General features: G+C 36.1%; 1 protein-coding gene across 8 annotated transcripts; it reads right to left on the bottom strand.

Annotated features, from left to right (window-relative positions):
• Positions 1 to 83,527: 83,527 nt before the first annotated feature.
• On the bottom strand, positions 83,528 to 259,457 carry LOC150082865 (uncharacterized). 8 transcript variants are annotated; one of them, XM_090377634.1, is made up of 5 exons: positions 259,376 to 259,457; positions 243,010 to 243,098; positions 182,994 to 183,107; positions 140,110 to 140,292; positions 83,528 to 87,558 (listed from the first exon to the last, which is right to left on the bottom strand). In XM_090377634.1, exon 5 carries the CDS (start codon positions 87,534 to 87,536, stop codon positions 83,760 to 83,762), a length of 3,777 nt encoding a protein of 1,258 aa, XP_090233760.1. In that variant the 5' UTR covers positions 87,537 to 87,558; positions 140,110 to 140,292; positions 182,994 to 183,107; positions 243,010 to 243,098; positions 259,376 to 259,457; the 3' UTR covers positions 83,528 to 83,759. The 8 variants fall into 8 exon arrangements, with proteins under 8 accessions (XP_090233760.1, XP_090233759.1, XP_090233762.1 ...); XM_090377633.1 differs by lacking the exon at positions 259,376 to 259,457 and adding an exon at positions 259,260 to 259,367; XM_090377636.1 differs by lacking the exon at positions 259,376 to 259,457 and adding an exon at positions 259,260 to 259,367 and having other exon boundaries at positions 140,110 to 140,269.
• Positions 259,458 to 277,136: the final 17,679 nt, after the last annotated feature.

Genomic DNA, 277,136 nt, shown 5'->3' with positions numbered 1-277,136 from the left:
GAGGTGCCCATGGGCTACGCATTGCACGCCGACAGCCAACTTGGTGAGCTGAGGTCTGCGCTGGTGAAAGAATGGAATTTGCTTATACAGAATCTTATAGATACCTTATATAGAGCGTGGTTCATGGCTGTCAGGCCTGTTTAGCTGTTGGAGGGGATCATACGCCGTACTGATGTCATGTGACAGTATTTTTGAGCATCTTATATCGACTTCTGTAATGTGACCTGTTTGATAATTCTTATACAACACCTATAAATGTCCCTTATACCTGTCCGAAGTTTGGCGCCGTCTCCCCATTTCATCGCTATACTATGGTACACCACCATACCAAATTTTGTCCCGCTTCATTGCAAACTGCACGAGTTACACCACATTTTCTACGTGTTCTGTAATTTAGTCGAGCAAAGTGTAGAGTGTTGTGTACTCTGTTTGTGTAATCACAGAACTCTGTGAAGGCCAGAAGTTTAAAAAGTGTAACGTGTGTGTTAGCGTTGTGTAGTGTAGTGTCGTGTTATGTTGTTCTTCTGACCATTTAGCTGTTGGTCCCCTAGTAGGACCCCCCCGTTGCCTACGCTTAGCCCCGAGGAGGAAGGTCAGGCACTAGAGGGATCGTCAAAGTACTCTGGCAAGCCCTGCCACCTAATTTCCGAAGATTTCAGAGGCAAGGTCCTAAAAAAAAAAAAAATAAAAAATAATAATAATAAATAAAAATATAATAATAAAATAAAATAAAATAAATAAATAATATAAAATAAATAAATAAAATAAAATAAAAATATATTTTAAAAAGTTATATAATAAAAAAAATTTAAATAAATAGATAAAGGAAAAAAATGCGAGACAAATTAGAGTAGGAGTAGTCTGAAGGAGGGGGGGACAGGTAGAAACATGGGGATGATAGGGAGGACAGCCCCAACCTGGTTAGTGGGGACAAGTCCCACCAGGAGAAAAGAGGGGAGCAGAGAGGGAGGGGACAGAAAACCGTCCCCTCCCCCTGCCCAAGGGATGGGGATTAAAAGTGAATTGGGCAAGAACGCCCCGTTCAGGTCGCCAATATCAACAGTCACTGTCAAGTAATGGATCCATTATCGCAGACAATTTAGTCGAGCATAGTGTTTCGTGGAAGGTGCCACTGGTGGTTTCCCACATCTGCGCCATGGTACTTAGTGAAGAAAGACAGAATTTCTGTAAACGCCAGAAAAAAGTGTAATGTCTAGTTTGTGTCAGTGTAGCGTTATGTTCAGTTGTTATATCACTGGCTTCTTGGCCGCAGGACCCCACGTTGCCCGCCACGACTAATGGGACCCAACGTTGCCCGCCACCACCAGGGGGAGTTGAGCCAGGCTGCCCATAATACTCTGGCTGGCCTCTGCCAGGGCTGCCTAAGCTTCCTAACAGAGACCAAGTTAAAAAAAAAAAAAAGGATAAAAACGAGGAAGATAGCTAAAGAGGGGGAGGTTAAAGAGAGAAGAAGAAAGAAGAAGAAGGACGCTGAAAGAAGGCGTCTTCCAGATGACGGAAGTAGGGAGGGAATGAAGATTGGAACCCCTGGCCTGGGGAACCCACCCACCCAGTGCCAAGGAAAGAAAAAGATTGCAGGGTACCTTGCAAAGAAGTGCCATATGGCGTTTACACCCGAAGGTGTTTATAGCACCTGACCCACCTTTCAATATACAGGTGCAAAGTCATCTCACACCCGAAGGTGTCAGCAGGGTTTGAAGTTAATCCCACCCCGGATGGGGTTTGCAGCGTATCGTATCCCGGCAGAGGCACTACTTTATCCTAACCCGTAGGGGTTTGCAGTGCGTTTAGGTGGATTCCCTTTGTACTACTGTCGAATTGTTGCCTAGGAGATTGTTGTCTTATTAGTACGTCTGAGTTGAAAGGTTGATTGAGCAAACTCGGTAAGGGCATGATAGCAGAGCTCATTTTGCAGAAATAGATGTTCCTGATGGTGTAGGTTTCCTTGTGTTTTTGTGATCAGTCTTGTCCTATAATCCTCATAATAAGGACAGTAGCGCAATACCTGCTCCCAGCTTTCAAGTTGTCCGCATGTGCAAAGTGGGTTTTGTTCGATGCCCAGATCTGTTAATTTTTTCCTGAAGGGTCCGTGTCCAGTAAGTAAGAATGTTACTTGGAGACCCGGTGAAAACTAGGGAGGAGATTTTGGGTATGTTTGGGCAACAGAAAGTATTAAAAGTTTGGCAATAGCTCCTTTGCTTGTGTTATCCCATGTGCCTTGCCAAATTTCGACGAGTTTGTTTGCAATACGGTTTCTCTCTCTTTTAGGATCGTTGGCCAGATCAAGGTGGATGTCAAGGATCTCGGAGAGAATACCTCTCTTTAGTCTTTGAAATAGGCCTCTCTTGATCACCTCAAGATACAGGGGTAGATATCCCGCGATGAGTGTACTGCGGCATGGGGAAGACGGCAATTATACAAACTGTGCTACTGCGTTAGTGCAGTTTTCCGTTTGTGCCGCTGTCAACTAGTATCCTTAACTTTAAAAGCTTCCTTACAGATGAATGTGGATGAAAAATATTTATTCTGCTTATCAGCAACTAATTTAGCATCGTCGATAGTCCTTTGGATTGCAGGTTTGTGTTGTTGCAAGGTTTCAGGCGCAGCAGCGAGTTAGACCGTATTGCACCATCCATATTATGTCTGCGAATTAAGTGTATTCTGTGGTCTGTTTGCTGGACGAAAAACCATGCTGCCCTCCCCTGAGACCAACTAACTCAGCCACGTTGTGAAAAAGGACCATAAAAATTCCTCATGTCATTGACGAGATTCGAAATTAGGTGTTTTCTACTCGGCACGGGGTAGACGGCAGTTATGCCAACCCCGATGGCACAGATTAGTGTAGTTTTCCGTTTGTGCCACTGTTTTAATGTGTGACGAAGTCTAAATACTGGCAACTGTAAAGGTATGTCTCGTCTGGCTCATCGCCGTTATGAAATATGGCATAAAACGAAAGGATTCAAGATTATAACAAAACAAGGACTGTGAATGAGGCTTCAAGAGATTAGCGTAGGAATATTGCAATGGACAGCACAAAGTTCTGACTCAGTGACATTTCGTATGCTTGAGATGAATTGGAACGCAAAATTAAGGCAAGGTCAAGACATACCGCCTCATTTAATTTAATTAATTTTCCAGAGATTGACTGGAAAGAATTTCTCCTACGAGGAGTGGAACACAATACCTTCAGCTTTCTACCGGAAATAGGCAGAATGGATTCCATTGCGCATTGAAATAGTCATTGCAGCTAAACGTGGGGCAACGCGTTATCAATTTCTTTAAATAAATACATGATTTGCTCATAACTATATTCAACTATGCGTTATTAATTAATTAATATAATTTATAACAATAGTCGAAACAATAGCATCCAAAAAAGTACAGGATTTCGAATTTTTTAGTAAAATTTTCAAAAACAGCCAAATTTTTTAATTTTGGATTTATGAGGCTTTACTGCACTTCTAAATGTATCAGTTTCTGGTTGACTTTACAATGGAAATCGTCTGGCTGTGGTGGTGGAGGTGGGCGAGGGTAGGTTTGATTCTAGTTCTGAATTTCCCGGTTTCAGTTTCAATTGCGGGTAATCCATCAAATGTTTATATTCTTTTTTGATCAGTTTACCATTTTATCTTAATTAGCAATACAGTTTAGCAATTCTTAATTACTTAGAACAATCTTAGTAGCAGTTTAAAAATTTCACAGATACTATCTAAAACCAACGAATTCATGTAGAATTTTTCTTTCCTTTCTGAAGAGCTTTAGATAAATAAGATTTGCGATTAATAAGTTTGAATGTACATCCGGTCTTTGAAACAACCATTACCGACTAATAAGCGAAAAAGTTTGCAGTTAAAAAAAGCAATGAATAATGGTCTTGGTTTCATGTTTTGCATTTAAAAACTGAAATCGGTGCCTGAGAATGATCTACTGAAACTGTGCGAAGAATTTCAATTATTGCTTCTGAGCAGTAGGACGGAATTGATGATAACATCAATTTAAACTTTTTACTGAGCTAAAAATGATGTTCGATCAACTCTGTAAAGGTTTTACAGCAAATTTACAACGAGAGTTTTTTTTTTTTTGTCGATATTTTGAGAAACACATTCTTCGTAACTAAGGATTTTACTTACCATGACGGTTCCAGTAGCAACTACAAAACACAGTTTCTCAAAACTTATATTAATTAAAAACACACTTGCCATCGACAATGACACAAATAAGATTGATCGACCGTCAGCAATGTCGATCAAATATGATATCGTAACATCAATTAATTATCGGACTTAATTACTTTCTAAATCGTAACACTCGAAAAATAACTTTTGATTATTTGACAAATTACCCATTGTTTTTAATTACTGTAGTAAAAGTTCAATAACCTGATTATTTGGTGTAAACTACTGTTTTCGAGTATTTAGAACAGTAGCCATTAAATTTATTAGTTGATGATGTGAACAGCATTGTCTTTTTCTAATACTAAAATTGTGTAAAGCGAAAGTATTTTTTATGCAAGGGCAAGTTAGAATCGATCGAAGCATACCGGAACACTGTTTGGGTAAGTCATGCGGATTGGAAATGTCATGTACATACTTCATTAAATAAGACATTTTATTAATGAGTGTTCTAGTTCGTAAAATTTTCTATTTCGACGACCCCTACGTAAGAGCAGCTTTAAAAATGTTGTTAAGGAGAAGGGGGAACGTATGGTAGGCACCTTCAGGATCGATTCAGGACCTGAAATCAATGAAAATACTTTATATAAACGTGTCCAATAGCCAACGGTTACAGAGCTATGGCTGTTTGAATTTTACAATTAATGAGTATGGAATTTTCAATTGCTAAAATATAATAAAAATAACAAAATAAGAAACAGGAGACGTATACCTGGCAAAATGTTTTTCAAATAATTTATTCTTAATTTTTAAATGTTTATTATTAAATATTTATTCTTAATTTTTAAATGTTTATTATTAAATATTTATTCTTATTTTTTTATTAGTTTTTGTCACTCAGACTTCATTACTGCCACCTACTGCGCTATATATTAATTATGGTTATTCTTGTTATGCAGTGCTTGTGCACATTTTTTGGTCGTATTACATTGTACTCACTGAAATATAGTGATGTTTTTGTAGTTTTGCAGAGTTTTCGTTTTGTTGTCCTTCCTACGTGGCCGTTCCCAGGTATAAACACAAAAATTGTCATTTATTTATAATTTTGTTTCACTGTACCACACTGGTTATACAAGTATACATATACGTATGTGTTGTTAGCCCTTTCGCATCTGTTGTAAGATTTATATCCTGTATGGTGTGTTTCTTATAATAAATTGATGTAGAACTGGTAGGCATCATTTGTTATCAAGGTTATTTCTGCTGGGAGGTACGGCCACGCCCGCTACCAAAATAAGGGGGTTCGCGCGGCCGTGAATGCGGTGTCTCTAAATATATTATTTTTGCATCTTAATGCTGCTAGAAAATAAATGTTGCATTTAGTGTTAAACGTTTTGAAATTGATAAGTAAGACAAGTGAGCGAGGAGTGGAAGCCATTTGTTTTTTGACATTCCTTCAGAAACGGTCTTATTTGCTATTTCTTACACTGAAAGTTTCGTTTCTCACTCAACGTAGCGGCTGTCATTCATTAAAGCCTATCTAGTGATGGGCATAATTGATTATGGCTCATAATCGAAATAATCTATTTTGACATTTGCATAATTGTTATGGCTCATAATCGAAATAATCGATTATGACATTTGCATAATTGATTATGGATTTTTGATAATCGGAATAGGGAGAGAGAGAGAAATGCAGACCTTAAGCTTTAATTTTGATAACATTAGTCCAAGTCCATTCACTGCAAAAAAATTTTTTTCTTCATAATCGACTATTTTAATAATCGAAATAATCGATTATGTACCATTCAATTATGCCCATCAATACTGAGGCAGGATTTAGAGTCCTCAGAATATGAAAACAAATATTATACCAAAACTATGACCGTGAGTTATCCCTCCGTAGCCAGGTAGGCAGGAGCAGCAGTGCGTAGCACACGCTTCTTGAGTAGACCGGGGTTCGAGCTCTTGACTACCAAATACGGAGGATGCGCAAAGGTCACGGAATGACCACCGCATATCCCCGGAGCAATATGGCCTTAGTTGCTAATACTCCTAAAAACCAAATAACAACAACAACAACCTTACATAGGCTACAATACGTGCCCTATCCAACTACAGGGGGGAAGGTCTATATCGAACATAACGTTTGCTATGTAGCCAGCCCGTTCTCTCTAAAAATACTTATTATACGTATAAAATACATACATACGCCGTATACTCTCTGGATTTTTTTTAGTTGAAAGCGTATGCCTTCTGGATTTATATATACTGTATATATATATATATATATATATATATATATATATTTTTTTTTTATTATTATTATTTTTTTTCGATTAATGTATATATAGTAAAATTTCGTTAATACAAACTCGGTTTATACAAAGTACTCATTTATATGAAGCACATACCATTCTCCTGCGAAAGGATAAGTAAGCTTTTCTATGTAAATACAGTATATTCGTTTATTACAAAATTCGCTTAACATGTACTGTATTACAAAGTTCTTTTTCACCCTGTGAGAAATAAATATTGTCATTTTGTATGTTTAATACAGATCTTGGCAGAGCCTCGGCCACCAGGCTCCCTGTACTTCCCGAAGGATGGCATTGACTTTTTAGAAATTAGTTTTGTGTAAACAAAAGCAGTTTATGGTAGCTACAACGTCAAGTGCACTCTGAAAAACATCTTTCTGTAGGATGAGTTGTTAAATTAAAAGGATAAAAAGTTTTTCTAAGTTGTTTACATGCACTCCCGTGCTCTCCACGGAAATAAGGGCAGTTGCAATTGTTACCCTAGTTCAAAGAGTCTTTTGCTATCGTATACAGCAGTGGTCGTCAACCTGGTCCCTACCGCCCACTAGTGGGCGATTCAAACTTTCATGGTGGGCGGTGGGGGTTTTTGTCCGTTGTTACAAATTTTGTTCTTCCTCCATATATCGAATACATTGCTAACAACTTCGCGAGGTTGACTTTTTAAAATATGCTTTTGCAATTTACTTTTGAATTCCATCTCTAAACTTTGAATATAGATAATAATTCACCGGCCACTTCTGGAAGTATACTCGTGGACGAGGGGCTAAATTGAGTTACTGCGGCACTGGTGGGCGGTAAGGAAATTTTACCATCAACAAAGATACTAAAGTGGGCGGTAGGAATTAAAAGGTTGACGACCCCTGGTATACAGCAATCTATTTTTTATGCCATTTTATCTGAGCTGATGTCTTTAAATTAATTTATCTTTATATTAAATCTATCTAGCAGTGTTTTGGCGACAAAATGTAGACGGACAGAATTAAGCCTGTAAATTAAACTAAAGATTATACAAGAGGCCGATAGGATGGAAAGAAGCAAAACAGGCATTGCAAAGGAATACAACATCCCTTTACCTACTTTATCTACAATATTAAAAAACCGAAAAAGACTTGAAGAAGTGCGTGACACTAGAGCAGTAATGAAAAACAGGAAACGAATTCGTTATGCAAAACACGAGGAGCTTGAAACAAAACTTTTTGAGTGGTACCAACAAATGATTGCATCTAATTTGCCAATATCAGGTCCGATTTTGCAAGAAAAGGCAAATTATCTAGCTCAGCAACATGGAATTAACGATTTCAAATACAGCAGTGGCTGGCTTCAAAGATTTAAAGACAGGAATAACTTGGTTTCGCGAAATGTTTGCGGTGAGTCTGGATTAGTCGACAAAGAAAAGGCTACAGACTGGTTGTGTTCTGTACGGTCCATCCTTGAAAAATATGAGGCAAAGGATATTTTTAATCATGACAAGACAGGTTTATTTTATAATTTGTTGCCAAACAAAATATTTGCTGTTCAAGGAGAGTCTTGTCATGGTGGAAAATTAAGTAAAAGAAGACTCATTGTTTTGTTATGCTGCAATTCAGATGGCAGTACAAAACTACGCCCACTTGTGATTGGTAAGTTTTCCAAGCCAAGGTGTTTTAAAGCAGTTAACCAACTTCCCTGTGATTATGAGGCCAATAGAAGTGCCTGGCTTACGGTCAAAATTTTTCAGTCTTGGTTATCAAAATTGGACAGAAGAATGGCTTCAGAAAAAAAAGGAACATTTTGTGATGATTCTAGACCGTTGTACAGCACATTCTGCCGAGACACTTAAGTTGACAAATATACGCCTGTTGTTTTTACCCCCCCCCCCCAATACCACCAGTTTAATACAACCACTGGATCAAGGCATTATTTATAACCTCAAGAGAGCATATAGAGCCCGCCTGATAAGGTACTTGATCCGCAGCATAGAAGGAGGGAACAATTTGCAGCCAAATTGGAATGTCTTCGATGCTATCCGTAATCTTGTTATGCTTGGGAAAGTATTACATCAAGTGTAATAATCAACTGCTTCAGAAAGAATGGCTTTGGAGAAAACATCATCGAAAAACAGTCCAGCAGACGAATATGATAGCAACAGTGAGCAATGGAGGAATTTGAAGGAGCATATGGATTTTGTTGGCGAATTTGAAGAGTTTGGGAAGTTGGATGATGACGTTGCTAACACTGCAATGCCAACACCAGAAGAGCTGCTGGGTACCAAACAAAACGATGATGTTTTTGTTACCACCGACGGCAAAAGTGAAGAGGCGCACACACTGCCATCTAAAAAAGATGCCAAAAATAAATTGAACATAATAGAGAATGTGTTGGCTTGCAGTAACGTTGATAAAGAAACAACTATTGCATTTGATAACGTCTGTGCTGTAGTTAAAAATCATAAAATGCATATAGGACAAAAACTGTGCAAACAACATTGGGTTCTTTCTTTCAATTAGATTAATTTATCAGAAAGTTAATGGTTTGTATGTCTCCTTTTATATTAAGATTGTAATTCTTTTTACTGTGATACTAAAATATTATATATATATCAAAATATATATTGTATAATATTTTCATTTCCGTTAATATTGCTTTTCTCTTAGTTTATCTTACAAATAAAATAAAATCTTTAAAAAAATATTTTTTTCCTATTACTGTATTGTTAGACAAGGCTTTTGTTTTTATTTTTTTTATTAATTTATTTTTGATACTATTATTATTTATTATTATTCTTAGATATACAGCATGTATCAAAAAAAAACCCAGTAAAATTTTGACACTTTTGGAGGACCACGTTACTACAAACTTCGTTATTACAAAACGTGAAAATTTAGGTCCCTTGAACTTTGTATTAACGAAATTCCACTATATATATGTGTTCGATTAATAAGCACAGTATACTCTCTGCATACGTAACATTCACAGAGTATACCTTCTGATAATTTTACGACTACAGCACTACTTGTATAGATATTCAATAATTTGTTGATTACTACAAAATACATGTCGAAGTCTGTATTTTTTAATTCTGAAATAAATTTACTGTTAGAAAAAATAAACAGTAGGAATCCTTGCCCACATCAGTAACAGGCTAATTCAGAATGGCTTAAGCGGAAACATGCAGTTGATTAGTGAGCAATTTTAAAATTAAAACATCATTTTTAAAAAAATACTGTCCTACCAAAAATCATAGAACGCTTGTAGTTATGAACTAATTATGTATTTTGTTCAAAGAAATTAATAGCATGTTAGTCCATTTTTGGCTGTAATTACTTGATTCTATACATCGCGGAAGACTTTCTGCTGATCTTACTGCACTCACACCTCCTTTCAAGCATCCGTGAGCCACACTAACGAGGAGAGTCGTCTTGGCCTTTTCCGTAATTCTACGTTCCATTTAATCTATGTATAGAATAGACGTAGAATAGATGTGCGGAAATTTGCCTTTAGCCAGCGAGTGATTAATTGCTGGAACAAACTTCCATCTGTCGTTGTGGAAGTTGATAGGTTAAATAAATTTAAGAAGGAACTGGTTGTGTGAATTTTTTTTTTTTTTTGGCTGATGCTGCATAAGTAGTGGCATGTGATGCAAGAAAGCAAGCATACACTTGCTTTTTTGCATCACATGCCACTACTACTACTAAGAGATGTTCAGTTGGGTTGAGGTCAGCTCTGTGTTGGCCACTGCAAAGTTCCGATGTTATTCTTTTCAAACTGCTTTCACGATCCTTGCTTTGTCATATGAAGTGTTGTCGTTTTGGAAGGTGTAAGGGCCAATTCCATAAAATTACCAAAATGTCGGGTGCATGCTTGTCCAGGACACCAATTTGAAATTAATGTTCATGGTTTATGTACTGCGAACGGTGGACGTAATTCACACCACGAGAACCACTCGCAGAGCATAACACCTCCTCTTTTCAGCTTCACAATTAGGAAAATATAATTACGTAACCGGCTTTCTCCAGGCATTTTCCATATCCAAACATGTCTATCACATTGTAAAAGTATGTAGCATGAATCGTCGCTCCACTCCACAGGATCTGCAGTCGGTTAGCTCCGATTTCTCTAGTCAGAGTTGGTGCTAAGTAGGTACAAGCGCGGAGGAGGGTCACAGCTCATGAGTATTTCACGCTAACGTGTGTGTGTGCTATTTGACAGTGCAGGCCTGCTGTAATAGCCTTGCTGGGCAGGTACCAGCACCGTTTGGAAAGTCTAGTGTACGCCAAATTAAGATCTTCATTCCTATTGTGTCCGTGTCACGGTGGAATTATGGCTGTGTCTCTCTCCAAGGGAGAACATGGCCTAGTTTATCTATTGAGTTTAACATAATTAAGTTTAGGGCAAAAGCCTCAAGCCATTAAAGCTATAAAAAGTCATTCTACATGTCGGGCATAGCCTTTTTCTGTAATCAACTTTGAGTAAACTGGGTTTGCTACTTAGTGCATCGATCTCATACTGTGGAGATACTTCGTCACTTTGCCTTCGTATTGCATTGTTCCAATATACTTCTCCATTGAGCATTGCTTCTTATTTGGAGTGGCGCCTCCGTAGCCAGGTGGGAAGGAGCAGCACACGCTTCTTGATCAGACCGGGGTTCGAGCTCGTCACCACCAAATACGGAGAATGCGGAAAGGTCAGGGAATGACCACCGCATATCCCGGAGCAATATGGCCTTAGTTGCTAATGCTCCTAAAAACCAAATAAACAAACAAAAAACAACTTATTTGGAGTAATGCAATACCAAGGAAACGGGTAGCGAAGTGCCTCCACATTATGAGATCGATGCACTAAGTAGCAAACTCAGTTTGCTCAGAGCTATGTACAGGGTCTATGCCTGATATGTACAATGTCTATTGAGTTTGTTATTGTTATCAGTGTTTTTTACTCTATTTGTTATTATTTATGGCATTGCAGTTGTTATAATTCTTGATTGTTGCATCAGAGGGAATTCATCTATTGTTTTTTTTTATATATTTTATTTTTGTTATTACGTATTCACAATTGCAGGTTGCACAATAATTCATAACATACTCTTCCAAGGAGTAAAGGGAACAGCCGAGAGTATGGTTGTCATGAGATGTTAGTGGGAAGAGTCATTTGCCTACTACACACGGACGCACACGCGCAAACATACACTCACTCTTGCAAACCTTTCATCCCACGTTTACCTACCTCACACTCAACTCACCTATGCATATAGTTGTACATATAACATCTTATACAATAATACACATATATCTTTCACTCGCACTTATATTCTTTTTTGTAGTGGGGGGAATTCCTAGTAAGGTTAGTGGATTATTATAGTTATTATTATTTATTATTATTTTTTTTTTTTCAGCTACGCAGACAGACTGAGGAGATCAGGAGAGGCAGGCAGGTTCCTTCAAGTGAAGGTTAGTGGGGTTATTCGAGTCCCACACACAGAAAGGTAGCTGTGGTTCGCAGAAGTACGTGGCCAAATGAACAAAACAAAAAAAAAAAAAAAAAAATATATATATATATATATATATATATATATATATATATATAATCCAAATATACTAGTGTTAAATTGTAAGATATATATATATAAATATATTAAGTGTTACTATTATATAAAAATAAAAACAAAATGTTACATATAGAACTAACCGATTAATGCCATCAAACGATAGAACATTACATCGGACATTAGGTATGTCCAAATTATATAAGTTAACGTAATGCAAGTACCTCATCGTTTGAAAATTGATGTAACCATTCTCCAACCGTACCTCCAGCATACATGAAAAAATATGCAAACTTACATAAAAATATATTAAATATTAGATAAATAACATAATAAGCCCAACGTGGGAACCCATTTTGTAGGAGACTTTGTCGAGGGCTAAACCCCTACAAAATAAAAACCCAAGTTAGACTGAGCCATCGGTTTCTGTTATCATCTGCCTGTATACCAATTCCAATATCCATAATAATGGATAATACAATTAATTTAGCATTAGGTTATAGTAAATACTATAAATCAGTATAAATCTGGCCGTCCAAAATGTGGGTTATGTCTAATCATAATTTGTACGAATACAGACTGGATGATATTTAGCCCGACCGATCGCTACAAAATTATAAGCACAACTGAGAAATATTAATAATTGTTGAAAAATATGCAGAAAAATTTTTTTTTTTTTTTTTTTTTTGTTGAACAATATGCAAAAAATATTTGCAGAAATAAGCTAATAAAGCTAACTAAAGGCGAACGGAAGTCAGAGTAGTTAAAGCAATAGTATCTCACTCCCCCTCGAATTACTCTAATAGTTCGTGAGATATGAAAAATTAAGGCAAGAGGATAGATAAAAGTAAAACAGAAAAGGAAAAGCATTTTATCAATATTACAAAAAAAAAAAAAAAAAAAAAAAAAATTTCTGCATATTTTTCAACAATTATTAATATTTCTCAGTTGTGCTTATAATTTTGTAGCGATCGGTCGGGCTAAATATCATCCAGTCTGTATTCGTACAAATTATGATTAGACATAACCCACATTTTGGACGGCCAGATTTATACTGATTTATAGTATTTACTATAACCTAATGCTAAATTAATTGTATTATCCATTATTATGGATATTGGAATTGATATACAGGCAGATGATAACAGAAACCGATGGCTCAGTCTAGCTTGGGTTTTTATTTTGTAGGGGTTTAGCCCTCGACAAAGTCTCCTACAAAATGGGTTCCCATGTTGGGCTTATTATGTTATTTATCTAATATTTGATATATTTTGAGGTAACTTTGCATATTTTTTCATGTATGCTGGAGGTACGGTTGGAGAATGGTTACATCAATTTTCAAACGATGAGGTACTTGCATTACGTTAACTTATATAATTTGGATATATATATATATATATATATATATATATATATATATATATATATATATATATATTATGTGAGGTAAAAGTTAGGCAAAAGTAATAAAAATAAATAAATAAGGCTATGTAGCTATCATTAGAGGCAGCAAATGCACATCCTCCATATGATGCCTAATTATATCCGATAATTAACATAAATATGATATTTAAAATAAAAATATCAGCCAGTAGTACGGCAATAATGCAGAGCGAAACAAAACGCAAAATAATGTAAAATAAACAAACAGGGAAGGGAAAGTAGGGATAATAGGACAAAAAGGTAGTCGATAATCCCCTGTATAATTTAGTCAATTAAATCATTAAACCCAATTAATAAAACATGATGTAAATTTAAAATAATGCCAATTATAAATAATTTAGCGGAACCCCCTCGAAGGTACCAGTTCCAAAAGACGTGAAATCTCACCAAAAAAGGGTTAAAGAATCTACCAAAAAACTAAAATATCAAAATAATAGACTGACCATCATGCCCCATATCGACAGAGGACCACGAGGCCAATAATGGTCATGGATTGGTCATTGATCTATCGGGGAATGGAGGGGTGGTTTGGTTCTTCGATATTTCTGCCTTTGCGATGATTTGTATGACGATTGAAATGCAGCGATTCCATGACCATTATTGGCCTCGTGGTCCTCTGTCGATATGGGGCATGATGGTCAGTCTATTATTTTGATATTTTAGTTTTTTGGTAGATTCTTTAACCCTTTTTTGGTGAGATTTCACGTCTTTTGGAACTGGTACCTTCGAGGGGGTTCCGCTAAATTATTTATAATTGGCATTATTTTAAATTTACATCATGTTTTATTAATTGGGTTTAATGATTTAATTGACTAAATTATACAGGGGATTATCGACTACCTTTTTGTCCTATTATCCCTACTTTCCCTTCCCTGTTTGTTTATTTTACATTATTTTGCGTTTTGTTTCGCTCTGCATTATTGCCGTACTACTGGCTGATATTTTTATTTTAAATATCATATTTATGTTAATTATCGGATATATATATATATATATATATATATATATATTTCTATATATATAAATTTAACAGCACCGAAACTTGTCACTCATCGTATGTGAATATATATATAAAATGTGTTCAAAAACTGTGTTCAAAAAAATGTGCTGAAAAACCGAAATAACTCACCGGAGAAAATCCATACTCCGTCTACCAGATATCGGCTAACTACAGCCTCGATTGAATAAGTACAGTAGTAGTGTTATAAAAGCAAGTAAGGTTATGGAGTGCCAGTATACTGTGTCAGGAATTGCGTGTATTCTGTCAATTTTGTCCAGCAAATCTTTTCGGTTTGCTGGACAAAATTATGAGTTTCCGGGAGGGAGAAACCCTGCAACCCTCGCCTGAGAAACTTAGCCATATTGTGAAAAAGCCGATAAAAATTCCTTGCGTTATAGAGGAATTCGAATTCCACCCAGTGTGGAATGATGGTGATTACAGCCACTGTGCTACCGCGAGGCGATTGAAGAGGATGTTAGAAATTCTCTCATTGGTGGAATCGAACCCAGAAATGACAAAACCACTATACTGTATGTAAGACTACTTTCAAGCATTAGATGATTAGAGGGTAAGTCAGGCGGTTTCCCGGTTCGCCGCCGTGTAAGGATGCTTCCTCCGCTATTTATCGCTTGTAGCAGAGTAGTAGTAGTACTTTACTACTACTACTACAAGTAGTAGTAGTAAAGTAGTAGTAGTAGTAGTAGTACTCTACTACTACAAGTAGTAGTTCTACTACTTGTAGTAGTTCGGCGTTTCTAGTCTCATGCATTTAACTATACTGTACTGTATTAGCAAAAAAAAATTATTCTGCTAATACAGTGTAACTTAATGCAATTATTTTGCATGAAGCAATGAGACTACGCCTAAGATTCACTATTGAACAGGTCAGTGCCTTTGCACCATATTTTGTACGTAGTCCAAGTCGTTTGACAGTTCACTACGAGCAAAACATGGTGCAAAGGAAAGGACCCGTTCAATAGGGAATCTTAAGTGTAGTCCCATTGCTTCATGCAAAATAATTGCCTTAGTTTATACTATTACACACCAATAGGCATTTCTCATATTGTGGACTTATACTGCATAACTGGATTGCCACTATTGCAATACCAGGGTACCTGCCCACCCACCGAAGAGAAGCCAACAAGCTTGGAAACGGTGCCATCTGGGGGGCCTGATGGCCACTGAGTTTCCTGAATAGGTAACAACAATCTTCTCTACTGAGGAAGCGTTGCCTATTCGAGGAATATATGAGCTTTGCATGTGAGTCGAAGGAGCTGGGTTTCCTCGAATAGGTAACAACAGTCTTCTCTACTGGGGAAGCGTTGCCTATTCGAGGAATATATGAGCTTTGAGTGTGAGTTGAAGGAGGAACTGTCCCTTTCTTCCTTCTACGGCATATCCTTCCTCTACCTCTCCTACTATCACCTTCCTGCATCTTTATCTCTTTTCTAAGTCTAATAGAGACAGTATGAGGATAACCGAGAACTTTATCCCATACCATATTTCAAAACGGTGACGTCTGGTGGGGGGGGGTTCTTGATGGGCCTTCGTTATCGCGAATAGGTAACAACAGTCTTCCCTAATGGGGAAGCGTTGCCTATTCGGGAAGTTTATGAGTGGTTTAGTTCAGTGGGTGTGAGGAGTAACTGTTCCTTTCCTCTTTCGACGGAATTTCTTCCTCTTCCTCTCTTACTATCACTTTCTTACACCTTTTTGCTTTCCTAAGTGTAATAGGGACAGTATGTGGATAACACAGTGTTTTATCCCATACCATTTTTCAAACGATGCCGTCTGGTTGGTGATATCCGCCGAGAATAAGCAACATTAGTCTTCTCCACTGGTGAAGAGTTACTTATTCAAAGCAGTGCAATACCTCGGCCACTCGTGAAGGTTGATTCACAATATGAGATACAATTAAAACGATGCCAATTATCAACTTGGACAGTTCAGTACGAAAAAAACATGGCGCAAAGGCACTGACCCGTTCAATAGTGAACTTAATAAATCCATAATTTATTAATTTAGCAAGATATTTCCTCTTCATCCCAAAGTGTCGGAACGTGCACGATTAACCCTTCGAAGTGTAAACACTAGTTGTTGTGCAGATCTAGATTTTGCCCTATCTTCAAATATTTGCTTTAAAATGCAACTACTACGGCGGTTAAAACTTGGATTAATTTTCAAATACCTCCAAGAAAAATCTAGAGCGTTAGTTGCACGCAAAAGTATATAGCTTTTTGGCAAGGATGCTATTATTTGCGTACAGTAGCCTGTGTATCCAACAAGGGTTCCACAAGTTACTTCATATGATTTTATTGGACGTAATTGAGGCTGTTCCTGTGGCAACTATTGCGTCATGTTATTCATGTAACCATAACTACTGAATAGTGAAAAAGTCCATTGTGTACGCTGAACATAATAATGCTCTGCTATTAAATATTTAAAATATTCGCACGTAATTATAAATGTGTAATTACTGTTAATTAAATTGCATTTTACTCATTGTAAGTTTAATGGAATGCAGTCTTGTATGGTTGCTAACTGAGATTAAACACTGGGTTTTAAAAGGTGCGTATTTATATATTGGCGGGCCCTAGACAAAATATTCATATAAGGACCCCTGTTGAGGAGACCTCAAAAAAAATTCCAACAGTCGTGCTTCTAACGTTTCAGATCTATTCATTTCTATAATTGTTAAATGATAGAAATGAATAGATCTCGGATGAGATTACATGTTTTTCCTCCCGGAAACGCAGGTTTTTCATTCAGAAAGTAGACGACTGGATGGCGAGTATTCTAAATAGACCAACCCAAACAATATCTGTAGATTAATGGCATGATTTAAAAACAATTTTTTGAAGCATGATTTAAACACTTTTTAAAAAATTATATAATGATTCTAGCATATACTTTGGTCCAAAGCAATGTTTACATGAGAGTTGATTAGACTGAACCTGAGTCAGGAGTGAGTGTCATGGTTCCTAGATAATTTTATTATTTGTCAATGCGTAAATTTGGCCCTCGAACAGCATGGGATTCAATACCTCTTGTCTTGGTAAAATCTTCTTAAAGGAAAAAAATATACATATATTAAATATCACTTAAACTTAGCCGAATGATCCAAAGAATATATCAGTTTGTCTAGCAATGAATGCTGCTGCTGTCAATAATATCCACATCTTATGGGTTCCTCTACGCATTGTATTACATTGCTCACATATTGTTTTGGTATGATTCCTGCTAGAAATGTCCTGCCACTGCCCAACTAGTTTCCTACCTACAACAAATTCTCATTCTGATTTGTTCTTTAATCTCTGGCCTGTCTTGTGGATTCAAAAGGTGTATATAAGTTGGATTCCGCTCGACTTCATCCACCTGATGTGACCATCAGAACTCTGTTAGGAATAAGGTGGCAGGCTTTCAACCATTGCCCCCCTACTTCCCAGATATATCTCGTGGTTATCATGTGTTCAACCATTTTCGGCTGGAGGAGGTATCATATCATGGGGCCATATTCTGTTGATGTGGACTGCGTCCATCCATTCATACAGTTAGAGGGTCATGTTCCCTACCGTGAATATCTTTCTGTCGTATCGGACCAATTTCAGCCTGCAATCCTTCATTGTCTCCATGATTCGTCCAAGACGACAACGCAACTATTCACCATGCAAAAATTATATCTGAATGGTTCTAGGAACATTCCCAAGATTTACAACATCTACCCTGGCCGCCTAATTTTTCAGATCTGAATCTAATTGGGAATGTCTGAGATATGCTGGAAATGGCAATTTTCGGCTTGCAGTTCTCTACCGACCACAATACAGCAGTCAGTAGCTGACAAATATTTTGCTAGGAGAATGGTCAAATCGAGAGCTGGATTCCTTCAGACACTTAACGGAATCCATGCTACGACAATACGGCTGTAATTCGGGTAAATGGTGGCCATATTAGACATTGAATAAACGTTTCTCATTTTTTTCCTACCCTCTAAATACCGTATATACTTATTTGGAGGGTAGAATATAATGGACTTAAATATACTCTTATGTCATGTGACATGAGTATTTATGCCTTTACCGTATCTGAGTATATGCCTTTAGCATATCTGAATATTCGTTCTACCCTTCAAAGAAGTATCCTGACACCTATTTTCACAGTCCATTGGACCTTCTCAGATAAAGTGACAATTGCAATGCCGCCTCTTGTGGTTACCTCTGCTCTGGCGGCCAGTAACCATAAAAGAGGCTGAGCTAATTCATTGTAAAAATGATAGAAATTAATAGATTTCGGATGAGATTACATGTTTTTTCCTTTCCCGGAAACTTGGGTTTTTCATCCAGAAAGTAGACGACTTCGCCACAGAAGACAATTACAGACAGGTTTTATGGAGACAATATACGAATGGCGTATTGGGTTGATGTATTTAGAATACATCAACCCAAACAATATCTGTAGGTTAATGGCGTTAAAGATGTCGCTGTTCAGATGTTTATGAAAGAGACTCAAATAAAGAAATTAGTTTTCTTAATTTTTATTTACTAGCAAACTTCTGAATTTTAATAGTTGCTAAACAGCAATTTACTTATACACATTTTGTTTTTTAAATGAAAAATGGCCGGAAAAGAAGTGTTCAGGTGATAGATTGTAATTTGTTGTTAAGAAATCATGAGATCCAGCAACGTCATGGCAAACATTATTAATTAAGATGCATACTCCCCAGTCACGTAGAACTGTTATTCCCGAGAAGAGTACACAATTGATGCGCTTTTGAAAGTCAGTTTCGCCTCAGCGTTCAGTGGCTATTACTGTTGAATGTTATGCTCTCCCTAGAATATTAAATTCTCTAAACAATAGTCTGGAAAGTCTCTGAGGACAGGCCAGTTGATCAACAGACCTGCTACAGCTGCGATTTCATGATGAAAACTCTAGCAAGAAACTGCATTTCGTCTACTAAAATGGCTAATTTGCTATGAGCAGAGTCAACTTCCGTCAGGTATTCTGTCAGACTGCCAACTTATATAGTATAAAAAAAAAACAAAAAACTGCATACTCGTATATACAGGGTGATTATAAAATAAATTCCGTGGTTTGAGACTTTATCTCTCAAAGTACTTGTTGGAAAGAGAGAGTTGAAATTTTGAAATATTGCATGCTATATTAGGCACAAGCTCGATATATCCGATTTATGTTTGAATGATTACATAGTTCGAGTTTGTGTCACCAGGTAGCGCATTACATATTAGGATAAAAACTAACACAGAATATTACAATAAAATGACTAATAGAAAATTGTGTTACTGTTGCAAACTTTACAGCATTCTTTATGCATTGCATAGCTCACGGTATAATCTTGGATTTTTCACCCAGCATAACAGGCAAACCGACTAGGGAATACACAGAGATATGTAGGCTAAGCTTCTTTTGGTGGAGGGGGGAGTACTTATCTATTATCCTCCCGCCTCTGTACAATAGTTAGTTATCTTCCCTCTATGTATATTTATGCATGTTTATCTTTTGTAGTTCTTATAAATTAATTTAATTAATGCTGACGAAGGTTGCACCGCTAGAGTAGTGACATTTTAACACTGGCAGGAGGATAATAGACAAGTACCTTTTTTGGTAATCTGGGGAACATTTTGTTGATGATCAGGGCCGGCTTTAGGTTAAGCCAGAATAGGCACTGGCCTAGGGGCGCCAAAACCCTAAACTTAGGCGCAAATTGATAAAATTAATCATTGTAAAAATGAAAATCTTCGTATCGGCGAATGGGGTCGCCATCAGATAATGTGACCTAGGGGCACCATATACCCTTGAGTCGGCCCTGTTGATGTTCACTGTAGCTGAGTTACTGCCTATCAAATTTGAGAAGTAGATCACCTTCATCCCACGTTGCAAATTAAAAAAGATTTTCGCTAAAATATTATTTCTTTTTGTAGTGAATAAAATATTAAGGTGGGTTTGTTATGTTTGTTATTTGGTTTTTAGGAGCATTAGCAACTAAGGCCATATTGCTCCGGGATATGCGGTGGTCATTCCTTGACCTTTCCGCATCCTCCGTATTTGGTGGTGACGGGCTCGAATCCCGGTCTAATCAAGAAGCGTGTGCTACGCACTGCTGCTCCTTCCCACCTGGCTACGGAGGCGCCTTATTAAGGTGGGTCCATGGTGTTTAATGATCCCTGAAATAAAACCAGTTCAACGCTTTGTGAGTATTTGGAGAGGAACGGGGTGTAATATATGAAATCGGTACAAATTAAGAACACGTACATGGAAAATTCTTTGGCGACCAACTTTTCTGAAGTTGATAATCAATAAAAAGAACCTCTCAAACAATCGCTGTGATGCATAGCTTTATTGGTTTTCATTTTAAGTGCTAGTTTCGTTAAAGCAAATTCGTAAACCGATTTTTAGTGAACGACCTGTGGGATAGGGTAGGATATATTCCCAATGCATGTTTGAATAAAAATCGGAAACTTGTATCGTTCATTTGTATTTTTAGCCAACGACTTATGAATGAATACGATATATATATATATATAGCCGAATTTTATGCAAAAATAACTGTACTTTTTCATCTGCATTTTCTTAAACATGATATTCTTTTATTGACATGTATTAGTGTCATAGTGATTGACTGACAAGTTGATTCAACGAAAAAAAGAGTACCAGTCAATAAAATTTAATGTCTCACTGAGTGATTGACAGTTCATCTGACTATTGAGGGAAAATCGTCAAAGCCAGTCGCTAAGCAGTTTTCCCTGAAGGTGTTCTTCACTTTTGTCATAAAATTTATAGTTGGAAAACCATAAATCCAATAACCACTGAGAAGATATAATTAATGAAAAATTTTTAAAAATCATGTCATCAGATTGAGTTCATATTTTTTTTGAAAACATACACGAGCATGACTGGTTTGTTGTGCTTTCGTGTAACTTCCGAAAGTTATCAACTAATTTAAAATTGTACATTAAAAATGACACCAACAAACAGTGATGAAGCTACTTTTCCGTTCGGTGGGACCAAGAATCAGAGGGGCCCAATGGTTGGCCTTATTATTTTGGTTATAAAGAGCACGCGGTGAGGAGGGGGGGGGAATAGTAGTTTTATTGGCAGTAAGTGGTTATTTGAAAAGTGCAGAAATTTCTGGGACGTGTTCTAGGGTTCAAAATAAGGAAAATAAGTCATATAACCATATGTCCGATTCTGAACGGCTACAGAACTATGATCAGCCAATAAAATTTAATGTCAGAAAAATGGCTATGGAGTTTAGAACGGTATAAACCAGAAAAATAATTTAAAAAAAAATTAAGAATGAGCAGACATGTACCTAGTATGCATAAACATTACACTAGGTACATGTCTGCTTATTCTTATTTTTTATACTTTTTATTGTTCAAAACACCACACCATATTTTAAAATTCAAACCGTTCTGTAACCATTCAGAATAGGACACATGTTTATATGACTTATTTTCCTTATATTGAAAGCTAGAATACGTCGCAGAATTCTTAGTATATACTTTTGAATAAAGGTTTCTAATTTAATATCAAATTAATCTGAATAGCCTAAAAGTTACTTCACTGTTACTTTTTGTAACCATTATGAACAGCTTTCTCTTTTGCGCATTTAGAAGTAATCCCCAAGCAACATCGGACACGTTGAAAACTACCGTTATATGCAATTAATATAGTAAAATCTATTGACATTAAATTTCAAATGAAAGGTAGTCAAAGCCCAAAGGATAATGAAATCAGCTGATTCTGTATTTATTTATTTACAGTTATAGGCAGCTTACCTGAAAAGCATATCCTTGGAAGGGGAGACCAGGAAACACGACCATCAAAGAATGTGCGATGAAGATTCTAAAGGGCAACTGTTAACGTTTTCAGGTAGCTAATATTCTGAACGTTTTGTCTGCCCTTCCCCAACCTTTCGAGATATTTTCTGTGATCACATATATGAAGCACTCTTTTTCATCACCCCTTCCATGTACTCAACAAACTGTCCCTCCTTCTAGAATCTTCTATTAGTCATAAAATGATACTCTCGCAACATGCCAAGCATATTTCGCGAGAAATGCCACCGATCAACCACGGTCTTACTGTATTATTTATTCATATGCCAACATTCTTATACTTTCAGTGGTTTTCCTGATGTTCAAATCACAACCCAGTGAATTATAGGTCGCCACATAACCTGAATATGCTTTCTTACATTCATATTATGTGACGACCTATAATTCATTGGGTTGTGGTTTGAACATGAGGCAAGCCTCTTAAAACTTGAGTATTTCGCACACGAATAAGTCGTGTTTTATCTTTCACACATATATGTATCGGCATTTCGGAATTTATTGTACAGATACAAACACGTCGCACGTTCGGATCCACGTGACATCACAAAATACTGCCATATTCTTCTAGTCGCTATCTTGTAAAATTCTCTGACCCTATGAGATCGTCCCTGAGTATAAACAACAAAAATATTTATTTGTATCGTATTTTTCGTATTTTAATTGTATATAAATTCCCCCTAACTGACTTTTCTGTAATCACCGGCTTCCCCACACCGAAATGATAGCTTCAAATCCTCGATAACACAAGAAACTTTTATTGACTTTTTTCAAACGGTGGCTGAGTTAGTCGGTCTCAGGCGAAGATAGCAAAGTTTTTTCTCCTGAAATTCCGGGATTTTTCGTACAGGCCAACCGACCAGACAAAAACCCAATACGGACATAATACACATAAGCAGATGAATTCTCTCGGGTAACCCTAATCTTTATTATGAGTCGTACAGCAAAGTAGAACAGATGGATAGAAATGTAGTCCTTATGGACATTCCGACTACCAATGGTAACAATGTATTTTAGACTTGTGCATACTCTACATTTATTATATTTAGAATGCTTGCAGTTTCGAATGTCGGTAACTTAACGTATTGGAAAATACCATTCTCGAATATCTCGCTGACAAGTTATATTTGCATACCGTACGTTTTATTATCTGTTTACGCCAATTGAAAAAAGTTTCTGTAAAATTTTGACCTGGTGAGCATATTTATCATCTAGATCTTTGGGTTTTAGGGAGATCAACGACATAGATCATTTTGCGCCATCATCTGGAGCAATGCTACCCAATACATTCTTTAGACAACAGTTTTGGTTGTCGATGTCTCCAAGTGTCTTCTATTCCAGAGGTTCATTTACATCAACTTCAAAAGAAAGAATATTTAGAATCTTACTCTTAAACGAGTAGTATTCTTCGGGTCAGATCCGTACTGTAGGCGGTTTAATTTACACTATACACCATGATATTACAAATAACTAAGCTTTATTTTGCGAAGAATTCAGAACAAAGAATGAGCATTATGTTAGGTAATCTAAGCCAACCAATCTCGTCATCACATAGGTCTTCGAACATTTATTTCATTCCCCAAGATCCTCAGAGCATATTCCTAGCTATAAATAGAATCCACAGCAAGGGTAGTTACCCACTGGAATAAATAAATTTCTTTTTATTCTCTAAAGGAGTTAATAAAGTCATATTAATACGTCACAATAACGATGGCGTAGTAATACTTTATTTTTATTTTTGCTAAAATAAAAATAAGATACATTTTAAAGTAAAATAGATACAGCATACAACAGTCAACTATTAAATTAAATTTGCAGTATATAAATATTTGATGTAAATTGAGTGGCCACTTTATTAGATACATTTACTCTTTTCATGAAATGGAGCGCTGCTTCAGTACGATATCACGTGCCGGCATGCTGTACGTAGAGATTCTATGTACAATTCAGTGTGACAATGGGCAAGACGAAAGATTTAAATGATTTTGAATATAGCGTGGTAGTCAGCGCCAGATACACCAGAGTGCGTAATTCGTAAACTGAAATTCTGATGGGATATATAGCCGACCGGTCTAGCCGGGTGGGTAAACTGCCTGCCTGGCAACCCAAAGGTCGCGGGTTCGAATCCCGCCTCGGGCTTGGATCAAAGTACTGCAAAAACCTTGGGAGGTGCATTATGGCCACAGAAGCCAATGCGCCAACAACTACCAAAAAAAAAAAAAAGGGATATATACGATCTCGGGTGTACTGAGATTGGTTCAATAATGAAATAACGTCGCCATTGGCTCGATGCTATTTCATTATTCGGTTACTGTATGCTCAGGAACACCAATTCTGCACAGTGGAGGACTGGAAAAACGTTGCCTGGTCTGATGAATTCCGGTTCCTGCTGTTTCACGCTGACGAGACAAGAATATGCGAAAACAGCACGAGTCCATGGATCTGTCCACGTGTCAACAATGCAGATTGGTGATGGCGGTGTAATAGTGTCGGAAGTGTTTCCGTGGTGCAAATTGGGCCTCTTAATACTAATAGAGCAACATTTGGATGTCACAAGCTATCTGGAAAGTATTTCCGACCAGGCGCATCCCTTCATGGCTGCCGTGTATCCATTTTCAAATGGATTCTTCCAGCAGGGTAATGCACCATGTGATAATGCCAGAATCAGGGGCGTATTCAGGGGTGGGAGGAGGAGGAATATGCCCCTAACCAAAAATTTGAAATTAAAGAAACAGAATGCAGGAGGTGTTCTAAAAAAAACTCAAAAGCCTGGTCACCATGTTCCCCCCCCACTTACGATGTTACTTGGACCTGGTTGCCATGCCTCCCCTTAAGATGATACCTGGATACGCCCCTGGCTAGAATTGTATATAATTTGTTCAAAGAACATGAGTGAATTCAGCCTACTGCAGTGGTTTCTCTATTCACCGTATCTCAATCCATTTAGCATCTGTGGGATGAAGTGGAACGAGTTCTCGAGTAGAGATCCACAACCGTCCAATTTGCAAAAATTGTGGGAAGCAGGTGAATAGTAATTCTGACACGCTTTCAATAACTCGCTGAGTTCATAATACTGTATAACGAATTCATGTTGTTCCGAGGTCTAAAGGTGTGGGACCTAGTCGCTATTAGGCAGAGGCGTACACAATATACTGGCCACTCAATTTATACAAGCATTAATAACAAATATTTCCTTAGACTTTGCAAGATGACAGTGGCATGTTTGTTTTTCTTCTCCTAGTAAATTCAATTTCTGTTTCCCGACTACATTGAAACATTTCTTGTCTTCTCAGTAAACACATTCTTTATACGATGTCTGTCATGACGTCACAAACTATTATTCAATCTAATTACTATTGCTATAATCTAGCTCCCGTCAACTTATTTTCTCGTTTTATACTTAGAAAACAAGAAAAAAGGGACTGAACACATTTCTATTTAGTAAACATTAAAAGTAAAAAGTCCATAGTAAATAAATAAATAGCGTCATAATAAATAACCGCCGCCCCTTAAATTTCATTAGTCAACTCTTATTTCAAAATAAGAATCAGTGCATTGCATGCTGAAACGATGCCAGCTCTATTTGAGACAATAAATTTTGGGAACAGTAAAACGAAATTACAAGACATCCTGGAAAACAAATTATGAACAGTACAGTATGGAGAGATAACAATAAAAAAAAAAAAAAAAAAAAAATCTGAATTACAATATTCTAAACTCAAAATAAAAATATTTACGCGTTCAATAATCTCAAACGCTCACTGCATACTTAATATCATCATAGAATAATAAACAAAACATAAAATGGCAGAAAATGAATACACAACGTGCAACTCGAATTCATTTTCTGCTAATGCAAACGAATTTACCAGACGAAACGAGCTGTAATCGTCTTCTGAAAATCCAGGAACATTGTCTTGTGCAAGTGACGTAGATAATCTCATTCCTGGAACTGCAAAAGTATTTTAACATATTCTCTTTATTTTATTTAACCTCCTTGCTTTATTTCATCCTTGTTAAGTTGGGAAGGCTGGGATGCAGCTCATGGATCACGAAGAGGTTTTCTTTCCTTTTTTTTTAAAAATTCTCTATTATAATTCAATCCTCCCGGTGCGGAGGCGTAATAAAGCGATAATACCACACCCCATTAGATGACCTCTCTCCACTTGTTCTTTAGTCGGAACTGTGGCACAGACCTGTCACATAAAAGGAAATGGGACAGCATATAAACGCCGTCTTTACTGAACATGACATCCTGCACACGACTTGGCTCACAGTAAACAAATACCCACCAGTTACGTACTAATGTAGCGTATAATTAGTGGCTTAACTTACCTTTCACAGAGCCGACACCCACTGCACGTGCGCGCAGCGCAAGCGTCTATGATACGATAGTAAAAGGGAACTACACGCTTAAATATTTTTTGAGAATAAAATATCTTTTTTTTTTTGCTGCAAATGAATGTTCATACCGTGTAAACATGAAGTGAAAAGAAAGTATAATTTCACTTGTAACAACGTTGCATGTTAAGCATTGACAATTTTAATTAGAACTATCCAGGTGTCTCTAAATCTGCTAGATCCAGCCTAACTTGTCTCCATTAATGGACTTTTCATTCGATTTTCGCTCTTTTTATTATTATGAACTGAAATTTAGTTTTTTAAGCACGTTAAAGCACGTTATATGTGCAAAGCACCTATTGTCTTCATTGTGTCCATCAGTCCGTCCGTCCTCATATGATAACTTGACTACAGTTGATGGATTTTCGTGAAATTTTATACTGTACTGTATTTGGCTCTTTTAGCAGGATTTGTTGAGAATTACCAAATTTCATTAAAATCATACCCACATAAATCCGTCAATTATTTTTTTTATGCATATCACACAGGTTATCCATATACCATTATAATATAGCTGATTAACCGGATATTACTCGTATGATTGTTGTTGTGCACCGATTAGAGGAATGTGGCGATATGGTGGATGCGCAAAAACGAAATGTTTTCGATTTGAGCATAAAAATTGTTACTTTTTTGCTCGCATTTTTGTTATCAGTTTACTAAATAAATAAATCATGAATTACTGCTGTTTGCTTATTATATTAATCCGTGTCAGTTGTTATCAAATCGAGGAAGATATAAGTAAATGCATTGCGAAAGTGTTGAGAGTACACTGCGATTAAATCACTGGGTTCTGAAATACGTTGCATTTTGCGCGCTGTTTATTATAAAGTATTATAAAGGTGGAGGGAACATTACGTTGAGAGGTATGTGCGGTGAAGTGAAAACAATTAAGAGTACTTCATATATTTTTAGTTAATCAGCTAGTAATTAATTGGTAACACGATGACCAGTTATTTAATTTTCACTTCTATAAAGAGGTGCAATTAATCACAGAAAAATAAAAAATCAATTAATTTAAGAAATAAAAAGCTAACGCGCCTGAAATGTAACAGACTGCGTACCTTAACTTTTTGTTGCAAAATATTCTTTGTACCTTACTTGTTTATTGGTCTGCAACTTTCGAAATATTTCCATTGAGCCTTTAGCAACCTTTCGTGGAAAACAAGTGTTTCCTGAATCACTTTGAAATACACTGGTTTAACAGGTAACCCTTGAATACAAGTTTTGTTTCGAGCTACACGTGAAGCTTACTACTAAAGGCATGAAGGGTCTTAGAAGTAGAGGGCGATGTAATAAGATAATAATAGGTATCAGATGTTTTTTTTTTACAAGACTTCAATAGTATTTCACCTGTAATACCATATTTTCCTAATATTGCTGGAAGAGTTATCTTTTTTTAGGCGGTTAGGTCGGTGATTATTAGTAAGATTTCGAGTTGAAATAAACGAATTTTTGTTTAAAAGGTTTGTGAAAGGGAGTTGCTCCTGCCTAATGATTAAGCCGACCAGATTTTCTGGCGACCAAAGCGGGACACTTGGTTATAACGAGGTCGCATTGTAACGAGGTGTAAATATGAAATAGGACCCTTGTAAAAAAAAGAGAGATAGTTATACTTTTAATCATTTCCTCTTTAACTATACAATCGTCTCGACACCAAATAGTCCAAAAAAAAAAAAAAAAATATATATATATATATATATATTTTTTTATTTTTTTTATTCAGTTTTCTTTTTGACGATTTCATATATTCGATTATGTAAATGCTATAATTGATTTTGATTATGACGTAATCCTACTTCACCGTTTGAAATCGAATAACTACAGCCTCATTTAAAGAGGACTTCAGAAATTCCTCCAGTTGTTGACTGAAACTGAACCTGGACCTCTCCAAACAAATGACAAGTGGTAAAACCACTATACTGTCATGGAGAACCGCGTTTAGTAGCACTATTAGTTCCTAGTATGCAATACGCATCTACTATTGGTTTTAATATGTCACGAGGCACCCCATTTTTTGAAAAACGAAAAACACGCTAAAATGTTTAATTGTCTAAAACAGAAGAATAAACACCACTGAACACTATGCAATCTACCCGACACAGAAAAGCGACCGGGTAGCCAATCCACCGATAAATAAATTACGCATAAGCACAGCTCGCTCATCCCCCACCCCCACGAGTTCCCTGTTCATAAGATGGAAAACAGTTTTTACCTTACGATAAACAATAGTGCCGAAGAGGAATGGTGTGAACTTCAGCACAAAGCGTCAAATTCAAATTCATTTTACTTTCGTGTCTTCTGGTGAGGTTGTTAGGTTGCGAAAGCGGGGCAGAATTTAAAAAAGCGAAACTTTTGTGAACTGGAATGGACAGTGGGACGAATGGTCGATAAGCGGAAAGTGGTCACTATACTAATGATGAACCTTAAAACACACTTTGTATAAAATATACAATTACATCGTTAGACAAATAATTTCATTATTATGTACAATGAAATTGAGACTGAGAAATAACAAGTCACCAGGCCTGGACATGCTCGAGCCCGAAATAATTAAAAAAGTTGCTGAATTCGCTCCAGAAACCCTGCTAAACCTCTTCAACCATTGCCTGCTAAAGGGATGGTTCCCAACTGATTGGAAAACTGCGTCCATTCGGCTCATACTCAAAAATCCAACTAAACCGCATGATCGCCCTGACTCGTACAGGCCTATTGCTCTCCTTCCTGTGCTGAGTAAGGTTTTTGAGCAGCTCCTTAGACGGAGACTGGAAAACCATTACAATACTGCACAGCTACCAGCACGAAATCAATTTGGATTCAAACCGGGCATGTCTACGGTCGATGCGCTGGAGACCATTACAAATGCTGCCAGGAACTGCACCCAGAAGTACCTCCTTGTCATCTCGATCGACTTTGCTGGGGCGTTCGACACCTTATGGTGGCCTAGCGTCCTCGGACGGCTGAGACGCGCTGAGCTCCCAGGAAATCTCTACAACTGCATTGCCAGCTATCTCAGTGACAGGAGCATTGTGGTTCAGGCTCCCTTCTCCAGTGTGGAACGTCGTGTCCACCGAGGTTGCCCTCAGGGCTCTGTCCTGGGCCCCCTTTTCTGGAACTCTGTACTCGACGAGCTTCTCAGTACTGACTTAGGCGATGTCCAGACCTTGGCATATGCTGATGATCTCTCCCTGATCCTGGCAGGGGACTCCAGGGCTCAACTTGAAGTATCTGCCAACAGAGCTCTTACCACCCTTCAAGCGTGGGTCCGGAAAAACCATCTGACCATCTCATCCACAAAAACTCAATCCATTCTCCTGAAGGGCTATCTTGATCCGCGGAGGCCGCCTCAAATCAAGATACATGGCACAACCATCAAGCTTGTTACTCAGCTGAAACTCCTTGGCATTATCATCGACAGCAAACTAACATTTCTCCCACATCTCAACTATCTACAAAAGAAAATTAGAAATTACATTGCACTGGTTGCCAGGGTGACCCGCCGAGATTGGGGGCTCAAAAAACGCACTCTAGCCTTACTGTTTAAAGCCATATTCATACCAGCTATCACCTACGGTTCTGGCATATGGTTCACCAAAGCCTCCACTGTGGTAGGACGAAGAAAGCTGAATATCATTCAACGGCCAATTCTCCTTACGATAACCAGAGCATGTTGCACCTCCAGCACGCACGCCCTACAAGTCCTCGCCGGTGTACTGCCCCTAGACCTTGAGGTGGCCCATGTGGGGATGATGTATCATCTCAGCAGAGGAAAGTCTACCACCTTTATTGATTTTACCACGGATCCTGCTAACACCTATTCCAGCGAAAAAAGCAGACTCCTAACCTACTTACAACAGACCTGGCAAGCCAGATGGTCTGAATCGACCAAAGGGGCCATCACCCGCAAATTTATACCAGACATATGCAAAGTATATCCCAAATCACCATCCTGGTTCTCCCCAGGCCTTCTAACCACGTACCTCCTAACAGGGCATGGTGCCTTTCGCAGCAAACTGAACCTTCTTGGACTTTCCGACAGCCCCCTTTGCACCTGTGGTGCCCAGGAAACCTGGGACCACTTGATGCATGACTGCCTACTATATGATGACCTCAGATCTTCTCTCATCACACAAATTCATTTCATCCCGAGAGATCAGGAGCAACATCTCCTGGAAGACCACCATACCTATACAGCCTTTTCGAACTTTGCTCAGGGCCTCTTCACGAGGTGGAAAACCCTACCACAACCACAGAATCAGACCCAACCAGACAATGAAACGGCCTAAACAGCCATGTGTTAAGACCACTACTTGCTTCAGCACACTGCAATCCCCGTGAAGACTTTCAACCTGCACAATAATTGTGCCTTTACAATGCAGTCTCAGCATCACCTTCATCTACCATGACTGCCGCTCCGGCTTCGCCTCCCACCAAGTTGACTCACCACTGAAATGACTCTACTATCTGGACGGGACTTCTTTGTCCCAGGATTGACACTACTCGGATTTGATCCTCTCTGATTGACTCTACCAAATACATCTTCATGCAGCTCACTACTGAAATGACTTCACCACCCGGACGGGACCTGTCTGTCCCAGGACTGCACTACTCGAATCTTACCTTCTCGGACTGGACTCTGCCAACTATGACTTCACGCAGCATTGCTGCCAATGCCACGTGGCGATCCTGAACCCGTGCTCCCTTGCGCGGCCCTGTTTCTCCCCTGTCCTGGCGGGGGGAGGTGAAGGTCCCCTTGTCTCCTCCCCGCCACCCCCTCTTTCCTTCTGGTGTGGCATGGGCCTGCCTCACTGATTTTGGGGTCATCTACTCTATCGACCCTATACTTCTGTCTCTCACCCCCCAGCCTTTAGTCTCCCCTCCCCCTCTAGCTTTCCAACTAGCGTTCATCCCATGTCAAAATTATCCTAGCCCTACACCCAAAATTCTTAATTCCACATTGTATAACTTAAAACTCCTTGGCCTGACCCAACCTCTAGCGCACCCCCCACTTTTTTTTTTTTTTTTTTTTTTTTTTGGTCCTAGCCACTGAAATCCCAGGAAATTAGGTGGCAGGACCTGCCAGAGTACTTATTTAAAAATACTGGTGTACCTGGCTTGCCTCCACGGGGCTAAGTGTGGGCAACGTTGGGCCTCAGTAGGGGTCCAGCGGCTAAATAGCCAGATGAACAACGGTACACGACACTACATCCAACAATATCCATACACTTTTAAATCTCTGGCCTTTACAGTGTTCTGTAACACGCGACAATGTAGACTACACGGAGATGGGGGTAACCCCTGGTGCCGTTAGACCCTAAACACACTTTACACTTTACACTTTACTTATTATGTACAATATATACCATAAGTATTTGTAAAAGAATAAGAGAACTTTACCTCAATATTGATATCAACATAGAACGTATTGAGCATAATAGCTCTGGTTCATACTATACCATAAGTATAGAGGGTATGATAAAATGATCAAACTAGTTCTGCTAAATAGAAAAAGACCGTGGCCTTTAGTGGGTGTGGCCATTTCAAATCATTCTCCTCCTGACTTTATATACACATCCTAACATCTCTGCCATATTGAACCTTTCGTGGAAATCCTCTCAGTACCGCTGTCACATTGCTCTGAGCGTCTGCAAGATAGGTGAGTCAGGTAGATGCTCTAGCCCTTTTCTTTATTGCTGGCCTAAATTTGCCTTTGCCGAAAGGGCTGTGTGGAAATGCGTATTATTAGAATACAAAATATTGTCTAGCCAGAGATTCCTCTCTTTCGGCGAATGGTCTAGCATAAGCAATTCAAAACTTGAAGGTAGAAAGAAGGATTGGTTGATTACTTACTGTGGAAAATTCCTTTCTTATGAACACGGCATGGTTAACTTTCAAGTCTGACATAAGTGGGTTATTCATTCTGGGAAATCTTGGAATTTTCCACTGAAGACTTGCATTCCCAGCCAATTACTCGACAACCATCTTTTAAGTTAAAGTACTGGTGGTGCTCAAATACCTATCAGAAAATTTACATATTTTTAATTGTTGCAAAAAAAAGAAAAAAAAACTCAAATTACGATCAACCGTCACTTTCCTCTAGACATACCCAAGAAACATATCTCTTGTCACATTTTGACGATGCTCAATAACCAGATCGTCCATTATCCTTAACGTTTTCATCCTTCATGGAAACTCCTAACTCACACACTCTTCTTTCTCCTTAAATTTTTGTGTTTTTGTAAATGTACTTTGCTTTTTTTCTCCAATTGCATTAAAAATTTAACGTGGGTTCCCCCTTTTTGTCACTTATTATCAAATTTTTGACAAGCAACAAAACGCTGCTCAATAAAGCACTTACCACAAAACAAAACTGAATACAAACGATTCGTATTACAGCACTGCTGATTCATCGCACAAGCAATTAAGTATGTCACCTACCTGGAAGCAGATATATGAATATAGTGTATCAACGTAAGGATGCCAGGAGGAAAATTAGGGACGTTTCAAGCGTGAAAAATTCGAAAATGTCCGCTAAAACTGTTTGTCACTTATGACAGCTCATTGTTAATCGTGAATGGCAATGAATACGATTTTGGAGAAGAATAAAATAAAGTCCACCAAGGAATACACTAATGGGGTAATGTGGTAAAAGATTGATTGGAAGCAACTGTAAGTTTGTAAGTGTGAAAAATTCAATTCTGTGTCTGCTGCCTCTTTGGCCAACTTTGAGCTTATCGCAACTGCAACGGTCAAATTTAGAAAACGTAAAATGAAGTCCCCCTAATACAAATGTTGATGGTAGTTATGCAGTTTCAATTTGCAATTTATTGCAAATTGAAATTGTTCCACCCGGGACAGCCATCAGCAAGTGGAAGCATATAAAGTGTTCGCATATTTTGCTTTTATATGCAGAGTACGAACGACAAAATAGAAATAGCCCCCCCCCCCCCAAAAAAAAAGAGCACCATACAACAATGATTCAATTGGACCGAAGGCTGCAGTCACAAAAGTTCAAAACTCAGGACCGATGGACGCACTCCTGCAGTAACAAAACAACACGAAACAAATATAAGGTGTGTGAATGTGAAGGGGCCTTTAGTCCTACACATTATTAATGTCCTACATTGTCCTACACATTATTAATGAATGGAAATGACAGTACTTTCTCCAGATCCCTTCCCTTTCACGACATAATTTAGAGGCCGCCGTAGCCTAGTGGTCAGGCGCGCGGGTGCATAAGTACACGTGCCTTGAGCGACCGGGGTTCAAGCCCGTGACTACTGAATACGGTGCTGTTTCTTGTAATCTGTCTATCTTCTGAACTCCTCTGACCGTTTGGTCGTCCCGGAGTATAAACAGAAAATTATTTGTAATTGTGCTCTGATTGGCGGCCTTCCTTCTAGGAATGCTTTTTAACAGGTGACCCGTGCACTGAGCAAAGATTAGTAAACTGATTCTATTCTTAAAAAAATAAAATAAAAATGGAGAAAGGTAATTTTATTTATTTTTATAACTAACAACCTTCAGTAATTAATACCTGCCCACATGCATGCTACGAATATTTCTATAATAATAAATATAGAATATTTCTGTTATTTTAATAAAAATCAAAATAAATCAAAATGTGTGAAAGGTTTTGGTAATCCTCATAAAATTTGCCCATTGAAAGGGGATCGGCATCATCGTAAAGGTTAGGAATCTGGTATGATGGGCATACTAATTGGTGATAATTGGTTTGTTTTCCATCCATTCTGTAAAATAAAATGAGAATACATATTTGAAATATTAAGCTGTATCTTTACCTAGTTAATTTAAAATATCAAATTACCAAGTATGAATATAATTCAGAAGACTACAGCTTATTCGGTTCCTAGAAACAAAAATTAATTAATGCCTGTTTGAAAATGACAAAGATTTCTCAGGACATTAACCTTGGTGCTAAAGAACACCAATTAATAAAACAAATAAACACCGTCTTCTTATCTTATATCTTCTGCGGTAGCGTGCTATCTTAAAATCATAGTTTAGCCAGAATCATTTCAATTGATATCTGGGATATTTGATAGTGGCATTTCTTCTCTTATTTCTTCTTTTACACGATTTGTGCCCCTTTTTTTTAAATTCCGATATTTCTCAACCGTGCACACTCTCCTAATTTCCTGTTCACTGTGTGCACGACATAGAAATGTTTACTGATTATTAAACACTTTTCTTTTGTTGGGGGGCGGGGATTAGCACTACGACTAATGGAAAAGTGACACGAGGAATTGTACATTTATTTATAATTTTTTTTTCTTTGCTTTGATCGGCGGTACTTCTCGTTCTAGCATACAGATTGGTGGTAATTGGTTTGTTTTCCCTCTATTCCTCTACCAGTTGTAACAGAGGAAAATGGACCAGAACGTGCTGTGGATAGCAAACATATCATGATGCAAACATGTACACTGATCGGTATGAGTCTCTTTACTGTTCCTTAGCAGCTGTACTTCCGTTTGCAATTACGGTACAGATCCTTCAGTAATAAGATAGATTATTCTATCAATAAACTTTAAAGAATTATTATACGAGATAACAAAAGTTGGCAGAAATTTGTTTTAAACAAATTTATTTTCGCATTGAAACACGTATACCTATTAAGTACCACATATACGCTTGAAATCTTTTAATAGATTCGAAGGCAGAGCTGTGTTAATGCACAGACAGATGAAGCAGTTGTCCAGAAGCAAAAAATTTAGTAAAATATAAAAATTTTAAGTATGAAGAACTAAAATTTTTCATCCGAATCCATAAAAGAAGAAGCTTGCTTAGATTAATTTATAGACTTGATGCATGTATTTATTTATTCATGTGATTTATTTATACAAATGCGCTTAAATTGGTTAGATCCCTATGACGCTGTGAGATTTTGGGCCCCTTACTGTTACAAATTATTTGGATGTATATTTCAACGTTTACTTATAGGTGAGCACCTACGAGTAAACGCACCGCTATACCTATAACAATTATTATATATTTATTTTATTGAGGACCCATTTTTCAGGCCACTGTTGTAGGGTTTTAGGCGCATCAGGAACGTAGGCCATATTGCGTTGTACATATGTCTGTAAATTGTGTATGTTCTGAGGTTCATTTGCTGTTTTCCGGACGAAAAACCATGTTCCCTTCGCATGAGACCGACTAACTCAGCCACGTTGTGAAATAGGTCCATAAAAATTCTTCACGTCATTGACGGGATTCGAAATCCCGTCTTTTCCGCCCGGTGTGCTACCCACGAAGGCCATTTTTTTTTAGTTGCATACGCATATAAATACCTAAACGCCTATTGTCTTCATTATGTCCATCCGTCCGCATGTAATAACTCGACTCCCAGATTTTCATTAAATTTTATAGTTGCTCTTTTAGAAAGATTTGTCCAATCATCCTAAATTTAATTTTCCCAAAACCATCACACAAATTATCATTTCTTTCTTTTTTATTTATTTATTATTTTTTTTTATACATATCACCGTGCACTGATTGGAGGAATGGATGGACAATATGCCGAATGCGCAGAAACGAAATGTTCTCGGTTCGCGCATAAAAGTTTTTGCTTTTTGCTGGCTTACTAAATATATAAATCATGAATTATTACTATTGCTTACACTATATATTATAATCACAGGAACATTAAATACCTGCTAGCAGGGAAAAGGAGTTGATTGTCCCTCTGTATAAGCTAATTGTCAGGCCACGCCTTGAGTACTGCGTACAGGTCTGGAGGCCCCATTTTAGGAAGGATGTAGATTTGCTTGAGCGTGTACAGAGAAGGGCAACAGAATTGGTGAGGAGAATGAAGGGATCCTCTTACCAAGAGAGGCTTAAGTTCTGCAAATTTCAGTGGCTGGAGACTAGGCACCTGCGCGGTGATCTGATTGAGGTGTATAAGGCCTTGAATGGGTTGAGCATGCTGAATTCTGATGGGATCCTTCCACTTGTTCAGATTACGAACCTAAGGGGACATAAATTCAAATTAAGAAAAGACAGATGTAGAATAGATGTGCGGAAATTTGCCTTTAGCCAGCGGGTGGTTAATTGCTGGAACAAACTTCCATCTGTCGTTGTGGAAGTTGATAGGTTGAATAAATTTAAGGAGGAACTGGAGAGGCATTTGGAGGGAATGGTGTGATTTTTTTTTTTTTTTTTTTTTTTGGCTGATGCTGCATAAGCTCAAACACTTGCTTTCTTGCATCACATGCCACTACTACTACTACTATATTTCAGTTACTAAAATCCAGGATGAAAAACTAAACTGCATTAACAGTATATACTATGATTGTTTAATTTATAAAATCACAGAACCTAAAATACGCATTGCATTTCACAAGCTGTTGATTATAAAGTATTACGAAACGTGGAGTGATTAGTGATTAACAAATTAATATAAAGTATTACGAAAATAAGTAATTAATAATTAAAAAAATTAATTACTAATCACTCCAATTAATTGCTAATTGATTAGTAATTAATTGGTAGCATGATAACTAGTTATCATGCTACTTTCCGCTTCTATTAATAACAAAAAAAAAAAAAAAAAAAAAAAAAACCGAAGAAATAAAAATCGAACGCTCCTGAAACGCAACGCACTATATTACACATATAGTAGCTTCTTTACCTATGTATTTGCAATGTATAGAATCATTCATTTTGAGATAACCTTGATTCATCGCGTAACTGCTAAATATGGTGACTTTCTTGTATTCTCTATCTTGTGAATTCCTCTGCCCTTTTGTGGTCCACCTGGAAAAATTGGTATAATTATTAATTTTTTAGTAGTATGTATTTCGTTTTAAAGGGTGTTTGATTGCTGAAATCATATCGCATAATTTTGACTTCATATTAAAAAAATATTGGACAATTGCAAAACCCATATCCCAGGCAGCATTCGAACAGCGACCTTCATTTCTTAGACACACACGTTACCCACCGCACCAATCTTAACATGTTGTTAATGCTAGTGACTATCGTTCTTTGGAGATTATACGGATCAGAACTACTCTATTATCTAATGAAAATAATGAATTATCTATAGGCTATAATGTATAACCATAAGAAAATCGGAATTTTAAAAAATCCGGAACGTGCTATACTGCAAATTGATGAAATATGTCGCTAAAAGAATATTTAACGTGCTATAGCCCCGAAGATATCGGATTTATGAGATTCTACTGCAGTTGAGTATTAAAAATAAGATATTTCATTAATAAAATTTTAATTAATTTTTGCATTTCGAACCTTGATCCAATCTATGGATCAGGCCTCGAAATGGAAAAATTATGCTGCACGATTTGCGTAATCAGGGGGATTCATACAGGAATCCAGTGAATCATTTTTGGTATGAGTTGCAGAGTAGACTGTGAATCAGGAGTATAGCAAAATGAGTATTTATATACTTTTTATATATTTTAATCAATTGCCCAGTAATGTTTACCAGATGAAAATAGACCACAAAAGTCTCAGTAAATTAGGGCCAATTGTAGGTCCAGACTTTATATATTAATTTCTTGAATATATATCAGTTTTTCTTAAAAAGTACTGGTGGTACTGCATTGGTGCAAAGCATGAAGCCAAGTGAGTAACCTTTAGCTACCTGTTATTTTTACCCGTACTGTGCCAGATGTTCAGAACCAGTGTTGCCAACTCTTAATAATATTTCCCGCTAGCCGCATGCTCAAAATCCGCTATTTTTAACACTTAACCCGCCAAAATTTTAAAATTTTCATTTGTTTGTACTTTGTAGGGATTAAAAACAAACAAACAAATAGTATATATAAATAGTTATTTTTTTTCTGTTTTTAATATAAAATCAATATCTAAAACTCTAAATTAATTTCGAAATTCAATACCTCCTCATCATATGCTTCTTGTGTACCTATTTTGCGAAGCACTTCTTCAGGTAAAACAATTTTTACAACACTTTTCAACTCTTTTGAGCCCGTATCGTACTGATAAGATTGCATTAACCATGCCAACACTCATTCTGTTGCGTGTTTTGTTTTTTACTAGATTTAAGTTGCTGAATATTCTTTCCACATCTGCATTGGATAATGGCAAAATTAAAATACCCAATGCAAATCGGCTAATTTCTTTAAATGGATTTTTACCGCTTGCATCTCGATATTTCGAAACTTCTGACCAAAACTTCATTGTATTGTTGATGTTTTCCCATTTAACAAGAGTAATGTTTATATACTGTTGATCAATTTTTTCAATTTCTACTTCAGACAATTTTAAATTTTTGTAATAAATTTATCAGTGGTTCTTTTTGTTGCTTTAATATATTGTTAACTGAGTAATAATGTAGGATCAGCAGTATTTGATTCAAAAAATTTGTTTACTTTTTGTACTTCAGATAAGATAGGTTTTAAAAATAAAAGATATGCTAAATTACCTTCATCTTTGAACATTGAATAAAGAAGTTCTGCAGTATAACATTTGTCAGTCAAACGAGTTATTTCAAAATGGGCTTTTAATTCAATATACCGTTCTAAAATTCTTGCTATAGCAACTTCAATGGATAACCACCTTGTTTGACACGAATGAACTATCTTTTTCGGATCTGCACCATTGTTTATGGCACTGTATAAATATTTGAATTGATTTTGTCGGCTAGTGGATTTACTGAACCAATTATAAGTTTCAGCGATCATGAATTCTAGACTTCTAGTGAATGTTTCGCGGGTTGCATGAGATACTGCTAATTGCAAAGAATGACATAAGCATTTAATTAATATCAAGTTCGGTACATCGGACTTCAAATGTGTATAAACGCTGTTATTAACTCCAACCATAACGCTAGCATTATCTGTCCCAATGCCTATAAGATTATTTAAAGGAAGTTTAAAATTTTCCAGCGTTATTTTAATTGAATTTGAAATATTTTCAGCGTTACATTGATCTAATTCTACAAGAGCTCAGAATGTAGAAAGTCTTTTATCGAATTGCTCATCATAATACACAGTTGCAATAGCTAATAGTTTTAGTGTATTATTACACTAATAATATTAGTGTAATAATACACTAATATCGTTTGATTCATCTAGTAACAAACTATAATTTGAAAAGCCATTGAGCACTGACTTCAATAAATCTTTCTGAAAGTGGGGGTGTAGGATATATTTTATAATGCTGCTGTATTTTGTTCGATGAATTTTTAAAGTTTTGGCTGTTTGATATTGGAATGCATTCTTACATAATTCACCAAGGTGGTCTATTGCCATTACTGACGAGTGGAGCACAAACAAACAAACAAACTTAACTTTGCTTCAGCTTCCACTGTTTGTAAATTCTTGGTGGGAAAATTTAATTTAGATTGGTTGCCTGATCTATTAGGTGAAAATGGTTCTGCTGACTTAATATGTTTGAAAGTTTTTAAATGACTTTTAATGTCCGAAATTTTAGCAGTAAAATCTCACTTGCAATATTTACATCTTGCTCGAGTTGGATGTCCTGGAATCTCTACTAACCAGTCTTTGAATTGTGGAAAAGCTAACCATTCCTTCTGAAAATTGTGGGTTCAGAACAGGCTCTTAACGTTTTCGCTCGCTCTCTCTCTCTCTCTCTCACACACACACACACACACACACACACACACACACACACACACACACACACACACACACACACACACACACACACACACACACACACACACACACACACAGTTTTAGAGAACTTACTGGCCATTTTTTATTAGTTAAAAATGCTATTTTGCTTATTGCAACAATTGCTATTGAATTCCTACTACAATTACAACTGAAGTGATCGGAGCATATTTATATTTCACAGATTGATATGCAGTTTCTCATAACATTGTTTATTATAATTAAATACACTTAAAATTATAAAATACAATTATGCATGTTATAATAGGGGCAGTTATTCATTTCGCTCCCTCGTGTAAGATTACGTATTAATTTCGTAATTAATTCATATTTTAATTTAATTATTCATTAATATATTTAATTCCCAAATTAGTTTTTCATACAATGATCTCCTCCCTACTCCCCTACACAGATTTTTAGAAACGCTGCTGACTGTAATGTTTATAAATTATTACTTCACAGTTTGCTGTAAAAGGATAACCTACGTAACGGTATATTTTTCCTAAGAAGTTTCGTAACAGTTAATTCACCGTCTCGCCAACTTCTGAGTATTTGTAATGTAGCCTTATTCTTTTGCTTGAAGAAAAGGTCAATATCTTTCTCTTTCTTACCATTACGTAAGTGTGCATGCGATCTTAAAACTTGAAGAATCGTGACTATCTCTCAAGAAAGGCACGCACGTACATGTTTTCTCTATCAACAATTTCGATTGAAATTCTAAGAGATTACAATTGTGAGTCTGCAGCTTGTGGGGTTTTTCTCCCAGTTAGCTTACCTTTTTTAAGCCCAAAAACCTCCAGAACATCATAACTGAAATCGTTTAAATCTAAATACGCAAACCATGTTTTACATAAACTTCTTTAACGTGCGTGGCGCCCTCTAATGATAAATTAACATTTATTTATTTAATTTATTTATTTTAATTATATATATATGTATGTATTCTCCCTGTTGTCTCTATAAACCATCGAAATGTCTCTAAATTACATTACTTCGGCAAACAGTGGCAGAATAAAATCAAGTCAGTAATCATTTCGAAAACGTTCTTCGCACTTTCTTTTTCGTATGATGATATTTTTAATGAGCTTTGTATCCTTAATTCATCACGTTAATTCTTAACGAGAGCCTGCTAGCCGAATAGGACAAGGAAAATATATCTTACAGATCGAAGGTAGTGAATGTACTTATATTTACTGAGAACATTAATATTCCAAATGTACAGAAAGTATGCCAATTCGTCCTCTCTTAGCCATGTACGAACACTGCAATCGAGAAGTATTTTCGTTTTATTGGTGATCGGGGAAAAAAAAAAAAACATCGGATGCCACTGAAATAAAATCACTGTTGATAATTCAAATGAATTACTCGGAGACCTTCCAATGGACGTTTTAGAAAATGATGACAAAGAATTATTACGCAAGCTGAGTTCTTCCAACAAATATGAATGGAAAACTTTCCACCTTCATCAGTGGACGTTTGACAACAATAAAAACATAAATGTCATTTTAATCGATAAGTATTTTTTTGCTGCGTTTTGGTCATCGTATACATGGCGGACGAGACAATCTTTGATTAACAAGGAGTGTTCTTAACTTCTAAAAGCAAATAGGGAAGGACTTGTATTTCGTTATATACGGGAGTGCATTTATAGTTGCTTGGAAGAGAAAAGCTTATCACTCGTGTTAATGTTTATCAGCTCGTTAACTTACGTTATCAGTGTACCTTCTCTGATATAAATTTGTACATTGAACGCAACATTTCGTTTCGGTTGTTGTTTCTTCTCACAACTTTAAGTACTGTATTGGCGACTTCCAAAATTTTATCTATATGGATTATTTGTCCATTATTAGCGTAGTAAACTTTGCATTAAAATCAGAATTGAAGAAAGAGAATATTTGAATGCTGATGTTTAGTTAATAAGCTTTTACACGCATATAATCAGTTACAGAAGGTATTATATAGGTCCCAGGACACTTTCATGTCTATCGATTTAGTGTTTCTGTGAAGTGCATTGCGGCAACACGATACGATTCTTCGCTATGTGCAAGACGACAGAGATATATCAAAACTTTTTTTGCACTGGATGTAAACAAGAAAACGCCACCCCACTGCATGAGGATGACCCGATAATGCTAAATGGATTTCACAATGAATCCTAAATATTCTTCTTGAAGTCTTCGAGAGACAGCATTCGATTTTGGGGTCATGGTTCCACTGATTGTTGTCACGCTAGCATATACTGCTCTTCAGGAGAAAGTCTGTAACTTTAAATCAGGATCGTGCAGTGGTATACAGTAAGGCTTACAATACCGATCAAAATCTTAATACAGGTATTTCGGTATTTTTAATTTATGAAACCGGGATACTGGTTTCTAAAAACAAACGTTTTTCTCAATAAATTTTGATGACAGTTAATAAAGTAAGGAAAAAACAAGTACTGTAATTACTTGAATTCAAGTTTTAAATAAACATTTATTGCAATAATAAATATTCTGAAAAAATCATTAAAAATACAGTTATTCTAAAAACAAAAAAAATACATGTTGTTACTGCAAAGTTTAGTTATGTTTAAGCATCCACACTACCTGTCCGAATAAAGTGAGCTCTTAAGAAACATAAGCAATCAATAGTATGATCGTTTAAAATGGATCTAATTTTGGTACATATTTGATTAGGGGCAGAAAACCCCCTTTCGGATTCTATTCTGGCACTATACTGAGATAATCGTAGACGATCTCAGTCTGTATTTTCTAGGCTTTGAACTTTTTTAGCAAAAATAGTTAAAAGTACAGTATTTCATTAATTTCCGACTGAAGTTCATATTTTAAAATCTCATTGGAGTCAGGCAATTTCTTATTTTGGAAAGAATTTGCGGAACACTGATGTTCTGTTCCATGTTGGTCTTCCATGGTTGAATTATGTTCATCATTTTCTGAAGGAGAAAGACGTTTTATTAAGCGAAGTATAATTTCCACTATAGTATCTTTACTGAGTCTGTGAGAGAGCAAAGAGTTGGGATAAGGAATAAAGAGAGCAAAGAGTACAGTTAAGGAATTCTTCACATATATAAATGCAAAGATGAGAAGGACAAATCAGATCGGACGCATATGTAATTGCGTGGGATAGTATTAGATATCCTAACTGATGTTGCAGATAAACTCGACAGTTACTTTACATCGATATTTACAGAAGAAAAACCCTTCACGTCAATGAGAAATTATGGGAGTGAATTTGAAAAAAATGTAATTAATAATGTTGAAATTTCACATGTTGATTTAATGAGAAAACTTTCGCGCTCACAGGCGAGTAAGGCTCCTGTGGTTGATGGCATATACCCTATAATCTTAAAGGAGTCGGCAAGTGAGTGCATTGAACCATTAAGGCTAGTTATGAGAGCATTAGTGGACTCAGGAGAGATTCCGTTGGATTGGTGTAAATTGGAACATAAAGGCGGTTCTAGACGTAACGGGAAATTACTGACCGGCCAGTCTAACTTCAGTAGTGGGGAAAGTCATGGAGGCAATGATCAAGAGTGGAATTCAGGATCATTTAGATGGAAATTGAATTCTGTAGGATACACGGCATGGTTTTGTAAGGGGAAAATAATGTTTAACAAATCTGGTCACCCATTTTGCCATGTCACTCGTGAGCTAGATTTAGAGAATAATTTCGACATTGTTTATTTAGATATCAGCAAAGCATTTGACTCAGTCCCACATGAGCGGTTACTTTATAAGTTGGAGCAGGCTGGAATCATAGGGAAAATCCTTAGATGGCTAGCACGATGGCTTGAGGGCACCAGGCAGAGGGTTGTGATAAATGGTTATTCCTCAGATTGGGTTGATATAAGAAGCGGGGCTCCTCCAGGATCAGTATTGGGACCACTGTTGTTTTTGATTATCTTAAATGACATCTATGAAGGGATATAGGGTGCGATGTCTAAACTTGCAGATGATGTAAAGATCAGTAGAGTAGTTAATGATCGCCGCCCAGCAGCGCTTCTTCAGAGTGACCTAGATAGACTTCCGGGATGGTCAGAAAAGTGGCAGCTATATGCTTTAATTCAGCAAAATGCAAAGTCTTACACCTGGGGAACAGCAACCCCAAAATAACTTATACACTTGGTGGAGTTGAACTAAAGTCAGTAGTGGAGGAACGAGACTTGGGAGTTACGATACGGTCAGACACGAAGTTGTCCGACATTTGTGGACAGGTTGCAATGTTGCCATATCGATGATTTATCGAACATTTGCTAGTAGAGATAAGGACGTCATAATAACATAAAGGCGATTTTATAACCTTTATGTGATTAAATTATAAACTATTTTTTTAATTAGTACTGAAAAACCGGTATTTTTGTATCAATACCGAAAAAAGTGACCCGGATCCCGGGATCTCGGTATTGTAAGCCCTAGTATATAGGAACCATAGTACATGACTGATTTTGGGTCCTTCCCTTTCTTTTGTATACAGTCGCTATGTTATATCATTTAAGAAACGCATTGGTTCCTCCTTTTGTGAGGTCCCGGGCACAATGCATCCAGCTCACTTTCCTTTTACACGGCCCTGTTTGAAAGGAACAAATATATAAATAAAACATGATCAGTTTTGGGCTTCTTACTAGTCAAAGTAACCATGGTGGGGATCTTCCGATAAAGGAAATCTGATTAAAATTCAAATAGTTACGAACTGCAGTTTCATGATATGCTGAGGATCTATTTTAATGGAAAACGGGGCAAAACATACCACATTTCTTCAGTTGAAGCAAAAACAATGATTCAAAATGAAAATATGCATTACTGACCCTTAAAAAAAATAAATAAATAAATATATATATATATATATCCTAAAAAAGGAGGAAGTATTGAAGGTGGGAGATAGATAGAAAGAATGAAAATATCCTAAATGATATGATGAACATACTTTATATACGTATATATACATTATACTATATATATCATATTAATATATTGTGAGGAGGTTATGCATGATAATCATATTACGATATATACCAAGACGGATCTATGGAAAACGCATAGTATATGTATACACAAAAGGAAAATATGTCTTTATTATTATTATAAACAGAACATAGATAATATGTTAATGCAAGAGCAAGTATCGTACACAACAAATCTAAATGTCTTTTCAAATAAGATAATACAGATGATAAACAATTCGAGGTTTAATACAGAGAGAAAAGTAAATCACTCAGCTTGCAACATAAATTCTAGAAGCAGGATTCTATTTCGTTAGTCATCCAAGAAACCTTGGATGACTAACGAAATAGAATAATTAATGATACAAAGGGATAAATACTTCAGGCAGTATAGAAATTGTCCATCAAAGATAGAACATTATCACAATTATAAAACACTCAGACACAAATTGACAGGTATGATTAGAAAACAAAAAACACTTATTACAATCAGCTTTTTATGGATAAGCAGATAACTCAAAAGAATAAATTGAACATTATAAATAACCTGTTAAGTACAAGGAAGAAATTATCAAGGGGAAATCAAATTAAAACACTATTAGAACAGATTTCTGGTACAAACAAACAATATGAGGCTGCAAATAGGTTTGCCAAAGCTGTATTTGATCTCAATAGATATTATATTCATTATTGCCAAAATTCCTTTAATCAACAAGATAGTCTTCCTCAGATAGTGAACTCTTGTGTAGTCTTAACTCCACAATATATTGAGATTCTTAAGATTATAGAACAGTTAAAGAACAAGAAATCTTACGGACTGGACTGTATTACAGTAGCCGAAGTAAAGAGAAGTAAAGAACAGTTCTCTGTTCTCTTGGTGGAGCTTATAGCACGGATGTTAGAGTCGGGAAGCTTTCCTACAAATTTACTTTAATTTAAGGTAATTCCTATATATAAAAAGGGATCACCAAATGATTTTTGCAATTATAGACCAATAACAATACAGTCAGTTATAAATAAGATAATATAAAAGCTTTGAAAAAACAAAATTTTTGGTAATTAGACCTCCTCATCAAACCTTGGACATTCATCCCTCTATTAAATTACATAAACATGAATGCCTACATGATCAGAATTTCAAGAATTGCAAATGTCTAATGTGGAAGAAGTTTCAAATCATTGTTACGTTGGGTTTTATGGATTGACTACAGTCTAAGTTGGGCAATGCATATAACAAATTTGTACCAAAAAATGAGATTTTATGTGTACTTTTTTTACTACATTAAGAATAAGTTAAATCTTCGAACAAAAGTTACCTTATATTATGCATTAGTGGACTCCCAACTCAATTATTTAGTAAATGTATGGGCACGAGCAAATATAACTGAAATAAGGGTAATAAACAACTTAATTAACAGGATTTTGAGACTTTTAATGGGGACAAACTTTTGGAATGACCTGAATAAGAGAAGGCAATTTTTGTTGAAATATAAAATACTTTATCCAGTTCGAAAACTGAAGTTAAACTTAATCTTGAAAAATCTTAACACTATTTTTGAAGAGTCGAATTTGCAAAGAAATGACTCACATAATTTAAGGAACCCAAAAGCAATTGTTTTGCCTCACCCTAGGATACTAAATAGATTTGGAGATAGGCATACAATGAATATAATAAACAACTTGTTGGCTAGTATAGATTTCAAGCTCAGGAAAAGTTATTTTAGCTCCAAATTAAAATTCTTAATAAGAAAATTTTTGACACTCAATGATACAGTAGATTAGAATTGCTATGCAGATAAATTGCTATCTCTGTTTGCAATGCGGAATGTACTATGTATTGTGATTTCATTATCTTTTCTGTTAGATAACAAATTTGTATGCAAAAACTGTTGTAAATGAAGAATTACAACTTGTCAAGAAATTCACTTTTCTTAACAAGTTCATTCATTGTAAACAAATTCTCTTGATAAAAATAAATTGTATTGTATTATTATTATTATTAGCCATATGTTGCAAGGAAGCCTAAGGCTTATGCTGCACCAGCCAAAAAAAAAAAAAAAAAAAGAAGTAGAAGGGAATCACCAAGAAAGAGAAGAATGATGATATCCAGCTCAGGATCCTGGGTGTGCCAAGCCCATACTCACCAGATGTGAGTCCCCGCGGTCTTATCGCTGTATACCTACAATTTGGGTGACTTTGTCTGTAGGTATACCTTCGAATTGTAGGTATACAGCGATAAGACATGTATATTTTCCTTTTGTATATATACTATTCGTTTTCCATAGATCCGTCTAGGTATATATCGTAATATGATTATCATGCCATAACCTCCTCACAATATATTAATACGATATACAACGCATTATGGACGTAGTGTATCCATTGCCACCGCAATAGCACTAGTCCATAAATTCAGTATATGAATTCTGTACATTAAAATCAATGTATGATCATTATACATTTTATACATACTTTATATATTGGCAGATCAAATAGACTGACATTGCCGCCCAAACTATGACATTAGTTCTTAAAGTACAACTTAATAGGGGCTTATATCATTCCAAAAAACACGTTTTGAGGGAAATAACTAAGATGAACAGCACACTTGTGAGCAGACATAAGCTTGTTCCCTCTCTGGTAGTGTCAAACTGAACAAGCAATACATGACAAGGTGCGACCCTTTTTTCACACCCTGCTCTTATAGTTTCCTAACTACTGTCGTTTTGTGCAATTTCAGCTGAAGGATTTCTTTTTTTATCCTATGTAAGGCTGTATGTTTTATTTCCTACCTCTGAAGATGATTTTCCTTACAGTTTCTTTGGAGGCTGGTTACGGATGCTTTAATCTCCTAGAGAACCATGGACGACGCATGGGTCTACCATTCCGTGTGCCCAGCGACAGTTCCGGGTAGGGACTAAAGGGACTATACCCCCCTCATGATCAAAATGATATCTACTAATATTGTAGATTTTTTTACTGCTAAATGATGATTAAAGCTTAACGATTCCCCGGAACACTGCTTTAGCCTCTCTCCCTTTCCCCTTTTAAAAATCCTTGGACTGCGCCTGCGTCTGTCCTCTTTTACAGTCTCCGTATCAAATGCGTTCTTCTCCCGGAGATGTAAGCTTGATTTTTTTTGGAGCATTTTTTCCAAAAAGTTGTTCATATATACATTGGTGTTCAAAGACGGTACATCACCTAGGAATTTCACATTTCTAACCCTTTTTCGCGATGGTATGTTACATTAATGACTAGCATCACAAATAGAAATATAAACAAAAGATATTTAATAATAGTTAAGGCAAAACTAAGTAATATTTGACAGGTACTCTCAAAATATTCCAAAATGAGCATTGGCAACCTTTATACAGCAGTTTTGGTAAACACGACAATTATAGCTGAAATGTTATCAGAAGCCCTCAATTTGCTTCAGTTTATCATTTTAAATGGAAAGCAAAATGAAAAGTTCACCAGGTGCAAACTAATATTTAGCTGAAACGCCTCTGGCCCTGATGACAGCAGCACACCGTCGAGGCATTGACAAGGTCAATTTCTGAAGATAATCAACTATCAGTTCGTGGTTCCAAACACGAATTATGAAGTTCACGAAGGGTCTTTGGTTTCTTTGTGGCAACTGCAGATTCCACGCGATTCCAACAGTTCTCTATAGGATTCAGGTCCGAGCTGTTTCCTGGCCAGCTATGAGTTGTAATGGACCGTCCTTCCAACCATTTTTACACCTATAACAAATGTAAACACATTACTGTCGAACGTAGAAATGAAGCTAAACTAACTACAGAAGTGCCTACTTGCACTATTCGCCCGATGACAAGGAGAGTCGTCCTGAAAGATGCATTACTTGGCAGGTTGAAATGGTCTCTAATGGTTGGCAGCAATTTGCCTTCCAATATAGCCAGGTATCCATTGGCATTTACGGAACCTTTTATAAACTGCAGATGACCTACTCCGCGATACGAAATGCACGCCCATATCATTTGCTGGTAGGGAATTTCACTGTAGACACCATACAGTGTGGATGGTATTCTTCACCACGTCTACGGCAAATCGTTTGTCTCCCATCAGAGCCATGCAGGTTGAATTTCTTCTCATCCGAGAAAATAACTGATTTCCACTGCTCGGGGGTCCATTTGACATGCTACAACATACCACCTCGATTATCAGTAAACAGTAAACAAATTCCTCTTGTTTCCCAGGTAAAATATTTAGGGGTTATCTTAGATGATAAGTTATTGTTTTCAGAACATTTGAATTATTTAAGTAGGAAAATAAAAAAATTACACTGCTTCTATAGTTAGGGTTGCCAGAAAAGATTGGGGATTAGGTAAACGCATTTTGTATCTATATTATAAAGCTATTTTTATTCCGATTGTGTCGTATGCTGCATCAATTTGGTACGTTCGTACTGTCAATGTAAAATTTAAACAAAAACTATTATCAATACAAAGAATAATGTTGTTAACTATTTTGCGCGTTTGTAAGACCGTTTCGACTAATACTCTACAGGTGATTGCGGGGGTATTGCCTTTGGATTTAGCAGTCGTGTATAGAGCTTTTTGTTATTTTATACGTAATGGAAAACAAATTACATTTATGGGGATTACTAATGAAGTTTCTTCTGCAATTAGCAAACAGAAGAAAGAAATTTTGGTAAAATTAATTAAATTATGGCAGGACCGTTGGGATTCCACTAGTACTGGTAGGGTAACTTATTTATTTATACATAGTGTCGAATTTAATTTTAATAACAAATTGCATCGCTGGTTTTATCCAAGTATGGAATGCTCATATTTGATTACGGGGCATGGTTCCTTAAAAAGTAAGTTGCATCAATTTGGTTTAGTGGAAGATCCTTACTGTGTTTGTGGAAGGTTGGAAACATGGGATCATATCTTATATGAATGCAATTTGTATGACGAATTTAGATTACACTTATTTAATTTGATACCTAATTTTATTAGGGGTTCTGAATTAATTTGGCTGTCTAATGAAAGAAATTTTGTAGAATTTCAACGGTTTTTCAGGTTGACATTTAATAAAAGAAGGAGTATACCTGTGGTTACTAATACTGACTAAAGACCTGTACCCTTTTTTTTTTTTTTTTCTCCTTCTCTGGATGGATAGGCGGGGATAAAACTTTTTTTTTTTTTTTTTGCAGGCTTTGTGGAATGACCATGAGGCGGGATTGTTGCACTCACTAGTAAGAAGTATTCTCCTAGTTGGTGCATGTTTTTTTTTTTTTTTTTTGCTGGCTCTTGGGTGTGGGTACCCCAGGAGCGGGACTGCTGGCACCCACCAGTCTTGCACACTTAGTGGTGGGTGTGGGATCTAGGTGCAATATGCACTGCCAGAGTTAGTAGACCCAGGCTTAACTCCTCGTGCCAGGGATGGGCACCAGGTGGTAATTGCCCAATGGACTATCACCCGGTGGCAGAGTAGCCTGTGTCACTTTACAACACATTACACACACTTACACTAATAGGCCATTATGAGAACATGGTATTATATGCTAAATTGGTGGAGATGGATGTATGTCCGGGTGCCACGCTTCGACAGTTAAATACATACATTTGACGTACTCCTTACACCAAATTAATGGGCGGTTTTCATTTTTTGTGTGAGGAGGGGCTTCTTCTTAGGACGACGGGCTACAAGTCCATTTTTGAAGAGGCGTCTTTTGACTGTTACTGCACTTGCTACCACTCCTGTATATTCTTCCCATTGTCTTTTCAGCTCAGACGAAGAAGCTTTACGGTTTTTAAGGCATAAGCGCTTCAAAACGCGCTCCTGTTTTGGCGTAGAGACTCGTTTTCGGCCGGTTCCTTTTTTCCTATCAGCAGAACCAGTATTCTTGATAGTCCATTGGGCAACTCACTGTCGACTGATTACAAGACACTCTATAAGCAATATGACGGGAAGAACATCCTTCCTCACGTAAAGCAACAATAGCACTCTTTCTTCGTGGCGTCAACTGCACGTAACTCACCATTCTGACACAAGCAAGGAATGACTGCAACTCTTGCAGAGCGTGCTTATATAGCTGAAAGTAACAGCTGATGCAATCTTACGTCATCACCTACAAGTGTCAATCTTATCTGACGTAATCTGTAAGAAATATTGCCATATACTTACGTTATTTGGACGACAATTACAATTTTAAGGGGTGATGCACTTTCTTTGAACACCAGTGTATATGTGGTTTAAAAATGAAATCAATATTTCGTGAAGATGTTTCTCACGAAAATACAAACAAAAGTCTAGCGGAATTTTTGGATTTAAACCACCATTATCGAGTGTTATACGACCTCGAACTTTTTTAACATCCTTTCCATTCAGGTAAATGGTGGCCGATAAACGTAAAGTTAAGCAATAAGCGAATTAATTATTGGTCAAAATATCGAAGTTAATGAGGTATGTAAATGTCTTATCCTGTACAATTGGAAATACTGTATACCATATTAAATGCGATCCATTAATGGGTTTTCGAAGTGGTTATTATCAGTCCAGAGATGCTTCGTTGCGTCACGAGAGATACATGTGTTCTGCTAAATTGTTCAGAGGACTGAAAGACAACTTTAGAAGCAGCGTGAATGCGGTTTAAAAGTCATCCCAGGTTGTATACGAGATGTGTACCAGATGTTTCATGTACAGTACTTCTACAGAAAAAAAAAAAAAAAATCGATGACCAGATTTGATAAACGAGGTGGCCATATGCTGTTTCCTCCACGACCAGTCTTGCACGTTGGTAGTGTTCTTTTGGTCCGTACGATACAACGCTGTCTATCACTCCAAGAGGCCTGAGTTCGATTTCCGGGAATGACTGGAAGAATTTATAAAGTCTTCTCCAGTCGAGGTGTAGTTATTCGATTTTAGTTGGAGGGAGTGAGGATTAGCCCCATGCGTTATGACTGTTTTTCAGCCCGCACAACATGCTAGTCGACCCATAAACGTGCACTTCTACAGACAAATAAAACTACACGGATATGCCGGTAAAATAATAATCTGAATTTGTGATGGAAGAATATTGTATCTTGGACACTTAAATGAATCTTCACAAGCAATGTAAGTAACACTTTGCACATCGTTTTCTTTCAAATGCTCAAACTTTGCAGTCCAATCAAGCAATCTCCTATAATGTTAGCTCACACTTAACACTGAACTTGCAAATGGAATTGGATTCTCTGCTGATCAAAAAGTTTGATCTAGCGTGTCAAAATGCACTCGTTAGTATACAGTACACTAAAGAGAACGTCCAAATGATCAACACAGTAGTATAGAATCCAAAAACAAAACTCCAGTCGTGTTTATCTATCTTCTGTCTGAAGTTGTTGGAGCGGCTGTACAGGGTAGAGATGAAAACGCATGAGGAAAATATTTTCATCGTATGACCATCGTAAAATATTTCCATCGACACGTTTTATAAATTGGTGGAAAGTGATCTACGAAGACTGCATTTTCGGAAAAAGGTGGCCTTACATCGAATTGGGAACCTACATCCTGATCTACAACCTGATCGTTCTAATTTAATCTCAAAGTGTAGTCTCATAAATTCAGTTCCAAAATATCTATCCACCCAATGTACATCGTTTTTGCAATTAGTAGCAAATTGACCTACTGATTTCGAAATTTTATTACTGTAACCAGAGATCACTAGGTCAGGGTTATTATAGGTCAATACGTAGCACAACTTTGCCGATTACTATTCTACGCAGTATTAAAATATGTTTTGTTTACTGCCCCTGTACTTTCGGTAACAAAACTGCATATTAAGTTTGTCAATTTAAAAATGTATTCATAATTATTTTCTGGAGTATAATCACAAGTGTCTGGAATAAAAGTATAGCATGCTGGAATCTGGAAGAAAAGAAAGGAAAGATAACATTTACAGCATATGTTATTTTTTTCCAATCTAAATAAATAAACCATTCTGGCTGTCCGAACATCGCTAAGGTCGCATTTCAAAACAAATTCAAAACAAAACCGTTGAACCACAATATCAGAATGCAGATGACGTCTATAGCATCATATTTCGGCGACTAATGAATTTGTTACTGTTAAACAATTTTTACCGATAATATATATATATATATATATATATATATATAAGCGATTTTTGTTTTGTTCTTTTTCCATTGACATAAGATGTTTCGTCAGGATGATTTTTTGATAAGTTTTGTTACTCAACCAGCCACATATCTTTCATTATTGGTTGATTGCTCCATGCTTCGTTGCATAACACTAGATAATAAATGGTTATTAATAGGCTGACAGGTTTAAATGATATTGAAACCATTTTCAGTCAATCCACTGTTGTATGTACTTGGTCAATCCACTGTTGTATGAAAGCTTCTATAGATAATATCCATATTTTTCTGTACCATCCGTACTGTCTGCGCGGATAACACAGTAGTTATAATCACCGTCCTCCCACACAGGGTAGAAAAGGCCCGGGTTCGAATCCATCCCGTGAATGACGCGAGGAACTTTTATGGGCTTTCTTCGCTGCGTGGCTGAGTTAGTCGGTCTCGGGTGTGGACAGGAAAGTTTTTCCATCGGGAAACTCGGGTTTTTAATCCAGCGAAAGAAGCAAATCGACCAGAGAACATACACGCAATTTATGGACATAATATACATGGACAAATAAGATAGCCCTTGGGTGGTCCTGATATGACAGATTTTTTTTTTTTTTTTTTTGTACCATCCGTCGTTACTCATTACGATCATTTTTGAGATTTGATTTCATCATTAGTCCATCTCTTATTATTTTTGAGTGACCATTCTACTCCTCGACCCTACTTCTACTGCTTCTAATCCAGCTATTTATTTTTACGCTTATAATTCTAAGAACGTTTCTTGCCATTTGAGCTATTCTTAACTTTTGTTTCTTTTGCTCTGCTTCTATGCATCGCGACAAGCAAATTGCATTGATTCGTTATTTTACAATTTAAACAGTGCAGAATACCGATCTTATCCTTTTTCGTCTTCCCCTACACTCCTCATTGTAGTTCATTATTTAGCTAACTGACCTTTACAATTTCTTTGCTGATTGCGTAGAATTCCTGAATCTCGATTTATTTCGTTTTAGTTTTCAGAACCAAAGCAAATGTAAGAAGTTGAAGTGTTCGTCTGATAACTGTAAAAGATAAGAAGTAAAGTTAAAAGTGATACCAAATATTCAAGGGGGACATACACGTCCACCCTAATGACCCCATGGCGGTATTCTGGATGAAGTGTTATTAATCCACCATTCTAACGTGATAAGACTTTTCGAATTGTCTCAAAAGGCTACAATAAGGAAATTTGATAAGACAGCAACTGTCACCCGATTCACAATGGCGCCTTTGATTTCAACAGGTTTTTCTACCAATCAATTCATAAATTACATACGAGTATGTGAATGTCATTCACATACTGAATTTTTTGACTACTACATTATAATTATTTGCACTAAGAATAAGCTTGAAGTGAATGTATACAATTACGAACATCCTAAAAGCCACACAATCAGTGATCAATCTTTCCAAATGTTCTACTGTGACAGGTGACAAGCAGAAATGGTAGCCAATTTTACTTCACTGTCTGTTTCAAATCCAGTGTTACTTGTGCAACGGTTTTGGTGAATATGAGCATGTAGTAATTATGTACTGCTATGTCTAGTCCCAAACTGTGCGTACTTGGTGTGTGTTTGTGTTGAGGGCCAAAGAAACTAAGGTTATGAGGCGCCGGTGTATTTTGTCAACTCGAACGTCCAAAAAAATCGATGCACCCCTTACTCGAGACAGACTAACTCGGCCATATGAAGAAGAAGAAGAAGGAGAAGAAGAAGAAAAAAAAACCAGCCCATAAAAGTTTCTTCGTCGAGACCATTTCGAACTCGCCTCCTTTCATAAAAAAAAAAAAACAAGAGTTATTTGCTTTTCTTATACATGAATATTTTTTTAGAAATCATCTCCATTCTTCCTCCACTCTCACCATAATAAAAAATACATTTTCGATTCGGGGAAGGTTACAAAAGGTCAAAGAAGTTAAAAGACACAAGAATATTGCTGCATTTTGTTGTTTCACGTGGATTGGAACACACAGCACGTACAACTCTACTTTCATTCTCTTGCCCTCCACTCTAATATAGAGTGGACAGCTAATTGTGAGATACCAGGAGTTTAGTACATTGTGTATGAATCAGTTAAACTCGTAGTGCTTCACAGTTAGTTATATATCCGTTTTGGTAAAAATCACCAATTTAAAGCCTCTGACATTTGCTAACAAACTACCATTGTAAAATCCTTAAGTTTCAACAGGAACTTTGTTGATATCTAAAAGGAGGACTTTGTTCTTTTTCTGAACGCCTAGCTGACGTGAGCTGGACCTTACGGGGGAGTGGACTATAGGGGTACGATATCTGCGAGGCTACCAAACACTTGGTTGCTTACAAAATTTAAATATGAGCATTTATTCATTAAAAAATGGCCTTTATCGAGGTTTTAAGATATTTTATTGTAAAAGCAGCAAATGGAAGACAAGTGAATAATGTCTCCTAAGAAAATTAAGGAGATCGACATTTGTTTACTTCAACCTTTTCTTGCATTTAATGTTTTCAGACTCAGTTGTACCGATGTAATGTCTCCCAAGGATCGGATTTCCATTATTTTTCGAGGACTCGTAGTTCCGATATGTGAATGAGTTGAAAAAGTTACAAACAATCTGAAATTATATTCGCTGAATTCCATGAATATTTTTGGAAAACTCTAAATGTAATATGAAAACTTTGGGCCTGATTGTGAAAAGCAAATTTTACAGTATTCATGAAAAGGTAATTTCAATGCCCATTCGAATCAGATTTACTCAAACTAGAAGCGGTGAAAATATTCAATCGTCTTTAACAAACAAGAATATTTAAAGATAGTCAAAGTGTAACCACTACAGTGCTACAAGGTGAGCCTATTATTTATATACAATGTCTGTAATCAATATTTGATTACTTTAGTAATAAGGTCATTCCATTTAAATTAAAACAGAAACTAAGGCATGAACGTAGCTGGAGTAGCCAGGTAAAAGTACAGTGTTTTAAATGGAGGTGGCATTCTACAAAAGAACTTGCATTTTTCGATTATGTCTATGTCCCTCTTTCATGGACACTATTAGTTACGATACTTACATGAGCCAAGCACCTTACATTTCTTAGCAGATAACGGTACTAAAGTATTTTGTTCCAAATTAACACCAGTATAGTGTAAATTTATTGATCGGATATTTAACGGTTGAGATAAGGAAGCTACAACTCAAAGTTCGCTGCCTCTGGTATTTCGGTTGTAGACGAATTCAGATTACTACTTTACACTATGAGTTTTTCCAGAAACAAAACTTTGATCACAAACGCGGCCTCTGGTTTCAGCTGTAACCAAATTCAAAATGGCACTTTACAGTTTAGTGGGATTGATGGTTGGCGCAAGGGCATTCGGTGAACTACACAATTCCTTAGATGTGCAACCCTAGTAAGTTTTGATAAGCTCATGTAGGAGCGAAATATTGCTTTAAAACACTTAATATCTATCAATACACTCATATCTATTAATAATTTTGAGGCCCTTCGAACTTTCTGCAATGTGGCTTTTAATCATAGGAAGACTTTCAACTGTTAATGTTAATGGAAGCAATCAAATTGAAAACACATCATAAATGAAAATACAACCCGTTGCCTCGTTTGTCGTCTTAATGACGTCATGTACAAATTTTTACTAGTTTTTCAAGAACTCGCAAAGGCTTTAACAGATGTTGCATTTTTCTGGCTCATCCTTTACTCTCCGCAACTCAATTCTTCCTCTGTACAGTGATACCATCATTAACTAGCGACTTCTGATAACACTTCAGATTAAAAGATTTACATCTGGAACTTGGTCCTGCCTTGCTGATCTTGATTTTGGATAACTTTAATGCTGCTGTTTGACTGAAGCCTTTTTCTCTTTGTGGATTACTTTGGGCAGAACTGGATAAAGACGTGGTCGGGCAGCATCCTTTATCGTACTCCACTTTTTTTCCCCTTTTATGCTATTTTCTTCTTTATTATTTCGTCTTCTGTTGTCCTGTCTCCTGGGTGAAAGGAAATTATTGTGTGTGTGTGTGTGTGTGGCGCGCGCTGATCCCGGCTTGCTAGCACGGGGTTCTTTTGAATGGTTCCAAACTTGCTTTGGACATTCAGTGCTTGATTGTTGAGGTTGGTCACGGTACATGCGCAGTTTTGGCCTACCTCCCCGTGATGTACGAATAGACGGACAGGGTGTTAGTGTGTTAGTTGTCTGATGGCACCGGGGATTTCCTCCATCTCCGCCTAGACGGACTACTATATTTACGTGTACAAACTGAAATGACAAGTTAACATAATAGTATTATGTACTGTAAAGCAGCAAAATAAGTCCTCAATATTTTGTTGTTTCTCCTCGAGCTACAATTACAGCCTTGCAACGATCTGGCATAGAGTTCAACTTCTAGATATACGGTTGTACCACACCCTTACAATACTGTCATGCAGCTGAATCTTACTTGTTGGCTTCTTCTGAGCAATTTTAGACGACATTATGTACAGCAATTTTCAGTACGGTTTACATCTGCACTGTTGCCGGGTCAGTCCAACACTGTAATGCCAGCATTTCTGAGGTATGACTGCACCTTAAGGGAGAAAAACGAGAGAAAACATTGGTGTAAGTATGTTTTAAACCTTGGGAGACAAGAAGAAAAACTCATCATTAAATCTAAATAGCATTAAACTTACCAATTTTGTTGTGTGGCAAGGTGCTGAGGCCTGTTGAAAAATGCAGTTTGGGATATCTGTGTGGTGATCTCTAATAACGGGTTTTAGGCACTCCTCCAAGATAGTGCAGATTCTACATTCACCGTTCCGTTAATAAACTTGATTCGCCCCACCCCTTTGCTTGTTATGCATCCCCAGACCACCTGACCGGCGGGGACTTTTACAGTCGGTGTTATGCAGTCGGGATGGTATACCTCCGATTTTCGTCTTCTGACATATCGCTTCCCATCCGAGCCATGCAGGTTGAATTTCGATTCGTCAGAAAAGATGACGATGTCCCATTGCTCTTTTGTCCATAAAACATGCGTTTTAGTCCAAGCAAGTCGCTTCTTCCTCATTTGTTGGGTCAACAAAAGGCTTCTTCTTGGGCCGATAGGCATGTAGACCACATTCCTAAAGCCGCCTCTGGATAGTTCGTACACTTTTTTTCTACACCAGAGGCCATCTCAAAGTTCAGTTTAAATCAGGAGCACTAGCATGGCGATTACGAAAGCATAGCCGTTTCAAACGATCTTGGGAAAGCATAGTCACTCTCTTACGGCCTAATCCAGGTCTTCTCTTCACATAACTGGTTTCACGCTTTAATTTCAGCACCCGGGATACTGTTGACTGGTGGGAGCCTATTTTATCAGTGAGAGCATGTGTAGAAAGCCCTTCCTGGGACAGAGCAACGGCTACACTTTTTTTTCTTGGTGTCAACTGAACATATGGAGCCATGCTTACACCTCTGCAAAACAGGATACTAATAAGCGTGTATACCCTTCCAACGCGGTATTTACAGGAACGACTGATGCAATACCTTGCAATTACTGTCTGATGCAATAGGAGCGTTATCTGACGCAATACCTTTGCTTTGCGACAAACAAAATGACCGTAATCAAACGATATCTTATCGTTTCACTACAAATGTTACTTTTTTTTAAGGTGATGCAGGTTTTTTGTCTGCCACCGTATGTATTAATACTGTAATCTATATAAAAATAAATAAATATATATACACTGAGTGATCACTGAATTATGACCACCTACCTAAGACTTCGTAGGTCCTCCTTTTGCCCTAAGTACAGCAACTATCCGACGTGGCATTGATTCAACAAGATGTCGGAAGCGTTCGGGAGGTATGGCCAACCAAGCTGTGTGTAATGCGGTCAGCAATGCAGGTATGGAGGTGATTGGTGCATCCAGACGCCTCATATGCCTTTCCATAGTGTCCCACAAGTGCTCTATGGGATTGATATCGGAGGAGTTCGGAGGCCAATCGATATGTTAGAAGACAGAACTGTGTTCCTCAAACCATTCCTGCACAACAAGTACCGGATGGCTCGGCGCATTGTTATCTTGGAAGACACCATCGCCATTCGGGAAAAAGTGTAACATAGCGGGGTGTACACAGTCAGCAAGCAGTTGACGATAGAGGAGACCAGCCAGTGAAACATGCCCCACACCATACAACCGCCTCCACCGGCCTGCACTTTTGATACCATGCATGATGGATGAAGAGCCTCATGTTGTTGACGCCAAATCCGTACACGACCATCCATAGTGTGGAGTAAATAACGTGACTCGTCCGACCAGCACACCTTCTTCCAGTCTTCTAACGTCCAACTTGCATGCCCTTTGCACCAGGCGAGTCATTTACGCCGATGAATCTTGATTAGGAGAGGATGCCATAGGGGTCGTCTGCTGGTATAGCCCATACGTGCGACGCATGGTCATGCCAGATGTTCCGGGTTGGCCCATGTTGTATCTGGTAGTCAACTCTTGAACAGTGCTGCGTCTGTTCGCCTGTATGAGTCGTCGGACCCGGTGCTCACCTCTAACATCAACCTTTCGCTGACCTTTGCAGTTTTACCGCCGGGTCGTTGTTTGACCATTTTGACGCCAGTCCTGGTACTCTTTAACTACGGCGGCTCTCGAACACCCTACCAGTTCAGCGGTTTGGGAAATCGAAGCACCAGCTCGTAGAGCACCCACAATCTGTCCTTTATCAAAGTCCGATAAATCCTTCCTTTTACCTATCACGCTCGGAATTTTACTACCTACTGAACCACTGACACCTTATTTATGCTACGTAGGTCGACTAATTCCGCATTCTCGTACCTCACGTGGTCAACGGGTCGCATTCAGTGTTCATAGCGGTGGTAATAATTCAGTGATAACTCAGTGTATATCAGCGGCCAAAAAAAAAAAAAAAATTAAAAAAAATACAAATACGAACCTTTAAACAGTTTCGAATAGGGTGGCATGAATTCTGTAAGGTGTTTCAGTGCATTTTGGTCTAATTGTAACCATTATTCCAGCAAAATATCGCGTAGCTGCCACAGAGTTGAAGGAAGAGGACTTCGTTGCCAAATAACTCTCTCCAGCATATCCCACACATTCTCAACAGGATCAAGATCAGGCGCATGTGGGGAACAGGGGAGATGTTGGAAATCCGTGACATGTGTTTCCGAACCATTCTTGCACGATTATGGCGCGATGCTGTTGCACTGTCATCCATAAAGTGGCCATCACCTTCAGGATAAAAATTTAACATTGCAGGGTGCAGTAGATCTAATACAAAATTCAGATACTCCCTGGATGACATTCGACCATCCATGGTATCAACAGACTCAGTCCGTACCAACAAGACATTCCCCATACCATGATATCACCTCCAGATGCTTGGGTCGTCTTAACAAGGCAAGCAGGGTCCATCGCTTCGTGACGTTATCGCCACATTCTCTGCATACCATCAGTGCAAAACAACGTGTATCGAGATTCGTCTGACCATATGACTTTCTTCCATTGTTACACTGTCCAATTAAGACGTTCTCGGCACCACTGCAAGCGAATTTTTCTGTGTTTTTCTCTGAAAAAGTGACTTTCGAATAGGCAAGCAACTGCCAATTCCTCATTTCTTCAATTCCCTGCGCATGATACATGAATAGGGCAGTTTTGTGCTTGGTTGTTATTTGCTGCACACGGAATGTCTTATTTTTCGGTACAGTCCACCTTAGAGTATTGACGGCTTCGCTCTTGAACTATTATATTTCTGCTACATTTACGCTTTTCAGCTGTGGAAGAACCGCTTGCTTTCCAGGTAATTAAAAATCTTTAAGATGGTTACTTTTGAGAAACCAATTATGCTTTCGTTCTTGAATCGTGGCTCCTGCTAAACGTGCACACATGATAAGACCGTTTTCAAAGTCTGGCGGATCACGTGTTTTCCCCATTCTGTCTTCAGATTGCTGCAGCCGAACAGTCTGTGCAGTCAACGAGGCAACATGTCAACGCCCCATCTCAGTTTTATTTGCGTTTCTTCTGTTTGCGACTGTCTTAATATAAAGGTTCGTATTTTTGGCCAATGTGTATAATATAATAAAATATATTTTTAAACACACAGACGCACACATATATACACTGGCGTGCAAAACTTAAGGACCAACACTATTTTTAAAGGTTACAACCACAAAATCTTTACTTAGAGTACTCTTTACTGATGAGAGTAGATTCAGTCTCAGCAGCGATTCTGGACGTCAGCTAATCTGGTGAGAGGTTGGCACATGGTATCACCCCGCAAACATCACTGAAAGGGATCCATATGGCGGTCAAGGTGTTCTCGTCTGGGGAGGCGTTATCTTGGATGGACGTACACAACTCCAGATACTGGAAGGCGGTACTGTAACCGGTGCACGCTACTGTACTGAGGTAATCCTTCCCCATGTGCGTCTGTTCCGAGGAGCCATTGGCCCCGAGTTCGTGTTTATGGATGCTAACGCTACACCCCATCCCACTGCAGCTGTGAGGACATTGTTCGTATGGATTGTCCTGCCCGTCCATCGATCTAAATCCCATCGAACACATATGGGACGCTCTGGGGAGACGCCTAGCGGCACGTCCACACCCACCAGAAAATGTTCTGCAGCTGAAGATGGCGCTGATAGAGGAATGGACGATGTTACAGCAAGAACTTATCAACAACATTGTTCTAAGTATGGACAAGCGGTGCAAAGTCTGGATCGACATTAGGGGTGACCATATTTCCTACTGAGGACTACCTCTTCCCTTTGTTCCATCTTTGGCAGTGATGCATCTGTATCATGGCAGCCAGTGCTATATTGCCATTTTTGAATAAAGTCCCTCTGTACCGTGTTGTTTCCTTCATCATTTCTGTACCTCACCAGGTTCCTTTAGTATGCTTTTCTCATATCCAGGCTACTCCTATGAGAAGCTACAGGTGAAAACCTGACTGGTCCTTAAATTTTGCACACCAGTGTACGAGTATATACAGTGCTCCTGGTTCCAGCGTATACATCTGCCTACAGCCTTATAATGCAATAGAGGTCACACTCCGTGCCCGAAGTACAATATCGAAAGCTAGTTCTTCTAAAAGTAACTCCTTTCACCATAGGCCATCACCACAGGCCGCAGCACGAAATCAAGATGGCGGCGATAGTAGGCTCCACTTGAAAGGCTCGTCTGTGTTAAGGAATATTAAGACAATACGATTTCGATGTTTACAATTAAGAAAGGATGCTCTTTTACAGATCTACTAAAGAATATAAAATGCAAATACATAAAGTTGTTTTTCTTTATAAAGGAAAAAAAATTATTTCAATCAACGAAGTCCCTAATAGGTAAATGTCGACTTCCACTATCACGATATTTCTTCTAAAATCATAAACTTCGAATTAAGTAACGCAGAATGAAATAATATGAAATCTGAACTAAATAGACAGCGTTGATCAAATCTTTATTTATGGCATACGTGTTCAGAACTTATATTAATTTCAGCAAGTACTGTGTATTTTAATTTATAAGCTATTATGTCGTATCTTAATATTTGATTCATAGCCCAGAAGGCAACTGGTTTTGTGAACTCTCAATTCGTGCTGCCAATGTAAAGCTGCGATACTCTAATAATTTTTTTGCGCTGTATAGATGGTACAGAAGAAGTTTAAGAATTTTGAAAACAACTTTAGCGTTATATATTTTTTAAAAATAATCAAACAGTTGTAGATCTAGAAAATGGCAATACAGATTTACGAATCTGGCTCTTTTGAAATTTTGAAAATGTGAAGCACAGTATGGCGTGGAGGAGGTGGGGGATGGGGTGGATTGTTCTCTAATTTATCAGGTGCCTTGTGCGAAAATTCATTAAGTGAAACTGTGACGGTGTACGAGAAATCCGATTTGCAGAGTGGTTGTTCTTGAAGTTTATTTATAAATCGGCTTTTCAAAACTTAGGACATATTTTCCCATTGAAAAAAAAAAAAAAAAAAAAATCGGATAGCATTGTAATTTACAAGCATCAAGAGAAATAAACAAAAACATTATTATAAAATTTAATAATAAAAAAATAAAATAAAAAAATTCTGTAACTTACATTGATTTCTATCGCATCCTATCTGAGTCAATTTGCATGTTTTCCGAAATTGTATGGATGGCTGAAGTGATCAAACAAAACTCGCTGTGAACAGCAAACCTCTTTTTGTTTTCCCAATTTTGCATATCACTGTGTTTTTTTAACACTTAATTAAAAACTGTTTTCAACTCGCCCACTGCACTATGATAACAACAAATATTCTACCGTTTTATCCTTTACTCGTTGCACCTGGTGAAGATTTTGCCTCAAAGTCATAAAATTATTTAGCGTGTACCATTTTGGGCGGTTGTAATGGATTCATCGCATTACAACTAGGGGAGAAAAGATTTTCAGGTTATGGGGCTATCTGTTGCAGCTGGGAGCGAAATTAATGTGTCACTGATATTTAGCAATGAACAGTTTCTCAGCCCAGTTGTACTTACATAAACACTTATGAGTCAAAACGTTATGACCACCTACCAAATAGCCTGTTGGAGCGCCTTTGATAACCGTTTGCAACCGGCGTGGCTTCACGAGACCGCGAAAGGTGTCCTCAGGTATCCCGGACCAGCTGGACAGAAGGACATCTTGGAGTTCGGCAAAGTGGCAAGGTACTGGCGTGGAATGGCGAATTCTACGTTCTACCGCATCCCACAAATGTTCGACGGGTTTGATGTCGGTGAAATTTTGCAGCCAGGAGAGCACATTAAATGCTTGGACATGGTCCTCGAAACATTCCTGCATAGTGTGAGCCTTGTTCCACGGAGCGGTGTCTTGTTGAAAGAGTCCGGTGCAATCTGGATACACGGTCACCGCATAGGGCAAAACTTAGTCGGAAACAATGCAGTAGAGTGTGTTCAATGGGGATGACGGAACCCAGTGATGTCCATGAAAACATCCCCCAAACCATACCACCACCTACCCGTTGTCTTCCAACAGTGTGGTCTGGTTGCAGTTGTTAACTTTCTCGTCGGCGAATACACATAGTCCATTGGCATGATGGAGCAGGAATCTTGATTCATTAGATCAGGCGACTCTTTTCCAGTCGTCCAATGTACAGGAACGGTGTTTCCGTGCACACTGTAAGCAGAGGTGTCGATGATGGCCGCTCAACTTGGGCACATGAATAGATCGCCTACTCTGTTGGTCTATCTGCAAGAGCATCCGCTGGATGGCGTGCTCGGAAACATTTCTTTTGGGCAACCTGGCCCGCCTTCCTAGCGCTGCAAATCATCCTCCTTCAAACTCTGTTAGGTCCTTCCCTTTCTCCATTGCAGACTTCCTACTGATGAACTGGTAGACACTATATATGCTGTCCCGATCGGTAATGTCATTCCTAAGTGCTGTGTGATGCGTCCACTCGTGGAGACAGGGGTGGCTGCAATGCTTTGCCTCCCGGGTGTAATTAGCAACGAATAGTTTCTCAGCTTAGCGGTCCTTGCATGAAACAATGTTGACCTAATGCATATGTGTTAGATTGTCCTGTGGGTTGCATAGTAATTATAATCCCCATCCTCCCACACTCGGGGGAAAAGGCTCGAGATCAAATCCCGTTAATGATGCGATGAATATTTCTGGAATATTTCTTCACGTGACTGAATTAGTTTGTCTCAGACGAGGTTTGCATGGTTTTCCCCTCCAAAATTCGGGTCTTTTGTCAAATAACATGCAAACTTACTGAAAGATGCACACAATTACAAACACAATATACTGTACTGATATCTCATATTTGTTTTTAACTTAATACACACACACACCCTAATCATGTTTGAAACAACACTGATTTGGCTTTTATCCATTTGTATTCGACAAGGAAAAAAAAATCAAAAGCAGTAATTTAATAAAAGAATGTCTTATGAAGTCTTGTCTGTATTCGCAATGTTTCTCACTCAGGAAGCATATCTATTTCTACTACATAACGAAGAGAAAGTTGATAAATTAAATTAATAAAATTTTCTTTTATATACAAGGGCGGTTACATAGGGTCAGAGGAGTTTATAAAATAGAGAGAATAGAACATCAACGTAGTCAGCAATGTATGACCTGTAACTACGAGCAACTGAAACGCGTGTACTACTGTACCCCAGCATTTGATCATTCGGATAGTGAGGCTGCACCTCTTGCACATGAGTAACGCCGGCGCCAGTTCTGTCATGACAAGTATCATGACTATAGACTGATCGATAAATATACTAAACTATTACCCTTCAGTTCAGTTAATATACTGTATTAATTACATCAGTTGAAATGGAGCTCTTCTCTGCAATGAGATGAAACGAACATTGTATTGTATTGTATGCTCATGTCGCTAGGTGGCTCCCAAACATAAGTTTATCTCCACCTGTGTACTCTGTTAGCAAAAGAAACTCAGTATTCAAACCCAAACAGTGTAAATGTGTATGTGTTGTAATGTGAAGTCAGGTCACTTTTCCACCAGGGGGAGAAGGGCAGCCACCACGTGAGCAAATGCAACTCGGAGCTCATCCCTGGCACGTAAAGCCAGACCTGGGTATAATAAATCTGTCAGTGCAATCCAGCACTGTAATCCCGCACCCAACAGTAGTAGTGCAAGGCTGATGGGTGCCAGCAATCCCGCCCCCAGGCTGCCCAGACCTGGGAGCGGGATTGCTGATTTTATTATTTTTATTTATTTTTTAAATAAATAAAAATAATAAAATAAAATTAATAAACAATTTAAAAAATAAAATAAATAAATAAACAATTTAAAAAACTAAAATAAATAAATAACAATAAGAAAAAAAAATATCCCACGCAGGGAAATATAATCCCACATCAGCAAACTTAGCTGGTACTAGCAAAAAAAACAAAAAAAAAAAAAAAACTCAGTACTGTACTGCTATCGAACAAACTTTAAACATCAGTTTTTATTGACAATGAGTCATAAAAACAGACTTAATGAATATTACAGTCAATGAAGACAATCGCCTTCTTTTCATGAACACCAATCTGGCAAACTCCTGTAAAGCCATGAACTTAACTGATTTTAAACAAACATATTCACAACCTCTTTCCAAATTTGGAATTACCTCCTTCAATTTTTGTCTACTGTATATTCCTCATACAAGGAACAATCATACAACACATGGTCTCAAGACTCAGTCAAAATACACCTGCAATATGGCTGATCTGCCAAATCAAATTTAAACAGTTTGAAGTTAAAGGATCCATGATCCGTTAATAAATAAAACCACTTGTTCAGTTTATTATCAATATTGAATAAATAATCTAGTTACTTCACCTGTGGTACTTAAATTCCAACGTTCTTACCATAAGTCAAGTAATCTCTTAAATATATTACTCTTTTCCTTTTTAATATCTCCAGTACAATCATAAGATAAACCCATAAACGATATTTGTCTACCTTTCCTTATAAAATAACAAATGACCGAAATACAGTACAACATACAGATCCAAGGGCAAAGCCCCGGCAATAACCTGAATAGCATTGGTTGATACCGTTTTACAAACTCTTAATATTGTCATTAACATAACTCTTTGAAGAGAAATTAATTTTTGACGAAACTTAACATTTTCTGTGCATTTATACCAGATAGACGCAGCATAAGGAACAATAGGTAAAAAGATAGCTTTATAATATACACTGAGAACACGCTTTCCAAGCCCCCAATCCGACCTAGTAATACGAATTATAGAGGCAGTAAACTTTTTTACATTGGAACTTAAGTAATCCAAGTGTGCAAAAAAAAAAAAAAAAAAAAAAAAATTTGTCATCTAAAATATTCTAAATACTTCACCCTAGAAACCAAAGGTATCTGTTTATTGTTAATTAACAATCGCGGCGGTCTGTCAAAATTCAACTTCCCCTTCATTAGCATCATGACTGTTTTATTTTCAGAAATTTTGAGCTTATGAAAAGCAGCCCATGTTTCACGGTTATTCACTATAACTTGAAATCAGTCTTCTAGAACCTGCCTGCCTGGATTTTGTGGTTAACCAGACACCTCACTTTGTGGTTAACCAGACACCTCACTTTGTGGAAGTGTCTGGTCAACCACTGCTTTAGAACCAGATTCCAGAACACAGGCCCTAGTACTGATGCTTGTGGGCAACCCCTGTTAATAACTGAGTAATTTGCTTTTACAAATTTATTCCATTTAATTTTCTTATAATTGAATCTCTTAACTTGACACAAGTTAACCTTAATATTAAATCTAATAGCTCGGTGATCACTATTAGTACAGTCCGTTAAAACATCCCAATTATAAACTCTTCTAGCAAACCGCTGAGAAGCAATAGTTACATCTATATTTGAACAGCCATGTATATTATCAAATGTACAAACTCTACCTGGCAAGTTCAGTACATTTAACTTATAACCTAACTGAAATTCTTCAAAACAGAGACCCCTACTATCCACAGTAGAACTATACCATAATTTAGATTTAGCATTAGTATCTATAGCTATAATCAGATTACTGTTACCAATACTGGCCATCAAGTTCACCAAATATATTGAAGTGACTCATCAATATCATGATTTGGAGGATAATAAACTGAAGCCAAATAAAAGGATATAACTCCCATATTAATATAAACACAAGTAGCACATTGAGTACATATGCCAGTTAACACAGTCACCTCTAAATCTCTCCATCACAGCTCTTGACCTATGTCCATTTAATTGTAACATAGAGATCATAACATTACTACTATTAGAAACACCAGATTGATTAACATTGTGTCCACTAGCCATTAACAACCCTCGTACTTGCTAACTCCAACGCTCTGACATATTTAGGACAATTAGGATCTCTTACTGAATGCTGACACTCTCTACCTCTCCGTTTACAGTTTATAGAATTTGGAGGCAAATCCTTGTGTTGGCAATCAACAAAGACATGACCCCCTTGTCCACAATGTGCACAGGTCACAGATTTATGTGTACAGTAATTAGCAGAATGACCGTAATCAAGACATTTGAAACACCTATTTAAAACAGTAAATTTTCTAAATTTATGTGAGGAATATCCAATGTAAATTCTGTCGTTCTCTAACAGGTGTCTATATAAATTTCGTTCAAAACCGATCACCCAATTAGTAAATTTAACCTTAGCTCCGGAATTGAATCTGAAAGTAACTCCGTTGTTAACCTCTTCCTCAGTGAAACCAAAATCCTTTAAATTCTTATAGAACAAATCATTAACAATGTCTTCCTTTGAAATATCCTTGGGCACATCATACACAAGCAACGTATTGGTAAGCTTCAGCTTATCACACTTTATACTCTTTCCCGAAATAATTTCAGATTCAATAATTCTGTTTAAATCATTAGAATTGGTAGTTTCAGTTAAAACACCTTTATTTCTTACTTTAATATCTTTCAGATCCTCTTTCAAAGTACAGTATTCACCACTACATTTTTTACCTCTTGACTTGTAGCAAAATTAGCATCATTCTCAGGTCTCAAAATTATGGCATTGTCTTGTTTCACACCAGTCTTCTTTCCCCCCTTCTTACTTCCTTAGCCTTAGAACCTTGTACAAAGTTTTGTTCTACCGGTTCCTCATGTACGCCATGCACTTTAACCTTATCTGCATACGACATTTGTTGATTGAACTGCAGGTTCTGCTCACCCCCAAACACAAATGGCTGCGCGTAATGCTCACCGTAATGATACTCACTTACTCTACCCCTGACCTTATCTGCGTAAGTTCCATGCTGCTCCACTGCATTAGATAAAAACAGGTTGCCATCAAAATGTGTAACACGTACTTCCATTTCTTCTACTTTTGTTTTCAACCTTTCATTGTCAATAAATAGTGCAGTTGATATTATCTCCATATCCACCCATACATCCAGTAAAAAGTTGGTCGCCGCCTTAGTAACCTTATTATTTTCACCAGTCATGTAATCTATTAATTTTTTCTCCAATTTTTTCTTGGTCATAAACTCATATATTGTAGATACATCAGAATAACTCTCTCTCTCTCTCTCTCTCTCTCGCTCATTAGTGCCTGTACTTCTCCCTGATTCCAAGAAAAAAACTGTCAATATCAGTCATGATATCTTCTGACTGAATATCCGCAAAATCCGTAATCCTAACATTAAACACTTGACAGATCAGAAACCACGTCGACATCCTATTCCTCAAACTGCACCCTTTGTTCAGTATTGCGAATTACATTAAGTGAGTCTGTGTAAGAGAGCCAGCATTTCCAGCAACTGCAGAATGCGTATTCTCACTAGAAGCACTCTTTCCACCATCACTACTTGCTGTATTACTTGTCTTGACATTTTTACCCTTGACTGTTTTATCAATAACCTTCTTTACAGGATTAATGTTATACAGCCTAGAAACACTTGAAGGAAGGGGATGGGAAGTACCAAATATGAAACTCTGATGACCACTGGTTTATATACAAACAATTTACAAAAATATATAGTGCAATAGGGTCTTAGCCGCCGATCTGCCTAAAACCATACGATAAACAGTTCATAATACTCAGGAATCATTTTACATCAGTAAACAGTCACATGTCTGTTTCTTTTACTTAATTCCTTAACCTCACTGGTCACCCACTTGAGTTTCTTTTGCGAAACGTTTCCACTGGAACAAATGTATTGGTAGCTTCCAGAATAAATCCCTTAAATACTTCTCATAATGAACTTGTATCCAGGTCGACTGGAGGCTGGAATTACCCTTTGTAGTATTGAGAACAAAGTCCATTGTTAAGTTGAAAATGTCATGAAACGTTTTCTTTTATTTGAAACTTAACTAGTTTATTTGAAAAATAAACCAGTGGTCATGTTTTGGCGAATATCGATATAGCAACGTTCGAAGAGGATAATGCCCATTCACATACTCCAACATTAGCCGATTGGCTCTTCAAAATGTAAATGTTCTCTATGGCCTGGTCCTAGCATGTAGCACAGTGGTTATAATTACTGTCCTCCCAAAACAGGGTGGAAAGATGCCCACTTGGAATCCCGTTAATGACGCGAGGAAATTTTATGGGCTTTTGTCACTCCGTTGCGGAGTTAGTCGGTCTCAGCTGAGGACCAGAGGTTTTTCCCTTCAGGAACCTCAGGTTTTTTCCCAGTAAGACAGGGACACTGCGCAGAGAACACACAGTTTTTGGGTGGATGAAGTTGTTCTAGGATAACCCTAATGCGACTTCTTTTTGTGCTGTTAAGATCACCAGATCAGTCACCAATCAGACGTGCCTGGGACAAACTGTAAACCACTTGATCTCCAATTCGTTTCCTCAGTTATGAGATAAAGTTAAACAGGTAGAATGATATACCACAATCTGATATTCAATACTTCTTCGATCGAATGCACGCCATCATCATTTGTATTCAACCATGTATAGTTCACACTCACTATTAATTTCAACGATGTAAACTTTTTCAATGATTTTTCAAATAAACTTATTTTAATCATATATTCCCTCTGTCAAAACTGGCCAAGATTGATCACTCTTTCATGATGTTTCAGTTTCTATTTCCTTTTGCGCATACACAATTTAAAGTTTACAATAAATTATCAATACAAATGTTAATCGTATTTAGCAGTCACGGGATTGAACCTCGGCCTCGCAAAGAGCGCGTGCTACTGCATTCACGCTCCTGATCACTCGGCTACTAACGTCAGGTCTATAATTCATAATCTAAGCTTAAAAAGTTGGATGAATTTGTTTGTAGTGATTTATTAGAAGATAGACCACAAAAAAAAAAAAAACCAAAAAAAAAAAAAAAAAAACAATGAAACACACATTTATAACAACTGTACTTGGATTTCAGTGAAGTTTTTGATACTGTTCTATGCGAATGGTTGCTCTACTAATTGAAGCAGTGTGGTACCAGAGACAAGTTACTGCTGTAGATAAAGGGACGCTGAGCAGCAGGAGTGGTTATTAATAGTCACTGCTCTTCATGGACAAAATTATGAGTAGGGCACTTAGGGTTAGGCCCGTTACTATTAATATTTATTAATGACACTGATGTAGGCATATTAAGTTTAATTCCGAATACAAAGGTAGTCGCGGAGGGGGGGGGGGGGTTAATGACAGTAATTTGAGTATGTGTGGTAAGTGTCAAAGTGTTATTCTGTTAATGGCATGCACATTGGTCTATTTGCTGGAGGAAAAACTGGAACTTCTGGGAGATAAAACTGCCTGAGATCGACTAACTTATCGAAGTTGTGAAAAAAGGCATATTGTCGATGTATTTGACCCTAGGCTTTTTCCGCCCGGTGTTGGATGATTTATATCCATTTGCTACCCGCTAGGATAATCTGAATATGCCACCAAAAATACCGAAATAAGATATGCAAATAAACTGGAAAATCGGCATTTAAAAATGAAGTTTTCGCATTATAAATGCAATGTACTGCATTTTGGTGACAGTAAAGCCAGAATAACAAGCTATTTGGTTGGTACCAAACTCAAAGTAGTGGAGAATGAAACACAGCTAGCGGTAATTACAATGACACGAAGTTCTCTGCACGGTGCAGACAAGCTGCTAGGACAGCTTGTGCATTTTTGTCAATGATATACAGTAATTTTACAGCAAGATCGTCAGAGGCGATTAGGTAATTATGTAAGACAATGGTTAGGCTGCATCTTGAGTACTGCATTAGAAGTTTGGACGCCTCAATTTAGAAAGGATGTAAATCTTTTGGAATTGTTACCAAATAAGTACTCTAACATCATGGAATATTGCATGCAGCATATGGAAACCAGTGAGCGAGGCTATTGCCTTGCTCCCTGTTTTCGGCATTTGAGAAGGTCATCGCTGGACGTGTTTTGATTGCCTACACTAATAAAGGACTTTCGTCTCCTGTGCAATATGGATTTACATCAGGCAAAGGTGCAATTGCTTCTCTTCTAACATCACAGATGGAGACAATTAAATACTTGTTTGGCCTCTTTGTGTACTTCAAAGGGCCTTTGACACCTTTTGGTGGCAAAGTGCCCTGGAAAGGTTCTGTAGGCCGAAGCGTCAAGCCCAATATACAGTCTTTTGTCAAGTTATTTCTCATATCATTCCATAAACATCAAGAGTAGATCTGTACAGGTCTCCAGAAATGTTTCGCGAGGATGTCCACAGGGGTCAATTTTGGAATCTTGTATTTGACTTTTGGCTTAACATATTTGAAGCGATCACCATGATCGCATATGCAGATGACCTTACTATTCTTGTGCAGGGAAACTAAAGGACATCTTTGGAGGTTACAGCCAATCACATACTGCAGGAACTTTCCACTTGGTCTGAAATACATGAATTTCAGGTTTATCCTACAACAACATCTAAAATATTTTAGATGTTGTTGTAGGATAAACTAAACAGGGGCATTCTCTATTGGTCAAGTATCGGGGACGGTCCATTAAGTATAATTCTACAGCTAAGTATTTAGGCATCTATCTTGATACCTTAGGCCAGAGCTGCATTAACACAATGGCCAAACAGAGGACCTCATTTCCAGTGTAAACATTTTCCAAAGTAGTGATAAAAATTTCTAATAATAATAAACCAATTAAAAGTGTAATAAAAGCATTCTTAAACTTTAGCATTAGCAAAGGCACATGATGCAAGAAAGCAAGCTTACATAGCATCAGCCAAAAAAAAAAAAAAAAAAAAAAACCATTATTTCACCCATCCATTCACTCCAAATGTTTGTCAAGTTCTGCCTTGATTCTGTTTAAGCTATCAACTTCTACAACGACAGATGGAAGTTGGTTCCAGCAATGAGCCACCCGCTGGCTAAAGGCAAACTTCCACACATCTATGCTACAACTGTTTTTCCTCAATTTAAATTTATGCCCTCTCAGGCGATTATTCTGAGCAAGAGAAAGAATCCTATCAGCATTAAACATGTTCAAACCATTCAAGGCTTTATACACCTCAATCAGATCACCTTGCAGGTGCCTAGTCTCCAGACACTGTAATTTGCAAAACTTAAGCCTTTCTTCGTAAGAGCAACCCTTTGTTCCATTCACCAATCTTCTTGACCTTCTCTGTACTTGTTCCAACAGCTATACATCCTTCTTAAAATGAGGCCTCCAGACCTGTATACAGTACTCAAGGTGTGGCCTGACCATTGCCTTATACAAGGGGATAATCACCTCCTTATCCCTGCTAGAAACATTTCTATATATCATCAGAAAACTTCATATCTGCTTGCACAATTACCCCCAGGTCCTTTTCATTCTCTACCACTGTCACCGTAGTACCACAGAGTTGATACGTTACTCTGGGGTTACTGCTTCCCATATGTAGTACTTTACATTTGTCAATGTTAAACTTCATTTGCCACCTCTCAGCTCATCTGCTCAACTTTTCTAGATCCTGTTGCAGCAGCGTACTGTCATTAACACCCCTGTCAACCTTCGTATCATCTGCAAACTTGAATATTAAGTCTGATATACCATCATCTATATCATTTATAAATACAGAAAACAACAGTGGACCCAACACTGAACCCTGAGGGACTCCACTAATAACATTAGTCCACGAGGAGCTGTCTCCATTGATTACCACTCTCTGTCTTCTCCCACTCAACTATCCCTTTATCCACAGAAGCATTTTGCCTCCAATGCCACACTGCTCCAATTTGTGCAGTGGTCTTCCATGTGCAACTGTATCAAAAGCCTTTCTAAGATCCAAATATATGATATCAAAGTTATTCTTTGCATACAGTTCCTTTATGACTACATTATAGTATCCAATCAAATTGGTCAGACAAGACTTCTCCTTAAGAAACCCATGCTGTGTCCGAGCTATAACTGAAGTCTTGTCTAGATGATCCTGCAACGCTTCTTTGACCACTGCCTCCATTAATTTCCCTGGAACAGAAGTTAAACTAACAGGTCTGTAATTACCTGTCTCCCTTTGATCCTCCTTTATGGATTGGGGTGACATTTGCACATCTCCAGTCCACGGGTACCTACCCTGAGTTCAGGGAAGCTCTCATAATTATGGCTAAGGATTTGCTTACTTCCTTTACAACCTCCTTTAATATAACTGGATAGATTCCATCCACCCCAGATGCGTTTCTTATGTTTATCTTCAACAATTTCTCCTCCACTTTACTCTCCGTTATTACAAGATTATCTAGCTTTCTGCCAGAGTTTAATACACCTCTGGCATTCCCCTTCCTGAATAACTCATGTGTGAATGTAGATGCAAAATATTCATTTAGTTTGTTAGCCACCTGAGCAGGATCATCAACAGTTGAACCATCGATATCAAGTGGACCAATCTAATTCATCCCCTTCCTTCTAGAGTTTACATAAGTAAAGAACTCTTTGCTGTTTTTTTGTATCCTTTGCCAAAGATTTCTCGTAATCTGCTTTCGCCTGCCTAACTTCCTTTGTAACTTGGTTACAAACCAGCTTATATCTATCATAGGCTTTTGTGAACCTGTAATTTTATATGTATCCCATGCATTTTTCTTCTGTTGCATGTCTAATTAGTTCATCTGACATCCACTTAGGCCTAAATGTTGAACAATATTTCTTAGTTTGTAGGAAAAGCCTAGTAGCTTCCACAATTAATTCTTTGAATGCTTCCCATTTTGAATTTGCTGTTAGTAACATCATCAGTTGGTCCCACCGTATAAAATTTAAGTACCGTCTCAGAGCACTGTAGTCATCTTTCCGAAAGCAAAAATCCATCCCTTTACCCTTGATGGTAGTTACCTCTTTAAGTAAATCCCACTCAAGCACACTGTGATCACTGCCATCCAGTGGTTCCTTTATTTGCAGACTCTTAATGCATGAAGAATCACTACTGATAATCAGATCGAGTATTATTCCCTCTGGTTGCCTCCCAAACATGCTGCTGTAGAAAACAATCATCCAATAAATCCACAAAAGCCTTGCTAGTGTGTGAGTGACCAACCCACAAATTCCAGTCCATCTCTGGGAAATTAAAATCCCCCATTATGACACTCTGATTTACTGGCCCACTCTATTTCTCTGCACAATTGCTCATTATACTCATCAGATTCATTAGGCCTAACACACACCTACTCTAATTTTTCTTTTCCCAGTGCTTATGTCACACCAAACAGATTCAACATTGCATTGTCCATCAACATCAATTGGATGCCCTTCCTTAGATTCTGTTTCTTAACTAACAGCATTACCCCTCCTGTCCTATCCTTTCTGTACAGATTGTACTCCCCAAATTCCAATTCTGCACTGCTTTTTTGTGACACCACATCTCTGATGTCCCAAAAATATCTGCCTTTGATGTCTTGACTAGCACTTCAAGCTCATCGAATTAATTAACTATACTCCTAGCACTGGTGTACATGAATCTGTGTTAGGGTAACTAAGCCCATGTATTTACTCGTTCCACTACGACTTCCAGCAATCCTGAAAATCCCCATTGCCTTGCTTTCCAGGCTGCTGCTCAATTGCATTTCAATAGCAGTGCAAGAATCACGTCCAACTCTGCCAGCGGCTACCGTTAATCTATTAGTCCGTGTATTCCCCCAAGCTAGCAGTTTTTCCTACCCACCTAACTCTGCCTCGATAGCATCAGCAAATATTCTTGCACCCTATTTAAGTGTATCCCATCCCTGTAGAAGCAGTCTCTCCTGTTAACAAGCACAGACCAGGCTGAGAAAAAATCTACTCCTTGAGCCTTGCACAATCTCTCCAGGGCCGATTTTTTGTTTGTTTTTTTAGGAGCATTAGCAATTAAGGCCATATTGCTCTGGGGATATGCGGTGGTCATTTCCTGACCTTTCCGCATCCTCTGTATTTGGTGGTCACTGGCTCGAACCCCAGTCTAATCTACGCACTGCTGCTTCTGCCCACCTGGCTATGGAGGTGCCTTGAGCACCGAATTGATCGACAAGGCTCTCATCAGATACTCTCTCCTATCGTGTCTGGGCAGAACTGCACACTTTGAAATTCAACACTAACTCACAGCTTTTTTTCAGCATTGACTTGTACTTGTTAAATAATTCCGCGTCTCCGACTCTTAATATCATTAGTGCCAACGTGTACAATATCACTCTTTGTGCCCTTAAAAGATATCTGCTCAATGTCATCAACCTTTGCCGCTGGTCCTGTTCCACCTATCCTTTTTGCAATATGTTCCCTGTTTCCCTTACAATAGTGACCGACAACTACTATATTCTGCGGGACCAGCACACGGTTTGCTATACACTGCTGCTTCTGCCCACGGAGGCGCCTCCAGCACCGAATTGATCGAGAAGGCTCTCATCAGATACTCCCTCCTCTTTTTTTTTTTTGTAGTTGTTGGCGCATCGGCTTCTGTGGCCATAATGCACCTCCAAGGTTTTTGCAGTACTTTAATCCAAGCCTGAGGCGGGATTCGAACCCGCAACCTTTGGGTTGCCAGGCAGGCACTTTACCCACCCAGCTAGTCCCGTCGGCCTCCCTCCTATCGTGTCTGGGCAGAACTGCAGACACTTTGAAATTCAACCCTAACTCATGGTTTTTTTTCAGCAGTGATTTGTACTTGTTAAGTAATTCCGCCGGTCTCCTACTCTTAATATCATTAGTGCCAATGTGTACAATATCACCCCTTGTGCCCTTAAAAGATATCTACTCTACGTCATCAACCTATGCCCCCGGTCCTATTCCACCTATCCTTTTTGCACAATATGTTCCCCGTTTCCCTGACAATAGTCGCCGACAACTACTATATCCTGTGGGACCAGCACATGTGGGCAGCTGAGAGCTTGATGGGCCCCTCAATTTAAATCTTTCGAGGGCATCCACTGTCCTTCAAGCTCTCATATAAGCACATAACAATGCTGAGTTAGTGCTCCACACTCCTTACATCGCACGCACACAAAGACATTCCCCTTGGCAATATCATGTCCCGTTTCTGATTGCTCCACAAACATAACTTTGAAGGGTTTAAATATTATTTTTGTACCTTTTTATTGTATAATAAATAAAAAAGTTTCAATTAAAATTGGTTTTATTAAAAAACAAAACATTTTTGACTTCTTAGTTTACTTTTTATCAAGGAGTTATTTACAACAAATATAAAAACTTATGTAGTATTTGTATTTATAGGTATGTGTGTAAAGGGGCCTCAAATTTAAATATGGCTTTTTTCCTCATGTAATAATAGTTTTAATCAATTCTAGGAAGATTGCCACTAGTAACCAGAAAGGAGTGGGATCTGAGAGATCTATTATTACTTGGTGTGCTGGTGCTTGGAACTATAGCACTACTAAGTCTGCTGTGATTAAATAGTTGTTACAGGGCAAACATGCTGCCCTCCAGATGATGTCTAGAGCATGTAGGTCTACATCTACTGTGGCCTTACAGTTTCTGTCAGAAAACTTCTGGTACATTATGAGATTCAGTATAGATACATGAATTATCACATGAAAAAAGCAGACCATTTCCTCGGAAGATGTGCAGCTTAATTTGAGTGTTTCTTTGGCTCCTGAAAGGAAAAGACCGCGTTCCATCCAGGGTTGTAGTGGAGGGCATACCTTCTGGATTTTTTTAAGTTGATCAGCATATACCTTCTGGTTTTTGAAAAACTTAGAAAAAACAAATATTAAAATATTTACCGAAAATTAAAAATTAAATTTATTAGAATTTGATTACTAGGCAATACTTAGTTTTATTTTTAATATATGTGCTGTATATATACACTGTGCTGCCACTTTATTACAGCCTTCAAAACAGCCTGACTTTGCCTAGGCATGGATTGAACAAGATGCTGAAAACGTGCAGGAATGGAGTACCATGCAGACATGATGTCACGTAGTTCCTTGAGATTCGACGGAGGTGTAGGCTTGCAGCAAACAGCCCTTTCCAGCTCATCCCAAAGATGTTCAATAGGATTGAGATCCATGGTAGGAGTATTGCAGCAAAGAAAAGTCATTGTCATGTTCCTGGAACCATTCCATAGTGATTCGGGCTTTGTGCACTGGGGCATTATCCTGCTGAAAGTAACCATCTGACTGATAAACTGTCGACACGAATGGATGCACTTGGTCAGCAATAATGTGGCATTCAGATGTGAATCTATGGGCATCAATTGACCCAACGTGTGCCAAGAAAACATTCCCCACACCATAACACTGCCCCCACCACCTTGCACAGTAGTCCTCAGACATGACGGGTCCATGGATTCATGTTGTTTTCGCGAAATTCTGAGCCTTTCGTCAACATGATGCACCCGGAACTTCGACTCGTTAGACCAAGCAACTGTTTTCCAATCCTCGATGGTTGGTTTAGTGTTTAACGGCGCATTGGCAACTAAGGCCATAATGCGCCAAGTTTAAATTAAAGCTGATACAAATAAGGTATGGCTTTTATATTTGAACATGCTTCACACTTAAAAAGATTTGAAGGGTGATGCGTCAGCAATGACAAACCTTTTCTGGTACAAAGTGACAAAGATAAACTAAAATAAAGAGTAACTTTCAAATGCCATGGGAAAAACATTACTAAAATCATTAGATAGTTTTTATTAATATTATAAATAGCTAACATTACTTGGAAGTTTCTAATGAGAACTTTGTTACTGTATAATCTTGCACAATTACACTTAAGTGTTCACTGCTAGATGTGAACCATAAAACAAATTTGTCTTCAAATAAAAAATGAATGAGTGGATAACACTGACTTGTGTCTGTGTGCTGGCACAATTTCTTAAGTGGGCCTCTCATGGCATACATGTCATTGGTTTACCATCTTTGATTTAGGAATTTGTACACTCTAAAAGACTACAGAACACTGAGCTAAATGGATATCTTTCATATTCCAGCAAGCCAATGGCAATTAAATAATAATAATCCTTCAAAACACCTATTTATAAATTACATGTGAAGGGAGAGGGAATATCCCTTGTCTGTATCATGTGTTATATTATATTTGCAAGGTAATCAATCAGAAAACTTGCTCATATGGTTGCATGTAGAAATATAGATATAAGGTTTGCAATTAAGTTCCAGAACTGAATCCAGATGTTAGAATAAATTAGCTTTTAATGTTTTTCAAAGTAACTGATTTTGAGCAGCAGCCACACACTTGTGAAATCATTTGCAGAACCACTGAAAAGATTTTTAAACACATTTGAAATGCCTGTCAAATCATCAGGATTTCAGAATGGACTTGTTTCAATGGTAACAAGTTGTTTTTTTTTTTTAGTGGGGGGGGGGATAAAGCCCTACAATATCATGCTTTGGCAAACACTCCTTGATAATCAGTGCTGAATGCAGACTACACATTATTATGCAACAGGAACCATCTCCTCTTTTCTCAAAACCTTTCAAAAATTGGTCACAGTACTCCTTATTCAATATCTAACCTAGTGGAACAAATTCTTTGTGAATGGTCAATTCCTTTGCTACTGAAGAAAGTGTTCAATGTTGCTTTTGGTTTCTGATTTTTTAAAATTAAATTTTCTGTGTTGTGGAGAGCATGCTGATATCCATTCAATGCTTTGTTTTGTTGTTTGTGGATTGCATTTGAAATACTACAACTTCTCTTTCAACTGAATTGAACAAAAGAGAATCTTCTGTTAATGCAAAGTTGCTCTTTATTTAAAGTCTTTTGATGATTAGGCACAACCAAGGCACAGACTTTTTTAATTGTTTCCAGAGTTTGAATATCCACAGTGCTCATCATCTTCCATACCCTAGCAACCATCTTGAAATGTTGCAAACCAGTGAACAACACTCATGGAAGATAATAATATCGTTACTATACAGCACTAATAATTCATAGGTTTCAGCCACACAACTTGAAACAAAATTTAATGCTAGTTTTTTGTCCCATCAATTAACATAACTAAAATGCCTTGAATGCGGCATCTCTAACATGACTGTGTGTGAACAACTTATAATACCCAAATTACCTTGAAGATGGAAGCAGTCACATAAGGCCAAATAATGCAGGGAAGCAGACTTTTTCTGTATCTGACAAAAAATAAAATAATATTTGTACTATTCCCATTTCTCTCAAGGTAACCATCCAATTCTACTGTGAATTCAGTCAGGCTCACTGCCTGTCATGTTAGGAGGCAATTATTTTAGTATTTGACAGCCCACTGGTGAACCTGCATCACCTATAAGTGAGCTTCATGGGAACTAGTCTTCTGTTATTCTCTGAGATTTTATATTGGTGTCCCTTGGTTTCCATCTGACCTACGAGGAAGAACAGACCTTCCTTGTTAATTTTACTTGACCATTACAAACCTCAATCAGATCTCCACTTAGATATCTATTTGGTTTTAGTATTAGTAGTGGCAAATGATGCAAAGCAAGCAAGCTTATACAGGGTGTTTCAAAAGTGATGCTCAATAATTTAAAGGTGAACTGTACAGACTACAATATGCAAAAAAAAAAAAAAAAAGCCTAGTAAACATGGATCCTTAAGTGAATTGTTTTCGAGATATTGCACATTTCTAGTTGGGATCCACCACTGACAAGGTGAACTGTACAGAGTTGGGATCTACCACTGACTTGTTTGTGTAGGTTAGGTTAAGCTCATTCTCTCCCTTTCCCCTCTCTCAATGCTCTGAGACGTAGCAGGCATACAACTACTTGTCAAAGGATAGTCACATGGAAAGAGGTTACAGCAACGAAGGGTAGGCGGACATGCACTTCATGTATGGTAAAGTCAACGGCAGTGCAATCGAGGCTGCACGTTTGTACCAAGAAGCATTTCCCAAGCCGAAGGCAACCCAACAGGTGCACATTCATCAGAGTACATCAACGCCTTAGAGAACATGGTCGCTTTGCACATGGAGTACGAGCAGATAGGATCAGAAGCATCACACCTGACATTGAGGAAAGGGTGTTAGAAAGAATATCCTGTAACATGTAACATCTGTAAAATCCTGTGGTGTTGTAACCAAAAATTAAAAATGTAATGTATTATCTTATGTTTAATAAAACCACCCTCAGCAAAGGATTCACAGCTTTTTGCTAAACTAGTGCTCCCATAGTCAGTGGCGGATGTTAACAGAAAATGTGCATTATCTCGAAAATAGTTCATTTGAAGCCAGATGTTCACTGGGACCTTTTTGCTTATTTTAGTTTGTACTTTTCACTTTTAAATTATTGACAACGATTTTTGAAACACCCTGTATAGCATCATCAAAAAAAAAAAAATCACTTATCCATTCCCTCTAATGGTTTGTCTAGTTCTTCCTCAAATTTATTTAAGTTGGAATAAATGATTCCAACAAAAGATGGAAGTTGGTTCCAGAAATCAACCACACCTATATCTATTCTGCAATCATCCTTCCTCAATTTGAATTTATATCCCCTCATGTGCTTAGTCTGAGCAAAGAATCCCATCAGCATTGAGCTTGCTCAATCCATTCAAAGCCTTAAACATCTCAATCAGATCACCTCACAGGTACTTAGTCTAGAGATGCTGCAATTTACCAAACTGAAGCCTTTCTAGGTAAGAGCACACTTTTGTTACATTCACCAATCTTGTTGCCATTCTCTGTACCTGTTCTAGTAGCTCTACATCCTTCCTAAAATGAGGTCTCCAGACCTATATGCAGTACTCAAGATGTGGCCTAACCATTGCCTTATACAATGTAATAATCATCTCCTTATTCCTGATAGCAAAATTCCTGTATATCATTAACAAAATCCCATGGGCTGTCCTGGCAGCCTGTCAGCACTGCTTACAGAACTTCATCTGACTACAATTACCCCACATCTTTTTCCTTTTCCAATACCCTGAGTGTAACACCACAAAGTTGGTATGTTACTCTTGGGTTACCACTGCCCATATGCAGTACTTTGCATTTGTCAATGTTAAACTTCAACTGCCATTTCTCAGCCCATCTGCCTAATTTTCTAGCTCCTGTTGCAGTAGCATGATGTCATTAAATACCTGCCGACCTTTTTTGTATCATCTACAAACTTGACCATTAAGCTTGATATGCCTTCATCAATATCATTTATATAGAGAACAATGATAGATCCAACAGCGAATCCTGGGGGACTCAACTAATAACATTAGTCCATGAAGAGCAGTGTCCACTGATTACCAATCCATCTTCTAACGCTCAGCCATCCCTTTATCCATAGCAGTAAACTTGCCCTTAATGCCAACACTGCCAATTTATACAGCAGTGTTATGTGCAACAGTATCAAAGGGTTCCCCAAAACCCAAGTATAGGATATCATAATTACTTTTTTGCATCCAGTTCCTTTGTGACTGCATCATAGTATCCAATCAAATTGGCCAGACAAGATTTTCTCTTCACAACCCCATGTTGTGTGTGAAGTATAACTGCACTCCTGTCTAGATGGTTCTGCATTATTTCTTTAACCAGAGACTCCATTATTTTCCCTGAAACACAAGTTAAGCTACCAGGTTTTTAATTGCTCATGTCACCCTTTGATCCTCCTTTGTGAATTGAGGATACATTCATGTATCTCCAGTTCACAGGGACTTGCCCTGAATGCAAAGATGCTCTCTTAATAATGACTAATGGTTTGTTTACCTCCTTAGCTGCCTCCCTTAATATAACTGGATAGATTCCATCCTTTTGTCAAACCTTGTATTTGTAAAAAGTAAACAGTTCTTGGAATTACTAATTTAAAATTACTTGTATATTAAAAAATCAAAATTTTATTCTTTATACGTGCATTGATTTTTCCTCACCACCAATCTAGTCACCCTTTTTTGAACACTCTCCAGAAGTTCTGTCATTTTACCGGTGCACCCTCCAGACCTGAATACAATATTCCAGGGGCTACGTGCTGGCATTGAATGCCATCATGGGGTTCCTGGGCAACACCAGGCCTGCCTTTCCCCTCCAATTCCTTTTCCACCCTGTCAGTCCTCTTTCTTGATGCCTCTGATGGCATGTTGGACCCTATCACGTGTTTTGATTTGTGCGCAAGGACCAAGTCCTGGAATTTAATTGTCAAACCTTGTATTCGAAAAATGAAAATGTAATGTAGTGAGATACAAAATAAATAGTTCGTGGAATTGCTAATTTAACATTACTGGTATATTTAAAAATCAAAATTTTATTCTTATTACACAAAGGTACATTTTTCTAACTGAAACTATGTACTAAAAATTATACTGATTGCATTCAGTTATACCAACAAAAACATGTGTAATTTAGATCTAAAACCTACACATTTATGAACTGTACAAACTTTAATGGGTACCAGTACAAACAATCATGAGATGTTCTCATGTTCGCACTTCATGCTTCTGATGATGAGTCGGTGAACTTTGTATATTCAGGGCCAGTGCAGAAGCCATACAATATAATCATAATGGAGAATGATACATACAAATTCAATGAAACTGATAACAATGGAAAATGGCAGAATCAAGCCTGTGTAATAATGAAATTAAACAAGACACATGGAAATTGGTCTACCCAACAGGGGCTTCATATTGAGTTCTTTGAGGGCTTTTTGTGCATCTTCTGGTGTCTTAAATGCAGCTCTAGCCTCACCAGTTGGCTGTCCTTTTTCATTATATTTCCTAATAAGATTTTCTTTGGTAAGTCCAAACATTGAGAAAAAGTCCAGTAACTCTTCTAGTCCTGCATTAAAATGAACATTATTTAAAGCGATAACACAACCTGGCTTACCAAATTTTTCTGGTCCTATATCTAGTTGCATGACACGTGCTCGGTCAGGAGGTGGTGCTCGGAATCGTGGTTGGAAAGGTCCTCTTGGTTGACGTTCATTAGAATTAGGACGCATGGGCCTCATACCTGGTCCCAAAGGAGGCCTCATAAACCCGCGAGGTCCATTGCCTCTTGGCGGTAAATGGCGATTACTCATGGGAAGATCAAGCATGTCATCTGATAACCTCTCAGACCTACGATCAGTATCCATTAAAGACCTACCAGCATCATGAAGAGATGGATCACGTAGCATTCTGGCATCATCTGTATCCATGGGCTCAAGCATTCTGTCTGGTAGATCAATCAAACCTCTTCCTTTATCAGGAGGCTCCATTAATGGGCGTCTTAAGCTACGATCATCATCTGGAGGATTATCTAAAAGTGGCTGCACCCCAGGTGCATTCTGTGGACCTCCTAAGATGTCTACCATTTCCCAATAAGAGATTGGGGAAACAATGATTGGTACATCTCCTAAAAATTGACCATTTTTCTTAAGAGCACATTCAAATTCTTGAGGATTGGAAAACTCTGCAAAGGCATCACCTGATGGCATCTTGTTTGGACCCAGCATAACATGAATGGCACGAGGAACAACACCTCCATCAGCAAAAAAATCAGCAATATCTCTATCGTGAACTGCTAAAGGTAAATCTCGAAGTGACACACACAAGGGTGGCCGACCGCTACCAGGCATACGTGACGGTGAGGGCAATATGTCAAGTGGTGCACGACCACTGACTGGGGGTGGAAGAAATTCCTTTTGAGATAAACGATCACGTGGGCCATCTGGTGGAGTTGGGGCTAAATTTCTGCGAGCTGCCATTAACATATCTTTACTTGCAACTGATATTTCGATATACCTATGGCCAATCATATTTCCATTCATGCCCATTGCAGAATGAAAATCTTCCGGGCTTCCAAACTCAACAAAACCTGTTCCAAGTGCTCTACCAGTGTGATCATAATCAATGAATACATCCAAGATACCTAATCCATCAAAAAAGTGTATGACATCTTCTTCCTTGCAGGAGTATGGTAAACCTTTCAGAAGAATACACAGATCTTCCTCACGAGGTTTGAACATTCGTGTATAATGAGGAAGTGGTGGTGGTGGTTTCCTAGAGGCTGTCATTGAAACATTATCAAATGCACTTTCTGGGCACCAAAGCACCTCGACACAGTTGTTTCCCATGTACTGCAAGTTCCTCTTATGGGCACTCATTACATCCCTTTCATTAGTAAATTTGACATATCCAATGCCTGTTGGCTGACCATGCTCATCATAAACAAATTTTACCCCATCAGGTGCAATGCTAAAACCACGGAAAAACTGCCTAATACTGTTTGTATTACAATCATAGGGAAGGCCTCTAACCTCAACACAAAGACTAGGTGGTGCTCTAGGGGTTGGCCCAGGAAGTTCTTCTCTATCTAAAAGTGGGCCGGATCTCCGTGGTCCTCCAATCAATGGCTCTCTTCCTCTTGGCGGCAAATCATCCATGCCATAGCCATGGCTCCTCATATCTGTCCTCTGAGTGGAAGGAAAAGCTCTATCAAAATTATCTGGGCCACCAGATCTGCTAGATGATAACATTCTTCGTTTTTCAGGAATTGGAGCATCAAAAGAAGGTCCAAACTGATCTCTTTCATCAATTCCAAATGGAACTTTTCCAGGTGGAATATTCCTCTCTGGAGGTATCTTTGGAATATCTCTCATACGTTCTTCTGGGATTGATTGAGCATAACGATCTGGGACATCACTAAGTGGAGGAGCTAAGAGAGTTCTTCTGCCTTCATCCCATGGTCCTCTTTCACTCTGTGAAGGAGGCATGTCTCTTGGCCATGGTGGGTTGTTTCCTATTGCTGACATTCGTGAATCCCTTCCAGATTTGGGTATATCTTCTGGAATAAAAGGATCAACTGGCATACCCATAGGCCTTTTGCTGTACTGTGATTGTGAACCTATAGTCTGACTAGAAGAAATATGTCCCTTATCAAATGATGTTGGAGAGCTCCTTAACTGACTTGCTGATTGTCCTCTCTTGTCATATGGTCCACCTAAACTCATAGGCTGGCTTGCCATCTGAGTTCTTTTGTCATATGGTGTAGACATGCTACCACTTTGAAAATTCTGAGAAATTGATGACTTATCATACTGAGAAGACAGGCCAGCAGGCTGAGAACTTGGTGTTGCTCTTTTATCAAAGAGATGTGGCAATGGTGGAAGCATATTCTGTTGTCCACTTGGTTTGGAACGATTTCCAAATGGACTCACAGGGCTATCAGCTTGTCCTGTATCCATTGATCTCTTGTCAAAACTTGACAGTGAGGTAACGCTTTCTGTATTCATAACTCTTTTTTCAAATGGGCGCAAATGTTCAGTAGCTTGACTGGTTGGGCCATGTTTATTCTCAAAACTGGATGGTGGATGGCCCATTTGAGAGGCTGGCATCTGCCTATCATCAAAGGGACCAGGAAAGCCACTATCAGCAGACATTCCTCTAGATTCATAGGGAGGTTGCTGAAAGTTGCTTTGAGCAGGAAATCCTCTAGGATCAAAGTGGCTTGTTGATAAGCTATCTTGAGGTGGCATTACTCTGGATCCAAATTGTGACTGTCCAGGTTGATTAGGAGGCAATGGATCTAAGTATGGTGGCTGTCCACTGCTCTGGCTTTGCACTGTGTGACTTGATTCAAAACCCACACTTTGACCAGAAGGTGCTGTTCGTGAATCAAAATGACTTACAGGAGTACTTGTGTTGTGTACTGATCTAGGATCAGGATGTGGACCTTGGGTAGGACCTCTAGAATTAAATGGTAAATTCATATCACCATTCGGTACTGCCTGTCGTCTCTGATCTTGTCCACTACTACGGGGTGTAGATTCCTTTGAATTTTTGTTACGTTCATCTCTAGAGCGAGAAGACTCGTCAGTTCGACGTTCATCTCGCTTTGAACGTTCACTGCGCCTGTCTGTATCTCTGTCACGATCACGATCACGGTCCCTGGATCGACGTGTTGGGCTTCTACTTCGACTTCTGCTACGATCCCACTTGGATCTTCTGCTTCTTTCCCTACTGCTACTATTGGTACCAGATGGGGACTTCTCCTTTTCCCTACGTCTTGAGGGACTTGTACCCTTTTCAGGAACTTTGCGCCTATCACTATCAGTTGCAGCAGCTTTAACAGTTGGAGAAGAACTGGCAGAAGCTTGTACCACTGGATTCTGATTTCGAGCTTGTTCAATTACCCGTTGCATTTCTGTTCTGCTGCTTAGCAGCAGCTTAATGCGAACTTCTTTGATTTTACCCCCATCTCTTTCCATAGCTTGTCTAGCATCTTCATCAGAACTGAAAGCAATGAAAGCATCTCCCTTTTCTCCACCTACAATATGAACACCACCTTCAGGAATACCAAGTCCTGAGAAATATCTTCTAATATCTACAGAATTTGCAATCCATGGGAGATTCTGGAGCCGAATAATAATGGACATATTGCCTATTAATAGAATATCCCTGAAACAAGATGTAAAAATTTAGTAAAACTCCCAATTTTACAAAATGCATTTACAGTGAACAAATTCTTTACATTAAAGATTTTAAATATATATACATATAAAAAAAAAAAAACTGACTAAGTAAGCTGCCCTTTTCAAATTTGCAGTGTTGAAAACAGGATGTTACTTTGTAACCAAAGCAGAGAATACATGTGTTGGAAGAAGCAATTTGATTTGCAAATAAGTAACATCCATTAATCTGGCCTTGAAAAATCTCACTTTTTGAAAATTTTACAAAAAAAAAAAAAAAAAAAATATATATATATATATATATAAAACGAACCAAAAAATAAAATAATAATCCCTAGAAATCACTAGCACAAGTATTGTGCTTCACTGAGTATTATATACAACCATGGGAAACATGGTCAGTTTTGTGAAACAATGTTTGCTGATATTAATTGTGAAATTCTGATATATGCAAATTGCTGTTTTCAAAACATAAAATGCTTGGTTTTTGATTTTATAATTGAAATAATGCTATAATTCTGGTAGTGACAATGTTGCTTTGAAGCCATTGGAATATTGTGCAACTATTACATTTCAATGTCAGTGGAGCAACATAGAATAGGTTTCAAAAATCCAGCAAACATTAATTATAATACTGTGAGATTTAAGTAATGCCAAAACGTGAAAGGCAAAACTGTTAGTGTTTATGTTCCAGAAATCGGTCTGACTGTTTTGTAATGTAAAAGCAGCAAAATTCACAATGGGAATGTCTACAATTGTTACTGCTGAATGTACCAAAATATGCACAAAGCTTTCAAGTAATAACAAAATAAGATTTCACATTAGTCAAGTTGTCTATTTGTATTTGGAGTTTAATAAACTATCAAAAAGCTTAGCACCCATCTTGGATAGTGAAGATATTGTGCCATAACCTTTTGCAAGGACTCAATCATTACCAGATCATGCTAACTTTCACCAGTATTACTGCACTTTGAAAATCAACATTCATCCTAAGAGCAAGTTTATGCTATTTGTATCCAAGTAAGCACCTCTAGCCTCAGCTTTACAGAGTAGATTTGCATGGAATATTTAATTTTTATTTTTGAGATTAATAAATGGATATTTATTTATTAAAAGGGGGTTTTCTACCTTTGCAGTATGATTTCCTATACTATCAAGTCATCTCTATACTCCCATATTCCTGTGAAGTGAAATTTTGAGAAATGGGGTAGCATACACTAAGATGCAGGCATATCTTCCCTGCATCTTAGTGTATGCTATCATATTTCCCAAAATTTAATTTAATTATTTATGTTAAGAATTAAATGTGGTACTAGTTTAGATATAAAGTACTACACAGAACTGGAGTAAACACAGCTAAATTGCAAGTTGAACTTAAGAGTCATTTCTATTAAGAATTTAAGAGTAATTTCTATAAAAAGTTGTAGCTCTTCAATTTAAAATATATAGATCTGTCTTTTCAGATGTGTTAAAAGAATATTTAATATAAACAGACAGCTCTCTGGCAAATCAATAACCAACAGAAGTCTGATTTTTAATGTGCAGTCCTAAATATTCTTTAACTCTCTGTAACTCATGCACTAAAATGAACAAATATGTGCACATTAGCATTAGTTGAAGCATATGATGCAAGAAAGCAAGCTTATGCAGTATTAGCCAAAAATATAAGAACCGCAACACTCCAAATGACTGTCTAGCCCAGCCTTAAATTTATTTAAGCTATCAACTTCCACAACAAGAGATGGGAGTCGGTTCCAGCAATCAACTATCCACTGACTAAAGGCAAATTCCCACACATCTATTCTACAACTGTCTTTCCTCAATTTGAATCTATGTCGCCTCAGGTTCGCAATCCAAGCACAAGGAAGGATCCCATCAGCACCGAGTTTGCTGAACTCATTCAAGGCCTTATACACCTCAATCAGATCACCTCGCAGGTGCCTAGTCTTGATGCACTGCAACTTGCAGAACTTAAGCCTTTCTTGGTAAGAGCACCTCTTTGTTCCCCTCACCAATCATGTTGCCCTTTTTTGTAATCGTTCTAGCAACTACATCCTTCCTAAAATGAGGCCTCCAGACTTGTACCCAGTACTCAAGGTGTGGTCTGACCACTGCCTTGTACAATGGGATATTCACCTCTTGTCCCTGTTAGCAAAATTCCTATATATCATTGACAAGACTCCATGATCTGCTCTGGCAGTCCACGTTTGCACTGTTCAATGAACTTCATATCTGACTGCACAATTACCTCAGGCTTTTTTCATTCTCCACTTCCCTCAGTGTAGTGCCATGCAGTTGGTACTTTTCTCTTGGGTTACTATTACCCATATGCAGCACTTTGCATTTGTCAATGTTAAACTTGAGTTGCTACTTCTCAGCCAATTTGCCCAACTTACCTAGATCCTGTTGCAGTAGCATACTGTCTTTACTATCATTAACAACCCTGTCAACCTTTGTATCATCTGCAAACTTGGACATTAAGCCTGATATACCTTCATCAATATCATTGATGAATATACAAAACAACAATAGGCCCAGCACCGACCTCTGGGGAACTCCACTAATAACATTAGTCCACAAAGAACAGTGTCCATTGATTACCACTCTCTGTTCTCTCCCACTCAACCATTCCTTTTATCCATTGTAGCAACTTGGCCTTAATGCCATACTACTCCAATTTGTACAGCAGTCTTCCATGTGCAACTATATCAAAAGCTTTCCTGAAATCCAAGTATATGATATCAAAATTATTTTTTGGATCCAGTTCCTTTGTGACCACATCATAGTATCCAATTAAATTGGTGAGACAAGACCTCCCTTTAATAAACCTATGCTGTGTCTCAACTATTACTGCAGTTTTGTCTAGATGATCCTGCAAAGCTTCTTTAACCAGTGACTCCATTATTTTCCCCAGAACACAAGTTAAACTAACAGGTCTATAGTTACTTGTGTCACCTTTTTGAACCTCCTTTGTGAATTGGGGACACATTTGCACATCTCCAGTATGTGGGGAGCTCCCCTGAGCCCAAGGATGCCCTCATAATCATGGCTAAACGCCTGCTTACTTCCTTTGCTGCCTCCTTTAATATAACTGGATAGATCCCATCCACCCCAGGTGCCTTCCTTATGTTTAACTTCAACAATTTCTCCTCCACTTTGCTCTCAGTTATTACAAAATCACTTAGCTCCCTGTTAGAGTTTGATAAACTTCTTGCATTCCCCTCCTTGAATAACAATGCACCTATGCGATCCAGTTTATTATAAAAAATAAATTTTTATTTGAACTGAAACTGTTTAATTATGATTTCCAAAACAACAAAATTTTTAACCTTTTAGTACTCTTCATAATTTTCAATGTCACTCATTCTTAGAATTGAAACTCAAATGCTCATGCAGTGTCTGACAGATGCCACTTCATGTTTTGTTTGGCAAAGGATGCAAAGAATTCTTTACTTAAGTAAACTCTAGAAGTAAGGGATGTTGTTTGTTTTTTAGGAGCATTAGCAACTAAAGCCATATTGCTCCGGGGATATGCAGTGGCCATTCCCTGACCTCTGCATCCTCCGTATTTGGAGAAGTAAGGGAATGAATAAGATTTGTCCACTTGATATCAATGGTTCGACAGTCGAGAACTGATGTATTTTGCAACTACATTCACACACGAGAAGTTATTCAGAGAGGGGAATGGCAGAAGTTTATCAAACTCTGGCAGGGAGTTAAATCAAAAGTGGTAGATGACTTTCATCAACCGGTGAAATACCACAAGGTTTCCCCCCCCCCCCATACTTCTTCTTGTTGTTTGTTTGTTATTTGATTTTTAGGAGCATTAGCAACTAAGGCCATATTGCTCCGGGAAATGCGGTGGTCATTCACTGACCTTTCCGCATCCTCCGTATTTGGTGGTGACGGGCTCGAACCCCGGTCTAATCAAGAAGAGTGTGCTACGCACTGCTGCTCCTTCCGACCTGGCTACGGAGGCGCCGCACTTCTTCTTCAACCCATGCACGGTACTAAGTACTATAGGTTTTGATACCTTTCGTGTATGGGGTTTTCATAAAAAAAAAAAAAAAAAAGATTTTGTAATAACTGAGAGTAAAGTGAAGGAGAAATTGTTGAAGATAAACATAAGAAAGGCACCTGTGGTGGATGGGATCTATCCAGTTATATTGAAGGAGGCAGCAAAGGAAGTAAACAAACCATTAGCCATAATTATGAGAGCTTGTTTTGACTCAGGGGAGGTTCTCATGGACCGGAGATGTGCACATGTGACACAGATTCATAAAGGGGGAATCAACGGGTGACTCAAGTAATTATAGACCTGTGAGTTTAACTTCTGTTCTGGGGAAATTAATGGAGGCACTGGTTAAAGAAGCACTGCAGGATCATTTAGACAAGACTGCAGTTATAGTTCAGACACAGCATGAGTTTGTTAAGGGAAAGTCTTGTCTGACCAATCTGATCGGATACGAGGTTACAAAGGAACTGCATGCAAAAAATAATTTTGATATCATATACTTGGATTTCAGGAAAGCTTTTGGTACTGTTGCACATGGAAAACGACTGTACAGTGTGGAGCAATATAGCATTATGGGTAAGTTGCTGGTATGGATAAAGGGATGGTTGAGTGGGAGGGGAGAGAGAGAGAGAGAGAGAGAGAGAGAGAGGGATAATCAATGGACACTGCTCTTCGTGGACTAATGTTATTAGTGGTGCCCCCAGGGGTCTGTGTTGGGTCCACTGTTATTTTCTGTATTTATCAATGATATTGATGAAGGTATATCAGGCTTAATGTCCAAGTTTGCAAATGATACTGTACGAATGTTGGCAGGGTTGTTAATGACACTAATGATAGTATGCTACTGCAACAGGATCTAGAAAGGTTGAGCAGATTGGCTGAGAGGCGGCAACTGAAGTTTAACATTGACAAATGTAAAGTACTGCATATGGGTAGCAGTAACCCCAGAGTAACGTATCGACTGTGTTGTACTAAACTCAGGGTGGTAGAAAACAAAAAAGACCTGGGGGTAATTGTGCAGTCAGATATGAAGTTTTCTGAGCAGTGCAGACAGTTTGCAAGAGTAGCTCATGGTGTCTTGTCAATGATATACAGGATTTTTTCTAGCAGGAATAAGGAGGTGATTATCCCCTTGTATAAGGCAATGATCAGGCCACACCTTGAGTCCTGCATACGTGTTAAAGAAGCACTGCAGGATCATTTAGACAAGACTGCAGTTATACAGGTCTGGAGGCCTTATTTTAGGAAGGATGTAGAGCTGCTTGAACGAGTATAGAGAATGAACAAAGGGTTGCTCTCAGAAAGAAAGACTAAGTTCTGCAAATTGCAATGTCTGGAGACTAGGCATTTGCTAGGTGATCTGATTGAGGTGTATAAGGTGTTGAATGGTTTGAGCAAGCTCAATGCTGATGGGATGCTTCCTCTTGCACAGATTACTCATCTGAGGGAACATAAATTCAGATTGGCGAAGGGCAGATGTAGAAAAGACGTGCAGAAATTTGCCTTTAGCCATCGGGTGGTTCATTGCTGGAACAAACTTACAACTGTCGTTGTAGAAGTTGACAGCTTAAATAAATTCAAGGCCGAACTAGATGAACATTTGGAGTTAGTGGATGGATGAAATGGCAATGTGTGTGTTTTTTTTTGACCGATTCTATATAAGCTTGCTTTCTTGCATCATATGCCTCTACTAATGCTAACGCGCCTCCGTAGCCAGGTGGGAAGGAGCAGCAGTGCGTAGCACACGCTTCTTGATTAGACCGGGGTTCGAGCCCGTCACCACCAAATACGGAGGATGCGGAAAGGTTAAGGAATGACCGCCGCATATCCTGGAGCAATATGGCCTTAGTTGCTAATGCTCCTAAAAACCAAACAACAACAACTAATGCTAACTATAGGAAATTTATACCATGGTCCTCTTCCAGCCGACCGGGCTAGCCGAGTGGGTAAAGTACCTGCCCGGCAACCCAAAGGTCGCGGGTTCGATTCCCGCCTCGGGCTTGGATCAAAGTACTGCAAAAACCTTTGGAGGTGCAATATGGCCACAGAAGCCGATGCGCCAACAACTACCAAATCAAAAAAAAAAAAAAAAAAATCCTCTTCCATCCTTAGCAGTAGATCTGAAGTTATATAGTATATTACAGAGGATGCGGAAAGGTCAGGGAATGACCACCGCATAACCCGGAGCAATATGGCCTTAGTTGCTAATGCTCCTAAAAAAAAACCAAATAAACAACAACATGTAGTATATAAATATCAATAATGTGCCTGCAATGCAAACTATGTCAGTGAGGCCAAAAGAAAACTGAAGGCTAATATGGAACCAAGTTCAGATAAGGGAAGGCACATGTACCAACTTCTTGCTGCAGCCAGCAATGACTATGACAGTGAGCAGAAATTCCATCAGTAGCTAGAAGTGGTTCCCTAAACATTAGGAGATCTAACTTTAATAGGGGCAACTGGGTTTAGGATTCACCCAGTATTTTGAAGGATCTCTCAAACTGTGGTATGAATTGCAACAACAAAATATGGAAGTGTGTATGTATAGGGGGGGAGGGGAGAGGAGAATACCAATAATCCAAAAGATCATAACTGGCATACACCATGGAAGGATCATGTATGAGTATGTCACACTGTGCATGCATATGCATACTGCATATCAGCATGTAAGCTGAACACCCCCACACAACATGAGTAGTCACATCTCATTGTGTTCAGTGTGCACAGAATTATCATGAAATAAGTAACATGTTCGTGAACTGCATTACAAAAAATGGAATGGAAGAATATCAGAAAATGTTACGCCTCAAATTTTGCATCAAACTCAATGAAAGGACAATGACAGAAACGTACGAGTATGGCTTACAATACCGGGATCCCGGTCATTTTTTTCCAGTATTGAAATACCAGTATCGATACAAAAAATACCGGTTTTTCGGTACTAATTTTTTAAAAAAACAATTGTTTATAATTTAGTCACACAAAGGTTATAAAATCACCTTTATGATGTGATTATGACGTTGCTATTTCTACTAGCAAATGTTCGATAAATCATCGATAGGACATCATGCAACATTGCAACCTGTCCACAATCTCGGACAACTTCATGCCTGACCATATCATAATTCCCAAGTCCCGTTCCTCCACTACTGACTTTAGTTCAACGCCACCAAGTGTATAAGTTATTTTGGGGTTGCTGTTGCCCAGGTGTAAGACCTTGCATTTTGCTGAATTAAAGTATAGCTGCCACTTTTCTGACCATCTCGGAAGTCTATCTAGGTCACTCTGAAGAAGCTCTGCTTGGCGACGATCATTAACTACTCTACTGATCTTTATATCATCTGCAAGTTTAGACCTCACGCCCTCCATTCCTTCATAGATGTCATTTAAGAAAATGAAAAACAACAGCGGTCCCAATACTGATTCTTGGGGAACCCCACTTCTTACATTAACCAAATCTGAGGAATAACCATTTATCACAACCCTCTGCCTGATGCCCTCAAGCCATCATGCTATCCATCTAAGGATTTTCCCTATGATTCCAGCCTGCTCCAACTTAAGTAACCACTCATGTGGGACTGAGTCAAATGCTTTGCTGAAATCCAAATAATGTTGAAATTACTCTCTAAATCCAGCTCATGAGTGACCTGTCAAAATGGCTAAACATGATTTTTCCTTTATAAAACCACCACCACAGGAGCCTTATTCGCCTGTAGGCACAAAAGTTCTTATTAAATAATCGTTTGAAATTTCAACATCATTAATTTCATTTTTTTTTTTAACTTCACTTCCATAATATCTCATTGATACAAAGGTTTTTTTTATGTACATATCGATGCAAACTAACTGTTGAGTTCATCTGCAACTTCAGCTATGTTATCTGATTCTATCCCATGTCCATTACATAAGGGTCCAATCATCTGATTTGTCTTTCTGTTCTTTGCATTTATATATGTGAAGAATTCCTTAATTGCACTCTTTGCTCTCTTCTTTATTCCTTATATATATATATATTTTTTTTTTTTGTTAGTTGTTGACGCATCGGCTTCTGTGGCCATAATGCACCTCCCAAAGTTTTTGCATTTTACTCTGATCCAATCCCGAGGCGGGATTCGAACCCGTGACCTTTGGGTTGCCAGGCAGGCACTTTACCCACCTGGCTAGCCCGGTCGGCTATTCCTTATCTCCACTCTTTGCTCTCTCCCAGAATCAGTAAAGATACTATAATGAAAATTATACTTCGCTTAATAAAAACGTCTTTCTCCTTCAGAAAATGATGAACATAATTCAACCATGGAAGATCAACATGGAATAGAACATCAGTGTTCTGCAAATTCTTTCCAAAATAAAAAATTGCCTGACTCCAATGAGATTTTAAAGGATGAACTTCAAGTCGGAAATTAATGAGATACTTTTAACTATTTTTGCTAAAAAAGTTCAAAGCCTAGAAAATATGAACTGAGATCGTCTACAATTATCTCAGTACCATAGAATAGAATCCAAAAGGGCGTTTTCTGCTGCTAATCAAATACTGTATGTACCAAAATTAGATCCATTTTAAATGATCATACTATTGATTGCTTATGTTTCTTAAGAGCTCACTTTATTCGGACAGGTAGTGCGGATGCTTAAACATAACTAAACTTTGCAGTAACACTATGTATTTTTTTGTTTTTAGAATAACTGTATTTTAATGATTTTTTTCAGAATATTTATTATTGTAATAAAAGTTTATTTAAAACATGACCAAATTCAAGTAATTACAGTACTTATTTTTTTCCTTACTTTATTGCACCTAATTTTCATCAAAATTTATTCAGAAAAACATTTGTTTTTGGAATACTGGTATCCCGGTTTCATAAATTAAAAATACTGAAATACCAGTATTGTAAGCCCTACGTACGAGGGGAAAAAAAATAAAAAGAAAAAAGAGCTTATGGGGATCCCACACACAGGGAGACCTGCCTTGGCAACAACAGAGGAGAATGTGGAGAGGGTGAGGGCCCTGTGCCTGACTGTGATACTGATGGCAGGTGAACTGGAAACAAGTCACCGAGGCACCCATGACATTTTAACAGAGCATTTGGGTGCATATGCAAAAAATTTGTGTAAAATCTTCAGTTGTAGAAATTATTTTTATAAAATCAGTCTCATTAATTTTGTGACACACCTTGTAGTAAATTCATGTTAAGGTCTGTATTATTAGGCTGCACCATTAAAGAAGTTAGCTGACAAAGTTAAAATCAACGAGCTAGATAACAACATAGAACTTCTCACCAATTATTTTTTAGATTATTCTAAGAAATGCCCGCTTATGCTATTTCAGGAGGTTGAAAAGAAATTTATATATCACACATTGTATGGTGTGAACACCTTTGTGTTCTTAGATATCATTTATTATATTGTCTTCTTTTAAGTGTGTTGTTCACTTTACTTATGTAAGCCCATCTGGCCTACATGGTGTACAGGGCACGTTGAAACATCTACCTCTTTACATGTATACCACTAATTTTAGGGGAGAAATCTGAAGTTTATTTCACACAGAATATAGGGTAGAAATCTGATTTTAAATCAGATTTCTCCCCTATATTCTGTGTGAAATAAACTTTTTTAAAACTAATTTATTATTGTTTTTTTATGGTACATACTACATAAGCTGTGCTTCCTTACACTGTTCTGCAATTTTAATACTAATTTTGGAGCAAGTGAATCAGAACAAGTCACACAATGAACAGGTTGACCGTGTACATCCAATTATTTCGTTTTTTACAGTAAAGGCTAGAAGCACATTAATTTTTGGTACACTTTTCTTCTTAGAAAATGTTGCATAAAATTCCCATGTCTTAGTTCAAAAGCATACTAGGTGCATTTTTTTTTTTTTTTTTTTGATCAGCTTGTATATCATTCTTGTGTAACATGTGTGAGTGAGAATTTAATTATGAAGAATTTCCAAATGATAAGATGTGGCACATCTTATCATCTGGAAGGTAAGCTAATTTAAAACTGTGCACTCTGAGATTCCACCTGTCATTTTAACATAAAAGGATACAATTATGAATAATATTTAATTGCAAAAATGCATTAATAAAGTTATACAAGAGGGGACATGGCATACATTTACCACCACTTAATATATATTTTAAGATTAAAGTGTTTAATAAAACTAGCCATTCCCCAAAAAAAAAGTTATGAGTGGGAGTGTTGATGTACCTTGTACACCAATGAGAGATATGGTTTGTTTGCAGACAACTCTATTACAATCAATGATACAAATTAAAAGTCAAATCTATACTGAAAGAACTTTAACCTTTTTATTTTCTCCTCTCTTTTTCAGTCCTTTTTTTTACTGTCTTCACCATGTCCATCCATCAGTCCATATGTAACAACTTAATTCCCAGTACACAAATTTCATAATTTTTTTTTTAATAATAAAGATTTGCTCTTGATTTTTAAGGAGTTTTAATAAAGATTTGTTGAATGAGCTAAAATTTCATTAAAATCAGACCAACAGAAATTTGCCTTCCCTTCTTTTTTTTTTATTTTGTAAAATTTTGAGAAAACAAACTTTATACAAAAACAGAAGTTTGGGCATTACTGGTGAAGAACATATCAGACCAATGTCAAATTTTTGGCATATGATTTGTAAGTCCTTGAGAAGGTTTAAATGTCCAATTCTGTCTACCCTATATGCAAACAAATTTATATATATTAGCATTAAGAAAAGCATATGATGCAAGAAAGCAAGCTTATTTAGCATCAACCAAACCAAAAAAAAAAAACCCTTCCCGTTTCACCAATCCATTTGCTCCAAATGTTTGTCTAGTTCTAACTTGAATTTATTTAAGCAGTCAATTCTCAGCATTGGGCTTGATCAAACCATTCAAGGCCTTACACACCTCAATCAGATCGCCTCACAGGTGCCTAATCTCCAGATGCTGCAATTTGCAAAACTTACACCTATCTTCATAACAGCAACCCTTTGTTCCACTCACTAATCTCGTTGCCCTTCTCTTACTTATTCTAGTAGCTCAACATCTTTCCTAAAATGATGCCTCCAGAACTGTATGCAGTAGTCAAGGTGTGGCCTGATCATTGCCTTATACAAAGGGATAATCACCTCCTTATCCCTGCTAGAAAAATTCCTGCATATCATTGACAAGACCCCATGAGTTACTCTTGCAGCTTGTCTGCACTGCTCAATTACCCCCAGGTTTTTTCATTCTCCACTACCCTGAGTGTAGTACCACACAAATGGTACATTACTCTGGGGCTACTGCTACCCATATGTTGTACTTGCATTTTCCAATGTTAAACTTCAGTTGCCACCTCTCAGCCCATCTGCTCAACTTTTCTAGATTCTGTTGCAGTAGCATACTGCCATTAGCAACCCTGGCAACCTTTGTATTATCTGCAAACTTGGTCATTAAGCCTGATATACCTTCATCAATATCAGTTATAAATACAGAAAACAACAATGGGACCAACAGGGACCACTGCAGAACTCCACTAATAACATTAGTCCATGAAGAGCAGTGTCAATTGATTACCACTCACTGTCTTCTCCTACTCAAACATCCCTTTATTCATAGTAGCAACTTACCCTTAATGCCATACTGTCCAACTTGTACAGTAGTTTTCCATATGCAACAGTATCAAAAGCTTTTCTAAAATCCAAGTATATGATATCAAAATTATTTTTTGCATCCAGTTCCTTTGTGACCTCATTGTATCCAATCAAATTGGTCAGACAAGACTTCTCCTTAACAAACCCATGCTGTGTCTAAACTATAACTGCAGTCTTGTCTAAATGATCCTGCGGTGCTTCTTTAGCCAGTGTCTCCATTAATTTCCCTAGAACAGAAGTTAAACTAACAGGTCTGTAATAACTTGTGTAACCTTTCAATCCCGCTTTGTGAACTGGGGAAACATTTGGACATCTCCAGTCCGTGGGGACCTCCCCTGAGTCTAAGGATGTCCTCGTAATCATGACTAATGGCCTGCTTACTTCCTTTGCTGCCTCCTTTAATATAATTGGATAGATCCCATCCACCCCAGTTGCCTTCCTTATGTTTAACTTCAGCAATTTATCCTCCACTTTGCTCTCAGTTATTAAAAAATCCTTTAGCTCCCTGCCAGAGTTTGAAACTTCTGGCATTCCCCTCCCTGAATAAATCATCACATCTGAATGTAGATGCAAAATACTCATTGTTTGTCAGCTACCTGAGCAGAATCAACAATTGAACCATCAACATCAAGTGGACCAATCTGATTAATCCTCTTCCTTCTAGAGTTTACATAAGTAAAGAAGTCTTTACTGCTTTTCTTTGTATCCTTTGTTAAAGATTTCTCATCTGCCTTTGCTTGCCTAACCTCCTTTGTCACTTGACTACAGACTACTTATATCTACCATAGGCATATGTGTCTCCTGATAATTTATATGCAAATATTAATGAACATAAGTGTAAGTCAGTGACAGTTTATTGGTATCTGGGATGTTCTCAGATCTGACACCCTCACAGAAACATTGTGATAAATTTGAAACAGTTTGATCACTATCAAAATTTCAGGACTTTGATTTAGAATATTCCCCTAGATATTTATACCAAATATATTACCAAGCTAACCCATATCCTGCGTGCAACTCCCTCCAAAAAAACAAACAAACAATCGGTAAACATTTCTTCAATATAGTATATAAAGTTTTAAATCGCTGTGGCATGTTATTTGGTAATCAAATGCAGCTGAAATATAATGTAATGTAGACATTGCATACATAACATTTAGTTTCTTGAAATAGGCCAATAAATCTATAAATGGAGTGAAATAACAGCTTTCATTAATATAAAACTGATATGTCTGATACTTGTATTTTTTATTTTATTATTTTTTTTTGATTTGCTAGTTGTTGGCGCATCGGCTTCTGTGGCCATATTGCACCTCCCAAGGTTTTTGCAGTACTTTGATCCAAGCCAGAGGCGGGAATCGAACCCGCGACCTTTGGGTTGCCGGGCAGGTACTTTACCCACTGATACTTGTAATATTCACATATATACTGACTGGTTGCAGATCTCAATTGAATTCTGATGACTACAGACTGAATACACTCTCATGGTCCTGCTACCAGTTCTGTACATTTCTGGCCTTGTAACATGACCCACTACAGCCATGAAGGGATGTACTTAGTCAGAAACAAGTTTCAGATAGCTTGAAATATCCAAACTTTACTCCACTGGTATTGAGGATCCCAACATGCACCACAAAAGCAATCTGTACACCAGTACACTGCCACCACCAACCTGCATTGATGATACATGGGAGGATGGGTTCATGCACTCATACTATTTTTTTAATATTTTGTTTTGTCAGTGTGAATCAGCAGCAACCGGGATCTGCCAGCCATGAATTGTTTTTCCTATCCTCCAGTGTCGGTGTTCCCAAGCCCACTGTAACTACATCTTGTTTTTTGTTGACAGGAGTGGGACCCAGTTTGGTGAGCTGCAATACTCCAATCATGGCAAGGTACAATTGAGTTGCACATTCTGAAATGTGCTCTTTGGTTACCACTACTGTGCTGAGTTGTTATTTGATTGACTGTAGCCTTTTTGACTCCTGCACAAGTCTTATCATTTTCTGTTGGCCTCTTGCATCAATGTGCTCTTTCTGCCCACAGGATCACTAAATAGCTAGATGTTATTTGGTCAATGGACCAATCTCAATACATCTAAGACACAATTGTGCATGAAAATCCCAGCAAGACTGAAGTTTCTGAGATGGATATTGATGGACCTGGTGACAAATGTGATGCTGTTAACTGAAAGAGTGCACCACTTAATGAAAAGGATAGACATGCTTAATAAAATATGCCTAAAAAAAAAAAATTAACTCTTCTAGGTATATTATCTGCATAATGGAAAACAGGTTAGTGTGGAGCAATTACGATGGCACTACTCGTGGAGGAAATGTCTGCTAAATAGAATTTTTGCCTCACTGGTGAATCGGGTCAACATTGTTGAACCCTGGGTAAAGGGTTTACACCATTATTTGAAATATGATCACCTAGATATCATAACTGAATCTTTTCCCATAGGATTGTGGGTGCATGCATACATGGAAGAATATAATAGACCTTAGGTAAGAAAAACAATCGCTTCAAAACATTTTGTTGGTGAAATACACTTTATAACACTTATAAGCATTCACATATCTATAAGAATGCCTTAATGAATTAATTCTTAAATATATGCATACTGATATGTAGGCATCTGAAGGTCATATTTTGTAATACTGGTGCCCAACCGACAGCCTGTAGGCTGGGCGTAGCCCAAAAAAAAAATTTGTACAGCCCTCACAGGGAAACTTGAAAAAATACTTGAACATTTTGTCCTTGTTTGAGTTTCTGATATAAGTTACTACAAGAGTGTCTGAAAATCCACCTGAATGGAACCCAAGGTCAAAGTGCATCCCAAAGACAAATGCAGGGACAGTGCAACTAAGTGGATGGAGTGGCTTGTTGTTTTTGGTGTATTGACTACTCTGGACAAAGTTTACTAGGTTTACACAGCCTTTATCATGTATTATGTCTATACAAGTGTGTCCTAAGACTGATTTGTTATGTTATGCAAGCTGAAAAATTTAGAATGTTTAATGGAGAGGGGGATACTTCCTCTGCCTGTGATAAGCTAACCACAGCTGTGATGAAGAATTCTTCAGTTATCAATGGGACTGGAGAAGGGGAATTGAAAAGTTTTTAGTCCAATATAGATTGCAAAGGTTTTCATGAAAGACAATATTGCCAATCTGTGCTGACTTCTTGTGTGTTCACAGAAAATTTCAAGTTTGTAACTATATTCTTCTCCTTTACAGAGGGTGTTGAAGTGTAGAAACTGAATGAAGATGACACCTGTTGAATCAAGCACCATAGTCTTTGATTACCTTCATTTAAAGGGAATGTCGCTGAAAGAAATTCATGAAGCCTTGCAGAAAACATTAGGGGAATCTTGACCTTCATATGTCAGTCAAAAACTGTGGTTGTAGAATTTAAGCGTGGGCAATAGAATGTTGAAGATGCACCCTGCAGTGCAGCATCCACATCTGGAATGCCATTCATGAACCTGATCATGCAAGACTGCAGAAAAACATCTAAGCACATCAAGGCAACATTCAACATCTTTCACAAGCAAGCTCACAATATTATGGTGAATGTTTTAGGAGCAAAGATTACTTCGAGGTGAGTCCCTAAAGCACTGAATGCAGATCAGAAGCAGGAAAGAGTGAGGTGTTGTCATGAGATTGTGCAGCATTTTGAAACTAATGAAGCTGTTTTGGGAGCAGTGTGTCACTGTGGATGAAATATGGGTACAATTCTTCGACCCTGAAACAAAAAAACAATCAAAACAGTGGAAGCAACTCTCTTCACCCTCTCCTAAAAAGTCACGTGCAGAAGTCAGCTGGGAAAGTCATGGCTTCTGTTTTTTGAGATGCAGAAGAAGTGATCATGGTTGATTTCCTTGGAATGAGGTGCTGCTATCAATGCAGAGTATTATTCTAACCTACTGAAACGTTTCTGTGAGGAATTTAAGCTCAAAAGGTACAGGAAATTGGCCAAAAGAATCATCTTGCATAAAGACAATGCACCAGTGCATACAGTATCTAACCCTACTCACCGGATTTGGCTCTTTTTGGACTACTTTCTATTTCTAAATCTCAAAAAGGACTTGAAAGGACAAAAATTTTACATTGAAAATGTTGTAATGGATGCAATCAATAACTGTCTTGAGTAAAAATATGAATTTTTTTGGGGGCCTATTTTGAAAAATAAATGGGTTTTCACAATTTTCCAGCATTCCTTCTATGAGCGGTTAGAAACTTTTCAATATCCCCTTATACAGGGTGTCTCAAAAATATTGGTACAAACGTTTAGGGGAGGTAGGTAACATCTAAAGGAATGTGGATTGCATAACCAGAAACGTCACGGGGAAAGTAGTAGCAGAGGCACAAGAAGCAAAAATGACACAAGACAGTAATTAGTGGCAAACATTTATTTGACATTTATTAACAATGGAGTTCGAGATGGATGCATTTCATGATGTTACAACAGATGCTCGAAGGTTTCACCATGAGATGCAATGCATGCATGACACTGACGCAGAATGGAGTGGCAGACACGGTCGAACACACCTGGAGTTTCTTTGACAGTAGCAGCAACGCAGACGAGTCTCGCCACGAGATCCATTTCTGTCTCCACAAGCGATTCATACACGATAGATTTGAGCCGCCCCACAGAAAGAAATCAAGGCTCGATAAATCAGGTGAGCGTGGGGGCCAGGCAATGGATCCACCACAGCCAATCCATTGACGCCCAAAACGCTTGTTCAAATGGTCACGAACACACCTTCCATAATGGGCAGGAACCCCGTCATGTTGAAACCAAATGTTGCGTGTCACATTTACTGGAACATCGTCAAGTAACTCTGGCAGAACTTGTTCAAGAAAGATCCGATATTTAGTGGAGTTCATGTGGGATGGTACAGGTATGGGCTGACTAAGCAGTCACCAACCATACCTGTCCACACATTTATTGCGAAGCAATGTTGTGCCACATGGGGGCGCACACCGTGTAGGTTGTCGCGAGCCCACACGTGAGCATTGTGCTGATTGAATAAGCCTCATATGTGAATAAAACATAGGCTGGAAAATTCAAGTCTTGAACACTTTCTTGGAGAAACCACTGCGCAAAAGCCACACATGCAGGATGATCTTGGGGGAGCAATAACTGAACCCTTTGGAGATGAAAGGGGTGTAAGGAATCGTCGTGCCAGACACGCTGATTTAATCGGATCTAACAGGTACACTCCTTAGGAGTGTCACTACGAGACTCTCCTAAGGCAGAGGCAACGGCACGTGTGCTGGTAGTAGGATTATTCTGGACGGCATTCAACACACTTTCTTTTATGGCGGGAGTTCGCATCAAACATGGTCTGCCTGCACTACTCCTGTTACCTCTAAATGACCCACAATCACACAAATTTTGATGCACACTCACAAACAAACGGTGGTCCGGTACATGTCTGTCTGGGAAGCGTTCTCCATAAATTCGTTGAGCGGCTCGTCCATTGCCCTCTGCTAATCCATACACTAGGTGCATGTCTGTCAGCTCACAGTTCGTATATCGATGCATGCTCTTTGTGCGGCAACTACCACGTCGTCTACCAACTTACGGTGACGTTTCCGGTTATGGGTTCCTATGCGATTCACATTCCTTTGGATGTTACCTACCTCCCCTAAATGTTTGTACCAATATTTTTGAGACACCCTGTATACCTAATAAATATATGCAAGCAAGCATTTTCACAACTGAAAAACAAATAAAAGGCTGGATCTCAATTAATAGATGTTTCCCTTCATTTGACACTGAACATTCAATATCACAAAATTTGAAATTAATTTTAAAAAAATTTTTTGAAATAAACAGTCCTAATTTTTGAATTAATATCAGCTGTAAGATAAAATATATTCATAACAACTATACAGTTTTTCTAAACTGCACTGGTATCCAAAATTTAAGCTACAATCATACTTTTTGTATTTTTCTGAACATGAGTACATAACCCCAGGGGCTCACATCTGGTGAGTATGGGCTTGGCACACCCAGGGTCCTAAGCTGGATATCATCATTCTTCTTTTTCTTGGCAATTCCCTTCTACCTCTCTCTCAGGGTAATTCAGAATTTTTTTTCCCTTTTTTTTTTTTCCCTGGTGAAGCATAAACCTCGGCTTCCTTGCACCATAAGGCTAATAATAATAATAAATTTTTATACAAAACCTGACATCCTCATTTATTTTAACATAGTAAATCTTGAAGGCAAGTTCAAAGTTGGCCAAGAGTTAATTCCCACAATGGCTACTACCTGGCTCTAACAAAGAGGCATCATAGGGGCCACAGGAATGTTTCCTGCATCCCTCCAAATTCTACACCACGGAATCCATTTAGCTTTATGCAATATTTAGAGGCTAGACCAGTAGTTTTAAACAGGGTGCCGCAACATTTCAGGGGTGCCACATAATTTGGGGCACCCCTGAAAATTGATAATTTGGGGTTTAAGTTACTTGAACTTTTTTTTTTTTTATTTATATATTTATTTCATTATAAAAAGGTGTAAGGTATCTTTTTGATTTTGTGGTTATCTATAATTGATGTTTATTTAATTCCTCTATATAAAGAATAAAATTATTATATATATATAATTTGTATTATTAATCGTAATTTTGTTTATAGTTATATTATTGTAATAACTATTTCTATTGTAATAACTATAATATAACATATTTTTTTAATATTTCTCTCTCTCTCTCTCTCTCTCTCTCTCTCACACACACACACACACACACACACACACACACACACACACACACACATCAGATCTAACAGGTAGAAAATTGAGTAGGGGTGCCACAAAATAAAATAAATTACTTAGGGGTGCTTTTATTAAAAAAAGGTTGAAACCACTGGGCTAGACCAATGGGTCAACATTAATATATATTTGTGGTGTAGTGCAGACCTCAAACTGTGGGATGCACACTGCTGGTGGGGACACATGAAGACATTTAAAGTGAGGCTCAGAATGGCAATACACATTTTTACTTGCACAAGAATCCAAAACACTCCCTCTTAGGATCTATTGTGAAAAGAGAAAATCATGGTTTCCCACAATCCAGGTGATGCCATTTTCAAAAATCTCAAATTTTCTTTTTGAAACTACAAGAATATCTCACTTAATTTCAAGTGTCATATTAACAAAATTTCATTATTACTGTTCACCTTGTAATATCTCTCATAACTTAGCTTATGTTGCTGGTATGAGTGAGAATTGAAATCATTAAAAATGTTCAGGGGACATGACCATTAGCAATAATGTCTGAGTGTAATGTGCTAAAAAGGTTTCTATGCGCTACAAGACAGAGCTTACTGCACAGAAAATTTAATGCACCTTACAACAGGATTTGTTATAACCTTTATAAATAGGACTTTATAGTTGTAACTTAACTTTAGGATATCAGTGAATAATTATGCAACTTCATCATAAAAACTAAAATATAAATAAATGTTTGACATTATATTTGGCTATGAGGCATTCATTACAGTAACTGAGGCATTTTATTGTGATGATTTGTTTGTATTGTAGTTTCGTTATTTTTGTAATGCAATCCAACATATATTTTTTATCCATTAATTCCCATATATGTGTTACTATGATCTGAGCCTATAGGCAGGCTCTATGAGGTCTGCATCCTGTCTCAAAAGTTTTGATATAGTCCTCAGTTCAAATAGTCACTTGAACACTCTTTTAAAAAATGTAGGGGGGGGGGAGAGTCACTGAACACAGAGAGACCGTGAGACAGGGTCAGTGGAAGCGGGCCTGCATTGCAGGCGGGTGCCAGGCAAGGGGGGGGTGCCGCTTCCAAAAAGTTCGGCCATAAAAATGATCATATTTAATAAATAATAAAACATACTAAATTGTGTCCACTAATTATACAATGCACTATAGTTCAATTATGTGCACTTAGGAACATTGGATTCTTATGAATCAATTTATGGTCTTAGCAACTATTGGTAACAGCAGGGCCGTACTTATAAATAGGCACATGAGGTGCTAGCTTCAGGCCTCATGATAGAGGGGGCCTCCGTAAACTCAAATTTTTAAAGTGATTTCTTTTTTTTAATGCCCTGATCTAAACTATGGCCCACTTGTTCCTGCCATGTAAATAGAGACAGTACTTAAACAGTAGACTCTCGATTTACTGGGACTGAAAATTAACCGGGACACTTCACGACTCCAAAGTAAAAAAAAAAAAAAAAAAAAAGTGGGTATTTTGGAATTAATCCCAATTTATTTTTATTACTAAATTTCAGTCTAAAAATTTAATTAAAAAAATGGAATCGAAGAAGTTATCCAGTGCCCAGGTTCATAAACGTAAGATCGCGAAAGATGCTGCCACTCAAAAACAAGCCAGTGCACTAACTCATTTCATTTAAAAAATGAAGAATACTGCAGACTTAGACTGTATCCAACTTTACACATCATCAGAACTAATTGTTGATGAAGAGACATCCAACCCAAGTTCATCAGCCAGATTAAATGAGAATATTACGACTGATCAAGACCATGAGGAATTAATTGGTGATCCAGATCTTGAGGTAATTAAAAATTCTTTAAATCATGACATGGAAAACGTCTTAAGTGAAGAATCGTTTTAAGATAATTTTGAGCAAGACATTGTTATAAATTAAAAATCATTAGTTAATGTAAATTTAGAAGATCCAGCAAAATGGCAAAATATTGACGACAAATTACAAATAGTTTTATCTGAAATGGGACCTATTCAAAAGAAAAATTTAGTATATCTGAGAGATAAGAATGGATGTAAATTTAGCGATACATATTATAATAGAAAAATGGAAAACTGAGAGTTGGTAACACGGACATGGTTTATTTATTTGTTAACCGCAAATTCTGTTTTCTGTTTTTGTTGTAAGCTTTTTACACCTGCAGAGAGTAGTAGCCCCGTAAAAGGATATGATGACTGGGGAAACATATCCAAAACTTTACACAGACACGAGACCAGTATGACTTACATGAAAAATTTTTTAAAATAGAAGGAATTTGAGAAGAATCTGAAAAATAAAATAACTGTTGACTTTCAAACACAAAAACATGTAAGAAATGAGAGAAGGAAAAAAAAAAAAAAAAAAAAAATTGGTTTAATGTTTTAAAAAGATTGATTGAAATAGTAAATTTAGCGATACATATTATAATAGAAAAATGGAAAATGGAGTTGGTAACATGGACATGGCTTATTTATTTGTTAACAGCAAATTCTGTTTTCTGTTTTTGTTGTAAGCTTTTTACACCTGCTGAGAGTAGCAGCCCCGTAAAAGGATATGATGACTGGGGAAACATATCCAAAACTTTACACTTTACATAGACACGAGACAAGTATGACTCACATGAAAAATTTTTTAAAATGGAAGGAACTTGAGAAGAATCTGAAAAATAAAATAACTGTTGACTTTCAAACAAAACATGTATGAAATGGAAAAAAAAAAAACAAACATTGTTTTAGAAAGATCGATTGAAATAGTAAAATTCCTTGGTGGCCAACATTTAGCATTTCGAGGATCATCAGATACATTTTATCAAAAGGATAACGAAAACCTTTTAAAATCAGTCGAACTGTTTTCTAAGTTTGACCCAGTTATGGAAACCCACGAAAAAAGAGCTCTACAGCAAAAAGGTTGCGTTCACTTTTTAAGTAAAGACAGTCAAAATGAAACATGCTTAAAATTTTAAGCAATGGAATAAATGATAAAATTTTATTATCAATTCGAAAGGCTAAATACTGTTCAATGATCTTGGGACTGCATACCTGACACAGGTAAAACAGAACAGATGAGTATTATCATAAGTTTTGTTTGCTACACTGATGGAAAAGTCAAAATCTGGGAAAACTTTTTAGGTTTTGTGGAAGTTGATGACTCTACAGGCTACAGTTTATACAAAACCACAATTAAACTATTGGAAAAAATGGAACATTCCAATTGAGGATATAAGGGGTCAAGATATAAGAGGACTATGGGACTAATATGAAAGGGAAAAGAAATGAGCTTCAAAGTATGCTCTTAAACACAAATCCTCTTGCCTTTTACGTCTCCTGTACCACTCATACTCTAAATTTAATGATAAATGATGCAGCAAAAGCAAATGCACACACAATTTAGTATTTTTGTAACTGTGCAAGAATTATATAATTTCTTTTCAACTTCTCCAAAACGATAGAGAATTCTTTTAAAGAACATCTCACATTTAACATTAAAGCAGTTTCAGATACCCGATGGGGAAGTAGAATTGAAGCAATCCGGCCTTTACGATATCAACTAGGAAAAATTTATGACGGGCTCTATGAAATTATGGACCATGAAAACTTCAATAAACAAATACAGCATGAAGCACAAAGTTTGTGTTAAAATAAAAGATTATAAATTTATTTCCTCCTTGATAATTTGGCATGATACACTTAATAGAATAAAACCTGTCAGCAAACAACTTCAAGATAAAAATATGAACGTTGCACTTATCTTAAAATCCATCGGCAATTTAAAAACATTCCTATTAAAATATCGATCAGATATTTTAATACGAATATTCAAATTACAAGGCTCTTTTCGAAACAGCAAAATAACTTTGTGAAAATGGGAATTGAGAACCAGAATTTACAGCTATAGTTGAAGTTCGCTGAAGGGAAAAAACACTTCAATTTCAGATTCAATGTTTTTTATACAATTTTGGATACTGCTTGGACATCGTTGAATGAACATGAACATTTTGAACAACTGTGGTGACCACCCAGGTATGAACCGACGTAATCAGGGGTCAGGGTGTGGCACCCACACCACATGAAGGAATGCCGCCCCTCAGTGTTACCATGCAATACCACCAATTTGCTTATTGGAGGCTTGAAGTGGTGGAACCCATGTTTAGTCACCAGAACTAAGTTCTGGTTAACCCTTCCCCACCTCTTCCATCATGCAATATGACTGATGACTTTTGAGGTTATGATGAACATCATGGCGAAGACCAATCTTCCTTACATTTCGAGGGTACAGCTCTAAAACGATGTTTGCAGGCCAGCCGCTAGTTAGTACACCAGTTCTAACCTATTGGTAACTCTTTAGGAGGCTTCTAGATCAGCTAGTGTATAATCAGGCTACCTCTACTCTGCCAGATTGTGACTGGGGGGAGTCCGAAAAGTGTGTATGCGGGGGGCATTGTCGAAGCCACATTATGTCAAGGATCTAGGTATATTCTTATCACATGTACACCATATCCAAAAATTTCATTAATTCATACAGCATGTCCCCCCTCACTTTTTCTTACTATTGAATACACCATGAACTGTCAAACTAATAGTGTAAGCTTATCAGCAAAAAGATCTAAACCTCCCAAGCACTTCCTAGTTCAATTCACAAATATACGCGGTCTCAATTCTAATCTCAACGACATCCATTTCCACCTGCAGCCTGCCAAATCCCATGTACTTTTTCTGACAGAATCTCAGTTATTGGTTGATTCAACTACTGCTCATCTCGGTTGCCCAAATTATTCGCTGTGTGATTCCTTTTGCCTCAAAGGTGGTACTTGTGCATATGTCCATTCCGATATTCCCTGTCAGAGATTTGGTAATTTGGAATCTTTTTTTTTTTTTTTTTTTTTATCTTCTCTAGCTTAAAATCTCTCTACCTCATTGTGTCAAATTCATCTGTTGTATCTACCATTCTCCTTACAAGAATACCAGACAATCCTAACCATACAGCCAACATGCTTGATCTTTTTCCTCACAAACAACCCTTCTAAGTACACGGTCGAAATGAGTGGTCCTTTAGGCACCTCAGATCACAACTTGGTAATTGTCTCTTCTCCAATAGAGCCTTTATCGCATGGCTATTCCCAACCTCGTATTGTTTGGCATTACAAGAATGCAAAATAGGATGACCTGCGAGATTTCTTTTCTTCTTTTCCTTAGTCGGATTACTGTTTCAAAACTTCTGATGTCGACGTTTGCGATTGTGTGAGTAAAATTATTCTTGTAGGAATGGAATCCTTTATTCCACACTCCACTTTAAAATCTCTTTTATCTAAACCTTGGTTTTCCAATAAATGTGCTAAGGTGGTTCAAGAGAAGAATGTTGCATACCGTAATTGGCTCGTTTCCAATCCTTCAGTTTCATTTTCTGCCTACACCAAAGCTCGCAACAATTGTAAATCAGTTATTAATCAGTCCAAACTAGATTTTGAACAGACCAAGAGTAGAAAACTTGCTTCTTACCCTAATGGTAGCCGAGCATTCTAGGCTCTTGCCAAAGCTATTGGCCACAACTTTTACCCATCTCTGCTCCCACCTCTGTCAAAATCAGATGGTTCTGTTGTCACTTCAGCCAAGGATAAAACTGACCTGCTAGCATCCCATTTTTCTTCCAACTCATGTATTAATGATCTTGGTAAAACACCTCCCACCATTCCCAACACGCTCCATTCAATGACTCCTGTGGTCTTCCGTCAAAAGGATATCAGAAGAATTTTGATGAATCGATGCTAAGAAAGCTCCAGGTCCTGATGGTATTTCTCCACTTGTTCTCAAAACCTGTGCTCCTGAACTTACTCCTATTCTTTCCCGCCTTTTTTCACTTTCTTATTCCAAAGGTGTTTTTCCTTCTGCTTGGAAATTTGCTCATATCCAGCCAGTTGCTAAAAAGGGTGACAAATCCCTCCCATCCAATTATCGTCCTATTGCAATTACTTCTACTCTTTCTAAAGTAATGGAAAAATCAATTAACCGCCAACTCTTAAACTACCTAGAAACCTTCCGTCTGATCAACGATCGCCAGGATGGATTCTGTCAGTGTCGATCCACTGGCGATATTCTGGATTATGTTACCCATTTATGGACAAATTCAATGAAAAAGTTTGAAAAAACACAAGCAGTTGCTTTTGACATCTCAGAGGTTTTCGATCGTGTTTGGCATAAAGGTCTTCTAAACAAGCTTCCACCCTATGGTTAGCCAACTGTTTTTTGTAATTGGTTATCCAGTTTTCTCTCTGATCACTCACTTAGGGTGATGATAGATGGTTCTCTGTCTTCTAACTTCTCCACTAATGCTGATGTCCCCCAAGGTTCAGTTCTTAACCCCCCCACTCTTTTCCTCTTGTATATTAATGACCTTCTTCCATTGACTGGAAATTCTATCCATAGTTTTGCCGATGATAGCACATTGCATATTACACTTTCCATTTTGAGAAACCATGCCCTGCTCAATCAGCTTCAACTTCTCGAATATTCGCTACCAATTCCTTAAATGCTGATCTCCAGGTAATTCTCCAGTAGGGCAAAGACAACTTAGTTGATTTCAATCTTTCTAAAACTCAGTCTTGTCTTATATCTCGCAAAAAGGATTCTTCTACTCCTATGCTTATCTTTGGTGACACACAGATTTCTAGGCAAAATGATATATCTCTTTTGGGGATTACCCTGATTTCTAATCTCTCTTGGCACAAGCACATTACAAATATTGCTTCCTCTGCATCTAAAAAACTTGGTTTTCTCTTTTGCTCTTGGCATTACTTTTCTTCCAAACAGTTGTTCACTCTGTACAAATTACAAATCCACCCTACAATGGAATACTGTTCCCACATCTGGGGTGGTGCCCCCAAAACCTCTCTCAGGCTTCTAGATTCCATTCAGAAGAGGGCAGCTAGGTTAATTAATGCCTCCTTTCCAACAGGGTCTCTTGCACTCGCTGTCTCATACACGTACTGTTTCTGCTGCATGCCTTTTCTACAGATACTTCCATGGGCACTGTTCTTCTGAATTGGCTTCAATAATTCCCGCTCTCTCTCTATCAAAACAGTCCAAACACATGCTGCCACCAGCCAACATCCATTTACTGGCCAACTTCAAACTCACAGAACCAACTTTTCATCTTCCTCGTTTATTCATTCAACTGCCGTTTTCTGGAGCAAACTTCCTTCATACATATTTCCTGAAAATTACAGTCTATAGAAGTTCAAGTCTAATTTCAACAAATACCTTCTTTCATCTTTTCAATTTACAACCCAAGCACGGTACTAAGTACTATAGGTTCCAATACCTCTCGTGTTTGGGGTTTTCACAAAAAATAAATAGTGGAGCCTTTCAGTTTCTTACATAATTTCTCAGAAATTGATAACGAAAATGTGATAGGTGGAACAGGACCAAGTTACATCTGCCAGGAGCAAAATTTGATGACATTGTTGAGCAGATATCATCTTTTAAGGGCACAAAAGGTGATATTGTTGTACACGTTGGAGCTAATGACATTGAGTACGAGATTTGCAGATTTACTCAACAAGTTCAGCGTTGAAGAAAAGTCGTGAGCTAGGGTTGAATTTGAAAGTGTCTGCAATTTTGCCCAGACACCATAGGAGGGAGTATATGATGACAGCCTTGTCAATCAATTCGTCCCTGGAGAGATTGTGCAAGGCTCATGGAGTATAATTTTTTCAGTGTGGTCTGTGCTTGCTAACAGGAGAGACTGCTTCTACAGGGATGGGATACACTTAAATAGAAAGGTTGCAAGGATATTTGCTGATGCTATCGAGGCAGTGTTAGGTGGGTCGGAAAACTGCTAGCTTGGGGGGGATACACAGACTAAAAGGTTAACAGTGGTCGCAGGCAGAGGCAAAAGTAATTCTTGCACTGCTTCTATTAGAATGAGCAGCAGCCTGGAAAGCAAGGCAATGGAGATTTCCAGACTGCTGGGAGTCATAGTGGAACAAATAAATAATACATGGGCTGTGTTAGGGTAACTAAGAGTAGAACCAGGTGCATGTATACTTGCATGTACACCAATGCTAGGAGTATAGTTAATAAATTTGATGAGCTTGAAGTGCTAGTCAAGACATCAAAGGCAGATATTGTTGGGATATCAGAGATGTGGTATCACAGACATAAGCAGTGGAGAATTGGAATTTGGGGAGTACAATGTGTACAGAAAGAATAGACATGACAGGAAGGGTTATGATGTTAGTTAAGAAACACAAAATCCAAGGCAGTACATCCAATTGATGTTGGTGGACAATGCAATGTTGAGTCTGTTTGGTGTGACATACTGGGAAAGGAAAAATGAGGGTAGGTGTGTGTTATAGGCCTAATGAATGTCATGCGTATAATGAGTAATTGTGCAGAGAAATAAAGTGGGCCAGTAAATTAGAATGTCTTATAATGGGGGATTTTAACTTTCCAGATATCGACTGGAACTTGTGGTTGGTCACTCGCAGACTAGCAAGACTTTTGTGGATTTATTGGATGACTGTTTTCTACAGCAACGTATTCGAGAGGCAACCAGAGGGAGTAATACTTTTAATCTGATTATCTGCAGTGATTATTCATGCATTAAGAATTTGCAGAAAAAATAACCACGGGGCGACAGTGATCACAATGTACTGATGTGGGAATTACTTAAACATGTAACTTAACTATCATCAAGGCTATAGGGAAGGGCTATTGCTTTCGTAAAGGTGACTACAGGGGTCTCAGACAGTTTTTAAATTCTGTACAGTGGGATCAACTGATGATGTTACCAACGTTGAATTCTAAATGGGAAAGAAGCCTCCAGGGACTTAATTTGTAAGCTACTAGACTTTTCATTCCAACTAAGAAATACCGTTCAAGGTTTAGGCCTAAATAGATGTCACATGAATTAATGAGGCTCGTTGCACAGAAGAAAAATGTATGGGATGCATATAAAGTATCAGGTGACACAGAAGCCTATGGCAGATATAAACTAGTCTGTAATCAAGTCACAAAGTTAGGCAGGCGAAGGCAGATTACGAGCAATCTTTGGCAAAGGAAAACAGCAAAGAGTTCTTTACTTATGTAAACTCTAGAAGGAAAGGGATGAATCAGATTGGACCACTTAACATAGATGGGTTGACTGTTGATGATGATGTTCAGGTAGCTGATAAACTGAATGAGTATTTTGCATCTACATTCACACATGAGTTATTCAATGAGGGGAGTGCCAGATGTTTATCAAACTGTAAGAGGGAGCCAAGTGATTTTGTAATAACTGAGAGCAAAGTGGAGAAGAAATTGTTGAAGTTAAATGTAAAAAAGGCACCTGGGGTGGAAGGGATCTATCCAGTTATCATAAAGGATTGAGCAAGGCAAGTAAGCAAACCCTTAGCCATAATTATGAGAATTTCCTTGGACTCAGGGGTGGTCCCCATGGACTGGAGGTGTGCAAATGTATCACCAATTCACAAAGGAGGTTCAAAAAGGTGACACAAGTAACTATAGATCTGTTAATTTAACTTGTGTTCCGGGGAAAATAATGGAATCACTAGTTAAAAAAGCATTGCAGGATCATCTAGACAAGACTGCAGTAATAGTTAAAACACAGCATGGGTTTGTTAAAGGGAGATCTTGTCTGACCAATCTGATTGGATACAATGATGTGGTCATAAAGGAACTGAATGCCAAAAATAATTTTGATATCATATGCTTGGATTTCAGGAAAGATTTTGATACTGTTGCACATGGAAGACTGCTGTACAAATTGGAGAGATATGGCATTAAGGGTAAGTTGCTACAATGGATAAAGGGATGGTTGAGTGGGAGATGACAGACAGTGGCAATCAATGGACAAATGTTATTAGTGGAGTTCCCCAGGGTTTGGTGTTGGGCCCATCGTTGTTTTCTATATTTATCAATGATATTGATGAAGGTATGTGAGGTTTAATGTCCAAGTTTGTAGATGATACAAAGGTTGGCAGGGTTGTTAATGACAGAATGCTACTCCAACTGGATCTAGATAAGTTGGGCAAATGGGCTGAGAAGCAGCAACTGAAGTTTAGAACTGACAAATGCAAAGTACTGCATATGGGTAGCAATAACCGAAGAGAAACGTACCGACTGCGTGGTACTACACTCAGGGAAGTGGAAAAGACCTAGGGGTAATTGTGTAGTCGAATATGAAGTTCGCTGAGCAGTGCAGACGGGCTGCCAGGGCAGGTCATGGAGTCTTGTCAATGATATATAGGAATTTTGCTAGCAGGGACAGGGAGATGATTATCCTGTTATACAAGGCAATGGTCAGGCCACACCTAGAGTACTGTGTACAGGTCTGGAGGCCTAATTTTAGGATGTAGAGTTACTAGAACGAGTACCAAGAAGGGCAACAAGATTGGTGAAGGGAACAAAGGGGTGCTCTTACCAAGAATGGCTTAAGTTCTGCAAATTGCAGTGCCTGGAGAGTAGACACCTGTGAGGTGATCTGATTGAGGTGTATAAGGCCTTGAATGGCTTGAGCAAGCTGAATGCTGATGGGATTCTTCCTCTTGCTCAGATTAAGAACCTAAGGGGCACAGATTCAAATTGAGGAAAGACAGTTGTAGAATAGATGTGCGGAAATTTGCCTTTAGCCAGCAGGTAGTTGATTGGTGAAACAGACTTCCATCTTTTGTTGTGGAAGTTGATAGCCTAAATTCAAGGCTGAGCTGGACATGCATTTGGAACGAATGGAGGGGTGAAATGGGAGGAGGCTTTTTTTTTTTTTTTTGGCTGATGCTACATAAGCTTGCTTTCCTACATCATATGCCTCTACAAATGCTAATGCTAAAATCTAAGAAAAAACTATTTGGAGAATCTTTTAAAACATGGTGACAAAAAGATATAAATGGTATAGAACTCTATGATAAGATATTTGCTTATAGACACTTTCGGTAAAGAAAAATTAAAAATTCAAAACCCTTTTGATGTTCTTCAGTTTATTGTGTCTAATAATTTATCCTTTCCCAACTTAGCAATTGTTTTAAGAATATTATTGACCATTCCTGTTAGTGTAGCATGTAGTGAACGTTCATTTTCTAAATTAAATTTAATTAAGACATATTTACGAACAGTATTTCACAAGAGAGGCTTGTAAACCTCGCATTAATAGCGATTGAAAATGATGTATGTGCTGAATTAGATGTAAAGGAAATTATTTCTAATTTTGTAAATATGAAATCAAGAAAAATAAAAATTTTGTGAATAAACTTGTTTCAAATATAATTACATATTTATTCTAATATTCTGTTCATGTTACACTAAAACGTGCACTGTATTCTTTATCGCCGTTTTTTTTTTTTTTTTTTTGTAAAGGGGTGCTGAACAACCTAGCGCCAGCCCAGCTGTAATACAAGGGTGAATAAAAAATTGAATGTTATGGACAAACCCTAAATTTAATAAAAAAAAAAGGTGTGTTAGTTACTCATTTCAGCACCCGCTAGACTACGTAAAATACTTTTTTATTAAAAGTTTAAAAATCATCTAACTCAAAGTTTAGTCCTTATTCAAATTATTTGAACTCAGAAATACTTGAAGGCCTTGTAAATGGTTGGTTGTTGAGGGTTCCTTGCCTGCTTTGACTAAAACATGACAGTTCACATTAGTACAGGTTTGAGCTTTTTTTTGTGTATTATGTCTGTATAAGCATATGTTCATGAGTCGATTGCATGTTATGCAGACTGATGGAAAAACCTTTTTCTTTTGTAATAGATCAGCTAACTAAAAGTGAAACTGAAGAAAAGCCTTAAAAACATATCCTGTAATCTCCAATGGGATTTGGACCTAGACTTCTCTGAGAGGGATATTATCAAGGAGAAAGTAACTAGTAGCAATTTTCACTATTCAGTGTTCAATTTTATATCTTAAAGCAGGATATATAATTCAGGTATTTCTTGGTCATGATATAATACTGACATCAATTAATATCAATCAAATATACTAGTGAATAATAATACAGTACTTACTGAAGGGTTTGAGGCTATTTTAGTCATTAAAATCTCAACACCCCCCCCCTCATTGGTGCAATTTGTTAGTAGGGAGACAGATATATGTATGGCTCTTTGAATGAATAAGGATAACCCACAAATATTGGACTAAGCTGACCAGATTAGCTAATAATAATAAGATGTTTATCTACTGGGTATAATAAATTTGGATAATGATGACAATATCTGATACTGTAAAAATAATAATACTGATATATCTTTAACAACGCCCCCACCCAATATATACAAAGTATAACCTAGGCTTGGAATAAACATGAATATTCCAATGCAGTAAATAAAATTGTTTCTTCTACATGTTGTGTAGTCATGGTTCCCATCACTGATGATGGTCCGATTTAATTTTCACCAGTCTGCAAAAAAAAAAAATAAAATAAAAGGGTTATATTTGGTAATTTCAACTGCTCATAGGATGATGTTCCCTATGTGTGTGTGTGTGTATATATATATATATATATTTTTTTTTTTTTTTTGGAATTTTACTAGTGACTGAGTCAAAGCATGGGTACCAAAGGTTGTACAGGTATGCTTCTACAAAAGAAAAAGGAGTGGAAGTGACTCAGATGGGAAGGGCCGAACCATTTTTTCAAAGCATTTTCAGAGTACAGAATCTAAAATTTTTGATTTTAACAAGGATTTAAAAACCAGGCCCCATTAACAAAGTCAATACCCATGGTGAAATTATAGCACTGATAGAAAGGCATTTTATATTATGCAAGTGAAAATAAATTTTTACTTTAGCCTGCAGTCACTGTGTTGCTGAACTTTTTTTGCCGATGAGTTTTTGGGCGCATTAATTCACAAACTCTATAATCAGATAACTTCTTGATTTCTACTTAGTGTACACCTGGCAGAATTGATGGCTATTAATATGTAAAAAATATTAATACAGTACTAATATATACCAGATTATATACTTGAAAATTATCTTGCAAACCAAGATGCTAACTCCTTTTTACCATAGATCTTAACCTAAGAGTTTGCAGACATCTTCAGGAATGTAACCTTTAATGAACAAAGTCTTACTATTTATTTTCTGTATTTATTTTTATTAAAATTGTTATATTGACATATGTTTTTAAAACACCTTCTTTAAAATGTCCTTGAAGTCTAACAATTAAACTTGTACCAAAGCCCACTCATTATGAAATGCTACTGATTATAATACAAATAAATAGCACTTCCTTATCTGGAAAGGTATACAGAGGTGTATTACTATTTATTTGTAATGACAAAATTGTTCCTCCACCGGTGGATAACTAGGACCCCATTAGTGCAGGATATGAGAGTCCAGTAATGACATCAACAATATGAGAGATGAAAATGGTGTCTGATGTAAATCCAAAAAATAAAAAGGATCAAAGAATAAAATTTATATGTAGTCATCCCAATTGGCGTTATTATAAAGCAAAAGCATTGTCAATGAGAATCCTTGAAGGAAGAGGCTTCAATGGAAGGAGGGATAGAGATCAAGTGGTGATCTTTGTCTATGAAGTAACTTGGAATGGCAGAACAGTTTGTTTGGAAGGGTTATTGGTGAAGTAAAAGGTTAAGACTGTTGGGCAATGTGTCACCTAAAAAAAAAAGGCTTCTCATCTAGAATATATCCCTATTTTGACTAACACAGCATATGATGTCAACCAACATGCACAAGATGTGTGGTACTTATACTGGATTTAGTAACACCCACAGTACTTTACTGATGGTATAGTAGTTTTCTATATTTATTGTTGATCCATATTAACCTGTAAACTGTAAAAAAAAAAAAAAAAAAAAACCACTGTATAGTTAACATTAACAATCTCAAATACATTGCATACCACTCTCCATATTTTCTGCTTTCTCTTGAATATTAGCTGGCAATAACTTTCTTCAGGCTCCTGTTTCTATACTAACACATGTCCTATAGATACTTTTAACATGGTTTTATATGCATATTAGAATGACCACTGTTAGCAAATTATCTGATACTAGTTCAAGGTTAAGTTACATTCTGTGGAAATGACAATACTTTGTCTGCTTTATTATTAAATGGTATTAAAAGTATCATCAAACTGGAACTTCTTTAACTTGATAAACCTAACATGTTATATTGTGTGGATAAAGTAATCTTTCAAAATTCATTCCCTAAATAATCAAAGGGTATTACTATCTGAATATGTGCTGAAAGGCTTCGTAAATGCACGTATAAATTAATAAAGAGACACTTCACTGCATGGTAACAAAGTAGAAACAAAATCTTTAACATAAGATGGATAATTTTATTGTAGGCTCGGCTTATCTTACAATAAAATTTATACAGGAATAATTTAAATTTTTGGTTATATAGAAAACAATTTTCTATAAATTAATTTAGGTTAAAATTTTGGAGGGAGGGAGGGAGACTGGAAGAAAAAACAGCAACTGGGCCACATGTTGAAATTTGTTTTTCTCATTATCATATTGCAGCAAAAATCAATAAAATTAAACTAGGAGTAAAAGTTATACAGCTTTCTTCCAGGTGGGAGAACTGTGGCCTGTTCCTCTCCACCCCGAAGAGAATCAGCTGTGGAATTATAAGATAAGTGGATGAGCGGCTATCAACTGTGCTGTTTGTATATTAGGTCTTAAACAGTTAAACCATTTTAAGGCACTTGATACTCCTCTGGCTACCTTATAGCCACATTTAGTTTTGTAAAGTAAACAAGGGTAAGACATAGTTAAACTTTAAAATATGGGATTAAACCCATCTTTTATAGGAGCATTTTTAAAGATAAGGTTTAAACTATTTAATAATTTCAGTTCACAAATATAATTTTTTTATTTTTGCAAATATTCCATTGACTGAATCCGTTTTCTGTGATAAATGGGTGTGTGCATGTTTTTTTGCAACTGCAATGTCTTTAACCAACTCAGATTTGGCTGATGAGAGGTATTTTCAGATATGCATTACTCATCTAAGTCAGGGGGGGACAGGAATAGTATGTTGAGAGGGATGATTGCTACGTTTAACCATTACAAGATAATTTGAAATTCTAAAGTCATATTGCTATTATTCAGGAAAATGTTAATTGTTGACTGCATATGCTGGTCATCAGCTCGCTGTTGTATACCATCAAATGCCAGTTGTAGATACTTGTGTCAGGTGATGAAGGATGCATAGAATTTGCTTCACTAATTTTCTGAAATATTGAAACAAATATCTTCTGTAACGTCAGAAGGAAGTTTAAGACTTGTTGAATGTTGCTACTTTTCTCAGGGATGGCAACTGCTGGCCAGTTGTGCTGCGAGTTGGGTAGCCGATGGTTCTCATAAAAGTCCACTACTGTGGGAGCATGGATCAGTATGTGCCTGGGAGAGCTGACTTGTCTGATCTTGAGCACCAGGAACCAGGTATCATTTGCACTGCTGGACGAAGAGATGCAGCTATCCAAAGTAACATTAATTGTTGATTTGTCAAGCTGGAAGTCAGTTCAACTACTGGATATGATTAATAATCATCGCTGTAGGCAGTGGTGGGATTCAGCCGGTTTATGCAAACCTGTTCCTAGAATTTCTAGAGTTCGCCGAGCCAGTCCCTAAAGGCCGCTTCACACCGAACGGCAAGCAAGCTACGCTACTTTTGGTTTTTCTTTTTTACCTTGAAAAGGGGAGTAAGGTGATAGAGAACTGGATTTTAAAATTTTTTTGATTCCCACCACTGGCTGTAGGGATGTGGTTGTATTGTAGATAAGAGATGCTCAGTACAGACTTCACTGTTTTACAGTATAAAGAAACTTATCTTCTGTGATGTTGGCATAAAGCTGGGCGTGTTACAGTCTGCTAAGCTATCCGGATATGATCAAGTTAATGTTGTTCGAAAGAGTTGATCCTCATGTGATCAATGTTTAAATGTTTGTTGACATGTATAGATGTCTCCCCAATGTTCACAGCCAGTGGAAAAGCTTCTCAGAGTAGGGCTTAAAAAAGAATTAACCTCTCACATTGTGGTACTATCATGAGTTGCCACAGTGCTACATTAAAAATAAGTAACTTTCTCAAAGAGATATGTCATTTTTTGGTAACATGGTTTCTCCCCAGCTATTTTGGTGATCATATCAAAAGTCAAGCACTCAATGCAGTCCATGACGACACAGATGTCTAATTCATTATGAGAGATGCTAAATGTATGTATCAGACGTTGGTAACTTAGGTCATTAAGTGTCATCTACTAATTTCTAACTCTGAAGCTTATACATGTGAAGCTGCACTTGCATGTTCATTTCATAAGGCTAGATAAAAACAAGCAAAAGCCTATCTGAATACAACAAAAGTGGTCTTAATATGGTAAAGAAATGATATATGGTTAATAACATTAATATAAAAAATATATATTTATATGTACAAATAAACAAAATGCTTATATCGTTTAGAAGCACAATATCAGCACTAAATTAAGGTTTCAGGATTGTTCCAAAGTTCTATCATCAGACCCAAGCGGGATTTGCCCATAGGACTTTCCTCAACGTTCAAATTGCTCCAAATTTTTGCAGACCTTGGCTAAGCGGGGAGAGGGAAAAATCCATACTAAGGACAAATTTTTGCAAGTAATAGGCTCCATTCAAGGTGCAGTAGACTGTTGCTGTTGAAAGGTCGATGAGGTCCAAGATATCTATGGGCAGAAGTTCGATTATCCTAAGTAGATATGACTGTTAACAGATTGTTTTAGCTGGAGTTTTGCTTGTTTCACAGGTATGGTCATGAACATGGAGTCTTGCTTGTTTCACAGGTATGATCATGAATATGGAGTCTACATCAAATTATACAAGGGGTCATTTTATTCAATTTTGAATATTCTTTATGGTTGGGCGAGGTTCTTCAGATCTAACTGGGAGTCTGTGAAGTTCGATGTTGGCAGAGGAAGGGAGGTTCTGAGCTATTTAGATTCATCTTTTTTTTTATGTATGTTATCACCCATCTTATTACAATCCAATAATGTCTTCAGTTTTTGTTTTACTTTGTATTCAAGCCTGTTGACAAGATCCTCATCTAGCTTTACATACAGTTTGAACTTGGAGTGAGTTATTTAGGATGATAGTGTGCTTGCAAATGATATAAATATCAATAAAAACCGATTTGCTTTTTAACAAGTCATGTGGTAAGTGTCTTAATATATGTATATTTTTTTTATTTTAAAAGGACTCTTGTAATACCTATTAAAGACTTAATCAGGCAAGACCTTTAAAATTAAGCTTTCAATCATTCTTAATGGTCCTTATGAAAAAGTACACGCAACTGTAACTATTGGGGAGGTGGGGGGGGGGGCACTCCCAGAGATTAAAATCAACATAATTGAATGTATCTAAGGAGCTGGTTTGGCTGAACTGTTCCCAGAGAATAAATATAATAATTATATCTTATTTCAAATAGAAACTGAAAATGACTTCAAGTCAGTGAGAAAGCAAGGATTGTAAATCTCCAGCACTACAAACTGGAACATGGGCATTTGTGTAGAATCTATTAAACTTAGATGTTTTATTAAAAAATTGAATTTTTCACATTCATTTGGTTAAACTATTTTCTATTAATTATGATTTCGATAGGATAAGCTATTCATCATTGTTTGAAAATTTATTGAAAATCTGTTTATCTGTAAACTAGAACTGCCTCTTTGCAAAATGAAAAACTGCAGAAAAATACACGCTATGAGACAGAAGGCCCATTACATTACAAGGTGTGGATAGGTAGGCCCACCCCTTATTCATCCATCCACAAACCCACCTGGGAACATTCACTTATTAGCATCTATTACTCCAACAATTGCAAAAAAATAAAGAAAGTCAGGGTCTTATTAGTCTCATACTAAATTTACAATTAACTTGTCATTATTAGTAGTAAATAAAATGATACATAACTGGTGGATGAAGGTACATGGAAGAATATAATCCTACTCTCAAATTTAGAGGACTAACAGCAAAAATATAAAAAAAATGGACGAGCCTATTAACATTACACATGACCACTGCAGAGCTAATGGAAAAAGTTCCACAGCACATCTAAAAAGGCCATTTAGTAAAAGACAGTTATCTGTACATTGCCATAAGACCTATAACAACATACAGATAACTCCAATGATTACTGGGTAGTTAATATTAAGGGGCAAACTATATAAGGAAGCATGCTTATACGTCAGGTATAAAAAAAAAAAAAAAAAACCACACACATCTTTCCATCCTCTCCAGTAATTTGTCTATTCTTCCTTAAACAAATTACCCACCACCACAACACCAAATGGAAGATTCTTCCATTGACAATACTCCACATATTGAAAAAATTCACTGATGTTTTCTCAGAAAAGGATTTTTCTGAATTATTTTCTAATGCTGATTTGAAATATGACTTCCGTTTGTTTCAATCATGTCAGGTTTCTTTAAAAATCATAAAAGAAAATTTGATTTTTCACAACAAATGTTTATTAATTTTGGCAGAATTTTGTGCACTGAAATTATAACAAAATGCTGTTTTTAACAGACTTATATTTAAATACGTGTTTAAAACACTATTAAAAGGGCAGTGTGGTAAAAAGTCCATTAAGCACATGCCTCTCATTTTAAAAACCGATCTACGGTGGGTCAAATTTTCTTTTCTTTGATTTTCTTGCAGATTCTTCTACTTTACAGTCCCTCTTCAGCATCCAGCAATAGTCAACCGTCATGTTGACATTGCGCCTCTCCAAAATAAGCACAATACACATTTTTTTTACAAATTCTGTAATATCTTGTCTTTGCTGCTTGAGGACTACATAACTACTCAAATATAACAAAAAAAAAAGTTTGGATTTTTCACACTTGCATGAAGACATTTTACTTACTTTTCAACACAAGCTTGACATGATAAACATTACTGCATGGAGCTCTCACAGTCAAGAAACAAATGACTGGAGGCAATGTTGCCAACATGTGCAGATTTAATTTAAAAATTCCCAGCATTTACTCCTAACTTACTACATTCAATAATGCAACTCGTGGCATCAACTTAAGTGATTTGTGAAAAAAACAGATAACATTTCTGAAATCAGTATAAAAAACTGAGTTAAAAACAGCTATTAGTTTACAAACATTGTAAACCATGCAGAGTGGTGCAATCAATTACTCTCTAGATGAAAGCAACCTTCAACACATCTACCCTACAGCCATTCTTTTTTCAATTTACGTTCCCTTATGCAGTCATTCGAGCAAGGGTAGGATGTCACATGCATAGAATTTACTCATTCCATTTAAACGCCTTAAACACTTCAGTCAGATCTCCTTGTAGGTGCCTAGTTTCCAGATGCTGCAATTTGCAGAACTGAAGTCTTTTCTGGTAAGAGAACTCTTTTGTCTTTCTCTGGCCAACCTTGGTGTTTTTCTCTGAACCCATTCAAACAGATCCATATCCTTCCTAAAGTGATGCTTCCAAAACTGTATGCAGTACTGAAGATGCAGCCTAACAGTGCATTAGCATCTAATGTTGTATTGCACTATATGTATTATGTCTATACAACTGTCTTCGTGGGTAATCTACATGTTGTGCAGACTGAAAAAAACGGAATAACTTGTGGAAAAAAATTCCACACTCTCCATTTAGATACTTCATAAAAAAAACATGGCAAGTCAGGTCGAAACGTATTTGAGCAAACTTGCCATGGCAAAGGAGAAATTATTTTCAAAGGGTTCAGAGAAACTACCTGGCTGACCAGGCTAGCCAGGTGGGTAAAGTGCCTGCCTGGCAACCCAAAGGTCGCGGGTTCGAATCCCGCCTTGGACTTGGATCAAAGTACTGCAAAAACCTTGGGAGGTGCACTATGGCCACAGAAGCCGATGCGCCAACAACTACCAAAAAAAACCTGAAACAGTGGGGGGGGGGGGGCATTAATCTGATGCCATGGATCAATGTAATGCTTGCACACATCTCAAGAGGGGTTTGTATGAGGCTGCAAAAATGAGAAGGAATGGGAAGCTAATGCTGGGGAAATAAGCTTGAGTAACTTTAAGGGATGCTGAAGGGTAGTAAATAAAACAGACGCTTAGCCTCAACTGCAATTACAGCCACACATAATGCTGTCAAAATAGGGCTAACAGAAACTTGCTGGCGTTCAGATATAAGAGATGATAAGTTTCATTATGGCATGTATAATGCATTTAGGATGGATAAGCACGATCGGAGGTGTAGGGGTGATGGGGGGAGTCATGCTTCTTGTCTGAAGCATCATGAACACGGCAAAAGCTTTCCCAGAATTGGATCTGACGCCTGACAGCATAGAAACTGTTTGGTGTGAGGTAGCTGGAAGTAAATGGAAAATGGGAATAGGGCATGCTATACAGCAGATTGTAGAGAGTATGATGAGAGCCTATATGTGCAGATGGAATGGATTAGCAAGTGTAAATGCCTTGTTATAGGTGATTTCACCAAGTTGCCTCTTATTGATTGAAGCAAGGGTGACTCATTGAGGGCAAATTTTTTCAAATAAATGAGACAATTGTTATTTTTAACATTTTAATGAAAATGCCAAGGGCAAGAATATTCTAGACCAAAAGGTACATAACATCATAAGGCTGGCAGTACATGATGGCAACCTTGGGGGAGGGGGCATATCACCACAGAGTTATAAGTTGGACGATAAGGACATAAGTCTCAGTTATTAAAGGCAAAAGCATGGTTTTAATTTCAGAAAACAAGGCTATGACAGTTCATCTATTTATTGGGCAAATAGCACATAGAGGGTAAAAATAGGGGAATTATAGAATAGCTTTAAAATAGCAGTTGCTGAAACCAAAAATGAATATGTATCATTAAAAAAAAAATAACATGAACATTGAGATGAGTATATAAGAGGTGAGCAAGTTTATAGAACAGAAAAAAAGATGGCATGGGAATGTTACAGAGTGATGAAAATTACTGAAGACTACACCATATATAAGTTGATCTGTAATGTTATCGCAGAAAGGGTTAGGTTAACAAAGGCTAATTACAAGAAATCGCTGGCCAACACAAAGAATGGGGACAAAGTTTTTCACACATGTGAATGCAAAGAAGAACAGGACAAACCAGACAACTCTTACACTCACATGCTCAATTTTAACAAAGGCAATTGCATGGCATCTATGTGATATCAATTGTTTTAATTATAAAAATTAAGTTTTAGCTTTCTTACTGAATTAAAAATGGTGATCTATTATGATTTGTTACATCCAATTAAAGTTCACCGAATGAAAATAAATGAAACCGATAACAATAATAAAAAGCTTTATCATATTTTTTAGAATTTAAGGTCACTCATCTCTGAGACTGAAACAAATGTTCGCACGGCATCTGACAGGAATGAAGTGAACATTTGTTTTTTTGTCAGCTGTTCACGATTAGCTACCAAACCAAAGCTCTACGGCATGATAAGACTCTTGTTGCTGGAATCTCACAGATGCCGAGTGGAAATGGGGATTGCCTAGAAGGTAGATGTTTTTGCTCACCTGGTGTCTGTTAAATGCCAAACAAAAATTTTATGTCTTATAGGCCATAATATATCAAAATGAAAACAGAAAATACCGTATGATCAGTTGGAGAATATTGGTGGGCAAAGGCACACAGGAGGATTTGATTTCAACTACAATTTTAAAAAAGTTACATAAAAATTTAACAAAGTGGCACCTATTAGGTGCCATGTCAGCAGTGGAAAATTAATGGAGGAAAGTCTTAAGAGATTAAAGCACTGTATGCCAATGAATTGAGCAGCTACTTCACATCAATATTAACAGATGGAATCCTTCATGCTAAAGAGAAACCATGAGAGTGAAGGTGGCACTATAAAATTAGTGATAATGAAATCACAGATGACTTTATTAGAAAAAATAAAGCCCAAGGGCATATACCCAGTAATTTTGAGGGAGGTAGCAAGAAAGTGCACTGCACCATTAAGATTAATTATAAAGGCATCACTGGCCTTGAAGGAGATTCCTTTGAACTGAAGAAGTGCCAATATCACCAATACATAAAGGCAGCTGTCTGAGAGCAAAGCAAGTAACTACAATCCAGCCAGTCTGATTTCAGTGGTAGGGGAAAATCATGGTGATGATTAAGAATGCAATAAGGGGCATACAGACAGTAACAGTATTCTGAAGGAGAGACAACAGTTTTGCAAAAGGAAAAATCTTGTTTAACTATCTTGGTTAGCTATTTTGACAGTTACTCATGAGCTGGACATAGGAAATAATTTTGATACTTTTTAATGTATAAGCTAGAACACATTGCGATCACAGGTTTGCCAAGAAGTGCTCTTTCAGGATTACTTGAATTGGCATCAAGGATGATTAGTAAAGTGGCAGCCATGTTTTTATGCTGTAAAATACAAGGTAATTAAAAAACAACAAGTCCACAATAACTTATATACTTGCATTACCAACTTTTGACTTTCAAAAAGTTGGAGATCATATAACTGTCAGAGAAAAAGCATAAGGTTTTTTGAAGTTCACACTACAGTAGAAAGTAAATTTCACTGACAAAATACAAATTTTATATTAAAATACAGCCACAGGACCACAAAACTTTAATATTAGCTTTTGATTAACTAGTGACCCATCATTACAGTATGTTTTCACGCATTAGCCCACCTAGGATTTTTCTGTCTGTGGATTTATATTTGAATTGTCTGTTTAGATCAACTGATTATGATTGCTTCAAGAAAGACACTGTTGCAGACTCTGGCCTGTTCAGAAATGTCAATCAAAGTTTGGTTTATAATGACTGCACTGCTGTTTAGAAGTGTTGTCAAGAGCATTTCCAAATGCTTCACCAGAAAGAGATCTGAACACCCCACCCCCACCCCAGCTGAATATTCTCTCACACTCAGCATTGCTATGAGAGTGGCTAAAATGCCAAGCTTGACTTGGATAATTTGTTATATATACAGTGGTGCTTGGGATCAATCAGTGTACATCAGTTCTTTCAGTCTTCCTTCATTATTATGAAAGAAGAACCGATACTGAAAAATATCTATTTCTTTATCTTCAATGATATTCAAGTACTTAATTTTTATTATTTAAAGGAGACTCAATTGATAATGAGAACTGCATTAAGGAACCATTGGCAGACAGCAATCATAATGTATTATGTGTGTTTAGACATATTTAAAGGTACAGCTGTTGTCAAGAATAAAGGGAAGGATGTTTTAACTTTTGCAGGGTCGATTATCATGGCCATAGGCATTTAAATTCTACTCAATGGGATCAGTTAATGAATCTTACAAGTACAAATGCTAAAAGGGAAATATTGAGTGAAATGAGCTACTCATCCTTTTATACTTGTAAAGTATTACTATTCCAGGAATAGTAATACTTTAAAGTATATTCTAGGCAAAAGTAGACAGGTATCTGTCTTTTGCAAAATGTCTTTTATGTGCATGTCTGCTCTGACACTTTTTCCATTAATGGAACAAAGGATCAGACTTATGCAAATCATAGCTTTCCCATCAACTCTAAATCAGTTTGAGTCATTATGCCAAATAAAATTTAATTATTATCTTTTGTCTGTGAGCAGTTTCTGGCCAAACTAGCAATCTTCAGTTATGCTTAGTTATTTATTTTTATCAGGATTATATACAACAACATTGAATTACAGTTCCACAACAACATAGGATCTCCAGTTTACTATAAATAGGAAAGGGCCTATTTTGCCTATTGTCCACAAAGAGAAGAACCAAAGGAATGTTTCTTGTAATTTAAAAAATTTACCACAGATTGCCAAAATGAAAGCACCTCTTATACTAGGCACTTACTTTGCCTACTCACAGTTAATATTTTCAGTGTTTGTATTTGTTAGAAATACATTTTTAGAACTTTTTTTCATCAAATGACAAAAAATGATTTAATATAATAATTTGCATACTACTTCAACAAGCACCTTATATTTTTAAAAACTACACAATTCTTCATCACCCCTGACAGGCATAGGATAAGAACTGTAAATGTAATCAGTGGTTGTTATCCACAAGGGTTAGCATGATGACAGTATATGATAAACCAAAAGCTTCCTGCAAAATTGTGCACAACAAAATCTTATAATAAAATTTCTGATAATTTAAAAATATTATTAAGCATGACTTCTATTATTATTTTTAATTAAACTTGAGAAGATTGTTATGTGGACCACTAAATAAGATTTAAAATAAGCCACTTTTCCATGTGAGGCATACCATAAACTAATCAGACTACTTCACAATGGAAAAATTATCTTAATCTAAATCTTATTTATTTTTTTTGACATCCACTGTCATTGTTCTGATTTAGATCAACCTGGTTATTCTTTGAATATCAGAATAAATTACACTCATTCTATTTTAGATATGCTTCAATCAGTCACATCTGATTTGTCAATTTAAAAGCTGCTGTAACTGCTATCTTTTTCTGATTTAATAATCTGGAATTTACTAATTTTATGGTAGAAGAAACGTGCATATCTGCTTGCTATATCAGTCTCTTCGTACTAAGCTGTATAACAGTATTATACAACCTATGTTAATTTCATTTGCAGTGTAACAGGTGCAATTTACATATATACATATATATATATTTAATGAGAACACCAAGCACGAGAGGGTATTAGAACCTATTACTTAGTACTGTGCGTGGGTTGAGAAGATACTTGTTGACATAAGACTTGAATTTCTGTACATTGTAACTTTTGGAATATTCATTATTTAGTAGCTATAACAAGTTAAGTTAATTTGAGGTTTTAGCTTAATAAAGTTCCTATTAGACAAAAAAATTAGTACTGTTTCAACTAATTAGACTAAGTGCAGCTTTTATATTAATGCACTAAAATTATTATTATTAAAAAAAAAAACCGTTTTGTTAGGTATTTGTATTGGATAGTTCACTAATGATCAAAAGCTAGTTTATTGATGAGATCTCTAAAAAGTGGAAAATTGCCACAAAACTTTAATATTAGCTTTTGATTAACTAGTGACCCATCAATCTCCCAGAAGACAATAACTGCCTTTTCAGGGCATCAGTATAAAAGCTAGATAACTTACATTAATTTTAACTGCATTTTTAAAGCTAATGTCTATTAGTCAATCTTTTATTAATCTATTTTTTCGACAATTTTTTATTTAACCTGGCAGCAACTGTTTGAAGTGATTTTGGTAACACTAGCAACATAAAAACATTTCCTGTACAAAATTATGCCACGATTTACTTTCATTACATTTCAAGGACACTGATATTAACTGCACACATGTAAGCAGTTGCTTACCAAAAAATGTTTCAGATTATTCATTATAGCATCAGTGTTATTGTTTAATGATCTATTGGGTTTCTGTGAATGATTAAGGTCCCTTTGATAACTTGATTGCAATGCTACGAAACAAAGAGCTTTCTATTACAATCTCATAGATCAGGGATCGGCAATCTTCCAAGGCTGATGTTCCAGGTTCACCCACCTGTGTGTGTGTGAGAGTTGGAGGAGAGGGAAGGGGGCGGGGTGTTATGGCTAAGGAAACTATTTGATATTATTTTTCATACAAGGTGTACGCAGAGTGGGTGTAAGTTTTTGAAATGCTGCAAGTGGGAACTCACTTTAAAATTAAAATAGGCATACCTTTTCACCACGATGCTCCACCATGATGATTACACAGAATTGTAATATGTCATTTAGGTCAGTCTCAGGTGCCACCTTTGGCATCAGGGCTCTTGGTCAAGCTACTGAGGGGCTGCATTGTACCTGTGGTACTTATTCAGAGGCAACACTATAAAAATTATATTTTTTCCTAACGATATAAATATCTGCCTTGCGATTATTAGATCTGTGAAGCACAAGCACACAAATATGAGCTGCAAGACTCAAAATAATTTATTTAAATTTAATGTATTGTAATGTATACCAAAATTGGAAAAATTTATGAATTTGCATTTGGCAATAAGTTATGTGAATTGTGGAATCAGATGAAAAATTACAAGCAGTATTAAGTGTTTTCAATAAGATTTGTTGCCTTTATTTAAAGAGAAGTAAAGTGAGTGTTAACACACACGTTTTTGGGAATGGCAAAATGCTCCCATGGGCTGTCAGTTGGACAGCCCCAGGTTAAAGGTATGCATCCATTTATGCTGTAAACAGGACCAAAAGTTACTACTTTTGGACTGCTATTTTTTTTAATACAAGGTTTTATTTACACGTAATTTTGCAACCACCAGTATGACGGCGATTTAAAGTTGCTGACAATTTTAAACACGAATTAGAGAACAAACGGATTGACTGATGAAAAAATATTTCAAACAACTTCCATAAAAGCAGTTTTATTTGCAAAAATAAAAAAATATTCCACAGGGGCATCAGAAAATGCATATAATGCAAATCTACAACCCTATAAAACATATGAGAAATTCTGAAAGTCAGAGGTCTAGCAATGATGTCACAAGCTTCATCTAATCAAATTGTTTTTCCAATTCATGGGAAAGCACAACAGTTACATTATGACTGTTCCACTTGCGAGAAAAACTTAGCTAAAGGAATATGCAAATATACAATCTTTCTGATACTTGTCCACTTTTGCACCTTTTCTGCACAAGTGTAATATGCAGGCAGAGGAAATTTCTAGTCAACATAGGACTGAGAGTGAATGGCAAGTGGCCTGTTGCTCTGGAGTAGCCATCAGCACAGTGCACACGATTTTATGAGTCTCCTTAATGTTGCACGTACAAGGTTCAACAGCTGTGTGAATTAATACTGTGAAACATTCAGGGGTGAAATCCTTACTACTCTCCTACACTCTCCTTTCTCCAGATTCTTCCAAGTGTGTGTGTGTGTGTGTGTGTGTGTGAGAGAGTGTGTTAATGGATTTTAGAAGCATCAGTAAAACATTGTTCCATTGTGTATTAAGTCTGTACAAGTGTGTCCACGGGTTAATTTTCATGCAAATAAAGGGCAAAATAAAATTTACGGTACACTGCTGTACTAATAAAAAAAAAAGCATGCACATAAGTAAGGTTGGTGGAACTTCCTCTGGATATGCAAGTTGTGTTATCACTGGGAGCTAACAAAAAATATTTAACAGCAAAGATTTTGTAATACAATAAAGTGGTAAAATCTTACTGTGCTTGCGAGTCAGATGTGGATGGTATCCGATTACTCCAACCACAGATAATGTCTATAGAGAGGAGTTAAATTTATTTTCAATAGCCTGTTATTAGTTGTAAGTGCTTATTGTCTTCATCTCTATCCATGTGTCAGTCTGCATCTAATAACTCAACTCCAATGGATGGATTTTCATGAAAATTTATATTTAGTTCTTTTAGATCTGTTGGGCCAATCCAAATTTCATTAAAATTGAACAAATAGAAAAATCAGACAATTATTTCTTTTTTTTTTTCTTCTTTCTTCTATTAATCACAAAAAAAAAAAAAAAAAAAAAACCTATAAATTTAAGGGATAAAAAGTACCCGAAATGTAATACACCACATACACTACCTAACTTGATATAATTATAATGTCTCGTTTCATAATAGTCAAAATTTACCATAGCAAACCTATATTTATATACAGGGTGTTTATAAATGGTGGGAACACTTTCAGTGATTTATTGCACAAAGACTAGGACAGATATCAATGTCATATACATACCTTGGGAAAGAGAAAATGTCAGTTTTTTTTTTTTTTACATCACATCACTTCACAATGATTCAATGTGGGAACCACTTGTGACACGGATAATGTCCAACACAGTAATCAAACTCTTGACATACTCCTGTCCAGCATATCATGTGTGACTGTGGTGGTAGCTTCTTCAATTCTCTGATTTAGTTCCTGGACATCACGTTGCAAAGGTGGTATTATAAACACGATCCTTTATGTAACCCCACAAGAATAAATCACACAGAGTTAAGTCCGGTGATCTCGGCAGTCATTTCAAGAAACATCCGTCCCTTTCTCCAGCACGTCCGATCCAGCACTTGTGCAGCTCGGCATTAAGGTAGGTCCGAACGTTATTATGGAAGTGGAAAGGAGCCTCGTCTTGCCGGTAAATAAATAACTTTCACATGGTATAAATGAGTAAATGGTATCTCTCTTACTCCATGTGCAATAAATTACTGAAAGTGTTCCCTCCATTTATAGACACCCTGTATAAGCTTCAGGTGGAATGGATAAACTGTTTTCAGTTGGGAGGAGTGGGGATCTTTAATTTTCAATATTAATATTTCCTCTTATTATGTTCTAGGGACTTCTTTCTACTCAGTTTTCTTTAAGCAATGCCCTTATACCACTACCAAGCATATAAGACAGATATCAAAGATATCTATCACCAATAAAAACAAGTGTGGCACACACTCGCCCTATAGCAGACATTCCACCAATAACAATTACTCCACAGTTAGCTGTTATTGGCAATACTTGTGATGGGTATCTCACTATCCAGGTATTGGTAGCAGTATAAGAGTTGACTGCACGTAATTTTCATTTTGGCATATCTCTTGTATATTAGTAAGCGTTTTACATTTTAATATATTTGTGTTTAAAAATTTATTTTACTTAAAGAATTTTCTGAGTAAGAAGTCCTTGGAATAAAATACAGTTAAATATTATATTTGTATCCCCAACCAAGGTTACAAACAATTTTAACTTCGATACTATGCCTAACCATCAAAATCGGGAAATGATACCAATACTTAAGTTCACGCATCCAAACTCAACATATCTATTTTCATTAAATCTTTTACATTACATTAACAAACCTCTTACAATTCAATGTGAATGACACAATAGATTTTAGCCTATGTCAGCAAATGCTAAAAACACCTTAAAAGTGTGATATTTTTCCTGTCATTTATGTCATTATCTTGAAATTTGTGTAATGGAACCACAAAGTAAACAAAACTGATCCAACCATTAAGCAAAGTAAGTCCAACTGGAGTGAGCACTGAGCTTGTCACGCTGGTCAACTCCAAACACTTCTAATTTTGACGGTTATCAGGACTGGAACTGTTATTATAAAAGTTAATGTTTTTGGGTATCATTAACTTATGATTTCCACCACTGACATCATGTGATTTTCAGCTTTGTAGATATTTGGGCAAGGGTGTACTAGAATAATCCTGTCTTGTAACCTGAAAATGGTTATATGCTAGATTGTACTGCACCAATAACACCCTAAACATTTATGCACATCTCTTTCACTGAATGGTCAAATCATTATTATGCAAACCCTGTTTAAAAATTCAGGAGCTTTATTACCTTGTATTTGATCAAATGAGAAAAAAAATAAAAATTGTGTGGCTGTATTTACAGCATTTTGAGTGGTACTGATGGAATGGGATAAGATCTGATGTATGGCCACATATAAGCTTCTAAAGATAAAACACTACCAGTTCCCTGTGCAACCATTGCAAGGTTAAAGATGCATCTAGCATTATCATTATAATTTCAGCATAATAAAGCACATAACATGGTACATCAAAAAACTCCAAAACTGGTATCAGTTGTACAAACTGACATTATGCTACCTACAAGGTGTATTGTTCACATTAATAAGGTATGTACAGCAAGTGGGGCAGACAAAGTCGTGCATCAATGAAGTTTTGTCTTCATCTACACTACCCAACTACCACTGTCCATTTTTTTCATATTTTCATTTATGAAGTATGCTGGTTGCAAGATCACAGTAACATTAGTATTCGTCAGGTATTCTGGTACCATCAACAACTAATGAATAGGTGCATTACCATGGAGCAAGAGCCAATGCTCCCATTCCAAGAACTCAGACAATTTTCAAGCATAACTATTGATGAATGTTGATTTGAAACATTAATCTGGTGGTACACATGCAGGACTTGACAAATGACCCTCGAGCATAGACTGTGCATTAGTTATTGCCCCTAAGTTACTGGCTGAAACTTTCGGTACCTTTCTAAACATACATAAAGTTTCATTTGAGGTGTTTTGGAAGTGAATAATTATTGTTTACTCAGAATTATAAGTGGAAAGAACCCATCAGTGAAGCGCAGTGTTTCTATTTTTAGTTTCTGCATTATTATACTAGTTTTAGCTTCAGCTTAATGTATGCAAACAAGTTTCTCATCCACTGGTTGATGTGCTGCTACAGAAATTACTGTTTTATTTAATTATTGTATACAATGTTTTTTGTTTCTATTATTATTATTGATGTAAATTGGTTTAGTGTTGATTATAATTATCTGTTTATTTATTTAATAACACATTAATGCACATGCATGAGTAAGTTTAAATTTTTGTGCGGTTAATGGTTTTCTGAACTATAAAATGGAAATAACTAATAGTTTTGTGTTTATACTTTATGATTGTTCTCCCCCACTAAGAAAAAATTAAAAGTTTTGTTTATTTGAAAATAATGTGCAAAAAAAAAATAAATAAATAAAATAAATAATAAAATAAATAAATAAAATTTCAAATTTTTCATTAAAATAAAATAAAATAAATAAATCATATTTATTAAGTATTGCAATCATTAGTAAAGGATCATGCACTTGTACTTCAGGCAGAATAAAAAATAAATAAAATAAAAATAAAAAATAAAAATTTTCAGAAATAATACATTAATTTGGTCATCTGTCAGATGACTAAAATAGTGTATCAGATCAGAGACAAAATGACTGCCAGGTAATAGCATCAACCTTCTGGGATGAATTCTAAATCCAGGGGTAGCCTGATAAAAGACATTTAACTGTCTTTTGACTGATCATTGCGATTTTATTTTTTTTGATAAGGCAACTCCTTGTGCTTCCATACTGATGATATGCCTTTTTTGGGCAAAGTGAAGTAATACTATATCCTGTTACCTGTGAGAAAATGTGGTCTCAATATCAGCTTCTGTCAGTCTGCTTACACAAATTGTCATTGTCTTCTTTCCTTGGAATGTAGCACAATGTGTTCGTAAATATGATACATGCTCAAGCCCTACAGCAAAGTTATCATGGCATGATTCAATTGAGATAGCTGATTCCAGTTTATTCCCATCCTTCTAGTAGTAATATGTGCTTAGCCCCTCACCATTCACTGATTTTTGCCATGTGCTTGGCCTTCTTTTAAATATTCATTATCCCTAATGCTCATCTCCATCTGTGAATGACTCACAGTCATAAGACTGCTGTAAGCATGTGGTATGTCTGTAGTTTTGCCAATATTTGAATGAATTTCACATTTATGCACCATTTAAACTGAAATGAAGTTTACAGAAAAATGCTACAACTTTTGCAGTACTTATCTAGCAGCAGAATTAATTTTTGGTTGTACTAAGACAACTCTACAGTGTTCATACCTATTTTAAAGTTTTTAAAACATACTACACAAATTAGCATATGAAAGGGTGACTAGCTCAAAATACAGGCATTCCTTGAGACATATTTTTGCACATACATGAGAATTCAACTCAACAAGAATATATGATAGAATCTTTTCCATCTTTTCCTGTCACCAAAATCTTTTTAAGGAATTTATAGAGCTGCAGAAGAGGTTGGAGATCCCAAACCAACCTTAAGGTAGCTGTGACCAGAAGAGTAGGCAACATCAGTTCAGTTTCACCAGAGTTTACTGCAGAGAATGAGCAACCTTAAGGTAGCTGTGACCAGAAGAGTAGGCAACATCAGTTTAGTTTCACCAGAGTTTACTGCAGAGAATGAGCAGGTGCATGTACACAAAGCAGTTTTATCCATTTTCTTCTTATTACTTTTTATTGCATCCTTCAATTCAAGAAATACCTGTAGCCTTTATCAATGTTATATGTTCATTTAAACAGGTTTATTTGGCCAGAGGTTGTTTACGCCCTATTTCTTATGAACAGAAAACTGTTTCTGATATATCATTTTTGACTTGAATCAAATATAAATTTTTTGGGCCACATTTTCAATAGTTACCTAAATAAATTGTGAAGTGCTGATTTGGACTGTAATAGTTAAGTAGTTAAAACTATGAACAAATGTAACTAATTCAAATATATTATGTGGACCAAGTGTGTCTATTTTATTTATTTTTTTGCAATAATTTTGATCAGAATTTGGGAGCAAATTGGAAAAAATGGATGGGCAGTGAAGCTGACTGTTAGCCATTAAATTTTTTTAAAACTATTTATGATAAACAGAGTGGTAATATATTAGTTGCATTACCTTATAATGAAAAGTAAACCAAATGAAGAGAGAAAATGTTTATTTTATTTAAAAAAAACCCTCAAAACGTTTTACACCAGATCTTAAGTTTCCATGCGAGCTAAACTTCCTCAGACTGCAGTAAAAGGCCTCACAAACCCTATAAACTGGCCTCAATCTCAACAAAAAGGACCCTTTCTGACAAAAAAGTCACTCCCAAAGAAACTGTCTTCTAGGTATTTCCTCTCCATATTTTAACTAGTAACACTTTTGCTTTGTGCGTGTGTGTTGTAGCAATACCAATTTGAGAGCCTTTTTAGAAATAAACTACTTCTCGTTGTCTGGTGTACTTTTCATGGCAGTTTGCAACATGGTTTCCAATGTGTCTCTGTGTGTGCATAAATGAATATTTAAATATGAAATGCTTTAGTTTAAGTACCCTTGTGGTTGTTTTTTTTATTTTACTAATTAATATTTGTAAAAGAATAAGAGAAGTTTACCTCAGTATGTGCTATCAAGTTTTCCTATTAAATGTGAAAGTATAGCACAAACTGAATATTGCAATTGGTGTTTATTATTCGAAATTCTGAAACAGAATCTGAATTTATAATATGCATATAATGGTAAAGATTTCTGAATTTATTCTTCCCCACAAATATTAAATAGGAAACTTAAATTATCAAGTGTGAAAGTTTAGCTATGTTTCAAAACTTACTGTAGACAGGAATCTGTCAAATAAGATTTCAGCATTAGTAATAAAGTTGTTTGGGTTTGTTTTTTTTGATATTCTTGAAACTGAATACTGACTGGCGGCATTCAAAACTACAATATGGTAAAATTTAAGTCATTCATTCATCACTTTCCTTGTTATCCCAGTACTTGTCTGGTGATATTTTTATTCCATCCACTGTTATTTCTGTGAGACAAGACATTTTCAGACTGAATGGTCTCACAGATCCTCTAAAGCACATCTTTGCATATCGTTTTATTGCTTCAACTGAAGCATTAAGTGCTTCCCACATAAAACAAAATAGCATGTTCATAGTTATCATTCTTAACATATTTACCACTTCTGTTGCACTCCTGTCAGAACACATTTTATTACTTCTTATATGCATCTGTCACCAATTTTATCACTAGAGAATGTTACTTTGAGAAGTAAAACATCTCCAAGTGACAACCTGAACTTATACAAATTATTACCATTTTTTCAGCATATAAGTATCTGGATTCATTTAAAGCTCTTTTAATACTTTGTACTATGCCATGAAATATTAAATTATTTTAGAATGCAAAATATTTCTTTGCATAGTACATAGAGAAAATTTCATAGGATTTACTGAACATTTAACTAGGGCAGATTAGAACATCCAAATTTCTGCACAAATAAATTGAGGCTATGATGTATGTTTGTAAATTGTATATGTTGTGAAGTTTCTTTTTTTAAAATCCGTTTTCCAGTTAAACCCCACCCCTTCATTCTCGAAGCTTCTTCAAGTGAAGCAAGATGCATCATTTGCCAGAAACAGACCTCAACTCCATGCAGATAATTGAAAGAAACGAAACTACCACCATAGGCAATGAAATATGTAAGATGCAACGAAGAATAACACTTATTTTGCACGACTTTTAATTTTATTGAGAATATTAGGGCACTAGATAAAATGTATTCACGCACCTTTGTATATCACGAAAAACCAAATAAAAGAACAGAAAAATGAAATGAATAAATGTTACCAATGGCGGTACAACCCGAAATCAGTTTCAGAAAACAGAACGAAATATATTCCAATATAATTATTCAGTAAATATTTTAAACGTTTTTGCATTTTAAACTTCACACCTCAACTGAGAGTTAATACCACTTTACTATTACTGAAGAAGCATGAATGTTTCTCTAATCTTGAAAGAATGACTGTTTTTGATAATTATTAATGTAGCTTATTTTATTTTATTTTTTATTAGATGGCTGCCATCATAAGATGATAGAGTAATATATAGGTGTACCTTATTATTTAGATGATAACTTCTTTGGGTGAATTGATATGATGTGAGGATGGTGGTGATTTCTGGTGTTGTCTTTCAGCCTCAGTGATGATCCTGATCTTCTGAAAACAGGCTTCTTGTTGCTTGCTTTACTGGATTTGGTTTATTATATTAGAAAATGCTGAAAGTACAGCATTATATAATCTGCAAAATACAGCATTAAAACAGAGCCCTTAATTAAAATATCTTGTGTATAAAATATTTTGCATGAGCTATTCTAGAAGTTTTTTTAATGTTCTTTCCAAGATACTACAAATAAAACTAGCATAACAATACTGAAACATTCAAGTATAATGCTTGGTCATAAGTAAAGAAATATCCACAGATATATAAAATGGCAAAAGAAAGAAATTGCAACTTTTCCTTTGCCAATTTATAAATTTGTTTCAACATTCACGTTTAAAAATCAGTGATATTCAAACGTGCTACCACCCCAGACAATTTAAGGAACCTATAAATCTGGATCCGAGGGATATATATATATAATATTAGCTAGAGCAGCAGCATTTCCCAAACTTTTTTTAGTCACAGAACCCTTTAATATTAGCTAGAGCAGCAGCATTTCCCAAACTTTTTTTAGTCACAGAACCCTTTTCATCTCACAATATATTTAAAGAACACTTACGGAACATTGTATGTAATATTTTATTACAAACGGCAAACTGTGCATCGGGAGCACCTTTATTTCCAACACATGTAAAACCAAAATTCAAATAACTGCCATCATACTTTCGTTTTGGCTTTTTATTATTTGGTTCCTGTTTTTTCACTTCAGATTTTTGGGCAACAAAAGGCTGTGATTGTTCATCCCCACTTTGAATTGTGACAATATTGTGTTCGTTTTCATTGAGCACAGTTGCACTACTAGAAGTACTTGCTTCTCATTTTAAAGTTACTTTTATTCAACCACAAATCTGTGGTCATTTATTTTAATAATAATATTTCGAAATACTGATAATTATCAAAAAAAAAAAAAAAAAATTTAAACAAGGAAGTGAATTTCGTTATATCAGTTCGCTTCCCCCTCTCCTTAAACCCGTGTATTCCAGGCTAAATTGCATACGAATGGCATATTAGATCACTACATTGCTACTTTTCATTGATGTCATAACCTCTACGCATAATTCTTTATGCAAAAGCCAGCCAAAATAAAATGTTCCACAGTCTATTTGATTATTAGTCTATGCCAGTATATTAATAACCGAAAAAAAAAAAAAAAAAGTTAAATGATACAAAAGTGGTATACACTACAAATATGCAAAATTTATTTTACATTTTTTTTTTTTTTAATTATTAATTACAACTTTTCACGGAACACAGTTTGGGAAATGCTGAGCTAGAGTATGAAGGCTTTTGCTATCTTCACTTCATTTATAAAATTAGATCCACTTATAAAATCTACGTCACAATCAAGTTTATCTTAACATAAACTTGACACAAATTCAAATTATTAAAATCATAAGAATTTGTTTTTAATAGATATACTGAGTATATTTTATTTTTATTTTGAAGTGCAAAATTTCACAGAGTTCTTGGATATGCATTGTTAGCACAAGCACATTGCATTCTGTAGTATATACTCTATTTCAAAGTGTGTAACTTGTTTGGCAAATCTTAAATGTTTAATAAAGAAATAATTCTAAGGAATGTGTGCTCTGACATTTTAACATACTCAGGTTCAAATATTTCACACATATCAATTGCATGATATTTTAGCAATTTAAGCAAATTATTTTATTAATTGTTATATTAAATAATTATTTTGGCACTGGTGGTTTAATCCACCACAGAGTAGCACCAAAATTCTTTCTACCAGCACTTTTGAAATCGCACCACACCCAGGGATTTCAGTGCAACATGACAGTTTCATTAAACGTATTTTTGAGCTTAGCTTTTATGAAAATCTATCAATAATTCCATAAGAATTTTACTGCAAAATATATTTCCAAAAAGTCCACTTGTTTAACTTGAGTGGATAGGGCAAAAAAAAAAGTTGCATGGCATACACTTTGTGACATTCAATATTTTTTGGAAAAGCTAGAAATTATTCAAAATTATTAGTATTAGCACATAGCACAAGGAAGCCACAGGCTTACTGGCAAAAAATAAATAACATAATCAAAATAAAGGATATATTATAAAAAAGTAAATAAGAAAATAGACTATGTGCTTCCTGCCTCAAGTAGATAACTATCCAATTGACTTTTGAATTTCATCAATCTGTCAACTTCAATTACATATGGAGGCAACTTGTTCTAGTAATCAATAACTCGCTGGCTAAAAAAAAACTTCCTACAGTCCAGTCTAAAAACCTCTTCCTTCTGTAATTTGAATTTATAGCCACTAGTTCTGGAATCCTTTATAACTGAAAATTTCACCATCATTTTACTATCCTCTCTCTCAGGGCCTTATCAACCTCATTCAGGTTGCATCTTAGGTGAATGGTTGCCAAGGTCTGCAGCCCACAAAACCAGAGTCCTTCCTTATATGCTTGCCCTTTTTGCCAACCTCAACCATGTGGGTTGTCTATCTTTGGATTCTTTCAAGAAGCACAATGTCTCTTTTAGATGTGGTCTCATACATGGATACAGAATTCCAAGTGTTGCCTTACAATTGCTTATACAGTGAGATAACCTCTATCTCCAGAACATTGTTCGATAAATGATTGACAGGACACCATGAGTATCATTAATTTATGATTTCACATAAATTAATGGCAGCCTGTTTACACTGCTCAGAGAATCTCACAGCTGCCTGTATCATAACTATCAGATCCCTTTCTTACTCTACTGTTTTTAATTCAACCACACCACATGTATAAGTTATTTTGGAGTTTTTAGTCCTCGTGTGTAAGACCTTGCATTTAGCTGCATTAAAATATAGCTGATACCTTTCTGACCATCTCTGAAGTCTCAAGTTTTCCTGAAGGAGCAATGCTTGACACTGATCATTAACGATTCTCTCAATCTTTATATCATCAGCAAATTTTAACATCACTCTTCATCAGTCATTTATGAAAATCAGAATCAATAGTGGTCTAAAAACTGATTCTTAATGCACTTTGCAATGTCATCTGCTGATTCAATATTACAATAGATACAAAACTGCAACAACAACAAAAAAAAAGCAATTTGAAATAAAGGGCAAATGTGGATTCTGCAATTTTAATCTTAACTTAAGAAGGGGAAGAATGCATCCAAAAATTTTATGCAAGTGGATGTGAAATTTACTTTGTATATCAAACAGTAAAAGAACTGATTGTTATGCATACACTCAGGGCTGGATTTCAGTGTTCGTAGGCTCTAGGCACTTTTATTCTGAAATGTGTTTAAAGGGGGGGGGTGAAACATTTCTTCTATTTTAACACTGACTGCAAATCATGTCAATTAACGTGACTCAAGTTTCAATTATGATAAATGATAAACCATCTCAATTGACGGAGCAACAACACTTCGATTCGATTCTTCTAGTTTCGAGAACAGTCACAAGATAGTGTGCGTATTGAATTGAAGCTCCTAGAGGGTGGTTGGTTGGTGGAACAGACTTCCATCCCTTGTGGTGGAGGTTGATAGCCTAAATAAGTTTAAGGCTCAGCTGGACAGGTATTTGGAACGAACAGAGGGGTGAAGTGGAAGTGGGTTTTTTTTTTTTTTTTTTTTGGCTGATGCTGCATAAGCTTGCTTTCTTGCATCAAATGCCTCTACTAATGCTAGAGCCAATTGCACGTTTTCTCAGCTTGTTTTTCATTAGTCACAGTGAAAAGAGTTTAACAATGTTTAACAAAACAGTAAACTGGTTTTTTTTTGTTTTTTTTTAATTTTTGCCTTCCCTCATAGGTCCCATTAGGCACCGTAGGCACTGTGCCTACGGTGCCTAATGGGAAATCCAGACCTGCATACACTCTCCCATTTTAACACAATCAGTAATGCACAGACTGAAAGTGAAAATAAAACTGAAAGAATACAAATCCACATTGACATCATTCTATTTGATATTTAAATTTAAGTTAATTTTTTTATATATATTTTATATACTAATGTGGGCTAGCTGGAGACAGTGTGTGATATATCATGTGCATGCACACTGAAAGATCAAATTCACACAGGCAATCATTCGTTAGTCTTCTTTTGAATTGGCACTATTTTTTAACCGGAAAGGGAAAACCTAACATTTTGATTTCCATTTGTACACGGAATAAAGTAGTGTAACTATAATTTTTCTTGGTATTTGTTGTCTAGATGCTTGAGTAGTTATGAATGGAAAATCTTAATTTAATAGAACCTCTTTATTCATTGTGGTCCTGTTCAAAACATTGAGAGCCAACTCTTAAATTTACTATACCTGTGGATAGCTACCAAGTAACTACTGACTTTACAACTAAATGTCTTATAATAGAGTCAAAAAGAGAGTGTAAAATGGTTTCTTTCTGTTAATAAGTAGCTAATTCTTTATAAAAATGCAGATCTGAATTTCTTCAAAACTGCAATTTGTGAACTTATTTCCAAAAACCTTTAAGGAATGAAAAAATAAATAAATAATAAATTTAATTCCTTCTGAATTGGTATCTGTAATTCTCTCATCTTCTTCCAAACTGCACCATGTGCCACTAATCATCATCCATCATTGTCCAACTCCAAACTTACAGAACCAACCTTCCCTCTTCCTCATTTATCTCTATTTTCTGAAAAACCTTTCTTTAATATATTTTCTGAAAATTACAACCTACAGAAATTTAAGTCTGTCAAGAAGTATCATTTGTCTTCTCGGCCTTCAACCCATACGCCGTAATAATTAATATAGGTTATAATAGTTTTTTTGTGCTTGGGGTTTTTGTAAACAAACAATTTTAAAAAATAAATAAAATTTGCAGATTGCAAAAATGCAAGAGAGACCAACAAACTTTTTTTAGTGCAGGACTGCACATCCTTTTCAATTTTTGATGCAAAATATGTAAACACTGCTTAAAATTTGAAAGTTAAATTTCAAGTTTATATGAGATTTAAAAAGTTTTGAAACAGTTGCTGAATGATTAGTGCTTTGTGTGTATTTGTATAGCTTTAGAAACAGTAAATTTCAGTGTTCAAACATTGTCCCCCATGAACTGCATTGCACTTTTTTCCCCAATGGTGTTTAAATCCTTTTATACCAACGCAAAGAGTTGCATCACTGCAATCTAGTTATTCTCACACATACATCACCTTTTCATCCAACTGAAATCTTTGTTCACAAAGGTGATTTTTTGGTAAAATGAAGGAATCATTGAGTGAAGTCTGGGGAATGGGAGGGATGATGTAAAATATCAAAACTCTATCAGTGATAGCAGAAATTGCAATAGTGGATTTGTGTGATGGTGCACTGTCCCAATGAAAATGGACACTTCCCTTGTTGCTTTATCTTGATGGTATTATAGTCTCACCACTGACTGTACAACACTGGCCAAGTTTTGTGGCTCTACAGGTAAGACAATCATGTCCAAGCACTTCATGTGCTCTCCTGGCCACTAAATTCACCTGACATCAATCCCATTGAACATTTGTGGAATGCAGCATTTGACAGTCCATGATACCTCCCACAGCCTAACAGAGTTTATGCCACAACAGGTGCAAGTGGTTATCATAGTGAGAGGAGGCACATCATGCTGTTAGGTAGGTCATAATGTTTTGCCTCATGGGTGTGTGTAATTAAAATAAATAAAATAATAAACAAATAAAATAGAATAAAACAAAAATTGTGCTCAAATTAATTAATTAATTTATACATGAAATTGACCAACGTTCACAGCTCATCTTTTTTGATAGATTAGACAACATCGTACTTCTGTTGACATTTATTATTAAATGAATGTTTAAATTAATAATTTAGTCAAACCACACAGCAAAAAGTAGCAGAAATAGCCAATAAATCTCATGACGTGTTAACAACTCCACTCCAAGATGCTACTACAGTACACTTTCAGCGATGAATTTGTCCCCCACCAAAGTTTCAATGGATCTGCAAAACCTGCTGTAAAGTTTTTTTTTTTTTTTTTAAATACTATTTCCAACTGTTTCAAGGATGATAGACTAAACAAATTTAGGGAAGACACCTTGTGCTACAAGTGTGCCATAAAATATTTATTAAGCTTTTTAAAATTCTAATCGCGGATATCCTCACACACTGAATACTTCTCACTACTGGGCCAACAGGTCATTCACTTACGGCAAATACTTCATTACTGACAAGCTCCAAAATGAACTGAAACCTATACATATTGGGAGTAGCATAAATCTTCAATAAATAGCAATATACTTCTCAGTTGGTCAGCATTTTTTATTTTAAGTGAATAGTGGATCATCAAAGGAAATTAAAGTGACTCCACAATGCAAGATCAATACACTTGGTAGCAAACAGTTTGTACACTGCTACATACATACTAGTCATGAGGCATGTCCTACTAGTGCAATTTTGGACAACAGAGAAAATTCTTCTACAGCTATTGTTGGTTCAGCCACTGCTGGCAACTAGAAGACTGAACCTATCCTTTTCAATGATGGTGAAATCTGTTTATATATTGCCACAAAATACTGGTATATTCTAAATATATTTCAAAAATACAAACAACTTTCATTATACAACACATGTTCAAAAGGAATCCTGACTGCTAGGATATAGTGCTACTAAGCATACTTACAGGGTGGGTGACTGAATCCAAGGCAATGATTTTGAAATTGCTGAAAAGTGAGCCTTTGTATTACTCTTTATTGATTGTTGTATGTCAACAAATTGATGTCCTTTCAAGTTATTCCCCCTCCCTAGTCTATGGGGGAAGTCATGTGGAGCCATATCTGGGGAAAAATGAAATTTCCAGACTTGACTGATGAATGTGCTATGGCATCCATCATAGTGAAGCAGTATTTATTTGGAGTTCCACTTTCCTGGTCTCTTTCATTAAAATGGAATGACATGATCCAGTAGAGTTACAAGTTTCCTCAGCAATTTCACAAAGAATTATTAATCCTTGGTAATTTTGTATTAAAAGTTGCAATCAAGATCGCAGATCACTTTCCAGAAACTCCTTACACTTTTTGATACAATGGTATCAGTTGAAAACTTATGTATAGCTCACCTAGAGTCCCCATATGCTATTTTAAGATCAAATACTTCACTTTAAAACAAAATTTAACACAGACATTGTTCAGTGCAGTCAAACATTTTGAAATATGACAAGATGTGAAAATACATATTCATTATTGAGTTTTAGTAACAGCTGCTGTTAACAGTGAACAGTTTACTGCGTGGAGAAAAGGATGAGGCATGTGCTTACACATCTTGCTTTGTCAGTGTGCTCTACTGTTTCAACCCTGCAACAAGGTGCATATCCAGATAATTTTTGAACAGACCTCATAATTAAAATGCATCAAATAGCTGAGCTGAACTGTAATACCGATGCAATTCAGAAAAAGTTATTCCTGGAAAAGCTCCAATGGAAGAAAGAGGTGAAGTTGCATCAGTTATCATTGACAAAACATGAGCTATCTTGGCAGCTTGTCTGACTGTTTAGAAGTGTATATTAGACTGCACTACTACACCTAGATCCTTTTAAATTTTTACTACCCTGAGTGCAGTACAACAGCTGATATTTTATCCTGGAGTTACTGCTACCCATATACAGTAGCATACCATCATTACTGTCATTAACCACCTTGCCAACCTTTGTGTCACTGTAAACTTGGACATTAAGCCCGACATACTTTTATCATTATCATTGATAAATACAGAAAACAATGGGCTGAGCACACTGCTGTGGACACCGTGGGGGACTAATAACATTGGTCCAAGAAGAGCAGTGTCCATTGATAACCACTCTGTCTTCTACCACTCAACTATCCCTTTATCAATAGCAGTAACTTTCTCTTAATGCCACACTGCTCCCATTTGCACAGCAGTATATAAAACTAACAGATAATATCAATAAAAACGAATGATAAAAGTACATAGTAAAAACTGAAAAATTTCTGATACAGTACGAACGCATCAACTGTACTCACCATAAAAGAAAACAAAGGCATGATAATAAAAGAATATCAATGAAGTTGATATTCCTTTTATCATACCCTTCTTTTCCCCCCTCACTCCACCAGCAGAAAGGTATCCAAATATACTAGAAATCCATTTTAAACAAAAATGGTAACCTTTCTAAAGCACTGAACTGAAGGTAACCAGAAACACATTGTACCTGATACTAACACAACCACAGAAAGAGGAAGACAAGTCTTGAAGAACAGAATTCATATGAAGTAAAGCCAGTTTGATCAAATGCATCAGTATTAAAACTATTTCAACTTTGTGTTCACTGTTGTGAGACTGCTAGCAAAGATCAGGTTGCTGCATTTCTAGAGGTAAATAAATACATTTTAAGCTGGAAAGGGTTTGTAATGGAAACATATGCCAACCTATATGTCGTTTATAAGAGAAGATATCTCAATTTAAAGGCATACTCAATGAAAACAGTAATTACGAATGTGCCAAAAATACTGTACTATACTTTCGCCAGGCAGGCACGTTACCCACCCGGCTAGCCCGGTCGGCCACTAAACACATTCTGAAATATGCATTTGTCCACAATATATATGTATTGCCCTACTTCTGCATCTATATATGATATGAATGAGTTTTAACCTGTAGTCATGGCGCCACAAAGTAACAAAGCTGATGGTGCAGAACCCGACAGATGTCAAATTTTCTTTAAAACTTTTTCGGGTTTTTTGAATTCTAGATGAAATATGCTAATATCTTTTTCTTAATTGATTGCAATACTTGTAATTTTTTTTAGTTTTTAATCAAAAATGAAATATGTATAAACTGCTGTGCTTTTCACACCTTTTATTTAAAAAATCAAAAAATGTTATTTTTTTTAAATTAAAAAACATAGACACAGACTAAACTGTTGGTCTTTTCCGTTTTACAGTTTAAAAAACTATTAATCATAAAAATTTCAAAACTTCAAGCTTGCATATATATTTTTACTTATGCGTATAAAGTTTTAAAAAAATATTAAGAATTTATATATTAGACCTATTTACTTCAATTTTCAAATTTTTGGTGCACTGTGAAAGCATGAAGTTTGAATATCATGCATGCCGCTAACTCTATTGTGAGTTACCACACATAACACAGCCTTTGCTATTCAAAGTGGAGAATTTACACTGCAAGATCACCTGGGAGAATTCTATAAATAATTTAAAGGCAGAAACAAACACAAGTCTATGCTTTTTAGCATCAGTGGAACCAATAAAGTTCACATATTAGCAATAAATGTAGAGAGAGAACAAACAATGGTAATTTAATAAAACTGAATAGGTTTTCTCATACTGTAACCCAGGAAGGAGGGGGGGGGGAGAGTGTATCAAGTGAAATTTTGAATGAAATTAAAATTGACAATTTTTTTTTTTTGCAAGTTATGAAATTCAGCGCAGCATGGTATGGAATAAAATTAGTTTTTTTGTGTTGCTGTTGTTTTGGTATGTGCATGCTCAAATACCCAGTTGTATTTGAACATACACATAATTTAAACAACAAAATTCTCTTAATTCTTTGACAAAGAATTTTGATACTGGAGAATGCCTATCACTGAGAATGGAATTTGTGCATAAAATCAATTAACCAGGGAGACTAAATGATTATATACTCTATGATATATTTGTTTTTCTACAGGATTCATAATACAATAGTTATATTTACACATTTACCATTGAAGTTGCGAGTATAAATACTTTATAAACATTAGAATTTTCACTTTGTTTTATAAGACTATTCTTTCGAAATATGCCTTCATTATATTTGAATTACTGTATTTCTCAAGCTTGTGATATAGTGTCTCAAAGCAGCTAACATGCTAAATATCAAATTACATAACAGCATGACTTGAGATTTGTTAATTCATAGATCTGAAAATTTACATTTGGCTCATGCTGTTTTATATATTAAAACTTATTTAAACACACAAGAAGAATGAGTGATTTTTTTTTTTTTTAAATCATCCACTAACTATTTTACTTACATGGGTTGCAGTTTTTGCTGTGCTCTCCAATTCTCTGAACAACACGGAGCTGGAGCATTATCTATTATTATAATTTTTTTTTTGCAGAATAGTTGAAAATTATTCTTCAAACCAGTTACGAAAGCAAATATTATCCATTTCAGTGTTGCTGAATTGTGCATTTGGCAATTCAAATGCACTTCCACCATGGGTTAGAATCAAACAATCTTAGTTTCGTCTAAATAAAATGTCTGGTAATTCCTCTCAATATTGTTCAATTTGCCATAATTATCTGTCTATAAACAATAATTTATATATTTTCCATACATGTTACAATAATGTGATATCTCTCCAAAAATTCAACCCTTTCCATTAATACTTTAAGAACTTCTTTAAGAGGAGAAAATGGATATTTATTTTGGAAATATTCCGAATATTCTCAATGCACACACAATTAACCGACAAATCAAAATCATCTATATCAGGAATAGCAGAGTTGGTTTTTTTTTTTTTTTACCCTTACCCAGAAATAGATCATCTAAGAGGAATGGTTTCACTTTGTTTACTTAAATACTTGTCAATATTTATTACAATAATTTCTTAACTTGATTGTGCAAATCTGTTCCACGCACAACACTTAATATTACCACTTAACACTATTAAAAAGTGCTAGGTGACATCAAGACTGTTCCTGTAAAAAGCCATAGTGGTCCTCCCATTGAAGAACCAAGAATTTTGCAATATTTGGTCATGTTAACCAACCTTACCCTATGTCATTTAAATGGACTTGCCTAAATGCGTATGCATGGAAAGCATGTGCACATGAGCAGAACAGCGGCCATTAGTCCGATTCATGATTCATGCAACATCCGGAAATACTAGATGTATTAGATAGAAATACTACAATGTGTCTCTTGAAAGGTGACTCCAGAATGTCAGTTTGGTTCTGCAACAAAGAAAGAAACAATAGTCCTAGTCTGCTGAGGAACCCAAGTAAAACCATGACATATCTTTTGGTAATAGCATTTCTTTATCTGCTGTTGCTATGCAGAAAAAATGCAGTCAAAAACCACAAAATACATTGTTTTAGTTGGTGGTAACAGTTTTAAAACAAATCATTTCATAACTCCCCAGTTAGGCTGTGAGTAGCCAAGCATAAAAACTAGTTTTATTATTTAACATCAGTTCACCGGGGCACATTAGCAACAGGAGCAATTTGCCCTTGTTCCTAATGTGCCAAAAAAAAAAAAAAAAAAAATCAGTTCACTGGAGTTTGTGTCAACACTGTGTATATACACTCTCACCTAAAAGTTGAAATCATGTATCTTTTCGTTAATTTTCAAAGTTTTTATTAAAATAGGACTAACTTATTTACCAATTTTTATTAAAATATTTTCTGTTACGTATAGGAATCAAAAAATATATTTCTTAAATAATATTTTAAAAATACTTTAAAAATTTCTATAATATTGAGAATATTCTAGAAAAGTGTAGAAGACTTCTCAATGTGGTAGAACATTTTAGATTACCCTAGAATGTTTTGCAATTGTATAAATTGAGGAGGCATAAATTATAAAATCGACGTGGCATTCTCACAATTAATTTTATAACTCAAAAGTGTTTGGTGTAAGTTGTATTTCATGATAGACATGTCCAAAAATTAGGAACTGAGTGATGAAAAAAGAAGTGCCAACATAACTCCATATAAAGAAAGTTATTCCATGAGAAAAAAGTATTGTCAAAAAAATGGGCATTTCATTTAAAGGAGTACAAACTAGCATCCAATGATTCACGGAGATTGGTAGTTTAAAGGACAAACCATTAAAATAGGACCAACTTGTTTACCAATTTTTATTAAAATATTTTTTATTATGTATAAAAATCAAAAAAACTTAATACTTCAGAAATTTTTAGAATATCCAAACATATTCCAGAAAGGTGTAGAAGATTCATGAATGTTGTATATGTTTCTAGAATATTCTAGAAAGTGGAGTATTGTTTCAATATTACAGAAGATTGTAGATAATTCTAGTGTTTTGCAATGATATAAATTGAAGTAACTGAAGAGCTGTAACTTATAAAATCGAACACATCATTCAGAAAGAGTGTTTGGTGAAGTTTAGTGGGTTTTATGATAAATATGGTGAAAAATAAGGAACTGAGTTTTGAAAAAACAGAAGTGCTGTTATAACTCTTAGTACTAACTACCATTTGATGATTTGAGGAGACTGGTACTTTAAAGGGCAAACCATGCAGCCATCCTGACTGCATGTAACAGCAGAAGCACAAGATAAGACCATAACAATGATTTCTAAATGCAATCGATGACTTACTGCACCTGAACTCCGAAGTGAGTTCAATAAGAACAGGAAAAACTCCGTATAAATCCACTGTAAAACTTCTCTTTAGCAAGTGGGGGTTCATGGTTGTATAGTAGTCCGAAAACCCTTATTAAAATAAGAAACTTGGAAGAAGTGGTTCGCTTGGTCTAAGGACCATCAACATTGGACAACTGAAGAGTGGAAAAACATACTGCAGATGGATGAATCCAAATATGAAATTTTTGGATCCAAATAATCTCCGAAGGAATTCCGGAAATTTCTTCAGAAATTCTTTCTTTCAGTTCTTCAATATTGTGCAGGCAATGAATAAGACTTCGTTTTTAAGTGCCACCATAAAAAATTCACATCTCAACAAGTCTGAGGTTGTTGGAAGTCAAATGTCACCATTCCTGGAGATTATAGATATGGGGAAAAAAAAAAAAAAAAAAACCTGTAACATCCATCGATACCCTAGCAGTATAAGACATTGCACACCATCTTGTGGTGCCTCCGTAGCCAGGTGGGCAGGAGCAGCAGTGCGTAGCACACGCTTCTTGATTAGACCGGGGTTTGAGCCCGTGACCACCAAATACGGAAAGTTCAGGGAATGATCACCGCATATCCCAGGAGCAATATGGCCTTAATTGCTAATGCTCCCAAAAACCAAATAATAACAATAACACCATCTTGAAGCCAGTTGCCTTCAATAACTTGAGGAAACCAAGCAGCCTGCCCTCACAGTTGTTACCCTTCCATTATCATCTTTCGAAAAATGTCTCTATATGAAATTGCACACCAACACCGTTAACTGAGTCACTGTGCAATGGTTGCTAGCAAAATTAGCAAGGGTTTTCTTTTCTTACCAATAATGAAATTTGGTTGTATTCACAAAACAGTTTAGATGAAAGCAAGATTCATCATACAGTCAGTCCTTGTATAGCACAATAGTTGCGCCGCGTGCAATGCAAAATGTTGCAATATAAACAACAGGCCCTATAGGAAAAATGGGGTTAGGTGCCGACCACCCAAGATTGAACACACAATTGTAACCAAAACATTACCAAACACAATAAATAATCGTAATAAAATACTTACGCATTTTATTATGACTATTACATAATAAAATATTGCTAATGCTTTTACTTCTATCGTAAGCAAACTTGTTTTTTGTTTGATTTTCTATCCAAACAGATGACAGGCGTTCTATCTCTTCCAATTCTTTGTGTCTTAATCTAATGGATTTTAATTACACTTTAGGTTGTGCTATGAAAGTTGTTTTTATTTTCTCTGCATTCTTTCTAATTCTCGGCGTTGCCTCATTTAGGTCTGTAGCACGTGCAATATCACATGGTCTTTCATTTCGCTCAAAGCGTTTCACAATTTCATATTTTTTCTCTATCAACAGAGGCGGACTGGCCATAAGTCTTACCGGGGAAACCCTGGTGGGCCAGAGGCCGATGTGATTTTGGCCATAAACCATAGTATGAAGCCACTATAAATTTTCCCAGGTAAGAATTTTTGACCCAGTCCGCCTGTTTATCGATATTGCTTCTATTTTGCTCTCTGAATCTGCAGTATCTTCACCAGGACGCCTCCTTTTCACACCTTTTAAGTATTTTACTCATTTTTAGGGAATAAAGCACAATTACAAAACGAGGAGGCACGCTTGATACACATAAACAAAGCTGCGCATGTGTAGCAACTAAATAAACAACACCGTAAAGGCTGAGATACACTATTAACACCTCACATTTTACTAAAGCATATTTCGAGGGGTTACTACCATAAAACAATAAAAACAATTTCCAGTTGCGTTTCTGCTAGTGGAATCTGTTATAAACTGGTAGTAAACTCGATCTAATTGCATTTGCGATTATACCGATAGCTGGAATTGTGTTGGTTTTTAGGTTATTATGGTGAAGTGTTTCCCTTTCACTGATATAAAAAACATAAATACATTTTCAGAATCTTCTCTTCATTCCCATCATGTTGCGTTCGGTTGGGGTGATTCTGCGTTCGACTGCCATTTCTTGTAAACACAAAGGACAAAGGCAAATCGTGCTTAAGCGAATTCGGTTCATGTTATATAAGATATCGTTCCCCTATTTATAAATCGTGTATGATCGAATTCGTGTAGTGTAAACACGTGTTATACAAGGACTGACTGTATATCCACAGAATGTGAATAAAGTCTTCATCACGATCCATTTGAGTTAGCATTTCTTGACCAAAATTTTTACAGATAAGAAGATTGTGAAGTTTTAGTTTTTGCAGAACCTTTACCTTATACAGATGGAAATTTAAGTCTTGGTGTGATATTTGTCATACACTTCTATTCTTCTAAGTTTAATGACAGCATATGCCAACATGCAGAATGCTTTTGGCTCCATATTAGAGCAGCCTAACAGGCATGATGTTTTCCAGTGTAGTGTTCCTTATTCCACCCAGAGGCTTCTTTATGAGAGAAGAACCAGTTCCTTCAGAATTATGCACCCATGTTTTAATGGTATGAGCAGACAGTAACAGGGTCTTGATGCTTAAGATGAACATAAAATAAATGTCAGATGACCTTGGAATTAATAAAGGAATTATTGGCAAAATACCAAGTTACGAAGTGAGAAGATTGTTGTATTTGTAAAATGCTTCAATGGCAAAAGCACACTGCACTGTGCCATGGTTACTAAATGGCATGATGTGAACAAGAGTATGTCATGTGATGCAGTCTTTCCTACCACACCAGTACCTAAAAAGTTTTTAAAATTGTCCATTTCCCTGCGGCACTCCGTAGAATGTAATATATTCTATTAAAAAAAACAACTTAAATATAAAATTAATATAATCAAATGAGAATATGGCAGTATAAAACTGTCTACAAAAAAAAAAAAAATAAATAATAATAATATATTATTAGCCTATCAAAATAGAATGGTAGTTAGTACCTGACTGGAAAGACGGGAAAATACATTTTGCTCTAGCAGAAGAGCAAGCTTCACTGTTCAAAGACTAGTGTCATTAAGATTTTAACAAGCAGAAACATGAAGTGATGGAACAAGATATTCAAACATCTGGAGTAAACTACTGAGTGTGCTTGTCGCCAAATGATGGAACAATTAACCTCTGCACTTAATGCAGGAACATCAAAGCACGTCAGTACCTGCAGCATGCAAAACAAATTGCAGAAAACGCACTACAGGGGCAGTAGCCCTACACAGAAGCCAGTGACCTCAAACATCAATCAGAAAATACACCATCGTTAGTGCTAGGAATGGAAACGATGGATGCAGAATGGCTGTAGACAAGTCATGTGGTATGAAAACTTCATGTTAACACTTTCCAGCATCGAAAGAAGTCAACATATAGTGGAAACCACACAAGCCACTGGAACCAGTCTGTCTAGCAGTGAGCATGTTTTCAAGGCATACTCTCAATCCACTAATCCCAATGGAGGGTGCCATGAATGCCAGATCATATTTGAATGCTGTTATGGATGAGGTATACTCAGCAATGTCAAATATCTAACCCTTTGGACAGGTGTACTTGCAGGATTATAATGAAAATAACCACCGCTCCCAGTGAGCAGTTTGAGAAAAACAAGGGAGGATTCAAGCGACTGCCTGGGCAGCCCAATCACTGGATCCTATCAAGCATCTATGAGATGAACTGGAAAGCCATATTTGTCAGCACAATCCTCTATGTCACTCCAGGAATTGAGGACAGTTTGTTTTATGAACAGTCTAATATTCCTCATGTCACTTTTAAACATAATGTTAATTTCATATCACATCACATTGGCACAATGATTTGGGTTAATGGCAGTTCAATATGATATTAGTTTGTGGTTTTAATAAAGTGGACCCAGGAAGTACACATATTTTTAAATAAGATTCCACTCTTCAACTGAACAACTATACTCCAATGCAAAACAATATACATTGGCTACAATACAAAGTTCTAGGTTTAAAGGCAATGCGTACATTTTTATTTTTGGTGGTGGAAGGCCTCCTTTCCAGAAAGCTGCTAATTTATCTACACAACCTATGTGCATCTGCATATAACCCTCAAAAAATCTTTTTCAATATAGCAAAAGCAGAAAAGGCTTTAATCTACTTAATTTCAGTTTGCAGTTTTTGTGAATATTAATACTAGCAATTTAGATTAATTCGCTGAGAATTTTGGAGCAATCAACAGCAAAGTTATACCCACAAAATTTCAGTTCCTTCTGCTGTGGAAACTAATAAAAGACTGAATAAACCATACGTTGTCTACAGGGTAGCAAATGCAGGCTGTGCTTTTTTTTCCTTTTTTTTTTTTAAGGGATTGACAAATGGGAAAAAATGTATATAACTAATGGAACATTCTGAACACCTGTACATGGTTAGCAATATGAGACAGTGGTTGGTGGCTTTTGAAACTAAAACCGATATCAGTCATCAATTATTTTGTTGTTATGCAATTTTGTATAGTCTACTATATCATGCAGTGAATACAGCAGGTCAAGGCTTTAAGAAAGAAATTTTCAAGGTTAATTAAGTTGAAATGCCTGAAATTCAGAATGCACAGTAATGCCATAAATACTGTTAAATATGTTAAATAGTGATGACATGCCAAATAAATCCTCCAATTCAGTATATTCTTCATGTGATGTGAACTAAAATAATTAGAGGTAATAATGTTGCTCTTCTTATACAAGATAACATGAAGTGATATAAAAAATAGAGTATGTTATAGCACTGCACAAAGCAGGGAAGGTGAGGGCAGAAGATAACTTCAGCTCTAAACAAATCAGAAAGTTGCAATCAAGGCTAGTGCCACAACAGTGAAGCTAAAAATGACACAGAACAATTCTATCTAGTGGAGAAAATCTGAACTAGTGAAAAATATTAACTGTCAAAATGTTCATCTGCCAATAGGTCATCCTGTATCATAGATACAGATGACCTATTTAACAAACTACCATAGCTTCATTAGACACACCTAACCTTCATGCAGCATTAATACTAGACCACCCTTCTGTTCCTTTAAGCTACCAAGGAACATTCTTCTGTTGAATTACTGTGAGAGGTGAGTTGCAATTATTCCTGATCAGATATGAAAGTTACCCGCAGGCCATCACAAAATGCAAAACTTTCCTCCTAATTCTGAAAACTAAGGACAAGAGTCACAGTGACTAGACAGCTTCATTATAATTTCAGGTCAGAGAAAGTCTCTTGGTATCAATACTTATGTTATATTTTATGCAGCTACAATTAATAATGATTGAAACACGATCCAAGTGTAATCTATTCAATGAGCTGCCACACTCATGCAGCCTTATGTAAGCAAGCAACCACAAAACACAGATTAATTAAATTGCAAATTATGACTGAAATCTGTGGAAGTTTTTTAATTCTGCTTAGTCAGTATTTTTCTCATAATAGAAGTTTCGGGCAATGCTGTCAATATTTGTTTGACATGTGCTTATCTCAATATTTGTAAAATTAAAGAGTCAGAATGTGTTAACGAAGATCCACAAGCCTCTAATATGTAGCAATATCCTGAAAATTGTGCAGCAAAAATGATAAATGTTGCAGCCATACTTGACAGGCAACTATCTTCCAGTTTACCCAGCCAAAGGGATACAGAAATAATTCAGGGGGCAAGATACTGACTTCAGCAAATCTTTCCTTTGCAGTCCAAATTTGCCATACAGCTATTGATGCGTGCACTGTCCAGAATCCTAACAGACCGCATTCCATTTTTGGGGTATTAATGCTGAAGTGTGTGCCAGTAATGAATCCACAATACAGACCACTTATCAGTCACCAATTCCCATTCTCTATTTTTTATATAGGCAGTTAGTATATGCCAGGTTAAAAAACTTGCCTGCAAAATAATACTTAATTTTACCAAAATGGGTTTGGTGCATATAGCGTTAAATATTCCAATAATAAATTATAGATGTTATATATTCATGCAAGTTATAATTTTTGAATGAAATGAACACACATAAATGTTACAACTGCTGTGTTAAAACTCCTAAGATTTTTATGAACATACACAAAGTAATAATCCCTTCCCCACGAAGTGCCATTGGGCCACATTGGTGTAGCTGTACCATCATGGCTCAATGACATTTTATAGTCAGTTGTCACTGCCATACATCACACGGAAATAAATATTAATTTTATACTGAGAAAAAAGAAGAAGAAAAAAAAAAAAAAAAAAAGAAGAAGAAAAAAAAAAAAGAAGTAAACTTTGTATATATTACTGATTTGCATTTACAATCGATTTTATAACTTGTTAAATTCTATATAATATGCCAGCATAACCAAATGATGTGCCACTTTGACTCTGTCTCTCACTGTTACACATAACCCACATGGGTGCATAGCAATACTTTGGAATGACAAATTATTCTACAAAATCAAACAAAGGATTTTTCACATTGTCCCAAAGAGAGATTGGCTTCAGTTTCTACTCTCAGATGCTCCTTAATATTCATTCCCAGTGAATAAGTAATTTTTTTTTCTGATATGTTAACTTGAAGATGACCATTATGCAGATCTCTAGCTGATTTAAATATTTGTGAAAAAATTTCAAACTTTTTTTTTTTTTTTTTTTGCCTATTTTGTTGCTGCTAGTTGAAATCAGTGCTACTACTATTAGTACACTGAATGGGCTGGTTTTTACAAAGTGATATACTTTTATCCCTTCCTTTTTCTGGCCTTTTGTGTTTTAATTAATAGAGCAGCACTATCATAAAACATAAGAGGTGCTGCTTGTAATGTGTGGAAATATTGTACTATAATACAACTTTTCACTGGAACTTGTGATCTTATTGTAGATATTAAAACAAATAATTTTCATCATAAAACATAACATTACTTAAGTTGTTCATGTTTCTATCACATAAAAACAGGGAGAATGAAGTTTATAATCTTGCAGATATCTGATTTCATTAAAAAAAAAAATCCTATATAATGCAAAGCTATATTTATTTGTATGAATTTTATATAAAAATTCTTTTTTTTTTCTTTTTTGTGGAAAGGGAGAGAGGGACTATATTTCCTTTTCAATGTAGGATGACTGCAAAACCAACTAGTTCATTTTTGGATACAAAGATATTAAGTAACAATATCTTTATACTATTTTTATGAAGAGGGGGAAACATTCTGATATAAGGGGAGGAAAGCAAACATGGAACATTTTATAAGAGTATACGTTACATTAAAAAATGTCAGACAAAGAAAAAGATATTACCTGGAAATCGAAAGCATTGTCATAATAGAAGAGATGTAGCTAGAGAACATATTTTTGGCTATCATGCAAACAGTATTCTTTTGAGCTGAGATTTGTTTAAAGCATTTATTAATACCTGGCTTAACAATAAATTTAGAAAAAAAATCTGAAGATTTTACTAATCTGTCAAAGCTTGGGGGAGAGGGAGGGAGGGAGGGGGAGAGAGCTGTACAAACTTTTAGTAGGGTAACCCCATGCTTCTGAATTTTATTTATCTTAAAATTCGTTTACAAAAATAATGATCAATACACTTCTACAACACATGATAAATGGCTATGAATTTTGTTCACTTTATTTCTGAGTAGTTTTTATTTCAGAAAATGAAATTTTCTGAAATAAAATTTTTTTTATTTTTGTTTGTATTTAATAGATCTGGTTAAAGGAAGCCCATTAGCTAGTCTATATTAAATGATATTGATTCTGAATCTATAACTTCATGAAAAATTTAAGTGGCAAGACTCCAAAATCCACAGAATACTGAGCCTGACAACTGAGAAAGAATTATACTGCATAAACTTTTTTCCACAATTTTATCAGTTCAATAGGCAATAAAAATACAATTATCAATTTTTAATCAAGTAACACACAAAATTTACTATTATACCCCCTTTGTAACATTTGATATAGAGTATTAGCTAATGAACGATTAACAGTTTTCAGTAAATGCAGTCCCTTAGCCGAAATTATAAATTAATGAGACAACTTTCATACAAGTTCTACTACTGTTGATTGCCAAGAACAAATAGCATGGTGTATGTGTTTAAAGTGTGAGTAGAGTTATGCAGGTATTCTCTTTCAGTGGTTACTTGTTAAATTTTCTCTGCACATTTAGAAGTAATATTTGTGTTTATTATGTAGCAAACTGAAAATGCTAACAATTTTTATGGACAATAACATTAATATCTCAAACAAATACGAATGTATTATGTTCAAAGAAAAAGAAATATTATATGTGTTGATGAATAAACATGTAATATAAAGAATTTGCTTAAAACTATGATGCCCATCCTAATAAATCACATCTAGAGTGAGTACTGCACGCTCTCAGGGAAGCTCTGATCACTAGTATATTCCAGAAAGACTAATATTAACCATACATCAAGGCTATTCAAAACCAGTAGTCTTCAAACTTAAATCTGGCCTGAAGACTAATTAGAAAATAAACTGGTTCCAATTAATTTGTTTTGCATTGGTATCTTGTGTACAACTTTAAAGTAAATATTACTCAATTGGAGAAAGAAAAAAAAAGTTATAATCAGCACTACTCCAATTGAGAAGTATATTGCTTCTTATTTAAAGTGTATGCTACTACCCACACCTGGGTTTCAGCCTTTTATTTATTTATTTTTTTTTGGGGATTTGAGTGGGCAGTAGACATTGTGAAGGCCTGTGCAACCCAGTGATGAGATATATTTGCAATATGGAAGATGCACGATTGTAGAATAAGTGAAGAAGACAGTCAAGTTCAGGCAAAAGCTTCAAGCTATGAAAAGACAGTGCACATGTTGGACATAGCCCAGCATATGCAATGAGCAACATTTGCAAATGCTCGACATTGTATGTCTGGCATAGGATGATAAGTACAATGACTTTTCATAGCTTGAGGCTTTTGCCACAAACTTAACTGCCTTATTTCACTATGTAAAAAGAGTCAAAGGGCAAGTAGATAAAATTATATGTCTGCAAAAGAGACCTTTTAATTACTTTTTTTTTTAATTAGATGTACAATATGAGATCTCATATCTAATCCTCAACAACCAGTTGAATTTGAAGTTAGCACTCAGGATAGCAATCTGAAACTGGCATGATAAATATGGTAGTTTTTCTGGCTGTCTATAACAATTTTTGAAATGCAAATCATATTTGCAAGAGTTTCTGCTTATAACTTAGTTATAACAGAGGAAAGTACTAGTTGATATTAGCAATTCTTATCTGTTTGTATGTTTTGATAAATTATTGCTGATGGAAAGCATATCTCATGTGGATTACAAAATGCTTATATATGTTCCCGTTTGCTTCTTTTTAATACAGTAAATCAACTTCCTGAAATTCTGTTAATAACTGGTGCCGATGGCATTTCAAGTTAGTTTCATGCCAACATTATTCTAATTGCATGCAAATAGTTTTTTTTTTATTATTATGCTGATTAATTATTATTACATTCAGTTTACATTCTGGGACATGGTATATCCCAGAACCATCATTACAGTTCCAAATTTATAATTTGTGGCCTTATTTTTCCCAATAAATACACTATCTGAACATTTATGATGATAACCTCAGTTTATAATATTATAGCTGTGGAAACCATGTTCCAAATTATGACTGTCATTTGTCAAAGAAGACATCCCTTAGGTAAGTCATGGATGCATGTGTTTTTAAGATTTATCTAAACTGTAATCATTTAAATAAGTATTTACAACAAAACACAAAACTATATACTTTTGTATGTAATTAAAAGCAGGCACTACTGTATGAGCTAGGCATATTCTTGATATGCAAATGCCTCATATATGAAGAATAAAGCTTTGTCAGTCAGTTCCTTTATGCATTCAGACCATACAAGGATCAATGTGACCAAACTTCATATGATCTCCTCTTTCAACCTGAAGGTCAAACACTCGCTGGATCCAAAATTTTGATTTCCAGGTTACTTAATTCTTGATACGCTACAGTGGGTAAAAGCCTGTTTCCACTGAACGTATACTTCAAAAAAAAAAAAAAAATAATAAATAATAATAACTAAAAAAAAAAAAAAAAATAACAATAATCCCAACTTGTTATGTATAAATACTCAACACACTGCAGCATTATCTGCAATACAGGCAGTTCTCGTTTTACGAGTTATTTTTCCCTCAAGTATCAACAAAATCGAAAATATGAACATGAATTGCAAAAAATGAATGTAAACATTTATAAATACCACATTCTAAAAAATGGGCGTAGCTATACAATACAGTGTACCCCACTTTATGATATTAACCAGTTCCAAAGACACCATCGTATCGTTAAAATATCGTTATGCAAACCCAATAACACATTCTTTTTTGGTAATTCATTTCAAGATCTCGGAAGTTGAAATTTTTGCTGTATAACTAAGCTATTTATCTCTCTAAAATGTCATTTTTAAGGTCATGAGCGTGGTTTGTAAATTGTATTAGTTACCAATTCAAATCATTAAAATGCACTAACTTTTATCATTATCATATGTTCCTTTATAAGAATCAATTTTTTTAAACGCCTTGTGATATTTTTCTAAAACACATTTCTGGAGGTCACGACCATAAAACAATTTGCACTTTTCGGTTTATTGGGCTTTTCTGTTACTGCACGCAATTATAAACGGGTAGTAAACTCATCTTTTTGCATTTGCGAAAATACCGATAGCTGGAATTAAATGGTTTTTTATGTTATTATGATGAAATATGTTTCCCCTTTACTGAAATCTTCAATCGTATAAAAAACAAATTCTCAGAATCTTCTCTTCATTCCTCTTTTTTAAAGTTTTGTAAACTTGTTACTCCATGCTAATCGTGTTAGTTGCAATCTGTGTGTGCTGTTAAAAAATGCTTATGCATGCAATCGTGAAATTTATAATTAAATGAGATTACCTTGGAAACAAACGCCTCTTGAAACATTTCTGAAGAAGACGACTCCTTGTGCAACAAACCAACAAGTGTCAAGCCAACAATGAGTAATCAACGAGTGTGCATTTAGTCGATGATGATAAAGAATAAACATTCTTTAACATTTGTAAGTAGTAAATAATTTCTCAATTATTATAATTTGTTTGATTTTACAAGCTACATTTTCATTTCTTTTGATAAATCAATCTTTGTTTAAACAAACTAATTAGTTAACTAATTTCATTGTTGATAACGTAACCCATATTTTTAACCTCATGTCTTTGGGAAATAAATTCCTGCTTTACAAGCGTGCGCTACAAACGAATTAACTCGTAAAATTGAAAACTACCTGTATTTGAAAAACTTTTGTTTTTATATATATAAATTCTAATCTTGTGAAAGATTATCTAATGTATTCTACTACTGCAACTCAAGTATAAAATGCAAATAGATAGATCATTAACATGTTTAATTGCCATAATGTTAATAAAACAAAATTCCCAGGAGCAAATCTGACAAGAATATAATTATACCATGATCAGCAAATACTGTGCCAAATATATCATGCCCTATTTAGAAAAAAAAAAAAAATTAAATTATATATATATATATTAGCCCCCCCCCATTAAAATCCAGGTACAATATGGCTTTGTCATAAATAACATAGAAAATTAACTTATGTCATTTGTATTTTCAATGACAGAATTAAATGATTACTTAATTGATCCATGCCCTTCAAAACATACCGTCTCTTTGTGGATAATGCTCCTTCACATCTACAATTCAATATCCTTTTTAATTGTTTTCAACAATTGAAATCAGTTAACTGATGTTCAGGAAAACTGACCAACTACCAGCCCCTACTGAGGCTGGTAGTTGGTCAGTTTTCCTGAACATCATAATTGCAATATTGCATAATTTCATAATAATGTAGTTAATGTTAAAACATTAACTACATTATTATGAAATATTAATGCAGTTAATGTTAAAACATTAACTGCATTAATATTAATTATATTTTAAAAATTAAAGTATGCAAAGTCGGCTTCGTTTCACAAATTCTCACCATTATGAATGGTTTTAAATAACTTTTTCTCCTTTATATCAATATAAATTTCCCACAGAATTCACTTGTTCACTATAACAGCATGCAGTATTGATTATAGACAATATGCTTGCTGTATTTGTTCTTGTGATTTGGCTATTTTAAACAATTTTTTGTAAAAATTAAAAATGATCAAATATTGTTATTTTATTAAGTGTGAGTGCAAAGGAAAGGAAAAGAAAGGTCACAGAAATGTATGGAACTATTCACAATATACTGGAGACAGCGAGCTGTTGTTTGTTATTTGGTTTTTAGGGATATTAGCAACTAAGGCCATATTGCTCCGGGGATATGCGGTGGTCATTTCATGACCTTTCCGCTTCCGCATCCTCCATATTTGGTGGTCACAGGATCGAACCCCGGTCTAATCAAGAATCCTGCCCACCTGGCTATGGAGGCACCAGACATCGAGCATGCTGAACTTAGCTCAGAGTTTGGATGCAATGACTGTCAAGAAACTTTGGAATGCTACTGTCACACAACATCAACAAGAATAAAGAAATGCAATTCACATATTAATGAAATAGAAATGTTTTTATCTGGCGTCAAGACACCAGATAAAAACCTTGAAAGCAACAGTGAAGACAAGTGTTCCCTGAACAGCGGAGAAACATCACTGAAGTGGGCAGGTATCACTAAAGGCAATTATCCAATCGTGACGGAAGGTGATGCCTTTCAAAACCATCCTAAAGAGGATAAAATTAATGCTTGGATACAATATAGAACACAAAGACTCTTCATCTGCATAGATTGATTTATGCCCATTGTAAAAGATTATTGCAAGGCAAAGAAGCTGTAACTTGGAGCACTGCTAACTCTCAATAATGCCACAGGGCATCTCAGTATTGCACAACCCCAATGGGAAGGTTGTGTTTTTAACTTTCCAACACACACCCTCCATCCTACAGACCAAGGAATTATTGCCATCTTCAAAGTGTATTATCTGAGAAGGACATTTATGAATGAATTTTCAAAATTGATGAAAAATATCCAATGTCCTGGATACAGTGAAGATTACAATACAAGCAGACTCACATCAAGGATGACAATGAGAACGGAGTATGGGAAAACTGTATCTGGCTTTCATATAGGAATTATAAATGTTAAACGCAGTCAGTCTAAACAACTGAATCAGAGCTTTAAAATGTCAAAGAACTGCAAAAGCAAGGAGTCGCTGTATATTCTTTAAAAAAGTCCTGCAATGAGCAAGAAAGTTTGTGATGACATCACTGAGCAAGTTATCAACAAATATGTGAGAGAAAAAGGAAAACTAGACAAACATACTTGAGCTGTTTCTTTAACAGACCAACTCCTGCTGCTACTAAATCCACTAGTGACTCATACGATACTACAAAATATATAAATTATTTTTAATGCATCTACAATGTTTTTACTCTGATCTTTGGATTTATGCAGTATTTTAGGAATGAATAAACACTTTTTTTCTTACATTAGTATGAGCCTTTAATTCTCATTTAATGAATGGTAATTTGAAAACAATTAATTTAACTAACTGTAGATTATAAAAATAAAATAAATAATTATTAAATTATATAGCCAGAGAATTACCCTTTTCCTGTCTCTCTCTCTCTCTCTTTTTAAAGTCAGCAGTATTTAAACTGCTTAATTAATATAGTAGTCAATGCTCAACAGCAGAACAAACTTTGCTTTCACAAATATCTGCACTGGCACTGAACTAATTTCAACCAAATTACATCATAAAAAGGTTAAGCTGCCATTTAGTTAAAAGATCAGACGAGGAATAAATAGAGTTTTAAACTTATTAAAATGTAATGTCATTTCTAAAAAGTTAATATTCCAATAGCATTACCCACTAGTTCAAGAACTGTTTGAAAGTAATGCAATACACAGAAACAATGTGAAGGCAAAGTTTGTCTTTCAGTTCAAGGCTATATTTGGGGGAAACAAAAAAAAAAAACCCAACTTATGCTACTCACATTTGCACTAATGTAGCCATAGTAATAGTAAGGGGATATTCATCATTTCGAGAGAGATAGAGAGCGCAAGCGATGATATGTAGAAAATATAGACTTGAAAAGAGTTTCAAGGTATGTGACAATTTGCAGTTCTTGCAACTCCACATTTTTGGGAAAGCATTTGATAAATTAGGGACATATAGTTGCAGTGGTCTAACTATGCCAATGCGGTGCATTGGGCCCACGACAAAAAGGGGGCCCACTGCCCTCCTGCCCAAAACAGAAGAGAGAAAAAAAAAATTTCACTGGGTAAAAATGTAAGTCTTTTAGTTATCTTTATGATAAAATTTACTGTCTATGAACAATAATTTTTTTTTCACATTGAGCATGTTTATTGTTAGCTAGCTGCACAGCACAAGTAAAACTGCAGTGAACAGAGGTGAAATGGTATTAGCATTGCTCCTGCTTGTAGGGCAATTTTTAAGGATTTTTTTTATTTTTACCAAAACAAATATTTTCAGGGGGGCCCACACTAAACTTTGCATTGGGATTTACTTTTCTAGTTACAACATCGTACAGTTGATTCCAGGAATTCTGATAACCCTAATCTGGATTCATTTTTACAAAGAACATGCTCTCTGTGACACTGTCAGGCAGCTCAAAACAGTAAACGAAACTTAAAAATTGAGACACAAATGCTGTCGTGTGGCAATTAATGCTGAAAGATTTTATTTTATAAAATCTTTTGTGCCTTAATTTTATTAATAAAAATAAATCCTTCATTTAGTCCTCAGAAACTTTATCTTTCTTTGTCACTTAAAAAGTTGTTCACACATTTAGAAGTTCAAACTAACAGCATGTGAATGACCACTCAACACATTTACTTTTTGGGCTTAACCTGAGATGAAAGTTTAACCTTAAGTATATTATATATTAAATATATACATGAACACACACACACATATGTGTGTGTGTTTAAATCCTTCTTTATATATATATAAAAAGGATTTAAACCATGGATCAACTTTATTACTGTGCTTGCTGAATGATAAGATGTGCCGGTGTTTCTAAAAACAAAAGGTATATTGCATTTATTTGAAACAAATTAACAAACAGAATATCAAGTGTAGTAGCAAAGTTATTACCCATAGCAGAATGCTAAAAACTTGTCACTACTAATGTTACGTTATGAATATTCAATTTCTTCAAAGAGTGCATCATCTTCGGTGTTATCAAGGGTATTGTTGATTCCATATTTCTTGAAGGAATTGGCAATTCTCAATTTTCAATTACTTCCACAAATTTAACTTATTTGCATACTTATGAAAACGGTGATTATTTCATTAATCCTGTTGGTGTCAAATTGTGATTTGGTACCTATAGCCATTTTGCACGAGTTCTTTAAAGGTTTGTTATGTGAGATGTCTAATGGCTGAAGTTGGATAATGTTTCCTAGAACCACAGCTAATTTTAATTCGCCAACTGGCCTTTTTGTTGCTTCTGTTACATGACCCGAACTAATCACGTGATGAGAGCTAGACTTTTCAAAAGGCCATCTGTATGTTCTGATCATACTTTCTCTAGCTACAGTTAGAAGTACGCTGCACTTAAATTTAGTATACCTTCAAACCATAAGACAAGGATGCACTTTAATGTATAATATTGTACAATAAAGTTATTAACTCTGGTATTTAATAGTGAAATTGACTCAGCCAAATATGACACACTCAATTCCTAATTTATAATAAATCAAGACTGTTTCTTCTCTTTATCAGCTAGTTATCTGATGAAATATAAACTTTTTATTTTTATTTTTAGTAGCATTTGTTTGGGGTGTAAGATTAATTGTAGATAAGACTTCAACATAGTAACTAATAACATTAGCCAGCTGTTACCTGAGAAATTATCTTAAAGTATGTTCCTTATTTTTAGAGGTATTTTCGCATTGTAAACTACTTTGGACGGCAATAATTCACATGGTGTTTTCTGTGCGAGTGCTTGTACAAGCGTGTTCATATGCTAGATTAGGTTAATCTGCTTAATTCTACTACTTTTAAACAAATGTGTATGAAAGTGTGTATGAAAGTATCAGGGCAACCCATTGTGAAGGAAAAGTTTGTTCTGTTATGAGCTACTCTCCACAATAAATAAAATAATTAGAAGATTAGACAGTCTTAACTATATATCATTTCATTAAGACCAAATAGTATTAACTATTTTATTTTACTTATTAAATTGTTATCCAAAGTTTGTCGCTTTCACATAAAAGCTAAACTTTCATTATTAACTCAGTATTAAAATATGTACTAAAAATACATACAGAACGGTGTCCTTCAGTAATCATGTGATTAGCCAAAATCGTTAGCATTCAACATAATTACACAAAATTACTCATAGCCAAAACCCCCGAAGTGAAACTTCACGAAAACTCGATTAATGTTCATCACTCTTCTTTCATTTTGGACTTCTGGTAGTTTATATGCATGTGCCAGGGAAGTAGTTAATCTCTTCTCCTTTTAAATATTGTACACATTATGCTTATATACTACCTGTAAGCACCAGTTCAAGTTTAAGGATAGTATATTTTATTTGTAATTCTATTTGTCCCTTATATTTCATTTTATGATGCTAATGTATTTTTTTGCACTCGTTTGTGTTTGGGATGATTTATTATAGTTCCGAATGTCAAGGTTGAAGCTTTTGATTGTTGATACCAGGTATTTTGGATCGTCTGTTTTCTTTCGAGTGCTGGAAAAATTAATTTAGCAATTTATAAAATTTTAACTTAAGTAATACAGTGAAAATCAGAATTGAAAGGTTTCATAAAATAATACTGAGGTAAGCCTCTTCATTCAATTTAATAACTTAGATGATAAAAATCCATGTTTTTTTAAAAAAATATATCACAATTTCAGTTATTCAGGATATTTTCTTTTAACTCCATTTGGTGCTTACAGTAGGGACTACATTTTCCCCACCCTAATAGCAGTAGTAAATGAATGTCATCACGCACACTATTTCAGAAGCACTCATGATGTAATGTTCAGAATATTAACTTGGAAAAGAGTAGTCTAAAGTATATGAGTTGCAGTTCCTGTAAGACCTCTTCAAGGGACACACTCCAAAAATGGGAGAGAGGAATCTGATAGTCAAACTGAAGTAAGCAAGCAAGTAAATTAGTTCTACACCAAAAGCAACTAGCAATAAATGCATGGTGACATCCTGTCCATCTTTGGCTAAAACACCTATAGCAACTAGTTAGGGTTCAGTTCAAATTATTTTTGTACTACTTATACAATATAATTATAATCTCACTCTCTCAAGATGAAAATGAGTCACAAAGTGGGTTTGAAATGTTGTCGCAGTTCTGCATGATCGAGTTAGACATCTTTTGTAACAAATATTCAGAATTAGTAAAGTGAAAAATTTTGCTCAATATTTAGGTAAAGAAGTGTTTATTTTTAACTTAAATTTCACAAAATTTTGTCTCCCACACAGGCCAAAATTATGAACTTTAGTGAATACCTAGAAGTAAATAATGAACTGTGCCGTGATTAGTGACACATCGGCAGATTCTGAGCTAACCACATGGATCATCTTCTCATCACTATCTGTTTCTGATTACTACAAGAACCCATATACTATATTTTGTAATGTAGCATTTTTTTTTTTCTTCTGTCAAATGAAAGAAAATTTTATTCCTTTCCTTCTGCATATTAATCCTTTAAGCATTTAAGATTTTATAAAAGCATATTAACCTCAGTAAAGTCATTATTAAATTGCCACCCTTTAGTTACTGAATGCCAATCATTCAAACCGCATCACAAGATATTATCTTCAAGCTTCTATTCATATAACTAAATATTAATTTCATTCATTAAATGTTCTTGTGGCTTGGTTCAAAAATCAGCAGTTTTACAACCTTTAGTGACATTCTGAATTGGGGTGAGGCTCTATATAAGAAAACTTTTGCTGTGTTATTTTCAAAAAAGTAATAAAACAGAGTGGCAGAAGTTTAAGTGCACTGTGGGAAATATGGTACTTGTGCTTTTGTGGAGAATTTTCTATCGACATCATAAGGAATGATTAAATAAAATCATCTCATGCAGCCAAAAACTGCTGAGTTCATTCTAAATTAATTATAAATTAATTATAAATTAATATATATATATATATAAAATTTAAAGTAGGCACTTGATTGATAATGACGAAATGTTACTGATTCAAAGAATTTAAGAGATATTTTTCCATACCCAAGAAATTACTACACTCCTATTCTGAAGCATGTGGTCTTTGGAGAACATTTTGTGTGGTTATTTTGAAACAGTCAAGTAACGTTTAGACCCTCGGCATGTCAACCTGGTTATCCAAAGACTTAACACATTTACTCAAGCAACAATAAATATGGCATGCATTCCTAATGAACATCCACCCTCACACGCACAGTCAAAGTTACATGTTACTAGTTATACCGCCTAAGATGATTAACCTTTATTAGCATGTGAAAGTACTGCTATTTCTATAGAAAGTTTTGGCTTAACAAGGTACCACCACTAACACTGCTCAAGTAATGAAAAAATTAACAACCAGCAATTAAAATAAGTGTTCACACTTAGCATGGGGAGCAACCAATTTCAAATACAGAATTCAGTCAAAATGGTGTTATTGCTTGCCTGTAAGAAAGCACATTAATACTAAGCAGGAAAACTACACAAGACATCTCACAGAAATACAGACACCTCATACAAAGCAAACGGCAAAAAACAAAGGCACAGGAACAACTTCATTGAGGAGCATCCACCCTCATGGGTCCCAAGAAGGGTCATATTTCTGTAGTGAATTGCTGTTAGCTAGCCAGCCAAACATTCCCTGATGCCCCTAATACAACCAGTGAAAAGGCAAATTAAAGAAGCCCCTCACCACAAACTATTGAAAAAAAAAATTCTATGCTAAGCTCTTGCAATAAAAAAAATAAATAAAACAATTTTATTTTATTAAAATAAAATTAAAATGAATAAATGTTTATCCTTACAAACTAATTTCCTATTGTGTCGAAACTCAGCTCGATTTCAAGTGTTAAAAAAAAAAAAAAGAGAGAAAGTTTAAACAGTATTTATTTAGCTTCATTTCTGATTTTTCATGTTGATTGTAATCTTCTTAAGATTACCATTTTTTTTTTTTTTTTTACAAGTTTGCCACTAATAAGAGCAATCCACAAGTGGTATCCATATTGCAAGTTGGCCACCCATGCAGTTAATCCCCTCTTTATTGAGTTGTATAATTTGCTTGAATACAGAAAATTACACGACTTAAAGAAACCGCCCATAAAATAACTTTTAGTAGGTGTGTGTTAAAAATATGACAAATAAGAACTTTATTTTGGAGTGGTAGTACTTTTTTAGTTTTTTATACTATTAACTCTCTTCTTTTTAGTATGATTTCATATATTTTACAGAAGGCCCTTGTTATAACGAGGTTCGCTTTACACTGATCGCTATTCTTATATTATAACCCATATCTGACTATAACGCTGTCACAAATCACTATAACGCTCTTTTACAGATTGCATTTCGGCATATTTAACGAAATCGTTTCATTTGATGGAGTCGATAGCTTGAAAATGAATAGCAAAACAGCTTTAAAACATTTCCCATGCTGACTTGAGAAATTTTCCCACACTCAGTGAAATTTTATCACATGCTAATTTAATTGCATGTTGTTACGTAGTTCCAAGATCAACATTTAAAAAAATTATTATCAAGTATATTGCTTGTAATATTTGCATTATATGCATTTATCCGAAGTCTAGTCATCACTCAGTACAGTATTAGACATCGTGTAACGGACAGTTTACTCAAACATTGTACCATAATTAATGCAACCAACGAGGTTACATTTTCGAAGAGTTAATAATGATGAATAAGAATGAAAAAGCAACAAGGTCTGGACGCAGTACATAGACTATAAATGTAAGAAAAAGACTGAATTTGAAAATTAAATTAGACGTTTTGAGGCGAATCGATTCCGGCCAATGACAAGTGGATTTGTGCCATAATTTAGGACTGGCAAGTTTAACTGTAAGAACAATTACAAAAAAATAAAGAATTAATTTTAGCAGCTGGAAAGACAGCTGTTCCACTTCAAGCAACTAGGGCCAGGCCGGCTATTAGGATTGAAATGGAGAGACTAACTAATTTTATTGAAGATAATATCCAATGCAGAATTCCGTTAAGTTAAATATAAAAAAAAAAAAAAAAGAGAGAGAGAGAGAGAGAGATTAGCCTGTATGATGATCTGAAGAAAACTCACTTTAAAAAAACAAAAAAGTAGACCCACATAAAACTAGTAAGGGCTGGTTGAATAGATTTAAAATCCAGGGAGAAGCCACAAGTGCAGAGCAAGAAGCCAAAACTTTGTTATACTTCTCAACAAGTTTTTAACATAGATGAAGGACTTTTTTGGAAACGAATGCCTAAAAGAAGTTTCATATTGAAAGAAGAAAAAAACATGCCAGGTTTCAGAGCTTTATTGTTGGGCGGTAACGCTGCGAGCGATTTAAAATTAAATCGCCCGCAGCAGGTGATCCTTTTAGTTTACAAGGAAGAGGGCCAAAGTACAACCCAAAATCGACACATTTCATGATTAAATTCATCAATTAAATTCATGATTTTAATAGGAATTTTAAGTTTAATTTTGATACGTAAGTAGTTACCAAATAATTATATAGATATGTAATGCAAAATAGTTTATATGTACAAATATTTGAATATTAAATATTTTGACAGACATTTATGCATCTTTTCTCTACTGTTTATTATTGATTAGGAAATATCCTATGGCAACGACCGCAACTCAGAAATACATGTTTTGTTTATTTGTTATTGGTTTTTAGGAGCATTAGCAACTAAGGCCATATTGCTCCGGAGATATGCGGTGGTCACGGGCCCGAATCCCTGCAGGAGCAGCATGTGCTGCGCACTGCTGCTCCTGCCCACCTGGCTACAGAGGCACCTAATACATATGTTACCTTATGGGATTGCGACACTTGCTTAGCACGGATTCACTTAGTGCTCTGTTTTTCCAGAACAAATTATCAGTGTTAAGCGGGGGGGGGGGGAGAATCACCTGTATTTGCAGCAGATGATGCTTGTTTGGCTGACATTCCACTATCTTTTGACCAAAGAGGCAGGTGATCCTTAGTCATTCCTGTGGTTCCTTTTTCCCATCTTTTATTCTCATTGGGATGCATCTTACATAGTCTTCCCACTTTGTCAGGTTGTAGTAGTGACGTTTGGCAGAATTCTGTGTGGTTTGCTTCCTGATGTGCACGTAGAGATTATTTTCATTAATTTTTAAATCTCCTGAGCACAGGTAAAAGGGTTAAAAAAGTATTTTATTTAATTTAATCATCTTGTTATAATGCATTTTTTGTATGATTTAGAGTACTATTGCCTAACTCAAACATAAATTATTACTACTTAGCATCCCATTAAGGAAAGAAATATAGCAATCCACAACCAGCTTCTGGTTCTAAAACTTGTAATTACTAAGTAATATTAAGGGAGGACATAAGACCCAAGAGCTTATTTAATCTGAAGGTTAAGGGTTCAAATTCACCTCCAAATTACTGAAATGGGTTCATGTTGCCACTAAATTTAATTATGCTGTATACCATTATGGTGCAAAAGCCTGGTGAGAACTATGCAAAAAAAAAAAAGTAGTAAAAGATATATTGTATTAAAATTCCAGGCGTGAATTGTAATATGCAGCTTATATCGGTTTTAAGATATCTACAAGTACTAATAACAAAATATTAGTCTAAACACAAGCATTTACGAAAATCTTTGCTGACAGGAGCATAAAAAAGGGGGTGGGGTGGGATGGAACAACCATCAAATACATATGGAGTAAGGATTGAATTGGATTTTGATTTTATTGGCGCAAAAACGATATGGAGTAAGGAAATGTATAGAACAAAGGAAAGAAAAAAAGAATTTATATCCCTTAAAATCAAATACATATGGAGTAAGCATACAGGTAGAACAGGGAGAGAAAAAAAAAAAAAAAAATCCTACCCCTTAATTCCTATTTTAGTACACAAAAAGGCAGTCTGAACTTATTCCATACAAACTTCATCTTTTGCATAAGTTATAGTATTTCTGGTGCAATCGATGTAGTTCTCCCAAATGAGACTTATCTGTGGTATTTATTTGAAATATGTCCCTACCCTAAGAAACCATTTAAAAGGGTTTATTTTTTTTATGCCACAAAAACGTCAAAGGTTATAATGCACCACGAAAAATTTAACTTTACAAAAAAAAAAAAAAAATCAAGGTTTTGGTAATCTATAAAAAGATTGCCTCATCAGAATTCACACACACACACAAGTAGAAATATAAAAATACAGTCGATTCCGCTTATTTGGCCCACCAGTTAACTGGGGCAGCCATTTTATTCGGGACAATCTTAAAGAACAGAACCCAATCGAGAAAATAGCCAGGGTTTACTTCGCTTAATTGGGACAACCTGCCGTTTAATCAGGGCAGGAGACCGCAGCACTCGAGATTACCATACGATTGTCTCCGACCATACCACGTGGTTCAGTCAGATTTCTGGAGGTCACAACCATAAAACAATCAGCAGTCCCCTGTTTATTGGACTTTTCTATTAGTGCTTCAATCATATAAAAAAATTAATTTTCAGAATCTGCTCTTCATTCCTATTTTTTAAGCTTCGTTACTCCGTTCTCACTTGTGCATATTGTGTTACTTGCAATTTGTGCGTGCCGTGTTCTTTGTTATCGATTGCTTATCTTTTTTACTGTTTTAAATTTTTAACCCCCACCCACAAATGTCAGCGAACAGAAATGTCAACTAGTTAGTATGTACATATTATAGTATGTATTAATTAAGCTATCCACATAAGCATAAATTTATTTTTATTTTGCTAACCTGTAGAAAATATTCTTCCAATTTTCACATATCATTTAATTTTTTAATTGGTAACGTAATAAAGTATAAATTTGTACTTAATAAAGGTATATCTTTACTTTCATAGCCTGTGGATAATATTCCTCCTATTTTCACTAATTAGAATTGCTGTTTAATAGAATTAAAGTTTAATTCACAAAAACGTGATAATAATGACCAGCGCTTACTACATATCATATAGTAAACGCTACTTTACTATGATGAGTCCATTGCAAAGTGATTTGATCGTACAGAAAATCAATCGTAAACCTGCATTTTTTTTAACTATTTATGTGAAACTTCGAAAAATTGGGGCAGCCGCTTAATCGGGCCAAAATGCACTAGTCCTGACGTGTCCCCAATAACCGGAATCGACTGTATATTTCCTATTTCACATATAACTATACATATTAATAGCACGTAAAAAGTTAAAACTGCTAACACAGTTGGTGTCAGATAAAATCAGAGTGTATAAGGATCAGTCAGATGGCTAAAAGCAATACAGCATGCACTTCTAAAATTTGGACAGTGTTAAAATATGCTTGATAGATAAAATGGTGTCACACTATTCGCACTAGGAGTGTCATTAGCCCTCAGCAGAAAAGAATGTGACTGTGTCCTAGGCAGAGTCCAGCAAGAATAACTTTCTCTTTACGATCCCTGCGCAGACTAGACTGCCATGGTTTGATTACAGGCTTAATCTGATATAGTTTGTTTGTTACCTGTCCATGCCATGAATCTTGCCACTGCGAATATATTTTGTTATGGATTATTTGCCTGTAGTCTGTATAAGGGACTGACAGCCCAAGATTATTCATCGGGACTGCTGATTTGAAAGCATTATCAGCCAATCAGGTCGAATCCACCTTCACAGAGAGAGCAAATCATCTGCTGAATTCGAGGCAGGATTGGATGATTGTTGTGGCTCATTGCTGATAAAGCCTGTAGTGTGCTAAACAAATCAGTATATATAATAATCCGATGATGTTGGCAAGTTATGTGGTCTGAGGCTAACTCTATAGCATGCAGCTCTGCAGTGAATATGCTGCATTCAGAAGGAATCTGTTCAGATATATTACAGTTAGAAAAGACAGCTGCAGATCCCACATATGATTCTGACTTTGAGCCATCTGTATACATAGGCAAGAAGTCAGAATGTCCGGTTCTGAGTAGAGCTGAAGGTAGACAACAAGCAGTATCTGATTTCATCCACTTTTTAAATGAGAAGTCACGTGCTGGAATTAGAACATGCCAGGGTGGCCATTTAAAAGGTACTACCAAATGACAAAAGTTAACAAGATTAAAGTAACTTTAAACTTAACCTTACATAATAAGGGAAAATGATTTCTAAGTCAGAGGTTTTTGCCTTGCACAATGATTTCCAGGAATATGTTATTCACTTAACACTAATGATAAATGTTCAAGTTTCCTGCAATGGCATGGAGAAAAAAAACTTCTGTTCTCTCTTTTAAGCTAAAAGCTTTATACTGCAACTGTTGTTGGTTATTTTACATTACTAATAAATAAATAACCCTTTCAATTTTTAAAAGTACTATAGAGAGCACTACTGTTTGACTACTTTGCACTAATTAATATACACACAACTTGTTGAATGAAGGGTTATTTATTTATTTATTCACATATTTATTTTTAATAAAACACTAGAGTATTGAATGTTGATACAATTTATTCTTATTAAGCTTTATCAATTAGCAATGTCAAGTGAAGACTGGAAAAGGAGGAAAACTATGTATAGTTATAATAAACTTAATCAACTCACTGAACCATGTTAGAATGTTTATCCTTTGACTTTATAGATGCATTTACTGTGCAGAATTCTAAATAACACAGCACAGTAAACTGTAGAGAAAACTAAGTGTAAAAAAATTATGTTTACTGCTTTAAAAAGCTCACATAAACCAAAACTTACAGGACTTGACTACACGTTGTCCTTATTGATGTTAAATATAAATGTGAGCAGATTTATGTAGATGAGCAGTTTTGTTGCCTATTGATATTGCTGCATTTTATACTGACTTCCACGTAATGATGCCTCATTTGGAAGAGTGGGATTGCTATAAAAGAAAGTGACAATTCCAAAATTTGATTTTTTAATTTGTAAGTATTGCTGTTTAATATAAAGATGCCATTAAAGCATTAATCCATTTGGTCCATTGGTGTCAAAATAGTAAAGTAAAAAAAAAAAAAAAAAAAAGAGAAAGAGAGAGAGAGAGAAAGATTTTTGGAAATAACATGGTCAAAGTTGTCACGAGCACCTGTGATATACTTTAGTTGCACAGAACATATAAAAAATAATGATAAAAAAAATATTTTTGATTAAGTTCTCATTCTGATTTTTAATTAATACTTACTAGCATTTGAAGTTGATTTCATAGAAACTGAACCATTAGATTTGTCCATTCAAACTGGATGCTACCTATATACAATCATTACTGTTTAGAAGTGGAATAAGTGTTAAAGTTTAGGAATTTTGGTACTAAGACATTTGGCTCACACAGTTTGTATATCTGTTCTTTTGTGATAGTGCAGATATACACAGTTTGTATATTTGCACTATCACAAAAGAACTGAATGGTAAATTTAATTAATCAGAAATTGCTCATATTCACTTAGTAATTTAGAAATCAATTAATGCCTTTGAATTAAGTTTCAATTCAACTCAAAGGCTTTAAGAAATCTAAAACCTTCAGCACACCTTAACACTTCGATTTTACTGTTTATAATTCATGTCACCTTGTTTTGTGAATTAGTAATTTTATTTCACTAGTGATTAATCAAAAGGTATAAAAATTATCTTGTAGCCACAATCCATTTCACTGAAAGAGCTCTAAAGGGCCTTTATCTGTGGTATTAACCAGTCAACAGTGGCACCCCCCAATTTTCTATTTTATTTCCAAAACATTTTTTGGATTTTTTGAATTCTACTTGTACACCAGTGCTAAATCTTTTAGTAATGGAATGAGATACTTAATGAAAACAATAATTTTAAATTTTTTAAATTAAAAATTTAAACCTAAAAATGTCTAAGTTTAAATTTATGTCTTGAAACAGCTAATGAAACAAAACTTTTATTAATCCTGCAAAAAACATTAAAAAAAAAAAAAACTTATTAACATAAAATGAAAGAACTATTAGTCATTTCCATTTTCAAGTTTACGAAGCAGTTAAAGCATGCAAAAATTAAATTCTGCATGCACATGTATCAATGTTTTGAAATATAAACAATAATCAAAATAAAACGCATTTTTTATATAAGAATTGTACTGTAAAACAGTGTTTAACACTACAACATATAGGGTAACAATAGCCCCAGCCATTATAATGAGAATGGTAATAACGTACAAAAAGTGAAACACAAAGATAGTAACACAAATAATAGCACTGATCTATCAGAACGCTTCACACAACTATTCAGTTTCAACAACTTGTGATTCCAAAAACTACTGACGTAAGACTGTTTATATTTTGAAAGATGGAGATCAGAGGAGCCACTCATCCCACATTGAAAACTATTATATTAACATGCAACAGATGCCACCAATGAACAAGGTGCCACCAATGTAAGGGTAATGGTCTTTAGCAGAGTTGAAGTTTTATGGTAACAAAGTGGCTTCTGTAGAAATATTGCACATTTCTCAGACAGTATAAATAAGAGCTAAATTTTGGAAAATAAACACTACAAAAAATGTAGTATAGCCATGGTGAAAACAACTTCCTGCATTCTTTGTAATGTTTTGACACAGCAAAGTCTTCAAAGTGAGCGATTTTCAAAATTGCAATTTTTTGTATCACCCACAGAACATTCTGTACCATAATGCACAAAAGTTTATCACCTGACAAAGTCAAATTCTGGCACAATCACCGATAAATTCAGCGGTTATAATAAATGGATATAATGAAACGACCACTGAATTTAGACTATGCAGTTGGGGTCATAGCATTTTCGTGGCTACATTTCTATAGCACAGGGGAAAAATTTTTAATGTGAAATAAATTCTAAAAATTCAGTAGGTAAACTCTAATGGATTCACTTTCAAACAATTTTTAAAAAAAAGTTAGTGTGAAATACTGCCATGCTTAGCAAAGTAAGAATTATACTGGATTAGTACATTTATAAAAAAAACTGGGCATTTCATTACATTAATATTCTTAGCTGTTGTTTAAGTTTTTTGATGCAAAACACTTTGCTCATCGTTCCCACAGCAAGCTAGTTTCAATTATGTTTTATGTACATTAGACCGCAAGTTGCAGGGCTGAAAAATCCAGAATAGCTCACAGGGAATCCTACATGGTAGATACACCCAAGATCAACTAACTATAATCTAGACTCGGGTGACTTTCAAGAATTCCTGCAATCTCTGATGGCATTCAAATGAATTAAAATCCAGACCTCTCTGAATAAGTACCACTGTTTGTCAGCAGGCAAGTTGGTGACCATCAAATAGCTTTTTTTTTTTTTTTTTTCCACTGAAATAAATGCAAGAAATAGTTTAAAACTGATTGCAATTCACTTACTGCAACAAAGTGTCAACGATGGCCATCTCTGTTGGCTCAAATGGGATAAACATTGTATACTATTCAATACATTAAAAAATAAATAAATAATAATAAAAAAAATTGTAATAAAGGTGACACAGTTACATCATTTATCAGTTTTACTGGGGGGGAAAAAAAACGAATTTTAGACAACTAATTAATATCATTCATAATTAATACCCCATGAGGCTGCAGTCTCAGAATATGCAATTTGACTGTTCTTCCCAAAGTGCAGTGATATTGCCTTATACGATTTGTGGGGGGCACACTCTTACAGAAGGTAAAATCAATAGCACTATGTGAAAAATTATCACGCAACATTGAAGAAACTATTTATCTAATCAACAATCGCCAATGTGAATTCCGTCAGTGTCAATCCACTGGTGATATCTTGATCTTGGGTTATGTTACCATATTTGGACAAATTCAATGGAAAGTTTGGCAAAACCGAAGAAGTTGCTCTTGACATTTCTAAGGCTTTTAATAAAGACAATCTTTATGCGTTTGGCATAAAGATTAAGGTTAAGAATAGAAAACAAACATAAGGGTTTGTTTTCTATTCTAGGCAAGTGGTAAGCCTGTTTTTCTACCCCCCCCCCCACACAAAAATCTCGAGTAGTTTCTGATAGCTGAGCATTACTTGAGAAACAAATGCTGGATTACACACCAAATTTTCAGCATATCTTGCAGTGGTCCCTCAAAAAGTGGTTTGGTGTACTGCATTTCTTGCCATGACTGCTATTGGTGAATCTGGCAGGAGACTCAAAGATGTCTCAGAACACAAGAGAGCAATCCATTCTGTGGATTTGGAACACTCAGCGATCACAGAGCACTTCTGGTCAACAAAACATCGACCCACGCTGTGACGTTGAGATTATCAACCCATCCCACAGTCGTGTCTGGTTGGAATCACTCCACATCTCGTGTTGTTGCAATTCCTTTAACTGGAACAAGGGAGGTCACATCCATCTAAAGCAACCATCATCCTGAATGATAAAATGTTGGTGCATGCAGCATACCCAAGCACTGCAGTTACAACCACAAGCCTCTACTTCCAACTGCTGATTGTTGTCTGCACCTGTGTCATGCGTTTTACCTTGCATGACTACCATGGCTGGGCACATAACATTCTGTACTATTTTTTGTGCTAACGTTCCCAACTGAAGAAGGGCAACTTATGTCAGAAAGCTATTGGTGATTTAGTTACTTTATTTTATTTTATCTTGTCTCAAGTTTGTTAAAGAAATTTTTTACCCTAAACCTGTTATTATTTTACCCGTTTTTTTCTCAGCTAAACTGCATTATATTTAGCAGATTAAGTAATCAGTCTTACAACCTTGTTCTACTCTATCATATTGACGTGCATTTTCTGCTGACTGTCTTTTCTACAGTTATTATTTCTCCTTTCTGTTCCAAACCATTCTGAACACATGCCTGAACTATTCAGCATTCATATTTAAAATAGCTTTTCCTTTTCCTCTATTTCTATCTACTTCTGTTTATAACCCACACAACCACTAGGTCAGGAGTTTATGATTATTAATTTTTGACAATGAATCATTAACTTCAAATCATCAAATCATGAAAAATCATTAAGTCACACTGGTTTGAAACAAGATTTCTACACACTCTTGCAATTGGGTATGTCAGAATAACTTGATTCAAATGTATTTGCTGAAAATTACAATTCACAGAAATTAAAGTCTAATACGAACAAGTATCCTCTGCTTTCTTAATCTTCAACCTACACACAGTTCTAAAGTACTCTAGATTCTAATGCCTCTAGATTCATGTTTTGGGTCACCACAAAAAATAAAATAAATAAAACAAAACAATAATAGGCATCAATAATGAAATGGTGTCTATTTGTTCAAATCAATCAGCCCACATTTTTCACTAATTTCGTGCGACTTCCCTTATGCAGTTAAGGATTTACAGGCTCAAAGTTATTGTTATGAATTATAATATATCAGTGTTGCAGAGAAAGCCTTATATTGACCAGAAAGTTTTGTGAGAGATGCAAAACTGTCTACACCAACAAAATTTTATTGCCCCTTTATGTGTCACAAAATTTTACCCTTAGCTGCCCTAGACTGTATTGTGCCATCGTTCCTAACAGTGTAGATTGAAACTGATGAAATTATTTGTTGAACAGCATGAACTAAGGATCAGTGAAAATAAATTATTTTGTCTCACATGGAGGGTCGGTCTAGTAAGAGGTTCAGTTCATTACCAGAAGAAATCAAACTGCTACAATAGGCAACAAAAAAAAAAAAAAAAAAACCACTTATTGTATCCACTTGTTGTTGAATAAAATAATTACCCAAGTGTTCAGTTATTGTAACTATATTTAAAATAGCCCAGCAGTAGTTTAGCAGATGAACTTAAGTCTAGTCCTGTGGTATAATTCTGGACTAGCTGACCATATGAAAGCCTTGTGAATAATCCCTTCACATGGCCTGACAAAAATCCAGTCAGTGCTGATTATAATGCTATACGCATTTTTAGGTTTCTACTTTTTTTTTAATCTATCAATGGATTAAAAAAAAAAAAAAAAAAAATGGAAATAAAGATAAAGAAATGCACATGAAATTGAATACAAAGTCAAATCACATATCATTACATTCCAAAATCCAAGTTCTACCAGATTATTTGAACGCCGACTTTGCCAGCATTAAATATACTAGTCAAAAATATTTAATGAGAAATCTTTCTCTCAAAAGAGTGGTTTATACCATGAAACCCTATATAACCAAATGAATATTAATATTGCCTTCTTTAATATGAAGTAATCATATTCATATTCTTATATATTTATGACATATGTAAATTTTATGCCATAGCTTTTACAGCGCATTAGAGGCCATTTTCATAATGTAAAACAATTCATTTTATTTTGAAGCCCCTTATACAGCAGAAAAACAATCCTATCCTTTTTCTCAAGTAGATGTAAATACATAAACACACAAGATGGAAGTATTTTACTTCTCAGAAAATACAAATATTAAATTGCAAATTTCTCCTTTTTTATTACCTTTGATTTCCTGAATATTTAAAACATTAGTCACTATCTTCATTTCACTAAAAGTATGTTTTATCCAATCCTCAACTGCTATCCAATTTCTTCATTTCAGAATTTGGTTTAATCCTGATTATTTGGGAAAAATGAAAAAATTTCAGAATAAAGGCTAAAAGTAAATAAAGTTTTAAAAAATCTAATGAAGTTTAAATGCTGTAACAAGACAGTGTAGCTATTAATAAGAAAATTCCTCAAAAATATATATGTAATTAACAATGAATGCTGAGTGAACCACATCTTCAAAATGGATTTGTTCTAAGATGCCATATATGCATCTTTAACATTTTAAAGATAACTGGATTCTTTTAAATTAGTGCCAAAGCTAGTCAGGCTATAAGGCAGTGCATCAATAAACTGTTTCCATTTCATGGCCAATTTTTGTTTATAGAAATCTGATGTCAAACAGATATACACTTTAAAAAAATTTTTTTAGGAAGATTAAAGTTTTTCCTTCTCAAACTATTGTCTTGAAATCAAAATATTCTCTTGTTTAAACTTTAAATAAAAATCTCTATGCAGACTAACTTATGGAATGAAATTATAGACCTTCAGACACTCAAAAAAATTCAAGGTGGTGGTGGTTAGATGTCAAGGTCATGACTATTTACCAAAGTAATGTTTATTTTCTACTGCAAAGTTTAACAATTTACATACGGTATAACAGTAATCTGTTACACAAGAACATATAACATGCAATTTGCAAGAAAAAGGCCTGGAAAAAAAATATATAAATAAATAAAATAAAATATTAAAATTGACAGTCCTACTACAAAACTGCAGTGTGGCAACTTCAGGCAACCTTAAGCTAAGAAAAATCACAAGCCATCCTCCTTACAAGAGCAAGCAGCATCTTGAAGTGACTATATGATGAACCTACATCTTTCTACACTGCCAGAGCCAGTAATTTTTCCATAATGATGTAATTTGTCAGCATAGATGGAGAAAACCTCAAAAAAAAAAATCATTGTGGGGGTATATGATCCTCACATTAAAAAAAAAAAAAAAAAAAGCATCAAGTACAGGTCAACTCTAAACCACCCTTATACAAGTCTTAAAATGGAGTTGTCAAAACTTAAAATATTATCCCAATTTATAATTGTAATCAAAAGCATTCTCTGTACCTCTCAATGTCTATACTTTTTTGAGGTATATTTTACAAGATTCTTTAAGTATGGAGTGTTGTTTGTTTGTTATTTGGTTTTTAGGAGCATTAGCAACTAAGGCCATATTGCTCCGGGATATGCGGTGGTCATTCCCTGAATGACCTTTCCGCATCCTCTGTATTTGGTGGTGACGGGCTCGAACCCCGGTCTAATCAAGAAGCGTGTGCTACGCACTGCTGCTCCTTCCCACCTGGCTACGGAGGCGCCAGTATGGAGTGTACGTTGCCTACTGTGATCACAGACAACATTATCATTTGTTTAAAATAACTACTTTTATGAAGCTCTGATCAAACTTACATTGAAAAAAAAAAATTTTTTTTTTTATTGTAATCATCAATTCAGTTTATGTTATCACTTTTGCTTTACCCTGGTTTAAGTATGTATAGAGATGATTACTTAACATCCCAATCTGTTCTTGAACCCTGACACATTGCATAGCTGGTTAATGAAGTTGCTTTTTACATTTGGTATAACTGTTGTTACTCCATGAAAGAAAGTACTGTATCCGTATTCCTACAAATCAATGTTTTACAGTAGAGCATTAACCATTTTCTTGATTTTAATGATTTGTATGGATTTCCAGAAACACTGAGTTTCATTTTTATTGATGGCTTTCTTGAAGAAATAGTGAACAGTCAAATTAAAGTATTTTTTATTGCTTGATTATAGTGTTTTCCATCTTTTCACTCTGCATTAATTAACAATTCTTGTTCCATCAGTTATTGTTATCAGTTTAGCCAAGTTCCACAATAAGCAGTGTGGAACTTGGCTAAACTGATATCAATTCTTTTATTGATATCAGATATTCATAATGCTTTTCATGTGAACACTGTTTTTGAAAAAGATAAACTGTCATGCTGTATGTGTGGGATGATTTACAACAACACTTGTAATGGTGCACATGCCCTTTTTACAGACTGAACTGTTGTACTGTTTCAAGACTTGCTCTGATGACTTGAGTGCAGTCAGTGAGGCATTGCCGCCAAAGCAAAATCAGACAATGATATATATATATATATATATCAATGTAATGGAGAGGTGCTTTATCTTACTAGAATTATACCTGGATAAGATTTTACCTTCCAACTGTAGAAACTAGTCCGTCTAAAATACAAATCAAAGAAACAACTGTAGTACACGGCTGCTAATGAGCAACTTGCTGACATATATTGGTTGACATACTAATTAAACAGCAAAAAATTAATTTCAAATAAAATACATATTATGATACCAAAAATTATAATATAAACTACATCAGGGGTGACCAATCTGCAGTACATGCATAGCTCTTGTCAAATGGCACAACTGATTTGTAAAAAAAAAAAAAAAAAAAAAAATTAAACTGATTTGAAAAATCTGAAATGAATATAAACATACAATTTCAAATTGTTCATTAATTTTATGTACTTGGCATAAAATTCCTTTATGTAGTTAAGAATTTACAAGCTCCTAAAGTTACTATATAGAATTTTTTAGCTTTAGGTGTCTTTTTTACAGAAAAAGAAAAACTGAATTTTTAAATGCAATCTTTTTTCCCACATCCAAATTTGATATGTGGGAGGCAGATTCTGAATCAGTTCCTGGGTGGCATACGACCCAGTCCTAACATTATGTAGCAACACTGCAGGAAAAAGTTGGCCACTACTACTCTTAAAATACCCACAAAGAACTTCACGTAAGTAAAATGCACAATTACTTGAAACTCCCAATGCTGATGAGAGTATAGATAATGTGATTTATGGGTCTATGATTACAAATTTACAGCTGTATCAATGTCAATAAGTGTATTTTCATGCCATATGATATGCTAATCTATAAATATGAAAATTAAATTGTTCCTGGTTGGAGTTTTGAATCTGCAACAAGGTAGCTTAAGACAGTAAGATAGTGCACTATATCTACAAAATGCACATTTTAGTTCTGCATATTTTACTAGATGAGCAACTTCAATTTGCAGAAGTAAAAACTATGCAATCCTCACCCAAAACAGACTTTGCTACAGTGTGAACAGAGACAACCCTTGTATAAGGCAGTAGTCAGGCCATACCTTGAGTATTACACAAGTCTGGAGGCCCCATTTTAGGAAGGATGTAAAGCTGCTGTTACCAAGAAAGGCAGAGTCTGGAGACTAGGCACCTGCGGAGGTGATCTAATTGAGGTGTATAAGGTCTTGAATGGCTTGAGCAGGCTCAATGCTGATGGGATTCTTCCACTTGCTCAGATGGGACATGAATTCAAATTGTGGAAAGACAATTGTAGAATAGATGTGTGGAAATTTGCCTTTAGCCAGTGGGTGGTTGATAGTTGGAACAAACTTCAATTTGCTGTAGTGGAGGTCAACAACTTAAATGAGTTCAAGGCAGAACTAGACAAACATTTGAAGTGAATGGATGGGTGAAATGGGAAGGGTTTTTTTTTTTTGCTGATGCTATATAAGCTTGCTTTCTTGCATCATATGCCTCTACTAATGCTAAATGCTGTAGCCTCAAAGACTCAGTTGTTTCACAGAAATTAGAATTGGTATCACTGCAGGCTTATTTAAAATGACAAGAATGCCGAAATGCAGATGTCTTTATGTTCCTTCTTCATGAATCTCAAATTCCAGCTTCAACCCTTGCAAACTGTCTTGAATCCTTAAAAGTTCCCCAAACCTTAAAATCAATCCTAATGGTTAAGTTTAAAGCAAAACCTTTTTAAGGAAACCTCTAGTGATTTTTGTGGGTCTGTCTATCAAACTTTCAGAACAAGTTTTTCAACCCACAGCCATATCAGAAAAAATAAGTTACTGCATGGTTAATTCCAAAAGCTGCTTTTCTAATTTTCCTGAAATAAAGGACAGTTAAATTGCAGATGGAAAAATTTACACTAAAAATTAATTTTACATTGGTCACTGGCCATCAAGTACTTAAATAAATTCAGCACAATTTAAAAATGATTAACGCAGAGTACTCTTTAAAAAGGACCTGAAACAAAAGCCCTCTGCTTAAAAGAAGTGAAAAATGCATTATGTTTAATGAACCCCACCCCCCAATTTTAGTCGGTTATAAACAGGAATTAAACAATGACAAAACAGTTTGCTTTGTTCTTTAGAGAGAGGAAAAGTCAATTATATTCATCAAATGAAAGCTTCAGATTTTCAGTGATTAAGAATGAAGTACACCAATTTATATTTTTACACTGAAGGTAATATTTCTCATAGGTTAATGATGTTGACACTGTTGTGCATGCTATAAGACAGTCTGTATACTGCCACAAAAAGTGTACAGCACATTATTAACTGCTGTGTTAATAAATGATTACAATAAAACAGTTACAATGTAGTTAAATTCTCTTCTAACCTCAACTTTCCAGAGTATAGACGGAAATTTTATTTCAATATTTCAGTTTCCCTTTGATTTTACCCATAATGGAGTCAGGTTTTTTTTTTTTTTTTTTTTTAATATGTATATATAACAAGACTTGTTACTGGAGATATTTGGTCTTATTATCCAATACAAATATAAATATCCCTTGATTTACACTGTCCCAATTTCCATCCTTTCACTCTCACTTTTATAAACTAGATAATTATTATCCGTACCAGCACGTTAGAGAAAGTACTAGGGGGAGAATATTCTTGACCTCATCATTATGAACGAATTAATGACATTACAGGAACCATTGTCAGGAAGTCATCATACAATAGTCAGAAGATGAAAGCTGTTGCAGTAGTTAAAGGCACAGGCTTTAACTTCAGACTTGGACAGTTTAAGGCATCTGTGAGTTAGGCAGATTGCAAATACATTTGAATTATGGAATACTTTTAAAGCAAAAATCACTGAAGCCATGAATGCAAACATATCTTTAAGAAAATATTGCAGGAGGATGATGCCGATATGGATGACTGCACAGATGGCTGGTCAAATAGAACAGAAAAAGATAACAGGGACCAATTACAGAATAAAGTAAAGTACTGAAGCCTGCAACAGGTACAAGTTGATCTGTAATAGTACCACAGATAAGGTCAGGAAGACTAAGGCTGCATTAAGAAAGTATTGGCTAAGAGAGCACAAGGAATTTTTTGTGTATGTGAATACAACGAAGAAGAAAGCGAATCAGATCATTTCCTTGTGCACTGGGTGTGGGGAAGTCTTAGATAACCCAACTGATGTTGCAGATGAACTGAATAGGTACTTTGCTTTGGTCTGCTGATGAAAGACTCTTCATGCTGAGCTGTGTGAGTGAGGCTAAGCCACATGAAATTAGCAACGTCGTAATTACAGATGATTGTTTATGAGAAAAAACTTTTGAGCATAAAGACAAGTAAGGCTCCTGGGAGTTGATGGCATATACCCTGTAGTTTTGAGGGAAAGCACACGAGGGAGTGTATTAAATCACTGAAATTACAAGGGTATCTTTGGTCTCAGGGGAGATCCCTTTGGATTAGAAAAGTTCCAATACATAAAAGTGTTCTAAGAGTGAAGTTGGCAACTGCAGACCTGTTAGTCTGACTTCAGTGGTAGAAAAAACCTTAGCAACAATGATTAAGAGTGCAATCCAGGGACATTTAGATAGATATGACATTTTCTGAAGGACACACAACATGGCTTGGTTAAGGGAAAATCATGTTTAACTAATTTAGTACACTATTTTGACACAGTTACTCATGAGCTGAATTTAGGGAACAATTTCAACATAGTTTATTTGGATTTTTGCAAAGAGTCCCTCCTAAGAGGTTACTCTATAAGCTTGAACAAGTTGGGATTACTGATAAGAGTCTAAGGATTGTGGGGTGGCTGCAGGGCAGAAGACAGAAGGTTGTGATTAATGGATATTCTTCAGATTGGTGTAATATCAGGAGTGAGATCCCTCAAGGATCAGGTCTTGGACCACTGTTGTTTTTCATTTACATAAATGATATTGACAAAGGGATAGAAGGCATGATGTCAAAATTGGCAGATTCATTAGTGACCAGTGCCAAGCAGTGCTCCTTCAGGATGACTTGAGAAAACTTCAAAGATGGTCAGAAATGGCAGCTATGTTTTAATGTTGCTAAATGCAAGGTCTTACACTTGGGGAATAGCAACCCACAAATAAATTATACACTTGGTGGGATTGAATTACAAATAGTGTAAGAGGAAAGGGAGCTGGGAGTTACAATATGGGCAGATAAAGTTTCCTGAACAGTGTAAACAGACAGCCAAGAAAGCCCATGGTGTCCTATCGATGATTTATCAAATGTTATCCTGTAGAGATAGGGAGGTCATAATCCCACTATATAAGGAAACAGTTAGACCACATTTGGAATACAGGAATTCCCCAACTTACTAAATACTTACGGAAATTCGACTTTACGTAAGCTTTTTCCGTCCGGTGCACAACTTAAAAAAATCGTGGAAACGTATTTTGCATCCCGTAGGAATAAATGGAGGTATCGTGAAAATATCATAATGTGAACCCAATAACACATTGTTTATTTATTTTTATTTTTTTTGTAATTTGTTCCAAGTCCTTGGAAGTTGAAAATTTCCCTGTATTACTAAGCTATTTATCTCTCTAAAAGGTCATATTTATAATGGAAATTGCACTACCCTTTCATCGATATCATATGTTCCCATTATAAGAATCAATTTTGAATGCCTTTGTGATATTTTTCTGAAGGACGCTTCTGGAGGTCACGACCAAAAAACAGTATACACTTTCCAGTTTACTGGGCTTTTCTGTTAGTACATCTAATTATAAACTCAATCTTATTGCATTTGCGATAATACCAATAACTGCAAATGCGTGGGTTTTTACGCTATTATGGTGAAATGTTTTACCCTTCACTGAAATTTTGAATCATATAAAAAACAAATTTTCAGAAACTTTTCATTCCTACTAAGTATTACAATGATGAAGGGAAAGCAACCAACAGAAAGTGCAAGTGGCGGTAGTGCCAGAAAACGAAAACAAAATTTGATTTAGAAAATGAAGATTAAGTATGAAGCAAGACAAAGTTTGTCAGCTATTGCAAGGGAATTTAGGTCTCGCTGCTTCAATGGTGAATACTATTTTAAAGGCCAGTGCATGATAAAAGAACAGATCAAAGGATCAACACACTTAAGATCAACAGTGATCACAAAACAGCATTCAGGTGCTATATGGAAGATGGAACAGCTGTTAATAATATGGATGGAAAATCAGATTCAGAAGTGAGTCTAATGACCATGCAAGCAAAAGCAACAAGTATTTATAAAGATATTAAGGATAAGTACGGCAAACCCCAACCCAGGTTTGTGGCAAGCAAAGGGTGGTTTAATAGGTTCAAGCATCGCGCTGGTTTCCACAACGTTAAGGTATGTGGTGAAGTCGCCAGTGCCGATATTCTGCAGCTGCAGAGAAATTCTGTGATGTGTTGGAAAAAATTATTGATGAAGGCGACTATTCAACGCAGCAAATTTTTAACGTTGATGAGACTGCTCTGTATTGGAGAAAAATGCCGGATCAAACATACATTGCCAAAGAGAAAAATACAATGCCGGGTTTCAAGGCGTCAAAAGATCAGGCCACGCTCTTGCTTGGGGCTAATGCAGCGGGAGATTACAGATCTAAACCACTGCCTGTGCACCATTCTGGAAATCCTCGTGCATTTAAGGGCATCAATAAAGTCACCCTACCCGTGCATTTCCGATTGAACCAGAGAGCATAGATAACAATCTCTCTCGGTACACGGGTTGAAAGAGAGGGGGAAGTGAACCGATATAACAAAACTGACTTCCTTGTTTAAATTTTTTTTTGATAATTATCAGTATTTCGAAATATTATTATTAAAATAAATGACCACAGAATTGTGGTTGAAAAAAAAAGTAACTTTAAAATGAGAAGCAAGTACTTCTAGTAGTGCAACTGTGGTTGATGAAAACGCACACAATACTGTCACACTTCAAAGTGAGGATGAACAATTGCAGCCTTTTGTTCCCCAAAAATCAGGAACCAACTAATAAAAGATCAAATGATGACAGTTATTTGAATTTCGGCTTTACATGTGTTGGAAATAAAGATGCTCCTGATGCACAGTGTGTCGTATGAAATAAAATATTAGCAAATAGTTCATTGGCTTCTGCTAAACTTGTATTTAGTAAGTGTTCCGTCGATATATTGTGAGATGAAAAGTGTTCCGTGACTAAAAAAGTTTGGGAAAAGCTGTTTTAAGCAATGCTTCACAACCTTTATCTCAAAAAATTAGGCGGATGTGCTGAGAAGTGGTAACAGAAATTGTTTAATGTAAGTTTAACCCTACTTAACAAATCCGTGCTGTGAAGGATTTCTTAGGGAGTAAAACTTATGGACTAATGGGGACCTGCACTGATGTGTGGAATGCATATAAATTATCACCTGATAATTTATATGCATCTCACATTCTTCTCTGCCATCAGTCTCATTAGTACATCTGAGATCCATTTAGGTATAAGATATGAACAGTATTTCTTAGTTGTTATGGAAAGCCTAATAACTTCTCTAATTACTTCCTTGAATGCTTCCCATTTAGAATTTACTGCTGGTAACATCATCAGTTGGTGCACTGCATAGGATTTAAAAAGTGTCTGAGACCACTACAGGCACTCTTAAGAAAACAAAAGCTGTTCTCTTTACCCTTTGTTTGTTTATAGGCTTTACGGCACAAGGGCAGCAAGACCATAATGCACACAGCTATGGTAATGCCTTTACCCTTGACAGTAGTTATATCGGTGAAGGTAAAGAAAGCCAACACGAGAATGATGAGAAACGTCGGATAACTTGCGCGGAAAATTAGTTTCCCGATACGCACTCTAGCACTACTCGCTCAGTAAACAGACGGTAGGTGTTATCAGTCTGGAGCAAAGTCGAGAAGGATATATATTTATTGACAAGTAGGTGCGGCAAACAATGTGCTGATTGGTGCGCGAACACAACACGCAATAACATCGGTTTAGTATCACTTTAGTAGCACTAATGGTAACTTGTCTAATTGCACATGTCCTAATGAACACTTTCCATAATGGTTAAAAAAGGTCAGGTTACCTCCACTTGAATCCCATGGGAGCTTGAATCCCTCCCAAAATGGAGGGGGTAACCTAACCTTTTTTCTTTAGAATCATGGGTGGACTAGAGCATAAATTGTTTATGAACAAAATATTAATTTTTTATTACTGTACTTTTAAAGACACTCTTGCAGATAGACACATATAATGTCAATAGCTATTCACTATATATATAAAGAACCTTTCTTTCTTTTCCTATTATTTCTTAACCTAACGTTTAAGGTTAGGTCACGAAATATAAGGAAACCTTTTCTATTATTTCCTAACCTACCATTTAAGGTCAGGTTATGAAATATAATGAAAAATAAAAAAACCATTTACTATACTGTTGATTTAGGTAACTAAACGTAAATCAACAGTATAGTAAAAACACTCATGAACTCCAAAAATCTGCTTTTAATGAGATAAAAACATAATGAAGAACATAAAAATGAACAGAATGAAACTTTTATTAATTTAGTTTTCATCAAAAAAAAATCAACCAACGTTTTAATTTTCCTTACAAATTTCTTCCATCTTTAAAAGATTAATCGCTACTATTACATGTTTACCATTCATCACAAAACTATTATGCACCATTCTTTACTCATAAATACACTTTATAATGCCAACCAAATGACCACCCAGTAGCTTGTAGTCTGTTGCACCCACCACCAATCATTTCATCATTTGCCACGCCTACCTGTCAATCAATATATCCTTCTCGATTTCGGCTCCAGACCAATAACACCTACCGTCTGTTTACCGAGCGAGCAGCACTACAGTCTGGTGTCGGGAAACTAATTTTTTGCGTAAGTTATCCGTTGTTTCTTGTCATTCTCATGTTGGCTTTCTTTATCTTAGCCGTTATATCTTTAAGTGCTGAAACCAATGTTTAGTCTCCAGAGCAAAGTATCTGGCTTCTCTCCCTCCCCATCTCCTTCAACCCATGCACAGTATTAAGTACTATAAGTTGATGCCTTTCATGTTTGGAGTTTTCATTAAAAAAAAAAAAAATTCAAATATAAATGTAATGACATCAAAATATTGTCTAATTTTGAAAGTTCAAGTAAAATGACACTATCGAACTGCTTATGGAAAAATAACAGAATTAAGGATGTGAAATGAAAAATGTACTGTTGTTAGAATAAAGAAATAAAATTGCACTATTTGACAATTACTTGTCTATTATTTAAAAAAAAAAAAAAAAAAAAACAGCACTAAATGGTTTAAAAAATTAACCATGAGCCAGGTCTTGGTTTGTTTGTTTGTTATTTGGTTTTTAGGAGCATTAGCAACTAAGGCCATATTGCTCTGGGACATGTGGTGGTTATTCCCTGACCTTTCCGCACCTTCCGGTCTAATCAAGAAGCGTGTGCTACGCACTGCTGCTCCTTCCCACCTGGCTACGGAGGCGCCGCCAGGTCTTGGATTTACTTTTAATGCTAATGGTTTAATTTGAAATATAGGCTGGCAACTTGCATTTTAAGGTGCAGCCTCCACACATTTCACCATGAGTTCCTCCCCCCTATGCAAAAATTTGGTTTACAATGCTTCACAACCTTTAAGAATCCATGTCCAAATTTACTTAGGCATGGTTGCTCAAAGGCACCTGCAACTTTATTTTAAAAGTCTCTAAAATGAACATACTAGGACTCCAGACTGCCTAAATCCAGGACTGCTCATGGCATACCAACATTGCTTGTCTTACAGAAACTATAGAAAATTTGTTATGTGACAAAATCATGTGGTCCAGGATCAATGGCCCCTTTTATTTTATTTTTCTATAATGAAAAATAAAAGGGACATTTGGGATTCACTGATAAAACTATAATGAAATTATGCTTAGAACTGGTAGAAAGTACTATTGCTGCCAGAGATGCAGAGTGGCAATACTTACATGGAAGGTTATAAGATAATAACTACTTTATAATTAGATTAAAAACTCTGTACCACCTGTAATTATTTTTTAAGCAAAAATGATAAAATTTATTAAACACAAATGAAAATTAAAAAAATTGTACAAAAAAAAAAAAAAAAAAAAACCGACCCATTCTAATAACCCAACCATTTTATACAGCAACTTCAACAGAATTTTGAAATCCTTGTGGATAATAGTATGGAGTTGACTGTCACTGACTGTCCACATGACACCCTCCACACCAGCCATGGGTTATTGGAATTTCTGTAACGTTTTACTTTATTTTTCAATGAACCTGGTTCTTTTTTGTTTAATTTAAGTGGAGTAGTTTTTAATCTATAATTAGCTATTTGCACATCTTTATCACAAGAAATTAATACCAACTTTGATTCTGATATCAGCATGTTTCATCCAAACATGCTGATATCAGAATCTGATATTAAAGCACACTTGACACCCTGTAGAAGCACCAGTTGCAGAGCAATGCCTTAGAATAACTTTGAAGTTGTGTAATAAGGCATTCAGGGCCAGTAATAATGCAAGTTTTTTCTTTCTTTTAACATGAGTTTTAGAAATGTATAACAGTTTTGTGATACTTAAAAATAGTAAAAACCATTCTACTGTCACAAACCCTTGGGAACATTTGAAACCAATTCCTGCTACATACTGTACTATATATACTTGTGTTGGAACACCACAGAGAGTAAACACATCGCATGTAAAATACCAATTATGTAATGATGTAACTCTTTCTTTAAAAAGAAAGAGAAAACTTTTTTTTTACAATAGAATTATTTATTTTTTTTTAATGCCAAACATAAAAGATATTAGAACCTATAATACTTAAGAGTACCATGTTTCAGCTGAAGGTAGATAATACTTGTTGACATTAGACTTCAATTTCTGTAGATTGTACTTTTAAGGAAATACATGTGAAGTAAAAGATTGTTCCAGAAAACAGAAGTTGAAGGGATAAATGAGGAAGAAAATTTGGACAGTAAATGGATGCTGACTGGCTGCAGCACATGTTCAGACTGGTTTGGAAGAAAGAGGATAAATTACAGATGCTAATTCAGAAGAACAGTCTCCACCCATGGAGGTATCTATAGAAAAGCATGCAGCAGAAACAGAACATCTGAGACAGAATGGAGACTCTGTAAGAGTTAATCTGACTTCCCTCTTCTGAATAGTGTAGAAGCCAGAGAGAGGCATAGAGTGCACCGCCTGAGATATGGGAATAACATTCCATGGTAGGGTGGATTTGAAATTTATAGTGATAAGTAGTTTAAAAGAAAAGTAATGCCAAGAGCAATAGAGAAAACTTTTTTTTATGCAGAAGAGGCAATATTTGTGATATGCTTATGCCAAATAAGATTAGAAGTCAGGGTAATTCCTAATAGAGATATGATCTTGTTTAGAGGTATAGAATCATTAAAAGGAAAACAGGAGCAGCAGACTACTTTTTTGCAAAATGTAAGACTAAGTTATCTTTGGTCCACTGGAGAATTACCCAAAGATCAGCAATTAAGGAATTGGACAATATTCAAGAAGACAAAGCTGTTTATGTAAGGCAAGGTTTCTGAAACTGGAACATCATTAGTGTACAAGAGGGGGAGAAAGAACTTAATCTTGGGAAATGCCAGTATTACAGGAAAAGTTAAAAGATATAGCACCATCTATTATCACTTGAAGCAAGTGGTCAGAGAGAAAACTGGATATCCAATTGCAAAAAACAGTCAGCAATCCATAAGATGAAAGCTTGTTTAGAAGACCTTCATATCAAACACAATCAAATGCCTTAAAAATGTCGAGAGCAATTGCTTCAGTTTCACCAAACTGAATTCCTCTGCAGATGGGTAATGTAAGCCAATATATAACCAGTGCATCAACACAGATGGATGCCCCATACTGGCAATCTCTGATTAGATGGAGGGCCTGAGAGTTTAGGAGGTGGCAGTTAATGGATTTGTTCATTACTCTGGAAAGGGTAGAGATAAGCCAATAGGACAAAAATTGCATGGGAGGTGTCTGCCATGCTTTTTAGGAATCGGCTGGATATGGGCAAATTTCCAATCATAAGGAAGAACACTAGTGGAATAAGAACGTGCAAGGTGATAGAACAGGAGAAAGGTAATGGGCACTGGATCTGAGACTAGGTGGAGAAATGCCATCAGGACCTGTAGCTTTCTTGGAATCAATATTGTTAAAAATTCTTCTACATCCTTTTGACAAACAACCACAGTTGGAATTGGGTGGAGTGTACTGGTAGGAGGTAGTTTACCAAGATCATCAATACAACAATTAGAAGAAAGGTAGGATTCTAGCAGGTTGGCATTACCTTTCCTTGAAATGGCAATAGAGCCATCAGGTTTTAACAGGGATAGGAGTAGAGATGGGCAAAAGTTGCAGCTAATAGCTTTGGCAAAAGCTCAAAATGCTCGACCAGTGTCTGGAGAAGTGAATTTTTTTACTCTTAGCCTATTTTTCGAAATGTAGTTTGGATTGATTAACTGTTTTACAATTGTCGCGAGCTTTAGTAGGCAGAAAATGAACATAGAGATTTGGATGTGAACCAAATATTTGTTTGGAAAACCAAGGTTTAGATCTGTGATTCCCAAACTTTTTTGGCTACCACCCACCCCCTTGGTTCCATAAACTCTTCCCAGTGAACCCTATAAAAAGCATTATTCAGACCTCTAGCGGTTTGCACAACCACTAAGAAACATAAAACGATAAAATTCCAAACTGTAACAATTGTATATTTATTCAAAATCCAATTAAAATTTTTAATCAATTCATCAAAATTGATGAACTTATCCAGTTATACAAGCTTTCAAAGTCCGATAGTTATTTAGCAAGAGTCTTAGATACCACATTTAGTTGCTACTTCACTGTTCAATAAATTCTTAATGTGATGGATGGGCTTAATGAAGTGATACCAGTTTCCCGAAAGTAACTTGGCAGGAGCCTTAAATCACCACATTTGGTAATCTGGAGTCTATTTCTTTGCTTGGAGAGAAGTTGGATGACCATAATAAGACTAAAACCAAATATGACGTTGGAAATGCAATAAGGGGTTTTCATTTCCATCATAAATGCAAATAAAGTGATTAAAGGAAATAGTTTTGAAAGCAATAAGAGCAGTAAAACTTTAAATACAGAACAAGGAAGATGTTTTGTCTTGGCTCTAGCCTAGCTAATCATAAGTGATCAAAGGGACCCACTTCCCCCTTCCCTGCCTCTCAGCACCCTTAATTACACCACACTCTGCGGTGCAGCATCACCCACTTTGAGAACCACTGGTTTAGATAAAGGTTGAGATTTTAAGGTGGAGTATAGAATAAATTTCATCCCCACAAGAATAAATTCACTGATGGAATCTGAACATGGCCAAAAGATTTAAAACAATAATCCAACCAAGGAAAAGAAGAATAGATATCTCACGCTTTGCCCCATTTCATATTCTTGTAATGCCAAATAACAAGGCTGAGAATGGCCACAAGAGAAGGGCTCCATGAGAGAAAAGACAATCACAAAATTGTGATCTGAGGTGCTTAGAAGACCATTCACCTTGACTTCTCACCATTCAACTTTTAAGAAATGTTTGTGAGAAAATGATCAAGTGTTGGCTGTGTGGTTAGGATTGTCTGGTATTCTGGTAGATAAATGGACAATCTGAGTGAGGCCATTAGTAATTGCAAACTAGCCGACCGGGCTGGACGGGTGGGTAAAGTGCCTGCCTGGCAACCCAAAGGTCGCGGGTTCGAATCCTGCCTTGGGCTTGGATCAAAGTACTGCAAAAACTGTGGGAGGTGCATTATGGCCACAGAAGCCGATGCGCCAACAACTAAAAAAAAAAAAAAAAAATTGCAAAATGCCTCAATATCAACTACCTGGGTCCGTGTGACTAGAAAACCGTGTGCCTAGAAAGCCAGATGGAGGAGTTGTGAACTATTAAAACCAATAAGGAAAATTACCTCACTGTTCGGAAAATTGGACTGGAGAAAATCTAGTTTCAGAGAAAGGAAGTCAGAGTTCCAAGTGATTGGTGGAGCTGGAAGAATGAGAGAGAGGCATTAGATACCGTATTTCCCCATGTATAAGACGCACCTTAATTTTGGCCCAAAATTTGAAAAAAAAAAAAAAATGTATTACATAAAGTTATTGAACTTAAGTTTTATTCATCATAAAATTCATACAACTCCTCATCACTGTCAAAACATCCATTAGCTTGTCCTCATCTTTGTCTGATGTCGAATCACTGTCTTCAGTTCCATCTATGGCATTTGAAATGCCACACTTCTTAAATGACTTGACAACAATCTCAATCTTGATATTATCCCAGGATCTTTTCACCCAGATACAAACTTCTCCTATAGTTGGTTTCTTCACTCTTCCTGCTGGTGTCAAATTGTCCCCAGAAGACTTCATCCATTGGTTCCATTCGTCTCTCATGGCAGCTTTGAAGGGTTTGTTAATGCTGACACATCAAGTGGTTGGAGCTGGGATGTCAAGCCTCCAGGTATGACGGCAAGTTTTGTTTTTTTCTCTGCAGCAATCTTCTTTGTGTTTTTTGTTATGTGTGCCCTGAACTGATCAAGTACCAATACGGCAGGTTTGCATAAGAACCCACCTGGTCTCCTGCTCCAAACTTTCTCAAACTAGATCTTCATCCATCCTACCCTTGTCATGAACGTGGACAATCACTCCTCGAGGAATGTCTTCTTTAGGCATTGTTTTGCATTTTAAAATCAGCATAGGAAGCAGCTTGATTCCGTCGGTACAACAAGCTAGAACAACTGTATAATGGCTCTTTTCATGTCCACTTGTCTTCACAGGTACAGTTTTCACCCCTTCTTATCAACAGTTCTGTTACTTGGGACATCAAATTGAAGGGGGACTTCATCCATATTTGCAATCTGTCCTAACTCAAACTGATGTGTCTTCCGACACTGAATGACAAAACGATGAAGTTCAAGGACCTTCTTCTCATAGCTTTCAGGCATCTTTTGGGCAAGTCTGTTGCGTGTATGCCATTCTGTTTCATGAACCTGAAGCACCAATTGTGTCCTCTGAAATCAGTAACTTCTTTTTCATCAGCAATTCTTCTTGCCTCATGCTGAACCATCTTTGCGGACACAGGAATTCCAATTGCCCTTTGCTCTTCAATCCATATTTTCAATTCCCTCTCTAAATCAGGCCATTTTGCTGACTTGCATCTCATGGCCTTCTTCTGCCGTGGCGTTTTCAGTAGGGTTTCTTCTTCCGATAGCCAGTCTCGGATTGTTTTCTCAGTTGGAGGAGGACGAAACCTACGTTCAGCAGCACGATTTCCATTCACTCTTGCAAACTGGATCACTTTTAACTTGAATTCAGCACTGTAAGAAAATCTTTTCTGAGCCATTTCTGGGCAGAACGTGGCAAAACGTAACCTAATATACCGGTAACAAGTGCGAAACAATGAGCGCAAAGACAACAAGCACGAAATGCAAGTAGAAAAAAAAATCTACAACCACTGTATAAGACGCACCCAGTTTTTAGACCCCAAATTTTTCGAAAAAAGGTGCGTCTTATACATGGGAAAATACGGTATATCTGACAGAGTGGGATCAAGAGATTTTAAGCCAGAGAAGATTCCAAATTACTACATCTTCAGCAGGCATATGCACAAATACCACCTTTCAAGCAAAAGGAATCATACAGAGAATAATTAGGACAACTGAGATGAGCAGTGGTTGAGGCAACTGATAGTTGGGATTCTGTATGAAAAAGTAAATGGGGATTGGCAGACTAAGTGGAAATCAACATCGAGAATGAAACAGACCACGTATATTTGTCAATTGAATGAGGAAGTGTTTGAGAAGGTTACATCTTTTCACAGATAAGTTTGTTTTATTAGTATGACAATTCATGATGCATTCAGCAGATAATATAAGGAGGAGGGCATGTTGCATGAAGTAATTAAATTTTTGGATATGGGTGCACACAGGCAAGAATAGATCCAGCTCCATGAAATAACGTGGCCCCAACAATGTCCCCAGCATATACCCTACTTGGACTCCTTCCAGTTATTATCTGGCAGAGTAGAGACAGAGAGATTATATGTTAGCTGAGCTGGATGCTTCCTAGACAGTTACCAACAGGCCTGGCCAGGTATAGTCCACCTGGCCAGGCCTGTTGAAAACACCATTTCAACTGGCCAGGCCTGTTGAAAACACCAGTCTGCTTGAAAACACCATTTTAGAGCTGAACCCGTGAAAAATAAGGAAGATTAGATCCCACCATGATGTTCCTCATAGCCTCAAAACACATCAATCATACTGCATAATGGAAGAGGTAAGAGTTGACAGAACTTTGGTATGGAAATTGAACATAGATTTTACCACGCCGGGCCTCCAATAAGTAAAGTAGTGGTTTTGCACCAGTTGGAGAGTCATCTACCACCTAATAACACAGAAGAGCAGCTTCTCCGTCTAGTGAACAACATTGTTCACACCTGGGTGGCCCCTTCCAATATACTTGGTGCAGTTTTTCAGAACTTGCACACAGAGGACTACCCAGGGTTACTAACAGTCTCACCATTGCAAAGGTGCAAGCAGAGGATCTAGTTGTCACAGAACAACCAGCCTTCACCAATATTCAGTCCACTTGACTTTCATGTGTCACATGAGTATCAGTTCCAGAAGAATTTTACTCTCAGGTAGCAAGCCCTAGCTTCTCATACCTGATGAAATGTCTGTGACAATCCTCAAGGACAAATGATAGCAAGTGGATATAAACTGAACTATAGAATGCATCTCTTTCAGCTTCAATCAAAATGCCCCAAGGAATGGGTGCATAGTTTCCAAGTCTGAACATGAACAAGTTGGACAATGTCATCCAACAGCTGGAGGGTACACTGTAGGATAGTGTTAAACAGATTTCATAGAATACCACATGAAAGTAGAAGGCAAAAGATGCTTCAACGTTCAAATATGTTACCAAATTACCATTACAGTTGCAGAAAAATCACTCAGGAATTCAAGTAGCTTACTACATGCATGACATTACACTGGGATGTTTTTTTTTTTATATTATAACAGTGTCAGAACTTTGGTATGGAAATTGAACACGGATTTTACCATGTCAGCCCTCCAATAAGTAAAGCAGTGGTTTTGCATCAGTTGGAGAGTCATCTACCACCTAATACCGCCTGGTAACACAGAAGGGCAGCATTCTCTGTCTGGTGACCAACATTGGTTCACACTTGGGTGGCCCCTTCCTTCACAGAACAACCGGCCTTCACCAATATTCAGTCCACTTGACTTACACGTGTTGCCTGAATAATCAGTTCCAGAAGCATTTTACTCTCAGGTTTTTGTATTACAGCAGGCCCCTGTTATAACACAGTTCGCTTTACGATGATTCGCTATAACGGTGTTCTTATATACCCGTATCTGACTATAACGCTGTTCTTATATACCCGTATCTGACTATAACGCTGTCACAGATGACTATAATGCTCTTTTACAGATTGCATTTTGGCATATTTAATGAAATCGTTTCATTTGATGGAGTTGATAGCTTGAAAATGAATAGCAAAACAGCATTAAAATGTTTCCCACGCCAACTTAAGAAATTTTCCCACGCTCAGTGAAATTTTCTCACGCGCTAATTTAATTGCAGTACAGTGGCTTGTTAAGTAGTTCCGAGATCAACATTTTAATAAATTATCAAGTATATTGCTTGTAATATTTTCGTTATATGCATTTATCCGAAGTCTAGTCATCACTCAGTACAGTATTAGACATTGTGTGTAACGGACAGTTTACTTGAACATTGTATTGTAATTAATGCAACCAACGCAGTTACATTTTCGAAGAGTTAATAATGTCCGATAAGAATGAAAAAGCAACGTCTGGGTACAGTACGAAGACTATAAATGTAAGAAAAATACTGAATTTGAAAATTAAATTAGATGTTTTGAAGTGAATCGATTCGGTCAACGACAAGCGGATTTGTGCCATAATTTAGGACTTGCAACTGTAAGAACAATTATAAAAAAAAATAAAGAATTAATTTTAGCAGCAGGAAAGATAGCTGTTCCACTGCAAGCAACTAGGGCTAGGCCGGCTATTAGGATTGAAATGGAAAGACTAACTAATTTTATTGAAAATAATAATATCCATTGCAGAATTCGGTTAAGTTAAATATTATTACAAAAAAAAAAAAGAAAGAGAGAGAGAGAAAGATTAACCAATGTGATGATCTGAAGAAAACTCACCTAAAAATAAAAAAATAAAAAATGTGGAACCATTTAAAACTAGTAAGGGCTGGTTGAACAGATTTAAAATCCAGGGAGAAGCCGCAAGTGCAGGAGCCAAAACTTTCAAAAAAGAACTTGTTAAAATTATTGAAGAGGGATATTATGTGTTATACTTCTCAACAAGTTTTTAACATAGAAAGAAGGAAAAAACATGCCAGGTTTCAAAGCGGCGAAGGATCGGTTGACTTTATTGTTGGGTGGTAATGCTGCGGGGGATTTAAAATTAATACCCCTTTTAGTTTATTTGGAAAAGGGCCAAAGTTCAACACAAAATCGACAAATTTTTCATGATTAAATTCATCAATCAAATTCATGATTTTAATTGGAATTTTAAGTTTAATTTTGATACGTAAGTAGTTACCACATAATTATATACGTATGTAATGCAGAATATTTTATATGTACAAATATCTGAATATTAAATATTTTGACAGACATTTGTGCATCTTTTCACTACCGTTTATTAATGATTACGAAATATCCTATGGCACCGACTGCAACCCACAAATACATGTTACCTTATGGGAATGCGGCACTCACCTAGCGCGGATTCACTTAGCACTCTGTTTTTCCGGAACAAATTATCAGCGTTAAGCGGGGGTCACCTGTATATAAAAATGCTAGGCCACTTTATCAGGACCACGGAATTTGTACCATATGCAACAATTATGCAAAAATACATATAACCAAAGAGTTATATGCATGGCGTTATAGCCAGGAAAGAGCTATACCATTTTAGAGCTGAACCCTTGAAATGTAAGGAAGATTAGATCTCATCATTATTCTCAATCACAACCTCAAAATACATCACTCTTACTGCATAATGGAAGATCTTACTAGTGCCCAATTCAGTTCACCGGAAGTGGGTATCTAATGGACTTCCAAAGAGCATCTGTGCACATTTAGCAGATGCTACAGCAGAGGTCCTGTCATTCAAGTCTTTAATGAATGGGGAAAAAAAACTATGAACAGGTGCAACTGCGGCTGAAAGTGTAAGGTCAGAGTTAAGAGCAAGTTATAGATTATAATAATTGTTGCCAAATGTAATAGTTATACCTGATACAGAACAATTTTTTTTTTGGTAGTTGTTGGCGCATGGGCTTCTGTGGCCATAATGCACCTCCCAAGGTTTCTGCAGTACTTTGATCCAAGCCTGAGGCGGGATTCGACCTGCAACCTTTGGGTTGCCAGGCAGGCACTTTACCCACCCGGCTAGCCCGGTCAGCTACAGAACAATTAATTTTGCATTTAATATGGAAACATCACAAGACTTTAACAAATTCTACAAAGAATGCACTACAGGTGTAGGAGGCCTTCAAGGAAACTAGTGATCTTGAACACCAACCAGAAATACAGCTGTGTTGGTACCAGAAATGCAAACGAGGGATGAAGGAAGACTAACGCTTGAAGGCTCCTTTGTAGTTATACAATGTGAAGGACTGGGTCGCATACAGCCCATGGGTTGGATACTGCTTCATTAGCACAAGAGAGACTAGATTTATGTTATGTCATAAAACCAATAACAGCTTCTCAAAGTAATATGTGAAGGATGGCACAAGATTTGAGATACGATCTGCTCAACATTTGCCGGTTATGATATTATCAAAATTTGTCAAATTGATTCCTAATTTTATTTTCATTCTTATCTGCAAAAAAGAATCCACGTCCACATATCTGCTGTCGAACATGCTCGTACAGAAAAGGGCACTATTCAAATATCTGGGTAAGCATCATACAACAGATTTATAAAATAATAACAATTCTTGTTTTCAATCAAATTGTAATTCCAACTAAGCATTTTATTCAATATAGCCCAATTACATTAAGAGGGAATGAGAAAAAACAGCTATATTGCTTCTTAACATCCATGAAACCTAAGAATTTCTACAAGTTACAGCAAAAGCAAGTCTATCAACTTTCTAAAAACCCCAAATCTTGTAAAATAATTTTGAGAAATGAACAAACTTATTTTGTAAGATTTCAAATAATAATAAAAAGTTTTTCCTTTGCTTTAACTTAAAGGAGCAAGACAATTAAGACTATGAAGTGTCAGCATAGTGTGACCCAGTTTGCATTTTCAGGATGAAAACACCCAACGAAAAATCTCACATAAACCATCAGCAGAATTATTCAAACCAAGATTGTTTCAAAGAATTGTGATGCAAAAAATTTGCTTGGGGAAGAATGCAGGCACAGATCAAACTCAAGAGGGCAAGATGTACAATGTCAACCACAGTGTAGACAACTGCATTATGGAGACAGTCCAATGAAACAGAAGATGTGCCACGAAATTTTGTTCCAGAACCACTCTATCAAAGGCAACGGATATAACTACAAAACTCAGACTGTACTTGACATCAACTTGGGCCATAAGTTACCATTCTGACAAGAAAAATAATTTGAAGCAGCTTGTTTACAGAATGATTCAAAGGGATTGTTATGCAAGAATGAAAAATGTGCAAAACTGTAGAAAGAAATACCAGACTACATATGATTATTAGTGATGGGTACCTTAAATTGATTCCAGTAAGTAAGTACAATCTATGAAATATCACCAAAATGGAGGCAACAGTTTGATGATGTAGAATCACTAATAGTCAGACTACATTTTAATGGAGCATCAGTGGACTAAGAACTAAAGTAAAGGCATAGCAAACACGCATTTGTTCTCGGTCTTAATTCTACACAGCAAGATATGGCAACTTTCCATGGGTGGTGTGCCAAGTTTATTCTGGTGCAGGTTCTCCGGTTACGTTGAATTTGAAACTAGAGAATTTACAAGTAAAGTAGACCATTTGCTGTTAAGTTATATAAAGTTTTTGAAATGCATTTAGAGCAGTTACTTTGAAATTAAACTGGAGCATGGGCATACTTGGGTCTGAATGATGCCCTATTCACACAATTAAATGAAATCACACTGTGCCACCACTGGCAATAATGCTATAGATGCCAAAGGACAATTCATAACAGTGATCCCAACACCACATCCATGGATACTTTGACATTATATAGTATCTAAACTGCCCATTTTTACTGAGAAAATTTAAATATGGCTTGTCTTGTCATATAACTTTAGGTTAAAAAATGCTGAATAAAACATGCCATTATCTATTTATATTATCAACATATGCTAAGAGCAAACTGCTTTATTGTGCAAGCGGTTTGCTCACACTCAGTTGTGACTTACATAAAAAACAATTCAAACCTTACATAATTAATGCTTGATTTTTTATTCCTAAGTATATATTATAATAAGTATTATTTTTTACTACTTAATGTGACAATAACCTACCAATGGTCAGAAAAGGGCTGGGAACCACTCATCTAGGAAGATGAGTAACCCTCATCCTAAATAGCTATATGAACTCAATTACCCATGAATGGAAATTATTGGAATCACATCATTAATTGATATGCTAAACCTCAGCAAAAAGATGTGGGATATTTTAATTTTTTGGAGGGGTCTCTTATTCCATATGAGCACCATTCTCCAATAACATTTTACCCTTATTATTCAATAAATAGGCAGTGTTTTTGTTAATACTGAATATCTCTTCCTAAATATTAATACAATAAAGTGTATTTATTTTTTTTTTGTTTCCTGATTAACTTCATACCAGCACATATTTTAAAGATTTATGTGCAAGGGTATGAAGTTAATATTCATCGATTTATGTATCCACTTTACAATTATCTTATAGTTTTGTATTCCAATTACAAGTAATATATTCAATTAGAATCCCCTACTTTGCTAGTAATAACTGATACAAATTGATATAAAAGTAGCAGATAATGTAATAAAATAAAGTTTTTATTTTGATTATCCAAATAAATGCTTCCCTTTTGGAAAATAAGCAGTCTCCACTACAGAATTAAAGATAGGTAAATATTCATATATTTTTTTAAACTCTTCAGAATTAATTTTCGTCATATTTATAGATACAGTCAAACTATACCAAGGTTTAAACCTTGATATACAGTGGAAAGATATCATGTTGCAATAAATAATCATGATAAAACTAACTGCAAAATGCACTGCTATTCTGAAAACAGCCAATTTTTCTACCTCCTTCACTACTTAATTACAATATAAGATTTACAGCTGATAAAAGCAACACTTGGAAAGAACCTCGATTGGTAAGAAACAGTTGTAAGACCTTCACATTACCAATCAACATTTTTTTTCTTGGTCGGAAGACAGGAAACTACATAGGTCCTGGTGTAGGAGCCTTCACTTTAAGCACTTCCGATGTTTTGTGAGGTGGAGTTGATTACTCAATCAGTTGCTTGACTATGGTCACTGAATGAATGCGATGAATTTATTAGTATTTTAATCCTGTAGGGAACCTGAGTTGAGGTATAACTATTGTTAAGTAACTGATATTGTACTCAATTTAGTAACCAATATTTGTATTTTTTATTCCATGGAGATTAATGAAGGTTGCAGAAGTCCCAACCAGTGGTGTGTAAAAAAAAAGTGGGAGATATCTTTCTATTGTATATTTTATTGTTGAGTATTTGGAGGACATCTGGCCTAGGCATCACTTAGCTTGTCATTTCAAGAAATTAATTTACCACAGGGGTCTGATATGATGTTAGGAGTTGGGACCTGCTGACCATAGAAACATTACTAGAATGATAGATTCACATATTCTAAAGATTAATGAAAAATGAGCTGAATCTTGCTAGGTTCTGTAGGTTTATGTTTATGTAACTGGTTAGGCTAATTGACAATATCCAGCCTTGTGTTAAATTAAAATTCATTTCCTGTGTAGGCAAACAGCTTTCCCAAAATTGCATATGTATTTTAACTTTCACACCACTCAAGTATTATGGTTACTGGCTTGTGTCATATTTAAACTAATTACATATGTATACTGATATCAGAAGAATACAAATCAATTTAAGTTTTAAATCTGGTAAAAGTACAAATCAGGTACTTGACAATTGGCTATTTTTATGTTATTAGTTTAAAATATGATAACGGTCAAGAAAGTTAAGCCGGGATTTTTGAAAAAATGACTTCTTACTTGTTTGATAACATTATGCCTTATGAATGCTAAAATAGACATTTTACAAGCAAGTTTATTTTATTTTAAATTCCTATTTCTTGTAAGGTATAAGTAAGATTTGAAACCTAAATGTTAGATAATTCTTGTACATTTCCAACAGTTAAATTACATCATCTCCTGCAATAAAAGGTCTTCAAGGCTGATCATAAATTAGGCATTTAAAAATATTATTGAAATAAAATTTTAATACTCAAAATTATTTCTTCGGGTTATTCAATCACAACGCTTCAAAATGTTATGAGGATAAGAGTGAAATTAAATCAGCAATTGTTTAATTAAATTAAGTCAAACCACAAAAAAAATTATCAAATATCAAGATAGAAATGCTGTTTGAAAGGAACTGAAAACATTATTAAACAAGATGCTATTAACAAGATGGCAAGGGGGGGGGGGGGAGAATCTCTTCAAAAGTAATTACATATCTATATAAAAATAGTGTAGTAATAAAATAATTGCTAGTATTATTATTAGATGTTAAATTATTTTTGTTCAATCTGTTAAAACCTTACTGTTGGATAAGGAAATAATAATAAAAAAAAAAAAAAAAAAATTATATATTCTAATTGCTTTCAGTCAGTTTTCAGCTTGAAAGCCTAATCAAAGCTACTTTCATTTATTACTTTAATGCAAAACACAGTAACACTTTCCCTGAGCTCTTCCACTTTCTTGAGAGCTCAAGGTCTTTACTTTTTTGATAGACTATTACCTTCCCTGTGACATTATCTCAGAATAGACTATGCTGTAAAAAAAAACATCATGGAAATTCATCCTGTGATCACGACCAAAGTCAAAGTCTTGCCCACTTCAGGAAAGTAAAAAAATTTTTAGAATACATTTGTATTCATTTTAAATATAGACACGTTCTTTCGATTGTTGACATTTGTTGGTGGTCCAATGTGTTTTGGTATCAGGTTGAGGTCTCTTGAACCACAGATTCCGGGTACATTTGATCACTAATGTTTTCTCTCTGAGTGTAGAGAATTCATTTAGTTATTTTAAATTCTTTTATTCAAGGAGAGTGTTAGGAAAGAAGCATTCTGCATGCCCATATCAAGGTAATCCTTCTCAATTGTTTGTAAATTGATTACTAACGTAGAACATATTGTGCCTTGATGCTCTTTCATTTACTAATTATACCTGTTAAAAAAAGATGTAGGATCCTACACTGTGAGATTACAGTAGTGTTGGAAGAACAATGCTAGAGCTAGCAAATGGCTAATTACAATCGACTGATCAATTGCAAAGCATATTCCAGTAGACCACAATGTGCAGAAATAAAAATATACCTTCATCATCCAAGTTTCTTGCGACAACTAACTGGTTAAAATAAATATACATAAGATATATTTATTACATATGCATATATACATATACATAAGATGTTAAAATACATGGAAGCTTTCGAAACGAAGTGCCTCTTCATCAGCTAGTCGGTGAATGGTGTACATCAGTATATATTGATGGTTACAATAGCAAAAGTCAGCTGGGCATGATCATGTATCACGAGTCTGGTGTTGGTAGAACAGAATTACGTATGTGATGACCACCAGCACTCATCGCACTGCAATACAGTACATTCTATAATAGGGTGTAAGTGCACTCCCCTCGTGCGAGTCATAGTACTATTATTGATAGCTATGTTCAGTGCTTCAAGCCATTAGAGCTGGCAGTAATCACGTGATTACTGCCAGCTCTCGTGGCTTGAAGTCAATGATTTCAATATCCCTTTGGAGATCAAGATTGTGCTGCTCAGCTCAACCCAATAAAATTGCTTGGCAACTGAGGAGCGTTCAAAATTAGTGTTTCGCAGAGCCACCTCATGCTCAGAAACCCAGTCTTTCAATCTTATACCAGACTCACCTACATAACACCCCCCCACAATCCGGACACATAATGTGGTATATGGAACCCCTCTGTAGGAAAGGAGGAACAGGTGTTTTCACCTTAAAAATAATAGACTGTCATTTCCTCCCCAGAAGTTGCACAAATTTTTATACGATGCAGACGCAAAATCCTAACAAGACATTCCGATACACCCAGATAATAGAGGTTTTAGGCGGTAGAGATAAATCATTAATGCGAGGAGGATTAGTTTGCATAATAAATTCGTGAGCCTGAAGCTCACATTTATCTAGAACATGAGGTGGATAGCCGCAATTTGAAAGCTCTGCCCTAATTTTAGAAATCTCCAATTGCCTGTCACCAGTCGAACTAGAGTGCATCCAAGCGTGGGAGAATAAAGTGCAAGCAGTGCTACACAAATGACCAGGGGTGTGCACAGATATATAATTGGTAAATTGGCCCACACACATTGGCTTCCTAAAAATGGAAGTTACTATAAGCAAATCCATGCGTTGGACTAACACATCCAAAAAGGGAAGAGTATTATCAACCTCTACTTCAATCATAAACTGAATGAAGGTGACAGGGAATAGAGATATTGCAGCAGTCAAGATTCCGATCCCGGGGGAACAATTGCGAAGATATTGTCAACATAACGACACCAGAGAGTGATAGGAATAGGCAAGTTCAAGAAAATCTGACTCTCAAGCTCCTTCATGGCGATGTTGGCCACGACAGGACTAACAGGGGCACCCATAGCTGTGCCCTGTGTTTAGCAAAACAGAGAGTCATTGAACATGATCATGCCCTCCCCCACCCTTCGTTAAATACAGATTGAGAGTGTTACAAATATCATCTGTAGAGAGCGAGGTTCTGTTTCCAAATGTGGTATCCCTGCTCAAAAGAAGTCTTGCACAGGCAATAGCCTGTTGTACAGGAACAGAAGTGAATAGAGAAACCACATCAAAGGAGACCCATAACCCCGCTCTCAGAAATAGTAAAATCTTTAATAATTCGCAGAAAATGCATACTACTGGAAACAGTTTTCCCAACAAGATACAATGGGCTGTAAAGGAATATCAGGTTTGTGGATCTTTGGAAGTCCATAAAACTGCGGGAGCCGACAACCTGTCGCATGTAGCTTCCAGCGGACGTTCTTGGTAATCTTATTAGCTAAAACCAAGAATGCACAAGTTTATTAACTTTATATTCCAACTTCTCCAACACTTTCATAGGGGAGTCTTGCACAGTTTCATAAACCTCCCAATTCTGTAATAGAGCGAGGGCTTTACGAATATACTCTGACTTGTCCAGGACAACAGTGCGCCACCCCTTATCTGCAGGCAAGATTACAACAGTGCAGTCTTTGCACAAAGAAGAAAGAGCTTCCCATTGACATTGTCTGAGGTTATTAGTGATAGGCCAGATGTGTTGCAAAATAGAATGTCGCTCGTGGCTTGAAGCACTGCACATAGCTACCAATAACAGTACTATGGATCGCACGAGGGAAGTGAACTTACACCCTATTATAAAATGTACTGTATTGCAGTGCAATGAGCGCTGGCGGTCATCACGTGTACATAATTCTGTTCTACCAACACCAGACTCGGGATACATGTTCATGCCCAGCTGACTTTTGCTATTGTAACCATCAATATATACTGAAGTACACCATTCACCAACTAGCTGATGAAGACGCACTTTGTCTCAAAAGCTTCTATGTATTTTAATGCTTTTATTATATTATATTTTAACACTTACGTTATGTATATATCATTTATTTATTTTAATAAATTTAGTTTATCCAGTTATTCGGTCGTCGCAAGACACTTGGATGTTATGCAACCTGACGTGCAAGGCCTGTTTTCTAATAAAAATATAACTACACATAAAAACTACCCCAACATGCCAACATAAATTAGTATAAAAGTTTTTGTAGGTATTACAAAACTTGATATGTTAATATTAGATATTATAAATAAACAAATCTTTATTATACAAATGGACAAGTACAATCAGTCAGATGCTAGGGGTTTTAAATAATAAAGATATACACATCTATTAAGAGACAATGAACAAGAATCAGACAGGATAAGTTTTATAACTTAAAGTTAATTAGTAATTTTGAAACCTTGTGAGGTTACATGTAAAGGATGAATAAAAGAATTTAACATTAAGGAAATGTTACTCGCCAAAGCAGAGAGAGTACATCTCAGGATACAGCTACAATTAATTTCTCCAATTATGCTCAATGTTTACAGCCAAGTGCCATCATCAACACCTGACTGGAGATAACATGTGGGATGCCATGACTGGCCGAAGTCAACTAATGGCTCTTATAGTGCATGTGCCACAGGCTGGCTGCAGCGTGGTATGCTTGCATTTCCATTAGTATTCTTCATTGTTGGTTGCATTCTAAAAAGCTAAGTGGTGTTGTAATTAACCATACTGCTAACTTTTATTCTATCATTTGTTCATAAAATATTTACACTGCGAAATTTACTCCAATGTCAAAAATTTAATTACTGGCCTGCAAATATTTGTGACTAGCTAATTTTTTTAAAATAAAAACTTATAATTCCACAACCAGCTTATTTTAAAATACACTTTATCTTAAAAACATTTACATTTGAAGTAGCTCATATGAAGAAAAAAATTGCGGGAACCCCTGCTAGCTGTCACAGTACTTCTCCTGGCTTTTAAGGGAAATTAATGGAGGCACTGGTTAAAGAAGCATTGCAGGATCATCTAGACAAGACTTCAGTTATAGCTCGGACACAACATGGGTTTGTTAAGGGGAAGTCTTATCTGACCAATGATTGGATACTATGATGTGGTCACAAAGGAACTGTTGCAAAGAATAATTTTGATATCATACACAGTCGAACTTGATTATAATGACCACAGAGAAATAACAAGATCATGGCTGTAGCGAGCAAAAAACCATGATTTTAATTTACATGTATTCCCATACAATTGCTAACTATTATAATGAGTGTACTACACGGATATACTAAACAAATTTTAGTAACTATGCAAACATTCTTAATTGCTTGGGTAATGGGAAAAACCCAATTCTTGAAATAGACAAAAATGAAATGGTCAACTAAGCTTTATGACCACCTGCATCAGATTAGCGGCTGGTTTATGACCTTGTCCTCCAAGGACAGGGGCTATACAACAGTGCATTGGTGTTCCACTTTTTGCATTACCCTATTTACAGATTGTCTTGTATTCAGTGAACCATAAATTTATTTCAGGACTTGAAAATTTTGGAAACAGGACTTCCAAGAACGTTGCATGCATTTCAGGACTTCTAAAAACTTTGTATGCAGATCACTTTTAAAGTAAGATCAGTTAGAAATTAACCCTTCCTTCGAAAAGATGTCTACTAACAAAAGACTGTCTCTCGATTCGCGAAAAGGTTGAAATTATTCGTGAATTAGTGTAAAAAGTTTTTTGTCCTCTTCAAGTGTATCGACATTGTGGAAGAATAAAGATGTTTACATATTGCACTGGAAAAGAACACAACCAAAAAAAAAAAAAAAAAAATTGAAAGTGCGAGGTTACAAACATAGATGAAGCACTGCTTCAATAGTTCACCACACAAAAAAAGTGCTGGATTTTCAATAGACAATCCAATCTTGAAGGCTCAAGCGGAAAAATTTGCTAAACAATTTGGACACTGATTTGTGTGTACAACGGTCGGCTGGATCGATTTAAAAGCCAACATAACATCGCTTATGCAAAAAGTAGTGGAGAATCTGGATCTGCAGATCTAATAATGGCAAATTAATGGATTTGACTGCAGTCTTCATTATTGAAATGTTTCCTGATTCCTGCCCATTTGGGCAGAAATCAGGAAACATTTCAATGATGAAGACATCTACAACAGTTATGCTACTGGCAACAGGATCTAGAAAATTTGGGCAGATGGGCTGAGAAGTGGCAACTGAAGTTTAACATTGACAAATGCAAAGTACTGCATATGGGTAGAAAGTAACCCCAGAGAAACGTAACAACTGTGTGGTACTACACTAAAGACCTGGGAGTGATTGTGCAGTCAGATATGAAGTTTTTTGAGCAATGCAGACAGGCTGCCAGAATAGGTCATGGGGTATTGTCACTGATATACAGGAATTTTACTAGCAGGGAAAAGGAGGTGATTATCCCTTTGTATAAGGCAATGGTCAGGCCTTGAGTACTGCATACAGGTCAGGATGCCTCATTTTAGGAAGGACATAGAGTTGCTTGAGTGTGTACAGAGAAGGGCAACAAGACTGGTGAGGGGAACGAAGGGGTCATCCTACAAAGAAAGGCTTAAGTTCTGCAAATTGCACTGGCTGGAGACTAGGCACCTGTGAGGTAATCTGATTGAGGTGTATAAGGCCTTGAACGGGTTGAGCATGCTGAATTCTGATGGGATTCTTCTGCTTGCTCATATTACAAACCTGAGTGAGCATAAATTCAGATTGAGGAAAGACAGTTGTAGAATGATGTGCGGAAATTTGCCTTTAGCCAGCGGGTGGTTAATTGCTGGAACAAACTTCCATCTCTTGTTGTGGAAGTTGATAGCTTAAATAAATTCAAGAAGGAATCTGGACAAAGTTTTTAGAGGGAATGGTTGTGTGATTTTTTTTTGGCTGATGCTACATAAGCTCATACACTTGCTTTCTTGCATTGCATCTTTATATTACTACTACTACTACAATGCAGACAAAACAAGAATTTTTTATAACTTGACTCCTGACAATACATTTAAATTCAAAGGGGGAAAAATGTGTTGGTGGAAAAAAATCAAAGGCTCGCTTGACAGTGCTCGTATGCACAAATATGACAGGAACTGATAAATAAAAAAATAAAAAAAACTTATCAGAAAATCGTTAAAACCTCGGTGTTTCAAACACGTAAGAAAACTTCTTGTGGATGACTTAGGATATTTTTGGGGAATATGTAAATGACTGGAATGAGGACTATTCAAAAAGAAGAAAAATATTTTGTTAGTTGATAACTATTGTGCACATTCCCAAATTTAAAATTTGTCGAACATTAAGATAGTTCTCTGCCTCCCAATGCGACATTAATTTTACAACCAATGGACATAGGTAAGAGTTTGAAAGGATTTTATAAAAAATTTCAGTTCTACATCTGATCAGTCAAAGAGAACAGAAATTTACCGTCTATATCAGTATTGGATGTTATAAATTCACTGAATGATGCGTGGAACAACGTTACTTCGACAACCATATCGAATTGCTTCAAGAAATTGAAATTAAATTCAAATGAAATTTTAACTGTAGATGAAGATGGAAACAAAGAAAACTCAGCATTATCCAAATGGTTGCTAGGTAACAACGTTGTAGGTTTTAATACAAATAACATCCACGAATTTGTATGAGACTATGACAACTTATTAACTAGTGGTCTTCCTACAGAGAGTGACATTATATTTGCTGCGCTTAACAAAGATAATAACAACGATGAGACCTGAAAGTGAATTAATATCAGTGCCAACAATCTCAAGGAGCAATGGACACAGTCAATTTTTTCGAAGGAACTGAGGCAAGTAATGAGACTTAACGCGTTGAGTGTTTTAAGGGGAAACTTAATATAAAATTGAAATCTTTAAAACAAACAAATTTTAAGATTTCATAAATAAAGACTAATTGAAATTGTTTATTATTAAATAGTATTGTTTTTAATTACAGAGAAATTAATTGTTTAGTATTAAGTGTATGGTTTTAAAACAAATAACTTGTGTTTAATATTAAGTGCACTGTACTTTATACAAGCATATTAATGCAAATAAAGTCTGTATATACTTATATTTTTTCTCTCTAATATTTCTTTTGTTTTTTGAATATCTTTTTATCAAGTTATTGAAACTAAGGAGGTAGATTTAACTCATCACTGATGTAAAGTGTTCATTGTTTAATGGCCCCAGGGGTTTCCCCATCTCCGCTATCACTGATATAGTGAGTAATGGTTATAACAAGGAAATATTGTCGGTCCCTTGATGCTCGTTACAACCAAGTTCGACTGTATTTGTATCTTAGAAAGGCTTTTGATACTGTTGCACATGGAAGACTGGTGCACTGTAGCATTGGAGGCAAATTGCTGCTAAGGATAAAGGGATGGTTGAGTGGTAGAAGACAGCATGGTAATCAATAGACACTGCTCTTCTTGGACTAATGTTATTAGTAGAGTCCCCCAGGATTCAGTGATGGGTCCATTGTTGTTTGCTGTATTTATTAATGATTTTGATGATGGCATATCAGGCTTAATGTCCAAGTTTGCAGACGATACAAAGGTTGGCAGGGTTGTTATGAAACTAATGACAATATGCTGCTGCAACAGGATCTAGAAAAGTTGAGCAGTTGGGCTGAGAGGTGGCACCCGACGTTTAACACTGCCAAATGCAAAGTACTGCATACGGGTAGCAGTAACCCCAGAGTAACGTATTGACTGTGTGGTACTACACTCAAGGGTGGTAGAAAACAAAAAAGACATGGGGGGGGGAGTGATTGTGCAGTCAGATATGAAGTTTTCTGAGCAGTGCAGACGGTCTGCAAGAGTAGCTCGTGCTGTCTTGTCAATGATATACAGGAATTTTTCTAGCAGGGACAGGGAGATGATTATCCTATTGTACAAGGCAATGGTCAGGCCACACCTTAGGAATGTGTACAGGTCTGGAGGCCTCATTTTAGGAAGGGTGTAGAGTTGCTAGAAAGAGTACAAAGAAGGGCAACAAGATTGGTGAGGGGAACAAAGGGGTGCTTTTACCCAAAAATGCTTAAATTCTGCAAATTGCAGCACCTGGAGAGGAGAGTAGGCACATGTGAGATGATCTGACTGAGGTGTATAAGGCCTTGAAACGGTTGAGCAAGCTGAATGCTGATGGGATTCTTCCTGTTGCTCAGATTAAGAACCTGAGAGGGCACAGATTTAAACTGAGGAAAGACAGTTGTAGAATACATGTGCAGAAATTTGCCTTTAGCCAGCGAGTATTTGATTGGTGGAACAGACTTCCATCTCTTGTTCTGGTTGATAGCCTAAGGCTGAGCACAGCACAGGTATTTGGAATGAATGGGGGGGGGGGTTTAGCTGATGCTGCATAAGCTTGCTTTCTTGCATCATATGCCTCTACTAATGCACCATCCATCCACACACAAATTCATGCCATTAAAAGCAGAACCAAACCATCATACATAGCCACAAGTATACCTCACAGTACAGATTTAGTCCTTCAAAAATGTTCAAGGCTGACACCACATCATATTCTTTTTACCTGATGAAAACAGTGTATTTTACGATTTGTTACTCAAAGTGAATGGTTGTAGTGACGTATCAACTGTTGTGGCTATAGTGTACCACAATTCAGAGAATTGTTCATATTCCTCCAAACTTCAGTGGGCATGACACCATACCACAAATCAGCATACTTAAATTTTCGTTTGGAGTACAGGCAGTTCTTGCTTTACGAGGTCCCAGGTTTACGACTTTCCCCCCCCACCCAAGTATTAACAAAATCAAAAATATGAACATTAATTGCAAAAAATGAATGTTAAACATTCATAAATACCACATTCCAAACCATGTGCATAGCTATACAATACGGTGTACCCCACTTTACGATATTAATCAGTTCCAGACACCATACTATTGTGAAAATATCGTAATGTGAACCCATACTACATTGTTTTTTGGTACTTTGTTTCAAGATCTCGGAAGTTGAAATTTTCGCTGTATAACTAAGCTATTTATCTCTCTAAAATGTCATTTTTAAGATCAAGAGCTTGATTGATTTTGATTTTATTGGTGCAAAAACGACTACGGTTATACTGCGCCAAGAAAAGATTAAAATATCAACAACGATAAAAGATCAAGAGCGTGACCCTTCAAGGCCATAATAAAAGGTCGTGAGCATCGTTTGTAAATTGTAAATAGTTACCAATTCAAACCATTAAAATGCACTACACATATATTCCATAAGAATCAATTTTAAACACCTGTGGGATAATTTTCTAAAGCACGTTTTTGGAGGTCAAGACCATAAAACAATAAAAACAATTTGCACTTTCCGGTTTATTTAGCTTTTCTGTTACTGCAAGCAATTATAAACGGTAGTAAACTCGATCTTCTTGCATTTGTGAAAATACCGATAACTGGAATTGTGTGGTTTTTTACGTTATTATGGTGAAATGTGTTTCCCCTTTACTGAAATCTTCAATCCTATAAAAAAACATAATTTTCAGAATCTTCTCTTCATTCCTTTTTTTTAAAGCTTCGTAAGCTTGTTACTCCAGACGAATCGTGTTAGTTGCAATTTGTGTGCCGTTAAAAAATGCTTATGCATGCAATTGTGAAATTTATAATTAAAAGAGAAGATTATCTTGGAAACAAACGCCTCTTGAAACATTTCTGTAGAAGACAACTTGTGCAACAAACCAACAAGAACCGAGCCAATAATGAGTGATCAACAAGTGTGCATTTAGTCGATGACGACGAAGAATAAACATTCTTTAACATTTGTAGGTCGTAAATAATTTCTCTATTATTATAATTTGCTTGCTTTTACAGGCTACATTTTCATTTCTTTTGATAAATCAATCATTGTTTAAACAAACTAATTAGCTAACTAACTTCATTGTTGAGAACGTAACCCCTATTTTTAACCCTATGTCTATGGGAAATAAATTCCCGCTTTACGAGCGCATGCTAGGAACGAATTAACTCTTAAAGTCGAGAACTACCTGTATGTGCTACAGCTCATCTATAGAAGTCCTGTTGATAAAACACTATGCATTACAATGTGTGCTGACATTTATGGTTATTTTTGAATCTTGTCTGCAATTCTTTGGCAACTTTGGGCATTTTTTTCACGCAACAGGGCCAATGTTTTGACATCTCATTGTTATGATAATGCAGCCTCTCTGCATTAAAGACTGGCACGATCTACATAGCATAATTGGTTTTTAAATTCTGGAACATCTTCATCACACAAGTGAAGCAGCTCCAAAATTTATCATTCACTAAATCCTGGTGTTTTATGCTATCCCTCCATGAACTATGAGGAAAGTAGAGGAGAAATTAAAGCTAAACATAAAAAGGCATGTGTGGTGGATGGGATACATCCAGTTATATTAAAGGAGGCAGCAAAAAGAGAAGCAAACTGTTAGGCATGATTATGAGACCATCCCTGGATTCAAGGTTATGCAGTTATATAGCAATCACAGCAATAATTTGTTAAGGGGCGATCTTGTCTGACCAATCTGATTGGCTACAGTGAAACAATAACAAAGGAACCAGGTGCAAAAAATAATTGACAACATATTTCAGAAAAGCCTTTGATACTGTTGCACATAAAAGACTGCTATACACATTGGAACAGTGGCATTAAGAGCAATTTGCTGCTATGGATAGAAGGGATGGTTAAGTTGGAGAAGACAGAGCAGCTATCAATGGGCACTGCTCTTCTTGGACTAATATTATTAACAGACTCCCCCACAGGAATCAACGTTGAACCCAATGTTCTTTTCTATATTTATTAATGATAAAGGCATATCAAGCTTAATGTCGAAGTTTGAGGGTAGTTAATCAGAGTTATCAGGGTATGCTACTGCAACAAGATTTAGACAAATTAAGCAGATGGACTAAGAAGTGGCAATTAAAATTTAATATTGACAAATACAAGGTATTTCCATATAGGGAGCAGTAATCCCAGATTAATGGAAAGGCTGTGTGGTACCGCATTCAGGGCCGTGGAGGATGAAAAAGACCTGGGAGTAATTATGCAGTCAGATATGAAGTTTGTTGAGCAATATAGACAGGCTGCAAGGGCATCTCATGGGGTTTTGTCAATAATATACAGGAATTTTGCCAACGGGATAAGGAGGTAATCATCCTATTATATAAGGCAATGGTCAGGGCCATACCTACAGTACTACATACATGTCTAGAAGCCTCATTTGCAGAAGGATCTATTGCAGCAGGTGCAGAGAGAGAAAAACAAGGTTAGTGAGGGTACTCTTTTCAGGAAAATAGATTTACCCTCTACAGTATTAGCATAACCAATGAGTTTTACAGTGCTTATTCATTAGTTCTCCCCAATACTATTGATAACAGTATATCATAAATAGGATACTGTCATTGATATTGACATCTGTTCTACGTGGAATCCATATTATAGTACAGAAGCACTCAATAATACTCCCATCTATAACCCATAAATGTGAAGAACTTGAAATACAGCTTCAAATTTTAGAAATATTGACTACTTAAACAGCAATTAATATTTCTTTGTTCTCCTGAACAATGACTTGACACAGCAAAATACAATATCAACGAATAATATGCAATTTATCTGCATCAGAAACTGACATAGGCTACAATGTTTGTTAATAGCCATAACAAGGTGACCATATGTACACATTACAGATGCCAACAAAATGCCTACTGTTGGCATCCAAAATTTCAGCAAAAATCCACTGAATCACATTTTTAATATCCAGGATAAAGTTAATTCTCTATTTACTACACATTTTCATTATGTTTAATATTTAGTCTGGCTGAGAAAATTTCAAAATAAATTACCTAAATGAACCTGAAATATAAAAGCAGATTAGCCCATTTAATTACTTGCACAAACAAAATGGAGAGTTAACTTCACCAGGGTCAGCTCGTTGCTCTGATTACATTATCAAATACACAGAGTGCATCTTCAGAGTACAAAGGTCTCTCATCCCTTATTAGTGATAAACAAAAACTATGTGCCCTATCGTAACTATATTTAGAAGACATTTATTCAATACAAAAATCCAAGAATACATTAAAAACTTGTAAAATTATTATCAGGTGAATTTTAATAGTTATGCAATTCTGATGAGTATTCCATTCAAAGGCAATCTTAATAACTAGAAATTTTATACAGGCAATTGCAATGGTTTTCTATTGCCTTTCATACTCATCTGTACTTAGTACAGTAAGTCCCCAACATATGTAAGAGATACGTTCCAGGACTTCTTATGTAAGTTGAGTTTTACATAACTCAGGAATGACTAATAAAATATTGCTACTATATCTCCGATATCCCAAAATTACAAAAACCACATATCCTCAGAAGAATGAAGAAAAACAGCTATATTTTTTTTTTCAATTAGTTATATATTTTTTATATATTAGTTATAAATATAGAAATGGTTATACTTTTTAATTAATTCAATTAAAAACTTATCTGGGGACAGTGGTGAAGTAGATAGAGTAGCACATTAGAAAAGAAAACATGAAAGAAAGAAAACATGCATGTTATTGTACTGTAAAAACTGCTATGTATTTTGTAGCCTTGGTTATTATAGTTGACTTCATTGGTGCTGACCTAGTCTCCGCTTCTCATAGTCTGTCTTTATCCTTTATTATTGTGTTCACTGTTGACACTGACAAATCTAAATTCCGAGCAATACTTGTTAATGTTTGACAATTTCCATACATCCTTATTATTTTAAATTTCTTATCCAAATCGATCGCTTTCCTTTTCTTGGTAGATTTACTAGTACCGCTGACACTTACACTGAGTGGACAGAAATCATGGGATAGCTACCTAGTAACATGTAGGCCCACCCTTTGCCGGAAGGCGCCTCCGTAGCCAGGTGGGCAGGAGCAGCAGTGCGTAGCACACGCTTCTTGATTAGACCGTGGTTCGAGCCCGTGACCACCAAATACGGAGGATGCGGAAAGGTCAGGGAATGACCACCACATATCCCTGGAGCAATATGGCCTTAGTTGCTAATGCTCCTAAAAAACCAAATAACAAACAACAAACCTTTGCCGGAAAAGGGCAGTATCATGGCGAGGCACTGAGTCCACTAGTTCACGAAAGCGTTCCACAGCTATTTTCTACCCATGCCTGCTGCACTGCTGTCCATAATTCTGTCACATTCCTGGGTGGAGGATCCAAAGCTCGAACAGACCTTTCCACAGTGTCCGAAAGATGTTCCACAGGGTTCATGTCTGGTGAATGGGGAGGACATTTCATGGTGGTAAAATCTGCAGAATGCTCTTTGAACTATGTTCTAGTCACTACAGCTCTGTGGGGAGGTGCATTGTCCTGCTGGAAGAGTCCATTGATCTGTGGGTGCACGATGACCATAAAGGGATGCAGTGGTGTGCAAGGATGCACATATAACCTGGACCATTCAGAGGTCCCGACGGGTGCCAGTTGAACATGCCCCAGACCATTGCTGACCTGTCAGAACAGTTCCTTGTTGACATGACGGATGCATAGCTTTGTGCGGTTTCTGCCAGATAACCATCCTCCATCCGCTCAAAATAACTGGAAACAAGACCCTTCGGACCAGGAGACCCGTCTCCAGTCATCCAAGGTCCAGTGCCGATGTTCTTTCGCCCGGTTGAAGTGTAGAGTCCTGTGTCATGGTGTCAGTAGTGGGTCAGCAGCTCCCATAACCTACTGAGACTAATGATTGCCTGAGGGTCTTGGTGAAGACATTTATTTCTCCCTCATTGAAGTCTGCGGTGATTTGTACCATTATTGCTCTCCGGTTGGCTGAAACAATGAGAGACAGGCATTGACAGCCACATTCATCTACCACCTTTCTCTGCCCACAGCACTATCCATGATGAGATGTTATTCCATAAATGGCATATTCCCCATACACTCTTGATACTGTTGAACAGGGATAGTGTAAAATGTGTACCACCTCTGCGATAGAATGACCCATGCATCGGGCACCCACTATCATTCCTCTTTCAAAGTTGGTTAACTCACGATGTTTATCCATACTGACATCAAATTAGCGTCTACCTGAATGCAGCATACCTATATACCTGCTAAGCAGTGGGTTCGTCCACTAGTGAGAGGGGAGCACGTCGGGTTGCCCAGAAATCAGGTATTCCATGAATTCTGTCCTTTCAGTGTATTCTCTTGGACGGCACCATGACAACGGTCAAAATGAAATTTTCTTCAAAGAACTTCACAGGGTTAAGGCAGAAATATTACTATCACCTCACGCCAGCTCACATTCTACTGAAGCACATTTTTGGAAGTCACTACCATAAAACAATTTGCAGTTTCCAGTTTATTGGGCTTTTCTGTTCTTGCATTCATTATAAACGGATTTGCAATAAGATACGGAGAAACAAGCTCTTATTTCTCCGTATCTCACTTGTGCGTGCCATGTTCGTCGTTATTGATTGCGCGTTTAATTTAATTTGCGTTTTAAATTTTACAATCCTTAAAAAAAAAAAAAAAAAAATCACGTAAGTCCAAAGTTATGTAACTCGGGGACTTACTGTAGTTCCATATAGTGTTTACAGGTAGGAAAAAATCCTGAAATAACTTCCTGAAAAAAAATCCCACAGCTCTGCATAAGCTAAACTCAAAGCTGAGTGCAAAGGTTACCAGAAATTCCTCTGGTCTAAGGCAAGACTCAAACCAAGACCTTCAAAGCAGATACCAAGTGACTAAGCCACTAACACTGAACTAGGGTTGAATTTCACATTAAACTGTTAAGATCAATAAATGTTTGTACCAAGCAAGGCAATTTATTTCAGCCTAGGTAGTTCACAGTAGAAGCAAGTCTCGTTACAATAACAGTTATAAGTTATGTTGTTCTACATCCAGGGCAATAACTCCACTCACCCACCCTTTTAGCTCTGCACCTAATATATTTAATGTGTATCATTGGTTCCTGGGGTCCTTTACATTTATGATGCTTGTTATAACAGTAAGCAAATAACTAATAAGAGCTTAGTGCTATTAATATCTGAAGAGTTCTATAACTGATAAACTTGGCATTCATTTCACCTGCAAGAGTGTCTTTAGTCTAGTCTGATATATTTCGCAAACAGTAAGGATCTGGTATTAATTGCTAAAGTAATGTTTTGAAGTTTTATTTCGACATAGTATTTGGCTGCTCCCCCCTTTTCTCATATCAGTATGTAAATCCCTCAATATGCACCCAAAAAAGTTAAAATTAAAATATTTACCACAGTAACATCAATGCAAATTTCAGTATCCTTTGATACAGTTTTGCCTTTGAATTATATTAGAACTGTAAAAGAGGGAGAAGCAATACTAACAATACTTCCATTGTTGCTGCTGTAATTACCTGGTTAAGCAAGAGAAATATACAAATTAAGGGAATGGAGTACACAATCCAAAAACATTTAATGACTGGAAATGAGAATTTATTCGAAAAATAAATCAACAAATTTTATCTACTGATGCCAGCCAAAACCTCCTTCACTGGTTTCTCACTACTATACATGTAAACAGTTATACAGTTAAACTCAAGACATTTCCACCTAAGAGCTTTATATGTGGTCCTGTCATATTGTCATCAATAAGTTGTTCCCTACTTCCACTTAAAAATGTACCAATATCATAATGTTTGTCAGTTTACATTGTTTCAATATTTTGTGACTTACCTAACTTTTGCTGCTGTACAAGCCTTTGCTTGCTATTTTCAAGTTAATTTCCTACTCTCTGGCCTGCACTGCTCACACACCACCTTTTTGACTGTTTCCAACCGAGATTAGGTGCTTTATGGAGAAGTGCTGAAATCTAAACTTCACTTTGCAGTACACATCATTGTACAAATTCCACAAAATGCCAGATGCACTATTTATTAAACTGCCCTCTGCTGATCCATTTTGCCACAAGTTACCTTTAATTTGCAAGTGCTTTTTAATATTATTATTTTGTATAGTTTGTTTTGTACTGCAATGGTTCTCAATCATATGGCTATGGATCTCTTCCTAAGCTCAAAAAAAATCACCAGAAGTAGGGTGAAAAACAAGTTATTATTAGTGGCAGCCCGTGACTGATGTATGGGGGTGATGCTTCTTAAAGTTACATTAAATTGCCTTGGTTATAATACATGTAGACATAGATAGTAATAATAATAAGCAAATTAAAAATACTGCAAAATATTAACCGGACACTTACCATTAACAGACTTTGGTAATCTTGAAATTTTATTTAAAAATAAAATCCATTCTTCGGTTTTTATTTGTTGAAAATAGATTAATAACTTTTTCATTCAAGTTTAGTGCACTGTTGTTTTGTCACCTCTAAAAAATGCATACTGGCAACCGACTGACCAGGCACTGACTCAACCACTGGGAGTAAAATGTGTAACTGTCTAGCACACAGACTACAGTTAAACTTCAAAGTTGAAAACAATTTCGTGTTTTTATTCGTTTATTATTGAAATCATTATTGGAAATAGTTGTTTTCCCATGAACCAAAGGCCTTAGACTATGGTTTGGCATGGATGGCCTGGACCCTCTTTTAATACTTGTATTTAATAAAGTAATTATTTTCTTTTTTTTTATTATTGGAAATAGAGGATGAGTATACTATATGCAGGACCTGTTAATAAAAATGTTCAATGTGTTGCATTGTTCTTCACAAAATTTCATATAACTCATTGACTGTATATTTAGATTTAAAGAGCTGGGGGTGCTGTAGTTCTGCACTGCCTACCAACAAGCCACCCCTGGTTATTATCTAAACTTTGCTTCACTCAAAAGAGTAGCAACAGATCCAAACATTTACAACAAGCAAAACTAAACAGGCACACCACTCAAAATGCACTATCAGAATGAAGCAAAATTCTATCTGAAAAAAGGGAGAGTTTAACTGGTATGAAGATGAAAGTGCTCTGTGTGATTCAAACAGTGAGGGTAAAACATTTCACAAAAATACCTAATAGTGAGTGAAAAACCAGAATATTGCCACAAAATTAAATACAGCAATCAAGATTCAAGTAACTGATGAAACTGGTTTGACACTCGAACTGAGTTACAAGGCTACTTACTAATAAGGAATTTGTCAAATAAGCCAGCTAATGTATAAAATGCCAAGTGTCCTTCAAATTAATTACAATATTGACTCAAGAGACACTCAGGGTGTTAAAGGCTAGTCCCCAACAAGATTATTGGGCTGAAGATATGTCACCTTATGGAGTAAACAAAATTAAGTAAAATTAAAGTGTTTAGTATGCCAAATTATCCAAGAAAGCTAAGCTTTTCCTGAATGTGCAAAAACTTTGAGATTCAGGAAGTGAATGTACACTTATTAGAATTAGATAAATCATGATAGGAAATAGCCAATAAATGGATTTCCAGTGGAATAAATTAACTACCAAGGTTTATAAGTTATAAGGTTGAGAGCATGGGAAAGCTCCAAGAGGGAATGGACAAATATGCACTTGAACTGAGTACAGCATTATAGGAATTATCGCCACCTTTTTTTTTTTTGTAGATGCAGTACATCCAAATATGCACTTCTTTTAACCTGTCCCCATTTCATTCACCTCTACAAGAAGCTTTTGTCTTTAGTTATTGGAAATAAGATGGAGAATCCCAAGTATGTTCACACTTGGTGGATTCTCCATCTCAGTCATTGATAGTTATTACCTGCAAACAGATAGACAGAAAAAATAATTTCCCAATTTTTGTTGATCTGATTTTGATGAAATTTGGGATGGCTCTACAAGTCTAAAAGAACCACATATAAAATTTTATGAAAATCCATCCATTGTGAATTGAGTTGTTACACATGTGGATGCACAAAGATAATAGGTGCTTTTTGCATGTTAATGTGTTTAATTTGTGGAGTGTTTTCAATTATGATTATTGCTAATTAAAAGCTGATTTCATTTATAAAAACAAGCTCAATTTTACACTTAAGTTAATAACATGCATTTGAAAAATTTGAATAAAAATAATTCCTTCTCACTTAATCAGTTATCCCATTAAAAATATGCTAACATGAATTTACCGTATATACAGTATGAAAAGTTCATTTTATAAATTTATCGAATTAATTATTTACTGAAGCATCTTGAATTAAACATTAAGCTCTGAAAGAGTGATACAGCTTCCAACCATTTACATATGCTCAAAGAATTAGAAACCAGTCTGCCGCAGACCTACAAACGTTCAAATTTAACCCAGCAGCAGGCATTTCACTGCACCCAGTTAACCTTGGCTACTTAAATTTAAATATTTAAGCAAATTATGTCTGTGTAAATTTTAATGTGCTCAATATTCTTTCCAGTTCTGATAAGCATTTTTTTTTTTTGTGAAAAGTATAACCATTAAAAAAAAACTGTTGATCTACCAAATGAGATCTGTTGCCCACCATATAATTTTCCTACAGTTTTTATTTCAATTTTGGTTTGTTTGCTTTGTAGCCATGTACATTAGAAGTGAGGTAGTTCATAATTTTTTTAGGATAAGACTGCTGACACTAAAGATTGTTGTTATTATCTAATAGTGTCAGAAAAGATAATGAAAATCTAAATTGGATCTTTTTATACTTCTTGCCTTCTCCCCCCTCCAAATAACCAAACACATTAAGTGTTGCACATAACGTAACAGTATGCATGCATGACTATTCTGTGATGCCCAATGCAAGATTAAAAAGTAAGGAGACTTGCCAAAAATGCAACTTTTCCATATTTACAGTTGCTGATCACATCAAACATTGCATATCAAATCAATACAATCCATGATAAAAGTAACAGACAAGTGATGACAGTCATTTTTAACTCAGAAGAATTTTAATACGCCAATTTTCACTAAATTTGAATTTAGGTTTCATAGTTGAAACAAGTTACAACCTTTTCAAAATTCCCTACAATGCTACCTTGCATACTGTGCTTTATGCTGCAGTTTCAGATATAATGCAGATATCATGTATTCTTCCCACACCCCGACCAAGGGTATTATTTAAAAATAATAAAATAAATAAAGATGCAGTTTATGGCAAAATACTGATTTCACAATAGAAACTTGCAAAAGTGATTATACCTCACAGATGAAAATCAATTACTACAGCAGTTTTTTTTTTTTTTGTTTTGCCATATTAAAGCTGATTATATGTGGTGCTTATGTCACACGAGAGTAGTGTAAGTGAAAATGGCATCTCTTTAACAGAAGGCTCAATATGTGGCTTGGTTCAGAGATGAAATCTGGTGTTCAAACTTAGAAAAACTATCAAACAAAGTACAGACAATTACCATTTTGTATCAGCATCTGTGAGTGGCACCGAAAGTTTATGGAAATGGGAAATATCGATCACACAAAAGGGTAGAGACATCCTAGCACAAATGCTAAAGACGTGGAATGAGTGTGGCGAATGTTTGCTAGGAGCCATTTCAAATCAATTAGAACTAGTTCCGGGAAGGCTTTGGGTACAAAGATCAACTGTACACAAACATTTAAGAGTCCAAAAACATTTAAAGCTTCATGTGTCCAAAGTGCAGCTCATGAAGGCCTTTAAACTTGAAGATAAACTGAAGCATTTTTGAATTAACATTAATATGCTTCATCGTGTGAATGACAAATTTTCTTAAGCAGGTTGTGTTTACTAATGAGTCCACATTCCGTATTTTGGGAATGGTGAATGGACACTATGTTCGAATTTGGGGCTCGGAAAACACATTGTATAGGAATTGGAACAGAGCAGCAAAAAAGGTGAATGTTTGGTGAGCAGACTTCTTTCTGATCGTGCAATTGCCCCCCCCCCCCTTTTTTGAAGACACTATGAATGCCAATGTTTACTTGGATATGCTTGAGATTTTTGCCTTCCCACAGCTGGAAGAACTTCAACCTAATGTCTTTTTCCAGCAAGATGGACCACCACCACACTTGGCTTTGCCAGTGCACAATTTGCTTGATAGGCATTTTACAAGCTGTTGGATTGGTAGTGATGATCCCATATCGTGGCTAGCACATTCACCAGACATTACGCCACTAGACTTTCCTGTGGTGGATATGTGAAATATATGGCATACAGAAGAAATATACTGAGTAATGAAGGCCAAAACAAGGTGATCTGCAAATGAGAACTGAAGCCACTATAGCAACTGATCCCACAATGCTGGCACATACTTGGATGGAGATAGAGGATTCTCTAGACATTATTCATGCTATAAAGGAATCTCATGTGGACATTTATTATGATATAAAAAAAAAATAAACCCCTTTTGAGCTATTGATGGTTATAATTTTTTTTTTTTAAATTTTTTTCTTTTTGTAATGAATTTATGAAGTTGCCCAGGTGTTTTTGAAACATACTGTAATATTCACTCCACATCTTGCAACACTTTATAATCAGTAGAATCTGAAACATAACTGACATTTCGGACTCTGATTTATGTATTATACAATAGTAGTATACTTACTTCTTCCAGGATTTTAATAATTGAAATAATACATATTTAAAATGTTTTGATTAATATGAAAAGTAAACAGTAATAATTCATGGTTTCTGTACATGCTAGTGTAAACTGATAAGAAAAGAAGCTCATTTAGTAAACTGATAAAAAAAAAAGCAACGACATTCAAGCATGAGTTGTGAACATTATTTCTACATTGTCCCTTCATTCCTCAGATCAGCATGACGACAAACAATATCCAGCAGTACAGCCACAATATATAGTATATGGATAGCCAATGTGATATATATATGGGGGGGGGGGAATTTCTACTGATCCAATTTTAATCAAATTTGGGATAACTGTGTAAATCTTTCTAGAAAATCTAAATAAAAAATTTCATGAAATCCATTCACTGAGAGTACAGTTATTATATGCAGACAGGCAGTATATGATGGCCTATATAATATGCATGGGGGAATCCACATTAATATCTGTCAAATTTTGATTAAATTTGGGGTGGCTCAATAAACCTTTCTGAGAGAACCAAATGTAAAATTTCAGGAAAATTCATCCACTCTGAGTCAAGTCATATGTGCATGGATGGACACTGTAAAGACAATAGGCACTTTACACATATATATGCTATTGTGTTTAAAAATGGGCCATGCATGTTTTATGGCAGCAGTGTATGTGTACAATCTTATAGTGCACATATTCTTGTTCAATACCTCAGAACTGCAGCTAACCTTAATGTGGGAGGGCCCCAACAAGGTTATTACGTAAATAAAAAATTAGTTTAAAAATGGAAGAATTACCTCTATGGGGTCTTGCAGAACACTTCAGTACTGATACTCTCCGTAGTTGGATAACTATACAAATCGATTAATTGTATTCCACTCTCTGGAAGACAAGATCAGTGATTCAATGCACCATGGAATCAGGAACCCATGGACCCCAAAATCCATCGAACCACCACCCCAATCTTGAGCGAGAGAATACAAAACGTCCATTTTTTTTTAAAACAATTGAACTGCTATGGGACCAAATAGATACATAGTGAATGTATACTTTTAATACTTTAAAACTAATATTATTGACATAAAAACATTAAGAATCCAACCCTCTGAAAGATTAGGAGGTTAAGGAATTTTGCTATATATAAAAAAAAATAATAATAAATAAAAACAATTAAATAAAAAAAAGCTTTCCCACCTGAAAAATTAGTTTATTGGAATATCACATTAACAATCTACAAAATTATTATTATTATTATTAGCTATATGGTGCAAGGAAGCCTGAGGCTTATGCTACACCAGCCAAAAAAAAAATTCCTAACCCTGAACCAAATATGGTAATGTTTCTCAATTAATCTTTAGAATTCTCTCATCATTGAACCAAAAATGGATACCTCAAGACACTAACTGTAATACTTAAGCAGTTACAAAAAAAAAAAAAAAAAAAAAATTGTAAATTCATCTCTTCAGTGTCGCTAGATTGCACTTTAAGTTTGTATACCCAGCTCAACAAAATTTCAAAGATGAATTCAGAATCACTACCATATTAATTTTGCTTTACAGTTGGGAATTCTGTAGTTTCTTACCGTAATATTCCAATAAACTTTATTTTCACACCCTTTATTTAATTGAATTTACTTATTAATTCAATTTCTGAACTATTGTTTCGATTTTAAGAATGCTAAAAAGTAGGTATTAACCTGTATCAACTGATTAACAATGAAAAATTTCGATGCTGCAAATATTCACTGTTACAAATTTTTGCTTTCTTCAGAAACAACTTTTCTAGTGTTATTAGAACGAGAGACAAGCTAAGCTGCTCCAGGTCAATTCCATTGGCAGAAACTGAAAATAGTGCAGTTTTTATGCTATCAACCTCTTCCTTTTCTGTATTTCTCAATTTACTAATTATGGATGCTGTTTTTGCAAAATATATATATATATATAGTTTAGAACAGCGTTTTCAGACTGAAATGATATATATATATAGTCAGTCCTCGTATAGCACGATAGTTGTGTTCCTAGAAACCCTCGTGCAATATAAACAACAGGCCCTATGGGAAAAATAGGGTTATGTGCCGACCACCCAAGATTGAACACATTTTAACCAAAACATTACCAAACACAATAAATAATCGTAATAAAATACTTACGTATTTTATTATAACTATTACGTAATAAAATATTGCTAATGCGTTTGCTTCTTTCGTAAGCAAACTTGTTTTTTGTTTGATTTTCTTTCAAAACAGATGACAGCCATTCCATCTCTTCCAATTCTTTGTGTCTTAATCTAATGGATTTTAATTGCACTTTGAGTTGTTCCTGCTATCAAAGTTGTTTTTATTTTCTCTGCATTCTTTGTAATTCTCGGCGTTGCCTCATTTAGGTCTGCAGCATGTGCAATATCACATGGTCTTTCACTTCACTCAAAGCGTTTCACAATTTCATATTTTTTCTCTATCGACAGAGGCGGACTGGCCATAAGTCTTACTGGGGAAACCCCGGTGGGCCAGAGGCCACTGTGATTTTGGCCATAAACCATAGTATGAGGCCACTGTAAATTTCCTCGGTAAGAATTTTTGACCCAGTCCGCCTCTGTTTATCGATATTGCTTTTCTTTTTCTCTCTGAATCTGTAGTGTCTTCACCAGGACGCTTCCTTTTCACACCTTTTAAGTATTTTACCCATTTTTAGGGAATAAAGCACAATTACAAAATGAGGAGGCACGCTTGATACACATAAACAAAGCTGCACACGTGTAGCAACTGAATAAACAACACCGTAAAGGCAGAGATACACTATTAACACCTCACATTTACTAAAGCACATTTCTAGGGGTTACTACCATAAAATAAAAACAATTTCCAGTTGCGTTTCTGCTAGTGGAATCTGTTATAAACTGGTAGTAAACTCGATCTAATTGCATTTGCAATTATACCGATAGCTGGAATTTTGTTGGTTTTTACGTTATTATGGTGAAATGTGTTTCTCCACTGATATAAAAAACAAATACATTTTCAGAATCTTCTCTTCATTCCTATCGTGTTGCGTTCGACTGCCATTTCTTGTAAACACAAAAGTAAATCGTGCATAAGCGAATTCGGTTTGTGTTATATAAGATATCGTTCCCCTATTTATAAATCATGTATGATCGAATTCGTGTAATGTAAACACGTGTTATACGAGAACTGACTGACTGTATATATATCTCATTTCAGTCTGAAAACCTGTTCTAAACAATGGACAGTGTTTGGTGCAACTCATGACAAATCGCAATCTATGATCAATTAGGTGACTATGACCTTAGCACACCAATATCTCACTTCCGATTCCTTGTAAGTAGAGCACATGCTATTACGTTCTTTTTTTACAGATGCTTTTAAATTTATTAATTTTCTTAACATATGACAAACCACATCATCACAGAACAAATGAAAGCTTTCTATCCTTGACTGAACATGATGCAGGGCAGCTCCTGAGGACATCAGTTCTTGAGCTGCCCCTATGGTCAAAAATAAAAATGAAGTTGAAAATCACATTCTGCTACTATATACTAAATTCACAAAACCACAAGACAAACACTGATTCAAATATAAGTGACCACTAACTACATAAAATCAAAACTTAAATCCAAGGATCTGTTCAATGACTCCCTTGTTTTCAACAATATACAGAAATTTTGTGAGCAGGGATAAGGTGATTATTCCATTGCCTTTAACAAAACGGCAATGGTCACACCACATCTTGAGTACTGCATACAGGTCTGGAAGCCTCATTTTTGGATGGATGTAGAGCTGCTGGAGTGGGTACAGAGAAGAGGAACAAGATTATTCCCTGGACTAAATGATCATTTTGTCATAAGACTAACAAATCCAGGATTATTTATATCTATAACAATAAATCCTCAATAATCTGGATTATTTGGGGGAGAGGTCATCTGGATTAGTGAAGCAAAAGATAGCCTTAAAAGGCAAAAAACTTACAACACATAAATGGAATATTTAATGATATAGGTAGTGATGATGAATATAAATAAAAAAATATCACTGTAGAGCCTTTATTTAAAAACTATAAAAAGACAATACATTTATCCATCGATAGAAGACTCAGAAGTTGTATCTTTTTAAATGTAATAATGCAGGTTTGAAGAAACTGTCACGTTTTCTCTTGAATGTATTATTATTTCATTTAATTTTTTCTAAATGGCTCAACACATTCATCACCACCACACTTAGGGCTTTGCCACAAATTTTTATATTAGTGATATTGTGCCTTTGGCTAAATTGCCACAGCCATCCTTCACTGCAAGTAAAATTGTGTAACTTTAAATGCTTTGCAAACTTTTCTGCTGCCGCCTTTAGTTCAACACCATGCACAGCAATGCCACTTGATTGTTGCTGTGAATACCACTAAAAAGGTTTTAGAGCTAAAAGCCTCAGACTACAGAAAATTTGCCAATCGAACAAATTAGTGCATAGCGTCATGTCAGTTCATAGTAAATCAACGAAGTGGGTGAAATGGCATAGTTTTTGTTATATCTCATACTGTGAATGTCTTCATGAGTTTCTCTGATATTGCACTATCTCAGTGGATACCACCCACGGATTCTGGTATCCACCGAGATAAGTAACATTAGTCTTCTACACTGGGGAAGAGTTGCTTATTCAATGTAGTGCAATATCAGGAACTCTTGTCGTGAAGGCATTCACGATATGAGATACAACAAAAATGCCATTTCACCCACTTCGGTGATTTTACTATGAACTAACTTGTTTGATTTGTGAATACCACTTTAAATACAGCTTCTTCCGGCAACACTTCTTTTGGCTTTTTTAATGACTATTTGATACACTGCTTTTATCACTCCTCACATCAAATTTTACAGCAAATATCTTTATAGATTCTTTTTATTTTTTTAACATCTGATAGTTTGTTGGCCAATACCAAATTCCTCAGCAAATTTTTTTTTTTCAGGAACACCATTCAAGTTTTTCACTTTGAGCTTGTGAATGATAGTTTCTTTTTATTCCACTTCAATTCTTTAGAAACCATAATATATAAAATGTTAAATTATGTACATATATATGTATAAAAAGCACACAAATGAAGCAATAACATCCACCCAAATCAGTCAACGATACTGAACACACAAGACAATGTAATGTATGTTCCATCTCTCTCTGCACTGTCAGAGTGATGCATCTGCCTTCCTAAATCGTGCGTGTCTTTCAAAGTACTCAACTGTGAACAGAATTTTTCATATTTCATTCCAGATTACCAAGGGTTTACTGTATATAAGAAAAATCGTTTTGCAATTTTTTCCATTAATTAATTTTTTACTTGATTTTTAATTGTGTTCAATTGTTTAATTATTTTTTACTGTAATGTAAGATTTGATTTTTTTACTTGTTTTTGTTTTAATTTCTGGAGAGTATCACACGGAAGTGTTCTATGTATCATATCGAGGTAAACTTCTCTCATTCTTTTACAAATATTGATATCAATGTGGAACATATTAAGCATTAGAGCTCTGATTCATACTATCAAACTGTGTGCGCGCGCACACACACACCCACCATGTCAGAAACAGAGGCCTGCATATTGCCTTCTTTCACATTTCTATGGATGACCTCTGATGACGACATTGAAATTGTGTTACATGGCAATATGTTATAGTATAGTATTTTATTTCATTTGATCTCAATTTATTATGTTTAATTTTGCCTCATTTCACGCTTGATTATTTTATTTTATCAATTTGTCGTGTATACTGTAGATTAGTAACAGCCTTCTTTCCATTTTCAATATATATACAGTCGAACTTGGTTATCGCAAGCACAAAATAATGAGATCATGGCTGTAATGAGCAAAAAGCCATAATGATTTTAATTTATATATATTCCCATACAATTGCTCACTGTTATAACAAGCATACTACACAGATATACCGTACAAGTTTTGGTAACTGTGCAAACATTCTTAATTGCTCAGGTTGTCGAAAATACCCAATTCTTGGAATAGACAAAAACGGAAAGAGCAACTTAGCTTTTATGACCACCCACATCAGATTAGTGGCCGGTTTATGATCTTGTCCTTTCGGGGACAGGGGCTATACAATAGTGCATTGGCATTCCACTTGTTGCATGGTACTATTTACAGATGGACTTAAGAAGAGGAATGCAGACCATTCCTTCAAGGACATTAAGTGTCCTGAATTTGTGAAAGCCCAAGAGCTAACAAAAATTCAGACCAACTTTACCTAACTCTGAAATATCTTGTGTTTATACTTTGCACTTAAACTGTCAATGACCTTTCTAAGTTAATGGTCCAACACAAACTTCAACTTTTATGGTTACAAGAATTATATTCCTATAAGCATGTGGTCAAAGGCCTCCCTCCCAGCTGTCGCATTATTTCCTCAAACCCTGTTACAGTCAGTGATCGAGGGAATGCAACTACCAGGGTCTAAGCTGCTCTGGTGGTTGCCGATCCCCTCATTACTGTAACAAAAATCGAGTCTGCTCCATTCATGCCACATGTGCATGCTTGCAGGGCTGTTTCGGAAAAAATGTAATCTCATTGTATGCTCGATGCAGTCAGGCCGGACAGGCCATTGAGCCATTCCTAAATTATATGGAAGACATTCTGATCCATCTGTCTCTGTTTCCTGTCTTTATGATGGATGCTAATGCCCACTCTCGGCTTTGGAATAGCCCTACTACAGATTCTAAGGGGGAGCTCTTGGAAGAGCTTATCCAATCCAATAATCTCACTCTGTGGAATACCCCAGGACATCCGCCAACTTTCGTTTCGTCTCTTGGTCAATCCTATATTGACATTACCCTTTCAAACTCTGATCTTGGTAATGGCATTTCCAGCTGGCTTAGCCATACATCGTGGTGCTTGAGAGAACACAATGTCATTACCTTTACGATCAGCCACAGCAACAATCCTAAGGACTATCAGGTGCTGTTTTGACTTCCCGCAGTTTAAAACAAAACATGTTGATTGGAATAGCTTTGATGTAAAGGTTAGTGAGCTTATTTCTGAAGAAATAATCGTCCAACTTGGCTCTCTTCCTGCAGATATGCAGGCTACCAGGGTCCTACAGATTCTAAACATGGTCTGTGAGACCACTCTAAAAAAGAAAAAAACAAAAAATGAACTGTATTCCATGGTGGACCCCAAATCTCACTATTCTCAGAAGAAACTTACAAAATGCTCGTCGTAATTTTCAGAGCTAACAGACCCAGGGCTGACACTAAGTCTGTCAATCTAAGAGCTCTCCCTTACATTGACTGACTTAGTGTGTTGTATAAATTCAACACAAGAAGTTACTTCATTTCCATCTTCGAAGAGAAAACTCGTCTGGGCAAGGTTTGTTCAGCACAACATAAATGAAGATCCGTGGGGATTACCCTACAAACTTGTTACAAACAAGATTCATCCCAGTGATGTTTTCTCATCTATTATTGTGAACGGTAATGAAACCCTGGACTGGAGATTGTCAATTAATGCCATTTTGGACAGATCCAAGAGGACACTGGCTCCTGTGAAAACATCATCCAAACTACAATGAGATTAGATCATTTATCATACCAAGGGCCCCGCACTGAGGCTCCATTTTCGGATGTTGAGCTGGAATCTGCTATCTCGACCTTAAGGGATGGAAAGTGTCATGGACAGGACCTCCTTGAGGTTTCTGTTCTTAAGATTTTGGAGAAATTGCCCATTAATAATATTAAACCTTATGAATGCTTGTCTGTCTTTGGGGTTATTCCCGTTGCCTTGGAAACAGGCTAGACTTAAACTTCTTCTTAAGTCCTTTGACAACCCTCCAATGATCTAGCCTCTTACAGGCCCATTGCTCTGCTGTCTATCCTTGGCAAAGTCCTAAAAAAATTATGTTCCTAGTTTTCTAAATTACTATTTAGATAGAAATCTAAGTTCCCCACTTCAATTCGGCTTTACCCGTGGAAGGTCTTCTGTTGATGCTATTTGTCAGGTTCTGAATACTGTTCAAAATTCCACTTCTAAATCTGTCCTGGGTCTCTTTGTTGACTTCAAAGGGGCATGCAGAGGGTTCGGTGGCCAAGTGTCCTGGCAAGACCCAGAGATGCCAGTGTCTCTGCTCCCATTTACCACCTCCTTTCGAATTATTTTGATTCTCGCAGCATCACAGTCACTTCAGGATTTTGTTCTGTCACAAGATCTGTAACTATGGGCTGCCCTCAGGGCTCTGTTCTTGGCTGTGTGCTGGAACATGGTCCTTGATGGGTGGCACTCAGTTGATCGAGACGACATCCTTCAGCTCGCTTACGCAGATGACCTTGTTATTCTGATTTTTGGTAATTCCCACTGGGAGCTTTAGCAAATGAAGTTCTCGAGGACTTGAATATCTGGTTTGACACCAGACTTCAAATCTCGACTAACAAAACAAGTGTTGCTAAAGGGCTTCCTTGACATGAATAGACCACCTGTTATTAAGCTAAATGGAGAAATGATTAGGAGTACTAGGCAGCATAAATACTTAGGAATTTATTTGGATGACTGTCTTAATTTTAATTATCATGCAAAATATGTACTTCAGAAAATAAAAGCTATAACCTATAAAATTATTAAAATTACCAAGAGTACTTTTGGTGTAAAGAAATCTATTAAATTATACTACTCTTGTATATTTATACCAATTGTGTGTGCTGGGGCCTAGGGATATAGAATTGGTAATTCCCTTGTTCAAAAATATATCACTCAAGCACAGATTTTTTCTTCTTACTGTAAGTTGAGCTTGTCAAACTGTCTCTACAGCTGCTCTGCAGGTCCTCAGTCATTGATTGCCAATCCAATATGAAGTAATGTTACACTATCTTTTATATTGTAAAAGAAAAAAAAAAAAAATGTTCCTGCAGTTGTAAATGGTTTTACTTATAATACTGACTTACAAGAAAATGTAGACATTAGAAGAATGAGAAATGAATGTTGTTGACCGTGGCAAAATACTAGGCCTACTTCTACCTTGGATATTGAGACCTTTAGGTTTTTCCCAGAGGATGCTGATTGTGATAAGGAAATGGACTGATTCAATCCTGGCTTATATGTTACATTTCTATATACTAGTCATGGCAGTCTTAACACTAAATTATTCTCATTAGGATTAAGTAACACCCCTCTCTGCAGTTGTGGTGCTCAAGAAACTGTTGAGCACCTCGTCTATCATTGTCCTCTGTATGATGATTTAAGACTGGACGTCAGCTTCTCACAAATGTATTCGATTGCTCTGAACTGCCAAGATTAGTTAACTGTCCTGAGTATTATGCGGTCTTCTCCACCTATGGGGAGAAAATGTTTAAACGGAGGAAAATAATTCTTACTCCTGAGGTTCAGTAACATACTAACTTAATGTCAATTGACAGTAAAAGACTGCCATCTGTTGGCTGGTTGGAAAGACTTTACTGGTTTTTTTTTTTTTTTTTTTAAATTTTAGATGGGTTTACAGCTCTTTCTATTGTTTTGGAAACCAGAAATTGTAACTATTCTTTTGAAGTATAAATCAATGCTCAGCTGGTTGTTTGGGGACTGATCACTTTGGCTTGTTTGTAGACTGTTTCCGTTTTTGGATTCTCTTACCTGATGTATTCATCAGTCTGCTGGATTCCGAAGCCCAGTGTTTATTTTGTATCATTATCATTGTAAATAGCATTTATGTGTCATTATCGTTGTATATAGCATTTATGTATCATTATCATTGTATATAGTTGCTTTAAATTGTACACAATGTATATTGTTACCTTTCAGCTGCAGATAGGGGAAACCCTGGAGCCTGCAAAAATTTAATAAAATACTTTGAATACTTTGTCTTGTATTCACTGAACCATAAATTTAATTTCGGAACTTCTAAGAATTTTGGAAATGGGACTGCTAAGAACTTTGTATGCAGACCAATTTACTGTCATTTTAAAGTAAAATCAGTTAGAAACGAACCCTTCCTTCAGAAACATGTCTACTCACAAAAAAAAGTCTCTCGATTCACAAAAAAGTCAAAATTATTCATGAGTTAGAACATGGTGCAATAAATGTTGAAGAGTGTAAAAAGTTATTTGTCCTCTTCAACAGTATCGAAACTGTGGAAGAATAAACATGTTTACATATCGGCACTGGAAAATGACATAACCAAAAAAAAAAAAAAATAAATAAATAAATAATTAGAAAGTGCGAGGTTACAAACGTCGAAGCATTGCTTCAATGGTTCACTACACAAAGAAGTGCTGGATTTTCAACAGATGGTCCAATCTTAAAAAGGTTCAAGCGCTAAACAATTTGGACAAGACAATTCTGTGTGTAACAACAGTTGGCTGGATTGATTTAAAAACCGAATACAAGCAATCAATACAAATAATATGTAGGTATATACTAATTATTTTTCTCTCTCTAATATTTCTTGTTTTTTTGAATCTATCTTTTTATCAAGTTATTGAGAATTTAAAAGTAGGAGTTAGATTTAATTCATCACTGATATAGTAAGTAATGGTTATAACAAGGATATTTTGTCGGTCCCTTGATGCTCGTTATAACCAAGTTAGACTGTGTATACACTTACATATATAAAAAAGTTCCAGCTACACTTGAATTATTCCATTGCTAAAACAAAAGTTAATTGTTAAAATTCTTGATGAGATAAGATTGTCTTCCAAGATATTATTCCCAAAAAGGAGAAATATCAAAACAGAAAGTTTTAATGTAAAGAAATGACATCATAACTAAGAGAACGAAGCATTTATGGATATGAAACAAATACAAAAAATATATTTTAAAATATTTTTTTTAAGTGAAATAAGGTTTATGTTTTATTAAGACTCTTAATCAAAGTGCAGTATTTATTTTCTAATTCCCAAAATTTTAGATCTTTAAATTCAAGCAGAGAGAGAGAGAGAGAGAGAGAGAGAGAGAGAAAAAAAAAAAAAAAAAAAAAAAAATTCACATTTTCTGTAGAAATCAATCCAAATGTACTTTGAATTTTCCAAATCTCTTGGCCTAACTGGTTCCAGTTAGTAATTAAAAACTCACTGGCTAAAGGAATTAACACAATGAAACTCATGTTGAACTCACTTCCCCATTTTAGATAACAGGAACAGCTGATTTGGTATTGCACAGAGACTGAAGGGACTAACTTGCAAAGGTAAGCAAATAACATGGAAATAGCAGCACATACTGAAGATTTCAGAACAAAGTCGCTTTATTTGAAATGAACCATGAAAAAAAAAATTTTTTTCACACCCACCTGGAGACAAAAACACACATTTATATAGTCAGCAAACTTCCATTACAGTGCTTTCTAGGGGGCTTACCCTAAACAGCACTGTAAGTTGTAAAGCAATTGCAATATAAACAAGATTAAATAAAGTAACATAATAATAATGTCTTGAATAAAATTTATTGATGCCATATGAACACACAATAAAAAAATTCAGAAGAGTCTAAATGCATTAATAAATGGCTAAACACGTGTAAAAAGTAAATTTCCCACCTTCAATGCTTTAAACATGAAATAAACAAATATCACTGGCAGTGTAAATGTTATCTAAAATTATTTCTATCATCCCTTCTCAAAACCAAAAATCAAGAGGAAGAAGTTTTATATCTGAGTTTCTTTCATGGGACTTAAAAAAAAAAAAAAAAAAAAAAAAAGTGGAAAAGTGTTTCAAACAGGGGCACTATAAGCACATAGCACTTCATAAGATCAACCAAGGTCAATAGCAAAAGTTAAAATTGGAGTGCTACAACCTGACCATACTCTGTTACAACTGTCTTCCTTTTGTTCAGTTGATCTTCCTTTCAACTGGGTTGAAAGGAAGATCAATAGCAGACTGCCATTATGAAAGTTTCTTAATGGGTTTTTCTTTTTCCCCTGGTTATTAAATACGATCTCGTTCAAAAAAAAAAAAAAAAAAAAAAGTTTATTAATTTCCGTATTTATACTTTGAAAAATCATTTATTCAGTTTCTCTCTCTTTTTAAAATTTTCAATCTGACACCAGTTTTGGGAAGTTTATAACACAACTTCCAATAAAAAGTTTTTCCTCGAAATTTTGTTATTAAGTCAAAATACACACAAAAGCAAGATTTTATAACAATACAAAAAAACAATATATTATGAGTAGCAAATGCTTCTTGTTGTGCTTTTGCAAGGTAAAAACTGATGTGAATGTTTCAAGTTAGATCTCTTTTCAGAAGATAATGTGACTGCCAATAGATTCTCTTAAAATTGTTACGTAACAATTTCTACAGAACGATATTGTTATCAAACCTTTCAGGACGGAAAGGTTCGGTAGGAATAATGTTTTTGAAAAACAGTTCCACACGAGTAATGCAAACTTATTTTTTATTCAGCAGCCAATGTTGCTTTCTGTTAGACACCAGGCTTTGCAATTTGAGATGTGCTAATAGATGAATTTCCTTGAAATTTTGTTAGTAGATGAAATAAAAAATATTTTTATCTTCACCCTCACAAAAAAATTCACCATGAGGAGCAAACATTTTATATTTCTTTGTGTGTAAAGAAACTATTAATAGTGCAGTTCTTTCCTATTCCCAGTGTAATCACATGGAAGCATGCAAACCAGATGTTTCGAAAATTCAGCAAATGAGATAGCTCCTTCTGAAGCAATTAACAGTGAGGACAACAGTCACTTGTTTTTACGTTGGGAATAAACTAAAAAAGGCTTAGTAGCATTTCATACTTAACTTTTTTTTTTTTTTTTTTGTTTTCATAATAATTAACAGATTTATGGAATTTTCAATGGATAAATCAAATAAAACATTTTTGTTGAAAAATATTAGTTTTAGCTATGTGGATGGAGCACACGAACAGTACTAATCAGTGAATTCCTTCTTGGGTACCAATCAATCCACCTAGACTACCCATGTGAACAAGCAGGTGTTATAATGTGAGTTTAATGTGCAAACATATGTACTCCAAACAAAGTTAAATATGCATACTAAATACATTTCTTTAAGAATTGCTTATACTGATGTATCAAGCAAATTTTAACTGTCTTCCGATTACAGCCAATCCACTCTCAACCATAGCATTATTTTCATTATTTTTCGTTTCAGTTCATATCTAATGTAATGTCCTTGTCCTTTTGCTACCACCTGAGCACTGACCCTTCCTTTTATTAAACCATTTTCAAGGGTGAAATATTAGGTTAAAAATGTCAAAAAATATATGGACATTTATCATTGGAATGTCAAGACCCAGACTGGCTGGGTAATAGATGTTTCTCTGTGTGCAGAATCTGAAATGATACTATATCACCACTAATATTTTCAAAAGTACCTAAAATACATATATTTATCAATGATGCACACAGGTAAGCAGGTTTATCTGAGTGAAAATTTCTGTCTGCAGAACTAAAAACATATTAGCAGCATGCAATAAGTGTGAGTTAGACTACTATAAATAATAACATGGGTGGAAATTTGCTTGCCACATAAGTGACTCAACATAAATCAAGCACATGTATGTTTGTAAAGAAAGCCAGAGTTTTATAGGAACACCCACCATATATATTTAATGTATTTTTCTTAGAACTCTACTACATTTGCTCCACCCTTATAAATAAACCAGCCAAATCAGGATTGTTAACATTGTGTAATGGATTCTATGACATCATTACTAAAAGCTCAACATCATTATATTTGTTGAAAATGAATGGGGTAAATAAGAATGCATCATAATACTGATGATAATGAGTTATATATGGCTTAGTACATGTTATGAGCAACTATGCCGGACAAATAATGCATGATGGCAAGTGGCAATTTTCCATTTCTGATAATATCGCCATGCTTTTCTTACAGTATTATTACGAATTACTTGTACAGAAGCACTTCACCACCAGTCTGTCAATTAACTTGAAATGAAAATTTTATTTTGAAGTATTTTTATATCTTGAGATGTGCTGTGCTGAGAATTACAATAAAAAAATCAATTTTATTGGAAAAAGAATTTATGAATCATATTAACAAAACACTTGCAGATAATATCATCAGTATATCAACAACAATAGTAACAAGACTTGAAACTTATGAAATTTAATAGCTTTTTCATGTTACACAGGAAGGATAAATTTATATGCTCTGCATTTATTGAAAAGGCCATTATTTAGCTACTAGAACACAGCATACTACTTTATGAAGATTCAAATTATTTAATAATAAATAAAACTGTTCTTTAAATTTTTCAAATGAAACAGTATGCTGAGTAAAACTGATGTAATAAGAAATCTGTATCACAAATTTATTGAACACCCATTTACGATGTCATTATTCAATAGACTTGTGGTACAATATTGATTGTTAAACCTTCATTACATGAAGGAACATGTATTCCATAAACTGCGTGTATAATATGTAAGTTGTTTGTTGAAGATATATGGTACACTTACTATCCTTCAAGTTGTGATGATGGAAAAGCCAAAGCTAACAGCAACCTCTTGTCTCTTGGATGCTAAGATAAATAATTTGTGCAAACCTACTGGAAGAGAGGGGAGAAAAAAATATATATATAAATCATGTTTTGATGCACAATAAAAATTGAGAAGTACATTCTTTCAATTATATACATCACTACCCTCAACTAATAATGGAGTTAATTTATGCCAGTAATTACCAACTTATTGGCTAAAAGAAAACTTCCTAGTTTTTTTTAAGAATTTTTGAGCTCTAGTTATAGAATCAAAACAGTGAAAATTTTTCCTTCATTTTGTTATCTCCTCTTGGAACCTTATAGACTTTATCCCCCTCCAATATGCCTGGCTACCAAGCTCTAGCCCCACATTCAAAGTATTTTGTCACATGGGTAACCTTTTGTAGATCTTACTAAGCAGACTGTCCATCTTTAGATCCATTCAAGAAGCTTTTAGGTATGGTCTCCATACTTGTACACAGGATTTGATTCAAGGTGTAGTCTTACAACTGCTTTATACAGTGGGATTATAACCTCCGTCTGCCCAAGCATGAAGCCTCTCAAAGGCATCCACAGATAGACCACCATGGACCATGGATGGTCAGAAGAGAAGTGTACTCAACACATTTGTTGTGGCTTAAACTACCACCTTAATAAAAAATATTCAAAAATCACACACCTGAGTCAATCTGTGTGGGGGGGGGGGTGAAACATTTTTGGGTTTCTTCTCACTAGGGATGAATTAGCCAGCCAAGGCAAGGGCTGCTTGAAAAAATATCCAGTTTTTCTTCTGAAAAATCAGAATTTCATCCATGTGGATAAAAAAACCCCTTCATGAGCATACTCACCAACCTGCAGCAAACCATGTTAAATTTTTCAATGGGAAGGGGAAAAAAATATATACACATTTATTCACATAACACTGCTCTTTATTAAAATAAAAGATGTTTTAAATCAAATGAAAGTAGATAAGCATAGCTTGCTGTGTGACCTTATCTCCTTTGTGGAGAAAGATAAGTAAATACAATGGAGGTCAAATTATCTGCTAGGGCCCCATCTTGTCAGGAACCACAAGGTTTTGGCATTAGAAGCAACAAAGGGACATAGCATTTCAATAACATCTATTATTTCAGACACCAGTGCCTTGTGGTTCCTGAAAAGATGGGATCCCAGGAGATGAAATCTGCCTCCATTATATTTTAATTGTATTCAATCATTTATTCTTTTGGCATTTTAGTTCACAAATGCAAAAATGTCTAAAGAACCTTCGCAGAGAACAAGGTCATGTCATCACTATATGTGCGATTTCATAATTTTAAAACTCATTTAACCCCAGGGGTTCACATCTGGTGAATATGGGCTTGGGACACCCAGGGTCCTGAGCTGGATATCATCATTCTCTCATTCTCTCTCTCGGGATTTTTTTTTTTTTTTTGGCTGGTGCAGCATAAGCCTCAGGCTTCCTTGCACCATATGGTTAATAATAATAATAAACAAGCAATGTATGCCAATAGATTGCATTTCCTGCATATGTTTTCCCTCACCCACAGCTGCATTATAAGCTTTTCAACTTGGGGTGTACAAAACATCTCCAAGTGATCTCTCACAGAAGAAAAATCTAGATTCCACACAGGATTATGCCTTATAGCAGATTTAACATAGTTATAATGCCCAGCTAACACTGTCACTGCATAACTACCAATACAGCAATTCAGCATTTTTAATTAACAAATAATTTTATATCAGTTTTAATAAACCAAAACTCTAAATGCAAGTCAGGATTTTCAAAGGTAAATTAATCCCAATATGAAACATGTTACGGTAAACATTTAATTGTTAATTACCCAAGTATAAACATTCAAATTGATTAAGTGTCCACGACTGTCAGGAAAATAACTGCCTCTCATTAATATTTCAGTAATTAAAGTTTTAAGATCAGTACCTAATTATTACAGTAGAATATGAATTGATTATTTTCTAATTCTTATACATGCAAAATATTCAAGTCAATAGCAGAATTTGCTGCAGTGAAATATACTGCATGACGAGGGAAAAATGTAACAAACTATTTTACCTTTCTTGATGTTTGCAATTTATTTTGCATATATTGTTTGTTTATTAATATTTATGGACTTTCAGCGGTTCACAGAAAGATTACAATGCCCAGCATCTGACAGATAATACAATTTTCTTTTTTTCTGAATTTTGAGTAGGATTTTATCCTCCATGTACCTTTCCCCCATTAATTTTCTCAAAATAATGCAGCATTTTGTTTTCATTGCAATTTAATATAGATTATGAGAGGTGAAGGGTTTAGTTGGTGTCTGACAGACATCGAGCAAACAAGCATCTATTTTTTTTAACACAAGAGAATCCCAATTATCCAAAAACAATTGAAACTGAAAGACACACTAGGAAGATTTATTTTGGATAATCAATTCTAAATGAACCCCATCTACATATTAAAGGAAAGCACATGAATGAGAGAATTATAATAATCTGCATTTATTATCTACACATACTTATAGTTTTAAAATAATTTTTCTTCTGCTTGAAAGATGTCAGTGTCACTGTGCACCCCTCCATATTCCTTTCCTCTCAACCTCCATCCATGTACTCTTAGGTTATCTCTACCCACAAAAATCTAGGATACTATTTACTGGTTTATCCTGACCCCATCTATTTACCCATCTGAACCATCTCAGTCTTCCCCCCCCCCTTTATTTTATCCCAAATTTGTGCAACCCCTAAACTTTCTCTAACATAGTAATTTCTCACTTTATCTATTCTGGTAACTCCACTCATTGATCTGCAACCTTTGTTCTCTGTTTTGATGCTCATCACTCTAAACCATATAACATAACGGGCCTAACCAATAATCTATGCTTACACATCACTGATTTATTTACTTATTAACTCGCTCTGCAGCATAATTAGAACTGGGTTGCTAACACACTGATTGCTTGTCTCCACTTCAACCATCCACCAAAAATTCTGTTGGTCACATCCTCAAAATATTCTTCCAAATTACAGATCAGTAAGTAAACATTCATTTACCTAACCAAGTAATTCGCTATGTCACTGAAGTTAAAAATAATTTTAAAAAGTAATTAAAAATTAAATTAAAAATAAATTACTGTAGTGTCTCAGGGTCTATTGATTTTTTTCTTTAATTATTATTTGTATTATGTATTTTGTCCCCTTTGAGTGATAAAGGAGATACATTTTCCTGATATTTAAATAATTATCTCAAAAGGTTAATTCCATACCCAGCTGCCAGCAGGACAACCACCATACACAAACATGAAAATTGCAGCACTAATACCAAATTTAAACTGCTCACTTCAATCCTCACAAACATACATATCACTGAATACAGCTCTTATCTCTCAGTTGCTAAAATGCCACTATTCTTTTCCCAACTGATCAACAAGAGCTTTACTTGATGTGCATTTTTCAGGATTAGTGAATAGAATTTAATGACATAAGTATCTCCTCCCCCTTTATTTAAATTGCTTTCATATCTTGTCAACCATTAGCAATTTCTTTTATATGTGTAGACTAAAGGTTTAAAATTATCTTTTTCAACTACTCAGGATTCTGTACCAACATGCAGTGCCACAATATTCTACTATCAACGGTCCATACTGTCAATGTTTTGCATACAATGCTGCAACATTTCAGAAAAAACTTTCCATCACTGTAAGGTTTGGGTTCAACAATAGGAAGCCAACAGGAACTTGCTTACAGCAAGTTCCTGTTGGCACTTGCAATCTATCTAAGCAAGATAGATTGCAGTGCCTTTTAATTAAAACAATCTACACACACACACACACACACACACACCATTGCAAAAACCTGAAATCCAATAAACAAGGAATTATTAGTTCACTTTGGTTAAGACCCAAAACGGTATGTCGAAAGTCAGTAAAAACAAGGGCATAGGAACAGGACATTTCTTATGCCCACCCAATGTCCTTTTTTAATAACCAGAAAAGTGAATGAATTGGGAAATTATCACTGAAACAGTGATAATTTCCTAATTCATTCACCATTTCTGGTGTTTAAAAAAAGTTACCAACAATCTTTTGAGATAGGGAATATATCCTCCCTATGACCATGTAAAAAAAAAAAGAAAAAAAAAAAGGGATAATCAGTGCATAAAGGGAAAGCAGTGGTGATAATTTCCTGATTCATCTTTTTTTTTTTGTTCCTTGATTTCTCAACAGGGACATGGGATATCTCCTATTCCTGCAAAGTTCTTTGGGTAATATTCACTATATCTGGAGTACTTCAGTTAGATCGTAGATATAGCTTAGCTTAATTTTCAGCACTCACCTTATAGTAATCGGCTTAGTTTGTTGCAAGTTACCACGTACATAGTAGTTATGAAATTTTAACAACTTAAAGAAATTATAAATTTAAAAGTTACTAAATTATGAGCTTTAAAAATTTGCTTAAGAAAGGAAAGTGCACCTTCCTTTCTAGTCATTACATCACAGCACATGACTCCTTAATATATCATCAGTACTTCAGTTAGATAATGGAAATTGAAGGCTTTTAGAATATACAACTTTTATTTCCTCCTCTTCATTTTATTATTTTTTAAAATTTATTTGTATAATATGGTAGTAGTGGACTGAGATGTTAAACGCCGCTCAGTTTACATTCTTGTTATTTTAACTTTTTCTGGTAGCAGTTTGGCTTTGCATCAAGAGGGTTCTTAGCTACTATAGTTATTTCTCACTGAACGAGAGCCACCACTGTGCAAACCTGGTGCATTGGCAGGCTGATAGAATGTTTGTCAGTTGCTGTCTGATTCACTGATTCCATAACTATTGATGTCTTGTGACCTTCTGATGAGACAGGACTCAATGGTCACTTATTTTATTTTGTTTCATATTTTGGTCACATTGATCAGTTGATAATATTAAACACGAGTGATATTTTACTTTATTTGGCTTCAGCTAATTAGGGATACCTGTTTAAATTTGTTTATTTAGTTCTGCTTTATTTGTTTATGGTTTGATAAAACTGCCATACTGGCTGTTAATTCTAAATTGGTGGTGTATGTGTGTGTGTGTGTATATATATATATTTTCTTTCTGCAATACCCTCATCCTTAATTTTGTTTCTACCTCCCCTTTTAGTTTCTTCACTGTGTATTGTATTTGCATCTGTAACCTGGAAGTTCTGCCATCTATGATTTGCAGAAAAAAAAAAAAAAAAAACTTTCTAAAAACCATAAAAGGCAAAATTTCCAGGAAAACAGGCTAATGGCACAGGCTTCAAGAATACACTTTCATACCCTTTTAAAGACACTTTATTTACACTGCAACTACAAATGCACTAACAACAAAAAGCATTTCCACATACATAAGGTAGCCAAGGGATTGTAAAATGAAAATTTCCTTAGGGGTGAAGAACAAGTTATGTGACCTCCCCAACTCACCCAACCTACATCCATTAGCTTTTCACTTTTGGAGTACCTGAACAACTGGTTTTAGATATACAAAACTGCTGAAGAGAAAAACAGCTACTATTGCATACCATAACAATTACACTATCTGCATGGATCACTTGTTTTTCAAATTGGGACATAAAGGGCAAAAGGAAGGAAGGCATTTGATTTTTGTCAGAAAAGATAAATAAAAATAAGAAAAAATTATGGCTGATTAGTTTAGAATTTGAAATATGGCAGATATCATCATGATGCATTAGTATATTGTATGCAATTTATACATGCTTTGGTTGGATGAAAAGCTATGCAAATCTCACCTAACACCAAGACAAATTTATTACTCTTTTGGTATAACCCTACCATAGTGCGAATAAATCTATAAAAAATTACCTGTAATCAAGCACATCTTTTTCACAGTGTAGAATAACAGTGTTCATAATTACTGTTCTTGCTTTAATGCTTCCTACTTACTAGCAAACTTTAACTCTTCAAAGCCTTTCAGATCAAGTTCATAAGAATGGTTCTCTTTATTATTAATCCCACAGTAGGAGTTCTGAATTGTGTTTTATTTACATATGAATCTCATAGTATAGAATAGTATAGAGTAACTTTAATTTATGATGCCACTCACTTGATACATTAACACTAAGTCAGTCATGCTCCTAAACAAACATGTATTTTATATCTATTACTCCACTTGTTTTCATTATAATTATATTTTTAGCCTTGCTAAATTAGAAGTGTAACTGATTTACATAATTAATCCCATTTCCCATTGCATGAGATGTCTTGCACTGTGTGGTTCTTTCAGTTATACTGTTGGTGGGGTGGTACCATCCTTATTTGTCTATATAGTAACCCTGAAGGAACAAACGTGGATGGAAGAATGAATAAATTACTAGAGAAGAAATGTTTGTACACTCCAACCAACTCCTAAAAAGGGGAAGTTTCACAAACAATTAACCTCTTGTAATCTTTAATAAATCAAATACTGCATCAAGCAGAGAAAGCTACTGGAAAAAGTACATTGGAGAGAATATGATCCACTTACAAATTTAATAGGAGGGATGGACTGGGGAAGCAAACATCTTTCTGTAGCCACATGATTCACAGAACGTTAATTTATCTTTAGAATGGCTTGTTTGTTTTAGAGTTTTATGACGCATTAGCATCTAAGGCTATAATGCGCCAAGTCAATTTTAGAATGGTTGTTATGTTTGTTGTTTTAGGAGCATTAGCAACTAAGGCCATATTGCTCCGGGATATGCGGTGGTCACTCCCTGACCTTTCCGCATCCTTAGTATTTGGTGGTGATGAGCTCGAACCAATTAGAATGGCATATGCATCTTTCGGGATCAAGATCAAATATGCTAATATAGAAAGGTATCTAAACACAGATATCTGCCCTGCAGATCTCCTAGTGCTGCCATCTGCCGGTGACCATAATGCGAAACCAGGAGTACATGCGATCTCGAGACCAGAGGTGGGCACGATGCATCTCTCTCTCTCTCTCTCTCTGCATAGCTAGGCAGCAAACCTGACTGTACCTTTCAACCTGATAAAAGAGCAGTCACCACGCATCCTCGGTATTTGGTGGTGATGAGCTCGAACCAATTAGAATGGCATATGCATCTTTCGGGATCAAGATCAAATATGCTAATATAGAAAGGTATCTAAACACAGATATCTGCCCTGCAGATCTCCTAGTGCTGCCATCTGCCGGTGACCATAATGCGAAACCAGGAGTACATGCGATCTCGAGACCAGAGGTGGGCACGATGCATCTCTCTCTCTCTCTCTCTCTCTCTCTCTCTCTCTCTGCATAGATAGGCAGCAAACCTGACTGTACCTTTCAACCTGATAAAAGAAGAGCAGTCACCATGCTGACTAAATCCGGCAATCATCTCGTCAAGTCTGACCACCAGATACAAGTGAACATTACTAGTAGGGCGAATCATGGTGCCACACCCTGCTCAAGAGGAATCCACCTCCAACCAGCCACCATCCTCAGGGAAAGGAACCCTAGAAACTTAATCCAGATCAAGCCCGTCAACAAGAAACATGCAAAATGCTTCATGCAGAACATCAGCAGCCTGAAGAACAAGCGCAGTGCCCTGATTGACATACTCCTAAGTGCGGATTACGACTTTATCCTTATTAAAATTTGGTTTTGTGATGACAAGGACATATTGCCTTTAACCACCAACATCAGTTATCAGTCTATTCTGGTGAACAGAAAAGGATGGGGAGTCTTAATCTGCCAAAGGCAACAGCTCCCTCTGATCAAATCTTGGGCATACCCTGGTAGCGATTTTGAAGCTGTTCTGGACTACTATCTAGTCAATAGACTACAGTTGCTAGTATATGCAGTTTACTTACCCCCACCCATTGCAGATCAATGCATTACGAATTTTTCTGCTTGGCTCCTGACCTCCATAAAGTGCAACCAGAAAGTAATAATTCTCGGAGACTTCAACCTGCCCCTGCCAGCGGCATCGAAGCTCCTCAATCAGTTAATTTCGGATCTGTCGAGTCTCAACATCCATTGTATCTGTGTCCCCCCCTCTCTCGCGGAGAAGCCACGTTACAGAGAATCTTTTCCAGCCACAAGTGTTGAAGCGGCAATCAGCTCTAATTCGGCATTTCCCTCCGACCATAGGCCAATTGAAGCTTCTCTCATCCTGTTGAAAGAATGCCATAACCAACCACACCAATCGAACTCTACTAAAAAGATCAGGAAGGCTGTATATGATCCAAAATACCTAAAAATTGAAACAGCAATAGATCTCTTTAGGCTCTACCCCTGGCAAACTCTCAGTGAAATCGATATAGAGGAAGCTGCGTTTTGTTTGTTTGTTATTTGGTTTTTAGGAGCATTAGCAACTAAGGCCACATTGCTCCAGGGATATGTGGTGGTCATTCCCTGATCTTTCCACATCCTCTGTATTTGGTGGTCACGGGCTCAAACCCCAGTCTAATCAAGAAGCTTGTGCTACGCACTGCTGCTCCTGCCCACAGAGGCGCCTGAGGAGGAAGCTGCGTTTTGGCTTCAGAAATGGTTATCTTTCATTGCTAGAGTAGACATGTCAAGGGTTACAGTCATCTGTACACACTCAAAGCCGTGGTGGTCCAGTATCCTTATGCACCAGTTTAAAGAAAAAAACTACTACATGCCCAATTCAAGAGATCACCCACAGAAAGATCATACTCAATAGCCAGATGCAGTTTCCAGAAATCCAAGAAGCAAGCTATCAACTTGTTCATGGAGAAGAGGATAGCCTGTGGACAGCAATCCTAGTTGGCCAATCACATTGGGTCAGCAGAATTGTTAGACCTGGCCAAATGGTGTGATCATGTTACCCGGTTTGTCATAACAGACAGTGCAGCTGCTGATTTCCCCTGGAGCAGTGCCCACTATAACATAACTAGTCTCACTGAGGCTAATCAAGGCCATAAACACCCTGTCCAATAAGAAAACAATGGGAAGTGACTATTCCCACCTTTTGTCTAAAAGTTGCCTCCTACTTCATCAGCGATGAGCTGACGACGTTGTTTAACAGAATTTTACAACAGGGAATCATCCCAAACGCTTGGCTAAATTACAGTCATCGTAGTTCCAAAGGTGCAGAATCCGACCTCAACTACTGACTATAGGCCTATTTCAATCTCATCCCCTTTTCTCAAATGCCTGGAGAAATGCATGTTTAAAGTGGTTGCCAATTAGATCCTTTCCCAGAGACCTCAGCATACACATCACACATTCTCACAAAGATCCCCGATAACATGCATACAGGCCCTGAATTTAAAAATCCTTCAAGCCTGGGAGCAAGGCTATGTTATGCATACTTTTTCTGGATCTGAAAGCAGCCTCTGACTCAGTGAAAGTTAAGCCACTTATGCGCCTCCTGGAGAACTACTATGGTTTCACGTGTAATGTCTTGAAGCTCCTCAGGAATCTGCTAACCAAGAGGTACCTTACCTTCCAGCAAGGGAATAACTGCATCACAAAACAGGTGGAAGTCTGTATACCCCAAGGTGGATCGTTGTCAGCACTGCTTTTTTTCAGCGATATTTATTCCGCTAATGAATGAGATACCTGCGTTTATGGCCTACGCCGATGATATTGCATGTTACCTCTCAAGCCCAGCTAACACCTCACCAGGCAGATGAATTATCGAAGTCTGTCTTCCTGAACAAATATCGGTCCTCTTTCTGTGAATACGCTACTTATTTTGGGCTTAAAATAAACCCTGAAAAATCCAGATATATCATCATCATCTCACCTAGAGCACAAGCAGACCTCAATCCTGCAGCCCTCCATTGGGGGGAATGTTCTCGTTGCCACTCATTCCGTAAAATTCCTAGGCGTGGTAATCGACCAAAACCTAACATATAAGGAACAAATCCAGCAACTGTGTTCAAGAGCATTACGGGCTTTCTGGAGTATGAAACTTGCTCTCTGTAGAGCACACAACAAGAAAACAGTCAGAAAACTTCTCTACTATTTTAGTTCTGTCATCAGTTATGGTATTGAAGTTTGGTCGGCTGCTCCATGTCCAGTCTGAAGATACTCTGAGGGTCTGGAATTCTGGGTCCTAAAGTGGGCCAACAATTGGGCTTACCTACCCTATACAACATAAAAATCACGGCTCTGCATAAATCTGAGTTACACCCCACCCCAGCCTAGCATATGCGAGGAGGCTCACAATGCCGCTTAATCTGTGCTCTGCTGCTCTCGACTTCATTAATATCTGGGAAATAGTAGGCTGGAAAATCACTGGTAGAGCCCTCAGAAACCATCCGGCGCTCTGTTCTAACCTGCAAAAGCTCCCAACCTTCAAGCAGCACTTTTCAAACAGCATCATCAGTGCGCTGAACTCCGCAAACATTGATTTGGATGTGTGGTCCAGAGATTCTGCCTACAGAGAAAGTGCTACAGGGAAGGGCAAATCCATAGTGAAGTGCAGTCAGCATTCCTGCAATTGACAGCGGAATAACTCCCAGTGAAAGTGTCCAGACCAGACTGTCTTAATGTGCTGCAGCTTGTATATAATAACTGTAAAATCTATATAATGCAATGTAAGCTCTGTATATTAGCTCTGTATAATAACTATATAATGCAATGTAAGCTGTATGTAATCTATTAGCACTTTCTGTGTATTTTATGAATTTGTGGACCCACGTAGTTTTTTTTTATGTACTGAATGTAATGTGTACAGTTAATTGTGAGATTCCTCTGGTTGCCTGTAGTGGGAATCATGTCCTTTATTTCTATGAATAAAGAATTTTATTATTATTTAATCCAGAGCCTATCATGAAGGGGTCTTCAAGACCCACAACTTTCAGCTATTTCCTGCTCATCTACTCAGTCCACACAGATGAAAGGCAATAAGTGTTTTCTATGATTTTTCCAAAACTTTGTTTGCTATTACACAAAAAGTAAAAAATTCAAGACCAAATTAAACCGAGTCTCGATAACTAGGTGCACATACTGGAAATCATGAATTTAAATTAACACACACACCTCTCGCATCCCATCATCAACCCACGTGCTCTAACAATACTTTATGGCAGTATATCCAGTCATGTTCTCTGGCTTCACATCATTGAATATGTCTAGCTCATATCCAATTGTTAAGGAAAGCAGATTTTTGAGTGCCATTTTGCTCACTTGACAGTGAGCAAAATGTCAATAAAAAAACCAGCTTTTATGATAATGGGAAGATTATATTTGAATATGAGGATTAAAAAACATACCTAAAGTGCTGCAGAAGTGTTTGGAATTTCAAAATAATTAAAAATGTTCAACAATTGTGTTCAGAAAAGATTTAAAATAAAGGTGGCATCAAAAAGCAAAAACAATTTTAATTAACTTCTTGCTGATTTTTAAGGTTATAAATAGGGTTACTTTGAACCCTGTAAAGCAAGTGCATGTGTGAGAAAATCACTGTATGGCTATACACGAGGAATATCTTTTCTGTAAACAATACTCCATGCACCGAAAATCAGTGCTTTCAGTAGTCCCTTCAGGACTACATAATTTATGGGAGTTATTTCCTATAAGAATTTTTTTCATTCAATTTCAGTACAAGGCATTTTAAAAAAAATTATCATGAATAACTAAAATCATAAAATTAACTTGTGTAGAAATTACTTATTACTAGAAAATAAGTGATAGTCAGTGCAAAAGCAAACTGGAATTGAAGTTAATATTGTATCTAATGACAGTATCCTTAATCCCTTAACTAGTATTATGGTACAGTTCCTGCTTTGTAGCACTTTTACTTATGGTCAAGAGCACTTTTCATTACCTTTCTACTATCTGTTCAACAGTATTTTTACAAATTTTTAACCTGTAAGATGGTTTTTTTTGTGTGTAATTTTCTTAAATTCTGCTTGTGGTCTGAGACCACAAGAATTAATTATTTTCTAACTCTATAATAATACAATTTTTTTAAATTTTTACATAATTGCTTATTACATGCATTTGTTTCTTTTATTTAATGCCTTATACTTACTCGTTTCTGTTTGTACCTATCACAGTTTTGCTATTTTAAGTTCCTTTTCTTTTGTTTAATTTCTAAAGTTCCTAGAATTCAAGTTTTTAAATTTTTTAAATTCTTAATTATTGTTTGCATATCTATTAATAGTATTAATTAGTTTTAATTTTTAACGATCTCTTCAGCAAACTGTGATAGAGTACACAAAGCCCAACAGGTAAGTATCCAATATTGTAAAATTCCTACTTAATGTTGTAATCCGGTGGAGGTCGTAGAATAGAAAGGGGAAATTTCCCGCCTTCTATTTGTTTCATAGGTAGCAATTTTTATAGCGCAGTCGCACTAACGTTACCTTGTGTGTTGATGGTGCATTGGCCTCGGGCCCCGATTTTCATGCCAATGCCTGCAGTGGAAGTTTTGTTGTTGGATCGATGATTTTCTGTAAGCTTTATATGGGTTGTGTTAACATGTGGATTAAAATCTTTTATTTACATGTGTATTAACATTATTTTTACATGCATTTTTGTGCCTTACCTCAGACATCACATCGAAAGGGCTGTCAATCCACTCAAAGCCCCCGACGAAGTAGGGGATTGACAGCCACGTGATGGAATGCAAAAATGTATTATAGTAATAAAATAGAAGTATACTGTTAATAACTAGTAATTACCTTTTGCTACAGATAAAAATTTATTAATAATTTGTCATGAAAATTCATTATCATTAAGCATTCAACTTCTAAACCTAATATGTATAGGCCATGCGGAATTAAGATGACCTAAATAAGGCTAGATTAATGACCAGAATTGTATGAACACTAATGCCTATATGTAAAAACCACCAATAATAAGTAACAATCAAAAATTCGAACAATTAGAAACTAATATATACTGGCACGTATAATGTTCAATTGGCCAATACGACAAAAAACAATGGCATTAACGATGCACAAAGAAAGATTAAAATACAAAAGAATACATACATCTAAACGTAATATTAATATATATATAAAAAATGGACCTTCCTATATTTTTTAACACTATTTCATACCAAACAGACATCTCGTCAACAAGATATAACTATCACAGTGTTTTGTTCTCGAGTTAAGTCATACTGTATTTTGTTACTCAGTACACGATCAAGAACAAAATGTGGTAGGTACTGAAGTTTTACAAAACAGGTTTTCCTGATTGCATAATCATGCCCAAAATCTCTTATTAGCCCCAGAGTAAACACAGGTGCCAAATCATCCCAGTGAGTTTACAATAGTTGTAGCTCAAACTCTTACTAGGTATGACCTGCCTCCTCCCATGTAATGTTAACATGTTTGGAGACTAACATGTGCAGAAATGTATCTTACTTCTTTATTTAGAGACACATGATGTTCTTATACAACTCGCATAACATTAGTGGGCTATTAAATTTTTTTTTTTTTTTCTTTTGAATTTATTGAACTTATTTTTTCCTTCTTATTAGTTTACCCTTATTTTTTTTTTTGGTAGTTGTTGGCGCATCAGCTTCTGTGGCCATAATGCACCTCCCAAGGTTTTTGCAGTACTTTGATCCAAGCCCGAGGCAGGATTCGAACCCGCAACCTTTGGGTTGCTAGCCCGGTACTTTACCCACCCGGCTAGCCCGGTCGGCACCCTTGTTTAGATTTGTACACGAGACTACATTAGTGATAATGGATAAAGTGATTTAGAGCAGTGTTTCCCAACCTGTGGTCTGTGTCACTTAACAATCAATGTTTTTTCTTCCAGTAGTCAATAACCCTATTAACAGCGATGGGAGATACAGGTATGCCTACAACTCAATTATAATATATGTTAAGTACACATACATATCACTGTATTTTTAAAAGAAATAGTTAATACATTTGCATGTATAGTTTAATATTTTTAGTGGTCTCTACCTAAAATATAAGTGGCCTATATCTGAAAAAAAAAAAAAAAATCTGGTCAACAACCAACTAAAACACTTCAGACAGTTATTATTATTATTATTAATGGCAAATTAAGCAGCAACAGCCAAAAAAAATAAAAAAAAAAAAAAAAAGCTTATACATCATCAGCAAAAAAAAAAAAAAAAAAAAACACACTTAACCTAACCATCGATAAGATAATTAGTTCATTTATCCCATTAGCTGAATTGAAGAAACACATGCACACTGCAGTAAATATCCCAAAAAAGATACTGCCATCATTTTTGTCCTACAGAAAAAGACTAGATCATCTCAATTTGCTTTTGATCAAAGAACTATGCTGCGTCATATTAGTAGTAGTAGTGGCATGTGATGCAAGTGTATGAGCTTATGCAGCATCAACCAAAAAAAAAATATATATATATATCACACCATTCCCTCCAAATGCCCGTCCAATTCCTCCTTAAATTTATTCAACCTATCAACTTCTACAACGACAGATGGAAGTTTGTTCCAGCAATTAACCACCCGCTGGCTAAAGGCAAATTTCCGCACATCTATTCTACATCGTCTGGAAAGAAGAAAAATATTCTTTCAACTTCTATAATTCATTGTGAAACAACAGTCAATAAAATAATTTGCTTTGTTTATTATACAAACAGAAGTAGGCACATTCAACTAGTTGGTTTATACCAATATTGTTCAAAAACAATCAGTTGGTCTTGCCAACATGTTTTTTCATAATGCTGTTATTATTAACATGTTTCAGCTTCAATCTTAAATATGATTAAAGTTACCATAAAAATAAATCAGCCTTAAAAAAAAAAAAAAAAAAAGTGGTTTGCTGACAGTTATTACATCTTGGAATTATGATATAGATCTCAATAAATAAATTCACAAAATATTTTTCCCCAATATGAAGTACATTATTTCTGTAGAAAGTAAGCACTCACTGAAGTATTTTGTAGCATTTAATAACTGTATAATGCTTTTTATGTTGTTTGTGTGTGTGTGTGTGTGTATATATATATATATATATATATATATAAAATTATATTAGTGATAAAAAGGAAAGAAAGAACGTTAAAAAGACAATAACTAATATTTATGGGTCAATGCAGTTGCAAGCAATCATGCAATACACCCATAATGTCTATAGAATATTATTGGAAAAAGTAAATCAATCCGATAATAATACCATCAGGGACCTAAGAAAACGCAAAAAAAAAAAAAATATTATCGCTTTTTACCGACAATCTAGATGACTTCAACTGGGGCCAACCACCCAGAATGAAGGCAAAAAACAAGAGGTTCTCTGTTTCTGTGATGATCAATATATGCTAAGTAATTTAAATCTAAACTAAATATAAACTAGTATAGGTCAAATATAAATAAATCGAATGATGATAAAAGTTAAGAAAAATTTTGAAATATATATAAAATGTGAACTAATAAGTACACGACGAAACACATCAAGAATATAATGAATGCAGAAATTTTTAAAAATACTAGTTACATTATATTAAATATACTGATATTTAATATAATATAAATTAAATGAATGGCGTAAATTCTAAACATGGCAGAAAAACGAGTACCGCTTACTTTGATAATACCTCTGGAATTCTATATCAATTTTGGGGGGAAATACAATAAACACTGCATGGAAACAAGGATTATGAAAGTACTAATAAAATAAACATCCGGCTAAATTCCTAAAATCGTAGTATGCCTAATGGTCCATACCAATGGTTTATACGCATTCACATTTAGTAGTAATATTTTACTTATACAAAACAAACATCATAAAGACAGCTTTAACGGCAGGCCGTTTGTCTCATCTGCTTTGCCATTTTACCTTTTTCAGCAACTCTGCCCATTACTTCAAAAAAAAAAATTTCTTTCAATTGTAATGTTGCTCGCATTTACTTATCCCTACAATTCTTCTCCATTTATAGAAAAAAAACCTTTCATAACAAATCACTTTTCACAAACAGGCCTCACCGCACCGCGATTTCCTTCTTAATACAAAAAAGAAACGCTATTGCTAACAAAAGTGAAACTCGCCATGTTTTCCCCGGCGTCCATGAAGCCACTGAAAATCCGCCATGACAGTCAACAAATTTAAACTAAGGCTTTCTTTTTTTTTTAAATCTTCAAATCGAACCAAAAACACTTGATAACTAATTCGTCCATCACATACTTCTCTTGAAGAAAACCCTTCCTTACTCTCTGAATGGCGTAAATATTTAAACGGCGTTCCAAAATCATAATTTGAGTCCAAAATATTTTTAAAAAAACGTCGTTAATGAAATCTCATGATATAAGGATATACACATATATCTTACCCCTCAAAGAACTTGCTACCTTACATTTATACAAATATATATCTTTCATAAACGCTTAATTCTTCAAAATCAAATCTAGAAAGCTACCTCTCATGAATAAAATCATCCGTACTTACTGTGGTAGGAAATCATTACAGAGCATGCGTCACATGTCGTTATTGTTGGGTTTTATCACAAACGATTGGAGTATCATCATGGCGTGCGAGTGCGTTTCGTATTTTCACCTAGGGAAATTGCGTATTGTGACAACATTGTCATGATAATATTGTCTTAAAATATTTTACTTGCTTTATTCCTACATCATATTTCGTAAAATTATACCCAAATCATTCTGTAATTCGCAAAAAACACATTTATATGTAATAATATCTAATATACTGGGTGTCTCAAAAATACACAGCATAACTTCAGAAATGAATTCTTCATATGTAGACAAAAATATTTTATATCAATATAGTTCCGGAAATGCTTGGTTCAAGAATTATTAACCGGAATGCATTATCTCTCGCAGTTGATTTCCTTCATCACAAGGTACTGACAGAATCAGTACTGATACTAATCAGACCTGTTAGTTTAACTTCTGTTCCCGGAATATTATTAATGGAAGCACTGGTTAAAGAAGCACTGCAGGATCATTTAGACAAGACTTCAGTTATAGCTCAGACACAGCATGGTTTTGTTAAGGTCAGGTCTTGCCTGACCAATTTGATTGGATACTATGATGCAGTCACAAAAGAACTGGATGCAGGGAATAACTTTGATATTATATACTTGGATCTTAGAAAGGCTTTTAATACTGTTGCCCATGAAAGACTGCTGCACAAATTGGAGCAGTGTGGCATTAGAGGCAAATTGCTGCTATGGATAAAGGGGTGGTTGAGGGGGAGAAGACAGAGAGTGGTAATCAATGGACACTGCTCATCGTGGACTAATGTTATTAGTGCAGTCCCTCAGGGTTCAGTATTGGGTCCATTATTGTTTTCTGTATTTATAAATGATATTGATGATGGTATATCAAGCTTAATGTCCAAGTTTGCAGACGATACGAAGGTTAGCAGGGTTGTCAAGGACACTACTGACACTATGTTATTGCAACAGGATCTGGAAAGGTTGAGCAGATGGGCTGAGAGGTGGCAAATGAAGTTTAACATTGACAAATGTAAAGTACTACATATGGTAAACAGCAACCCAGAGCAACGTATCAACTCTGTGGTACTACACTGACAGTGGTAGAGAATGAAAGGGATTTGGGGGTGGTTGTGAGGGCAGATATGAAGTTTTCTGAGCAGTGCAGACGGGCTGCAAGAGTAGCTCATGGTGTATTGTCGATGATATACACGAATTTTTCTAGCAGGGATAAGGAGGTGATTATTCCCTTGTATAAGGCAATGGTCAGGCCACACCTAGAGTACTGTATACAGGTCTGGAGGCCTCATTTCAAGAAGGATGTAGAGATGCTGGAACGAGTACAGGGAAGGGCAACAAGATTAGTGAATGGAACAAAGGGGTGCTCTTAGAAGAAAGGCTTAAGTTTTGCAAATTACAGTGTCTGGAGACTAGGCACCAGCGAGGTGATCTGATAGAGGTGTATAAAGCCTTGAATGGTTTGAGCATGCTCAGTGCTGATGGGATTCTTCCTCTTGCTCAGAATAATCACCTGAGAGGGCATAAATTCAAATTGAGGAAGGACAGATGTAGGATAGACGTGAGGATATTTGCCTTTAGCCAGCGGGTAGTTTGGTTGGTGGAACAGACTTCCATCCCTTGTCGTGGAAGTTGATAGCCTAAAGAAGTTTAAGGCTCAGCTGGACAGGTATTTCGAACGAACAGAGGGGTGAAGTGAAAGTGGTTATTTTTTATTTATTTATTTATTTATTGTATTTTATCTTTTTTTTTTTTTTTTGGCTGATGCTGCATAAGCTTGCTTTCTTGCATCAAATGCTTCTACTAATGCTAATGCTAATCTGGTGGTTTTCCATCCCGACCATGTACTCAAATTAGGAGCAAGCGAATATGCACTTTATGTACGGTTTGGCGGACGGCAATCCTCTGAGGGCTCGTCGTTTGTATCACGGAAGGTTCCCAGAACAAAGATGTCCAGGGAGGAAAACGTTTGAAGGTATCCATCGCCGCCTTTGTGAACATAGGACCATTACACCTCGTGCTGCCGACAGAGAACGACCAAGATCTCCGTCTCCTGAAGTAGAGGGGTGGACCAACTGCCTGGCTTCCACACTCACTGATCTAAACCCACTTTTCTTTTGGGGCCATTTAAAGTCATTGGTGTATTCGACTCCGGTAGCTGATGTGGAAACTCTCAGCAATCGAATTGTGGCAGGTTGTAAGACAATACGAAACATGCCAGGTATTTGGCATCGTCGTTGTGAGGCCTGTACTCAAGCAGAAAGTGCACATTTTCAACAATTACTATAAGATGATATGAACAGTTAAGTGTCATAGACAGACCTCCAGGATCATCTAGACAAGACTGCAGCAATAATTCAGACACAGGGTGGGTTTGTTAAGGGAAAGTCTTGTCTGACAAATTTGATAGGACATTATGATGTGGTCACAAAGGAACTGGATGCAAAAAATAATTTTGATATCATATATTTGGATTTCAGGAAAGCTTTTGACACTGTTGCGCATGGAAGACTATTGTACAAATTGCAGCAGAATGGTATTAAGGGTAAGTTGCTACAATGGATAAAAGGATGGTTAAGTGGGAGAAGACAGAGGGTGGTAATCAATGGGTGCTGCTCTTCGTGGACTAATGTTATTAGTGGAGTCCCACAGGGTTCGGTGTTAGGTCCACTGTTGTTTTGTATATTTATCAATGATATTGATGAAAGTATATCAGGCTTAATGTCGAAGTTTGCAGATGATACAAAGGTTGGCAGGGTTGTTAATGACAGTAATGGCAGTGTGCTACTGCAACAGGATCTAGATAATTTGGGCAGATGGGCTAAGAAGTTGCAACTGAAGTTTAACCTTGACAAATGCAAAGTACTGCATATGGGTAGAAGTAACCCCAGAGAAACGTACGAACTGTGTGGTACTACACTTAAGGTGGTAGAAAATGAAAAAGACCTGGGAGTAATTGTGCAGTCAGATATGAAGTTTTCTGAGCAATGCAGACAGGCTGCCAGGGCAGGTCATGGGGTTTTGTCAATGATATATAGAAATTTTGCTAGCAGGGAAAAGGAGGTGATTGTCCCTCTGTATAAGGCAATGGTCCAGCCACGCCTTGAGTACTGCGTACAGGTCTGGAGGCCTCATTTTAGGAAGGATGTAGATTTACTTGAGCGTGTACAGAGAAGGGCAACAAGATTGGTGAGGGGAATGAAGGGATCCTCTTACCAAGAGAGGCTTAAGTTCTGCAAATTGCAGTGGCTGGAGACTAAGCACCTGCGCGGTGATCTGATTGAGGAATATAAGGCCTTGAATGGGTTGAGCACGCTGAATTCTGATGGGATCCTTCCACTTGTTCAGATTACGAACCTAAGGGGGCATAAATTCAAATTAAGAAAGGACAGATGTAGAATAGATGTGCGGAAATTTGCCTTTAGCCAGCGGGTGGTTAACAGCTGGAACAAACTTCCATCTGTCGTTGTGGAAGTTGATAGGTTGAATAAATTTAAGGAGGAACTGGACAGGCATTTGGAGGGAATGGTGTGATTTTTTTTTTTTTTTTTTTGGTTGATGCTGCATAAGCTCATAAACTTGCTTTCTTGCATCACATGCCACTACTACTACTACTACCTTCAAAACTCGGAAACCATGCATTTCCGGAACTACGTTGATATAAAATATTTTTATTGTCTACATATGAGGAACTCATTCCTGAAGTTATACCGTGTATTTTTGAGACACCCTGTATTTAAAATTGTTGTGACTAAAAGCAGTATTTCCGTAGCTTTCTTTTTTTTCTTCTTTTCACAGATGAGATCATATGGTCGTAAGCGTTGGTGCATTTTGCGAATTAACGACTAGAATTCAGCTGGCAACGCTTTGCTTTTCAAACAGTACCCCTTACTACAACGCAGTGCTCATTTCAACTGAAATTTCCAAGCAGAAGAGCCATCTTGTCAAGTTTTACAAAGAAGGGTGTTTGTCCAGCTCTTCATAAGCGACAGCCAATAGTAAGAACGCCAGAAACAATTGTGGCTGTTGTTGCATCGCTGAGAAGTCCAACCAGTGGCATATCCAAGTATCATCGTAAGGGGGGCATAGCGACAGGCTTTTCAGTTGTTTTTTTTAGAACGCCTCCTGCGTTCAGTTTCTTTCATTTCAAATTTTTGGTTAAGGGGGAATATGCCCTCTCTGCGCACCCCTGAATATACCCCTGAGTCCAACCAAGTCAGTCTTTCATGTGTTTATGCAAGAATTATCAAACATATATATTCTACCAAGGTCTGCACTTGTGGCCATACAAAATGTAGATTGTGAAATGGGTCAACCTTGCTGACGTTGGTAAGTGAATCGATATTTGATATTATAGTAATATATTCTATTTAAACGGAGAGTGCCGTTAATTGAATAACCTTATCGCATAATAAAAAAGATCTGCACCAATACTTTTTCCAGCCACAAAAATTAAAAGAAAAATGTGAAGTGTCACATTTAAGTGTCCCATCCTGTATATTAGTGGGTTAACAGGTTACATGAAAGTGTAATTTTTTTATTGTATTTGTTTTGGCATGCATAATGATATGTATATATATATAATATAGTTAACAGGCTGCTGTCCCATAGAAAATGAAACCGCATATTATAATACAAATACACATCACACTTCACTCAGCCTACAGATGACAATCAAAATAAATTCCTTGGTACCATAAGTATAGATATCACCACAGTGGGAGAATGCAAATTTGTATATAGTTATCCCGCTGGGCATAAGTTGGCTGTTATGCTGTAGAAAGGTTATACCAGTCCTTGCCCAGCAGAAAACATAGAATCAAAAAAAAAAAAATTAATAAGTGTTATTAAATAAATCCCTATATGCATTTATCCCCAATCTTAACATCTTTTACATGTGTAATTCTTAATATGCTTACTCTTAATACGTAATTCTTAATACCAGCAAACAATAAATAGATATTTTAATTAATTAAAGTATAATTACGTTCGCTGGTATTAAGAATTACGTAAATTAGACCAAAGGGCGGGCACAACCATCTATAAAATCGGAATTTTGAGCTGCCTTAAGGCTTTTTGTACTACAGAGTAGCAAGATGTCTTATTACTCTGTGTTTTGTACAGACCACAACGGTTACAGGTAAATGCGTATCGTATTTTATATTGATACATACCCATTGGACTTTGGATCCCAATCCCAGTTTACTGTTAACACCAAATAATTGGATTTAAGAAATTAAAAATATACTTATGATCCGGTATATCTAAAAGTAAAAACTTAATATGATAAAGATCTAGTAAAACTGTTATTGGGACTACAGAAACGGGTATGCATGAGACATTCTTTTAATATTGGCTACCTGTCCGCTCAAAGCCCCTGAGGAAGCATCGGAGAGCTGACCATGTGAAAGAATGAAATTTTGTTCCCTAATTTTTCCTTAAATTACTTTAATTTCTACTAACTTTACTTTACTATTATTTCCACTAACCTATTATTGTCTTGAAATAATTGTTTTAGCAATTTAAATTCAACATGTAATAATAGGCTAACTGACCACTGCTCGCACACTAATTGCTAGGCATACAGTCAGGATTTAATGAACAAAATGCCTCTCGCCCTAAATAAAAATCATAGATCAAACAAAATTTATGCACAATACTATTAATGTGCGTACAATGTATAATTGTTAAACCAGCAATAGCATTAACGCCATTAACATGAAAGTTTATCCATCACAGTGATAAAAGACTAAAATTAGCGGTTAAAAATTATAAATATAGCGCCCAATGGTTATAATCACCATCGTCCCCACAGCGTCTGGTAAAGGCCTGCCTTCGAATTATGTCTGTGACGCGAGGAACTCTTAAACGCCTGGCTTGTAGCCGTGAAGGGTATTGTGAACCGCGTGTGCCTTTTTAATGCAATAAAGAGTTCTTCTTTTATATTTATATACACAGGGTGATTCACTACCAGTGCAATAAACTTGCAAGAGGTGTAGGGAGCACAGAGACGAATCGGAATCACATAGCATTGCAGGGTCCGAAATGCCTTCGTCATTCGGTAGAGGACGTTGAACGGGAGTTCGCGTGAACAGCGATCCCGCTGGAAGTCAGCATTTGCGAACCGGTTCCCGAGGCAGTAGAATGGACGAGTATTCAAACGTTGAACTGGCCGACATGCACATCGCGTATGGAGCTGCGGACTGTAACGGGCGCGCCGCTCTGCGCTTGTACCAGGAACGTTTCCCGCACAGGCGTGCTCCTCATCATACGATTTTCGTACGTGTGCATAGAAGGTTACGTGAGACTGGTTGTTTCACGAGAGGTACAATGAATCGAGAGCGAACGACGAGGACGCCAGATAATGAGGAGAATGTCCTACGTCTTGCAGAAGGCAATACGAGTACGAGTACTCGAGCGATAGGCCAACTATTAGGTATTTCCCAATCCACTGTATGGAGGATACTGTCAACAAACCAAATGAGTTCATACCATCTGCAACGCATCCAAACATTGGAGCCTGTGGATTATCCACTCCGGAGGACTTTTGCTGCTTGGTTTCTTCAACAGAAACGGTTCGCAAATGCTGACTTCCAGCGGGATCGCTGTTCACGCGACCTCCCATTCAACGTCCTCTACCGCATGACGAAGGTATTTCGGACCCTGCAATGCTACGTGATTCCGATTCGTCTTTGTGCCCCCTACACCTCCTGCAAGTTTGTCACACTGGTAGTGAATCACCCTGTATACATATATATATATATATATATATATTTTTTTTTTTTTTTTTCGGTTGTGTGTATTTGAATTTGATATTTCTGTTATATCAACGGTAAATATGTTATTAAAAAAAGAAAAGGCAAAACATTGAAATTTGTGAGAAAAGCATTTAGGTTTAAATTGAAATTAAGATCAAGACAAATCATGAGCCTGAACAAACTCTGCTGCATTTCAGTGAACGAATTGCTACATTGGACAAAAGATTTAAAAAAAAAAAAATTATCTTTTGTAATTTCAGTTTTCTTGAATGAGCCTAGATTCCAGAAACAAAAATAGCACAGCTGCTGTTTGGGTAATTCAAAAATCTCTAATAGTAAAAATAAACAGAAACTTTCCTATCTGAATCTTCAGTCCACTATTGTATAAGACCTTTATCATGGACCTGATATACCGCCATTTCTACACCAACAATGAATCTTGGTACAGTTTCATCTGCCTCTGAAGGTGCAACGAAAGTAGCGATATACTAACTTTTGACGCAAAACAATATAGTCAAGAATTTCGGTCTTCCAAAGGGTTCTTCAGAGAGCTTGGAATCCAGGTTTTGGGCTAAAAACTTGCTTAATTTAACAGGTACTGAAATAATAGGAAGGAATTCGTCACATAACAATCTTAAGATGGCTAACTACTGTTTATGGAAAAAATATTTCTGAATTAATATTCAAGCAAGGAATTGCAGTTTATGAAACAAGTAAATAAAAGTTGTTCATTGATTCCTCCAAAGAGTCCATCAGAATAATAGGCATCCGTTTCCATTGCTCATTCTGTTCATTTAAAAAAAAAATTACACAAATCTTAACTTCTCTTGAATAAGACCAAATATAAAGAACATGGTTAACTACACTGGTGTGCAAAACTTAAGGGCCTACAGTATTTCTATAGATTACAAGCACAAAATCTTTACTTAAGGTACTCTTACTGATGAGAGTAGATTCAGTCTCAGCAGCGATTCTGGACGTCAGCTAACCTGGTGAGAGGTTGGCACACGGCATCACCCCGCAAACATCACTGAAAGGGATCGATATGGCTGTCGAGGTGTTCTCGTCTGGGAAAGCGTTATCTTGGATGGACGTACACAACTCCAGATACTGGAAGGCGGTACTGTAACCGGTGCACGCTACTGTACTGAGGTAATCCTTCCCCATGTGCGTCTGTTCCGAAGTGCCATTGGCCCCGAGTTCGTGTTTATGGATGATAATGGCATACCCCATTGCACTGCAGCTGTTGATATGCTTTTGGAAAGTGAGGACATTGTTCGTACGGATTGGCCTGCCCGTTTCCGTCGATCTAAATCCCATCGAACACATATGGGACGCTCTGGGGAGACGCCTAGCGGCACGTCCACATACACCAGAAAATGTTCACCAGCTGAAGATGGCGCTGACAGAGGAATGGACGATGCTACCGCAAGAAATTTTGTACACCAGTGTATAATTTTGTTTATTACCAGAGAGAAAACGACGAAATCCATATCGTAGGTCATCGATGAGATGGAGGGGTTCTAGATAGTTTATGGATGGCTGCATTGTTTTAGAAAGAACAGAAGTGCAATGGAACGATAATTGTATGGAAGAAATCTGTCACCCTTTTTTAGGAACTGGCTAGACATGAGGAAATTTCCAAGCAAAAAGACGGAGGGGGAAACACTGTAACAAGAAAGTGTAAAGAGGCGTAAGAGAACAGGGGTAAACTCACGAGCATAGTTTTTGAGAAGAATTAGAGAAATGCCATCAGGACCTGAGTTTTCTTGGTGTGAAGATTGTTCAAAATTCGTCTCATTCTTTTGGCAGAAGATCATAGGATGAATTGATTGGGTTAACAAAACAATTAACCAACCTGGAATGTTAATTCAACTACCCATGTGTATTTTATCTGTAAATTTCGTGTGCTCTCTGGTCAATTTGCCTGCTTTACTGAACAAAAAACCCGGGTTCCTGCCTGAGACCGACTAACTCAGCCACGGAGTGAAAAGAGCCCAGAAAAGTTCCTTGCGTCATCGACGGGAGTAGAACTTGGGTCTTTTCCAACCGGTGAGAGGAGAACGGTGACGATACGAGTGTGCTACCCGCGCAGACTGGAAATGGTAGGAGAGGGTATGCCAAGATCCTCAAAACAAGAGTTAGAAGAAAAGTGGGATGCTAGCAGGTCGACATTATCTTTTGCTGAGGCGACAATACAATCATTAGGTTTTAATATGAGTGGGAGTAGAGATCGGCAAAAGTAGCGGCCGATAACTTTGTCAGAGACCAAAGACACGACTGCCATTTGTAAAAGAAGCAATATTTCTACTCTTAGCCTGTTCAACATCTAGTTTTATCTGATTAATAATTGCTTTACAATTGTTGCAAGCTTTGATGTGGGTAGAAAATGAACCAAGATATTTGGATTCCAGCCAATCGCGATATGCAGCATTCTTATCTTGAACAGCCTTTGCACATTTATCGGAATTTTTTTGTGTTACAGTAGCCATACTCCGGCTCACTGACAATTTATAGCCATTAGCGTTAGCATTAGTAGAGGCATATGATACAAGAAAGTAAGCTTATGCAGCATCAGCCAAAAAAAAAAAAAAAAACGCTCCCATTTCACCGCTCCCTTCGTTCCAAATACCTGTCCAACTGAGCCTTAAATTTATTTAGGCTATCTACTTCCACAACAAAGAATGGAAGTCTGTTCCACCAAACAACTACCCGCTGGCTAAAGGCAAACTTCCGCACATCTATCCTACATATGTCTTTCCTCAATTTGGAATTTATGCCCTCTCAGATGATTATTTTGAGCAAGAGGAAGAATCCCATCAGCATTCAGCATGCTCAAACCATTCGAGGCTTTATACACCTCGATCAGATCGCCTTGCAGGTGCCTAGTCTCCAGACACTGTAATTTGCAAAACTTAAGCCTTCGTAAGAGCACCCCTTTGTTCCATTCACTGATCTTGTTGCCCTTCTCTGTACTCATTCCAGCAGCTCTACATCCTTCTTAAAATGAAGCCTCCAGACCTGTATAAAGTACTCAAGGTGTGGCCTGACCATTGCCTTATACAAGGGAATAATCACCTCCTTATCCCTGCTAGAAAAATTCCTATATATCATTGACAAGACACCATGAGCTACTCTTGCAGCCCGTCTGCACTGCTCAGAGAACTTCATATCTGCCTGCACAATTACCCCCAAGGTCCATTTCGTTCTCTACCACTGTCATGTAGTACCACACAGTTGATACGTTACTGTGGTATTACTGCTTCCCACGTGTAGTACTTTACATTTGTGAATGTTAAACTTCACCAATGGACCCAACACCGAACCCTGAGGGACTCCACTAATAACATTAGTCCACGATGAGCACTGTCCATTGATTACCACTCTGTCTTCTCCCACTCAACCATCCCTTTATCCATAGCAGCAATTTGCCTCCATCGCCACACTGCTCCAATTTGTGCAGCAGTCTTCCATGTGCAACAGTATCAAAAGCCTTTCTAAGATCCAAGTATATAATATCAAAGTTATTCCCTGCATTCAGTTCTTTTGTGACTGCATCATAGTATTCAATCAAATTGGTCAGGCAAGACTTTCCCTTAACAAAACCATGCTGTGTCCGAGCTATAACTGAAGTCTTGTCTAGATGATCCTGCAGTGCTTCTTTAACCAGTGCCTCCATTAATTTTCCTGGAACAGAAGTTAAACTCACAGGTCTATAATTACTTGTGTCAGCCTTTGATCTTCCTTTGTGAATTGGGGTCACATTTGCACATCTCCAGTCCATGTGTACCTCCCCTGAGTCCAAGGAAGTTTATTTTTATATAAATATAAAAATGTTTATATAAATGCATTTGTGAAGTTTTAAGGTTCACACAAAATGTACGCCGTTAAATATAATTATTTATTTATTTATTATTTTTTTTTTACAATAGGCAGGACTGTATTTATTAAAGTCACAAAAAAAAAATGCTACACTAAATATACATAATAAATCTCTAAAGATTAAAAAATTTAACGCTATACTAAACGTTGCTAAAATATGACATATTTTCTACGGTCCTCCATTAAAAATTAGTCTTTTTCAGCTTTGAAACTCTGAATAATATTAAAGTAACGTTGCAGTATTGTAATAACACAATTTTGAACCCAGCTTAATCAAACCCCAGGGGTTCACATCTGGTGAGTATGGGCTTGGCACAACCAGGGTTCTGAGCTGGATATCATCATTCTTCTCTTTCTAGGTGATTCCCTTCTACCTCTCTCTGGGTAACTGGGGAATTTTTTTTTTTTTTTTTGGCTAATGCAGCATAAGCTTCTGGCTTCCTTGCACCATATAGCTAATAATAATAAATAAAAATAATCTCTGATTTATACAAAAAGAAATTAGTACAATACTGTACTCGTTGGCGAGAAATGGCGCTGCAATCGCTTTAGGTCGACCGTCTGTTCAATCTAATATCTGTGAAAAGTGTACATAGTTTGTAATTATTAGGAGTAATAAAATAGCATTCTAAATAAAACATCAACAGTTAAAACAATTGGCAATAAGTAAGTAAGTAAAATAAAAATATATTGGAAAAGCAGAACTGTAACTTGAGCTATTACGCAGTTTCAGAGGCAATTCCACTAGTTGTAAATAAAAGTTTCTTACAGAGAAGCTGAGCGCATGGAGCATAAAGCAGAGCTGGCTCCATCTACCCTCAACACGCGCTATTACTTTCTGATTACTGTTTATTTCCCCCCTACCTCTCAAATCCGGGTTCAAAATGGCTTCAGCATAAAAAATATGGAAAGCAAAAAGTAAAGATACACTATTCCTAATTTATGAAGACAGAATTAAATAATGATGATTAAATAAATGAAATTATGGATTTATTTAATTAATAATAAACAAATTAAATTATCGTTAATTATAATATTAATTAAATTCTAAAATAAAATAAGTATTAAATTATATGGAGTCAAGAGGACTGTCCTTTATTTTTGTGCGGCCAGCAGGATTTAAACTGCTTAGTTAATGCAATGTTTTAATATTTACAGCAGAAAAAACTTTTAACTTCACAACGAGTTTCCTCTGTATTGCACTGCCTCCTAACAAATGATATGGCCTTGTCATTTATTTAAAATATAAGACGGCTGGACCCATAGCGTTTATAGCATGTTATCACTGCAAAAAAGGGAGTGGGGCAGTGGCGTAGCTAGGGTAGGGGACGATCTACCCCGGGCAGCACTTTTTTGGTGGCAGAACTTTTCATGTGAGACAATTTTATTTTTCGACAATTCTTTTATTTATGTTAACTTAGTAATTTTTATTACTTAATTAACAGAAAAACAAGAAAAATAAAATTTTAAATGTTGGAATTAAAGTTTTACTTCAAAAATAAACAGTGTTAATTTATTTGCCTATATTTCGTTTTGACTTTTTGTAGTATTTTGGTGTGTATGGAGAGGGGCGGCAAACTCAGAGACCGTCCCGGGCGGTAAAAGCTCTAGCTACAGTACAGAGGGGGGGGGCTCAATTGTGAGCATTAAACCATTGCATGAACTAGTTTTATTTGCTGTTTAAATCATATCGACCGGAAAATTAATAATAATAATAATAATAAGGAAGGAACAACCTGATGTACATGGATAACATCAAGCTCTACGGAGCAACTGAGAAGCAACTTGAACAGCTACTCCAGATCACCGAAAAATTCAGCGATGATATCAAGACGGAATTTGGACTAGACAACTGCAAGAACCACAGATTGCATCAGGGGAAATTAGTCGGCCGAAACCACAAGCTGCAGAATGGTAAAGAAATCAAAGCCATGACGGGAGGGGGGGGGGACCTACAAATACCTGGGGATGGTGCAGGCTCAACAGTTAAAGCACAATGAGATCAAGGCATGCCTGTCAGAAAAATACCATCAGAGACTCAGAAGTCTGCTCAAAGCAAAGTTGAACGAAAGGAACACAGTTAAAGTGGTCCCTCCGTTCTCAGTGCTAACATACTCCTTCGGGATCATAAAATGGACTAACACTGAGCTGGAGGAGATAATGCGAAAGACAAGGACAATGATGACCAAGAACCGCCAAAATCACCCAAAGTCGGCTGTGAAGAAACTGACAATATCTCGGAAAGAAGGAGAAACGGGCTTGACAGACCTCATCGAGCAACAGAAGAAAGCAATTGGGAACCTAAAGTATTACTTCCAGAAAACCACAGGGCCACTCTATTAGGCCATAAGGCAGATAAACAATCAACATACGCCACTTGACCTAAGCGAGAAGGCCCCTCCCGTCCAGTCGGAAGAAACGACGATAGAAAGATGGGCAAAGACACTCCATAGCAGACACTAAAATGACCTCCATCAAGACAACATAGCTAAAATGTCTTCCAATGCATGGCTCACGAGCGGGATGCTCTACCCCGAGACTGAACGATTCATGCTTGCCATCCAAGACCAGGTGATCAACATTACGAACTATAGAAAGTACTTCACCAAAGTAATCTGGAATGACAGGATGACACTCAGAGTTCATTTACCTGGGGTTCCTACGAACCCCAGGCTGTACTGGGACCGCCTCATAATAAAGGACAAGACGATCCAGGACAACAGACCGGACATAACCCTCGTTGACAAAGGGAAAAGGCTATCTACCCTCTCGTCAGAGCCGTGCCCAACACCAGCAACTTCCAGAAAACCAGGAGAAAAAGATCAGGAAGTACACCAACCTAAGAAAGGAGGTCAAAGAGATGTGGCATATGGAACAAGTAATTACCATCCTGATCACTGTGTCAACCACCGACATTGTGCCAAATACCCTACAGAAGAGCCTAGCAGCAATAGGCCTCCCAGAGACACCTACAAGGAACTCCAGAAAGTCGCAATCCTGAACACCTATAGCAGGGGTCAGCAACCTTCTTGAGTGAAGAGCGATTTTTGATCTAATTAAAAAAAAAAAAAAAAAGAATCCGAAGAGCCTCACGACAAAGAATCAGCTCAAGCTTGGGAGGGGGTTAAGAAATGGAATAGTGGGAAGGTGCTTTATTAAAAATATATGTTTTTTGAAATATAATTTATTAATAATATTTCTAATTAATGTAACTTTTGCTGCTGAACTTCTTGAGCGAGTCTCTCAACATCAGCATGCTGAGGGACTCGCATTGTTCAGACGGTTTCTTGATTTATTTTTAGTATAGTTCATGTTCGAAAATATTGGCCCGCAGAAATTCGTCGAATCAAAAACTGAGAGAAGTCCAAACGAAAATATTTTCAAATTTATATACGTGTCCGGTAGGCTACACCACACATCGAACACAATTTGGTCTTGCTTTTTCAGCTCATTTATCAGCATTCATGTAGAATTCCAAGGGCAGCCTTTTGCCTCTCCAAATCTTCAATTTCAGTTTTAAGGCATTTTAACCTTGCACTCCACATGTCCTTGATTTTTAAGTCCTCTAACTCCGTTTCAAACTTTGCTTCATGTGGGCTAAAAGTTAGAGCTGCAGTTAATAAGAAAAATGTGAGTTACTATTTTCTTTCTTTCTTTCTTTCTTTTTATATTACTGAAGGGCAAATTTATATATTTGTAGCCCATAGACAAAATATCCGCATACAGGTCCTTACAGAGGGCGCCCGTTAAAAAATTTTAAATCATAACTCTGCAAACACTAATTTGAGGCTATTTTTAGGCGCGTTCGTATATATATATATATATATATATAATTTAAATTAATCAAGAATATAGTAAAAGAAAAAAAAAAACAGAAAAACAAGAAAAAAAATCAGAATTTCCTTCTGTAACACCCTTTATCTTTTATCTATTCCCCTTCCCCCTTTCTTGGTTTGTTGCTGTGGTATGTAACAGTTTAATTTCGGTTCGTCACTTACTAGCTTTACCACACGACTGGCATATTTTTCAATTATGCTTAAGTTATATATATATATATATATATATATATATATATATATATATATATATATATATATGCATATGCGCCTATTATCTTCTACACGTCCGTCCGTTTATCTGTCTGTTCGTCCGCATGTAACAACTCGACTCCCAGTGGACTACTTTTGATGAAATTTTATATTTTATATTAAATTTAAAATTTTATTTGGTCCTTTTAGAAATATTTCTACAGCCATTCCACATTTCATTAAAATTAGACCAATATAAATCCAGTAATTCTTATTTATGTTTTCCATACAATTTGTATGTAAAAAAAAAAAAAAAAGAAGAAAGAAATTCGTAGATAGATTAAATGTGATTTTAATGCATTATTTTTAGCTATAAACAGTTTGAGCATGCTTCACGTGTATTGTGAGGTTAAGACTCGTGAACGTTGTATCGCTTGTGAACATACATATATATACAGAGAGAAGAAGACTTAAAAATTAGTATACGGGAGGTGAATAATAAATATTATACAGTTGTAATTAAACTGAGCGGTTACGTTTAGAGAACGTAAAACTGTAAACTTTAATTAAATGTTCTATAAAGTTATAATCTTAGTAATTAACAAGTTAGGTAATTTACGCAGTGCTTTATATTTTAGGCTCGTTCAATTTTTTTTTTTTTTTCTTAATTTAATTGAATTTTTTTTTCCTTTTCTATGATTAATATCCATGAATCCGTGGATATTGATCATGGATATTAATCACAGAAAATCTAGTTTAAATTCTTGTTTATACTCCGGCACGACCACCAGGGTCAGTAGAGTTTACAATAATTAATCATGTGCAAACATTAATCGTATTGATTAATGTGTTATTATTACTACGGAATATCATTACGGTGGCGACGCTTGAACCCCGGTCCACTCAAAGAGCGTGTGCTATGCACTCTCGCTCCTGACCACTTGGCTACGTAACAAATCTTTTTAAAAGAACTAAACATAAAATTTCAAGAAAATCCGTCTACTAGGATTCGAGTTGTTACACGCGGACGGACGGACAGACATGGCGAAGACAATAAGCGCTTAGTATATACGAGGCGTATCATTACAGGTGGTATCATATCGGGGGGGGGGGGGATTTAGGACCTAAAAACAATAAAAAAGTTCGTGTAAACATGGGTCTGATTTCACCTTGTTTCCGAATTACAGCCATTTTGGAGTTACTGTAGCTGCATTAGTGTGTACGTCAATAATGTAACTATAAATGTAGCCTCTACCATAGGACCCAAATGGAGTTAAAGAAAAGACTTAGGATAACTGAATTTTGGATTTATTTTAAAAATATGACTACGATTTTTATTTAGATTTCCAAATTATATAAAAGGTACACACTTTTTTGATAATGATCCAATAATTATAAATTAAAGTAGATAACCCCGCTGGTCACATTGAAATTATATGGATAAATTCTAAATAATATAATTCATTATTTTATTTTCATTTATTATTTTTTAATATTATTATTTCTCCCTGATGGGGGTTCCATCTAGTGTTGGGTACTGGTATCAAGTGCACAGTGTGGTTGTCATGTCCGGCTATTACCGTTAGTTGAGAAACGGAATTTCCTATAGGTCAGAGGTCGGCAACCTGTTGCTCGCGAGCCGCATGCAGCTCCTGAGCATTTAAAAATTCTTAAATGTGACAAATGAATCCTTGTCATGATAAGAACTGCATTGAATATTGATGCTAACATGTAGTACAGTTCATAGTTATATTTTGCGCAAATTTCCTTCCGATTTTAGAATGCAGAAAAGTAATTAAATTTGGTAGTGAAGTTAACATATATAATTAGAATTGCCACCTCTCCCGGTCTCATCCTGAGATTCTGGATTTTGTGGGCATTTTTTAGGGTACATAGAAAAATAAAGAAAATAATAATAATAATAAAACCTCCATTTCATTTGCAGACTAGTTAATATTTTGAATGTCATTATGCGTTTTTTTTTTTTTTTTTAGATTGTATGTGATTTACAAAACTGTTTAATACGTACATATATTACATACCACAGGGATTTATATGACATTAATAAGGTCTTAAAACGGTAATTAGAATTATCGCAAAAATGTCCTTGTATCAGTTCTCTCTCTATCTCTTTTTTTTTTTTTTTTTTTTTATAATACCACTTTTAAGAAATTAATTTTTTTTCATTACAAAGTAATTTAAAAAAAAATGTGTATTTTACATGGATAAAAATATATATACACACCATTCGAATTATATTATTTGAGTAATACTGTATAATCGAATGATAAGTAGTCGGTAACTATTAATAATTCGATTATTGAAAGCTCTCGATTAATAATCATTCGATTATGCCCTTCATTAATCAGAACTGTGATATTAGCTGAGCTGAACACAAAAGAGGTTCCAAAGACTCCTTGGGTCACGGGGCGAAAGTCCAGTTAAAAAATTATAAAAGAAATCAAATAAAAAGTTCTTTGATATAGAGATGTCTTAAGAGTAAATAGAGGAGGATTCTTAAGCAATTTGGGCAATTTTTTTTTATATATTTTTTTAGGCCAGTTGTTTACTTTTATTTTATTTGATTTTATTTATTACTATTATTTTGTAGCTCGTTTCATAGCCGGAAGTTTCGATTTATAAATCCTATTGTAGAAACTGGGTCAGAACGAACGCCACTGGCCATGAACATTTTTCTCTCTAAATGTGAAGAAATTTTGCAAATAACGGTTAGCTTTTCTTTTTCTTTTTAAGTTTTAATAATACTTTTATATGTTTGTAACAGAGACCTGTAGAAAACGATTTTCACTATTATGTACATAAAAGGTACCTTGCAACCATTATGAAGCTGGCAAGGCCGGGAGAAGTAATGACGAACAATCTGAGGCAATATCGTACACTTTGAGACAATATTTTCATATATTATCGAATTTTACATTATGTGCAGAGCTTCTAGGCCATTATGTAATAGGTACCGTTCAACGAAATAGCAATCCCAGCTATTAAGAGAAGCCGATATCAATTAAAAAGAGTGGGTGAGCAGCACAGGGATTGATTTTTGTAGA

This window comes from Mastigoproctus giganteus, chromosome 7, assembly GCF_048544385.1.
Source record: "Mastigoproctus giganteus isolate SK-2022 chromosome 7, ASM4854438v1, whole genome shotgun sequence".
NCBI lineage: Eukaryota > Metazoa > Arthropoda > Arachnida > Uropygi > Thelyphonidae > Mastigoproctus > Mastigoproctus giganteus.
This window is presented reverse-complemented; position numbering and strand designations above follow the sequence as displayed.

Excerpts from the sequence above, each read along its gene's own strand:
- LOC150082865 (XM_090377634.1), bottom strand. The coding sequence starts at position 87,536 with ATGTCCATTATTATTCGGCTCCAGAATCTCCCATGGATTGCAAATTCT.